The sequence below is a fragment of the Pistacia vera genome, unplaced genomic scaffold (assembly GCF_008641045.1).
Source record: "Pistacia vera cultivar Batoury unplaced genomic scaffold, PisVer_v2 Contig614, whole genome shotgun sequence".
Taxonomy (NCBI): domain Eukaryota; kingdom Viridiplantae; phylum Streptophyta; class Magnoliopsida; order Sapindales; family Anacardiaceae; genus Pistacia; species Pistacia vera.
In genome coordinates, this window is record NW_022196462.1 from 19,386 (window position 1) to 307,743 (window position 288,358).

General features: G+C 35.3%; 12 protein-coding genes, 1 non-coding gene and 7 pseudogenes across 21 annotated transcripts in view; 7 read left to right on the plus strand and 13 right to left on the minus strand.

Moving 5' to 3' along the window:
- LOC116110811 (HMG-Y-related protein A-like) overlaps positions 1-2,074 on the plus strand; it is a 2,336-nt gene extending 262 nt beyond the window's left edge. The window contains exons 2-3 of one of the 2 annotated variants that reach the window (XM_031397023.1): positions 856-1,341; positions 1,885-2,074. In XM_031397023.1, coding sequence (XP_031252883.1) covers positions 856-1,341; positions 1,885-1,893 — 495 coding nt within the window. In that variant the 3' untranslated portion in view covers positions 1,894-2,074. Of the gene's footprint in view, positions 1-855; positions 1,704-1,884 lie in introns of those variants that run through there. The other variant, XM_031397022.1, reaches the window with a different exon arrangement.
- Positions 2,075-17,490: 15,416 nt separating this feature from the next.
- On the minus strand, positions 17,491-31,520 carry LOC116110777 (DNA repair protein RAD4-like). The gene is made up of 15 exons (XM_031396997.1): positions 31,386-31,520; positions 31,190-31,229; positions 30,757-30,855; positions 30,340-30,476; positions 30,098-30,246; positions 28,184-28,236; positions 27,712-27,803; positions 27,207-27,299; positions 23,844-23,893; positions 22,803-23,570; positions 21,137-21,386; positions 20,853-21,047; positions 20,605-20,757; positions 18,392-18,601; positions 17,491-18,165 (listed from the first exon to the last, which is right to left on the minus strand). The coding sequence occupies exons 1-15, from the start codon at positions 31,518-31,520 to the stop codon at positions 17,767-17,769; spliced, it is 2,823 nt and encodes a 940-aa protein (XP_031252857.1). The 3' UTR covers positions 17,491-17,766.
- A 5,406-nt stretch (positions 31,521-36,926) lies between these two features.
- On the minus strand, positions 36,927-45,593 carry LOC116110802 (DNA repair protein RAD4). Its single transcript, XM_031397014.1, has 14 exons — positions 45,490-45,593; positions 45,327-45,398; positions 45,124-45,230; positions 44,674-44,997; positions 44,482-44,574; positions 43,993-44,085; positions 43,792-43,893; positions 43,034-43,083; positions 41,993-42,760; positions 40,326-40,575; positions 40,042-40,236; positions 39,794-39,946; positions 37,583-37,792; positions 36,927-37,356 (listed from the first exon to the last, which is right to left on the minus strand). The coding sequence occupies exons 1-14, from the start codon at positions 45,530-45,532 to the stop codon at positions 36,958-36,960; spliced, it is 2,859 nt and encodes a 952-aa protein (XP_031252874.1). The 5' UTR covers positions 45,533-45,593; the 3' UTR covers positions 36,927-36,957.
- Positions 45,594-47,883: 2,290 nt separating this feature from the next.
- LOC116110800 lies at positions 47,884-54,307 on the plus strand (annotated as a pseudogene).
- Positions 54,308-55,397: 1,090 nt separating this feature from the next.
- Positions 55,398-57,200, plus strand: LOC116110812 (psbQ-like protein 3, chloroplastic). Of its 4 annotated transcripts, XM_031397025.1 has the most exons (4): positions 55,520-55,731; positions 55,827-55,864; positions 56,167-56,689; positions 56,942-57,199. In XM_031397025.1, the coding sequence occupies exons 3-4, from the start codon at positions 56,231-56,233 to the stop codon at positions 57,035-57,037; spliced, it is 555 nt and encodes a 184-aa protein (XP_031252885.1). In that variant the 5' UTR covers positions 55,520-55,731; positions 55,827-55,864; positions 56,167-56,230; the 3' UTR covers positions 57,038-57,199. The 4 variants fall into 4 exon arrangements, with proteins under 4 accessions (XP_031252886.1, XP_031252885.1, XP_031252887.1 ...); XM_031397026.1 differs by lacking the exons at positions 55,520-55,731; positions 55,827-55,864 and adding an exon at positions 55,398-55,489; XM_031397027.1 differs by lacking the exon at positions 55,827-55,864 and having other exon boundaries at positions 56,942-57,200.
- A 570-nt stretch (positions 57,201-57,770) lies between these two features.
- Positions 57,771-62,663, minus strand: LOC116110797 (protein TIC 40, chloroplastic-like). Its single transcript, XM_031397011.1, has 7 exons — positions 62,560-62,663; positions 61,919-61,959; positions 60,553-60,598; positions 59,616-59,710; positions 58,700-58,803; positions 58,550-58,597; positions 57,771-58,094 (listed from the first exon to the last, which is right to left on the minus strand). Exons 1-7 carry the CDS (start codon positions 62,646-62,648, stop codon positions 58,035-58,037), a joined length of 483 nt encoding a protein of 160 aa, XP_031252871.1. The 5' UTR covers positions 62,649-62,663; the 3' UTR covers positions 57,771-58,034.
- A 4,684-nt stretch (positions 62,664-67,347) lies between these two features.
- Positions 67,348-69,120, plus strand: LOC116110813 (psbQ-like protein 3, chloroplastic). 4 transcript variants are annotated; one of them, XM_031397030.1, is made up of 4 exons: positions 67,470-67,681; positions 67,777-67,814; positions 68,117-68,639; positions 68,892-69,119. In XM_031397030.1, the coding sequence occupies exons 3-4, from the start codon at positions 68,181-68,183 to the stop codon at positions 68,985-68,987; spliced, it is 555 nt and encodes a 184-aa protein (XP_031252890.1). In that variant the 5' UTR covers positions 67,470-67,681; positions 67,777-67,814; positions 68,117-68,180; the 3' UTR covers positions 68,988-69,119. The 4 variants fall into 4 exon arrangements, with proteins under 4 accessions (XP_031252891.1, XP_031252890.1, XP_031252892.1 ...); XM_031397031.1 differs by lacking the exons at positions 67,470-67,681; positions 67,777-67,814 and adding an exon at positions 67,348-67,439; XM_031397032.1 differs by lacking the exon at positions 67,777-67,814 and having other exon boundaries at positions 68,892-69,120.
- Positions 69,121-69,741: 621 nt separating this feature from the next.
- Positions 69,742-79,595, minus strand: LOC116110816 (protein TIC 40, chloroplastic). Its single transcript, XM_031397035.1, has 15 exons — positions 79,249-79,595; positions 79,060-79,168; position 78,848; positions 78,700-78,756; positions 78,558-78,575; positions 76,996-77,266; positions 76,217-76,317; positions 76,072-76,135; positions 74,327-74,405; positions 73,686-73,726; positions 72,510-72,555; positions 71,573-71,667; positions 70,657-70,760; positions 70,507-70,554; positions 69,742-70,051 (listed from the first exon to the last, which is right to left on the minus strand). Exons 1-15 carry the CDS (start codon positions 79,460-79,462, stop codon positions 69,992-69,994), a joined length of 1,308 nt encoding a protein of 435 aa, XP_031252895.1. The 5' UTR covers positions 79,463-79,595; the 3' UTR covers positions 69,742-69,991.
- A 5,320-nt stretch (positions 79,596-84,915) lies between these two features.
- Positions 84,916-89,780, plus strand: LOC116110804 (THO complex subunit 4D). Its single transcript, XM_031397015.1, has 7 exons — positions 84,916-85,082; positions 85,799-86,061; positions 86,921-87,064; positions 87,149-87,217; positions 88,018-88,205; positions 89,050-89,100; positions 89,313-89,780. The coding sequence occupies exons 2-7, from the start codon at positions 85,852-85,854 to the stop codon at positions 89,473-89,475; spliced, it is 825 nt and encodes a 274-aa protein (XP_031252875.1). The 5' UTR covers positions 84,916-85,082; positions 85,799-85,851; the 3' UTR covers positions 89,476-89,780.
- Positions 89,781-90,904: 1,124 nt separating this feature from the next.
- LOC116110806 lies at positions 90,905-94,292 on the minus strand. The gene is made up of 5 exons (XM_031397016.1): positions 93,580-94,292; positions 93,311-93,369; positions 93,084-93,212; positions 91,905-92,040; positions 90,905-91,518 (listed from the first exon to the last, which is right to left on the minus strand). The coding sequence occupies exons 1-5, from the start codon at positions 94,276-94,278 to the stop codon at positions 91,183-91,185; spliced, it is 1,359 nt and encodes a 452-aa protein (XP_031252876.1). The 5' UTR covers positions 94,279-94,292; the 3' UTR covers positions 90,905-91,182.
- Positions 94,293-108,022: 13,730 nt separating this feature from the next.
- On the plus strand, positions 108,023-109,479 carry LOC116110778 (annotated as a pseudogene).
- Positions 109,480-133,795: 24,316 nt separating this feature from the next.
- LOC116110799 lies at positions 133,796-134,851 on the minus strand (annotated as a pseudogene).
- A 19,244-nt stretch (positions 134,852-154,095) lies between these two features.
- On the minus strand, positions 154,096-168,307 carry LOC116110779 (annotated as a pseudogene).
- On the minus strand, positions 154,275-163,588 carry LOC116110803 (annotated as a pseudogene).
- Positions 168,308-171,235: 2,928 nt separating the features above from the next.
- Positions 171,236-172,977, minus strand: LOC116110781 (annotated as a pseudogene).
- A 4,544-nt stretch (positions 172,978-177,521) lies between these two features.
- LOC116110821 lies at positions 177,522-179,131 on the minus strand (annotated as a pseudogene).
- A 7,162-nt stretch (positions 179,132-186,293) lies between these two features.
- LOC116110818 (glucan endo-1,3-beta-glucosidase 2-like) lies at positions 186,294-188,583 on the minus strand. The gene is made up of 4 exons (XM_031397038.1): positions 188,532-188,583; positions 186,881-188,134; positions 186,736-186,763; positions 186,294-186,626 (listed from the first exon to the last, which is right to left on the minus strand). Exons 2-4 carry the CDS (start codon positions 188,091-188,093, stop codon positions 186,476-186,478), a joined length of 1,392 nt encoding a protein of 463 aa, XP_031252898.1. The 5' UTR covers positions 188,094-188,134; positions 188,532-188,583; the 3' UTR covers positions 186,294-186,475.
- A 31,489-nt stretch (positions 188,584-220,072) lies between these two features.
- On the minus strand, positions 220,073-220,175 carry LOC116110824. The gene has a single exon (XR_004124971.1). It is a non-coding gene; the product is annotated as a small nucleolar RNA R71 (small nucleolar RNA).
- A 23,416-nt stretch (positions 220,176-243,591) lies between these two features.
- On the plus strand, positions 243,592-248,161 carry LOC116110782. The gene is made up of 7 exons (XM_031396999.1): positions 243,592-244,262; positions 244,364-244,412; positions 244,481-244,600; positions 245,175-245,279; positions 245,369-245,460; positions 245,555-245,708; positions 247,700-248,161. The coding sequence occupies exons 1-7, from the start codon at positions 243,592-243,594 to the stop codon at positions 247,976-247,978; spliced, it is 1,470 nt and encodes a 489-aa protein (XP_031252859.1). The 3' UTR covers positions 247,979-248,161.
- A 9,274-nt stretch (positions 248,162-257,435) lies between these two features.
- LOC116110810 (histone deacetylase 8-like) lies at positions 257,436-263,880 on the minus strand. Of its 2 annotated transcripts, XM_031397021.1 has the most exons (4): positions 263,427-263,880; positions 262,497-263,077; positions 260,793-260,958; positions 257,436-257,560 (listed from the first exon to the last, which is right to left on the minus strand). In XM_031397021.1, exons 1-4 carry the CDS (start codon positions 263,686-263,688, stop codon positions 257,508-257,510), a joined length of 1,062 nt encoding a protein of 353 aa, XP_031252881.1. In that variant the 5' UTR covers positions 263,689-263,880; the 3' UTR covers positions 257,436-257,507. The 2 variants fall into 2 exon arrangements, with proteins under 2 accessions (XP_031252881.1, XP_031252880.1); XM_031397020.1 differs by lacking the exon at positions 257,436-257,560 and having other exon boundaries at positions 260,426-260,958.
- Between the last annotated feature and the right edge of the window lie 24,478 nt (positions 263,881-288,358).

The window sequence follows — 288,358 nt, forward strand, 5'->3', positions numbered from 1 at the left end:
TAAAATTCCTTCCCAATTTAAGGGAAAAAAGTTAACCCGTGCAAATTTTTTTAGCTTTAAATTGATCTATATTGTGTTCATCTTTGATTACTTTTTTTTTTTTGGTAGAAATTGTGTTGAGAAAACCAAATGGGTTGCTGGGAAATTTAGGAAAATTTTCATATGCTGATTTGTTTGCTCATTCTTTCACGGTTCTTGTTAATAAACAGAAAAGCCATTTTTGTCTTACAAAAATTGAGCTTTATTTCATCCAAATCTCTGGCCTTTTCCAGTTATGTTCAAACGTTGGTTATGTAGAAAAATATAAAGGGTATATCCAATTATGTTCTATGTTGGATATGTAGAAAAATATAAAGGATTTGTATATCAAAGGAATTTTTTTTTCTCATTAAAATTTGAGCTTTAATGCTTAATTTTCACCATTTCTTTTTAACTTAAATTAACAAAATTTTAGTTACTTGATAAAATGAGCGGAAAAAAAAAAATAAATAAATAAAAAAAAAAAAAAAAAGAACCCTTCGAATTTATATAAATTTTCAGTGTTCTCTTGACGCTTTTACTTTATAAATGTTTGAGTGCTGCTTAAAAAGATTTATGTCAGCCGTTAGAAGCATTGCTAAATGTTGCTTCATTTGCATATGATTTTCATCAATTATGGATACAGTATTTCTTTAGCATATAAGAGTTAATCTGTCTTCATTTGACCTGAATTTGCATTTGTTTTCTTTGTTTTAGTTGTGTGTATTTATAGTATAGTTTTGTAGATTATAATGTTTACATTCACTAATTACATTTCCTATACTTTTGTTTTCTACTTCTGTTTTTCTACATTTGTTTCCATTTGGTACTTCATAGATGATTTTATCAGCTATTGAAGCTTTGAATGAGACGAATGGCTCAAACAAGACATCGATATCCAAATACATTGAATCAAAATATGGGCAGTTGCCACCTGGGCACACAACACTGCTGGCTCACCATCTGAACAGAATGAAGGAAACTGGAGAGCTAGTTTTCTGGAAAAACAATTACATGAAACGTGACCCAAATGCACCTCCAAGGCGTGGTCGTGGTAGACCACCAAAGCCAAAGAACCCATTGGCACAGGCCAAAGTTCTGGCTCCGGCCAGGCCTAGGGGCCGCCCACCAAAGGATCCCAATGCTCCTCCAAAGCCGGTGAAGCCTAAGGTAGCAACCGGAAGTGGGAAGCCTAGGGGACGACCACGGAAGATGGCAAAGCCTTCAGGTGGGATAAGTGGAAGCACCACAACAACAGTTACAGCGAAAGCGACAGGAAGAGGTAGAGGCCGGCCCCCAAAGGTGAAACCTCCATTGACCGAAGTGAGTGTTGAACTATAGACCCTTATCTTGCCGGTACTGGTGGTTGTTGCTTACTAGTCTGTTGGTTTTTGCTGTGTTTGTAGAATTGGTGGTGTTGTTAGTCTGTTTATTGTGTTGTAAGTGCAATGTAGAATTGGATGGTGTAGTAGTTGTTCGAGGCTTTTGACAGTCAGTTCATTAGGTTTTGTAGAGGATGATTGATGCTAATGATGATTGGAGTAATCTTGTTGTCTCAAATGTTTTGCACAAGTTTGTTTATGTTTTCGGGTGAAATATTGAATGGCAAAATCATACATGAGAGCTTTGGATTTTCATTTATCAATTTAATCACGTTGTATGTATGAAAAACATTGTGACAGCTTTGAAAATTTGAAATTCTGGTCCAAGTTGAGATCCTCCTTAGATGCCAATTTCACATATTAACTTGTTCTTTTCTTTATTGTTGTGAGTCTTAACTAGAACAGGCAATGCCAAAAAGCTCATAGTTATTGCTTAAAAGAGTTGCTGAATCCAGAGTGTTTGGTTTATGATTTTTGTTTGCAGTGGTTTTAATCAAATGATTGGAGCTGGAGACAAATATGGGAACCTCGTACTGGTTTTGACATGACCAGAAACAATAACCGTAAAAAAATGATAGATTGATGTTTGTGTTAAATGAAATGTACGATTAACAATGCTTAGTTGAAGTGGGGCACTTGGTGGGAGACCCCTCACCCACATCCACTCACTAAAAAGACTAAGATTGGATTTTCATGTCTTTATCACCTTAACTTACCCCTCCCAATGTTTTAAAACCCGGATTGGAGGGCAACTCGCTCTACTGCCCGGGTCACAAGTCAATCAGTTGGACTGGCCGATTGGATCAGTGATGCAGCACTGCTAAAAAAAAAAACCTTTTTTTTTTTTTTTTGTTGAAGAATTTCATATTTTCAACAAGTTAATTACTACCCAACATGATTCAAACTCAATAACAATCCCAACAACATGATTTAATAACAATCCTAACCTGATTTAAGTATTTAACAACAATCCAAAGTTCCAAACATGATGTTGTGTTCATTCATTACAAATTAAATTACAAAATACATAATAATTAAATAAAAAAATATTTGGTGCAAGCGTTTTTTCTTTGACTAGTCTCCATGTTGATTGAGCTTCACACACTAGCATCAGAATTCATTATCATCATCATCATCATCTACATAAATTTCAGTAAATAATAGAAATCATAAGTTAAAACTTGTAATTTACTTTAAAATAAATACTAAGTTGCTTAAATAATAAATATTTGAAACCAACCTTCTGAACCATCTGTTGAATCATAAAAGGAATGGTGATCAGCAACTCTAGCAGAAATAGATCCTTCTCCATATAACATTTGTTCCATTTCCTCATAATTAAGTTCACTGACATCCTCTTCATCGTCAACTATCCAACATTCAGTTTTGTCGATACTTTCACAATCAATAGGATCGAAACTTATTTTCTTGTAACACTTTCTAAAATACCATAATGAAATATTAAAAGCATAACAAGTAAAATATCAAGGAAAATAATAGATAACAACAATAAGAGTGATGCATAATTGACTAATTGAGTAATTGATAATGTTTTATACCTGTTTTGCAAACGCAAGTTATAGTGAACAAAAACGAGATCATTCAACATTTGATGCTCCAATCTATTCCTCTTCTAAGTATGTATGCGCTCAAAAACACTCCAATTTGATTCACATCCCCGAAGAGCTTGAAGTTTGGCTAAGAATTTTTATTGCAAACTTTTGCAAATTTGGAGTACTATACCCAAATGATCTCCACTATTCATCTAATTGAAAATTAAACATAATAACTAAATTAGTCTTAAAAAACAAAAGAACTCATAAATTTTATAACTATTACGTACCAAGATGTGTGGTTTTGGCGGTTTCAAGAGCAAGCCCACAAGAAAAGTTTTCCTCCCGCTTTGAATATAATCTACTCTCTTCCATTAACTTTGTCTTGTTCAAATTGAACGCACTTGCTTTACTGTCAATAGTATCAAGGAAATCACTCATGACTTCTGGCTTGGCGCAAAAAGATGCTTCGTTATATTTAAAGGTAGGATTCAAATAATAAGCCGCAACATAGATATCACGGCGCAACGTCCTCTCCCAGCGTAGCTTAATGATTCTTGTATAAGGCTTGTATAAACTCTTTTTATTCTTAAACAACTTTTTAATTGCATTTTTCGCTCTGTACATGTCATCATATACATATCCTATTGTAGACACCTCATTTGAGTCAACAATCCGCAGCAAGCACATCAATGGACTCACAACTTTGGACACTTTACTCATATCATCCCAAAAATCGTTATCTAGAATTATGCCAATAACATATTTGCCTTTATTATTTTTTGCATATCGAGAATCAACAAATGACTTATCTGTCACCATGGCTTACAAGTTATGTTTGTGCTCATGAAGACTTCTCATTGCAATGAAAGTTGTAGCAAAACGGGTTGCGGCCAGACGAACAATTTCTTTCCAACCCGGTTCAATTGCTAAATAATAGATGTTAGTCAATTATAAAAAATGCATATTATGTTATGACTTGACAAGAACATGAGATAAATGTATATTACCTATCTTTTCCTCAACCAAGCTATCAAGAATGTATGATTATATACAAACTTTGTCACCTCAAAAGCACGTTTCACAAGATAAACTATGTGATCCATCTCAACTATGTCTTTTAACACCAAATTTATGCTATGTGTTGCACTGGGCGACCAAGTAATACTCAGATATTTCTCAGACAACATTCTTCTAGCAGCTTTATAATTGGATCCATTGTCTAAGACAAAATGGACAATACCACTAGGTTCAATCCATAAAGCTATCTCCTCAAACATCTTCAACAATGTCCTAGCATCCTTTACAACATCTGAAGCATCAACTAATTTCACAAAATAAACTGTTTTAGGATAATACACCACAAAATTGATCAATGATCTATGTGAATTATCGGTCCAACCATTAGCCTTTAAGGTACATCCAACATTTTTCCCATGTTTTCATGTAACTGTTAACAAGAAGAAGCACCTCCTTCTTAGCATCTCTCAACAAATTAACACGCAAACCATGATAATTTGGGTGTTTATACCTGGGCCCAATTGCAGCTATAGCATCCACCAAAGGCTAAAGATAAATTGAATTTACAACATTAATTGGGATGCAGGCATCATAAAATAATCTTGCAAAAGTCATGTCTACTCCCCACATCGCTTCTTTTCCAGCTAAACAACTCTTAATTGATGGTTGAGATCCAACAATTGTCCTTGGACCAAAATAGTCACCAACCCTAATAGGTTTTTTTCTTTTTGATGGACGAACCTCTTCACTATCTTCATTTATCTTATCTCCCTCAAATCCATGTACGAAAGCACCATAAGGATTTGTATACTTACTAGAATCAGCTTTCTCTTTATTCTTTGCCCTAATTTCTTTTAGTGTTTCTCTCATCAAGTATTGAATATCAAAGGGAACTTTTAAATAAGCAATGGCATCCCCCTTTATTCCAGCTAGATGTTGTTTAATTCTAAAAATATCTCCTCCTCTAGTTACTTTCCCACAATGAAGACTTGTCAATGTCTTCCTTCCATTTTGATCTTGACCCTCAATAACATGTCCCCATGCTATATCACTCATACCTCTACTAGATTGTGAAGAAGAGTTTTGCCCAGACCTGGATGATGACATTGTCTATTTTTAATCTTTATCAAGCTGTGGCACGTACATAAGCAATAACAATTAACAACAATAATTTAGTATACACCAGCATATTATGGACGCATTTAGGGAGGATCACCAACAATAGACTATCAAAAGAAAACCACAACACCACATGAGAACATATAAAAAGGAAACCATGATAATCAATGCTTTGTTGTTATGACAATAAGTTTTAATGTTTTATACAGTTATAACAACAACATGGCAAGTTGTGTCATATCTATGCTCTCAAACAACTTGTGCTCAATTTAATTAATTCCTAAATCACCAATTACTAGGAAATTGTCACCACCCAAACTAACTTTTATCCAGTTTACCAGTCACAGCTCCCATCAAGAAAACTACTAGAGATACACACATGAGAGCATAATAAATCATATTCCGAAGGCAAGTAGCATGATTATTGAACATAGTTTAAGAATTATGACTAGCTCATTACACTACAACAAAAGGGGCTTTTAGATATGAATTTTTTTGTTGCTAAAAACCTAGAAATTGTTGCGGTATACGTTTAGCGACGAAAGAAAATCGTCACCACGATCGTCGTGGTAGGCATGTCACGCTTAATTTTAGGTGACAATTTGTTAAAATTTGTCGCTAAATCTGGCAACAAACCAAAAAATTGTCACCTATACCATTTTCGTCACTAAAACTAGTTACCGGTGAAATATTAAATGTCGTCGCCTAAAGTTAATAGCGGCATACTCTCTATTGTGTCGCCTACTCTATACCGTGACAAGATGTGTGTTTTTATCGCTTAACATATACCGCGACGAGATGTGTGTTTGTGTCGCTTAACATATACCGCGACGAGATGTGTGTTTGTGTCGCTTAACGTATATCACGACGAAATGTGAATTTTGCTCCCCTACAATATACCGCGACGAAATGTGTATTTTTGTTGCATAAAGTTAATAACAACATTATAATTGTATGCGTCGCTTAAAGTATATAGCGACGAAATGTGACATTTTGTCACCTAACATGTAGTGCGATAAAATATGAATTATTGTTGCCTAAAGTTAATAGCGACGTAATCTCTGTATGTGTCGTTTAAAGTATAACACGACGGTACTTTATATTTCGTCACTTGAAACTATTAGTGATGAAACGTAAAAGCCATCAACAAAACTTTTCAACGTTGAATGTATTTCATAGCTAAAAGTCTACAACGTCGAAATATAATTGTGGTCGCCCATTTTTATTATAATATATATACACACACACATAACATTTAATTTATCTTAGACATTTTAAAATTTAATTCTAAAACGTAAATATCAATTTGTAAATGTAATTAATTCAAATCAGACAAATATATCGAACCAAATATATTATAGAACTATATATGTTTGTTTTTAAATAAAAAGTTAAAAATATATAAAGTTGACTAAATTTTTAATGTTCAACAAAAAGTGACAAATAAAAACTCAAATTGTGGCAGGGGGTCGAGGATCAAGTGGAAATTGGCCCGAAAATATTTGTGAGCCATTAGATCGAGAACCCATATAAATTGAGATGAACTGTTGCATCTTTTCCATCGTTTGCCTATATTGGTGAAATTCTTCCCTTATGCCTCGTAGTTCTTGCACCTCCTCACGCAAGTGTGTGAGTTCCTCTAAAACTTCTTGATCGGCTCGCCTTGTAGTCTTCGAAGATGCAAGTGGTTTTGGACCATAACCTAATCCATGATAATAACTAGGTTTTTTTCCTAAAACCTATTGAGTGATCTCTAATTGAGTAGGTGGCTGAAAACCTTCTTCAGGCTCCTGATTGAGAATGTTCTCCATTTGTTCCTACAAAAATAATATATATGTACATACGCATAAATATATAAATAAAAACAATATAATTTTATAAATTAAAAATTAAAAGGTATTAGGTTATAATATAAAGATATAATAAACTTTTATAATAAAAAAAAAATACACTACATAATACTTACATACCGAACCTTAGCTTCATCATTTATCCAAGTATTTCTTTTACTGCTAAAATGAGTGTCATGGAATAAATGCACCTCCCCTTGGAGCTGGCCTTCAGGAAGATCCTAATATTCAAAAAATAAACAAATAAAAGACAATTAATATTCAAAAAATAAACAAATAAATAACAATTACAATATACATTTTAAATATAAAATTACTCAAAAATAAATATTTCAAACCTCTGAATTTTTTGTTCGGTGAAAGACAATTTTTTGGTTGGGTTAGCGGGGTTCTTGGGTTAGATTTTTATGCTACATTTTCTTCATATATTTTGATAGCCTGACGAACATACCTTTTGCTAAACCCTTTTGCTTATACGCTTCTCTCCCAGTGTATGAAATTGCTTTGTCATTAACGCACAAAACTTCAATCTCTTCTTTGCACCAGTGCAACCTTCACTCTTCTCTGCACAAATCGACCAAACTTCACTGGTAGGAAACTTCAATCTCCCTCCCTGTGTATACAATTTCTTTCTCATATATGTATATTTATGGTTGCTATTTCTTCTCTTGCTAGTTAGGTTAGCGGGGTTCTTGTGTTAGATTTTTATGCTACATTTTCTTCATATATTTTGAGAGCCTGACAAACATATCTTTATGTATTTTCACTTTGAAAACTCTATCAATTAAAATGGTTGAGATATATGCATACAAAGTTTTAGATGTTTAGATTTGGATGTGGAGCTATGTCATGTATATGCACAAAATGTTTAGAATTGCTTGATTCTGATGGAGTACCATTTGCTTCTTTTTTTTTCTGTTTATGTCAGGAATATAGTAATTTTAGCAATAAAAAAAACTGCAAATGGCATTAATTGAATAGTATATACATGAAATATCTCACTTTTCTACTTTGCCTCAATCAACTCAAACAAACATGAGATTGTCACATGAACTACCTATCTATATATGCAGAAGTAGACTAGTGTGAATCTCCCTTTGGAAAAGTCACAAAAAAAAAAAAAAAAAAAAAAGAAAAAACATTCTTGTAGTACATGATAAATGCTGGTATTACACAAAATAAATAGAAGTCTTATCATACAAAATAAGCTAGCTTTTGTTTATGTCTTGTATCTTTCAATGGTGGATTAGATAATAACTTAATAAATTTCCTCCAGTAGGAATTAAACATTAATTAATTTAAATCGGTATTATTAGATGTCTTTATTGTTCGTTAAATTCTCCAAATATTATTTCAGTCTTCTCCCCCAATATGCGAATGTTTATTCTGTTTCGTGTCTTATATTTTCTAATCAAGTTGATCAAGTTTGTTCTCTATATATGGTGGATGGTTGATAATCTTTCTAATTGTATGATGTAGATGGATAAGAGTTGGATTCATCATCCTAATAGATTATCAATTGAATATGCCAACTGTGTGCGCACATTTATTGAAATTGCTCGAAATCATGTTGATAGTGATGGGAACACATGTCCGCGTCGTAAGTGTCTTAATGCCTTCTTTAAGTCAATCAATGTTGTTAAGAAACATCTTTTTATGAATGGATTTTCAAGGACATATGAAAATTGAATTTTTCATGGAGATAGTCTATTTGAAGTTGTAAGAGAGTCAACCGATCCGATACATTCTACTGACATAGACCAACCAACTTCTAATGGTGTAGACATTAATGATGATATGTTAAATGTGTTAAGTGATGTTTGTCGCCTTGCTACCTCCACTAGTTTCAACCACGATAACATGAATGTAGAAGCAGATGCAGTTGATGAGGAAAATAGTAACAATGAGCATGAACCTTTTGATCATTTATACAGTGAGGCAGGGAAGAAGTTGTATCCAGGTTGTAAATTATCTGCTTTAACTTTTGTGGTTAGGCTAATGCATTTGAAGATTCTCAACCTTTGGAGCAACAAGTCACTTGATATGTTGTTTACACTGTTGAATGAGGTACTACCAGAATGTTCAAGTTTGCCAAAAAACACCTATGGTGTTAAAAGAATGTTACATGACCTGGGACTTGGATGTGAAAAGATTCATGCGTGCAAATATGATTGTGCATTGTTTTGGAAAGAAAATGAGAAATTGGAAAATTGTCCTGTATGTGATGAATCTCGTTATAAGTTGAATAATGGCACTGGGAAAAAGATACCACATAAATTACTTAGATACTTTCCATTCAGGCCGAGACTGTAGAGATTATTTATGTCGAGGCATACATCGGTTGATATGCGGTGGCATAGTGAGAAGTGAGTTAATGATGGTGTGCTTCAACATCCAGCTCATGGGGAGGAGTGGAAAGAGTTTGATAGGTTATATCCATCATTTTCTAGTGATGCACGAAATGTTTTATTGGGACTTACTTCATATGGTTTTAATCATTTTGGTAATATGTCTAATTCGTATAGCATGTGGCCAGTTATTCTTGTACCCTATAATCTACCACCGTGGAAATGTATGAAAGAGCCATACTTGATGATGTCTCTTCTTTTACCAGGGCCACAATCACCTGGTAGAGAAATTGATGTGTTTTTACGTCCATTAATTAAAGAACTCAAAGAGTTATGGTCGATTGGTGCGTTGACATTTGATTTTTCAATTGGCAAGAGTTTTCAAATGCATGTTGCTCTCTTATGGACAATTAACGACTTTCCAGCATATGGAAATTTATCGTGTTGGAGCACTAAATGTTATATGGCATGTCTAATATGTAACAAGGAGACTTCATCTACGCAGTTGAGAAGTAAGATATGTTATACAGATCATTGATGATTCTTACATTCTGGGCATGCATGGAGACGGAGTCGACTACACAATAATAAACTAGAAACTCGAGCAGCACCGAGGGAGTTATCAGGAGTCGATATTCTGAATCAATTAAGAAGTGTTGAGATGGTGAAAATGGGAAAGAACCCAAGTAATCAAGATAGAAAGCGAAAACGTACACCAGCAGAATTGAATTGGACGAAAAAAAGTATTTTCTTCGAATTGGAATATTGGTCCTCTTTAAAAGTACGACATAATATAGATGTCATGCACGTGGAGAAAAATATTTGTGATAATGTTGTTGGGACAATTTTGTGCATTGATGGAAAATCAAAGGATACTGATAAAGCTCGAATGGATTTGCAAGATATGAACATGAGGAAGGAATTGCATTTGGTGAAAATTGGTGATAGATTCATTAAAACACGTGCAACATACACTTTGACACTACAAGAAAGAAAAAACTTTTGTAACTTTCTTAAGACGATTAAATGTCCTGATGGTTATGCAGCTAACATATCAAAAAATGTAAGTGTTAAAGATGGTAAGCTTGGATCACTTAAAAGTCACGATTGTCATGTTTTATTTCAACGAATTCTTCCCATTGGCACTAGGATATTTTTGCCATGTGACATTTATACTGCACTGGTGGAGTTATCTAGTTTTTTTTCAACAAATTTGTGCAAAGTCAATTACAAAGGATGTGTTGCACAAGTTGGAGGAACAGATCGTGTTAATACTTTGTAAATTAGAAAGGATTTTTCCACCGGCCTTTTTTGATATCATGTTTCATATAGCTGTTCATTTACCACGTGAGGCAAGACTTGTAGGACCAGTTGGATTTCGATGGATGTATCCAATTGAAAGGGCTTTAGGAACTTATAAATCTTATGTAAAGAATAAAGCAAGAGCCAAAGGTTCTATTGCCAAGGCATACATTGTTAATGAGTCATTGACATTTTGTTCTATGTATCTTCATAATATTGAGACTAAATTCAACCGACCAGAGCGTAATTTTGATAACAATGACAAAGTTGGTGATGCATCTATTTTCAAGCATAAAGTTAGTCCATATGGTGGGAGGCAACTAACGCAGTTACCACAAGCAAAAATTGATAAAATACATTGGTACATTCTTAATAATTGTGTGGAATTGCATGATTATTTAGAGTAAGTGATATTTTTTGCTAACCTTATGAATTTTTTGTTTTTGTGAGGTTTTTATTTTGTCATTTTATATGATATGTTCTAACTTTGTTTAATCTTTTGTTGTATCTTATGAAAAAATGTTTAGTGAGCACATGCTTGAATTAGCAAAAGAAAGTGAAGGCACTAATATTTCAAAGGTGGAAATATTAAAAAGGCAATAAAAAATGTTTCCTAACTGGCTTGAACATCGAGTAAGTCGTCGAACATTTTGGAGTCTTATTTATTTTTATGGTTTTCAACTTTTATATTGATCATATATTTTAATCATTTCTTTTTTGGTAGATGAAAGTGTTACGTTCTCAAGGAGCAGTTGAGGCTACTGATGATTTGTATTCATTAGCGTGTAAGCCTGATAGACGAGTGTCTAAATATACTGCTTGTATTGTTGATGGAGTACGATTCACTGTGAAAGATCGTGATGATCGACTCACAACCCAAAATAGTGGTGTTTTAGTGTATGAGGAACTTAAAGATGATGATAATAGCGGTGGTGATGATGAGAGGATGGAATTTTATGGAATTCTTGATTCAGTTATTGAAGTGAATTATATTTATGACAGAAGTGTGATTTTGTTTAAATGCACTTGATTTGACGCTGACCCTAAAAAGAAATGGGTGTGAAGGGATTTTCACTTTACAAGCATCAATGTGAGTCACAAATGGTATGCCAATGATCCTTATGTGTTAGCAGATCAAGCTAAAAAAGTTTTCTATATCGATGATCCTAAGTTAGGGGCCAATTGGAAAGTTATACAGAAGGTGCAACATAGGCATTTGTACGACATTCCCGATAACATTGTGGAAGATCAATCGACAATGCATGATGCATATCAAGCCAATAATTCAGATGAATTTAGTTTTCATATTGATGTAGAAGTTAATGAACAAGAAGAACTTCATAGGGTGGATGTGGAACCAGAGGTTGTTCAATTTGTGGAGCCAAGTAGTAGAGTTAGTGATGATGATACTAGTTTCATAAATGATAATAGTGAAAATGAGATGAGTGATGAAAGTGAAGATGTATAAGTTGAAGATGATATTGAGAATTAATAATATTTATTATTGTCATCCAAATTTAATTTGCATAATTGTGATGTGATTATTCTTTGTGCATTAATTTTGATTTGTTTGCTTTATATTATTAATTTAATGTACTAAATTTAATATTTAAATATAAATATTAAATAATATTATAAATTTATTATAATAATATTATAATAAAATAAAAAAATAATACTAACAATAACCTAATAATAATAACAATAATAAATAATAATGTTTCTAAACAGCAACAAACAATTACCAGACTTAAGCTGCCAACAGTGGAAACTTGAAAAACAATTTATCTCATGGTGCTTTTCGTATTTACAAAATAAATAATAATAATAATAATTTTGATTTCTTTTATTAATTACTGATTAGTTTTACGTTTTCAATTATTTTCATATAAATATAAAATTATATTAAAAATTAAATTCTAACAAACTAGTGGCAATGATTTTAAGAAAATTGACACCACAATTTTTTCACGACAAAACATAGATTGCGTCACAATACATTTTTGGCATTGTTTTTTATATTTGTGTCGCCAAAAACGTTTCTTGACAAACAATTTGTTGCGTAGCCAGATGAATTTTGCGTCGTTTTTTATATTTTCGTCGCCAAAAACGTTTCCCAACGAACAATTTATTACGTAGCCAGATGGATTTTGCTTCATTTTTTATATTTCTGTCGCCAAAAACCATTCCTGACGCATAATTTGTTGCGTAGCTAGATGGATTTTACATCGTTGTTTATATTTTTGTCACCAAACACGTTTCCCGACGCACAATTTGTTGAGTAGCCAGATGGATTTTATGTCATTTTTTATATTTTCGTCACCAAAAACGTTTCCTGATGCACTATTTGTTGCATAGCTAGATGGATTTTCCGTTGTTGTTTATATTTTTGTCACCAAAAACGTTTCCCGATGCACAATTTGTTGCGTAGCCATATGGATTCTACTTTATTTTTATATTTTCACCGCCGAAAAGGTGTTACGACAGGCCTTTTGTTGCGTAGCTAAATTTCGTTGGCGTTGCTTTATATATGTTCGTCACCAAAAACATTTTATGGTGCCATGCATTTGCATTGCTAAATACCTTTGGCTACGTTTTGTATTATTTTTGTCTCTTAAAAGTATCCACGACGACATATAGTTACGTCGCGAAACAACTTGGGTGTCGCTTTTTTTATTTTCATCGGCAAAAACATTGTATGACGAATTATGTCATCGCTAAGTCAGTCGTCAATTTGCTTCCCGCCATCTCATGCGAGAATTAGAAAGTCCGCAAAACTATTGGCAACCAATTTCATATTTCGTTGCTAATAGTTACCTTTGGCGACGAATTTTGAGATCGTCACTAACAAAATCGTAGCTAAAAGCCTTTTTTATTGTAGTGGCTTTTTAATTGAGGGAGGGTTTCATATTGGTTTGGACCGGACAGAGGACTGACTGGTCTTGTCCGGATTTTAAAATAGTGTTTTTTAACTGAGGGCAGGTTTCATATTGGTTCGAACCGGATAGAGGATCGGGTCTCGATCGAACCGGTTGGACCAGCCGATTTGATCCAGCTTTTAAAACAGTGATCCATCCTACTACTTCTAGATCTTGGGTTGGGTCACTAACCTTATCCATCCATCCAATATGTTTTATTCCGTCAATTCGTTTATTATGTTATAATATTATATAACTGGATTACTTAAAATTAAATTAAATATATAATATGACAATTATGCAGGTTTATATACATTAATTTATATGCAAAGCTCGTGTAAGTAATTTTATTCTTAGGTGGAGTTTTTAAAAGTAAATTTTTCTTTTTCTTTTTCTTTTTCATTAAAGATTTACCCAAGCCTTGTTGATAAATTATCTAATTATTCTGGGCCCAGGTTTCATTATTCTTTGGGTACTCAATCATTTGATCGATATGTGAGAATTTTTCTCTTTTCCCCGAAAATATTAAAAGCATAAGTAAATGAAATGAAATGAAATATTGAGGGAACATTTCATTACGTAGGCTCCGTTTGGTTCAAGATTGGGAATACTACTCTTGGTATTCCCAAAAAAGTTAAACAGTAAAATACCCAAAATCTCTCATTTTTTGGAATACTATTTTCAATATTATTTAATTTTTTTTAAACCCTCTAAATTTGTTAATTTAATTAAATACCCCTAAATATTTTTTTTAAAATTACAAAAACACCCCAACAATCCACATTTACCAGATTCCGGCCACCACTACCGGAAAATGGCCGGAATCTGGTAGGATGGCGCACTACCGGCTGAATCTGGTCGGTAGTGCGCCGATCTAGCCTTTTTCGGCCAGATCCACCGTGGATCTAGCCGGAAAAGGCCAGATCTAAGGCCAAAGATCTGGCCGTTGACGGCCAGATCTTTGGCCGTAACACTCGGTCACGACGGCCAACAAACGGTCGTTGTTGACCATCAACGACGACCGTTTCTTGGCGGTCGTTGAGAGCAAATACGGCCAGATCTGGCCGTTGACGGCCAGATCTGACCGTAGATCTGGCCTTTTCCGGCCAGATCCACAGTGGATCTGGCCGGAAAAGGCCATAGCGACGCATGACCGGCAAGATCCAACCGATCATGCGCCCATACGATGACTCCGGCCACCTCCGGTGCTGGTCGCCGGCTGGGGGTGTTTGAGGGTGGGTTAGAGGTATTTTTGTTAACTTTTAATGTTTTATTATAGGGGGATTTTGTAAAAAAACAAACATAAAGGGTATTTTATTAATTTATAAATTCTACATCGTAATACCCGTCCAATTCAATTTTTTTTTAACTTTTTTCAAAAAACTTTTCCCAAAACCCCCAAATTTTGAACCAAACGGAGCCGTAGTCTTCTGTTGTCGACTTTCTTTGGTCACACTAAGCTTTGGAACTTGGAATCGTCAAAGTTTGAAAATGGTTGATTGAAATGAAATTGCTGAGAGAAGACACTTCACCAATGAATGGAAATTACAAAGCAATCCCATGTCACTGTTTTTGATGCATTGAGTTAGTATATCAACACAGCTAGCATACCTTTACAAAAGATAATAAGCCTCGATTACAAAAACTTAAATCTTAAAGCTTGAAATAAAATCTGAATAATCATCGAATAATCTTAAAAAGAGTGAATGATATGTTTATACAAGGTGAGAACAGTCAACCCTAACAATGAAATAAAATCCAAATTAATTAAAAAATAAAATAGAAGAAAACGTGCAAAAAACTAAAATGGCACCGAAACATACAAAAATGGGTAGATTTTGGGCCCGAAAATGACTCCCAATTGGAGGATCGGGTTGCCACATCGTAGAGCCTGAAATGAGCTTTCTGTTAATATATTATAGGCCCTATAACTTCTCCCAAATAAAAAATTATGCATTTGTCTCCTTATTTTTCCCCTATCTTATTCCTATCATTTTCAAAATATACATTTGTTTTCCTATTCTAAAAATACAATTATATTTTATTCAATTATTTTTAAACCCCCTAAGTTTGTTAATTTAACTAAACACCCAAAAAAAGTTTAGAAATTGATAAAAACACCCCCATCTACCCACATTTGCCAAATTCCAGTTACCACCGCCGAAAGATAGGCGAAATTTGGTATAATAGCGCATTACCAACTGGATCTAGCTAGTAGTGCACCGATATAGCTTTTTCTAGCCAGATCCATTGTGGATTTGGCTAGAAAATGTCAGATCTTGGCCGTAGTTAGTCGTCAACAACGGCCAAGATATGACAGTTGTTGACCATCAATGACGATCATATCTTTGGTCATCAACGGTCAGATCTAACCGTAGATCTGACATTTTCCATCTAGATCTATGGTAGATTTGTCTAAAAAAATTCATCTCAATGCACAACTGACCAAATCCAGCTGATCGTGTGTCGATACAGTGACTTCAACCACCCTCATACGATGGTGGCCAGTTACCGATATTTAATGGATGAATAGGGGTATTTTTATAATTTTTAATATTTTTATTATAAGAGTATTTAGTACATTAACAAATCTAAAAAGGTGTTTTTATTAATTTTTAAATTTTATCTTGTATCTATCGCCCCAACTCTTATTTTTTTGAAAAATACTAAAACAAATGCAAATAATTGTTTAAATTTGATTTGTCCGACCTATGACGCTCGACTTATCCAAGAATTCATTTACTAAACCTTCTTTCGATAAACGTGCTGATTGTCAATTGACATGAACTAACTTTGACCAGCTTGACTTGACTTAGCAGCAGCCTTTTGATTTATGAATTGCTTTTAATTATGAATATAATTGTCCCCACTCCCCAGTAAAGTATTTCTTCTCTGTGGGCACGTAACTGGTTTTAGGCTCTTCACAGAAACTTTTACTGAATGAATGAGCTTTTGCTATCACAAACCACTATGGTTCCTTTATGATTTTGATTCATTTGTTGGAACTTGGAAGTAGACTTAATACAGACCCACGGTCCCACGTGGATATTCAAAACTTGGATATATGTCTAAAAACTAACAGTATGTGTATGTGTCGTTTTATAACCCCCTCCACCTTCAAGAATTGAATTGAAAATCTAAAACATTTACTTCATGTCAAATGTTTTATTCAAATTGCCACTCACCCCAACCTTGGAAAATTTCTTGTTTATGTTATTCAGGAATTTTTGCTGTGTCTTTTTATAGGATCGATAATATAATCTCAAATTTATAGTGGAGTTATTTTTACAATTTGCACGATTGAAAGTCAAAATAAGCTTGCTTGAGCTTGATGGACTCGAGCCCAAGGCTTAATTGGACTCAATAGTCCAGGCCTAGCCGCCCACAGGACACACCTTGGACATTGTATTTTAATCGGGCCTAATAATTCTTATGGGGCTCAAATAAAGGGGCCAATCGTTGTTAGCTATGTTTTAAAACCCATTTGGCCCGACCGGTTGAACAAGGACCCAAAGCCGTCATTGGGTCAGGTTACAAATTTTTCTATTAATTCAAAACCCTAAAAATTAAGACATCTATCCATAAACAACTAAAGGCTGGAATTTTAATGCTTTTGAAGAGAAATTGCCAGTGAGTGCAATGGGGGCAACGGCTTTGATTTCTGATGAGTGAACTGATTGAAAATCGCAAAACAATATCGTCAGAAAAATCTTCTTGTCGCTGACGATTAAGGTGGCGAACGAGAGAGGGGTTTCAGTCATGAGGCTAGAGGAAGTGTTTTCGTGATGATATAGAGTGTTGTCGTCGCCAAAAACATTCCCTGTTTGTCAACACTGATGGTGGTGTTTAGAATGTTTTTTTGCAAGATTTCAAACCTATAAAGGCTTGCATGTAATTTTTAAAAGTATTTTTTGTTAGATTTCAAATCTTTGAACACCAATTTAATCCACCAGTCAATCTGAGACCCAACCACTTTGCCAGGTTTCACCCCAGGTGGGGTTTTAATTTAAAACATTGGTTGTTTGCTCTAACACAGGAGAAATTTGAATGCTTTACATAATGCAGCAGAATTGGCTCATGTGCAATATAATGCCTGCCACATACACGAAATGGATCACTAACATAAGGCGATTCCGACTTCATGTTCTGTACATTTAATCAAAATACAATCAACTTATGCTACACCACCTTACACTACTAAACAAAATCGTTTCTTTTCTTATCTCATAATAAATAGAGCACCATCATTTTGATAACTAAAACTCCTCAACTTGGATTGTAAAGCCACAATGACAACGCTTGGTCCGCACAGAGTTCTCTTCATCAAAACTCTGATCCTCTATCAAATAATCATGCTCATGCTCTGCTGTTGCTGCCACCAAAGCAGCATCTAGTTTGGCGTCCCGTGTATCTACTTTAGGGCACTCCTGAGATTGCTTATCATCCTGACTATCACCAACCCGAAGATTTGACTCATTATTCTTTATGTTTTGTATGGCCCTGGATGTTTGTGAAGATGAACCATCCCCATAGCAGTTGTTTAACCTTTGTCGAGTTACAATGGAAGATAAAAGTTGAAACCACCTAGAAATAGCTTGTGCTTCCTTCCTTTTCTTCTCTGCGGCTACTCTTTTCTCCTCTTCTTCTGCATATCCCTGGAGAACAAGTACTTAACAGATTTTAAGATAAAAGAATTTTCTGCCAAATGTTAAAATTCTGGAAGAAAATAGGAGTATATCATGGTAAGTTATGATAACAGTCGGGAAAACCTCATGACAACTAAGCATTTTCATTACACGAATAATGAAATGCATATATTGACATTTTCTGAGTTGGAAAAAAAAAAAAAAAAAAAAAAGAACACAATTATTATGTCATTACCTCTAATATTATATCCTTGAACTCAGAGCAGACCACAATACCATCAAAGACAGGAGTAGAACGACCATTTCGGAATTCAAAACCAACCATGGCAGGTGCATAATCAATTTCCAGCCTCTTGGCCACAGAGAAAATCCTAGGCAACCCTAAGTGTACCGTCCCTGGTGGAAGGCACTTCTCAGACCACACGTCGACTTGACCACGCTCATTCTAGAAATCAAAACAGGGATCAGCTGTCATTGATAATACACTTTCATAAAGAACTTTAAAACAAACAAACAGAAATGAATATTAGAATTTGAATGTAAAGTATAATGTGCTTGCACATTTTCAAGCTTTCTCAAACTAGTGCAGCATGTTTGTAAGTCAAATTAAAAAACCAGATGAAGGTTGCGAAAGTGAATGAATATTCTACAGCAAAAATGCCCACCTTAAAAAAAAAAATAAAAAAAAAAAAAAAAAAAAAATCTAGTGTGTACAATTGAAAAAGTGTTCACCAAATGCCCATACTATAGACACTGTGAAATCATAAATATTACCCCTCTTTCGAACATCAAGAAAATCCCATCATAAAATTCTAAATATCTAGCCCCCTTTTGGTACACTTTTTAAAAGTGTATTCTATTATCCTATCCATCCGAAACAGTAAAAAACGTGTTTGTTTTAATATTGACTATTCAATTCAAAATTCAATCATATTCTATTCAACTCAAAACATTTAACAATTACCTTTCCCAATAAAAGTTTATAAATAAACAAAAACACCCTCACCCACCCAAGTCATTGTCGACTGCCAGCAACCACCGCCGGCTACCACCATTGTCGGTGCCGGAACGACGCACAATCGGCCGGCCACCGTCCGGCAGTGGTGGCCGGCTGCCGGCTGCTGGTAGTACGTTACGTGGGTGCGAGTGTTTTTGTTAATTTATAAACTTTTATTGTGAAGGGGTGTTTAGTTAAATTAACAAATGTAGGGGGTTAAAAAATAATCTTCAGAAAATGTTTTTCAAAAATGTATCAAACACATTCTCAGAATCCTATCATATCCTATTCAGAATATCATATTTCAAATAATGTACCAAACAAGCCCTAGAAAATTCATGCATAAGCATGCAAGCTCAATCCAACCACTCCCTAGTTCCCAAATATATATATATATATATAAGAATAAACCAGAAAGCAAAAGTACACCACAATATGAAAAGCTTAATAGTAGCTTTAACATTTCTAGGTGAATATAAGTTCTCAGTCAAAACACAAAGTTATTTCAATACCAATAAAAGCTCAATATAACTGTACAATCATTTATCAATTTACACCATAGTCAGTAAATACCCATACCATGCAATATCAGCATTCAATTTATGCTATTTTCTTCTTTTGTTTATTGACATATAATTATTAAGTTACATCTATCCTAGGTTTTATATAACTCCAACAATTGGACCTTAACCTGCATTTAAGAAAAATAAACCCAATGTTAAACAATACCAAAAAAGTTCGTCTTCAAAAATTTTCAATCATCCCCAGCTAATCCATAGCTATATGTTCTTTAAGATAATGATTCACTTGATTCCTGTAATTTAATTAAAAAAATGAGACAATAACAGTGAGGCCTTATGTGATAGGATAAGAATTTTTGCTTCTATTAGGGCTTCAGTTTCAAAGGAATTCAAGGACTTTTCTTTTTTTCTTTATTCATCTTAACTGGGAGGTGGCTTTGGGCTAACTTTGTAGAGTTTGCTTGTTTTCACATAGGGAAGGAAACGTTAGTCACTATCTTGTATAGATTTGTTCCCCTCATTGGTTTTTTGATATTTTTGTGGATCTCTAGTGCAGTAATATACCTATCTCAATCTCTTCTTTAATATATAAAACTTATCGTTTCCAATCAAAAAATTAAAAAATGAAAACACTCTGTACAATTGAATAAATAACCGAACAACAAACTATAATATGGCTGAGGAAACAAACTAAAATTTGATGACTTACTAAAGGCCAGAACTTTTCAATTGTACCATCACTATATTCTACGTCTCTGCACCTACACCTATCTCTGAGGTTTTATGCCACATTTCTTGTTTTTTTCGCAGCAATAATTGAATCATGAGCATCTGTGTTATGTAACAGATATATCCTTTCGCCTTCATTTACTACAGAATAAACTACATATGAACCAAACCCCACATCCATGAGAAATGGTAGTAAGTCACCTTTGGAACAATGCCATTAACAGCATGAGGTAGACGCAACGGTTCCAGTTGCCACTTCCCATAAAGCTCAATATTTCCTTTAGAATCAACTTCATCATGATCCTCAGCTTCATAAACCTGTCCTTTCTTAAGTTTTGTAGAATTCTTTATCACCTGAAGAGGAAATTAATTTATGTAAATGAAACAGCCATATAATAGTCAATTATCAAATATATTAATTCCTACATTTCCCATTATAAAGACCAGACCTTCACAGGAAGCTCATTGACTTTAACCTGTAGTGCTTCCCGCAGCCATCTTTCTTTTGTCTTGAGTGTTTGCACACAAGTCCTAGGATAAACTGGATGACCAGAGCAGAATCCAAGAACGGGGCCCTTTGGATGAATTATCTGATACTTATTAAGCCATCTTTCAATAGCATATAATTGATGGTTTCTGTAGGCCTGCATAAGAAAAGTAGAAGATAATAAAACCATGTAATTGACATTACCAATTAATTGATCCTTCAAAATGGAAAAGGAAAACACGATACCTGCTGATTAGTGGGAAGAGGCTCAGTTAGTGCCCTAGTTTCCAATTCCATATCCTCAAGTGAGTTCCTGGCAGCAACAGAAGATTCTACATTATGGCCAGAATTTCCAGCCGAGTTCCCATGATTTTTTTCCATATGCATCGTACCTCCAGTTGCTCCAGACTCTAACCCTCTCAACGGTGCCAAAACTGCATCCCACCAGGCAGGATTAACTCGTTTTGATGCTATCTTGTGCCACTTCATACAGTATCTGTAGGATGACAACACATCAGTAACAACTCTTGTAATGAGGGGGACAAAAAGCTTGAATTACACATGAAATTTTTAAAGCCGTACTAATAGTTTTGTAACAACTAACAGCATTTAAATTGCAACGTGAACATAACTATCAAAGGAAGAAATTAGGCACAATGCCTCGGAGCATAAACATCATGTAACAACTGATTATCACGTCTCTGAAATTTAGGCAAGCATAAAGCCATTTTTAGATTAAAAAAAATATATTATTTTATTTAAATTTTTACATGATTGATGAATCCTGAGTAACTAATTTATTCTGCATGGAACTATTAAAGAAATTTCCACTCTTTCATTCCTTATTAAAAGGGAATAAAAATCAGTATATGCATCCTAACTACTCCAATTGTTTTAATTCTGTCAAAACTTTTTAGCATGACAAAATGATTACGGAGAGCTTAGAATTCTGTTAACCAGGGGAAAAGGGAAAGACTGAATAATTAAAAACCTATACAATAGCAATGTGATCCACTTCAAAGAGCATGGAGATGAGGTTTTTAGCTATTTCTTCCCTTTAATTTTCTTTTTCTTTTGTATGACAGTAACATGTTTGTGAAAGCACATGCAAGTACTGAACAAATAATCATGGGTTGATTATAACATCTCACTAACATAACAATGCTATTCTACAATTCTACCAGAAGCCCCTACAAGTAAAACACTGTTACTACAGTGTTAAAAACAAATTAAATAACTGGGCCCCATCTGAGGTTTATGATCAAAGTCCGTACAATAGCACAGATAAGTAAACCCTGAAATTCTGAGTTCCCTTTCAACCTTCAAGACAGTGAAATTGCGCAACATCATCACCACAAGAAGTGCTCTTATTGTTATCTCAAATGTGTTTATTGTGATGTTTATAACAATGTAGTGGTAACTGCCAACCACTTCAGAGTTTTTTTAGTACATGCTAATGATCCTTATTATTTTTAAATGCCTAATTTACTAGTATAATACTAATTGCCTATTATAGTTTTCTTTTGAGAATCCAGATTCAACTTTCAAAAAGCCACATCTGTGCAAGGTTTAAAAACAGCAACAAGAAAATAAAACCTCAAATTAGGATCACTTCTGTAGACATGTCAAGTAATAGCTATCCAACATGCCAATTCACTTTGCAGTAACACAACGTACACAAAAGACATACATACAAGTGAATTGGCCCATTAGATGCCAATGGAAATTAAAGGAAGAATATTCCAAAGGTAATACTTTAGCAACAATTCAACTCATAACTCTATTCAGAAACAACAGATAGTGCAAAAATATCTACAGGTATACAAACAGTTGCAAACAAAGGTTAGGTCTCAATTAGAAAGTAAATGGATGTTCAATCAGGCACAGCAAGTAACTAAGGAGGACACATAACCTGCGGGTCACATCTTTCGCTCCATGCCCAGCGAAAGCAACTACATATCTCAAAGCTATTTTGCATGCAGAAGCTGCAGCTTCTACCTTCTGCTCTCCATCGATGATCGCATTGGCAGCATCAACATGTACCCATTTTCCTGTAAAATTCTCACCACTACAGTATACTTCTGCCCAATACAGAGGAGATCCTACTTTTCTCGATCCAACTGCAGTGGAGATTCCCTCATGAGAAGTTGAGGATTCTATATTTTCAATCTTTTTCATTCTTTTGAATGGAGAAGAGACATTTTCATCACTATTCAGGTTCTTCTCATCAGACCCTAAGTTACTTTTACAATTCCCCGCGGCTGTTGCAGAAAGAGCCATGTGCAACTGCGTCTCAAACTCAAGATCCCCCTTCCTCTTCAAACCCTGAGATTCCTTGCTATGGCATGCTTCAGAGGTATCACAGTGTGCATCACACAACAATGAATCCGAAGTTCTATCATTCAACTCATCAGGTATGGCAGACTTTTTGGATTGAGTATTGTAGCTTGTTGAGTTGCTATTCTTACATTTGGATAAACCCCTTGAAGAAATTTCACATACATTCTCTTTTTTGTCGCAGGAAATTAATTTATCCAAAGACAAAGCAACTTCTTTTGGTCGGCTTACCATCAGAGTTGGAGAACCGAATATTCCCCCACTTCTGCCACCATCTAGACTTGAAGATTCATTTTTATCAGCCTCAGGTTTTAAGGAGGAAACGTCCAGAATAGACACAAACCTGAAAAGTGGAAACAACTAGAGTCTCATACGATGATTTTATACACCACCTTGATATAAGATATAAAGTCTACAACTTAGAAAGAGATCAAATCACTAAATCATCATCAAAATAAAAGGAATTCTTAAAACATGAACTAAATACCATCTTAAAGAAGTAATATTTGTTCTAAAAAGGAAAAAAGAAATTAAAGGAAGAAAAAGCAAAAGTAACAAAAATAAAAGCATAAATATCAGCTAATAGGCTGTGCCCACAATTATGTTATAACCATACCGGGTTGTAAGCTTCAAAGCTCTAAATAATGCCACAGACAATGCCGCAATCTGCAAGAAAATCAACCCTTCAATTCTCCCTCAAAGAGTAACCAATCACCAAGCCAGAAGGTGGCCGGAATCTGATATAATAGCGCACTACCGGCTAGATCTAGTCAGTAGTGCACTGATATAGCCTTTTTTGGCCAGATCTTGGCCGTAGCTAGTCATCAACGACGGCCAGATATGACCGTCGTTGACCATCAACGACGGTCATATCTTGGCCGTCATTGACGACCAAACACGGCCAAATCTGGCCGTCAATGGCTAGATCTAGCTGTAGATCTTGTCTTTTTCAGCCAGACAGCGATGGATTTGGCTAAAAAAAACTATCTCGAGCACAACCGACCAGATCCAACGATTGTATGCGATATGACAACTCCGACCACTCTCCTATGATGGTAGCCGGTTGCCAATATTTAATGGAGGGGTGAAAGTATTTTATAATTTTTATTATAAAGATGTTAGTAAATTAACATATCTTAAAAGTTATTTTGTTAATTTTTAAATTCTACCTAACAACAATCTTATTTTTTCAAAAACACTAAAACAAATGCACATAATTGTTTAAATTTGATTTGTCCGACCTATGACGCTCGACTTATCCAATAATTCATTTACTAAACCTTCTACAACGTGGATTGTCAATTAACATGAACTAACTTTGACCAGCTTGACCTGACTTAGCAGTTGTATAATGAATATAATTGTCCCCACTCCCAGTAAAGTATTTCTTCTCTGTGGGCACGTAACTGGTTTTAGGCTCTTCACAGAAACTTTACTGAATGAAGAGCTTTTGCTACACAAACTTATGGTTCCTTTATGATTTTGATTCATTTGGAACTTGGAAGCAGACTTAATACAGACCCACGGTCCCACGTGGATATTCAAAATGGATATATGCCTAAAAACTAACAGTGATGTGTATGTGTCGTTTATAAACCCCCTTCACCTTCAAGAATTGAATTGAAAATCTAAAACATTTACTTCATTTGCATTTTCTATGTCAAATGTTTTATTCAAATTGCCACTCACCCCACCTTGGAAAATTTCTTGTTTATGTATTCAGGAATTTTTGCCGTGTCTTTTTATAGGATCGTAATATAATCTCAAATGTATAGTTGGGTTATTTTTACAATTTGCACGATTGAAAGTCAAATTAAGTTGTTTGAGCTTCATGGACTCGAGCCCAAGGCTTAATTGGACTCAATAGTCCAGGCCTTGCTGCCCACGGGACACGCCTTGGACATTGTATTTTAATCGGGCCCAACAATTCGTTTGGAGCTCAAATAAAGGGGCCTATCGTTGTTAGCTATGTTTTAAACCCGCCCAGCCCGACCGGTTGAACAGGGACTCGAAGCCGATTGGGTCAGGTTACAAATTTTTCTATAATTTAAAACCCTAAAAATTAGGACATATCCATGAACAACTAAAGGCTAGAATATTAGCTTTAAAGAGAAATTGTCAGTGAGTGCAATGATGGCAACGACGTTGATTCTGTATGAGTGAACCGATTGGAAATCGCAAAACAATATCGTTGAAAAATCCTGTTGTCGTGACGATTGGGGTGGCGAACGAGAGAGAGGTTTCGGTCATGAGGCTAGAGTAAGTGTTTTCGTGATGATAGAGAGTGTTGTCGTGTCAAAAACATCCCCTATTTGTCAAGACCGATGGTAGTGTTAAGATGTTTTTGCAAGATTTCAAACCTGTAGAGACTTACATATAATTTTTAAAGTATTTTTTGTTAGATTTCAAACTTTAAACATCAATTAACCCGTCGATCAACCCAAGACCCAACCACTTTGCCAAGTTTCACCATGGGTGGTTGGGTTTTAAAACATTGGTGTAGCTCTAACACGGAGAAATTTGAATGCTTTACATAATGCAGCAGAAATGGCCATGTGCAATCAATAATGCTACGGACACGATATTTTTAACAGAAATGTGTACCAGCCTACGTGTCTCGTGATTCACACAAATAAATCAGACACGTTTCACGTTATAAATTTTTTTCAGTGAACGACAGTTCATTAACTATGGACGGTCGGTCACTTACTATGGACCCCATCCATATTATATGGATAGGTGTTCATTTACTACGGACGAACATCCCCATTTAAAGTACGCCCGTCGATAAAATAAATATAAAAAAATTAAAAAAAATTAGACACCCATCCCTAACTTATGAGCGGCCGTCCCTAAAATGTGGACTGGCATCCTCATGTAAGGGACGCCAATCCATACTTTAAAAAAAAAAAAAATAATTAAATAAATAAAAGGACAACCGTTCACCATTTCTAGACGGCCGTCCCCAAACTGGAAGTTATCTTCTCCTCGAGTCCACTAATCACGTTTCGCCTCATCAATCTCTTCTCCAACCAGTAATCTTGGCCTCCATTTCCTTGGATTTGCTCTCTGATTCCTTCAAACTTCCCTCCACTGACTTCTTCTCAGCTATCACTTATCCAATTCAGAATCCAAAACATTAACTTTCTCTTAATCCCACTAATTTCCTTTCTGTCATCAATTTTTCCTCATTTCCTCTTCAACTCTCACCGCTTTTACTCTTCTCTTCCAATTCCCTCACTTCCAAGTCCCAACTTTTCTTTCCAACTCCCGCACTTTCTTCTCACTATCAACCCATCAATTTCTTTATCTAATCCCTCCAATTTCACTCCCTTCTCTCCCAGACTCTTCTTCAACTCTACCAACTCAGCACTCGCCTCATCCCCTAGATGCTGTCAAAAATCTGTAATTTTTCTTTTATCAATTTCTTTCTCAAAAATGCTGTCAGAAACGACCTTGCTTCCCTAGATGCTGTCAAAAATCTTTAGAAACTTGACTCTCTTTGTTGTATCAAACTGGTGGCACATGAGGGACGACTGTCCATTGTGGACTGGCGTCCAATTTTTTTTTTATTTTTAAAAGCATTGTTAATGGATGGACGTTTCCATTAATTTTGTTAATAAAATTTTATTATTAAAATCTATTTTTTGGGACAGCAGCCGCAAGACGTTAAAATCTATTTTTGGGACAGCAGTCCGCAAGACGTTAAAATCTATTTTTTGGACAGCCATCCCTTAATTTTATTTTATTTTTTTATTTCATTTTATTAATAGATAAGTGTCTTTAAATAGAACGTTCGTACGTAATAAATAAATTCTCATCCATATAATATAGACAAGAGTCCATATAAACGAATGATTCATCATATTTGATGAACGACACGTTCAATAAACAAAAATTAATAACATAAAACGTGTCTGATTTATTAGTGTGAATCATAAAACACGTAAATCAATACAAAATTTTGATCTAAAAATACCGATGTCCCCGTAACATTATTGCATGTGTGCAATATAATGCTGCCACATACTCGAAATGGATCACAAACATAAGGCGATTCCGACTTGACTTTCTGTACATTTAATCAAAATACAATCAACTTATGCTACACACACCTTACACGACTAAACAAAATCTTTTCTTTTCTTTATCTCATAATAAATAGAGCACCATCATTTTGATAACTAAAACTCCTCAACTTGGATTGTAAAGCCACAATGACAACGCTTCGTCCGCACAGAGTTCTCTTCATCAAAACTCTGATCCTCTATCAAATAAATCATGCTCATGCTCTGCTGTTACTACCACCAAAGCAGCATCTAGTTTGGCGTCCCGTGATCTACTTTACGGCATCCTGAGATTGCTTATCATCCTGACTATCACCAACCGAAGATTTGACTCATTATTCTTTATGTTTTTATGGCACTGGATGTTTGTGAAGATGAACCATCCCCATAGCAGTTGTTTAACCTTTGTCGAGTTACAATGGAAGATAAAAGTTGAAACACACTAGAAATAGCTTGTGCTTCCTTCTTTTCTTCTCTGCGGCTACTCTTTCTCCTCTTCTTCTGCATCCCTGGAGAACAAGTACTTAACAGATTTTAAGATAAAAGAATTTTCTGCCAAATGTTAAAATTCTGGAAGAAAAATAGGAGTATATCATGGTAAGTTATGATAACGGTCGGGAAAACCTCATGACAACTAAGCATTTTCATTACACGAATAATGAAATGCCTATATTGACATTTTCTGAATTGGAAAAAAAAAAAAAAAAAAAAAAAAAACACAATTATTATGTCATTACCTCTAATATTATATCCTGAACTCAGAGCAGACCACAATACCATCAAGACAGGAGTAGAACGACCATTTCGGAATTCAAAACCAACCATGGCAGGTGCATAATCAATTTCCAGCCTCTTGGCCACGAGAAAATCCTAGGCAACCTAAGTGTACCGTCCCTGGTGGAAGGCACTCTCAGACCACACGTCGACTTGACCACGCTCATTCTAGAAATCAAAAGAGGGATCAGCTGTCATTGATAATACACTTCATAAAGAACTTTAAAACAAACAAACAGAAAAGATATTAGAATTTGAATGTAAAGTATAATGTGCTTGCACTTTCAAGTTTCTCAAACTAGTGCAGCAGTTTGTAAGTCAAATTAAAAAACCAGATGAAGGTTGCGAAAGTGAATGAATATTACAGCAAAAATGCCCACTTCAAAAAAAAAAAAAAATCAGTGTGTACAATTGAAAAAGTGTTCACCAAATGCCCATACTATAGACACTGTGAAATCATAAATTACCTCTTTCGAACACCAAGAAAATCCCATCATAAAATTCTAAATATCTAGCCCCCTTTGGTACACTTTTAAAGTGTATTCATTAGCTATCCATCTAAATAGTAAAAAAAACATGTTGTTTAATATTGACTATTCAATTCAAATCCAATCATATTCTATAACTAAAAAAATTAATAATTACCTTTCACAATAAAAGTTTAAATAACAAAACACCCTCACTACAAGTCTGACAACAATTGATGCCATCGACTGCCACCCAATCAGCCCGCCCAGCTGCTGTACTAGTGTGTGAATGTTCTGTTAATTTATAAACTTTCATTTAAGGGTGTTTACTAAATTAACAAATGTAGGGTCTAAAACTAATCTCACAAACAGTATTCCACAAGAACACTCGTACTCCAGCCAGAACACCGATCACACCCCAGATGAAAAGCGCGTCACTGACATCCAGCACGCATTGTCGTAGAGGTGTTTTCCGATGTAGGAGAGTGGTCATTAATCACAAGTCTCACAAGTACTAACCATCCCTTCTCTTTCAACAATACCACTACACCAGTGCATATCAACACCAAAAAAATAAAATAACTACAACACAACAAAAAAAAAGCAACTCGGATAAATTCTCAGTCAAAACACAAAGTATTTCAATACCAAAAAAGCTCAATATAACCGTACAATCATTATCAATTACACATAGTCAGTAAATACCCATACCATGCAATATCAGCATTCAATTTATGCTATTTTCTTCTTTTGTTATTGACATTAATTATTAAGTTACATCTATCCTAGGTTTTTATATAACTCCAACAATTGGACCTAACCTGCATTTAAGAAAAATAAACCCAATGTTAAACAATACCAAAAAAGTTGTTTCAAAAATTTTCAATCATCCCCCGCTAATCCATAGATATATATTCTTTAAGATATGATTCACTTGATTCCTGTAATTTAATTAAAAAAATGAGACAATAACAGTGAGGCCTTATGTGATAGGATAAGAATTTTGCTTCTATTAGGGCTTCAGTTTCAAAGGAATTCAAGGACTTTTCTTTTTTCTTTATTCATCTTAACTGGGAGGGGGGCTTTGGGCTAACTTTGTAGAGTTTGCTTGTTTCACATAGGGCAGGAAACATTAGTCACTATCTTGTATAGATTTGTTCCCTCATTGGTTTTTTGATATTTGTGGATCTCTAGTGCAGTAATATACCTATCTCAATCTCTTCTTAATATATAAAACTTATTGTTCCGATCAAAAAATAAAAAATGAAAACACTCTGTACAATTAAAAATAACCGAACAACAAACTATAATAGGCTGAGGAAACAAACTAAAATTTGTTGACTTACTAAAGGCCAGAACTTTAATTGTACCATCACTATATTCTACTCTCTGCACCTACACCTATCTCTGAGGTTTTATGCCACATTTCTTGTTTTTCCAGCAATAATTAATCATGTGCATGTGTGTTATGTAACAGATATATCCTTTGCCTATTTCATTTACTACAGAATAAACTACATATGAACCAAACCCCACATCCATGAGAAATGGTAGTAAGTCACCTTGGAACAATGCCATTGACAGCATGAGGTAGACGAACGGTTCCAGTTGACATTCCCATAAAGCTCAATATTTCCTTTAGAATCAACTTCATCATGACCTCAGCTTCACTAAACCTGTCTTTCTTAAGTTTTGTAGAATTCTTTATCACCTGAAGAGGAAATAATTTATGTAAATGAAAAGCCATATAATGGTCAATCATCAAATATATTAATTCCTACATTTCCCATTATCAAGACCAGACCTTCACAGGAAGCTCATTGGCTTTAACCTGTAGTGCTTCCCGCAGGCACTTTCTTTGTCTTGAGTGTTTGCACACAAGTCCTAGGATAAACGGATGACCAGAGCAGAATCCAAGAACGGGGCCTTTGGATGAATTATCTGATACTTATTAAGCCATCTTTCAATAGCAATAATTGATGGTTTCTGTAGGCCTGCATAAGAAAAGTAGAAGATAATAAAACCATGTAATTGACATTACCATAATCGATCCTTCAAAATGGAAAAGGAAAACATATACTGCTGATTAGTGGGAAGAGGCTCAGTTAGTGCCCTAGTTTCAATTCCATATCCTAAGTGAGTTCCTGGCAGCAACAAGAGATTCTAAATTATGGCCAGAATTTCAGCTGGTTCCCATGATTTTTTTCCATATGCATCGTACCTCCAGTTGCCCAGACTCTAACCCTCTCCGGTGCCAAAACTGCATCCCACCAGGCAGGATTAACTCGTTTTGATGCTATCTTGTGCCACTCTACAGTATCTGTAGGATGACAACCATCAGTAACAACTCTTGTAATGAGGGGGACAAAAAGCTTGAATGGATGTCGGCGTTCGAGAAGGAGTGGCTACACTGTCCCTTGTGTTTTTGATGACTTATGTTTATGTTATGCATTTTGTGTAAAAATGTATATGTTTGTAAAGAATATGTATATATATTTAATAAAAGAAAATTTTGGGCCCAATTTCTTTATTTTATTTTTATGTATTTCATTATAATCTTTTCAGTAGTAGTGGCTATTACACAAGTAGCATGATTGTTGAACATAGTTTAAGAATTATGACTAGCTCATTAGCTAATAACACTTTCACAGAACCTTCCCCATAGGGATCTCCCTCCCGGCTCCCACCTCTTATCTAATTAGTCTCTTAAACACTAATTAAGCAATTTAAACTAAAACATGGTGTCATTGAATCAAAGCAACAGATTCAACCTAGTGAATAAATTATGCATCAAATAAAGACATATTGAATCATAGCAATAGATTCATCAAATAAAGACAGTGGAAATACCTTTACAAAGCTTAACAGAGGGATAGAGGCATCATCGATTCTAGCAAATGAGGGAGGGGTCGTCGTCTGTTGTCGTCGAGCAAGGGAGAAGGAAGGTGCGTCATCGCCAAAATCCAGTGAGGGAGGTGTTGCCATAGTCAAGCAAGAGAGAGTGGAGTTGAGAGATTGAATTGGGACTGAGTGCAGCTGAGAGATTGAAGAGAGTAGAGTGGAGTGGAGTGGTCACTGGTCAGTGGAGTTGCGAGAAAGGACAACAGAGCTGCGATTTTTAGGTGGGAGCTGTGATTTTAGAGAGTTGAGAGAATGAAGAGAGTGGAGTCGCGAGAGGGAGGTAGGGAGCTGCGATCGATTTTATGAAAATTAGATTTAGGTTTTTTTTTTTAATTTTAAACATTGACCCGGTTTATCAAGTGGTTCGATTGGACCGGTCGTGTCACACTGTTCGTCTGGTTGAATGGTGGGTCTAAGTGGGTTTTTAACTGAGGGTAGGTTTCATATTGGTTCAAACCGGACAGAGGACCAGGTCCCGGTTGGACCGGCTGGTTTGGTCCAGCTTTTAAAATAATGTTTTTTAATTGAGGGCGGGTTTCATATTGGTTCGGACTGGATAGAGGACCAGTCTCGGTCGAACCGGTTGGACCAGCTGGTCCGATCAGGCTTTTAAAACAGTGATCCATCCTACTACTTCTAGATCTTGGGTTGGGTCACTAACCTTATCCATCCATCCAATATGTTTTATTTCGTCAATTCGTTTATTATGTTATAATATTATATAACTGGATTACTTAAAATTAAATTAAATACATAATATGACAATTATGCACGTTTATATACATTAATTTATATGTAAAGTTTGTGTAAGTAATTTTATTCTTAGGTGGAGTTTTTAAAAGTAAATTTTTCTTTTTCTTTTTCTTTTTCATTTAAAGATTTACCCAAGCCTTGTTGATAAATTATCTAATTATTCTGGGCCCAGGTTTCATTATTCTTTGGGTATTCAATCATTTGATTGATATGTGAGAATTTTTCTTTTTTCCCCGAAAATATTAAAAGCATAAGTAAATGAAATGAAATATTCAGGGAACATTTCATTACGTAGTCTCCTGTTGTCGACTTTCTTTGGTCACACTAAGCTTTGGAATTTGGAATCTTCAAAGTTTGAAAAGGGTTGATTGGAATGAAATTGCTGAGGAGAGAAGACACTTCACCAATGAATGGAAATGACAAAGCAATCCCATGTCACTGTTTTTGATGCAGTGAGTTAGTATAACAACAAAGCTAGCATACATTTAGAATTGATAACAAGTTTCAATCACAGAAACTTAAATCTTAAAGCCTGAAATAAAATCTGAATAATCATCGAATAATCTTAAAAGGGTTGATTGGAATGAAATTGTTGAGGAGAGAAGACACTTCACCAATGAATGGAAATGACAAAGCGATCCCATGTCACTGTTTTTGACGTAGTGAGTTAGTATAACAACAAAGCTAGCATACTTTTAGAATTGATAACAAGTCTCAATCACAAAAACTTAAATCTTAAAGTCTGAAATAAAATCTGAATAATCATCAAATAATCTTAAAAAAAGTGAATAATATGTTTATATAAGGTGATGACAGTCAACCCTAACAAGGAAATAAAATCCAAATTAATTAAAAAATAAAATAGAAGAAAACGTGCAAAAAACTAAAATGGCACCGAAACATACAAAAACGGTAGATTTTGGGCCCGAAAATGATTCTCAATTGGAGAATCGGGTTACCACATCGTAGAGCTTGAAATCAGCTTTCTGTTAATATATTATAGGCCCTATAACTCCTCTCAAATAAAAAATTATGCGTTTGTTTCCCTATTTTTCCCCTATCATATTCCTATCATTTCTAAAATACACATTTGTTTTCCTATTCTAAAAATACAATTATATTTTATTCAATTATTTTTAAACCCTCTAAGTTTGTTAATTTAACTAAACACCCAAGAAAAAGTTTAGAAATTGACACCCACCCACATTTGACATATTCCAGCCACCACCGCCAGAAGGTGGCCGGAATCTGATATAATAGCGCACTACCGGCTAGATCTAGTCAGTAGTGCACTGATATAGCCTTTTTTGGCCAGATCTTTGGCCGTAGCTAGTCATCAACGACGGCCAAGATATGACCGTCGTTGACCATCAACGACGGTCATATCTTTGGCCGTCATTGACGACCAAACACGGCCAAATCTGGCCGTCAATGGCTAGATCTAGCTGTAGATCTTGTCTTTTTCAGCCAGATCAGCGATGGATTTGGCTAAAAAAAACTATCTCGACGCACAACCGACCAGATCCAACTGATTGTATGCCGATATGACAACTCCGACCACTCTCCTATGATGGTAGCCGGTTGCCAATATTTAATGGAGGGGTGAAAGTATTTTTATAATTTTTATTATAAAGATGTTTAGTAAATTAACATATCTTAAAAGTTATTTTTGTTAATTTTTAAATTCTACCTCACACCAACTCTTATTTTTTCAAAAACACTAAAACAAATGCACATAATTGTTTAAATTTGATTTGTCCGACCTATGACGCTCGACTTATCCAATAATTCATTTACTAAACCTTCTACAACGTGCTGATTGTCAATTAACATGAACTAACTTTGACCAGCTTGACCTGACTTAGCAGTTGTATAATGAATATAATTGTCCCCACTCCCCAGTAAAGTATTTCTTCTCTGTGGGCACGTAACTGGTTTTAGGCTCTTCACAGAAACTTTTACTGAATGAATGAGCTTTTGCTATCACAAACTACTATGGTTCCTTTATGATTTTGATTCATTTGTTGGAACTTGGAAGCAGACTTAATACAGACCCACGGTCCCACGTGGATATTCAAAACTTGGATATATGCCTAAAAACTAACAGTATGTGTATGTGTCGTTTTATAACCCCCTTCACCTTCAAGAATTGAATTGAAAATCTAAAACATTTACTTCATTTGCATTTTCTATGTCAAATGTTTTATTCAAATTGCCACTCACCCCCACCTTGGAAAATTTCTTGTTTATGTTATTCAGGAATTTTTGCCGTGTCTTTTTATAGGATCGATAATATAATCTCAAATGTATAGTTGGGTTATTTTTACAATTTGCACGATTGAAAGTCAAATTAAGCTTGTTTGAGCTTCATGGACTCGAGCCCAAGGCTTAATTGGACTCAATAGTCCAGGCCTTGCTGCCCACGGGACACGCCTTGGACATTGTATTTTAATCGGGCCCAACAATTCGTTTGGAGCTCAAATAAAGGGGCCTATCGTTGTTAGCTATGTTTTAAAACCCGCCCAGCCCGACCGGTTGAACAGGGACTCGAAGCCGTCATTGGGTCAGGTTACAAATTTTTCTATTAATTTAAAACCCTAAAAATTAGGACATCTATCCATGAACAACTAAAGGCTAGAATATTAATGCTTTTAAAGAGAAATTGTCAGTGAGTGCAATGATGGCAACGACGTTGATTTCTGATGAGTGAACCGATTGGAAATCGCAAAACAATATCGTTAGAAAAATCCTGTTGTCGCTGACGATTGGGGTGGCGAACGAGAGAGAGGTTTCGGTCATGAGGCTAGAGTAAGTGTTTTCGTGATGATAGAGAGTGTTGTCGTCGTCAAAAACATCCCCTATTTGTCAAGACCGATGGTAGTGTTTAAGATGTTTTTGCAAGATTTCAAACCTGTAGAGACTTACATATAATTTTTAAAAGTATTTTTTGTTAGATTTCAAACCTTTAAACATCAATTTAACCCGTCGATCAACCCAAGACCCAACCACTTTGCCAAGTTTCACCATGGGTGGTTGGGTTTTAAAACATTGGTTGTTAGCTCTAACACAGGAGAAATTTGAATGCTTTACATAATGCAGCAGAAATGGCTCATGTGCAATCAATAATGCTACGGACACCGATATTTTTATACAGAAATGTTGTACCAGCCTACGTGTCTCGTGATTCACACAAATAAATCAGACACGTTTCACGTTATTAAATTTTTTTCTAGTGAACGACAGTTCATTAACTATGGACGGTCGTTCACTTACTATGGACTCCCATCCATATTATATGGATAGGTGTTCATTTACTACGGACGAACATCCCCATTTAAAGTACGCCCGTCGATAATATAAATATAAAAAAATTAAAAAAAATTAGACACCCATCCCTAACTTATGAGCGGCCGTCCCTAACATGTGGACTGGCATCCTCATGTAAGGGACGCCAATCCATACTTTAAAAAAAAAAAAAAATAATTAAATAAAATAAAAGGACAACCGTTCACCATTTCTAGACGGCCGTCCCCAAACTGGAAGTTATCTTCTCCTCGAGTCCACTAATCACGTCTTCGCCTCATCAATCTCTTTCTCCAACTCAGTAATCTTGGCCTCCATTTCCTTGGATTTGCTCTCTGATTCCTTCAAACTTCCCTCCACTGACTTCTTCTCAGCTATCCACTTATCCAATTCAGACTCCAAAACATTAACTTTCTTCTTAATCCCACTAATTTCCCTTTCTTTGTCATCAATTTTTTCCCTCATTTCCTCTTCAACTCTCACGCTTTTACTCTTCTCTTCCAATTCCCTCACTTCCAAAGTCCCAACTTTTCTTTCCAACTCCCGCACTTTCTTCTCACTATCAACCCATCAATTTCTTTATCTAATCCCTCCAATTTCACTCCCTTCTCTCCCAGACTCTTCTTCAACTCTACCACCTCAGCACTCGCCTCATCCCCTAGATGCTGTCAAAAATCTGTAATTTTTCTTTTATCAATTTCTTTCTCAAAAATGCTGTCAGAAACGACCTTGCTTCCCTAGATGCTGTCAAAAATCTTTAGAAATCTTGACTCTCTTTGTTGTATCAAACTGGTGGCACATGAGGGACGACTGTCCATTTGTGGACTGGCGTCCAATTTTTTTTTTATTTTTTAAAAGCATTGTTAATGGATGGACGTTTCCATTAATTTTGTTTAATAAAATTTTATTATTAAAATCTATTTTTTGGGACAGCAGTCCGCAAGACGTTAAAATCTATTTTTTGGGACAGCAGTCCGCAAGACGTTAAAATCTATTTTTTGGGACAGCCATCCCTTAATTTTATTTATATTTTTTTATTTCATTTTATTAATAGATAAGTGTCCTTTAAATAAGAACGTTCGTACGTAATAAATAAATTCTCATCCATATAATATAGACAAGAGTCCATATAAACGAATGATTCATCATATTTGATGAACGACCGTTCACTAAACAAAATTTAATAACATAAAACGTGTCTGATTTATTAGTGTGAATCATAAAACACGTAAATCAATACAAAATTTTGATCTAAAAATACCGATGTCCCCGTAACATTATTGCATGTGTGCAATATAATGCTGCCACATACTCGAAATGGATCACAAACATAAGGCGATTCCGACTTGACTTTCTGTACATTTAATCAAAATACAATCAACTTATGCTACACCACCTTACACGACTAAACAAAATCTTTTCTTTTCTTTATCTCATAATAAATAGAGCACCATCATTTTGATAACTAAAACTCCTCAACTTGGATTGTAAAGCCACAATGACAACGCTTCGTCCGCACAGAGTTCTCTTCATCAAAACTCTGATCCTCTATCAAATAATCATGCTCATGCTCTGCTGTTACTACCACCAAAGCAGCATCTAGTTTGGCGTCCCGTGTATCTACTTTACGGCACTCCTGAGATTGCTTATCATCCTGACTATCACCAACCCGAAGATTTGACTCATTATTCTTTATGTTTTGTATGGCACTGGATGTTTGTGAAGATGAACCATCCCCATAGCAGTTGTTTAACCTTTGTCGAGTTACAATGGAAGATAAAAGTTGAAACCACCTAGAAATAGCTTGTGCTTCCTTCCTTTTCTTCTCTGCGGCTACTCTTTTCTCCTCTTCTTCTGCATATCCCTGGAGAACAAGTACTTAACAGATTTTAAGATAAAAGAATTTTCTGCCAAATGTTAAAATTCTGGAAGAAAATAGGAGTATATCATGGTAAGTTATGATAACAGTCGGGAAAACCTCATGACAACTAAGCATTTTCATTACACGAATAATGAAATGCATATATTGACATTTTCTGAGTTGGAAAAAAAAAAAAAAAAAAAAAAGAACACAATTATTATGTCATTACCTCTAATATTATATCCTTGAACTCAGAGCAGACCACAATACCATCAAAGACAGGAGTAGAACGACCATTTCGGAATTCAAAACCAACCATGGCAGGTGCATAATCAATTTCCAGCCTCTTGGCCACAGAGAAAATCCTAGGCAACCCTAAGTGTACCGTCCCTGGTGGAAGGCACTTCTCAGACCACACGTCGACTTGACCACGCTCATTCTAGAAATCAAAACAGGGATCAGCTGTCATTGATAATACACTTTCATAAAGAACTTTAAAACAAACAAACAGAAATGAATATTAGAATTTGAATGTAAAGTATAATGTGCTTGCACATTTTCAAGCTTTCTCAAACTAGTGCAGCATGTTTGTAAGTCAAATTAAAAAACCAGATGAAGGTTGCGAAAGTGAATGAATATTCTACAGCAAAAATGCCCACCTTAAAAAAAAAAATAAAAAAAAAAAAAAAAAAAAAATCTAGTGTGTACAATTGAAAAAGTGTTCACCAAATGCCCATACTATAGACACTGTGAAATCATAAATATTACCCTTCTTTCGAACACCAAGAAAATCCCATCATAAAATTCTAAATATCTAGCCCCCTTTTGGTACACTTTTTAAAAGTGTATTCTATTATGCTATCCATCCTAAATAGTAAAAAAAACATGTTTGTTTTAATATTGACTATTCAATTCAAAATCCAATCATATTCTATTCAACTAAAAAAATTTAATAATTACCTTTCACAATAAAAGTTTATAAATAAACAAAAACACCCTCACTCAACCAAGTCACTGTTGACCGCCAGCAACCATTGCCGGCTGCCACCATCGTCGGTGCCGGAACGACGCAGAATCGGCCGGCTGCCGGCTGCCGGCTGCCGGCTGCTGGTAGTCGGTTGAGTGGGTGTGAATGTTTCTGTTAATTTATAAACTTTCATTGTGAAGGGGTGTTTACCTAAATTAACAAATGTAGGGTGCTAAAAAATAATCTTCAGAAAATGTTTTCCAAAAATGTATCAAACACATTCTCAAAATCCTATCATATCCTATTCAGAATACTTTTTCAGAATATCATATTTCAACTAATGTACCAAACAAGTCCTAGAAAATTCATGCATAAGCATGCAAGCTCAATCCAACCACTCCCTAGTTCCCATATATATATATATATAAACCAGAAAGCAAAAGTACACCACAATATGAAAAGCTTAATAGTAGCTTTAACATTTCTAGGTGAATATAAGTTCTCAGTCAAAACACAAAGTTATTTCAATACCAATAAAAGCTCAATATAACCGTACAATCATTTATCAATTTACACCATAGTCAGTAAATACCCATACCATGCAATATCAGCATTCAATTTATGCTATTTTCTTCTTTTGTTTATTGACATTCAATTATTAAGTTACATCTATCCTAGGTTTTTATATAACTCCAACAATTGGACCTTAACCTGCATTTAAGAAAAATAAACCCAATGTTAAACAATACCAAAAAAGTTGTCTTCAAAAATTTTCAATCATCCCCAGCTAATCCATAGATATATATTCTTTAAGATATTGATTCACTTGATTCCTGTAATTTAATTAAAAAAAATGAGACAATAACAGTGAGGCCTTATGTGATAGGATAAGAATTTTTGCTTCTATTAGGGCTTCAGTTTCAAAGGAATTCAAGGACTTTTCTTTTTTTCTTTATTCATCTTAACTGGGAGGGGGCTTTGGGCTAACTTTGTAGAGTTTGCTTGTTTTCACATAGGGCAGGAAACATTAGTCACTATCTTGTATAGATTTGTTCCCCTCATTGGTTTTTTGATATTTTTGTGGATCTCTAGTGCAGTAATATACCTATCTCAATCTCTTCTTTAATATATAAAACTTATTGTTTCCGATCAAAAAATAAAAAAATGAAAACACTCTGTACAATTAAATAAATAACCGAACAACAAACTATAATAAGGCTGAGGAAACAAACTAAAATTTGTTGACTTACTAAAGGCCAGAACTTTTAAATTGTACCATCACTATATTCTACATCTCTGCACCTACACCTATCTCTGAGGTTTTATGCCACATTTCTTGTTTTTTTCACAGCAATAATTAATCATGTGCATGTGTGTTATGTAACAGATATATCCTTTCGCCTATTTCATTTACTACAGAATAAACTACATATGAACCAAACCCCACATCCATGAGAAATGGTAGTAAGTCACCTTTGGAACAATGCCATTGACAGCATGAGGTAGACGCAACGGTTCCAGTTGCCACTTCCCATAAAGTTCAATATTTCCTTTAGAATCAACTTCATCATGATCCTCAGCTTCATAAACCTGTCCTTTCTTAAGTTTTGTAGAATTCTTTATCACCTGAAGAGGAAATTAATTTATGTAAATGAAAAAGCCATATAATGGTCAATCATCAAATATATTAATTCCTACATTTCCCATTATCAAGACCAGACCTTCACAGGAAGCTCATTGGCTTTAACCTGTAGTGCTTCCCGCAGCCATCTTTCTTTTGTCTTGAGTGTTTGCACACAAGTCCTAGGATAAACTGGATGACCAGAGCAGAATCCAAGAACGGGGCCCTTTGGATGAATTATCTGATACTTATTAAGCCATCTTTCAATAGCATATAATTGATGGTTTCTGTAGGCCTGCATAAGAAAAGTAGAAGATAATAAAACCATGTAATTGACATTACCAATTAATTGATCCTTCAAAATGGAAAAGGAAAACACGATACCTGCTGATTAGTGGGAAGAGGCTCAGTTAGTGCCCTAGTTTCCAATTCCATATCCTCAAGTGAGTTCCTGGCAGCAACAGAAGATTCTACATTATGGCCAGAATTTCCAGCCGAGTTCCCATGATTTTTTTCCATATGCATCGTACCTCCAGTTGCTCCAGACTCTAACCCTCTCAACGGTGCCAAAACTGCATCCCACCAGCCAGGATTAACTCGTTTTGATGCTATCTTGTGCCACTTCATACAGTATCTGCAAGATGACAACACATCAGCAACAACTCTTGTAATGAGGGGGACAAAAAGCTTGAATTACACATGAAATTTTTTAAGCCGTACTAATAGTTTTGTAACAACTAACAGCATTTAAATTGCAACGTGAACATAACTATCAAAGGAAGAAATTAGGCACAATGCCTCGGAGCATAAACATCATGTAACAACTGATTATCACGTCTCTGAAATTTAGGCAAGCATAAAGCCATTTTTAGATTAAAAAAAATATATTATTTTATTTAAATTTTTACATGATTGATGAATCCTGAGTAACTAATTTATTCTGCATGGAACTATTAAAGAAATTTCCACTCTTTCATTCCTTATTAAAAGGGAATAAAAATCAGTATATGCATCCTAACTACTCCAATTGTTTTAATTCTGTCAAAACTTTTTAGCATGACAAAATGATTACGGAGAGCTTAGAATTCTGTTAACCAGGGGAAAAGGGAAAGACTGAATAATTAAAAACCTATACAATAGCAATGTGATCCACTTCAAAGAGCATGGAGATGAGGTTTTTAGCTATTTCTTCCCTTTAATTTTCTTTTTCTTTTGTATGACAGTAACATGTTTGTGAAAGCACATGCAAGTACTGAACAAATAATCATGGGTTGATTATAACATTTCACTAACATAACAATGCTATTCTACAATTCTCCCAGAAGCCCCTACAAGTAAAACACTGTTACTACAGTGTTAATTGCAAATTAAAAAACTAGGCCTCCATCTGAGGTTTATGATCAAAGTCCGTACAATAGCACAGATAAGTAAACCCTGAAATTCTGAGTTCCCTTTCAACCTTCAAGACAGTGAAATTGCGCAACATCATCACCACAAGAAGTGCTCTTATCGTTATCTCGAATGTGTTTATTGTGATGTTTATAACAATGTAGTGGTAACTGCCAACCACTTCAGAGTTTTTGAAGTACATGCCAATGATCCTTATTATTTTTAAATGCCTAATTTACTAGTATAATACTAATTGCCTATTATAGTTCTCTTTTGAGAATCCAGATTCAACTTTCAAAAAGCCACATCTGTTCAAGGTTTAAAAACAGCAACAAGAAAATAAAACCTCAAATTAGGATCACTTCTGTAGACATGTCAAGTAATAGCTATCCACCATGCCAATTCACTTTGCAGTAACACAACGTACACAAAAGACATACATACAAGTGAATTGGCCCATTAGATGCCAATGGAAATTAAAGGAAGAATATTCCAAAGGTAATACTTTAGCAACAATTCAACTCATAACTCTATCCAGAAACAACAGATAGTGCAAAAATATCTACAGGTATACAAACAGTTGCAAACAAAGGTTAGGTCTCAATTAGAAAGTAAATGGATGTTCAATCAGGCAGAGCAAGTAACAAAGGAGCACACATAACCTGCGGGTCACGTCTTTCGCTCCATGCCCAGCGAAAGCAACTACATATCTCAAAGCTATTTTGCATGCAGAAGCTGCAGCTTCTACCTTCTGCTCTCCATCAATGATCGCATTGGCAGCATCAACATGTACCCATTTTCCTGTAAAATTCTCACCACTACAGTATACTTCTGCCCAATACAGAGGAGATCCTACTTTTCTCGATCCAACTGCAGTGGATATTCCCTCATGAGAAGTTGAGGATTCTATATTTTCAATCTTTTTCATTCTTTTGAATGGAGAAGAGACATTTTCATCACTATTCAGGTTCTTCTCATCAGACCCTAAGTTACTTTTACAATTCCCCGCGGCTGTTGCAGAAAGAGCCATGTGCAACTGCGTCTCAAACTCAAGATCCCCCTTCCTCTTCAAACCCTGAGATTCCTTGCTATGGCATGCTTCAGAGGTATCACAGTGTGCATCACACGACAATGAATCCGAAGCTCTATCATTCAACTCATCAGGTATGGCAGACTTTTTGGATTGAGTATTGTAGCTTGTTGGGTTGCTATTCTTACATTTGGATAAACCCCTTGAAGAAATTTCACATACATTCTCTTTTTTGTCGCAGGAAATTAATTTATCCAAAGACAAAGCAACTTCTTTTGGTCGGCTTACCATCAGAGTTGGAGAACCGAATATTCCCCCACTTCTGCCACCATCTAGACTTGAAGATTCATTTTTATCAGCCTCAGGTTTTAAGGAGGAAACGTCCAGAATAGACACAAACCTGAAAAGTGGAAACAACTAGAGTCTCATACGATGATTTTATACACCACCTTGATATAAGATATAAAGTCTACAACTTAGAAAGAGATCAAATCACTAAATCATCATCAAAATAAAAGGAATTCTTAAAACATGAACTAAATACCATCTTAAAGAAGTAATATTTGTTCTAAAAAGGAAAAAAGAAATTAAAGGAAGAAAAAGCAAAAGTAACAAAAATAAAAGCATAAATATCAGCTAATAGGCTGTGCCCACAATTATGTTATAACCATACCGGGTTGTAAGCTTCAAAGCTCTAAATAATGCCACAGACAATGCCGCAATCTGCAAGAAAATCAACCCTTCAATTCTCCCTCAAAGAGTAACCAATATACATGTTAGTGTTTTATTTATTCTTCCACAAAGACATTTTTTTTTTCTCAACAAAGTGTACCATTGAGGTAAAATTTTGCCAATAATGAAGATTGGGAATGATAAAAGGGATCATCAAAAGCAAAGCAAAGCAAAAACGAGGAGAATTTTCAATTATAATGTACGATGAAATTAGTTAGTGGCCTGCATATGGAAAAGAGATGAAAGAAGTTGACTTGGTCATCCAAGTAGGGGTGTGGGTAAACCCTAGGTACAGCTAGCCAGTGTTGCTATCAGAAGCTGTTTCCATACCAAGGGTTATCACATAGTTCCCCTGATTACTCTATGCCATACTGGGAAGTCATAACAAGGATTGTCGCTCAAGTTATTTCCATTTCACATGTTTCTATTTGCAATCCACTTTCTGTGGTAGTTACTAAATTTGAAATGCAGATATTGCATAGTTATCCCTTCTACTCTATGCTATGCTTATGCAACCCTCTAACAAATGATATTTAGTAGGAAAATAAAAAAAATAAAAAAGCAAAAGTTTAACATTAAAAGGAATAAATGAGTCCTGAAAACAGGCCATTTGTTGATCATAGGCAGTATTGACTCTAATGCTAGTAAGAAGAGATCTATATCTTCAGGAAGATTCTAGTAAAAGGGACCAGGAACTACCTCCTCTGCAGTGCCTTCACGATTTTCAAGAGCATAGGCCAAAGCTGAAGGAAATGATCTCCCTGTGCTATCTGAGTTTCTAACATGAAAGTTGTCATGAAACTGCAAAGTAGAGACAAAGACATCAACAGATAGGACAATCAATCATGAAACTATAACCCAGGTTAACTGGCTGGTGCAAAAAAGTAACTGTAACCATACCCAATTGACAATCGGAGATAAAGCTCTAGCTGTAAGTTTTGAGACCTCCGATACTTTGAACACATATGCTGGCAGAAGAGAAAGTAGAGAAGCCTGTCATGATAACTAAATTTCATAAGACACTTTTTATCTCCTACTTCCAATTGTGTGTGTGTGTGTCTGAAAAAGAGAGAGAAAGAGTTAGAGCTACCCAGCATAATTAAAAATTAAAAAAGACAATTACAGAGAAAGATTGTTCAAATATCCAAATACTATCAGTACTTCTCTAATTCTAAACACAATCCAAGGTAGGTGAAGCTAAATTCAATTTACACTAAACTGACTTACAAGAAGTAAATTAAACATCACAGATACCCATCAGATACACAAACAAGGATACTTAGACTATGTCAGTGCCAAGCATATGAACAGATATAACCAGATAGCAAAAAGAGGAATGCCAGTGAGGTGAAATTGATTATAAACCACAAGACAAACAAAAAAGAAAACCTGAATAAGAGGATCATCACAAGCACCATCAATTATCCTGCCCCTTGCAAGTACGCAGAGTAGATGGACCTTATGCACAAGCTCAGCCAATTCCTGTGAGAAAAATCAGAAACTCTCAAGTACATGCAAAAAAGCATAAAAAAGGTATTATTATAAGATTATGTTGAATGCTATTGGAAAAATGAAGTTCACCTTCTCTTCAGCAGTAGCTCGACGAACAGGCTTCCGTCTAGCAGAATCCTCTGCATCAAATTCAATAGTGACCCCCTTAATGTGACTTTCCGGATCATTTTCCGTGGAATGGTTTACAGGAATTGAACCATCTTCCCAATCTGAGTCGTCCATTTCTTCGCTTTTGTCCAAAAGATTGTCCTGAAGTCTTTCAATTCTCTCCTCATCAACTTCCATTGACGAGTTGCCTATTGCATCTTTACTGCACCCTCCGGCATCCACATCATTCCATGTAACTCTTTTATCTAAAACTTGATTTTCATGAACTTTAGTTCCACTCTTCGCCTAAAAGTAAGACAAGACACAAATCAGAAGATATAAAACCTGCCATTGAATTCCAAACAAAGAACATTCAAATTCTCTAATAACTCTAGCCTAGGTCAGCAACATATCAAGCTGTTACTTACTCACCGTGCCAACAGGGTTATCTTTTTTCTCAGACCCCTTCGAGCCCCGAGCATTAGCACGTCGTCGAAGAAGTTTCCCTACTGCTTCCCTTGATGTCTCAGCAAGGGTTCCTACAACAACCAAACACTGATTTCAGCAAAACGGACCACTTCTAAACTATCTAAATAAGATAAAATTAAAGCAGCCAGAGTTTAAGCAAACAGAACCACTCTCTTTCCGTGACCCTACACGACTCCCGCCTTCTGAACCTGTCACTGCTCTCATTGCATTCTCATTACCTAACCAAATTTAATGTTTTCAGAAGTTTCGAAAGAAAAAATGATAAATGAATTGTAATCAAAGACCAAATAAAGAAACTGAAGAACTGACCTGAAGAGGCGTTTTGTGTCTTGGAATTGTGTCTGGTTCGCATTTTGTTAAGAAAGAAAGAGTCGCGCCCAAATCTGTCGAGTGCTGAGGGTTCTATTTATATTGGCAGTTATTATTAAGGTAGGTGCGGGTGTTCTGATTCTTCCTAGTTCCTACACTGCCTAATGCATGATTTATGTGATCCATTTGTCCGACCTTGACGGTGGATCAAATTTAAATGATCCATCTGTCTGATGTAAAATTAAAATATGAGTTTGGGTTATCTATTCTGGTTAGAAACAGACGGGCCGGGCTTCAGCCAATGGATCTGATTAACCCCTACTTGGGCTTGTAATAAAAAAAGCCACCTCAGAATTTGGGTTGGCTTGGAAACCATTGCATATGGGCTTAGATAGACTAAGAAAATTAAGGCCTAGTAAAGAGCTTAGACTTTAAAAGGCCAATTTCAAAGTGAGCCCAAATACATAGGCTTGGGCTGTCTGGCCCTGGTAAGATGTGGATCAGGCTTAACTATTGGTAACTCGGGCCTCCTCATAACCTGGGCTTATAATAGGAAAACCTAACCTGGGTTTGGGCTGCCATAGAAGCCTAATTAACAACTGGGCTTTAACCGGCCTAGCAATGAGTTTAGACCTTTACAGGCTCAATTATAGGGAAATAGTTTTTGGCCCTCACTGTTTTTGTCTTTAGCTCCCATCTTAAAAGTTCAAGCAGGATATAATTGTAATAAAAAAAATAAAAATAAAAAATTCTTCATTTTCATACTTTTACTTCAAAGCTTTATATAATCTGAATTGACAATAAAGTAAGAGACAAAATCCATCAAAGCAGTTATCACAAATTTCCTTAAGAATTTGTGATATTTGATTATTATTTTTTTTTAAATGGAAATAAAACAAGATTTTTCTTCTATTTAGATGGATTTAAAAGTGATTAATTGATTGTAAGAGCTTTGAGATTTTAATTCTCTAAAAAAATTAATTTATAATTGTATGATAACAATATTAATTGATTTGTTCTCATGTTTATTGTTAATTCTAATTGATTCAAGTTTTTTTTTAAAACTGCAAATAAAGTTTTGAAGTAAAAATATGGAAGATGAAGAAAAATAATTTTTTTTATTACAATTATATCTCTACTTAAGCTTGAAGATGGAGGTTATTTTACAAAAATAGTGAAATAAAAATCATTTCCCCAATTATAAAAGATAGCCCGAATGGTGAATACGTGAGTTTATGCTTGTGGCCGTGGTCAGATAAGGGGTTAGGTTAGGGAAGTGATTTTTAGCCCACCTAATTTATCAGCATCCCTCACTTTCAAATGTATTTTTTTTTAATTACAAATGACATTATAATTTTTAAATACATTTAACTTTATTTTTATATTATTGTTTTAATTATTAATTTTTAATCCTATATAAACCTTAACTCTAGATTTTCATATCTTTAGTTCTAAATTTTCATAATTATTGAAACATTTCGTTTTATTTCAATAATGAAATGATTCTAAAGAATTAAGAGTAAGTTTTTTTTTTTTTTTTTTTTTTCCTTAAAATTAACCTACACCCAGATGGTCAAGTGGTTCAACAGAGACTTTTGAGTATATTATTCAAAAGGTCATGAGTTCGAGTATACCCTCGATTCTTAATATATGTGACCATCAGAGCTCTTATTCGGTCAATAGTTCTAAAATGTTGGAGGATTAGTTGAGGTACTCGTAAGTTGATCCGGATACCCTCAATTATAACAAAAAAAAAAAAAGTAAGTTTTAAATTTGAAATAAGGAAAAAGAGTGTAATTAAGTTTGAGATTGGTAAACTTCCCTTTAGGTTCGCCTCACCATTATTGTATATAGAGCACTTGAGCTAGACATTTTCTGTTCTTTATGACGTTTTTAAACATGCTTGATCTTCAAAATATCTTAGAGTTTGAATCGTGGTACTAAACTTTGCGTGGCTAACAGGAACAAGTTAAAAACCCAAAATTAATTACCGCATTTGAGTATTGATCTCAATAAAGTACTTAAATTTGAAGCTTAAAACTCGTTCTCAACATGCAGCCATGGAGGGGACTACAAAATTATTGTTTTATATATTGATGATGAAATAATTAATCTCATCTTTCCATTCCAAGCTTCAATTTGTTCTAGGGTAATAATAATTTCCACTGGCCCCTTGTTGTTTGGAAAAATATCATCACACCCCCTGATGTTGGTGCAGACATAGAGACTGCAGACTCAGCACGGCTTCGTTTTCCTGTTCCAAACATTAAACATAGACCATAATTGTCACATTGCGTCTTATCTTTTCTTGAATACGTGTCATTGACCTTTTTTTTTTTTTACAATTAACATATAATTATATATACGAAAACTGTTTCTGTTCTCTCACACATTCTCTCAAACTCTTCTGCTCTTAATTTGCCAGCGCTCAGGTACGCAAATGGAAGTATTTAAATTCTTTTGTATATTATTTTCCTTTTCAAATTTGGATGTATAATTATCAGTTTCTTAATATCCTCATATTGATTATAATCCTAGTCACTTTCATATTTAGATCTTGCCTTATTTTACATCTCTCTAGTGGGAGAATAATTTTGCAGCACTCAAAATCAAAATTTTCTGCAATTTTTTTTTTTTTTTTTTTAAATTTTATGAATATGTCTTAAATATTGTAGTTGATAGCTTGATGCCCTGATGGATATTTAGTTGTAAAAAGAATTTGCTTTTAGAAGGCAAATGAAACTCTTCAATTTTTACCTTGTGTCTAATATTTATGCAAGGTTCATAGATTTTTACTCTTCATATCGACCCATATCTATTAATGTTAATTAGAGATTAATCAAACTTCATTTCATTTCTGCTCGTTCTGTTATGTTCTTCTACACTCCAGGCAGACAAAACGATTCTGCTTTTCCTTTAAGGTTTATTAAAATGTTCAATGAAGCTCTTATTAAGTCCAATTCAACTACTAAAACTATATGATAACTTAGTGTTTGCCGTTATCAATTCATGAAATATTTTCTTTGTGGATGTGTTTTCTTTTCTTGTGTTGTTTTTGCTGATTATTAGTTTTTTTGCCTTATAATCGGTATCTCAATTAGATTATCAATAATGAACGATGGTAATTAACAATTCACTGTCTTTCCAATTTTTAAAGTTTAATGTTAAAAGTAAATTTGTGTAGCCGAACTTAGATGCAAATCTTATTTGAGTATGAAGATTTTGGGAGATTACTAGAAATAAATTAAAGAAAATGAGTCACAAAAAATCTCAAACTCTTTAGGTCGTATCAAAAAAGTTGGTACTTTGGGATGACAAGGGAAGGTATGGTGGAGTAAAAAATTAGCCATAATTCTAATAGTCAAGTTTTTGCCCTCTTGTTAGTTTTTTGTTTTTTTAAGTTTTTTCTCTATTGTTTAAAAACCAATATTCATGTATATGTACTTTGTTGTACTTTCTTTCTTTCTTTCTTTCTTTTCATTGAATTTTGTTTTAAATTTCATTTATAATGTCTATAGAAACATTCATCCCCACTGAAATCTACACTCTTTTGTATTGCTTATCTTCAGGATAATCTTCTTTTTTTTAACTTCAGACTGAACTGAAACTATGCCTGTGGGAGAGGTCTGTCTTGGTGCATTCCTTGAAGTTTTGTTCGACAGATTGGCAGATCGTAAATTGTTGTCTTTTCTATTTGAAGATGGGATAGGTTTGCAGTTAAAGCAATGGAAGAAAAAGTTGTTTATGATTCAGGCAGTGCTAGACGATGCAGAGGATAAGCAAATGTCTAACAGGGCTGTGAAAATGTGGTTGGACGATCTCCAAGACTTGTCTTATGATATGGATGATGTTTTGGATGAGTATGCCACTCAAGTTTTGGAGAGCAAGTTGACGAGAGAACAACCTACCAGCCACAATACTGATTATTTTTCTTCTTTTACTGGAGCTCTGGTGTCCAAGCTTAATATGAAGTCCAAGATAGAAGAGATAAATGGCCGTTTGGAAGATTTATGTGAAGAAAGAGATTATCTTGGACTGGAGAAGATTTGTAGGGGGATATCAACTGCTGTATTGCAAAGACCACCAACTACATGTTTGCCAATTGAACCTGTTGTTTATGGGAGAGATGACGATAAAGCCAAAATACTTGAAATGGTGTTAAAGGAAGAACAGGGTGATGTCAACTTTTGTGTTATACCAATTGTTGGTATGGGAGGAATTGGTAAAACAACGCTTGCTCGCGAAGTGTACAATGACAAAGCACTGAAAGAATTTCATCCAAAAGCATGGGTGTGTGTCTCAGATGATTTTGATGTTATGAGAATCTCCAAAGCAATCCTTGAGTCAATCACTAGCTTCCCCTGCAATCTAACAAATTTAAATCAAGTTCAGATTGAACTGAGAGAGCAAGTACACGACAAAAAATTTTTGCTTGTATTAGATGATGTTTGGAGTCAGGATTATGGTTTGTGGGAAATTCTTAAGTCTCCTTTACTGGTTGGAGCATCAGGGAGTAGAATAATCATGACGCACGTAATGAAGATGTTGCATTAACAATGGGACATGTTAAACATCATAATGTGGGCCTTCTGTCTGGAGATGATTGCTGGGCCATATTTGAGAAGCATGCATTTCAGAGTACAAAATTTGATCCACATCAAACTTCAGAATTTGTTCGTAAAAAGGTTATTGAAAACTGCAAAGGTTTACCCTTGGCTGCAAGAACTCTTGGTGATCTTCTACGATGCAAACAGAGAGATGGTGAGTGGGAAGATATATTGAACAGTAATATATGGAATATGCAAGATAATACGGAGATTCTTGCAGTGTTAAAATTAAGTTACATCCATCTTCCTTCCCATTTGAAAAGATGTTTCGCTTATTGTGCAATTTTCCCAAAGGATTATGAATTTACAGAGAAAGAACTTGTCTTTTTATGGATGGCAGAAGGTCTTATTCAACCATTGAAAGTCGAGGAGGAACTGGAAGATATAGGTAGTGCGTATTTTCAAGATTTATTGTCAAGATCAATTTTTCAAGGATCAAGCAGTAGATATAGTTCTAAATATTTAATGCATGATCTTGTTAATGATCTCGCACGATGGGCTTCTGGAGAAACAAGTTTTCGGTTAGAGGACAAATCAAAGGTCAATATCCAATCAGAAAGACTAAAAAAGGTTCGCCATTTGTCTTGCACTTATGGTAGGTCTAATGGCAAATATAAATTTGAAGTATTCCATGAAGCTAGGAACTTAAGGACATTCTTTCCAATACTTCTTGACAGTGATTACACAACTAATTTAGTTCCGGGAGAATTGTTACCAAAGTTCAAAAAATTAAGGGTGTTGTCCTTGAGTAATCATAATATTACCGAGCTACCAGATTCAATTGGAGATCTAAGACATTTGAGGTATCTCAACCTTTATGGCACTAAGATCTCAAGTTTACCCAAGTCAATAAACTCATTATTGAACTTACAAATTTTGATATTAAGATGGTGTTCTAACATCAAGAAGTTACCTTCCATCGGAAATTTGATCAATTTACGCCATCTAGATATTGAAATGGTAAAGTTACTAGAGATGCCGCAGGGAATGGAAAGTTTGAAGTATCTCCGAACATTGTCTAATTTTTTTGTTGGCAAAGGCACTGGATCAAACTTGAATGTTTTAAAAAACTTAAAGTTTCTTTGTGGAAAGCTTTGCATTTCAGAATTGAAAAATGTTACTGCAGGTTTACAAGAAGCAATATTAAGTGATCAGGAGAAGCTAGACGAGTTATGGCTAAGATGGGGATATGGTCATGAAGATTCACGAAGTGAGGAAGTTGAGAAAAACGTGTTGGATATGTTACAACCTCACAAAAATCTGAAAAAACTTAATATTGAATGTTATGGTGGCACGCAATTTCCAACTTGGTTTGGAGATTTATCATATTCCTTGACATCATTGGAGAAACTTAAGGTTTGCGAATGTAAGAAATTGCAGTTTTTGTTTGATGATATGGAAGATATTGGCACTTCATCTTCCTCCTCTTTAGTGATGCGCAGAGAGAATATTGACAACACTGGCACATCTCTTCTTAAGCACTTGTCTATCTCCTTCTGCTCATCTCTTATGTGTTTATCCCCAAAAGGTCAGTTACCGAAGACACTCAAGCACCTTGAATGTTTAAAAATCAAAGGTTGTGATTCTTTGACATGCGTTATAAGAGGTCAGCTACCTTCATCCCTGAGACAACTGTCAGTAGAAAATTGCGAGAATCTGCAGTGCTTGTTGGATGATAGAGAAGATTTCAGCATTCCTTCTTCTTCAATGATGCAGATGGAGAATATTGACAACAGCAACATATCTCAGCTTGATGACTTGTATATCTTCAGCTGCCCATCCATCACATGTTTATCATTGAAAGGTCAGTTACCTACAACACTTAAGCACCTCCGCATCAGCTGTTGTTCAAATCTCTCTACTTTATCATCAATGGGCCAATTGCCTTTCCTCAAAAGGCTTGAGGTCTCATTTTGCTCAGAACTCACCATCATATTCTCACAAGGTCAATTACCTGGAGCGCTTGAATACCTTGAAATTTGGGGTTGTCCAAAGTTAGAGCTAATAGCAGAGAGGTTACATGATAACAGGGCTCTCAAAGATATTTTTATCCGTGATTGTGAAAATCTTAAATCTATGCCCGATGGTCTACATAATCTTAGTTGTCTTCGTAAGATTTCAATTACTGATTGTCGAAGTCTTGTTTTCTTTTTGGAAGGAGGGATTCCCAACAGCACCCTAGAAGTTTCTATAGAAACATGTGTGAAACTTGAAGCCGTACCCGATCGGATCCATAGCCACAGCTCTCTTTAAAACTTGTTGATCACTGGTTGTCCAAACCTCAAGCTTTAAATAAATAGGTCTTCCCGCCTGCCTGCATCACTTTCAGTTGAAAGTCTCGATATCTAGTGGCTACTGATTCATTGAGGATTGCACAAGCTCACCTCTGTTACGCCCATCTGGAGTGATGAAATCCTAGATGCAGCATCTTTTCCTGAAGAAGGATGTTGCCACCCTCCCTAACTGAGCTGAGAATTGGTGGGTTCCTGAAATTAAAATACTTATCGATCCCTGATTGGCCAAATCTCGCATCATTTTGAAGGGGCCTGCCATCCTCAGTTGTGGACTTCACTGTTGAAAATTGTCATTTGCTGAAGGAACAGTGCAAAAGACATAGAGGAGAGTGGTCCTAGATGGCCCATATCCCTTTCATTTATGTAGATTCTTATTTAAATGTCTGGGATTCTGATGTGGGAGAGGAGGAAGAATGAGCTCTATCTGTTCTCAGAAACAGAGGAAAGAGTGTAGAATCTAAGAGTTAATGATCTCAGGTCTGCAAATTTCTAGCACCTAACTCTCAGTTACCTTCACAATAAACGGTCCAACTTCTTATGAAAACTGAGTGTATTCTGTTCTATGTACAGGAAACAGTTGAACTCCCAGGTGCAATACATCCATGTTTCAAATCAAAATGGTAGCTTAACTATATCAGAAGCCAAGATTGAAATAGAACCTCTAGTGTTTTTTTTTTTTTTTTAATGGCAAAATTGCTCTACATAATATGTCATTATTTTTAATTCTCTGATATTCTTTGCTAACACAAAATAATCACTAGTTTACTTTTTATTTTAACTTATCAGAAAGTCTGTTATGACTTATCAGCCTGATTTATTCTGCTGATAGAAAGATGCTCAGAGTGTGTACAAAAATAGATGTGTTCAAGCCTGTGACTCATGAGCTAGTGAAGATTTTGTTCAAGCCTGTGGTGAGTAACCTTATTACTTCTCCTATGTAGACTGTTTACTAGTTACTACATTATAGTCTTCTTTTTTAAAATACAACATCTGCAATTAGTTTATCCTTCTTTTTGTTTCGGATGAAAAGCAGGACTTCAATGGGAAATCGAAATTACAAGAGATTTGTTAATGCTAAACGTTATAGTCAGTGAGGAAGGTTCTCCCACATCTACATATGTGCCACCCTTTTTACAACGGTCTTGGTTAGTAGGGATCAAAGTCAGAAGACTACAGGCCAATGGACCCTCCTCAATGAGATTTTGGAGTTCTCATTTGATAGTGTCTGCTAGAAGTAGCTGCTTCATACTACAGTCTGCTGTCGAAAAATTATACCTTAAACTGCCATTAAGGTACTATCATTGTTTAGTATATGAAGTGTGGTTATTTCCGTACAGACAAGAACTAATGATAATGCCATGTAAAAGGGGATCGGTTGAATTTCAATTTTCAAGGCTTTGCATCTGTCCGTAGGCAGTTGGTGATCAGATCGTTTTCTCTCCAAGTTCCATTCTTGTATTTTAGGCCTATTTTGAGCTTGTAATGTCAATTTTGAAGTACACAAGAACTTCAACATCAATGTGCCAGGCAAAATATAATGTGCTACTTCCAATTTTAGCTCCAATGAAGTATTTTATCCTCTGTTTGGCTTGTAATGACAGTAAGAGATGTGTTGAGTTCTGGGGGTTTGCATTAATATGTTGATTTATAAATTGATGTGAAGGGGATTGTGTGGATTTCCTTTGTCACATGAAGGTAAATTTGAAGATGGAGTGGTTGGAAAATTGTTTTGGTGGGTGAAGAATTTGGAACGGTGTTTTGACTAATTATGGGGCGTCCTGTATTAGAAATTAGTTCTGGAGTGAGTGATAATTTCCCACCCAAGATTTGCTATAGTCATATTTTCCCACTCATAACTCTTAGAAAAACAATTTCCCACCCATCATCAATCTCAATTAACGGAATCTGTTACTTGACAGGGGTAAAATTACAAAAAGACTATGACTCCGTTTGGTTCATTATTCTGATAGTTTTTAGAATAATCTTTTAAAAAATGTTAAATTGAGCAGGTATTACGATGTACCGATTTAGAAATTAACAAAAATAATACCTTTTACTATTTTCTTTGAAATTTTTAAGGAGGTTGAATAACATTTTCCCACCCAAACTTTATTAAATGTAATTTCACTTCTAGTTTGGTTTACATTAATTTTAGAGTTAATAAATTAAAAAAAAAAGGTCAGCTATTAAAATAAAAAATTATAATAAATCTTTTTAAAAATGTTTTGAAAATTAAAAAAAGATTGAAGTGACCACGCCGACGACACAACCAGTGTCGTTGGGTAGATTGGTGGACGATGGATCCAATGTCACAAATGGGATGCCACCGGTTAGGGCTATTCCCGAAAAACGCTAGAGACTATTTTGTGAAATACTCTTCAATGTCATTCTTGGAGGAGCTTTCGACATCGCCAGCATCCTTGGGTAGATTGTCGGGCTATCTACCCAACGATAGTAAGGGTGAGTCTTCAAGCGGAGCCATTTTGCAAGAAAAGGCTAGCAAAGATTCATTTTATGATGAAACGACTTCACCAAGGGACTCCTCGTTTACACCATTGGATAGATCGTCGGTTGATCTATCCAACGGCACTGGTGGTGTGGTCAGACTCGTTGCCGATGAATGGATCCTATCAATGGCAGTTGGTCGACGTACACATCGACCTGTTTTTATTCATCACAAATTTTTTTGAAATGTTAAATAAAAAAATATAAAAATTTGAAAAAACTGAAGAAAAAAAAGTTGATGAATGTAATTGTTATCATGTTATGTGTTTGTAATTTAGGAGTGTAAGTAACACACCTTATGATATATATTGTGTGAACTGACAATAATGCCCTTTCGCTTTTAAAACCAATGTCTAAATTTGACGATGGTGGGAAAAGTCATTAACTCTTTGGTTCTGATTGTAATGTTGCAAAGCAAAGGGCAAAAAAGGTTCCGTCAGAAAAATCTTTTCACATTTTTTGAACTTAGAAAACATTTTTATATTAAATTATAAAGTAAAACAGTAAACAGTACCATTCATATAAAGGACAGGAAGATATTTCTCCCTCCATCTTCAGCGGCGCACAAACCAGCCCCAAGCTTAGCCACAAAAGGTTACTCTCTCTCTCTCTCTCTCTCTCTCTCAGTCTCTTTCTGTCAATACAAACCATTTTCAAGTTTCCCTAAACTTCAAATGGGTTTCACTCTACTCAGCCTAGTAACAAATTAACCGTAGCTGTTTTTCATTCTCTGTGATGAATGGCGATGTTTTGTAAAAGCAATGCATTTTCAGTTGTTTTAGCAGATAGTTAATTATGGCATCAATAGCTAAGTTAAAGGGTATCTGTAGAAACAAGTTAGTTCATGTCTTATCTCTTATCTATTTCTTTTCTTTTCGAGTCTTGTGCAAATATATGGCCTGTGTCGAAATAAAGATTTATCATTGCGCAGTTATATAAATTCCATTTGCGCAGCTTTATTGTTTCAAGGTGAGTTTACTGTTTTTTTAATGCCTTCAGAAGCGCTTTTTAGATAGTTATAAGCACTTTTATACATTTTTTTTTTCTTGTTGGGCTAAAAGTGATTACAAGTGGTGTTAGAGATTTCAGAAAAATGGTTTTGAAAGAAGTAACTATAGATAGTTCATTCTTTTGATAGGTGTCTTTTTAGAAAGCATTTTCAAATGTTTTTCGGGAAGCACTGTTCTCACAGAATGCATATAAATACATGGCTCTTTAACAAGATAAGATATACAGATACTAATATAGAGAGAGATGTTTCTTTTGTTCAGCTAAAACCCTTTGGACTATAAGAGCAGCAATCAAGCTAAACTTTTTGGTAGAGTTTCAAGAGAAATGGCATTAAGATCATTGGTCTCAAAATACAATGTAACATACATAACACCAACCTTCACTTGCTATCAAAAACCCACCTTTGACTCCAGAGGAATGTCCCAAAAAGTCGTTCAATCTAATATCAGTAGAAGAATAGGATTGATAGCAGCAATGGCATCAGCACTGTTGGCACGGGATGCTATTTTCAGGGAAGATATAGCCAATGGATTTGACTTTAGATTGGTTGCTCCTGATCAGACTGTTGAACAGGCAGAAAGTGGGATTAGAGATCACGCAGAGTCTTTGTTACAAGTGAAAGCTCTGTTAGAGGCAGAGTCCTGGGGAGCAGCACAGAAGGCATTACGGTCGACCTCGGGGTACTTGAAGCAGGATATCTATACCATAATCCAAACAAAACCTGAAAGTGAGAGACGCCAGTTGAGGAAACTCTACTCTGATCTCTTCAACAATGTTACCAAAGTAAGTATTTGCTTTCTCTTTTGTGTCCATGTGTGTTGCTGAAAAGCTGAAGCTTAGTTGCGCAACACTGTTCTGTTATGAAACAAAAGTTTCTAAGGTCTGAAGCATGCTTGGTGACATGAAAGTTTCTCTCTAATCTTGTCTTTCCAGCCAATCACAGGGGTTATTGGTCAATCTTAAAGACTTATAACTAGATGTATATATCTTCTTTCGCATGTGAGAGTTGACATTCATTTCTGTTGTACATTGCAGCTAGATTATGCGGCTAGAGATAAAGATGCATCGCGCGTTTGGCAGTGCTATGAAAACATTGCCGCTGCGCTTGATGATATATTGTCAAGAATATAGTGATCAGTTAGTGCTCTAGTTGTTTTGCTTCATTACAGCCCTGTTAAAAGGAGAATAAAAACGGTTGACAACAGATTTCTTCAAACAACGAAGCTTGCTGATATGGCTAGTTCCAGACATTTCTCTTAGTTTTTCATGTTTATAGCAAAAATTTCTAACACGCATTTATCTTCCCTTTAATGCGTCACACATAATTTAATGGGAAATGCTATCATACCATAATAAGACTGATACCAAATACCAACTGTTACCAATCCATTAACACAATATAACCACGCATATATTGATGATCAGTAAATTAAGGAGATTCACAATCAAAATATTAATCACCAGCAATGCTGCTAGCGGTACCATCTCTCTCTATCAACTCCACAGCTTTATAGATCGAAGTAGGACTGAATGATGACCCAAACAGATAATTAACAAAACTAAACGATGCAAAAGTTCAGGACTATCTAACTCTCACAAAAACATGACTTCCTGGTTTTTCAAGTCTGGCAAATACTTATGAACGTAATCTTTTTACCCAACTTGCAATTTCACACACAGCAAGATAGTGGAATGTGCAGCAGCAACAAAAACACAGACAAAAATGGAGCAGATAAAGAACAAGTACAAAGCAAGATTGCGATAGAGACGTGCATATTCTTAGAAAGGCTGGACACCATATTCACACTTTTCATGTAATTTTATAAATATCGATAACAGATCTGTTTTCATAAATAAAAGAAAATTAAAAGACATGATTAAATTTTATAAAACATGTATCCATTTATACCCAAATAATGCCGAAGTTAACATCTAACTATACTTATAGCTAGCTTACAAAACTTGCAAAACTCACATCATAAACGCTATCTGATGAAGATATACCTAAGAATTTGCACATTTTTTTGCATGTCTACTAAGTCTCTACTTCAGATTAAATTCTTATTGCTCTGGAAATAAGAATGAACACAATAAACCCCAGAAAGCAGCAGCTGTCAACAAACTAAAATCAAGGTGGACCAGTCACCCCAGGGAAAAGTTCTGATATTTTGTTGAAAACATCCATAACCTGTGATTAAAAAACAATATAAATAAATCGTCTCTTAAGATAATCAATTATATAAAATTGCAATAAGTACTAGCAGATGTAGACAACAAAATAGAAACCAATGCTTAACATATAAGATTCATGTGCTTGGCTGGTGATCCAATCAATGTGGCAGTAGACTACTAAAATTTATATGTAGTAACAATGTTATATGGAATATTATAATCTGCTGGTTTCATGAAATAACCTGTAAAGCATCTACCAAGTGAACTTCGAAATAGAAGAATATATTATTTTGAAGACAAGACACTAGCTAGAAAACGAATAAATGTTTTAGTGCAAGAAACTCAATTTACAAATGAGAGTTTAGTTAAGGGTAAATGAAAACCCACAAAATGTGATCATCTAAGTATTGCTAAAGAAGTTACTCCCATGAACGGTAAAAAATTTCTGATTTCACAACAATCAGCGCATACCTCCTTGTCATTCTGATATTTTGAAATGCTCAGGGGGTTCTGTGAACACTGCAAAAGCATTGCAATGTTAAAGGGTTAAAATTAAACATTAGCCTGGAAAACAAAAGGTTGAACAGATTAATTTAAAAATACTTAGGAGGCATCACATACATCCATTATGGCCGCCTGAACTCTTGGGTTCTGAAATGCCATGGCAACATCAGGATTGGCCATAATCTTAGAGATAACTTCTTCAGGTGTAAGTCCAATCTGATCTGTAAATATAACCAAAAAAGGGGGTTGTAAATCATTATTTGACTTTTAAGCTTTAGCCATTTTCATCAATACAAATTACAAAGCTATCACAAAAGACAGAAACCTTTTACATTACTAATAGATTTGTAGAAATCCCCTTCGGTACTCAGAATCCGCCCCCAGGTGGCCCCAGGGTGGTGTAAACAGGAACTTGTAAAAGAAACCAAAATAATGATTAATTTCTTGGTTTATCATTCTATAAATTGGGTCTAGGTTCTTTTTTCAACATCGGTGATAAGAGAAAAAAATCTAAAGTTTTCACAAAAATATTTTATGAGACTTATTTTATAATTCTATAAATTGGGTCAAGGCTCTTTTGTTTCCTTTCCAACATGAATTGTCTTCTTTTTGTTTAAGACCCAAGGGCCTAATGTCCAGATCTATAAGATATATGATTTCCAAATAGCACTAACCAAACCTAGAGAAAAAAATAATAAAAACAATAGCAATGTACTTAAAACAAATGAGCTTGATCCCAAATAAACTCATTAATGAAATGGTGAGTAGCCAACGGTCCCACAACATCCAATATATGTCAAAACACCTTTAGAAAGTGCTCCTTTTGATCTCTATTAAATTCCATCTGACTGGAAGTGACTATATATTAAGTAGAGCAAAATGCAGAATACACAAAGGGACATATCTGAAAGGCACTCAGCTAAGACAACTCATTTAAACTGGCCATCAAATTCACAAGGCAAACATCAAACACTAATCTCAGATATTTAACTTTCCAGCTTAAATAATTGCAACTAGTCAATTTCAAACTTACCAAACTGCTGCTTAATGTCAGGACTGTTGAGATCAAAGTTCTTCAGGGTATCCATCATCCTCTTGTCCCATTCTTCACTTCCAGCCATATTGGTCCTGGAACAAACACCAATTGTGAAAAAACAATTTAGATCCACTAAATAACCAATTTCTGACTAGTACAGAAGCATAAAATTTGGCAATAGAACACTTAACTAGAAAAGTGAGTTCATAAACATAATTATTATTCACTATATGATCAAATGTTGACATCACAAGCATTGTGCTGGGAAAAATTGAAGCAGTTGTTGGTTCTAACAACTAAAACTAAGACAAGGCATATATAATACAAATTCAGATAACAATCAACTTCCACAGAAGATGAAACCAGATGTAAACTTGGTTGTAGCTATTTGTAATGTTATCAGAAATAACACCAACCAAGAAAGAGTTTCAGAAATAAAATTATAAATTAAGATTCAGCATCCAATACACAAACACATCAGTATAAATTAAGAAATTGAAACTGCTACCATCAAGAAAAAAAATTTAAGAGCATTAACAACATAATGCCCCCATGTAAATAAAAAATTACTAGAAACCAAACGCAAGGTTGGAAGAACCAATTCCATGCCCAAGACCGTCAGTTTCAACTTTCAACAAAAATCACTCTTTAACTTTTAAGACTCTTTACGGACTAGAGAGTTATGGAACAACAGCTATAAGCAAAGAAATATGCAGACCACCTATTACAAATTTGAACCAAGAAAAGAGCATGAACTGAATATCAATTAATCCAACATTGCTTATTGCTAGTAAAACTCTAGATCAACTAAAACCAAAGGTGTGGCTATTAATAACTTCCAGGAAAAAAAAAAGGGCTCAAGACATAAACATCAATAAGGATAATAAGCTCTTCTGAAACAAAAAATCAAATCACGAAGTTGAAAATAGCTTACAGCATTTCCTCCAATTGCTGACGATATTGAGGATTCTGGAGCATCCCTATTAGACAATAGGCACGGCCAAAAAGGTAAACATTAATTAAATAATAAGCATACCAGACACAAATATGCTAAATCCAAATGGAGTTATGCATTCATACAACAATAATAAACAAAAGATATGTTAAACCCAATAAAAGTAGTTTTACAAAATCGTGGAAGAGTAATGTAGGAGCATATAAAACTAATCAGCTATTCCATGCAATGAATTCATTATGTCAGAAACTGTAATACGATGAGGTCCACACAATTAAGTTCTATAACCTGGGAGTGAAAGCAAGAGAAAGCAACATAAACCCAGAAGTTTTGAATGAAAAAGTCTACTACAAATTCAAATATTTCTAAATAAACTCCGATAATTGACTTCCAGGATTGTAGTACAAAATGATGATACTTAAACTGTAATACGATGAGGTCCACACAATTAAGTTCTATAACCTGGGAGTGAAAGCAAGAGAGAGCAACATAAACCCAGAAGTTTTGAATGAAAAAGTCTACTACAAATTCAAATATTTCTAAATAAACTCCGATAATTGACTTCCAGGATTGTAGTACAAAATGATGATACTTCCACCCTCTATTTTAAAACCCAACCCAGCCAGTTTAATTGGTCTAATCGGGACCCGGGGCCTTCGTCTGGCCAGGTCAACATTTCCACTTTGCACCAAATTCAATCTCAAACCCTAGAGAGGAGAGCGGCGATCGGCAAGCAGGCGGTGGTGGGGATGTTGGGGGTTTTGGAAAGGAAGTGCCGGCAAGTTGAAAGGTGGCGATAGAGGTTATTTCCGATGAGCGAAACAACCGGAAAAGGCAAAAGTCGCGTGGCCACAATAACAGGTTGTTGCCGGCGATTGGAGAGGCAAACAGGCGGGATGAGATGGGTTTTGGTCAGGAGGCTGAGGGGAGTGTTTTCGTGGTGATAGGAGTGTTATCAATAACGGAAAAAGACCCTATTTGGCATTGGTTGTCGACACCGGCGGTGGTGTTTTTTGAAGCAAAATGGTTCGATTTCGGCCAGATCTTAAGCATATTTGTTGGGGAATGGCTGAAAGGATGAGTGAGATTTGCATCTGGTGTGCCGCCGCCGCCGCCAACCAGTCAACCACCGATTTGCATTTGGGGTGAGTTTGCTGGATTTCAAAACTTCTAAACACGCTTATGTGGACCGGTCCCGAGGACCCAACCACTTTGTCAGTTGCACCCCGAGTTGGTTATTAAAACACTGCTTCCACCTAAATTGGATTCTATTGTCTAAAACTTTATAAGGAGAAGAGCCAAAACCTAACATTCTCAGAAAAAGAGATGTCACTGTAGGACTTACACTTGAAAGTAGTAGGATTCCTCATCTCCTCCGGCAAATATCTGCCAAAACATGAACAAAATTAGATTTCTTATGACAAAGAAAAAAGAAATTGTATGAAAGTCAACTAACTTTAGATTCAAATTTCTTAGGAACCAAGTTCGCAGATAGAATTTAGATATACATGCCATAATAGTACACAAGCACAATTGCTTAGCATAAACTTAAAATTTGAATATTTTATTTCATGTTCCATCTCTTTTCCCTATAGGATATAATCATTTAACCCTTGGACTGGCAACTCTGTATGATGGAAATTGCAGAAAAATTACTAAAATTAAGATACCTAGATTTTCTTCCTTTAAACCAAATTTCTCTAACACCCAATAGTGCTTGTAGGCAACAGGTGGTTGCTAACACTGAATTAATTCTGGCATCAGGGCCAACTAGATCAACATATAGGTTTACCATTATTGTCATCAAGATGGGTAAGGAACTCAATCGCGTATAGAACAGAATTTGCAACTTCAAACATACTTAAATCAACATGCCAACATGAAATCAAGGATCAAAATTAGAAAATCACAAATTGTGGAACCAAGACCAATCCATTGGAAGAGTTAGAAGACACAAAATGGTAAAAGGAAGAGAAGCTATTTTACGGATAAACCATCTTCTGCACTGTTGGATCTTCCATCATTTTCTCCAAAGTTTCCACTGACAAGGCACCTTTCTTTTTTCCTGTCCACATATAAATAAGAGCATAAGATGTTTAACCCGGAGAAAACAGTGAAATGATTCAAGCTTGAAGTGGAATTGAACTTCCACCTTTGAAGTGGAATGATTCAAGCAACTAGCAGCTGTCATAAAGTAGAATTTATTCATATCAATTTTTTTGCCAAATGTCTAACCATTGTCTGATATGGTACCAAGAAAGGCACAATGAATACCAGCATTAGATCAAATTCTGACCAAAAAAAGTGACAATAAACAAGTGCACAGGCAAATATTAAATCAGAGGTATGCATGAACGCAAGCAGACAAGCAACAACACATTTTAAACAAACTTCATCATGAAACCTATATAATTGCAAATATGACCTTCTTATGAATAAAAAATATAAACACATCAAAAAGGGGGGAACCTGACATACAAGGAGCATTTAAAAGAACCACCTTCATTTATTTAGTTTCGAAAAACAAAAATACTATGTAAAACCTAAAACACCAATATTAATCCCAAAAAGTACAACTGGAGTAAATATGAGTGGCATTGATCCATCTTAAGCATGATTAAAGAATCTATCGGAAAGAAACCCATCAATACAATTAACATCGGAGCTGATATATATCACGTGATAATTTTGGAGTCAATGTCTTTCTGAATATCTCAACAATTGGTTAGAACATCACTGCTGTCCTCGAAATCATGGAACTCAAATAGTATTGCCATAATGTCTTAAGGACATTGAGTAAGACATCACAATCTCAAATGGTGATGAAAGGAAGGCACTTGATCCTTTTAAAATAGTGGTAGTAGAAAACAACAAAATAAAAATCATTATTGAAAATATTTCACATTTCCCTACATTAACAAACCCAATACTTTACCCATACAGCATGATTAACAACAGATAGAAAGATAGATTTCTTGTCACAAATAAAAATTTAATAAACAAATAAAGTAATAAACAGCAAAGAGATAGACACTAAAATCAATAGTATGACCTACTACCATCATAACCAATCATACACCAAGTTATGCGATCCATAAACTTGCTACACTTACATTGCCAATGCTAAATTTGGAAAACAAAGCTAAAATATTCACTTATTTCTTCTTTTATGGAAAGAACAACTCGACAAACCCGATAAATTCACAAGGTTTAGAAGGCTCTAGAGCCCCTCCCTACTCACAAGTCGGATGAAGCAACATAAAAAAACTGATTAATTTTATAAAACATGATCCATTTATCCCCAATAATGCCGAAGTTAACATCACTATACTTATAGCTAGCTTACAAAACTTGCAAAACTCACATCATAAACGCTCTGATGAAGATTACCTAAGAATTTGCACTTTTTTTGCATGTCTACTAAGTCTCTACTTCAGATAAATACTATTGCTCTGGAAATAAGATGAACACAATACCCCAGAAAGCAGCAGCTGTCAACAAACTAAAATCAAGGTGGACCAGTCACCCCAGGGAAAAGTCTGATATTTTGTTGAAAACATCCATAACCTGTGATTAAAAAACATTAAATAAATCGTCTCTTAGATATCATTATTATAATTGCAATAGTACTAGCGATGTAGACAACAAAATGAAAACCAATGCTTAACATATAGATCATGTGCTTGGCTGGTGATCCAATCAATGTGGCAGTAGACTATTAAAATTTATATGTAGTAACAAAGTATATGGAATATTATAATCTGCTGGTTTCATGAAATAACCTGTAAGCATCTACCAAGTGAACTTCGAAATAGAAGAATATATTATTTGAAGACAAGACACTACTAGAAAACGAATAAATGTTTTAGTGCAAGAAACTCAATTACAAATGAGAGTTTAGTTAGGGTAAAGAAAACCCACAAAATGTGATCATCTAAGTATTGTAAGAAGTTACTCCCATGAACGGTAAAAAATTTCTGATTTCACAACAATCAGCGCTACCCCCTTGTCATTCTGATATTTTGAAATGCTCAGGGGGTTCTGTGAACACTGCAAAAGCATTGCAATGTTAAAGTTAAAATTAAACTTAGCCTGGAAAACAAAAGGTTGAACAGATTATTAAAAACATAGAGCATCACATACATCCATTATGGCCGCCTGAACTCTTGGGTTCTGAAATGCCATGGCAACATCAGGATTGGCCATAATCTTAGAATAACTTCTTCAGGTGTAAGTCCAATCTGATCTGTAAATATAACAAAAAAGGGGGTGTAAATCATTATTTGACTTTTAAGCTTTAGCCATTTTCATCAATACAATTACAAAGCTATCACAAAAGACAAAACCTTTTACATTACTAATAGATTTGAGAAATCCCCTTGGTACTCAGAATCCCCCCCTGGTGCCCCAGGGTGGTAGTAAACGAACTTGTAAAAAACCAAATATGATAATTTCTTGGTTTTCATTCTATAAATTGGGTCTAGGTTCTTTTTTCAACATGGTGATAAGAGAAAAAATCTAGAGTTTTCACAAAAATATTTATGGACTATTTTTATAATTCTATAAATTGGGTCAAGGCTCTTTTGTTTCCTTTCCAACATGAATTGTCTTCTTTTTGTTTAAGACCCGGGCCTATGTCCAGATCTATAAGATATATGATTTCACAATAGCACTAACCAAGCCTAGAGAAAAAATAATAAAACAATAGCAATGTACTTAAAACAATGAGCTTGATCCCAATAAACTCATTAATGAAATGGTGAGTAGCCAACGGCCCACAACATCCATATATGTCAAACACCTTTAGAAGTGCTCTGATCTCTTTAAATTCCATCTGACGGGAAGTGACTATATATTAAGTAGAGCAAATGCAGAATACACAAAGGACATATCTGAAGGCACTCGCTAAGACAACTCATTTAAACTGGCCATCAAATTCAAAGTCGAACATCAAACACTATCTCAGATATTTAACTTTCCAGCTTAAATAATTGCACTAGTCAATTTCAAACTTACCAAACTGCTGCTTAATGTCAGGACTGTTAGATCAAAGTTCTTCGGTATCCATCATCCTCTTGTCCATTCTTCCTTCCAGCCATATTGGTCCTGGAACAAACACCAATTGTAAAAAAACAATTTAGATCCACAAATAACCAATTTCTGACTATTACAGAAGCATAAAATTTGGCAATAGAACACTTACTAGAAAGTGAGTTCATAAACAATATTATTACTATATGATCAAATGTTGACATCACAAGCATGGTGCTGGGAAAATTGAGGCAGTTGTTGTTTCTAACATCTAAACTAAGACAAGGCATATTAATACAAATTCAGATAACAATAACTTCCACAGAAGATGAAACCAGATGTAAACTTGGTTGTAGCTATTTGTAAGTTTATAGAAATAACACCACAGAAAGTTTCAAAATAATATAAATTAAGTTCAGCATCCAATACACAAACATCAGTATAAATTAAGAAATTGAAACTGCTACCCATAAGAAAAAATTAAGAGCATTAACAACTAATGCCCCATGTATAAAAATTACTAGAAACCAAACGCAAGGTTGGAAACCAATTCCATGCCCAACACCTCAGTTTCAACTTTCAACAAAAATCACTCTTAACTTTTAAGACTCTTAACGGACTAGAGAGTTATGGAACAACGCTATAAGCAAAGAAATAGCAGACCCTATTACAAATTTGAACCAAGAAAAGAGCATGAACTGAATATCAATTAATCCACCATTGCTTATTGCTAGTAAAACTCTAGATCAACTAAACCAAAGGTGTGGCTATTATAACTTCCAGGAAAAAAAAGGCTCAAGACATAAACATCAATAAGGATAATAAGCTCTTCTGAAACAATAACAATCACGAAGTTGAAAATAGCTTACAGCATTTCCTCCAATTGCTGACGATATTGAGGATTCTGGAGCATCCCTATTAGACAATAGCATGGCCAAAAAGGTAACATTAATTAATATAAGCATACCAGACACAAATATGCAAATCAAATGGAGTTATGCATTCATCAACAATAATAACAAAAGATATGTTAAACCCAATAAAATGTATTTAAAATGTGGAAGAGTAATGTAGGAGCATATAAAACTAATCAGCTATTCCATGCAATGAATTCATTATGTCGAAACTGTAATACGATGAGGTCCACACAATTAAGTTCTATAACCTGGGAGTGAAAGCAAGAGAAAGCAACATAAACCCAAAGTTTTGAATGAAAAAGTCTACTACAAATTCAAATATTTCTAAATAAACTCCGATAATTGACTTCCAGGATTGTAGTACAAAATGATGATACTTAAACTGTAATACTGAGTCCACACTTAGTTCTATACCTGGGAGTGAAAGCAAGAGAGAGCAACATAAACCCAGAAGTTTTGAATGAAAAAGTCTACTACAATTCAAATATTTCTAAATAAACTCCGATAATTGACTTCCAGGATTGTAGTACAAAATGATGAAACTTCCACCCTATTTTAAAAACCCAACCCAGCCAGTTTAATTGGTCTAATCGACCCGGGGCCTTCGTCTGGCCAGGTCAACATTTCCACTTTGCACCAAATTCAATCTCAAACCCTAGAGAGAGAGCGGCGATCGGCAAGCAGGCGGTGGTGGGGATGTTGGGGGTTTTGGAAAGGTTCTGATTGTAATGTTGCAAAGCAAAGGGCAAAAAAGGTTCCGTCAGAAAAATCTTTTCACATTTTTTGAACTTAGAAAACATTTTTATATTAAATTATAAAGTAAAACAGTAAACAGTACCATTCATATAAAGGACAGGAAGATATTTCTCCCTCCATCTTCAGCGGCGCACAAACCAGCCCCAAGCTTAGCCACAAAAGGTTACTCTCTCTCTCTCTCTCTCTCTCTCTCAGTCTCTTTCTGTCAATACAAACCATTTTCAAGTTTCCCTAAACTTCAAATGGGTTTCACTCTACTCAGCCTAGTAACAAATTAACCGTAGCTGTTTTTCATTCTCTGTGATGAATGGCGATGTTTTGTAAAAGCAATGCATTTTCAGTTGTTTTAGCAGATAGTTAATTATGGCATCAATAGCTAAGTTAAAGGGTATCTGTAGAAACAAGTTAGTTCATGTCTTATCTCTTATCTATTTCTTTTCTTTTCGAGTCTTGTGCAAATATATGGCCTGTGTCGAAATAAAGATTTATCATTGCGCAGTTATATAAATTCCATTTGCGCAGCTTTATTGTTTCAAGGTGAGTTTACTGTTTTTTTAATGCCTTCAGAAGCGCTTTTTAGATAGTTATAAGCACTTTTATACATTTTTTTTTTCTTGTTGGGCTAAAAGTGATTACAAGTGGTGTTAGAGATTTCAGAAAAATGGTTTTGAAAGAAGTAACTATAGATAGTTCATTCTTTTGATAGGTGTCTTTTTAGAAAGCATTTTCAAATGTTTTTCGGGAAGCACTGTTCTCACAGAATGCATATAAATACATGGCTCTTTAACAAGATAAGATATACAGATACTAATATAGAGAGAGATGTTTCTTTTGTTCAGCTAAAACCCTTTGGACTATAAGAGCAGCAATCAAGCTAAACTTTTTGGTAGAGTTTCAAGAGAAATGGCATTAAGATCATTGGTCTCAAAATACAATGTAACATACATAACACCAACCTTCACTTGCTATCAAAAACCCACCTTTGACTCCAGAGGAATGTCCCAAAAAGTCGTTCAATCTAATATCAGTAGAAGAATAGGATTGATAGCAGCAATGGCATCAGCACTGTTGGCACGGGATGCTATTTTCAGGGAAGATATAGCCAATGGATTTGACTTTAGATTGGTTGCTCCTGATCAGACTGTTGAACAGGCAGAAAGTGGGATTAGAGATCACGCAGAGTCTTTGTTACAAGTGAAAGCTCTGTTAGAGGCAGAGTCCTGGGGAGCAGCACAGAAGGCATTACGGTCGACCTCGGGGTACTTGAAGCAGGATATCTATACCATAATCCAAACAAAACCTGAAAGTGAGAGACGCCAGTTGAGGAAACTCTACTCTGATCTCTTCAACAATGTTACCAAAGTAAGTATTTGCTTTCTCTTTTGTGTCCATGTGTGTTGCTGAAAAGCTGAAGCTTAGTTGCGCAACACTGTTCTGTTATGAAACAAAAGTTTCTAAGGTCTGAAGCATGCTTGGTGACATGAAAGTTTCTCTCTAATCTTGTCTTTCCAGCCAATCACAGGGGTTATTGGTCAATCTTAAAGACTTATAACTAGATGTATATATCTTCTTTCGCATGTGAGAGTTGACATTCATTTCTGTTGTACATTGCAGCTAGATTATGCGGCTAGAGATAAAGATGCATCGCGCGTTTGGCAGTGCTATGAAAACATTGCCGCTGCGCTTGATGATATATTGTCAAGAATATAGTGATCAGTTAGTGCTCTAGTTGTTTTGCTTCATTACAGCCCTGTTAAAAGGAGAATAAAAACGGTTGACAACAGATTTCTTCAAACAACGAAGCTTGCTGATATGGCTAGTTCCAGACATTTCTCTTAGTTTTTCATGTTTATAGCAAAAATTTCTAACACGCATTTATCTTCCCGTTAATGCGTCACACATAATTTAATGGGAAATGCTATCATACCATAATCACACTGATACCAAATACCAACTGTTACCAATCCATTAACACAATATAACCACGCATATATTGATGATAAGTAAATTAAGGAGATTCACAATCAAAATATTAATCACCAGCAATGCTGCTAGCGGTACCATCTCTCTCTATCAATTCCACAGATTTATAGAGCGAAGTAGGACTGAATGATGACCCAAACAGATAATTAACAAAACTAAACGATGCAACAGTTCAGGACTACCTAACTCTCACAAAAAATGACTTCCTGGTTTTTCAAGTCTCGCAAATACTTATGAACGTAATCTGTTCACCCAACTTGCAATTGCAAACACAGCAAGATAGTGGGATGTGCAGCGGCAACAAAAACACAGACAAAAATGGAGCAGATAAAGAACAAGTACAAACCAAGATTGTGATAGAGACGAGCATATTCTTAGAAAGGCTGGACACTATATTCACACTTTTCGAGTAATTTTATAAATATCGATAACAGATCTGTTTTCATAAATAAATAAATAAAAGAAAATTAAAAGACATGAATAAATTTTATAAAACATGTATCCATTTATACCCAAATAATGCCGAAGTTAACATCTAACTATACTTATAGCTAGCTTACAAAACTTGCAAAACTCACATCATAAACGCCATCTGATGAAGATTTACCTAAGAATTTGCACATTTTTTTGCATGTCTACTAAGTCTCTACTTCAGATTAAATTCTTATTGCTCTGGAAATAAGAATGAACACAATAAACCCCAGAAAGCAGCAGCTGTCAACAAACTAAAATCAAGGTGGACCAGTCACCCCAGGGAAAAGTTCCGATATTTTGTTGAAAACATCCATAACCTGTGATTAAAAAACAATATAAATAAATCGTCTCTTAAGATAATCAATTATATAAAATTGCAATAAGTACTAGCAGATGTAGACAACAAAATAGAAACCAATGCTTAACATATAAGATTCATGTGCTTGGCTGGTGATCCAATCAATGTGGCAGTAGACTACTAAAATTTATATGTAGTAACAATGTTATATGGAATATTATAATCTGCTGGTTTCATGAAATAACCTGTAAAGCATCTACCAAGTGAACTTCGAAATAGAAGAATATATTATTTTGAAGACAAGACACTAGCTAGAAAACGAATAAATGTTTTAGTGCAAGAAACTCAATTTACAAATGAGAGTTTAGTTAAGGGTAAAAGAAAACCCACAAAATGTGATCATCTAAGTATTGTTAAAGAAGTTACTCCCATGAACGGCAAAAAATTTCTGATTTCACAACAATCAGGGCATACCTCCTTGTCATTCTGATATTTTGAAATGCTCAGGGGGTTCTGTGAACACTGCAAAAGCATTGCAATGTTAAACGGTTAAAATTAAACATTAGCCTGGAAAACAAAAGGTTGAACAGATTAATTTAAAAATACTTAGGAGGCATCACATACATCCATTATGGCCGCCTGAACTCTTGGGTTCTGAAATGCCATGGCAACATCAGGATTGGCCATAATCTTAGAGATAACTTCTTCAGGTGTAAGTCCAATCTGATCTGTAAATATAACCAAAAAAGGGGGTTGTAAATCATTATTTGACTTTTAAGCTTTAGCCATTTTCATCAATACAAATTACAAAGCTATCACAAAAGACAGAAACCTTTTACATTACTAATAGATTTGTAGAAATCCCCTTCGGTACTCAGAATCCGCCCCCAGGTGGCCCCAGGGTGGTGTAAACAGGAACTTGTAAAAGAAACCAAAATAATGATTAATTTCTTGGTTTATCATTCTATAAATTGGGTCTAGGTTCTTTTTTCAACATCGGTGATAAGAGAAAAAAATCTAAAGTTTTCACAAAAATATTTTATGAGACTTATTTTATAATTCTATAAATTGGGTCAAGGCTCTTTTGTTTCCTTTCCAACATGAATTGTCTTCTTTTTGTTTAAGACCCAAGGGCCTAATGTCCAGATCTATAAGATATATGATTTCCAAATAGCACTAACCAAACCTAGAGAAAAAAATAATAAAAACAATAGCAATGTACTTAAAACAAATGAGCTTGATCCCAAATAAACTCATTAATGAAATGGTGAGTAGCCAACGGCCCCACAACATCCAATATATGTCAAAACACCTTTAGAAAGTGCTCCTTTTGATCTCTATTAAATTCCATCTGACTGGAAGTGACTATATATTAAGTAGAGCAAAATGCAGAATACACAAAGGGACATATCTGAAAGGCACTCAGCTAAGACAACTCATTTAAACTGGCCATCAAATTCACAAGGCAAACATCAAACACTAATCTCAGATATTTAACTTTCCAGCTTAAATAATTGCAACTAGTCAATTTCAAACTTACCAAACTGCTGCTTAATGTCAGGACTGTTGAGATCAAAGTTCTTCAGGGTATCCATCATCCTCTTGTCCCATTCTTCACTTCCAGCCATATTGGTCCTGGAACAAACACCAATTGTGAAAAAACAATTTAGATCCACTAAATAACCAATTTCTGACTAGTACAGAAGCATAAAATTTGGCAATAGAACACTTAACTAGAAAAGTGAGTTCATAAACATAATTATTATTCACTATATGATCAAATGTTGACATCACAAGCATTGTGCTGGGAAAAATTGAAGCAGTTGTTGGTTCTAACAACTAAAACTAAGACAAGGCATATATAATACAAATTCAGATAACAATCAACTTCCACAGAAGATGAAACCAGATGTAAACTTGGTTGTAGCTATTTGTAATGTTATCAGAAATAACACCAACCAAGAAAGAGTTTCAGAAATAAAATTATAAATTAAGATTCAGCATCCAATACACAAACACATCAGTATAAATTAAGAAATTGAAACTGCTACCATCAAGAAAAAAAATTTAAGAGCATTAACAACATAATGCCCCCATGTAAATAAAAAATTACTAGAAACCAAACGCAAGGTTGGAAGAACCAATTCCATGCCCAAGACCGTCAGTTTCAACTTTCAACAAAAATCACTCTTTAACTTTTAAGACTCTTTACGGACTAGAGAGTTATGGAACAACAGCTATAAGCAAAGAAATATGCAGACCACCTATTACAAATTTGAACCAAGAAAAGAGCATGAACTGAATATCAATTAATCCAACATTGCTTAATGCTAGTAAAACTCTAGATCAACTAAAACCAAAGGTGTGGCTATTAATAACTTCCAGGAAAAAAAAAAGGGCTCAAGACATAAACATCAATGAGGATAATAAGCTCTTCTGAAACAAAAAATCAAATCACGAAGTTGAAAATAGCTTACAGCATTTCCTCCAATTGCTGACGATATTGAGGATTCTGGAGCATCCCTATTAGACAATAGGCATGGCCAAAAAGGTAAACATTAATTAAATAATAAGCATACCAGACACAAATATGCTAAATCAAAATGGAGTTATGCATGCATACAACAATAATAAACAAAAGATATGTTAAACCCAATAAAAGTAGTTTTATAAAATGGTGGAAGAGTAATGTAGGAGCATATAAAACTAATCAGCTATTCCATGCAATGAATTCATTATGTCAGAAACTGTAATACGATGAGGTCCACACAATTCAGTTCTATAACCTGGGAGTGAAAGCAAGAGAAAGCAACATAAACCCAGACGTTTTGAATGAAAAAGTCTACTACAAATTCAACTATTTCTAAATAAACTCCGATAATTGACTTCCAGGATTGTAATAAAAATTATGATATTTCACCCTCTGTTTTAAAACCCGGCCCGGCCGGTTTAACTGATGTAACCAGGACCCGGGGCCTTCGCCTGGCCAGGTCACCATTTCCACTATTCACCAATTTCAACCTCGAACCCTAGAGAGGAGAGCGATGATCGGCAAGCAGACGGTGGTGGGGATGTTGGGGGTTTTGGAAAAGAAGTGCCAACGAGTTGAAAGGTGGCGATAGAGGTTATTTCCGATGAGCGAAACGACCGGGAAAGGCAAAAATAGCGTGGCCACAATAGCTGGTTGTTGCCGGCGATTGGCGAGGCGAACAGGGGGGGTGAGATGGGCTTTGGTTAGGAGGCTGAGGGGAGTGTTTTCGCGGTGATGGGCGTGTTGTCGATACCGGAAAAAGACCCTATTTGGCATTGGTTATCGACACCGGCGGTGGTGTTTTTTGAAGCAAAATGGTTCGATTTTGGCCAGATCTTAAGCATATTTGCTGGGGAATGGCTAAAAGGATGAGTGAGATTTGCACCTAGTGTGTCGCCGCCGCCGCCAACCAATCAACCACCGATTTGCATTTGGGGTGTGTTTGCTAGATTTCAAAACTTCTAAACACGCTGATGTGGACCGGCCACTTTGTCGGTTGCACCCCGGCTCGGTTATTAAAACACTGCTTCCACCTAAATTGGATTCTATTGTCTAAAACTTTATAAGGAGAAGAGCCAAAACCTAACATTCTCAGAAAAAGAGATGTCACTGAAGGACTTACACTTGAAAGTAGTAGGATTCCTCATCTCTTCAGGCAAATATCTGCCAGAACATGAACAAAATTAGATTTCTTATGACAAAGAAAAAAGAAATTGTATGAAAGTCAACTAACTTTAGATTCAAATTTCTTAGGAACCAAGTCCGCAGATAGAATTTAGATATACATGCCATAATAGTACACAAGCACAATTGCTTAGCATAAACTTAAAATTTGAATATTTTATTTCATGTTCCATCTCTTTTCCCTATAGGATATAATCATTTAACCCTTGGACTGGCAACTCTGTATGATGGAAATTGCAGAAAAATTACTAAAATTAAGATACCTAGATTTTCTTCCTTTAAACCAAATTTCTCTAACACCCAATAGTGCTTGTAGGCAACAGGTGGTTGCTAACACTGAATTAATTCTGGCATCAGGGCCAACTAGATCAACATATAGGTTTACCATTATTGTCATCAAGATGGGTAAGGAACTCAATCGCGTATAGAACAGAATTTGCAACTTCAAACATACTTAAATCAACATGCCAACATGAAATCAAGGATCAAAATTAGAAAATCACAAATTGTGGAACCAAGACCAATCCATTGGAAGAGTTAGAAGACACAAAATGGTAAAAGGAAGAGAAGCTATTTTACGGATAAACCATCTTCTGCACTGTTGGATCTTCCATCATTTTCTCCAAAGTTTCCACTGACAAGGCACCTTTCTTTTTTCCTGTCCACATATAAATAAGAGCATAAGATGTTTAACCCGGAGAAAACAGTGAAATGATTCAAGCTTGAAGTGGAATTGAACTTCCACCTTTGAAGTGGAATGATTCAAGCAACTAGCAGCTGTCATAAAGTAGAATTTATTCATATCAATTTTTTTGCCAAATGTCTAACCATTGTCTGATATGGTACCAAGAAAGGCACAATGAATACCAGCATTAGATCAAATTCTGACCAAAAAAAGTGACAATAAACAAGTGCACAGGCAAATATTAAATCAGAGGTATGCATGAACGCAAGCAGACAAGCAACAACACATTTTAAACAAACTTCATCATGAAACCTATATAATTGCAAATATGACCTTCTTATGAATAAAAAATATAAACACATCAAAAAGGGGGGAACCTGACATACAAGGAGCATTTAAAAGAACCACCTTCATTTATTTAGTTTCGAAAAACAAAAATACTATGTAAAACCTAAAACACCAATATTAATCCCAAAAAGTACAACTGGAGTAAATATGAGTGGCATTGATCCATCTTAAGCATGATTAAAGAATCTATCGGAAAGAAACCCATCAATACAATTAACATCGGAGCTGATATATATCACGTGATAATTTTGGAGTCAATGTCTTTCTGAATATCTGAACAATTGGTTAGAACATCACTGCTGTCCTCGAAATCATGGAACTCAAATAGTATTGCCATAATGTCTTAAGGACATTGAGTAAGACATCACAATCTCAAATGGTGATGAAAGGAAGGCACTTGATCCTTTTAAAATAGTGGTAGTAGAAAACAACAAAATAAAAATCATTATTGAAAATATTTCACATTTCCCTACATTAACAAACCCAAGACTTTACCCATACAGGATGACTAACAACAGATAGAAAGATAGATTTCTTGTCACAAATAAAAATTTAATAAACAAATAAAGTAATAAACAGCAAAGAGATAGACACTAAAATCAATAGTATGACCTACTACCATCATAACCAATCATACACCAAGTTATGCGATCCATAAACTTGCTACACTTACATTGCCAATGCTAAATTTGGAAAACAAAGCTAAATTATTCACTTATTTCTTCTTTTATGGAAAGAACAATTCGACAAACCCGATAAATTCACAAGGTTTAGAAGGCTCTAGAGCCCCTCCCTACTCACAAGTCGGATGAAGCAACATAAAAAAACCACATCTAAGAAAGGGTTGAAAGTAGGGCATTGCCAGAAACATCATCAGGATCATCATGTGAAGGAAACAAACAAGCAATTTGAATGTAATGTTCAATGGAACCTCATACCATAAAAATAGAAAACACTTGTCACCAAAACCATAAGATCATCAAATTATGACTTTGGCTTAAATAATTTAAATAAGCTACATGTCCTACATAAGAGCGAAATGTTCTGATAACATATCTAAACCTACCACCATCAAAAATTTAAATTAATTCATTTCAGGAAAAAAAAATGCCTACCCAAGAAACCATAAGTTATATCTTAAAATTCATTGGTACGTAAATTATAATAAGGAAAGCAGAGGCAGTTTGTGAGCTTATATTACACTACAAGAAGCCCAAAAAAAAAAAAAAAGAAAAGAAAAGAAAACACTGCAACAAGAAGGTATGCAACATTATTAACACTATTGACATACCTGTAGATTGTGCCCCTTGAGAATCACCAAATCCTTGGTTGAAAGCAGCTCCATTTTGTGTAACCTTCACAAAATTACAAAATAGTTGATCTCAAAAAATTATTCCAACCACAACATATAGAAACAACTAACTGACAGCGCTTACTTCCTGGAACTGAGAATCCTTGGACGAACTTGTTTCTGAATCTTCAAAGTTTTCGAAAGGACTTTTTTGTAAGGTGTCGTCTGGGGAAACATCGACAAAAGCTGCAAGTAGTAGCTGCATAAGGATTTCTCACGGGAAACTATCAAAAATCATATAAGCATTCTAAATAGCAGAATATCAGGGATTGATAGAAAAAATGAATGGCTAATATTAGACAATAATTGTTCACTTTCAACAGGTCACAAATGCTTTAGGTATTAACATTGCATTTCTCCTTACAAATTGCAATCATGTTTGTAAACTACCATCTCATTTACACCCCACACACAAAAGTCAGAGCTAGCTCCCAAAATAAATTCAATACTTTCCAAATATATCAAAAACTTAAAAATTAATACTTTTACTTCAAAAATTCCAATTTTCTTGTATGTATATGAATAGCACTGAAAAATAAACTGATTGCATTTGGAAATTTAAACAAATGTCAACAATTTGAACAATTTACCAGATTTCCGGGTTCAAACTAGAAACATATTTGAAACTTTAACCTCTCTAATAGTCAAACTTCTAATTCATTGATCAAAATTTGTTTATATATTCACAAAACTATAACTAAGCAAACATAACAGAATAACAAATGACAAAACTTCTTCCAGGACCATTTATTAAAGCATTTAAATTGAGAAAGAAATAAAAGCATGTTTGTATGGCAAGGATCACAAAGCATAATATATTGACTATCACTTTAAGTTAGTGGTAAGCACAAGCTCCTTTCCTACCATATTTCTTTGGTTCGTCCTTCACTTTCGTTTCACTCTTAAATTCTGTTTCATTTTTCACATCAGTGGCTGAAGCTGCTTCTACTTTTGTAGCAGATACATCTGTAACTGAAGGTTGAGAGGTAGGTGAAAAAGGTGCACCAGGCCCTGACGGTGACGGAGTTGGAAAGGGAAAAGGTGATCCCGGAGAAAAGGCAGCATTGCTAAATTGGTTGTTCTGAGTATTCATCTGGTTCATCATAGTTTTCATAGCTTGTTGCATTGCATATTGCTGAGACAATCAAAAAAATTAAAATAAGCACAGTCAAATTTTCTCTAGTCATACTATGAACTTTTTGCAGCTCTGCGTGTAAGTAAATGAGCCATTGATCTGATAAAGACAGATCAACATGGCTTATTCTCATTAAAAAAGCCTTGTTTGAACAAGAGCTATAGTTATCACATTATGTGCTCAAACCATAATAATAATAATAATAATAAATAAATAAATAAATAAATAAATTCTGAACCTGTTTGAAACATGTCCTACATGTGTACAGGTGTAACACAGACATGCCATGTCAGACAAGTAAGTTCAACACAAAAACTACTTTCTTCTAAGAGTCCATACCACTAAAAATTATAGACACCAAACTCTTCCAGTGCAGACAACTAATAACCGAGACGCAAGGACAAGCTAAACCATACATATTATACGGCTATGATTATTTAGGTGATAAAATGCATTAACTTGAAAGTAAGAAGGGGGACCACTTCCTTACCAACAAACACAGAGAACCTTCCAGAATCAAAGCAAACATGGAATTGAATAATTAAAGCAAAGAGAATAATGAAGAATGTTTTTCAGTTGAAAAGATAAAAGAGTTAAAACAGAATTACTCAAGAAGGAAAATTGTATGAGAGGAAGATCCAGCAAGACTATCACTGAAGAATCAAATCTGTAACATATGCCCTGTATTTAACAGTGACTAATACACAACTTTTATTCTCTCTTTAAGGAAATAATTCTAAACAAGGAATTCTCAACAGAGTGCAAGCCGTCAGATGCTACCATCTGATGATGAGGTTTTCATCTTCAGAATAAAAGATTATATCTGACTCCAATAACAAGAGAGAGACAGAGGACCGAAGTCAAACCACAGAAAATATGAATCCAATAAACCCAACCTTTTCAGCCCCTATTAAACAGGCCATCCCCAGATATGGGCATTGATGAGCAAAAGGCTTCCAATATAAACTTCCCATAAACAAACAACTATAATCTACAGAACACCCCAGTTCACTAAAAGCATCATGTCTAATCATTCACACAATCTACAAGTAAAAAAAATAAAGCATCTACCAAGTGCAATAGACAATCCCGACAACAACATATAGCATGGTTACAAATCCTTGCATTAAGAAACACACTTGTCTCCTTGTACAGACAAGAAATTCTTTTAGGTCAGCCATAAATGATGTCATCTGCATTGCTTCATCAACTAGTTCAACTGCTGCTTCAACAAAACTAAAATAACTCACATGGCTGTATATATGGTACTCCAAACGAATGAAACACTCACCTTCAATCTTGATGCGGCCTGTCATTTAATTCATCTTGTTAAAATACAATATATGAAATAAAAAAGAAAAAAGAAAAAAGCATTCTGGTAAATGTATCCAATAGTGAACTTAAAAATAAGGCAAGCAAATACTTGTACTCACAAATGAAAATAGCGCTGAGAGACCAACGCCCACTCCAACCCAAAACAGAGGCGACCCCTACATAGACAATCAAAACATAAACTTTTAACTAAATAAAAATAAAATAACTTAAAAAAAAGGAGCCCTTCAAATTGCTTTGTAAAAAAACACTTGAGTGATTACTGCAAAAGCACCGGAAAGAGTTTCCAGATAAGCAATTATAAATGCTTCTTCAGAAAATACTTCAAGCCCTATCTTATCCCAAAAACTTTTCTTTATTTAAAAAAATAAAAAAACCTCTAATGGCTATCCAATTTAAAAGCTTTTTTTATATATAGTAAAACCAAAAATCTGAAAAAAAAAAAAAAAAAAAGGAGTTACATGCTCGACGATGGTGGTGGCACTGCTAAATTCGGGTTAACGCCGACTGAAGAAGTATGTTGACCACTTGAAGAAGATAAATTGGCAAAAACATCAGCACCAACTTTCCCTGTCATTCAAAAAAATAAAGTTAAAGTAAGCACGTCAAAAACACAATTAAATTGATAAAAACAGATAAATAAAACGCACCGTTTTGACCAATTCGACGAGAACCAGCACGCGCACAGACGGAAATTCTAGAGGTCCTGGCCCCAATTCTCGAAGACTGAAGCGTAAAGGGCATAGCAAAGGAAGAGTTTCTTCTGAGCCTGGAGATTTCTCTGGTAGGGTTCCTGAAACCAGTGTTACTAAACACTAGTTTCGGACTTGTAGATGAAACCAACGCCATGTTTACGTTTTCCATTGCTTCACAATTTTCTAAATAACCGCCGGAAACATATATCGAAGAGAGAATGGGAGAAGTAGACTGCTATAATAAAGCATAAAAGAAAATGAAGAGATTATTTCCTTCTCTGGTCTTTGGGGTTTCAAGTTCCAACGGAGCTTGACAGAAGAGCGTAGTTTTAGTGTTATTTTGGGCTCAAAATTATTGGGCTTACGTGGGCTTTTCTGTCAGGCCCAACTCAACCAATTATCATAATTAAGGGTACTACTACTACCTACCACCACCCATCCAGATTAATCCGTCCATTTATTCTGGCCAGATGGCGGCCAGAAAGAAGTTAAAAGATATTATTTTAAATATCTAACTCAATAATTAGAGACAATATTATGATGAATGGAATGTTACACTAAATTGACCTAATAACTAATAGATTGGATAAAATCTAATTAAATAACCTTATCTTTCATTTAAATGGGTTAAAATTGTAACGGTAACAAATCTAAGATAAAATGAAATTTAAAATAAGTAGGTTGAACTTATTCACTAATCAAGAGATATTATTTTAAATTTCAAGTATTTTTAAGATTTTTTTTTTTGTTTTAAGTACTGGTTTCATATATAAGAACCGAAAGAATTACACAGAGCAACTATTTTAAGCTCGTTAAAAAGTGTTGAAATTTATAAAATGTCGAAATTTGTAAAATATCTTCTTACTATTTTATAAATTTTAGCTGGTATTTTTTATATCAAAATATCATTTTGTCAATTTAACATTGAAAAACTCTTTTGCATTTTCTAACCAAACAATTAACGAATTTTTTATAATAACTATATTTTCACGAAGTCTATCATAATAATCTCTGTTATATAGTAAATTCATAGGGCATGAATTTCGCCACGTCCTGTGATGATGGAGCATAAGCTCCCGCCACGTGCTTTGTGACCATGCATCTATCCAGATCACGTGTCACACCAAGAAAATGTTACCTTATTTGTAAAGTTGTCATATGTTGCTTCAACAGTAAGGTTTAGGGTTGAACTGTCATCCAGGTTGTGTGTCATCTCATGAGATGACCACTTCACTAGTAAGTCTCCAATAAGACAGTTTACCAGGCCACATGTCATGTGATGAGGGGGAACTTTATAAGCAAGACCACTCATGCAATAATATAAATAGGATTCTCTCACCCCATATAAAAGACCCCTGGAATTTCATTTTCACCATAGCTAAGAGCAATTGCCTCTCTTGAGAGCAAATAGCTTTTGTAAACACATAAGAACACACAAGAAAGTAAATTAAATAACAGTGGACGTGGGATTTGCACTTTGCATCCGAACTATTTTTAAAACTCATTTTTTATACTCTTTTTATTTATTTACTCGCATTATCATTATTTTGCTTATTGGTCCAACATCATATTCTCAATCACACTAGACCCTTGTGCGAACTCTTAGAACTCTCCTATAGGCTCCTATTATTTTATAAATTTTGGTTTGTATTTTTTTATATTAATTTTTTTTGGTCAATTTAACTTTAAAAACTTTTTTTTTTTTTTTTTAACCAAACAACTAACGACTTTTTTTATAACAACTAAATTTTCACAAAGTCTATTCTAATAATCTCTATTGTATGACAAATCTATAAGACATGAATTTTTTACGCATGTCCTATGATTATACAAATTTAACGTAAGCTTCCGTCACATGTTTTGTGACTATGCATCTACCCAGGTCGCATGTCACATTAAGAAATGGTTAATTTATTTGTAAGGCTATCATAGGTTATTTCAATAGTCAGGTTTAGGGTTGAGTTGTCATTTAGGTTGCATGTCATCTCATGAGATGATTACTTCACTAGTAAGTCTCCAATAAAGGCAGTTTGTCAGGCCACGTGTCATGCGATGAGAATGTTACTTCATGAGCAAGATCACCCATGTAATAATATAAATATGGTTCTCTCACCCGAAATAAAAAGATGTCCAAATTTCATTTTCTCAATAACTAAGAGCAATTGTCTCTCTTAAGAGCAAATAACTTTTGTAAACACATAAAAAGCACGCAAGAAAATAAATTAGATAACAATGGAAGTAGGATTTGCATTTTGCATCCAAACCATTTTATCTACTCATTTTATTTATTTACTCGCATTATTATTATTTTGCTTATTGGTTTAGCATCATATTCTTAGTCACACAAAACCCTTGCGGGAACTCTCTTGTAGGCTCGCATACTTCTAGTTGATATGAGAAATTGCAACAACAATCTCTATTTTTATGAATTCGATTTGAAAAAATCCATACCAAACAAACTTTATAATCTAACATTTTATTTTTCAAAGGGAAATGTTTATCTTTACATGTAATCAAATTGGGTCGATACTCAAAATTTCTAACCCTTGTAAGAGGAATCTAGCATTGCCATCATGTATCGTAATTATTGTAATCATATACTATATGATACATTTAGGACGAAACTTCTCTAAATCATTTCACTCGTCAATGAGATCACCAAGAAAGTCATACGCATTATTCGTGGATTGTCAAACTTGCCATGATGCCATCACTCCACCACACATTAACGCCTAATGCATCCGCTTGCGGCCGCGTAATTTCACCCGCCATCATCGGCAACAACAATCACCAAACATCGTTGTCGGACCGATTAAAAAATGGTGAAGATAATAAAGGAAGTTTCAACCTTCTTTCAGTGTAATCTACACACATCAATGTACACTACAATTTGGACCCTCACGCACTATCTGCATTCATATCCTCGTTACAACAGTAGGGTGCCGTTTCATTAGAAATGCCAAACATTCCTTAGGATTTTTTCCCCAATTATAGGGTTTGGTCGGTTATTTGAAAAAGTATTATTTTGAAAAATATAGAATAGGATAGTATTAAATCAAATAGAATATGATTATGAGAATGTATTTTGTATAATATCTGAAAATTATATCAGAGTTGGATAAAAATTAGAATAGTTGTTTGATACACATTTTTTGGAAAACATTTTCTGAAAATATTTAGATTTTTTTAATCTCCTATATTTGTTAATTTAGCTAAACACTCACATAATAAAGGTTTATAAATTAACAAAAACACTCACACCCACAAAAAAACTATCGACAGTCAGCCACCATCGTCGGATAGCAGTCAACAGTTTATAAATTAACAAAAACACTCACACCCACCAAAAAACTATCGACAGTCAGCCACCATCGTCGGATAGCAGTCAACAGTCGCCGGAATTGTGTACGACTGACTAGATTTGGTCGGTTGTGTGTTGATGTGACCTTTTTCAACAAGATCCACCATGGGCCTAGTTGGAAATAGTTAGATCTATAGCTAGGATCTGGTCGTCACTAACGACCAAAATCTAGTTGTCAATGACCAAATTCAACAGGTCATGCATTATTCTAGCATCGGTGGCTAGCGACGGCAAGTGGCGGATCCAGGATTTTTATCGAGGGGGGACCTCTGCGGCCGCCATTATTTGCCAAATAATTAGTGAAAACTTTAAAAAATTACCAAACCTTAATAAAAAAAATAATACAATATTAAGAACCTGAGAAAAAAAAAAATACAATAACATAATATTTTCTTACTTAAATAAATATATGAGAAGCAAAATTTTGAGTAAAAGTGTTGAGTAAACCTTGAACAAAGGGGGTGTTTGTCTAAACTTATAAGCTGGTCAAACTAGCTTATAAGCTCTAAAATTAAGCTGACCTGTTTGTTTATAACTTTGTTGAGCTTATAAGTTGAGCTTATAAGCAAAAAAAAAATAAGTTGGGGGGTAGATGCCTTTTTTTTTTTTTGCTTATAAGCACTTTGCTTATAAGTTAGTTTGACCAAGTATATTACCACATTATCCTTGTTTAATTTTAAAATTTCATAGTAAATCCTTATTTAATGTAGTACATTTTTTAGTCATTTTATAATAAAATGTACTTATAAATCACATTTTACCAAACACGTCAACTACTTATTAGTTACTTATAAGTATTTTAACAAAACACGTAATTGCTTAAAATTTCAAATGCTTATAAGCACTTGTTGCTTATAAGCTAATTTTCATAAGCTCAGAGAAAAAACCCCCAAAACCTTCTTTTAATATTTTTATTTTTGACTTTCAAAGATTATAATATAAATTTTCATATCGTTGATCAAACCTATTTTTATTTTTGACTTTAAAAAATTATAATATAAATTTTCATATCGTTGATCAAACCTAGCCGAATTAAGTTAAAGTCAACCAAAACTTAAATCAAGTCAACGTTACGTTGACTTTTAATATGAATTAATAAAAGAGAGGAAATTTTTTTAGTATAAATATAAATATAAATAGTAACTCAAATTTCTTTAATAATTTTGAACAACTGAACGGTGATGTTTAAAATGTAGGAAAGTGGTGGGTAAAAGGTGAAGAATAACGTCCTTTAAAATATAGTTTAGGTTTTAATTTGAGAAAACAGATTCATTCTTAGATAGAAAATATAAAATAAACTCACAAGATTAATATATTTTTCTCTCAAATTAGAATAAAAAACCTCAAAAAGAAAAAATAATAATTCAATCCTTAGATAAACTAAATTGAAATGAACAATATACATACTTAAAATCGATAAAACAGAAAACGGAGCTAATTATGACACCTTGAGTAGTGAAAATTTAACAATTTCAGTCTTCAAAAATTTTAAGAGCGAATAACAAGAGAAAGAGAAAGAGAAAGTAAAGAATTTGGGGATAAAATTATAAAAAACAGGTAAAGCTGTGTAGAAAAACACTGGAGAGAGTTTTAAACTTTTAATATGATGTGGGCTTAGAATATATATATATAACAAGTTTTTTTGTAGACCTAGATATACAGTATGTATAATAGTTCTTATTTTTTAAAAATCTGAAGGTGGATCTGGGTATATATGTTAATTAACATTTTTTGATGGCCTTCATATTAATAATTTTTTTTTCAAATCTGAGGCCTGCCTGCCAGGCCTACCCTCAAAGGGGTTGAATCCACCCCTAGTGACAGCAGCGGCTCATGGTGGTTGTTGGCGACCAACAATAGCTTGGGTGGATGGGGTGTTTTTGTTAATTTATATAAACTTTTATTATGAAAATAATTATTTTTAGGTAAATAGAGTTGAAAAAATGTTAGAAATTAGAATAGGATAATAGAAACAAGTCCCATCTAAATTTTATTTCCAGTAGAAAAAATCTTATTTAATTCAGATTAATTTTCAAAATAATAATCCTAATAAGTAAATAAACATATACAGTATTATATTTTTTAATTCAAATGGAATTACTGAAAAATGCTTGTAAAAAGTAAAAAGAACGAAGATTAACTATTCTGCCCAATAAAACTAATATTGCGCATCTACGTGGAAGCATTTGATTGGAGGACGTTGAACAGAATCCAACCTATAAAGTCATAACCTCAGCCAAACATTAAAGACAAGGGGCATCTTGAAGACTTGCACCGCCTTCCTCGAAGAAGCCCGACTCACAAACCCTAAAAAAACAAATCTTATTTAAAAATCCCCTAATCTTAATCGCTACTCTCTTATTTTCTCAATCTCTTCGATTTTTGTTTAGTCTTCCGCTTCACCAATCCCTTTACATCGTCCTTTCAGGTATTTTTTTTTTTTTGGGTTCAGATCACAAATTTTGTTTGTTGATTTACGCTGCGCCTTTTGTTTGGTTAAAAGTGATTTTTTTTTCTTATTTAATATATGTTTTGATTCGCATCAAGTCGGATTTGAGGCTTGCAGGTCTTGTATGATATTAATTAAATTTATTTATTTTTAAAATTTTCGTTTTGAAATTCTAATTTAATTCAAAATTTGGTTGATTATTCAACTGTTTTCAAAGTAATTATCAGCGATATTGCATGTCAGGTTCTGTGTTTTTTCCTTAAAATTTTTCTCGCTGAAAAATTTAGATTTTCTCTGGGTGTTGAGAAAACTACGGGAAAAGCAATGTGAATATTTTATTTAATGAATTTGAGTATATGAGCTGGTGAGAGCTCCAATTTTTTTAATAAACTTGTATGATTGTGGCGTGTTTGAACTTCCAGATCTAAAGTCTATTGAGAGGTTGTTGTTTGACAGTTCTTTGTGGTTACCGGAAAAGTTGCCTTGATTTTAGCTGTTGTGGAAAAGAATGTGGTGAGGTGGCTGTTGGTTTTTACCAGTCTTATCCCACTTCATTGATGTTTTATGTAATGAGATATGGTTGGAACTTGGAACTTTAATATCTGCAGTGGTTTCGTGGTGATGTGTGGTATTTTCTAATAGAATAGCTTTGTAGAGAGTTTTCATTATCTTATGCATTTAATTATGTTTTGCAGGTTTACTTTTTTATTCGCTTTTCAAGAAGATTGAACTTTGTGTTTATAATCCAATGGCTACAAACGTGGACATGTCTCTTGATGACATTATAAAGAGCAGGAAAAAGAATGAGAGAGTTAGAGGACAAGGCAGGGCCCTTCGTGGGCGTGGCCGTGGCCGCGGTGGCCCGGGCAGTTCTTTTAATGGTGGAAGAATGCTAGGGCCTGTTCGTAGAGGTCCTCTCACAGTGAAAGCTCGGCCATCATCATATACCATTGCCAAGGCAAGCTCAAAACTGTGGATGTTATATGCGTATGATGAGAATTTAATAAGCTTATGAAACTCATATACGAGAGGATCTCTAAACCTCTTTTAGATTTTCAAAGGGGATTTTTAACGTTATATTGATCATGAAGAAGCTTATTTTGGCTCGAATACTAAGTTTATCACCACCTGTTGCATTTCTACCACTATCTTCATGATTTATTTGTAATTGTGAGTTATTTGGATTAATCCTGGGGACTTTGCTATCAGATCTCATAAATATATGCAGAAGTGCTCCAGTGCCAAATAAGTTATTATGCTACCTACTAGCATTTTTGTGAAGGAGCTTCATTAGGTGAACATTTGAAATGGTGCTCACCAGTAGCATAACATCATTTAAGAATTAATGCGGTCAAGTTCTCTATATACACATACAACCATGTCATGTAGTTTCAATCACATTAGTGTTTGATGGCTGGTGGTTTAGACTTGGAGATTATGATTGGATCCTCTTCCCAAGTCCGGTCTTCCTTCGTTGCGGGATTTCAGTTACTATCCTAGTTCATGGCATTTTTGCAAAGGAGCTTCCTTCGCTTAACTTCAGAACTGGAGCTCTCACCATTAGCATAGCAACAGTTTATGTGCAGTGGGTCAAATCTTTTGCTCTCTTCTACGATCTATTAACTCAATTGCTGGTGTTTGATTACTGGGTTGCTTGAGCTTTTACCTAATTGGATTCTACTTGTTAGTGGTTTCTTTTGTTTTCTGTGGGTATTTTGCTGATATCTGGTTGATATTGAAGAGTTGTGAATTATTTTGCTATCTTGTCATTAGCTGACTTGTTTTTCTCCCGCTCGGTTTTTTCCTGCTTTTATCAGTCTTTTCGCAGAGCCAAGAGTTTTCCCTGGCAGCATGATTTGTTTGAAGACAGCCTTAGAGCTGCAGGAATATCTGGAATAGAAGTTGGTGCAAAGTTATATGTTTCAAACTTGCATTTTGGAGTAACCAATGAAGATATAAGGGTACAACTTGAACTCTATGTTCTCATCAAAAATACTCTGAATGATTTCTGAAAATTTTCTCATGGATATTGGTATGCTTCTCAGGAACTTTTCTCTGAGATTGGAGAACTGAAACGATATGCCATTCATTATGACAGGAATGGTCGTCCCAGTGTAAGATTTTTTTTTGAGTGCCCATTCTTTTTTTTTTTTCTTCTTCTTTTATTCCGGTTCTGTTTTGTTTTCTTTCATGTGATTTTATGTCGTTTCGTTGTAATGAGGTAAAGATAATGTGTTTTGGATATATGTTGAATATTTTTGCATCATACCGGGATGATTAATTGGTCTGTTTGCCTGCATTTTTTTTCTGCTAGATATCTTTAATTTGCCTTCTTTTTTTTGCTTTGGTATTGAATAAGGTCTTGTAGCTTTACTGGGAAATATGTAGGATGGCTTGGTTGGTTGTTGTAATCTCTTTTGTCATTAGAGGTATATATACCACTATAGGTTTATGTATACATATTCATAGATATACATATCCATATATGGATATCTATGTAGAAAATACTGTCAATAGAGAATCATCTTAGCAATATTGTTTTGGATGTTTTGGTTCATGAACACCAAATTCATTATTCTTAGATTTGGACTTGGAAATGCCGTATTCTTGTGGATGGTTCTATTTCTGTATATTTCTTCTGCCTCAGTCTCTTATTCCCTTTTTCTACTGATTTATCTCCTGACTCCTCTAACTTTTTATTGCTTTTTGAGTTAGTTTCTAGTTTTTTGTGTGGCCTAAATCTATTGTATCACATGTGATTTAGATTTTGTATCCAATGCCTGTATTTGTTCTAGATATTGACCAAGAATATCTTATTGGTTTTTGTAGTTGTTGTTTTGGCCTATTACTTTGATGGTTTGGCATTATTAGTGGTGTTGTATTTCTGAGTAAATATGCTAGTTACATGTTACAGGGTTCAGCTGAAGTTGTGTATACCAGAAGAAGTGATGCATTTGCAGCTCTTAAGCGGTATAACAATGTATTGCTTGGTGGAACGCTCATGAAAATTGAAATTGTGGGCCCCAATGCGGAAGTGCCTATCTCAGCTCGTGTGAATGTGAGCGGAATGAATGGAAGGCGGAAGAGGACTGTGGTTATGACGTATGTGGATATTATTTATTTGTTTATTATAGAAAGTACTTATGATTTGCTGATGTTGTGATGTTAAGCTAATTGACATTATCTATTGTGTTTACTGGATTTGTGTCTGGTGATTCAAGGGTTTCAGGGGCTGGTTATGCTTTTTAAAATCAATGATTATGGTTGTTTGATTTGCTTAGATTTATATGTGCCTGCTGATTGAACCAGGATCAGTAACTATTAGTAATCTAATATTACTTGAATAGAAATTACTGATAATAGGAGAACTGTCCATATATATACCTCTCCTGGAACTATTATTCTTGAATTTATTTATGATATTAATTGATGTATTTATTGCACGTTTACTTTAGTTTGGCATTCGAGGGGCTAGGGCTGTTCACATTTGTGTAATTTTTTTTCTTTACTATATTCCTTCTTCACTTCCTTTAAAAAGTTCACTTTTTTCTTATTGAAACAATATATCTTCTGAATACACATAATTATAATTAATTGAACTGTGTTTTTCTTTGGGAAATATCTAGTATTGTTGGTCTTGACTATACTATTTTTTACCAAATTGTATGGTGTTTTTTTATGCTTGATGTGAACATATCAAAAGTTTATATTTAGAATAAAAAACTGTGGCTCCTAATGTGGAGAATCATATTAAATTTTGAAAGTTGCTTCTGTTTTTATCACCCAGATGAACTATATAACTCTAGTTTACTATATATTTTGGTTTATACCCTTCAAAGTATAGCTTGTAAGGTGCTTTCTTATAATTTCATATGTAATGTAATTCTATTTCTAGTTGATTTGAATGTTATACTTGTAGTCTGTACTGATGATTGATATTATGCAGGCCAGGATCAGGTCGTCCAGCGAGCTCTGCTGTGATAAATCGTGGTACTGGGTAAGTTTCTAATGCAGACACTGACACTTGCCTGGTTTCCTGTTTACATTTGCTTATAATAATTTTTGTGGTTTGCCATTATCAGAAGCTTTTCTTGGTATTTGATCTAGTCCTTGCCAAAGTTGATATGGCCTGTGCTTCAGTAACTAAATCTTGTGCATGGGATATATTTTACGTTAGTGATTGATATATGTTGTTGGATCTTGCTGCAGACAGAGCCGTCGTGGAGGTCTGCGGAATAACCGTGGACGTGGACGTGGACGTGGACGTGGTCGTGGACGTGGTAATGGCCTGGGGAAGAAGCCTGTTGATAAGTCAGCCGATGACCTCGACAAAGAACTGGACAATTATCATGCTGAAGCAATGCAGACTTAGTTGATTTTCAAGCGGTGTGAACTGAAATTAGTATTAGTCTATGTTAGCAGTCAGTTGTACAAAATGATCTATACACTGTTGTGGTATTTTTTTCCCAGTCTGCTTTTTCTCGGTGCATGTGCATGCCTTCTACTAATGATATATGCTTAGGTTGGTGTAAATGAAGCTGTTGGATTTTATGAGAATTTGGCGTTTGATCTCAAATTCGTATCTTGGTCCTTTTTATGCTTCCCTATGTTACTAATTTTCTTACTCTCCACTACATTATCGACATTTATAGTTGTGTAATATTCATGTTCATTAAATCTTTGGTAAAAAGCAGTGCAAATATTGTATGCAACTGTTAGTGTAATCTTCTCAACATTGGTACGAATTCATATGCAGGTGTTAGATCTCCGGGAGTTTATCTTGTACTATTTTCATTTCTAACTTGTTCTTGATAGGGATGGAAATTTTTTCGCTGGCTCAAGATTGGATAAGCTTGACAGCAACTTAATTCCCATTTGGCAAATTGGGCTTTGAAGTGTGTGGATTTGCCAAGTTAATCTATTTTTAGTGTCGATACTTAGTGGCCTTTAAATTTCAACTTTTAACGAAGTGGGACTAATGTTTTCAAATTTAAATCGGTCAATGACCCGGTTAAGTGATTGGGTCCTGGGTTGACTGCCAGCTTAATCGTCAATCCAACAGGTTTAATATCTAACAAAAACACTCCTGAAAATGTCTTAGCACTCTTTATAGGTTTGCAATCCAAAACACACCCTTGTCATCTGGCCAAATGCAATCGGCGGTCGACTGGTTGGCGACGGCGACACACCAATTGCAAATCCCACTCCATTCCCTAGCAAATTGGTCCAAGATTTAGCCAAAGTTAGCCAATTTCACACCCCAAAAAAAAAATAAAAAATTCGCCAACATCGACAACCCAGGCAAAATTGGCATGTTTCCAACGTTGACAACACTCCTCATACCATGAAAACACTCCCCTTAGCCTCCTAACCAAAACCTATCTCACCCTACCTCTGTTCGCCTCGCTAATCGATGACAACAACTTGCTGTTGCTGCTATGCGTTTTTATGATTTTCGAATTTTTCACTCATAAAAAATCACCTCCATCGCCACCTTTCAACTCACTGACCCTTTCTTTCCAAAACCCCCTACATCCCCATCACCGTCTACTCGCCAATCGTTGTTCTCCTCTCTAGGGTTTGCTATGAACAGTTTAATTAAGTTACTCGATCCGATGAAGGTCCCGAGTCTTGGTTAAACAGGCCGGGTTTTAAAACATTGAGTGTGACAAAGTTAGAAATGGACGCCGATGTTCCATTCTTGGTTGCCAAGAAATGAGAATAACTCAATTAAATTGCCTTTTTGACATCAAATCAATGTGAACAACACCATCCAATTTTTCCAATGGAATTTATGGGAATTTGCAAAGAAGCAGCAGTTTTATTCACTGTTTAGAGAGAATGAATTAGACCAAGACTGACGACTCAGCTCTTAACACCTTTTCTGTATACTGTAATTGGATGCTCCCCTTGATTTTGAATGGCAAATCCGGGGTCGTAAACCATCCAATAATTGTTTTTACATGGAAAAAAAAATGTACAGAAATTCTAACAAGCCAAAAAGCCAGCAGCCAGGATCAAATATTCCCTCAAACCTAAACCATATATTCAGAGAACAATAAGAAGAGAAAAAGCTTAACTACGCCTTAGAAGCATCCACATCTTTAGAAGCATTCAAATCTTTGTTTAAAATTAGTTGTCCTGTTTCACTCTTCTTGAAAAGCTTCTCAACCAAGTGATCCCAATTACCACTACTGGACTTTGATTTAGTGTTTGAGGCATCTTGGTGCTCACCTTGGGAAGACTCTGCCTCATTTTTTTGAGGCTCCTCTGGATCGGTTACAGCATGGGGTATATTCAAACTAACAGCTCTTTCCAATGCATCTTTGTGTTCTTTTTTAATGCTCTGCAGCCTTTCCAGTTTCTGTACTTTTGGAGGAGTTGTGATGGTTTCAGGGCTGCTTTCCCTCATTCTCTGTAATTAGTAACACTATTAACTGTCAGTGATTTAGATAACAGAAAAAAGATTTGCTCAAAATAAGTTTCTTATGCTCTAACATCAGTTTTCTCCTAGAGAAGCAATCACTGTTAGACAGGGATAGAATTCTCAATGCAGAATATGAGTGTCTATCAACACACTTATCATAGTTAAAAGGACCTCAAGTTTGAACTAACCCTTCCTGGGTCTTGAAACTTTAGAATTGAATATCCTACTAAGCGGAAAAAGTTGTATATACTTTTGACAAATTGAATGTGGACACATCTAGTTATGCACAGAAAACGTAACCTGATTGTATAGACCATAAGTGATAATGAAGAAAAAGCCCATAAATATTAACCCAAGGGGAAAAGGAAGCTTACTTGTAAAGCTTTCTCTGCTTCCCTTTCTATCCAAACAATCCCGTGATCGGATGTGGCATTACAAGATAAAACAATATGTTCAAATCTCCCATCCACAGGAATAGCTGTTCTCACTTCTGGAGGAAACCTCCCACATCTGCATTTATGACAGGGAGCTTAATTTAGGACAATCACAACCATACATTGTCCTTGCAGATGGAAATTGAGAAATGGTTCAGGAAACAATTAGTTGACATAAATCAAAGGAGAAAATAAATGAAATATAACCCATGAAACCATAATAGGAAGCTTTTTTTGCATGATGCAAAAGTTATAAAACAATGTTTTCCATCTTCACAAATGTCCTTTCTTGCATGATACAAAAAATACAAAAGTTACTAAACGTGAACTATTTAGGACAATCACAACCATATGAGCTTCACAAATGTTGCTGATCTTTTAAGTTGGCATGTATTTCCAATAATGTCAGCAATATGATGAAAACAGATGTGGTGGCTATTGCAACGGCTTTTTAGTTTAATTTACTTTCCTTCTGCTTCAAACAGAAATAAAATTTTGAAGTACCAAATTGATTTTCTTGCGGACATTAATCACTATTGTTCTTAATTTCTAATTTCAAAGGATCAGACCCATGCACCTATTACTAATCTTAATACATTCTTTTGAACAATGATCAGTGACAAGATGACTGCAAAATCAATAAACCATGAGAAAGTCATGGCATTACAATTCTTGAGTAATGTTGTATAGAGTAAATCTCCTACCTAGGAGCACAATTGATGCAAGTCCAATTTCCTTTAACCTAGAATGAAACAAAAATGGTCATAGTAACAAAGGGATAGTGGTCATAGTAACAAAGGGATAGTGGAGTTACAGATTCATAGAAACTTATAATGATGGGGAAAAAACCGATGCATGTGATGGGGGGCAAAAGTAAAATAAAGCAAGGCATATGCATGAGATGCAAATTCGGCATGCAATGATCGGTCCAATCTATTTTTCAAACTATAACAACATTATTAGTCTCAGCTTGTGAGGCTATTTCACACAAATAGTATTTATGGGCAATACAAATAGCATTTATTCACAGAGCAGTAGAACATTTGGCAATTCTAAACAATAGTTAAGATGATAATGCATTATGGGCAATACAAGTTCATAATCTGAATGTGCTGTTACCTGCAAAATTTTCTCTCTACAATATGATACATCCGACCTGGCGCATAAAGTCTTCTAGGATCTCTAAGTTTTCTACCCTCTGGTATGAAGGTGTCCCTCAAGCACACCAAATATAATAAACAAGGCAAACTGGCCAAAGCATCAAGCCCCGGTTTAAGAAATCATAATAATAATCCACAAAATGAAATAAAAGGAACAAGAAAAAAAGATATAACAAGAATACTGACCAGAATATTGACTTAAAAATATCTTCCAAAGGAGTAGCTGTTCTTGGCAAGAAATCATCCTGTCAAAATTTGATAACATCATGTTAAAGGTGTTCCCATCAATCATATAAAGACCACCTTAAGCAATCACCACTAAAATCATAAATAGTATGAAAAACGTTTTTTTACTTTTTCTTTAATCCCAAGTTATCCACAACTAAATTTTATGAACCTTAAAACAAACTAAATTCCATCAATAAGCAAAATCAAACAATGATCAAACTCCATACCTGCAAAATAATAGAATTGATAACATCAGCATACTTAACAGCCAAATTCAGGGACATACACCTTGCCGGCGCCACCGCGTAACACTTAATCTTACTCCTCGGAATCCCACCCAGCTTATCTCTATGGTTGACCACCACAATAGTAGCCAACGCCGCCACACCCGAACCCAAGGAATGCCCAGCAAAAATCAAATCATACTCACTCCCATTCTCGATCCACAGCCTTTTCAAAGTCTCACTCTCTTGATTCAACAACCATTCCGCTGACTTCAACAGCCCGTGATGCACATACCCTCCGTCAAACATCTGTCTCCCCAATCTATTATCCAACAGCGTTTTGTAATCACTTTCTTTAACCAAATTAAGGCCGCGAATGGCCAAGATTATTTCGCGGTTGTTGTGATCGACGTAGATGAGGTAAGGAGGCGCGCGGCCGAGGGTGTGCTCGTAAGTCACGCGCTTGATGACCCAGTCCGGGTTGAGTTTGTAGCCACCGGGGGGAGGGAATTGTGGGTGGCGGAGGTCGGTCTCGTAGACGGCTAAGATGAGTTGGCAGACACGTGGCACGGTCTCGAACTCGTCGGGAGTAGCGGTGGACCAGGAGGCGCTATCGTCGGAACCCACGTAGGTGCAGCGTTTCCAGAGCCAGCGGCCGAAACCCACGATGAAAACGCATTCGGCTCCGCATAAAACTGACATTTGTTGTACGGTGATTGGAGGAGGAGAAGAGTGAAGAAGACGAGGAAGATTGAGCTAATTGCTCATGTAATGGAGCTTTTGATTTTGATTGCTTGAGTGGGTTGTGAAACTGAGAATCTTTGCTTCTTTTTTTTTCGTTTTAATGGGATTTTGTCAGATTTCCATTTCCGGACAATTTGTCGACAGTGGAAACTGGTGAAAATTTTGATGGTGATACAACTTCTGAGTTGTCTAAGTTTTGCGTTATTCATGATTATAAATATTAATTAATTAATTATATATATATATTGTTATGAATCTGTTATGCATGTGAGTAATTGAGGGTATGTTTTTAAATGGATTTTAACTCAAAATTTGCTTATTTAGAAAATATAATATATAGTTTTATTTTCTGAAAGTATTTTTGTTTATTTTTACTACATACTATAAACGAGTACAGTTTTATTTAATTATTTTATTTAATTTTTTTTTTGGTAATCCAGCAAAACATTAGTTGATATTTGATAAGTATCAAAATGCATGATGTGGGCAGTGGGCTCAAAGAAAGGGACAATTAAACATGTGATGGACAACTCGACCAAAAACACAAAACAAATAGATTGCACACTAAGACAAGGATATTTTTAAACGGACATCCCTCCAAGGTTTGGAATGAAACATTTACACCCTTATAATTGACAAATATTTTGTGCAAAGTTTAATTCGGATACAAAATATTGATACCATAATTAATATACCCTTATTTTGTCTTTTTTTTTTCCTACAATAGAAAAGAAGCTAATATATATATATAAATTTTTTTTTTAGTGACCGAAGGTGTCTGGGCTAACTTATGCGAACCTCAAGTAATCCCTTAGAACCCTAAAGTTGACGACCAAGTAAGATCCTTAGTGATCACCTTTATTAGTACCTGCAGGGAGTCGAACTCAAGAGCTTATGAAATATTCTTTTGCTCTTTTACCATCAAGCTACCGAGTAGTGGTTAAAAGAAGCTAATATATGATATTTGTAACGTGATTAAAATATTAAAAACTTATGGGTCTCTATGATAATTCCCTAAAGCTCAGGGGTGTCCAAAAGTGAAGCAGACAGCCTGGATGATGCTGGAAACTGCATGAGATTTGAGAACCTTCTAAACTGCCATTTCCCTTCTTGTTGTGGGCACGTGAAAGTGATAAGCAATTCATTAATAATGAATGAAATACCATTATTTTTGGAGGCCAGCATAATTAGGACGGTTTCAATTACAGGTAATGTTATACAATATAATATGTTCGATACTATAAATGAGTTTACAGAAGCTAATTTCAGTGGTTTCTGTTTCTGAGTGATATTGATAAATGGAGTTTCCCTCAAATTTCATCAAATTAATTATAGATGACAATAAAGATTGCTTTTAAAATGTGTTAGTTCCAAATGTTACTGTAGACGTGAGAAAATAGAAAACGATATACCAAGACCATTCCCTATGGCCTTGCTCTTCTTGTTCAATTCAATATATATCGATTGCTTTTTATTAATTAAGTTCTGGGAATAAGATTTTATAACATTTCTGCGTGTTTTCTCTTTCTCACCTTGGAAAGTTAATTTGATTATTGTATTAAAAGTATTAGATATTGTATTACCAGCTATTCCCCACAGTATACGGGAGCTTCTAGTTGTCAATTAACTAAAAAAAAAAAGAAAAATTCACCTTTAATTTTTATTAATGGGCATAGAATCCAAGTATCATGAAAAGTAGCTTCTTTTGGGATGGCTTCTTTTACAGTAAATGCCGCATATTAAAGCGATGTTTTATTTATGTGTAAATCGAACAAATTAAAAAAGAAAAAAAAGTTTTTAAGATGGGAATGGAATCTTCTTTTCTCTGGGAACAAATTAAAGAGACAACTGTATATATGCAGCTTTGGTTGTCTCTATGTCGCAGATACAAAATTGCAGGAGGGCATCAACAAACATGCAAATACATTAAGTCATCGGTTAAGGTTACTATCGGATCTTTATTGACGTGCAATAGGAGCACAAACTTTATAGTTCTAATTAATCAGATCAGCGGATGTGTCCCAGGTCAGGAATATAGGAAAACAAAGGCAAATTAATATCTGAAAAGAGAAAAAAAAGGGAAATCAATTAATTTAGCAAAATATTGAGGATACAAAATTGACCAACTCTCTCAACCCTATACCCTAACCAACAAATGCTATTTTTCTGAATTTGCCCTCCGTTATGTGGCTAATTACGTGTCCTATGACTATGTAATTGGAGCATGAGTTTTCGCCATGTGTTCTATGACTATGCAACTGTCCAAGCTGCATGTCTCACTGTAAAAGGATAACTTCATTTGTAAGACTACCATAGATTGCTTCAACAGTAAGGTTTAAAGCTGAGCTATCATCCAGGTCGCGTGTCAACTATGAGGGGCTACTTCGTCATTAAGGCTCTTGGAAAGACGGTTTGACAGGCCGCATGTCATGCCATGAAAAGGTTATTTCATGAGCAAGTTCGTCTATGTAATAATATAAATAGGGGTCTCTCACCTCAAAGAAGGGATCTAGAAACTAATTTCCTCAATAGCTAAGGCCAACTGCCTCACTTGAGAGCAAATAGCTTTTGTAAATATATCAAAAACATAACAGTAGACATAAGATTTGCACCTTGCTTCTGAACCACTTTAAAAATTCCTTTGGTCTACTCCCTTTATTTATTTATTCGCATTATTGTTATTATTGCTCATTGGTTCAGTAACATATTTCTAGGTCCCTAATAGACCCTTGTGCGAACTCCCTTGAAGTCTCGGGTACTTCTTGTTTATGTGAGAAATCGTAACAACATTTTGATGCTAGAAGGAGGGCCCTCACAAAGCTCTTCAAATATTACGACAGATCTTGTTCAATTTTCTGCTACCTCCAGCTAATGACCTTGAGTTAGTGACCTTGAGCTAACAACCTCGAGCTAGCGACCTTGAGCTGATGTCCTTGAGCTAGCGACCTCGAGTTGACAACTTCGAGCTAGCAACCTCGACCTAATGACTTTGAGCTAGCGACCTCAACCAATCAACCTGATGACCCTGAGCTGACGACCTCAGTAAGTGACCTCGAGCTGACGACCCTGAGCTGACGACCTCAATAAGTGACCTCGAGCTGATGACCCTGAGCTGACGACCTCAGTAAGGGACCTCGAGCTAACGACCCCGATGGTCAAATTTGCATCTACAAAAACAAGTCCAACCTTTAACAACTTCATAAATCACCGTTGCACATCTCGTACTATTCAGTTCGAGACAAAGTCGCTACACAGCGTCGTATGTCTCGAACTCTTTAGTTTGAGACAAAGCTGCATCCCTCGAACTCTTCAGTTCATGAGCACATCTTATAATCCGAACTTGGTAAGCTTGAGCAGGTTAATTTGTATTGTAAATTTTTCCCTCCAAAAGGGATACTATTAAGCAAACTCATCTAAAGTTGAAGAAATCCATTTCTCACTCTCAAGGATAACGAGCTAGTACAACACATGTGAAGTTGGAGTTGCATCTCCATAAAAGCGTCCAAATCACGGGCTCATGACAATTTCATAAAACTCAAGCTTTTCTGCCAGAGAAAAATGACCTCGCTAAAACTCGTTAATGAAAACACGACGAGGACGCGATCTCGTAAAACTCAAGCTCTTCGGGCAGAGAAAAATGACCTCGCTAAAACTCGTCAATGAAAAAATGACTTGGATGTGACCTCGTAAACTCAGGCTTTTTAGTCAGAGAAAAACAATCTCACTAAAACTTGTCAATGAAAATATGATGTGGATGCGACATCGTAAAACTTAGGCTTTTTAGTCAGAGAAAGGTGACCTTGCTAAAACTTGTCTTTACAATAACTTGAATTCTTCAACTTGAGGAAGTGCCATGCAACTCAACCTATTAAAAGTTTAGGGTAACTCAAATTTTTCAATTCGAGGTGGTGTTGCGCAACTCAAGCTTTTCAGTTTGAAGAAATGTGAATTCTTCAATTTGAGATGAAGCCATGCAACTCGAGCTATTAAAAGTTCGAGATAACTCAAGTTCTTCAATTTGAGGTGGTGTTGCATAACTCAAGCTTTTCAGTTTGAAGGAACTCGAATTCTTCAATTCGAGACGATACCATGCAACTTGAGCTACTATGAGTTTGAGATAACTCGAGTTCTTCAATTTGAGGCGGTGTTGCATAACTCAAGCTTTTTAGTTTGAGGGAACTCAAATTCTTTAATTCGAGATGACGCCACGTAACTCGAGCTCTTAAGTTTGAGGTAACTCGAATTTTTCAATTTGAGGCGATGTTCTACAACTTGAGCTTTTTTAGTTTGCGACAACTCAGATTCTACAATCCAGGACAAGTTCACACAACTCAAAGCAAAGTAACACAAGCATACATCATGAGCACATGAAAGAAAAACAAAGAAATGGCAGCAAATAAGCATAAGATGACGCCCCTAGCTTGAGTTAAAAAAAAGCTTCCATGGCCAGATAGCAGCATGTAACCTGCAAACATAGGATGGCAGTTTCAGCTAATGACAAAGGAGGATGACAGCTCGCAGTCATAGTTTGTTCCGCAATGAACATACAGAACAAAGAAATTTTTTTGAAGCTTGACTTTGAACTCCAAAAACTAGGGAGCAAATGTTATGTTGTAAATTTGAGAAGCATGAATCTACGTCACATGTCCCATGACTATGCAACTGAAGCATGAGTTCTTGCCACGTGTCCTATGACTATGCAACTGTCCAAGCCGCATGTCACATTATGAAAGGATTACTTCATTTGTAAGGCTACCATAGGTTGCTTCAACAGTAAGGTTTAGGGTTGAGCCATCATCTAGGTTACGTGTCATCTCATAAGAGGGCTACTTCAACATTAAGGCTCAGTAAAGGCCGTTTGACAAGCCACATGTCATGCCATGAAAGAGTTACTTCATGAGCCAGGTTATCTATGTAATAGTATAAATAGGGGTCTCTCCCCTAAAAAAAGGGATCCAAAATCTCATTTTCTCAATAGCTAAGAGCAATTGCCTCACTTGAGAGTAAATAACTTTTGTAAACATATCAATAACACAACAATGGACGTAGAATTTGCACCTTGTATTCGAACCACTTTAAAAATTCCTTTTACTCTCTTTATTTATTTACTTGCATTATCATTATTATTGCTCATTGGTTCAACATCATATTTCTCAGTATATATTAGATCCTTGCGCGAACTCCCTCGAAGTCTCACATACTTCTTGTTGGTGTGAGAAATCGCAACAATGGCCTCATATATAGGCAAACTTTTTTTTCTTCCATTTTCTTCCATTTCAAAAAAAAGAGACTTGTAGAGTTTTTTTTTTTCTTTTCAAAAATCCAATCCATTAATCACTATCTAACACGAGATTAATTAGTATAATGTGATGAGATTTCTTGTTATATTACGATTTTCGGCCAATTCTTTGTTGTGGGGAAGGAATCGAACTTGTTAGTATAAATTGTTATGATTTAGGATAAATGTTAGGGTTTAAGATTAAGGTTTAAAAGTTTTATAACTTTGTTTAATTCACTAATGTGTCTATTGTTGTGAAAGTTGTTTTTATGATGTTGTTGTTGTGGGTGTTGTTATAATTGATTCCATTTAGAAATTTTGAGGGTTTGTTTGATTGATTTGGGTTAGATTTGCTTTTGCGACACTTAGCATGATCTTTCACACTAACTAAAAAAGTCACACTAATTGAATGAAAAGTTGTGCTAACTCAAGGAAAAATCATGCTAACCCAGAGAAAAATCAAGCTAACCTAAGAAAAATCACACCAAGTAAAAATGTGGTTTTTTTTTATTTTTTTATTTTTTTATTTGTTGAGAGATAAGTTATGAGAGTAGTTTGGTATTTAAGCGAATAAATTGTTTCTAAAGGTATATGGTGGGGAAAGTTGATTAATAATGTATAATACCTCCAAATTTTGCCTAATTTATTACTTTCTAAAAGAAGGGAAATAAAAAAATTTGGATTAACAATTTTATGATTTAACTTCTATGAAAAAGTTTATGATACCATGGTATTATCATTGATGTGGTGCCACAAAAAAAATGCATGTATATCGATCACAATTAATTTAATAACTATTAATCATTATTTCTAATTTATCTAGTGCTCTACCAGTAATAGTATTGGCCTCTTCCTCTACACTGGACTTCGTATTCTCATAGTCACCATCTCCAATTCTCCACCATTACCACAAGCTACCTTTTTTGGTCACCACCTCAGCTTCTGTTTTCATATTAACCCATCCTCAACCTTGTTGGCATTAATCCCGATTCTATAACATTCTTCCTCACTATTTTGAATGAGTCAATCCAATTTATTGGAGTCATGTTTTAGTGGATTATTTTAGTGGAGTCATGATTATTCTACTGTTGCTATTTTAGTGACACGTGAATGATGAAATTGGTGTCATGTAAGTCCAAGTTTTAGGTGTTTGGTTAGTAGTGCCTTGAAAATAGAAGTCCAAGTGTCTTCACACTATTATAAATAATGTCACTTTATGTGTGACTGTGTGTGGTCTTATCAATAATTAATTCTCCTCTAAAAGTTTAAACCTTTTTCCTATTTCTATGTCTTCATCTTTCTTCAGTGGTATTAAAGGCAGAAGCTATGAACAGCTCAGTCCAACTTTCAATACTTGCCTTGCACAAAAATTATAATAGATGGAGTGCTCAAATGAGTGTGCTTTTTGACTATCACGAGTTGTTAGGCATTGTGGAGATTGGAGTCTCAGATCTCGGTGAGAATACAACCGAAATATAACAATGCACCTATCGAGAGAACAAGAAGAAGGATAGGAAGGCATTGTTTTTTATTCATTAAGGGGTGAATGATGACACTTTTGAGAAGATTGCAAGAGCCAAACCATCAAAGCAAGCTTGGGATAGCTTAATGATGTCATTCAAGGGGGCATAAAAAGTTAAAAAGGCGAGACTTCAAACTTTAAGACATCAATATGAACTTTTACAAATGGAATTGTTTGAATTTATCACTGAATACATAAGTCGAATTCTTGCTTTGACAAATCAAATGAAAATGTATGGAGGGGAGTTCAACGATCAGACCAATGTGGAGAAGATTTTGCGAACAGTTATGACCCAGTTTGATCATATTATGGTGGCAATTGAAGAAGTGCATGATTTATCTGTAATGACTGTTGATGAGTTATTCGGCACGTTGCAAGCCCACAAACAACATATGAATGAGAAGAATATTAAGAAGCCAATAGAGCAAGCATTCTAAAGCCAATAGAGCAAGCATTCTAAAGCCAAATCTCTATCAAAGACGAGCAATATGCCAATACAAACCAGAGTAATAGTAGGTCTCTCTGTAGAGGACGTGGATGTGGTGGTTACCACTCCAACAATAGAGGTAGTGGTGGTTACAATAACAATCATGGAGGTAGAGGCAACTAGCAGAATGATTAAAAGAGATAAGATTCTAATCATCAACAAAATTCAAATAATAGAGGTCAAGGTCGTGGTCGCGGTAGAGGAAGGTATGACAAATCTAATGTTGAATGCTACTCATGTCATGAACGTGGTCATTATGCTAGTGAATGCAGATCTAAGGAGAATAATCAAAAGGCAAATTGTGCACAAGAAGCTAAAGATGATGGAAACCATGCATTTCTAATAGTTACTGAAACCATTGAATCATCAAACTACCACACATGGTTTCTTGACACGGGTGTACGAATCACATGTGTGGTAAAAAGGAGCTCTTTGTTGATTTGGATGAATCATTCCACTCCAAGGTTAAGTTTGTAGATGATAGCACCATACCAAATGGGAAAAGGAAGAATCCTCATCAAGTTAAAGACCGGAGATCATAAATACATTTCTGACAGTGTTCTATGTGCCAGATATGAAAAGAAATCTACTAAGTATAGGTCAACTGCTTGAAAAGGGGTATGATATGTGTTTGAGTAATAATCAACTCTTCATTGTTGAAACAAAAGGTACACTCATTTTTAAGGCTCCTTTAACAAAGAATCGTATGTTTCGAGTTGATATTGCCAGTGATGTTTATACTTGTCTCAATGTTGACATAAAAGATGAGTTTTGGTTGTGGCATCTTCGTTTTGGTCATCTAAATTTTCACAGTTTGAAGCTACTTGCTCAAGGCAATATGGTGAAAGGATTGCCTAGTATACAATTGATAGGAACCCATCTCAACAACTCAAACAAATGGGCTAGTCATGGGTCTTTCATGAGACTCTCCTTGGAAAATCGGTTTGCCAAGGGAGGGTGCCAAAACCTTTATAACTTACATGCCCACCATTTTCTCTTCCAATGTGGGATCCTAACATTCCACCATGCTTCCACAACTGATGTCAACGTCGGTCTCTTTACCCTCGTCGGCCTCTTTACCTCTTGGGTGACTATGCATATCCCTTTTCCCTCGAGCCTCCATGCCCTTTCTCAGGGTAGCAGCCTAGGCCTAAGGTCAGCTTGCCATGCGTGCACTATCACGTAGGTGCAGAATCATGCTCTAATACCAATTGATAAGAACCCACCTCAATAACTTAACAATTGGGCTGGGCCATGGGTCTTTCATGCTTGGGTAAAATTTTTCTTGGAAAACCGGCTTACCAAGGGAGGGTGCCCAAGCCTTTATAACCCACATGCCTACATTTTTCCCTTCCAATGTGAGATCCGACCATTTCACCATGCAATACATCATCCTGAACAATCGTGTGAGGCTTGCACTCTTGGGAAACAGAGTAGATTGCCTTTTCTAGTAAGAAAGAATCAGCATGAATTACAACCATTGGAGCTCATTCATTTTGATGTGTGTGGCCTAATGACTGTTATGTCAAATGGTAACAATAGGTATTTTCTTACTTTTATTGATGATTTTACAAGGAAAATTTGGGTCTACTTTCTGCAACAGAAATATGAAGTTTTTGGTTATTTTAAGAAATTCAAGGTACATGTTGAAAGGCAAAGTGGTTACTCCATCAAAGTTTTATGAACTGGTGGTGGGGGTTAATTTACTTCTAATGAGTTTAATGAGTATTGTGAAGAATAGGGAATAGAGCATGTAGTTACATTTCCTTACACTCCACAACACATTGGAGTTGCTGAACGAAAGAATAGAACTATCATGGATATGACGAGGAGCATGCTTAAAGCCAAACAAAAGCCTAACTCATTTTGGGCAGAAGCAGTTTCATGTTCCACATACTTGCTCAATAGATCTCCAACAAAGAGTGTCCAAGATTTCACCCCTACAGAAGCATGGAATGGTTTCAAGCCAAATGTAAAGCATCTTAAGATATTTGGCTCCATTGTCTATGTTCATGTTCTAGCAAAGACAAGGACAAAACTAGATGATCGAGGGGAGAAGACTATTTTTGTTGGTTACACACATGGAGGATACAAGCTATTCAATCCTGTGAAAAAAAAAAGGTGATTGTAAGTAGAGATGTCACTTTTGCTGAAAATGAAGCTTGGAAATGGGATGTCGTTGCACAAAAGGACTCCTCGAGACATCTTATTCTTAAAGACGGAGTCCTTGAAGTTGCTACTCCTACCACAAATGAAGAAGCCTTACCAATTAATGCCCAAGAAAATCCTACAATGCCAGGTCCTATAGAAACTGGAAGACCAAGGAGACAACGCCAACAACCAATTACTTTAAGACATTTTGAGATAACATTTGATGGAAGCAATTCAAGACTTCGAACTGGTGAAGGCCATGAATGAAGAATTGAAGGAAATTGAAAGGAATAACACATGGGAGCTTACTAACATTCCACTTGGTCAAAAAGCTATTAATGTGAAGTGAGTTTTCAAGACAAAGATGAAAGCAAATGGTGAGGTGGACAAGTACAAAGCAAGACTAATGGCAAAGGGATTTGAGTAACGAGCTAGTCATGACTATCAAGAGATATTCTCTCTAGCTGTTCAAATTGAAACTATTAGACTCATAATTGCTTTAGCAGTATAGAAACATTGGAAGATCCATCAAATGGATGTAAAGTCAGCCTTTCTTAATGGTCCACTGGAAGAAGAAGTGTTTGTTAAACAACCACCAAGTTTTATAAAGAACAGGAGAGAAGAAAAAGTGTTTAGATTAAAGAAAGCTTTATACGGTCTAAAGCAAGCACCAAGAGCATGGAACAAGTGTATTGATTCATTCTTCCATAAGGTTGGATTCCAAAAGTGTCCTTTTGAGCATGCTTTATACATGAAGATTAATGATTTTGGTGATGCTATACTACTTTGTCTTTATGTTGATGATTTAATCTTTACGGGCAATAATTTAAAATGATTAAAGATTTTAAGAAGTCTATGATGCATGAGTTTGAAATGACAGATCTTGGCTTAATGTCATATTTTCTTAGGATAGAAGTTATTCAAAAGGAAGATGACATTTTCATTTGCCAAAAGAGGTATGTCACTGAACTTTTAAGGAGGTTTGGTATGCATGACTGCAATCTCGTGAGAACTCTTGTGGAGGTTGGAACTAAACTATCCAAAGAAGATAATGAAGCTCAAGTTGATTCCACTCTGTTCAAGCAAATTGTTGGAAGTTTAAGATATTTGACATGTATAAGGCCTGACATATCTTATGGAGTTGGTTTAATTAGCAAATTTATGGAATTTCCTTGCTAATCTCATATGAAAATTGCCAAGAGAATTATGCGGTGCATAAAAGGCACTTTTGATCATGGTTTATTCTACTCTTCATCTAACAATTGCGTTCTTGTCGACTACTCAGATAGTGACTAGGGTGGAGATGTAGATGATTGTAAAAGCACTTCTGGTTATTGTTTCAAATATGGGAGTACTGCTTGTTCATGGTCCTCCAAGAAATAATCAATTGTTGCTCTTTCAACCTGTGAAGCAGAGTATGTTGCTGCAGCTTCAAGTGCATGTCAAGCAGTTTGGTTATGCAAATTGTTGAGTCAAATTCATTGTTCAATTGAAGGACCTATGAAGATCTTTGTTGATAATACCTCTGCAATCAGTCTGGCAAAAAATCCAATTACACATGGAAGAAGCAAGCACATCAGCACCCGCTTTCATTTCCTGAGGCAGCAAGTTGAAGAAAAGGTGATTGAGTTGGAGTACTGCAAGTCTTAAAACCAGGTTGCTGACATCTTCACCAAGCCGTTGAAGTATGAAGCTTTTGCTGAGATGAAGCGGTTACTTGTAATGATTACTCCTCTGAATCTGGATTAAGAGAGGATGTTGACATTAATCCCGATTCTACAACATTCTTCCTTACTATTTTGAATGAGTCAATCTAATTTATTGGAGTCATGTTTTAGTGGAGTTATGATTATTTCACTATTGCTATTTTAGTGACATATGGATGATAAAATTGGAGTTATGTAAGTCCAAGTTTTAAGTGTTTGGTTAGCAGTGCCTTGAAAATAGAAGTCTAAGTATCTTCACACTATTATAAATAATGTCATTTAATGTGTGACCTCTAAAAGTTTAAGCATTTTTCCTATTCTCTGTGTCTTTATCTTTCTTCAAACCTCCCCTTAGGATTAACATTTTTCTTGCTCAACAAACATAAGTCCAATAAAAAAGTGAAAACTTTTAATGATAAATGTATCAGTTTTTTTTTTATTATTTAATTTATCCCATTAACTCCTCCACCTCCACCTTGTCCCGGTCACCACCTTCACAAATAAAATAATACAATAAATATTGCATTTTCTGCTGTAAAACAAATGTAATTTCCTATCATTTGATTGGTTGATTTAAAAGTGGATGTGTTGCTTTTCCGGTCAACCCATCTCAACTATTTCCGATCAACATCAACTTTTCATTTCTTTAGCTTTTCACAAGCATTGAAGATATGTTCGGCTTACACCAGAAAAACAAAAACATATCCTATGCTTCATTTTAATTTAAACCTTATATTTATGTTGTACTTTTGTTTAGCCCTCAGTTTTATATTTGATTTTAAATGAATTTAACACATGTTAATTTGTTAATGGTTTGTAACTTAGTGGTAACATGTCAGCATTATCACTAACTGGTGATAATATCCCATTGTATTCTAGATTTTTTCCATTTCTATATAACATATCATATCATTTATATATTTTTTAAACAAAATTACACTACAACTATTAAATTTAAGAAAACAAACTAATAAAATGAATTTATTTGTTTTGACTCCCAGGCTGTCAAAGTACTTAATTATGATGGGTAGTCTCACCGGAAGATCATGCTGAGTTAGATTAATTAACTCAAATTTATTGTCTTCCCATATCAGATTAAGTAATGGAAAACGAAAATTTGTACATTGTTCTTTCTAAGGCTAAATTTCATCATTTGGAGTCATTATCTGAGTAGAATGGGTCACTTTTATTGGCAAAATCTGTGCAAGTAAATTGTACTATTAATAGGTTATGTTTGAAAAACCAAAGACGACTTCCACCAGCTTGCCGAGGCCTTGCACGACGGACAACTAGCACAAGGGCTTATCCAGCTGCCACCTATCCATCACATTTTCATCCTATAAGAAGGTTAGATCTTCACAAAGTTAGAGATTATTAAACACAATTAGCATTAATAAACGTATTTTATTTTACTCTCTGTTTGTCGTTCTTTCCAAAAGTTAATGAAAAAAACACACACACACACGCCAATACTTGATCCTTGATATTTTTACTGAAAATGACAGAAAAAAAAAAAAGAAGATACAGTCCGGACTAATTGAACGTCGGGCTCAACGTGCTGAAACCCATTGCCTCTAACGCCTTGTTTTGTTTTGTATATCAACACATCACTTTGTAAATAAGGCCCTTTTTGAAACAATCTAGTTATACGAAATCAAACAAGTAAAATCACACAGATATCAAAACAGTAAAGAGAAGAAAAAAATACAGCATTACTCTGATTCACCTATTACATACTTGTCTATATAATTATATATTAAAATACTGTCTCACATCTCTCGTTATAATAAATGTATTTGTCCTATGATTTGTTATCACTCATACAAAGAATAATAAACTTATATATGCAGAAGACTCCCGAATGCATCTGCATGACCCCTTATTGTTGAAGGTCGATAACCTCTAATATTGCTGAACACTGCATACCTAACAATATTTATTTATATAGTATATTCCCATACTGGCTGATTAGTCAACCTTCCAAATTTTCTTTTACTGCACTACTACAATACATAAAGATATTAAAAATTTGAGGTAGTTAATTACTGCAAGCATCCTACTTTCCTTAATTAGCGGACTTAACAGTCTTAACTACAATTAACTAACCAAAAAGCGATGTTGTAAAGAAAAACGGCCTTTTCTTTTAAAAGACTCACCTGCCTCTAATTTGGCTTGAACTTTACTCCCGTGTCACAAATATTACACAACGGCATTGTTACCCAACCCCCACAAAAAACCAACAAAACAAACTTCGCTGACTTGATGAGCTCAGTTGGCCAACTGCTGGCCAGAAACCACTACCCACCGCACAAATTGCATGTAACCAATGAGACCCCTGCTCCTTTAATCCCGGTGGTTTGAAATTAATCACCTAATATGTAAAACTGGAGAAATGGCAGGACCAAAACCATGAACACCCCTTAATGACACTATTATAAATCCATCCTACAATGTCACCATTCAACAATACAAGCGTTAAGAGAAACCAATTAGAAAATCATGGCAATGCAAAGACTGCTTTTTGCCTTCTTACTCATTTTCCCAAGTTGTTGTAATATATGCTTCTGGTACATCACTATCACCTTGTGTTTGGGGACTCATTGACAGAAGTTGGTAACAATAATCATCTGCAATACTCTCTGGCGAGGTCGGTTATCCATGGTATGGCATATTTTTCCTGGGGAAGACAGAGCTGGATAATTCTCCAACGAAGGGACTATCGCGTACATAATATTTATTTTTTTTTTTTAAAAAGTTAAAGAGTTCTATTCTTCATTCTGCTCAATTTGAAATGTTGTGTGTTGCTGCAGCTGAAAAACTGGTAATGCACACCCCCACATCATATTTCTTGGGCAAAAAATGATGATGCGTTGCTCAAGGGGTTAATTATGCTCCGTGGGAGCAGAATTCTCAAGGATACCGATCATATTTCGTAATACATACCTGATACCTCTTTTTCTAAGGAATTATTCATTGATAGAGCACTATATATTAACATTAATTTCACCTAATTTATTACTTGGTTATTGCAGATTCAGAGGTTGACGTTTGATGATCAGATAAATTACTTCAAAACCACCAAGGATCAATCGAGCTAAAATAGGAGACGTGCTGCAAACAAACTCTGCAATGAGGCGATGTTCTTCGTTGGAATGGGTACTCCGTACTCACATATCTTCTAAAAGTGGAAAATAATTAAATGAGCATGAATTAACATAATAATGGTGGTGTATTTGCAGGAAGTAATGACTATGTCAACAATTACTTGCAGCCCTTCTTGCCAGATGCGCAACAATACACACACGATGAATTTGTCGAGCTCTAGCATCAAAGTTAGACCGCCAACTTTCGGTGAAAATTTCGCTCCGACCCCTCTTCTCCTTTAACCAAAATATATCTGATATTATATATAACTTCCATATGATTGGATTCGTTGTGTGATTATACAGAGCTGTACGAACTGGGGGCACGAAAATTGATCATGCATGGATTAGGCCCTCTCGCTGCATTCCATCTCAGAGAGTGAAATCAAAGACAGGCCAATGCTTGAAGCGAGTGAATGAATATGTGCAGGAATTCAACTCCAAAGCCATAAAAGTTAGACCTCTCTAAATGGACGCCTCCCCGGTGCAAAATTCTCGTTTCAGATACTTACCCCATGTCTTAGATTTATCGAGCCCACTGTTTAGTGGTAATTTTTTCAGATTTCTTTAATCACCATCTCGAAGAAGAAAAGCAAAATTTGGTCTAGTTTTTAATGGGCAATTTTGTTCGATATTTTTGTGTAGGTTTTAGATTTCCAATACTTCATGCTGCAATGTGGACACAAGCGTGGCGGTTTATGTCTGCCCATTCAAAATTGTGCAAAAATCGGAGAGATTATGTGTTTTGGATGCCTTTCATCCTTCTGTGCCGCGAATCAAGTGCTTGCTGACAAGCTCTTCTCCAGCTTATTTTCGTCGCTCCCGCGCCTGCCCCGGAGCCCCATTGCCATCAAATCCCAATTTTCAAATAAAACCATAAAAGAGGTTAGCTATGGATAATGCTATTTGCACAAACTCTTTATAAAGAGAGTTTATACGAATTGACATGAATGTCACAAAGTATGTTTATGATATTAGGATTCACGCAACTTAATCTTAATTAATGTTATGTGGGTCCTCATGTCACGTGACCTCACATGATATGCCACGTCACTTTGTACAACTCTTTTTATACATAGAGTTTAATTAATATCTTTATCCTATGCAATACTACTAACTTTTTTGAGAAATGCTCTTTAAACGGCATGTACAATCAGTTATACATAGATTTTTTCCATACTTAAAAAAATATTGGAATAATGTTTATTAGAGTTCTGTATCAAGAAAGCGTTATTGTTGAGCAGCCTAAAGTGTACCTTATAATAGAATTGAAATTCAAAGGAGTTGTTCTATTGTGTACACTCTTATGCTGAAAAACCCTACTTCGATATTTCTTTAAGGGTTTTTGTTCTTCTATTGAATATATAATTATACTACAGTTACTTTAAGTATGAAGAAACCACCACGTCATCTAGGCATTATGTCCAATGAATAATATTATATTAGAGTTAACGACTTTTTCCCATCCAAGTATGGCCATAACTTTCCCCACCTAAAAAGTTTAAAATACACAACTTTACTATCCAAATCATGTTTAGGAGGAGACTTTTATTAGTTAAGTCATCCGTTGGGAGTGACATGTGGGTACCTGGTCACTTGATCTAGAACAATTTATAGATTTTTTCCATGTACAACGTTAACACATAAAAATGATCAATAGATAACTTTAGGTGATAAGCATGTGTCTAAAACCTTAAATATAAATAGAAGGAATAACAAGGGTAAGTACATGCAGTCCAAGTCAGAAATGCATTGCTCTTTAGCAGATAATCCGAATTTCTCCATACATTCACTTTACAATAATCAGCCATACAATCGTTTCCTTTGTAATTGATATTGTATTATGATATAAGATTTCGGCGGTGTGGCTACTAGTATTTAAATATTATAATCATCAAATTTAAGGTAAAGCAATCCGTTTAGATTTTTAGATATGAAATATGACGGTATATATCATATGGTATAAAGTCTATTATACTTAACAATTTGTTATATTTCAATGTTTATAATTTCTTCTTCAAATTTGAAGATATTATAAACATTGAATTATTGCAAAATATATATAGATTTATATGGAAGATTTATATAGAATCATTTATTGTTATACACACATGATAATATTCCATTTAGTTACTCCTTATATATATATATAGATAGCTGAATGCTCATGTGGGCTGATCGCCGTATGACACATTTTAGAAGCTTTAGAATTGCTCCATTTTGATACATTGGATTAACAAGCCATCAAATTATTCTATCTTGACACGGTGGATTGATATTTATTGCTCAATCTATAATTTATTATTAAAAAATGAGATTTGTAATATACAGGTGCTTATATTGACATTCAAGATGTGCATTAATACAAGTATACAGATGTTATTGGATTGCTATTACTAATTGTGGTTTATGACATTTGTCTAGGATTGCTATCTATAATTTATTGTATTGAAATTAGATTTTTTTTTATTGAATTCTGTATTAATTGCGTTGTATTCGAAGGTCTATATAAGGGTTATAAAAGGGGCGCATGTTCAGTTCTGTATCATCACAGTTTGTTCGTTGGTGTCAATAATATGTCTAGTCTTTGTTAATTGTTTATAGGTCATTTTAGTTTGTGAAAATAATGTATTTGTTTTTCATGTGTTTTTTTATCGATGATTTTTTATTTATTTATGTTTTTGTTGTTGTTTACAAGTTAAAGATTCATGAGTGCATAGAATAAGGCAGGATGTCTAATTGACACTGTCGAGGTTTTTAGTTTGATTTGTTCTTCTGAACTGTAAGTATTTTTTCTAACTATTTAAATGCGAAACTGTAAGTATGTCTCCTAACTATTTTAATGGTTATTGTTAGATTGAATGATTGTTTTTGTTCGGTCAATTTATTTGAATAATTAATGGTGTTATTCCTTCCGAAAGGTAATGTGTTTCCTTGATAATTTTAATATGAAGATTAATAACTTTGTAGCTTCCGTTTTAGGTACCATTTTTATACGAATGGATAATTGGTTCCTTAACATGTTAACATGAAGATCGATTACATTTGTTATGTTTGTTTTCAAGGAAATGAGGATTTGTGTTTATATTCTTTGGTGAGTCATTAATTTGGTGCGTCACTTCTGCAGATCGATTGGCATAAAATGTGCATTCGTTGATTTGTTGATTTCGTTTTCAGGTTACAGGGAAAAAAGTTGACGTGTTCATACAATGGCTGCCGTGTTCCGTACCAAGTTGTGTTTATAAGTCTTCGGTAAGGTCATTGATTTTGTATGTCTATGGTTGTGCAATCGATCATCGTGAATTATTGTTATTGATGTTTGCTGATTTTATTTTCAGCTTATATGTTTTAGCCAAATAGTGAGTATTGTGGTCAGTAGGTTCATATGAGGGGCAATTAGTTTTTCCTTGTATTGTTGACGCTGAGTAACATTAAAGTTCATGGTTTGTATTTTGTCTAAAGATTAAGCATTTTTTTTTTTGGCCATGTATCTATATGTTCAGCTAATATGTAAGTAATTTTTTTTGGGACGAGCTACGGTAACCATTTATGGATTGTTTTGTGTTAACAAGCTCGTCGTGTGATATGTTGTTTTTGCTAACATCTATTTTCAGTGACACGAGCGGCCCTCAACTATCATCGAATGTCTGCTCGGCGCATTGTTGTCGTAGGGTAGCAAATCCTAGTAGTTTGAGGTTCGATTTTGTGATTTATGAATGGAATGTTATTGTATCGGATTTGTCATTGTGGATGTCAATTTGGTGTTGTGAGAGTGTCATGGTTAGTATCCTCCGACATGATGGTGATGGGATTAAGAGATTTGGTTATTCCAGGTTCGATGTTGTTGGATTATGATAGTTGTTATAGTGCAGCTATTTTGCTTGCATACATCTCGGTTTGACGTTGTGATGATGTAAGGATTTGTTGGGTTTGAGTCAATACGTGTTTTGATTTGATGATATTCAATGTAATGTGTCCCAATCATTATGTGTATTTTATATACTTAGGCAATATATCAAAGGTGCACTTTCTGGATCATGTACTTATGCTGATGAAATTATAACAACCAAATTTGCTAAGCAAAACAGCTGCCTAATTATGGATGACAATTTTTTCGTTCTTTTGTCTATTGTGCATGCATTGGCATCCTCCAAGGTCTAACCATTTTTGACATCCTTATGAGTGTTTTCTAAGTGTCAGGTTCAACAAAATATTTACTATCCTTTCCTTTGGACTTTGCGCCAATGAAATATTCCCAATCTCCTACCTAATACTGTCATTTGACTATAAAACTAACTTAGAGGTGACCAATATATGAACAAGATTGGAATTGTATCAAGGTAGTCCAAATTTCGATCAAATCAGGTTTAGCATTGTTCCAGAAAAGTTATAACAATTATAATGTAACCAATCATACCCTGATATGTGTCGTCACATGGCAGACCTAGGGTTCTGCTACCATATCTTCACCATCCCGACCGTGGACGCCCTAATTTCAGGATAACATGCCGTCTCTGACAGCCAGCCTCATTATCATAAGCCCATTTTATAGCAAACCTTGTGTCCGCCGCCTATCTGCGAACACAGCAGTGGGACGAGCTATCAACCCATAAGTAGACTTTGACAATCATAATATGGACCATGTAAGGGCAACAAATTTCCAGACATTTGTTGATAATTTTTCAAGATGTCGAACTACAATATCAATATAATTAAGTGGCTTAACGTCCTCGATTGACATGCGCTAAGCTGCCTAAACTTGGTCTAACCATAAAACGAATACCTGGGCTGACTAATATAAAGAACATATGAGAATTGTTAAATCGTTTCTGATATTCAAGCTATCCAATTTCAAGCCAGCCGTATCAAATCAGATGAGTAGTCATTTCAACTTATCGGGTTACGGCAATAGCGTTGCTAGAACTAAGTGTACGAACCACACACTACTATGCTTCCAATCTCCACCACTGTACAGGTACTGACAGGTCCGACGGCCGCCACTGTGGGCCACCTCTGGCCAACAGCCGACGGTCACATCATCCGAGCCGGGTTATGATACCTTGAGCTGTCAAATTCCAGCATCTGTATCATGAATATCACAATCGATATTATGCCCTATTACTCATTGCTATAGCCAATTGATGGTTTGAGCAAGATGAGTTATCGACCACGGGAGAGGCTATTGACGAATTGCAGCATATATGAGACAATGTAGGTGATGACGGATTCCCGAACAATTTGTTAACAATTTTTTAAAGATGCCAAACTATAATATTAATAAATGAGTGGCTGATATTCTCTTTGGTTATTTCGCAAAGTTGCCGACTATAATATATATAAAAAAACTGAAGCAAGCGTCAATTTCTCGATGATGAAAATTCATATGCAGTCCTATAAACGCTAAAGTTTATGCATTTGCAATTGTACTAAAATCGATTTGTTGTGCTTGGTTTTGCTTAACAATTTTATTCACATAGATCAAGGTGTGGTTTCTGAATCCTGGTATTTATAATGCGGGATCAATGTAATTAATAACAAACCGCCAAAGTAATCATGCAGCCCGTGTTTAATCCACTTAACCTTATTTCATTGATATGTTTGTTTTTTTGATTTTGAGATATGTTTAGTGTAGATTGATGATTTATGTATTTGTTCATTATATATAAGATGTTTTAATGTTTAGTCGTCTTGATATTGTGTTTTGTAGCTTGATACATCTGCTACCTTTTTGATGCATTGGATTGTACTATTAATAATTTTATTGGATGCAGTTGTGTTGATAGCTGACAAAGTGGATTTAATCATGATACTATATTATCAACAATTGATTGGTGCATTGTAGCTATTAATGTGATACTTCAATGTGATATTACTATTAATAGGTCCGAGATTATTAGACTTTTTGGTTTAATTAGGGTTTACTGGTACTATTCTTTTTGATATAGATATGTTCGTATTGATGATGATGTTTGGTATTAGTATTGAATTGTCGTTCTTATGTATGTTTTTGTAAGTGTTGATGAAATAATGGTACCTATTGTTGATCACGTAATAGTTAAGTGTGTATCAAATACACCTTAAATAAGAATTATAGTTATCCACATAAAAGAACTACGAAAAAAAAACATCCCAGTTGTTATTTAATTTTGTTTTATTGCTATGTTGTGTTATTAAGTGTTTATTGAAGTTGATGCAATTTTGGGGAGTAGATATTTATCTAAACGATCGAATAATATTGTATTTGCTATGTCATTATTGTTAACACAGATTAATGTGAAGTGTGAGGATATTTATATCTGAATGTGAAAAGTTTTTATACATAACTCTTGAAATTAATGTGTTTTTTGTTATATATATGTAGTTGTTTATGTTGTCTACTTGTCCAAAAAAAAAAAAAAAAAAAAAAAAAAAAACAACAATAAATTGCTGGCATAGTTGAGATATAGTTCCTATTACAGGTAATGTGATACCTTCAATTGTTTTTATCTTTCTATTGTAATGCTGTATATGTTAGATTATGAATTCGTCTATAAAAGCTATTAATTTGCGTATAATAATATTATAGAATTGTAATAAAAAAATTGACGAACAATATTGTGGTGACAATTGTAAATTAGTAAGTTCTTCTTGGAGTTTAAAATTTCAGTATCGAACAAAAAATTCCTCTTACTATTAAATTGTGATAAGAAATATTTATAGTATGAATTAGATTATAAAATTGAAACATTATTTTATTTATTTATAATCGTGATACAACAACATTTGCTTTAGTTGTAAAATCTTGGTTGGGAATTGTTATTGCTTTTATGAATTGCATTAAGGATGAATTTCTTTTTGCAAGCAAGTCATAACAATGTCTAATAATTTTCTTGAAGATATTGATGAATCAAGAGATGTTTGGATAGTCACTGTCAAAGTATCTAGATTGTAAGAATGTAGGAATTTCATAATAGGTGCCGAACTTATGAGTCTTGACATGATTTTGATTAATCAATAGGTATAAAATATAGTCTGAAAATAATGTTAAGACTTTTATTTCCGATTTATACAGGTTTGTTTAAATTTGTGATTTTCATTGGATTTTTAGAATCAATTTATTCATGCCTCGACACCAAAGAATAAGATTGTAAAGTTTAAAAATTAGCTTCATGAAGGGTCGATATATTTGATCAGACATATAAAAGTCATACCATCTGCTCCCTCTTACAGACTCGTTGATGGTATATACCGTATACAATTTCTCATGATCAGGACTGTACAAGAAATAAAAGAACCGAGAATTGTTATTCCAAGATATAAATTTGAATTTGCTGGTCTTCATGATCTTCAAAAACAAAAAAATGATACAAGGTTATTAGCAGGTATAGTTAATTTGAATATTTGTATTTTAAATGCGTGAGAAATATTTTTGTACATCAAATATAATAAATTATATGCAGATGTCATTGGAGTTTTCAATGCAATAGGAGAAATTGAAGAGATCAAATAAAAAAAGAGTAAAAAAAGAGACATCAGATTGTAGATGACAGAGTAAGTTCTTTTGTTAATATTTGTACGTTCTTCTTCCACTTTAAATAACTTACACTAATATTAATTTTAGAGAAGCAGTTGACATTATGTTATGGGGAAAATTTTCAGAAGAAATAGGTGAAGATTTGCAATCAGAAAGTACCAACCCAATTGTCATAATAGTTACTTCAACGAATGTTAAAGATTTCCAAGGTAATAAAAATATATTGCATGAAATTAATATATTTTCGATTACAAACTTATGTTTTTTTCCATGCAGGAAGATTATATCTCAATACAACTTCGACATCTAGAATTTATATAAATTTAGATATTGGGGAGGTGCATTCTCTACAGAAAGAGTATGTGTTTGAGAAATAGTTTTTTAAAGTAATTTCACAGATAGAATCATATTTAACATGTTATCTACTCTTTGTTATTTCAGAATGGGAATTCTGCCAGTAATTCAATTACAGAAAAAGATTATGAATCAAGTTCCGATTGAGAAAGAAATGTTTGAGAATAGAACATCATTGAAACATGTTACCAATCTTGTGTGGCATGATGTTGATGAGGTACAGTATTCACTAAAACGTTAAACTGATTATTATAACATAGTTTGTGAATAGAAATGACAATTGTTTAGGTGATGGAGTATACAATTAAGGCCAAGATAACCGAAGTTGATGGTAGATATGGTTGGTGTTACAATTCCTGCACCTATTGCAAGAAGAAAATTCTTGGTATTAATACCTATTTATATTGTGACAAATGCAACAAGGAATCAAAATCTCCTCAGATAAGGAATATCATTGTTTATTTTTTACTGTTTATAATTATGTATTGTCAATGCAATAAGAAGTACATTCAATTTCAGACATTTGTTTGTAACAATGTTTAGTTAGTGTTATAACAGGGACAAGGTAGAAATGAGAGTGTCAGATGGAACTGTTGAAGTAACTTTTAATTATAATGTTTGATACAGTAACCTAGAGATTAGTTGGGTTATCATGTTCTCAACTATTGAACAAACAAGGTAATGATCAGAAGAATATCCCAAAAGTTTTAAGTGAGCTGTTTGGACAGATGTTCATTTTCAAAATCAAGTTGAGAATTATGGATCTAAAGGAAGGATGCGAATCTTATACTGTCACAAAACTTTTTCGATTAATGAGAATCTTGAGGATGAATATAAGTTGTGAGAATTGCAAAAGGTTAGTGTAATTTTTATTCTTAGATAGTTAATTTTCATAATATTGAAGTGATATCAATGTTTTGTAAAAAAACAATAGGCAAATAATGGAGAATATGGATCACAATCCTCAATGTCAGAAGCGACTGAGTACGAAATACTGACACCAAAAATAAAAGATGTGTCTAGAAAAATGGTGGCAAGAGTAGAAGCTGATGATGCTGAAAATAGGATAGACAATTCTTGTACATACATGTTAGACACATCGAAAGAGAGGGAATGAGGAAATAAGCAGAAAGAAAGTGACGAACAGTCAAGTTGAACCTTTGACTCTACGAATAGTCAAGTTGTATGGTTAGAATATGAAATATGATCAAATTATATAACACGTACCAACAAAAGAAATGCAAAAATGTCATTAATAATCAAGTATAATTCTAGATTTGACATATTGTTTACTACAATTAGTATAAAACGTTCTGGTTTAGTTTTGATATTTTGAGCCGAAGTAGATAGTGAATTACTTCATAGATGTTAGTGTGACAGAATTAAATGCATGCTGTCCCTTGAAATTCATGTGATTTTGTGTCTATATTTATTTATGGGATCAGATTTGTTTGAATTATAGTTTATTGATAGCAATACATTATTGAGGAAATACAATTTTTTAAGATAAATTATCACAATATTAATAGTTCGATATACTTTTATATCTGAAAATCTTTTTTTTCTTTTTTAAATAATAATGAAACTATGAAATTTCTAATCAATTATAGTTTTCAAATTATTAAATTTTTTGTTACTATTTTAAATGAATAAAATAAGTATAACATATGTTTATGGCTGGTCTGGCAATAGGACCATTCTCCATTTAATTTTAGTACATTTTTCGTTAATGTTATAATAGGAAAAATGTAGATGTGAGTATGTCTGACGGAATTGCCGAAACAACTTTTATGTTATTTGATATAGTAATCCAGAAATTAATTGGATTATCATGTCGTCAATTATTAAACAAACAAAGTTTTTGAATGAACTATGTGAACAGATGTTTGTTTTGAGAATTGGACTGGAGGTTACTGATTTTAAAGAAATATATGAATCCTATATTGTCAGAGAAGTTTTAGTAGACAATGTCAAACGTGAAAATTATTATAAGTTACAGAATTTACAGAAGGTCGGTATAAATTTTAAGTTTAAATAGTTGATCTCAATAATATTCAGGTAATATTAAATATCATGCACAATTCACTATGAAATATTGACATCGAATGTCAAAAACATGTCTACAAATATAGTATCAATTGTACAAGCGGATGACGCTGAAAATATAATTAAACCATTTTTATATAAACATATTAGGGGCATCACAAAAGAGGAAAAGAGCCATAAAAGCGATCCAAAAGAAACAACATAACATTGCAATATTCATGTAAAAAAGCTAGCAACATAGAATTTTTCATAAAGTATTCATTTCATATTGAATAGATTAAATACATAAGCGAATTGGGTCTTCATTTGTGAATATTCTTTCTCTTGCTCAATGGGGGTCTACCTATGTGACGAGGTTGATGCTTATGCGCTGGTTGAGAGGATACATTGACTGTATCTCGAACTTCTATTGAATTTGCTGGCAAGATTGTGTTCTTCCATTTGTTCATCAATTCCAAACATAATCCAGTGTACTTCTCTGTCTGCAAGCAAACAAAATAAACACAATTTTTCTGATATTCTCAAGTGTTCAAATTCATTTCACCAATTTCATATATAAAATATAGTTTGTGGAAAGACATATTATTTTGCTATAAAAATATTATGAGTTTATAAAAGTGATACAATAGTGTATCTGATTAATAATCTGTAGAAGTCATATTGCTTCAAGTTTTCCATATGCATTTTGTAGCTTCAAAGCCAACTGATGATTTTCTTTTGTTAAGGTTTCAACCTGAATTTGAGTGAAAACAAAATCATTAAAATCATTAACAGTACTTAAATAGATATAGCATTTGAAATCATCTAGAAAAGCGAATGATATCTACCAGAATCTCTATACCTTCTTTTGGGATTCGAAGTACAAATCTTTATATCTGGTTTGCTAATTTCTGATTAGGTGTATTAAATGGTCAACCTTTCCTTTCAATTTTTCAATTGTAGTACATGGTTCAGCTTGTTTCATCTGTTGAGGTGATTGCAGTTCGACTTCTTGGTCATTGTCAGTGAAAACCACCGATTCTATCACACACTGAACATCGTCATTGTGAGTATCCACAATTGTTCCTTGAAGTCTTGCAAAGTAACTACCAGGACCTCCACCAACTTTCTTCCGTTTAGTTTTCGAAGATAAATTCTTTGCATTTTCTTTCCCCTTAGTTTATGATTCTACCATCTTTGATGATTGATTCTACCAAGATTACATAATAAAATAGATCAAATATGAAACTAAAATATATTAACAAGAAAACAAACAGTAACCAAAAAAAAAAAAAAAAAAAAAAAAAACATCGTTATCTCAACCATGTAAATTCTGAAACAAGAAATTTCTCTGTAAAAGTAGTTGTACCAAATTTTTTTTTGTTTCTTCTTCTTTTTTGTGACCCTTCAAGTATTAATTTCTTATGAACGGTAACCTAGTTTTCATTTTAATACGTCCCTTGATCCAAATTTTTTTACAGGTGTTATAATTACATAGAAATAAATTCAATTCGTAGGAATGCCCATCAACATACAACTGTATACTATAACATTAAACAAATTTTAATGATAGATTACACAAACAACATATGAAACTACTACCAAAAAACAATGAACAATATTGAAAAAAAGGATGGATATACAATAACTGAATCGGCAAGGTAGAAGAGTCGCACCAAAGCTCAAACCCCCCAAAGAAAATCGACACCGATAGAAGAGAAAGCTAAAACGATTACATTGACAGTGGTTGGACAGACAATGCATGAATGCAACTTAAAGAAATGAAAATGCGTTTAAATAAAGAAACACCAGATAAATGAATATATTAATAAACATAAATCACTGTTAATCTGACAACGTAGAAACTGGTTGGACCGATGTTTTTTGAAATAGCAAATGTACTTTTTAATAAAATAATATTTAATTTTTTAGGAATCCTCGACAACATTTTTGTTATATTGCAAAAATTAGGTGAATATTTAATTCAAAAAGCCCACCGTGAAACATAAATGGAAGAAAACTAAATGTCATTACTAATTTAATAACTATTTACCTGATTAATTAAAACCATCAACCAAATTAAAATACAAATTACTTATATACGTTTCATATTAATTAAGTTTGGTAATGCTTATGAACATTATATCATTCATTGAACTCTAACATTCTTACCATTGGTTATTGAACAAATTGTTATGCTAATATCAAGCTGTACTGTTGTATGAACAATGGACTTTAACTAATATTTATGTTTCTTTTTTTTGAAACTACCTGAACAATTTGTTTTTTTTTTTATCATTATACTATTTATTACTATTTCTTTGTTGGTTTCCAGATGTAATCTTTATTAAATCAATGAAATGTTCAAGTCAGTGCATATTACCTCGGTGGGTTTTGATATTTGGGGTTCTTCCAATCATTGCATTCATTTAATAGAGCATGTTTGTTTGTTTTCCATATTGTTGTTTCTCTTCTTATTTAAGCTCTTCTCGAACTGTATGTATATATAAGTATCAATCTCAAACTTCTATTCATATAACTTTTATACATTTGTAGACTCTTTATCACTTTTACCTTTAATTGGTTTGATAATGTGTTGAGAAAATGGAGACACAAAACAGATTTTGAGCGATATCGACCACAATGTTACCGATATAAATTTGTGTAAAAGAAAATCAAAGAAGCATGCATTGTTAGGTCGAGGTCTGAATTCTATAGTTCGCTGTTGTTTCGGATTTGAAAGCAAATGATACTTTGCTTTCTGCAAATGAGGAGCGACTGGAATGGCAAGGTGTCAAGAGAGAAGGTAATACAAATTTTGTGTAATAAAACCACACAAAAATATTTAAATTCCTGTTATTTGTTGACTTATTTATTTGGAATTCAACTTTATATTATCCTATTATTTTATATATATACAGTTATAATGCAATTTGTATTTCAGCATGTTTAAATATTTAATGAAATTCATTGTTTTTTTAACCTGTTGTGTGCAGCAATGGGTGACGACAAAAGGAGTTCAAATAGATACTACCCAATTTTCGCAGCAACATAGAAAATCTAAATGGTACAAGAGAAAAATGCAACGATATGATTGTTCTTTATTTGAATCGGGGACATGTTAAGCTTATTGTTCTTGATCTTAATACATAGGAGTATTCAATCGTCTCAAAAAAGAAGAATCGGAATGTTCTGATCAGATGACTATAGAACTATAGAACCTGACCTACACCATTTGCTGAACCTTGATAAATAAATAAAGCAATGCACACATGTATTTGTTTATAAAATATATTAAAATCTCTATCTCATATAAATTGTTTTTTTTTTTTTTTTTTTTGTTTACTCTTTGAAATTATTTTATATTGGTTAAACAATAGGTTCGCATATTGTAATACCAATATTCAAATTTGCTAATACAATCCAAATCCAAATTAATGTTGCCAGTCATAACCAAGTATAGCAGTTCAAATGCTCCCACACAGTTTAGTAATAATATATCAGGGAATATTTTTACAAATACAAACATAAACCACAATGAACATAACCCCAGTGAACACCATCATTCAACACGATCCCTGATGACATCAAAAGCTCACCAAACGATTCACATCAATACCCTTCTCATTACTTCTTAAAGTCATCCCCTTGGCACAACACCTCCACCAAATCACTTGCAAACCATAGGTAGTAAATTTCCATTCTCATCCAAACGTTAGCCCCATTGAATCAATTTCAACATATCGCCATATCTTTCAACATCGGCAGTATAATTATTTATATTCTTGAAAGTCCCAACCAAACAACAAACAACGCCAGGAAACTTAGTATCCATGGCTATGTAATTATACTTATCAACAATTTCACAAATTAAGCAAATTCCTCTTTGAGATTACATCCCACACCTCTTGAAGTGAATCGATCACCCTTGGGCAAAATTGACATTTCCAAAACCAAAAATCCAAATCTAAACCAAAAAATTCGACGAAGGTACTATAGAACCAGATCCATAAACAAGCATAAGTAGCAGAAACCTCAAGGTTTGAATTGAGTTACCACGTTTACCACAAACGTCAGCGTTTCAATCCTCTTTTTACCACTCTCTCTCTCTTCTTCGTAGAATCAAACTCTCTAAGAAACTGAAATCTTCATCAGGAAATCTGGACTTACATCATCACACATCTTCTTAGTGTTCAAGAACATTCATGAGACACATCATAACCTCTATCTCTTCCCTTTCAACTGAACAAGGGTAGATTTCACTTGCTGTTCAGTCCACAATTCTTCTCCTTTTTCTTTCAAGAAATGCATTCCCTCACTATGCTTTTGACATGATTGTTCAATAACTAATAATTCTTCTTATGAAATTCCAATTCATCATAGATTTTGCCATCTGTTTCTCTGAATCCATCATTTCCTCTGTGATTTTGGCCTTGTGAACAACATATCCTTTTTTATTTGTTTCCAAATTTGCAATGACCTTATCGGAGGCCAGCCATTGCTCCTGATTTCCAAATAAGCCATAAGTCTCTGTTCCACAAAAATGTCAACAACACAAACAATATAATTTTTTTTTAAATAAACTAAAGTACCAAATCATCAATTTTAAATCACAGAATCACCTCTTCTGATGTAATTTTTCAAGACCTTTTTTAGACATTGTCTTTAACTGTTGGGAGGAATTGAAACTTGAGCTTCCTCATCACACACCTTTTATGCTTGCTTCGCCTGATCAGTGGCAGCTTTCTATACTTCATCTTTATCTTTATTTCAAATGTAGATGGTCCGTTAGAAATAAAGCCCATCAATTTGGGTGTAGAAGTTGATATTGAGCTGTTGAATTTGGGGAACCTTTTTTGATATCCATTATAACCAAGAAAAAAAGCTACATGAGAAACAGCTAATAATAAATGAAAACTATCATATAAAAAATTGCAATCCCTCTTTTGAATTGACGAATCAAGTATTCTCCAACATATTGAAAACATTAAATGTTTGTTGATTGAGAATAAAATTCTCCCAATGTCTAGATGCCAGGTTGATTCACATATATTTTACCGAGATTGTGGTAAGGTATTGTAGCTTTTTCCATTCTGTGGGTAATCCACCCCAACCTTTTTTGCACCCAACATAAAATATCTACTTCTATCCTCGCACTTTTTGATAACCAGTTAACAATCCTCGATCTTTTCTACCCTCGATAATAGAGCGACTATTCGGCCTCTTTTTCAATGCATAATGAGTTAAAAATAAACAGGGTAGAATCATGCATCAAACACAGAGCTTCAAAACCACAAACTATTTTTTAGGCATTGGGATGGAGCTGACTGGGTAACGTATAAGAATCATGACTTCTTCGATAATGAAGGAAAGGAGGAGCAAGACCACATTGGAGAAAAATTTCAAAAAGGTGAAAAAACCAAGCAGTGGCTGCAAATTTATAAAAATTTAACCATCGCATGTAATAAATCAAATCGTCGGTGATATTGTAATGTTTTCAGAATTGCAAAAGATTAGCACAGTTAATTGTGCTAGGAATTTCTATACTCGACATTGTCAAACAGAAAAATGAGATGCAAAAAAACCCAGTAGAAAAACTGAATTACCCACATTGTTGGTTAATGCAAGTAAAAACAAATTTGACGTGATGTGAGTCGATAAAAATCACATTTAGTCATAAAGTAATGTAATTCAGTTGTTGATACATACAAAGCTTTTGAAGTGCAACTGTGATTACAAAATCAACGGAAAAAATGCCCTTAATTCCCTAATTTGCTTTTGAAGATGATGAACATTTTAAACGTAACGTTTTAACCAACGGAAGATGTCCAACTCCGAATATAATTAAAAAACTTATTGTAGTCATTTAAACACAGCCAAATATTTAATAATTAACATTAATTAATTATGAACTTCATTGTTGCATTATGTTGAAAAAAATATAAGATATATCGAACTATTAATTTCCTAATGATTTATTTTATAAATTTAATTTGCTCATTAATGTATTGCTCTTAAATAAACGCAAGTGAGATGATCTGATCACAATAAATGGTGAGGTATAAAACATGGCATTTATAATATATATAAATATTTATGTAATTTCAACGACTCATACATTAGTATGTTATAGAAATTGTGTTTGATTGGTTTGTTTGAAATTATATATAATATATATATTATTTATATATATTAATATATTATATATATATATATATAATATATTATATATACTATATAATATTATGTTATATATATATATATATATATGTTAGTATATATATATATATATATATATATATGTATGTATAGATAATCAATAAGATATATATATATTTGCAAGTGATGGAAAACTACAGTTTGGAATATGATTCTGGAAAAATAATTATTGTTGATTTTAGAACAAAAGTATGCAAGGAGAATAGAAAATTGAGAATGTTTATATGGAACAAAAAAGGCCTAAATTTCCAAAGCCAATCAGAAAGTCAATCTCCAAAAAGAAAAAAAGGTATTTAATATTAGAAGTTCATATAATTATTATCTAGAGAGTAAACGAGTTCAGTCTATATCTTTGTTATTTTAGTTATTTATCAACAATAAATTGGTGTTTTGACATATGGACTTCACAGCAAAATGATCCATAATAAACTTCCGAACAAAAATAACTAGCTTATTTATTTTGGTATAGTCATACAATTATTTTGTATGTTACATGGTTGTCAACACTTTTTTGATAGGTATGAAATAATTGTTGAGTAAATTAATTTCTGTTTTCTTTAATGATATAATTTATTGTCTCAATCATATTATTATTATTTTGAATTCTAGGTGACACATCTGAAAAGCAAAAACAATGTGTATCGATGACAAAGAAAGATCCAATAATTTCTTTAAATACTTCTATAAATATAAATGAGATATTTAATTACTGTTTTTGCCTTTTGGTTAAGCTTTTCTATTATATAATTTGTTGCATGGTATAGTATTAATTCTATTATTATTATTTTGAAATCTAGATGAGAGATCTAAAAAACAGAAACAATGTGTATCAAGCACAGAGAAGGGTTCAACAACTTCTTCAAATGCTTCTGTAAATGTAAATGAGATACGCGAGGAAAATAGAACAGAGAGAATGTCTAAATTCAAAGGGAAGAGAGGCAAAAAATATCATCTTTGTGGTTATCTATGTTTTTTAGATTATGATAAGTTAAATTGGCTAACTAAATCTATGTTTTTCAGGTGCTTCTCCATGTGCAGATCCTGATTCTAATATTCCAATTACTAATGAAGAACAATACAATCATGAGTTTTAAATTTGACAACATACATTTAAACATTCAGTTTGTTATATTTTAAAAACATAATGTTTTTTCATTGCATTGTAAAAATAAAGGTGTGGAACTTTGCCGACCATTTTTAACATAGCAAGTTTTGTTGAATATTGTGATGATCTTTTTATATTATTTTCATTTGCAGGTCAGACATTGAAAAAACAAAAGAAATCTTTATCAAAGACAAATAGAGGTAACATATGTCATATTATTATTTAGACATATTTAAATGTTAACTCAAATATTAGAGGTACTTGGAAAAAAAAATGTCATTGTGAGTTTCCAAATTAACATTACATATCTAAGTGTTAATTTTATTACTTTCTAAAAAGATCACGTTATTTCTTTGCACATTGGAAAAGAGTCTTGGAGCTTTGGTGAACCATCCTACAAGTGCATTCATTGTGGATCAGTCATGTGGTACAACGAGCGAACTGTTAAGAACCAAGAGCCATCCATCCCTTTGTTTTCATTATGTTGTATGGATGGCAAAGTTCAGTTACCGTTATTGAAAGAATCGCCAGAACCATTAGAAGGTTTATTGGATGTGGGCAGTGGTAACAAGGGGATTAGTTTCATAAGCAAAATAAGAATATACAATTCATTGTTCTTATTTACATCGATGGGAGGGCACGTTGACCATGAGATTAACCAAGGGGGTGTCCATACGTTTTCAAACTTTGCGGACAAAATTACCACCAAATAGGATCGTTACTTCCACCTAAAGGTAGGAAACCTCAGTTTGCGCAGCTATATATTTATGACACAGAGTATGAAACCAGTCATAAATTAAATTCTATACAAGATAATACAAACAATGGTACTATCGACAGGGAATTAGTGCAGGAATTGCAATTGATGTTTGATGCAAACAATGAATTGGTTAAAAGTTTTCGTTCTGTCAGGAACCATATGCATTGGAATGATATTAGCAATATGCATTTGTGGCTAAAAATGAAAAGGGAAAAAGATGGAAGACAATACAATTTGCCAACTACACCTGAAATTGCAGGTTTAATTATTGGTGATATTGGAATTTCATGGAAAAGATGTCATTGTTCATCATTAAAAAAAGGGTCTTCAAAGAATTTATGACGGGCATCCAAGCTTTATGGCATTAAGTTATCCAATATTATTCCCATATGGAGAAGATGGATATAGAATTGACATTAACCATAAAGAGTTTCTTGATAAAAAGTCTTCAAAGAGAAACAGTCTAAGCTTGAGAGAATATTATGCATTTCGATTGCAGTATAGATTACATGAAGGGAATATTCTGATGAGATCAGGTAGATTATTGCAGCAATATATTGTGGATGCATATATAAGAGGAAAGATTTTGTTGGATTAGAAACAATCAGAAAAAATTGAGGTGTGATTTGTACAGCGGGTTGATGGATGCCATTTCAAAAGATGATGTTAATGCACAACATCTAGGGAAATCTACGTTGCTCCCTTCACCTCACACTGGTAGTCCCCAATATCGTGTTTAGAATTATCAAGATGCAATGGCGATTTGTAGAAATTTTGGATATCCAGATTTTTTTTTTTTTACGTTCACTTGTAATCCCAAGTGGCCAGAGGTACAATATCTACAGAATTGTATTGGACAATGTGATCAAGAAAGTAGAGTAACTACAGTTTGTAAAGTTTTTGAGATCAAATTGCTTGAGCTAATGCGAGAGATAAAAAAAGATGAATATTTTGGTGAAACAGTGGCAAGTGAGTAATCCAATGAATAATATTTCTACTTTCTTTAAAATTGTGGTTCATTGATAATTTTTTATATGAAAGTATATTATACCAACTATTGCTAAACAAGTTATAATTGTTTTTATTTTATTTTTTTATTTTCAGTTATCTACACCATCAAGTTCCAAAAGAGAGGCCTCCCACATGCTCATATATTGGTTTTTTCTACATTTGGAAATAAGAATCCTTCGGCATCCAAAATGGATGAAATAGTTTCTGTTGAAATACCAAATAAGGAAACTGCTCGTGTTGCCTTTACAGCTATCGAGAATCACATGATCCATGGTCTATGCGGTGATGTTAACAATAATTCATCATGTATAGGGAGATGAAAATGTAAAAAAAAAAAACATTTTCCAAAGAAATTTGTCAATCAAATCTGTGGATGACAACGGATACCCATTATAGAGAAGACGGAATAATGGAGCATTTATTGAGAAAAAGGGTATTAAACTGGATAACTGTTTTGTTGTTCCTTATAATAGGAATCTTTTGGTTAAGTTTGATGCTCACATAAATATTGAAATATGTAATCAACATAGATCAATCAAGTATCTATTCAAGTATGTCAACAAAGGGTCGGACAGAACGAGAGTTTCTATGGAGATTGAAAACAATGGTCAACAGAACAATCAATGCAAGATTTTATAGGACAAAGATGAAATAAAGGCATATATGGACTGCATGTATGTACAAAATACATCAAATATAATGTTTTTATATTGTTTGTTATAAATATAATATTAATTGATTCAATCAAAACCATTACAGATATATCTCTTCTATGGAAGCTTGCTGGAGGATATTTTAGTTTGACATGTATTACAGAGAATCGGCTATTGAAAGATTGCCATTCCTTTTAGAGAACAAACAAACAGTTATTTTCGATCCAAGTAAGTGTTTGGTTAAACTTTTGGAAAGCAAGGTTGTTATGCAAACGAAATTGACTGAATGGATGAAGTGTAATCAATGATACTATTCCATAAGATCATTGACTTATCCTGATTTTCCAAGCAAATGGGTATGGAAGGATACAGAAAGACAATGGTCCCCACAAAAAAATCAAGGTGTATTGGCAGGGTGTATTTTGCATTTCCAGGTAGTGGTGAGAAATATTATTTGCGAATGCTTTTGAACTTAGTAAGAGGAGCAACATCATTTGAAGATATTCAAACTGTCAACAGAGAAATATTCAGTACATTCAAAGATGCATGTTATGCATTAGGATTGCTGGATGATGATAAAGAGCAGAATGATTGCTTGGATGAAGCTTCAACGTGGGCTACCCGAAGACAGTTAAGACAACTCTTTGTAACTATTCTTGCATATAATGAAGTGGAGAGTCCAAGAGACTTGTGAAGAGCAAATGCAGAATGCCTATCTGAAGACATTCCCTACATTCTTAAACAAAAAATGCGGATGACAGAATTGAAATGCACTGAGGAGTAGATTCAAAATCATACATTGTTCGAGATTAAAGAGCTGATGAAAAAGGGAGGAAAATCCTTGGCTAATTTCCCTGGAATGCCAATTCTAAATTGTTCCATTTTTTAGAATCATATAATAGATTAATTGCTGAGGAATTAGATTATGATATCAACAACATCAAAACACTGCACAGTGATTTATACAAGGGTCTCAACAATGGCCAGAGATGCATATATGATTCAATCCTTGATTCCATCAACAATCAAAGTGGAACATCATTTTTTGTTTACGGACATGGTGGAACAGGCAAAACCTTCCTATGGTCAACAATCATGGCCAAATTAAGATTCGAGGATAAAATTGTACTACCTGTAGCTACATCAGAAATTGTTGCATTGCTGCTATCCGATGGAAGAACAACACATTCTCATTTTCAAATTCCTTTAGATGTCATTGAGGAAAGTACATGTGATATAAAAAAGGGGACACAATTGGCAAAACTACTTATGCAAACAACTTTAATCATTTGGGATGAAGCACCCATGGCAAATAGGTATTACTTTGAAGCTCTAGACAGAACTTTGAAAGATTGTATAGAAAAGATCAATCAAATGCAGATAGAATATTTGGAGGCCTCACTGTTGCCCTGGATAGTGATTTCAAACAGATTCTACCAATTATACCAAAAAGGAAAAAACATGACATAATACAGGCCTGTTTATCATCATCTTCCCTTTGGAAACATGTAACAGTGTTGAGACTTACAAAGAATGTGAGGTTGAAGACAAACTTGGTAAACCCAACAGAATTGGATAACTTGAAGACTTTTGACAACTGGTTACTTGATATTGGAGAAGGAAGGGACATTGCAGAAGATGAGAGTTACATCCAAATACCTGAAGACTTGAAAATCGATCAACATACCAGTCACGAAGAAACAATTATGAATGCTGTTTTTCTAGATTTATCTGCTTAAATAAATAATATTGGCTATATGAGAGATTGAGAGAGAGAGAAAGAGAGAGAGAGAGAGCAATATTGACACCCAAAAATGAGACAGTACATAGATGGAACGACTATATCACCTAGAGTTTGCCAACAAATGGAAAGACACATTTCAGCTCAGACAACACTTGCAAAGCAGCAGGTATCTCAAATGATGATGACATTCTCTATCCGACAAAATTTCTTAATTCTCTGATCTGCTCTGGCATGCCCAAACATGAATTGCATCTGGAAATAGGCATTCCAATTATGTTGCTGCGTAATTTGAATCAATATGATGGTCTTTGCAATGATGGAACTAGATTAATTATAACCCATTTAGGAAGGTCGTCCATACAAGCAGTGATTATTATCGAGTCAAATATTGGGGATATTGCTACAATTCCCATAATAATAATGTCGAATGCAAATATGAAGTGGCCTTTCAGGTTGAAGAGAAGACAATTACTTATGACAGTTAGCTTCTATATGACAATAAACAAAAGCCAGGGTCAGTCACTCAAAACAGTAGGATTGTATATGAAACATTAGGTGTTTACACATAGTGAATTATACATCGCACTATCAAGAGTAACTTCAAGACAAGGAATCAAGATTCTGCTAACCCTACAACAAGATGAACCGGCAGAGACATTGACAAATATTGTTTACAAAGAAGTGTTTAACTGAAGGGATTGATATGAATCATTGTTTATAATAGAAAGGATTGATACATTGTGTATAATATAAGACATTGCTTATGAGAGATTAATGTGAAAAATTAAAGATATTTATATGAATATGAAAATGTCACATTAAATGTTTAAATATATACAGAAACATAAATTCCTTGATACAAAGATATTTATACTTTTTATATTATTATTGTCAGATACAATGAATGCTACATTATATGTATTATGTGTTATAAATACAAATTTTTTACATACACAACTCAACCACAAACTATTGCGCAACAGACATCGTCAAGATATTTAACATCAATATTACAATTAAACAATTTAAATATCTACAGAAGTAACATTACATAGGCTAGAGACTTTTTTTCACATACACAAGAATTAGCATCAACTGAATACATCCACGTCCGTAATAATAACACAAGTATAAACACTTGCGTGGCAAATATTGTCAAAATATTTAACAAATGGTTTAAATATTTATAGAAGTGGCATTAAGTGGACTAGAGAAAGGTACAACAACATTGCAGTCAATATAATCTCTATTAGGCGGCATCTTCTCATTTTTCAACACAATTGTCTCTAAGAAACTAGAATCTTCATTTGGGAATCTGTGCTTAAATTCTTTGACCAAGCTTTTCTGGTGGCCAAAAACATTTCTGACACCGAATCATAAGCCTCTCTTTATCTTTCTAAGCTTGTGTAATTAAAGATTTGATGTTATCATTTTCTTCAGACAATAACATTACTTTTCTTTTTAAAGACTTCCTTTTGCTGCCGCTCATTTGCAAAAGTCTGCTCAACATTTCCAAATGATTCTTGATAGTGTTTCAATTCGGTTTTGACCTTGTCAAACGTCTCCTTTGATATTTTCAACTATTCTTCCAATCTACGAACCTCGGAAATCACATCTTCATTTTGTTTTTTCAAATCTGAGATCACATATTCTGAAACAAGCCAACGTTCTCTGATTTCTAAGAAACCTTCATAAGCCTATTTCAAAAACAATGAAACCAAGTTAATGTCGTCATGCCAGATAAAGTATATATTCATATGATAAAGTGAAAAAACATTACCTCTTGCCCTAGGCTGAATGTTTTACTATCTAGCTCTTCTTTAGAAAGATTTTTCCATTTTCGTCCAGAATTCGTATTTGAACCCTCTTGCTAACAGGTTTTCTGCCATTTCACCAATTTACGTAATGGAATTTCTTCTGACTGATTATCTTCTTCTTCAATCACTTTAACATGGCAGGAACCAAAATCAGGTTTCACAGAATTAGAGACTGATGCAGGTAAAACAAGAGTCTGTAAAGGCGTTAACAATTCTAACTTGGAATCACTGCTTGATCCTCCTTTATATAGTACTTCAGAATCAAATCTTCCAATAAATTTCATCAAGTTTTTGGGAGCCATTACTACAATGAAAAAAAATATCATCAAATAAAAAAAATACAGAAAACAGAAAATCAGTCAACTTAATAGAATTGTAAGACTTTGTTATTACTTGGGAGACATTTATTCTTCATGATACGTGATAGAGACACAATATTACAACTGGTGATTCTAATTCAAAAATAGAATAACATGGAAGCACTATGTCAAACTACTGTTGATATACTCACCATATATGACTCCAACTGCTACAATTCTCATTAAAAGAACATATCTCAAATGTACTACAAAGAACACCAAAACCTTGGCAAGTGTTCCGAAAAATAAATAGATAATTAAATGATAACAATGATGGTAACTTCTGAAGCATTTATACCAGTAGCATTTCGTAACATCAATTCATAAAACAACAACAGTATTACAATATACACTAAATACAACAAGATAATAAACAAAATCGTAATGAGAAAAACACTGATTTCAGCAGTAGATTTACCGAGAAAATAATGCGCAACACGACTACCAGAACAACAAATAAACAACTTGAGTAGAACAAACAAAATTGTAATAAGAAAGACACCAATTTCAGGAGTAAATTTACCGAGAAAATAATCTGCAACACGACTACTAGAGAAATGAATAAAAAAACCTGAGCACAACAAATTATCAGCATAACCATCTAACAACAACTTTTTATAACAATAATAACAAATCTTAGAACTCTGTAAGAATAACATGAACTTTAATCAAAGTTAAAATCAATGACAAATTAATTAGACCAATGTAAAATAAAAAACGACATTGTCACTGTAACTAAAAAAAATTTACTTTACTTATCTCAATTTTAGTTAATGAGCAAAGAAGGATGTGGAAAACGTGACAAACATACTGGGATAAATGCCTTTCATGCCGAAACTGACAGAAAAAACCATAAATCCCCAAATTTACTTCAAGTAAAATACTGAACATTAAATCCGCATATTTAATTTAAATATCAACAGCATTTTAAATGACAACGTTTTTCATCACTTACGAATTTTACAAAGCCAAAACAACAGCGCACTGTAAAACTTTAATATTACCATTTCAGTCGAACAATGCCACTATAACTTAACATAAAAGTATGAAAGAAGGGAAATAAAAGATTCCTTTAAAATCTCACTATCAAATACTAAACTCATAATAGAAATGAATTTGAGACTAACAATTACAAAATCAATAGAATTTCAAATTCAATAATATAAGCAATAATGATTCCATACATAAAATAACATGAATTGGAAACAGTATTTCCAATTCAAGGTGGAAAAAATGTAAATATATAAGTATGACATATTGAAAATAAAGAAATCCTTATAACTTAATTGTAATGACGTAAATGACAGATAAAATACTCAATTGCGTATTACTTTGAAACCACTTCATTTTGAAATAGCATTAATTGACATCAAAAGATCAACTTGAAGCAACAGAAAGTGAAATTTTATCATATGTACATAATCATGCAGACAGATAATACTTTTCCTATGGGAGAAGATCATCATGCAAGTATTACAATGTTAACAACCTAAAACGAAAGCATTAGGAGGATGACAACCTAAAACACAATGGACCGATTCTATATATGCTAATTCAACAACATATTATGTAGATATTACGTACAAGCAAAACAAAATGTAAAAATTACAGTCTCTACATTGTTCTAATCAAAGAGCAAGAGACCTCACCTCATCCATTTTCCATAGGCCTTCCTCATACTTGTACCACCTCAGAAAGCCTTCATCACTTCGAGTATGCTGGCACATGATGCACGAGTGCTCAGTACATGTTAAGAACTCACGTAATTGAATAGCTTTCTACAAGATAATTTTATCTAGCTTCTTAATAATTTTTTTGGGCAATAGTGGAGGAAGTAGTGGACCTTCTATAAGAAGGCAATGTGATATGTTGAGGGCTTCTGTGTTTGGTAGGTCATCCAATATAAGCATTAGGGCATCCTTAACTATCATTGAGCATCTCAAGCTCAAAATCTTCAAATTTGGAAGAAATTTGGCTATCGTAGAAGCAAAGAGAATGTCAAAAGGACCCATGACCTTGAGTTCACTAAAGTTCTTGCAATTTAGGGCTATTTCCTCTATAAGATAAGGTAGATTTGCTATACTAGGCATTGTCAGGGATTTAAGACATCTCCATGTATGAATGACCTTGCAATTACATTCTTCTTTATTCTGTTCCAAGTTGGCATAATGAGATGCCTCAGCTGGGGGCACTTGCAGACGACAATATATGGTGGGTTACTTCCCAATTCACTGTACCAAAAAGAAAATTAAAGATGATGATCACTGGTACCAAAGACAATGCCAAAGACTTAGTCAATAAATAGCGAGAATAAAAAAAAATTACCTTTCAGCAATATAAGTAAATTGTTCATCCCCTACATACAAATTGAAGTGAAAAATCAAGGTTCTTATGTATTCTCGGCTGAGACTCAACGAAATCTTGAAAAAATAAGTCAATGTCTTATCAGAGGACTTATCCACGTAAACATATGGCTCTAATGGGATTTTGATGACATTTGATCTCAACATTGACAAATCAAGAGTTTTCCAACGCAAAGGATCACAGCAAGCTGAACACCATGAATTACAAATGTAAGTAATCCCTAAAGTCAACTGGAAGACATCAAAAGACAGTAAGATTTTTACCAATATGTCAGCGTCCAGGTCCTCCCAACTTCTTACAGTAGAGGCACCGTCTTTCATTTGACCAGTTGCCCAATTATCTCATAGAAGTTTCACAGCATCAGCACACCTGCATAAGATATCCACATAATCCATGTACAATGCATAAAATACCATTCAATACATTAATTTATATGAATTTAAAAAGATTTGTACTAATCGAATGTATCAAATACTTAATATACCTACGTAGAGATATACATGAATGCAAACCGTTTACATTTAAGATAAATTAATACTTAACATTAAATGATTAAGACTAAAAAAATTTGTATTCGTTGAATAGAATAATCAATTTTTCTTGGTAGAAACAACAATATCTAATATATATAACAAAATCAAAACAAAATAAAAATACCATCATTAATTTAGTAAAATACTAAAAACGAGATTCAAATAACAACACTGACTCTCATTAATAATTAACACAATATTATCTACTAAATCCAAACACACATAAAACTGTTCACTATCTAATATCCACACAAAAATTATATAAACCACTAAGACCGTAATAACATTATAATTTCCAGATACTTACACACACACACACACACAAAAGCCACCAAAACATCATGATTCCTTACAAAAGAACGAAAACACAACCCACGAATCTATTACAATTACCATAACAAATTGTGCAACAAATCATTGCAAAAGCAACTTAGAATAACAGCACCACTCTTCAAGCATAATGGTTGACGTAAGTTTTAGTAATATCATCATATTTTGTTAACCTGTTGATTTCATTATTTTGTTAATCATACAAAAAACCGCATTTTGACTCCCAACAATTGAAATGGATTATGCCGAATCACTTGTGTCTTTAGTTCTTAACAGTTTTCTAATACATAAAAACCAAAATACATGTTAGAATCGATATTTAACTTAACCATGTTTTTCACACTTTTTTATTGTTAATTTCTTGATCATACAAGTAATGATATTATGATTACCAACTATTGAAACCATTATTTACACTTTTTTTGTTGTTGTGGACCTTGTGTTTGAAAACACTTTTTATTATTATTATTATTGTGGATCTTGTGGTTGAAAACCATTATTTACCTTACAATTTACTGGTGCAAATCTCTAAAAGAACAAACAAATGTAAAGGAAGTCTTACATAGAAGAAACGTCTTCAAACAACGACACAAACTACCAGCAATAATAACGGCAGGGCTTTCGATTATGAAGATCCCTGCAGAAGCAGAAAATAAGTATGCGTCACTACTGCTTGGAACACATTTGTTCTTCATGGAACATGATAGAAATAGAGGATTACAACTACTCATTGCAGCTTGAAAACAAAATGATCAACAAGCAATGTATCAAACCGTCGTTGCTCTAATTACTATGCACAACAGTAGAAGTATAAAAATTCTAATGAAATTAGTGAAACTAATCAATCAATTCCACAAACTGAAAAATTGCAGGGAACTGTTCAAGTCCATGACTCCAACTGCGACAATTCTCATTAAAAGGAGAATAGTTTGGATTTGCGACAAAGAGAATTAAAATCGTATACATTGGGACAGATCAACGTTGCTAGAAAATATCACATGTCCAAGATCTAATGTAGATTACCAGATAGTATGTATGAAATATAATTTTTAGTAAGTTCCTTATATGATTTATTACACATGTAAAAATTTAAATGCTTTTTAATTTATTCTAAAAATAGAAGTTAAAACTCATTGGATTGTCTACACATGTTTGACAAACATCAATCTAAATATATTATAATATAAATTAACAAAATCTATAAATAAATATTCCTATCATACATAAAAAAAAACTTCCATTCTATTACCAACCAAATTAAATTCCACGCCGAACGATAACATTCATTTGGTGCACGGTTGCCAAACCATTATTCACTATCCAACCAATATATTATAATATCATCATGATGTTTCTAACTTGAATACTTAACAAAATATTTATTATGCTTGCTACCGTTTCGTATCCTCTTATTCAAAAACTTATTAACGTTTTTTCAATCAACGTGTTTGCTTATAACTAGACATTTATTCGTTTTCCCAAAGCACCTTTTGTATTCTCAAAAAACAAATAAATAATTTTAAATTTTAAATAAATAATTTACATTATATTAAAGTGATACCAAGACAAATTCAGAGAAGTCATTAACTAGATGTTAAGATAAATCATTCACGTCGAACGATAACATTCATTTGGAGCACGGTTGCCAAACCATTATTCACTATCCAACCAATATATTATAATATCATCATGACGTTTCTGACTTGAATACTTAACAAAATATTTATTACGTTTGCTACCGTTTCGTATCCTCTTATCCAAAAAATTATTAACATTTTTTCAATCAACATGTTTACTTATTACTAGACATTTATTTGTTTTCCTAAAGCACCTTTTGTATTCTCAAAAAACAATAAATAACTTTAAATTTTAAATAAATAAATTGCATAATATTAAAGTGATACCAAGACAAATTTAGAGAAGTCATTGAACAGATGTTAAGATAAAATTAATCATTATACCTCTATAATTATTAATATTGATTGTAGACAGATGTTATTGAATCACTCATGCAAGTTGAGAAGACTACCTGAATATTATATAGTCTAATCGTACAATCGATATTGTGTTCACAGACATGTCTTTGATATTCGATGTCATATTTTCATGCATATACATTTTTACCGCCTTTCCAATTTATTCTTATTATCCTTTCTATTAAACTCGTGCCAATTATATTTTATTCTTCTTAAACAACCATGTTTATTTATTATAACATCTTTATTCGTATTCCATCTATTTTTTTTTTTTTTTTTTTTTTTTTTTATTCATAATTAAACAAAACAAATCAAAATATGTTCTGATGTGAATCAACAAAATTTTAATTAACAAAGTAAGATACTCAATAAAACATAAACAATTAAACAAGACCAATGCTGAACCGTATAGATATTTTATATTAATTAATATATTATCACATCATCACAACATCTCTGACTTGAATATTTAACAAAATATTTATTACCGTTTCCTTTAAAACTATGCCAATAAGATATCATTATTATTAGATCACCATATTTATTTATTGTTGATCGGTGCATTGTACTATTATGTGTTATTTTTAATGTGACATTACTATCAAAAATAAGGATATTAGAATTTGGTTTTAATTATGGGTTAATGTATTTACTTTTTTATTTATGTGATAGATATTTTGATGATATCTAGTATTGTGATATTTAATGTCGTTCTTAATGTACTTCTTTTGTTAAAGTGTTGATCAAATAAATGATATTGTTTATGTAGATATTTATACGATATTAATGGAATTCATAAAAGAAGACATTTACTTTGATGAAACACAATCCGTTTCCCATTGGTTTAAAAAAATTCGTACTAATCAAATGTCTCAAATGCTTAATATACCTATATAGAAATTTAGATGAATTCAGGCCGTTTACATTTAAATTTAAGTAATACTTAACATTAAATGATTAATACAACCATCATTAATTTACAAGACTATTAAAAACCAGATTCAGATAACAATATTGACTCTCATTAATAATTAATGGAACATTATCTAAGTAGTTGAAATACAAAAAAAAAAAAAAAAAAAAAAAAAAAAAAAAAACACTTTTCACTACCTATACGCGAACTATATGAACCACAGATACCATATCGACAACATAATTTCCATATACTTGCACCTAAAAAACAGCACCAAAACATCATGATTCCTTACAAAAGAACAAAAAAACAATTCACACGCTTGTTACAATTATCATAAAAAATTCTACAACGAATCATTGTAAAAGTAACCGACAAAGATGACATCGCTTTACAAGCAATACGGTTAACATAAGTTTTACTAAAACCATCGTATTTCATTAATCTATTGATTTCATTATGCCATACATAAAATGATATTATACAAAATGGTTAAACATACAACTAATAACAATAAGATAGTGGTTTATTCCGCAGTAGTCTTATAACAATAATGGTTAACCATACAATTGACTGTGCCGAACCATGTGCATCTTTAGTTGTTAATAGTTTTCTAATACACAAAAAACAAATACGTTTTAGGATCCACATTTAACTGAGTCATATTTGACACACTTATTTATTCTTAATTGCTTAATCATAAGGTAATGGTATAGTGATTCCCAACTATGGATTTTTTTTTTAATTATTACGAATCTTGTGCTTCAAAACCATTATTTACCGTACAATTAACAAATGCAAATCTCTGAACAAACAAGAAAACATAAACCAAATATTACAAAGAATGGACATTTCGAAACAACAACACAAACTGCCAACAATAACAACATCGGGACTTTCAATTCTGAAGACACTTGCAGAAGTAGAAAATAAACAAGCTTTGCTACTGCTGGGAACACATTTATTCTTCATCAAACATGATACACATATGGGATTACAACTACTGATTGCAGTTTGCCAAAAATATAACATACAAGCAATATATCACACTGTCGTTTCCTTGCTTACTGTACACGACAATAGAGGTGTACAAATTCTAATGAAATTAGTAAAACTACCTAATCATTTCTACAAACTGAAATATTGGAGGGAAGAATTCAAGTCCTTGACTCCAACTGCCGCAATTCTCATTAAAAGACGAATATTTGGGACTTGCAACAAGGGGAATCAAAATTGTATACACTGGGAAAAATCAACGTCACCAGAAAATACCACATGTCATAGATGTAATGTGGATTACCAAATAGTCTCTATGAAATTTAATTTTTAGTAAGTTTCTTACGTAATTTCTTGCACATATAAAAATTTAAATGTTTTTTTAGTTTAATTCGAAAATAGAAGTTAAAACTCTCTTAATTATCTTCAATTGATCCAAATATTTAATCACTTATAAAGAAAAATTAATCACAAAATTACAATGATCAATAAAACGTAAACAATGTTTAATAAAAATATTAAACACCAATGATTATGAGAATTTCAAATAATTAAACACGTTCGACAAACAACAATCTAAATATTATTCCTATAACATATCAAAATAAATTTCCATTCCATTATTCATTAGATTAAATTCCACGCTGAACCACAACATATTTTGAAAACCAGCCTGTCGAACCATTGTTAACGATTTATTACACTTTCCTTTAATGCTCTACAAATAGTTTTGCTACCATTTCGTATCTCATCGCCCAATAAATTGACAACACTTTTTCAATCAAAGTGTCTATTTGTTACTAAATGTCTGTTAATTTTCTCATAGCAACTTTTATATTGTGTGATATAGTACCCCAGAAATTGATTGGGTTGTCATGTTCTCAACTGCATCCCAAAAACTTTGAATAAACTGTATAGATAGACATGCGTTTTCAAAATCAATATAAGGATTATGGATGTGAAGGAACCATCGAAATTTTATACTATGACAAAAATTCTTGCATAAAAGATGAGTTCAAATTTATTCCATCTGTTTGTTTCCTATTTCTATTTAGATAAAACAAATCAAGATATATTCTAATGTGAAGTAACAAAATTTTAATTACAAGACTAAAATACTGGATAAAACATAAAGAATATTTAATATTTTAATAGATATTTAATAACAATATTAGACAAAACTGTTTATAAAAATGTTAAAAAATTAAACATATTCAACTAACATCAATCTAAATATATTATAATCTTAAAAAAAAAAAAAAAAACTATAAATAACCATTTCTATTACAAATTTTAAAAAACTTTTGTAGCATTATTGATCAAACAAGATCGAAGCGGAACTATATGCATGTTTCATAACCATATTGCCAAACCACAATTAAAAAATTAATAAATATATTATGACATCATCTTATCATCTCTAACTTGGATACTTAATAAAATATTTATTGTCATTCCTTTAAAAATGTATCAATAAGATGTTATTATTAGTAAATCACAGTGTTTATTTATTATAATATCTTAACATCTTGTTGAACCATCGTTAACTACCTAACTAATATGTTGCACACTTAACAAAATATTTATTATGGTTTTCTTTATTATTGTATAGATAGTCTACTAACGTTTCGTATTACCTTATCCAAACAATTATTAACACTTTTTTTATCGACACGTTTATTTATTACCAGTTGTCTATTCAGATTCCACCTCTTCGTATCCTATTCTCCTATAAATATTGCTCTGACATCAATGACCCATTTAACTTTCTTCAGATACTGTACACTTTAATTGTTCATTTATTCTCCACAACTTAATTCCAAAATGGCTGACAAAACATCACAACCAAAAGAATCTGCAACGAATATTAGCAACGACCTCAATAACAATAATTCTCCACCGAGGCAACCAGAAGGTATGAATGTTCCACATCTTTTGTATCCTAAATTACAAAATGTCAAACAAAATGATGATACATATTTGTGGGAATATAAAAACTATTAAAAAAAATTGTTGATGTCGAGAGTTCACTCATAATTATATTTAGACATTCATGTTACCGTTTCCATATATTCATAAAATTTGATTGTATATTGTTTCTGCAATTGGTTTAGACATTTTTCAGGGAATGTCGGAATTGAGGGAGATTTTCAAAAAAGTTGACACCAATCTGGATGATCTACATACTACTAGAGACAAATTCAGAAAAGTCATTGACCAGATGTTAGAAATCATGCAATCTGTCATGAATATTATCTATAACATAAACAAAAGAAAGTATGCATATGCACTAGAGGAACTAAACAACTATAAGAGAAATAGAAAATAAACATTGTCTACATCATCCAAACCCACTTCATAGTATGAAAAACCGATGTACTTATTTCTTTTATAATAAAAGTATTATTCTCTATATTCAACTTTATCTTGATTTTGATGTTACTAAATTGTCCCTTTAATTGATGCATCGCATTTACTATTTAATAAATCTACTAAAAATTCTTCATCTTAACACGTTGGTTTTGATTTAAATCTTCCATCTTCACACATTAGATGAGTATTAATAATAATTATATAAGTACATTACATAGGCATTCCAAAAATCTAACCATTTTAAATAAAAACGTATAAAGATGGAAGTTAGTCTCTTCATATTTTGTTTTGTAATTCTACAATTATTAACACATAAATTAATTGAGTTATCATGTTCTCAATTGTAAAACAAACAAAGCCTTTGAATGAACTATGTAAACAGAAGTTTGTTTTCAAACCTTGGCTGGAGAGAATTCTATATTGTGAGTAAAAAAATTACCAATCAATGTCAAACCTGAAAATGAACTCAATATAAATTTTAAGTTTAAATAATTGATCTTGATAATATTAATTGATATTAATAATTATAAAAGTACAATTATTAATTTTATCTTAACACAACTCTATACATATATAGAATTTATATTTACTCTAAAACTTGTATAATTTAACAATTATCATCTCTTGATCTAATTACTTTATTTTGTTAGAATAAATTTGTTTACAACCTAATTCAAAAACATTAAATAAACATACTCGGACAACACGTAGGCCTTATGTCTAGTTTAACTATATAGTAACAAAATTGATTCAATTTGTTATAATTAATATGGAAGAGTAGTATAAAATGTTTATAAATATTGCTTTTAAAAGCAATGGCTTATTTAATTAAATAATTATTCTTATATTATACAAAATATAATTATATGTTCACATTCTTATCACACAGAGTAATTAAAATGGAAGAGTAAAAGTCAAGAATAAACCATTTATACGGAAGAATATTGTTAAGAGATAATTGCTTCAGGATTTCATCTCTTTTTTGCTCCCTATTCATCTCTGACATTCTAGTAATTTGTTATTTGTCTACTCTAATTAAAGGGATTTGATTTGTTTTTCCCTTGTATAGTTTTTTTTTTTTTTTTCTCTCTCTCTCTATAAATACTTGACATTACTTGTACAGAATCATTTTTACAATAGTATAAAATAATTTGGTATGATTAATGTTATATATATGTATGAGTAGTTTGTATATCATTTGTTATATACAAACTACTCATACATATATATAACATTAATCGTACCAAATTTTGGATGAAATTGTTGAATATTTTGGTGAGAAAGATTTGTTTGGATGAAAAGAAAATGAAAATAAATTAATAAAATTTTGGGGTGAATATGAAAAATAAGTTGGGTTGAAAATATATTTTTTATAAATTTTGTTTCATTTCTATAAATTTAAATAGTTTAGGGTAATTCATTATATTTTGTTTAAGGGTAAAAAAATCGTAATGATTAACTGGTTTTCATAACAGTTATTAATGTAGTTGGGGGGGTATATGTGTAATTAACTTGTTTTTTCCTGTGTTATCTAGAACGGCAAACATTTGAGGGTTTTTTTTTGTAAATATCCCATTTTAAACCCTATTTAATACGAAATTATCCTCTAAGCTTAATTAATTATTATTTTTTACACCTATTTTCTCTATTTTCAAATTAAAACTATATTTTATATTTAAAGATTGAAAAGTAGATGTTTAAAGGAGACTCCATTGTTCACCATTAAAATCTCACAATTTTTTTTGGCCTGTACCATGAATCCTAATTATAAAACCATTTGAAAATTTCAATTTACCTTTATAAAGTAGACCTTAGATTAGATGGAGTTTGGGAATAAAATTAATCAAAAATTAATATTGTATTGTCAAATATTGTTAAACAGACTTGCGGAATTTGATTTCTACCTTGTTTGACTTTCCTTGTTTTTGCTGATTCCATTATTTACGGTTGTGGTTTAGTGTGTTGCTTGTAAAGTTGGATGGGTTGTTTAGGAACCGCAGCTTGCAGAGCGACCTGTGGATCTATATAACCACTTCAATTAAAAATTCCTGTTTGCTGCCATCAACCTTCACTAAAAGAATAATTTTAACTTTTGATCTCACAAAAAATCATTAATTGAAGTTGTTGTGCAGACTTTTCAACGACCAAATTTGTGCCACATGTCCATATGCTATACCAGAATCTAACGATCAAACTCATCCCACATGTCGCTCCTACAACATATGATTTCCACCAACAAGCTCATCAGTAGTGTGTAGAGCCAGCGGTGGGTCGTATCTAAAAATTCAAGGCCCCTCGTGTTGTGGGCCATGTTGTGCCAAGACTCGCAAAAATTTGTGCCCTGTCATGCCATGTCGACCCACAACACGGTCCGTTATATATCGTGTCGTGCCGTGGGCCATGCCATAAGCCGAACCACGTGCTTTGTAAAAATATTTAATTTTAATATTTCTAAATTATGGTAATTTTGATTTATTATTAATAATTATTATAAGAATATTTTATATGTTATATTTAATGACATTTTATATTTATATTAATTAAAAAAATTATATAATCACTATGAAATATGATAAAATAATAAGACATTAAAATATTAATTGAATTTCAACACTTTTTATTACTTATAAGTTATAATCATAAATTACAAATGTAAACTTAGAAATTAAAATTAAGAATTATTATACATCTTCATTTTCATTAATTTCTAAATTCTTAAAATCTTCAAATATATCTTTAACAACACTATTTTGAAGCTTGAAATCTACCGCCACCCAATCTTTCATACACATAAGGGCTTCAACAGGACTTAGATGTAAACTTGATCTTCTCTCGTCCAATAATACACGTCCACCGACACTAAAAGCTGATTCTGATGCTACAATAGAAACTAGAGGCGTTAGTAAATCATGCACGATGGCAGAAAGTACATGATAAGTATTTTGATGTGCTTTCCACCATCAAAGACTATCAAATCGATCATTTTGAATAATAATTTCAACGAAATGATCCATGGTTAAATAATTTGTAATTTCACTATATAAAAAGCTTGCATCTACTGGTTGTTTACCTTTAGTGATGATAGACCAAATACGCTCTTTACCTCTAGAGGAAATTGACCTTGATGGTGGTTGTATATTTGTCGTGTTTCCACATTTAACTTCATAATTTGAATACATTTGAAGTAATAAAGGTCTAACATTTTCTAATGAAATTTTTAAGGGCTATTTTATTTTTTAATTTTTTTTTTTTTTTGTGTCATGTCGTGCCGGCCTACGTGCCTTTTTTAAGGCCTATGGCACGACCCGCATAATCGTGGGTCGTGCCGTGTCGTGCTTTTTTCATGTTGTGTCATATGTCGGCACAGTCCACCGCTGACTCTAATAGTATGGGAAGGGCTAACCCAAATACGAATTATGAGAATTATGCATGTAATCCATCCCTATAAAAGGGAAACATCACCTTTGTTTTGGGGACCGATCATTCACACAAGAACATCACTATTACGTGTTTTCATTTTATAATCACTCTTTGTGTAAAGTAAATACAAAGTAATTAGATAAAAGTGGATGTAAGTTTGGTTCTAACCCATTAAACCACTTTAAAAATACTCTTTGTTCTTTTGTCATCTCTTCATTACTCTCTTCCTAACTTATTATCGTTAATTATGCAAACACCCTATTCAGTCCCACATCAACTCTGGTTGTTACAAAAGTAATGAACTTCTTTGAACAAAACCCTTTCGTTGAAAATGAAGGGTTAAAATAGATGGTTTTGAAATAAATTATGATAATATTTAAATTGATTTTTTATTTTTTTAATTTCAAATGGGGTTTACTCAGTTTCTGAAAAGCTTAAACAACACTTCCCAAAACAAAAAATATAGAATAGTCCTTTTTAATAGTTTTTTCACACTAAACTTGTCAAAAATAAAAATGTATTTAGAAGTGGGCTGGGCTTTAATACAAAGCTGAGGCACAAAGGTGGAGTAGAGAATTGGAGGGTTGATTGTAGATGTGGAGCTGAGGACGATGGCTTGTGAATTGTTATAGTTGCCAGGTAGTGCAGTACAACAAGATTGATGATGATGAGGCTGTCACTCTTTGTGTTTACTTGCTGTTTATGTGTCGATTTGAAAATGTTATATAAAATTATAAATAATTGGAGCATTTGGAAGTAAATGTGGTGATGATGAAGACTGACGAGTGACGAAGGAGGGGACGGGGGAGGGATTTATTATTTTTTTAGTTAATTTAAAATTAATCTGTGATTAATGATGAATTTTTTGTTAATTGGATATTAGTAAAGTCATGAATACAAATATGTTCTCCAGTAACAACAGCTAAACTTATAATTAGGAGATTTTATTACCAATTAGGGCAATACTACACTGATGATACAACTCACGACTAATTCTCTCTACCCAACTACGAGTCCCATCTACCCAATTTACAATGAGTCCGCCTAACCAATTATAAGTCCCATTTACCAAATTTTGTGAGCTGACAAATTGAGTTGTGAAAGAAACTAACCAATTACGAGCTACCAGATTTGTAAGAGAAAAATGAGAAAATTAGTGAAAAGGGTTTGTTAGCTATCTTTATTAGGATTGTTAGACGAGTCGAGCGGCTCACGAGCCGGCTTGACTCGATTTGTCTGGAGCTCGTTAAGAGCTTGACTCACGGTTAGTTGAGTCGAGTCGACTCAAACTTGATGGGGTGATCGAGTCGAGTTCGAACAGGAGGAGGCTCGACTCGTGAGCTCGCAAGCTTGGTGTGGCTCGAAGGGAACTTTGGGTTAGTTTTATAAACCATGTGGGGGTAGATCTATAAAATTGGACTTTCAAAAAACTTCAAAAAATGACATTTACCCCCTGACTTAAAAATAGTAAAACAGGACAGTTTCTCCCCGAAATTAGTTTCCCCCAAATCGCAAAAGAACCCTAAACCTCTCCACCGTGAATCAGGCAAATTCATCCCGCCATGTTGCCGTCACCGACTGCAAAACCAGTCGGAGAAACGACGACTCCATCCCACAAACATTGAAACCATTTCTTCACCCCCAAATCGACACAAACCGTAAACCCACAAATCCACTTCAACCCTCAAATCTTCAGTCCACCGTGAAAGCAACGTCCTTAATCACGTCTTCTTGCCGTCGTCGGTCAAAAATAGAATGAAGAATTTGGTGAGTTAGCCATTTTTGTTACAAATATTTCATTTCAATATGTATCAGTGAGCTTTGGTGCCATTTTCGTTTTCTTATTTGGCTAGAAAATTTGTAACACATTGATGAATTGGGTCTGTTCATGAACATGCAAATATCAATTCTAGTGACTTAGTTTGTTCTTTCATTGGTAGAAAAATCAACGCACTCCAACACATTGAGCTTGAGCAATAGCCAACACATAACTTAACAATTAGGGCAATTTCACAAAAATTCCATTTCCAGATTAGATTATTTCACAATTAAGTAATGTAAAATTACACATTGAGCTTCACACTTCCTAGTAATTTTCAGATTCATATTCCCATTTACCACAATTTTATTTGCATTTCTTATTAAATGTAAAATTAAACATCTTTCTCCTATGATACTCTAAACTATTCTTAAACATGTATATGGCCAATCATTCTTTACCTGGGAGCATCATTTACAATCGGATACTAAAACCAGCCAGCCAGCCAACAGTCTAATGACCCGGAGATCTATATGCAACGATTGGATACTAAAACCAGCCATATTACATGTACATGGCCAAGCATTCTTTACATGTATATGACCTGCTATAACAAGTATCATTTACAATCGGATACTAAAACCAGCCAGCCAACATTCTTTACATGTATATGGCCAAGCATTCTTTACTTTAAACATTCTCCTATGATCTATATTGTTATAACAGGTCTTAATGTATGGTTTAGGCTTAAAGTTGTGTAAAATATCCCTGCAAAGTGGTAGTAAACAGTGCATATTTTTGCTTTATTTGTTTTGTTATAAAACTTGGTTATGTAATGAAATCCAGCAAGAACCTTCTCTACAATTTGACTATTTCTTTTCTTAGTGATGTAATTTGACTATTAATTTTATTTTCTTGAGTGCTGATTTGGTTTTTCAATTGTAGGGATGGCCTCGGATGATACTTCCTCAAGCACCCCTACATTGGATGACGTCGACGATTGTCTGACAATCAGAGTAGTTGATCGGCGTAACGTTTATGCAAGCACATGTGGTATGAAAGCAAGTGTGAGTAGCCCCGAAAATGTTGTGGACAATGACAATCCACTATAGAGGAAGAAGAGAGCCAAGACATCAGCGGTGTGGTCAGAATTTAGGGAGGTGGTTCTCTCTGGAGGTACAAAGAAGGCGGAGTGCATTCACTATAAAACCAAGCTGAAAATGACTGCCACTGGAAGCACTACCCAATTCAATGGACATTTGAAGAGGTGTGCGAAGAGAAAAGATTCCTTGAGGCAACAACAAATAAATTTTCCTACCAGTTCTCAAGGTACCAATACTATCCTTCTTGCTCTACGGGGCCAGTTCAGTATGCTTAAGATGAGGGAGCTTATTGCACATTGGGTGATGATGCATGAGCATCCATTTTCTGTTGTGGAGGAAGAGGGGTTGAACAATATGTTAAAGTACGGGATTCCTGAATGGAGTCTGATTTCCCGTAATACATGCAAGAATGATTGTTTTAAAGTGTTTGATAATGAGAAGCAAAAGTTGAAGACCATATTGAAAGATGTTAGGAAGATAAGTCTGACCACAGATCTATGGAGTTTAGACAATCAGAGGATAGAATACATGGTGTTGATTGGGCATTGGATTGATGAAAATTGGAAGTTGAATAGACAGGTCTTGAATTTTGTTCATCTCCCTCATCCCCGTACTAGTGTTGCCATTTTTGATGCCATTTTCAAGTGTTTGATGGAGTGGGGAATTGAAGCAAAGGTCCACACGATCTCAGTGGACAATGTTGCAACCAATGATGTGGCAGTCAAGGTCTTAAGGGAAAATTTCCAAGCTACGGGGAAGCTCATGTGTGGGGCAAGTTGTTTCATGTTAGGTGTTGTGTACACATCTTGAATCTAGTTGTTCAAGATGGTCTTTATCAGATTAGACACATTATTCAGGACATCCGTGACAGCGTGGTATATATAAATTCTTCAGAGAGTAGGCTAAAGGTGTTTTCAGAGATTGTTTTGCAGCGGAGATTGCCATTTCGAAAGCTTTTTTTTTTAATTGCAAAAAACGGTGGAATTCAACATATGATATGTTGGCAACGACAATCAAATATAGACGTTTTTTCCGTAGCTTTGAGGAGAGGGATATCAGTTATCAGTATTGTCCCAAGGAAGAGGATTAGGACAAAGTAGAGAAAGTTTGTGAAATTTTAAAGGTGTTCAGTGGTGCGACCAATCTCATATCGGGGAGTGATTATCCAACATCAAACTTGTTTCTAAAACAAGTTTGTTCAATCAAGATTATGTTGGATAGTAAGAGTGAACACGAAGATGAATTTATAATGACATTGGTTTGGAAAATGAAGCAAAAGTTTGACATATATTGGGGGGCATGTAATTTGCTGATGGCTGTGGCTACTATATTGGACCCTAGACTCAAGATGAGGGTGATTCAGTGGGTGTTCCCTAAGATGTATCCTGAGGTTGAAGCACGGGCAAATATTGTTATTGTTTGGGATGCCTTGTATGAGGTCTATGGGGAGTATGTCGATGCCAGTAGAGCATTTTTTGTTGCCCGCGCTTTTACATCTGAAGGGGATGGGCTTCAGGTAGTTGGTGAGGGGTCGGGAGCAGCGGTAGATAGGCCAGAGGTTTGGGATGGATTCAGTGAGTTTTTGGATGTGGTCAAGACGGTTGAGCCAACTAAATCAGAGTTAGATTGTTATTTGGGATAGGAGTGTCATAAATGTGTGAGGGATCCTACGGCTTTTGATGCTTTAACATGGTGGAAGACAAATGCAACGAAGTTCCTTATTTTGTCTACCATGGCTCGTGACATATTAATCATTCCTATCACTACGGTTGCTTCTGAGTTTGCTTTCAGTGCTAGGAGTAGGGTTATTGACACTTATCGATCATCATTGGCTCCCGACACTGTGGAAATGTTTTTATGTAGATGCGATTGGTGTCAAACTTTAAATGGGGTGAAGAAATGGTGCAAAGTAAGTTTTATTGAATATTCTTTTGATTAAATTCATTAATTACATTATATTTATACTAATTAAATTCAATTACTCCTTCTATGTCATTTTCAGGAAGAGCAGCAATCGTTGAAGATCACGCTTCCTATCCCGTAAGTTCCTAGGATTCAATATATGGGAGATCACACTTCATATCCCATAAGTTCCTCAGATTCAGTACATGATATGGCTGTGACAGGAGACACACACAAGTAGAAGTTTGATTAATTTCGGTTCTGTTGCATGATTATTCATTTTAGTTACCTAAAAAGATACTTACTAAATTTAATATTTTTTGCAGCCGAAGGAAAATGGTGGTTTCAATATAGCACAGCCCGTCTACATACGACAATCACCTATATTTTGATTGTTGGACAATTATTTTTTTCATTTTCTGGACTGCATTTTGAGATGCAAGCTATGTAGAGATGGGCGTTTGCCCCGGCCTCGCGGGGACCCGTGAATCCCCGAAAAAGACGGGGATAGGGCCGAGGATGCTCCTTAGTAAAATCCTCGCATCCAGGGACGGGCCAGGGAAGGGGATAGTGCAATCCCCGACCTGGCCCGACCCGGACCGCGTGGAGCCCCGCCTGCCCCTTTTTTTGAGAATTTTATGTTATTTTTTTTTTTTTTTTATCCCTTTACGAGATTGTGTATAAAGTTAGAGTTTAAATCATGATTTTAAGTAATGTATTTAAATTTATGATGTTTACTTTTATAATATTTTCTAATGTTTGTATTAAATTTATAGAAAAATAATTTAAACGAGGGAGTCTAATAATTAAATATATGTATTATTACTTTGTGAATTTCACAAAATAATAATACATGAGACATTGCCCAAAAATAAATTTAATTAGATTATTACAATTTACAAACCAATATAAAAATATACACAATTGCTTAATGGCTTACAAATTACACAAATTCAATTATCTTTATAATTAATTAATTGATCAATTAAATATGATGTTAAACTTAATCAAATAATGAGATTTGTCTCTTCCACAAATAAACTAATTTTATTAATTGTAATGGAGATAATGTTTTACGAATTAATTTATCAATTTACCTAGTAAATTATGTTAAGATTGAATTTAGTTATGTTAATTTTATGAAAAATTAATTAATTAACATAGCTAGCTAAACTTAAGCCTCCATACAACTGAATAATTCAATAGTTTACCTAATAAATTATGTTAAGATTGAATATAATTAACCAACGTGCTAGTTTTTCACAATTACAATAATTAAATATTATTGTTACGAAAAGTTTTGATTTACACGAGACAAAAATCCCCGCAAAGAGAAATTCCCTGTAAAACCTCGTTCATCGGGCTGGCTCGGGACAGGGATGAGAAGGATTTTGTCCCCACGGGCCGAGGATGATCATGAAAAAAATCCTTACCTACGGAGATAGGCCTAGGATGGTCATGGGAGGGGGTAAAAAGGATAGGGCATGGGGTCCCCGACCCCAACCCGACCCACGCCCATCCCTAAAGTTATGCAGTAGGTATTAATTGATGCAAATTTGTAAATTTAGACTGGTTCTGAAGAAAACAGGGCTAGAATTTGACTTAGTCAAACTAAGTTTGACCAAGCCTTAACAAGCAAGGCTCGAGTAGAGGCTCGCGAGCCCCTTTCTGAGCCAAGCGAGCAAGCTCACTCGAGTTCAAACCCCTTTTTCTTAACTTGAAAAGCTCAAGCTCGATCTTGTAGCACACAAGCCGAGCTTGTTAAGCCGAAACGGCGGCTTGGCTCATTTACACCCCTAAAATCTTTATTTGATATCAAATTCATAGCCAAGCTTAGCTTAAAATTTTTTTAGGGCAAACAGTTCCCCTCTCTGTGCTCTCCTTTATTTCAGTTTCATTTACTCCATGACGAGCAAAAATGGCGATAAATATTAAAATTTAAGCTAAATCCTTCATATGCATTACAAATGGCAACAAAAATCTTAAAATAAATTTAGTGTAACCACCCATACTTGGGAAAAAAGTATATATATGGTTCGATAAAAATATACTCAATTTTCCATCACAATAACCATAATTTTTAATCTAGTTTAGAGATCAAAAAAACCAAAAAAGATTGCTCTCAGTTGAAAGGCCAAAGTTGTCCACAGGAGAGAACTCATAGCGAGTAGATCCCCAAGCCTTAAGCAAAGAATAAACGCAACACAACTTCTAGTGCTTGACAATGCCTTCTTCTTTATCTCTAAAAGATAAGAGACTAATCTCCCTCAAATAGAAACAAGAATCATCAAGCACCATCAAGCAAAACAAGTGTTCCAAGGCATTAATTTCTTAGCTTAAATCAAAGAGATCTTCTACTCACTTTCGCCTCTATTCGGTGTGGTTAAAGCAAAATCAATCATCATCGAGCAAGTAAACAAGAAATTAGTGTGTTCAAGAAGTGAGAAAAATATGGAACCTACGAGAAAGAGCAAAGAATCCATGAGAAAACAAAGAAAAAGGAATTCGCTTGTCCAGAGGTACCTTTGATTTCTTTTGCATCTTTCGTATTTTCTGTGATATTGTGATTACGAACACAGAAAAAATCATAGATAGATGCTGATCAGTACTTTTCAAAAAGGGAAATTTAAAATTTTTGAGTAAATAACATAAGTTTCAGGTGGAAATTGGAATAGGATTTTCACAGATTAACGAAGACGCATAAATGAGAATAGGTGGCTACTGGCTTCATGATGATCGCTGAAGAGTGGCTTCTATTTATATAAGATGCAAGATTTAGGGTTTTTTTGGTGGGGGAACTTGAAATTACATATGTGCCCCTCTTATATGTTTGAAAAGATGTTTATATTGAAGGGTAGTATAGTCTAAATGACAAAAACCTAATTTACTTGAACTTCTTATTTTCGTTTTAACAATGAAGTCTAGATCCATTTAATTTTGGAAAAATACTAGTCTTACTCACTCCTTCTACTTACTTCTCTTTCTCACCTTTGTTAAAATGACATATGATATCCGTACTATAATTATGGTACCCGTACTATGTTTTATATTTACAAAAGTGAGTAAGAGAAGTGAGTAGGTGAGTGAGTAAGGCTAGCATTACTCTTAATTTTGATAAGTTAAATTGATGAGGGTGGATTTTTTTTGTTAAAAAGAAAAAATCCAAAGCAATTTGGATTCGGGAGTAGATATTGAATTATTGATCATGTTTAAATCTATAATTAGAAAATTAATATAATAATCTAAGAAGAAATTAAATTTATTCACATCCATTCATTGTCAGCCTAAATGGTTATGACAAATTGGAGATAGTGTGGATAGGGTACGGTCTCATGTTTGAGACCTCATTTGAGCATTGTGACTTAAGTGGTAAAGGGTCACCTTTAGGATTAGTCCACCTTGGTTACTAGGGGTGTTAGTCGAGTCAAGCGACTCGAGTTTGGCTCAGTAAAAGCTCGGGCTCGACTCGAGTTTGCTGAGCCAAACTCGAGCTCAGCTCGACAATATTGTTGAGTCGAGTTCGAGCTCGTCAAATTTCGGCTTGACAAGCTCAAGCTTGAAAAACTCCATTGGAAAAGTGGAAAAACAAGAATTGAGATTTTTTTTTGTGAGCTCAAGCTTGAACTCGAATTTTCAGCATTGAGCTACAGCGCGAATTTTCAAACTCGTCATGCTCAAGCTCGACACAATAGCAAACAAGCCGAGCTTGATTAGCCCGAAGCTCGGCTCGGCTCAACTTGGCTTGTTTACACCCCTAAGTTATTAATGGTTACAAAGTAAATTTATTCAAGCTGATGTCTTCTCATTGATGGTATGGCAAAACATTCTATAAAAACTTCTTTAATTAAAATCGGATTCTAATTTCAATTGGAAATTTTTCATTGATTCAAAGCAAGTAACGCCCCTCTTTGAAGTTACTTAAAAACCTTTACACCTTTGAAACATCACACAATTTTATTTTTCATCTTCTCATTTATTCAAATCTAAAATTGACTGGTCTTTTTCTTTTTTTAATTGCAGCAAATTCAAAAGGTAACACCAAAGCTAAATCATAGAAGAAACAGTGAAAGGTCAAACTTAGATGGCTACAAAAGGTTAAGCAAAAAATAATTAATAAGAATGATGATAATTCAATGGAAGCTAGCCCCTCGCAACACCGCCGTTAAGCTTGTTTTGTACAAAATTGAATGGACTACTTACCCTAAACTACTCTCTAGAACCCACTGTTTCTCAAAAAATTTAACTCAATGGCAAACATTTCAGTTCTCTCTACGAAAATGACACTGAGCAGAGTTACCCTTATTACTGTTAGGATACTTCTTAAAGCCCCATTGCTGTATCCTGTAGGAAGAAGAAGCTGATGTCGAATTCATAGATGGGGCGTTGATGTTTACAGAGGAACCATTCCTACCAAGGCTGCATTAAAAAAAATATTCGATCAAAGATTAGAAACCATGACAAAATGGACATGCATGATCACTTTTGACGATTGACAAGGTCTAGGAGTAAATTTGTTTCCCTTCCTGGGAACATACAGGAACCATGACCTGCATCAGTGAAACAAAATTGAGTTTTATTATTACTGTAGAAATTGAACGATCACGTTACATGATCCACAACTACTATGATAATTCATGTATGAAATACGAATGTTATCTTACTTGGATCGTGTGGTGATTGCAGCCACCCCATTGAAATCGCAGGCCTCGGAGACTTTCCCATCTGGTGATAGTAAGTGTCAAAAGCATAAGTTGAATGTGCAATCACTTTGTCTGGTTCATAGCATGGTTTTCCCTGCTGCAAAGGTGAGCAATCAACCTTTCCCACCCCACAAGCCCAGTCTAATCAGCCTGCAGCATCTTAGGATCAGCACCATCCTTGGCGGTGCAATATGTTTGGTTTGTAGTATCATTTGCTAACACCGCTCCTGCACCAGTCAAGTGTAATATATAACAATCTCCATTTGCATCAACAGTCCCCAATTCTTCTCAGAGAGTGGTCCAGGTTTTGTATCCTCATTATAGAGCTCGTATATATAAGTACTGACTGCAACTCCAGGATGTTTTGGAGTTCCGGTTTTGTTCAGCACATGCCTTATTAAATTGCTGTTGTAAGTGTTGGCATTTTCAAAGTTGCATCTGGCTCATTAGAATCACCTTTCGATGGCAGCCAGATTCATTCACTATGATAGGAATATTAGTGAAATTCAAGAACCATTGCAAAGTATGTTGCATCCACGGTAGCATCAAAGACATTGGAATAATGCACAAGTTGTTAGAGTCAACAGCTTCTTTGTTTGGAGGGAGAGGCTTAAAAAGTGCATAGTCTAATGGTATCACACCATTAGATAGAATATAATCATAGTATGGGTATTGTTGAGCATGAAATATGAACCTGTGGCTGCAGTAAATTGAGCATGGGTACACAAACTGGGTTCCATGAATGGTTGAAGAAGGCTTGGGAAGGTGGGAAAGGATCAAGAAGTAAGAGGAAGGAAGGGTGTTGAAACTTTTATTTGGCGGTCTAAATCGGATGCAACAAGGGCTGACTGAATGAACCTCATGGCATTTACAAGGACTGGTGCTGCATTTGGAGCGGTTAGACCTCTGAACCTACACATATGCCTGTGATGTTCGTAGCTGGATAATGTGCTACAATATTCTTGGCACCCCAATTGGCTGCAGTAGAATTTGATTGACCAATTCCAAGGAGTTGTTCATTTGGCAGAAACACAAACCTGAATTCCTTTGTTTGCTAGAGCAACTAGCATCCCACGGTCAGCTTTGTATAGCCGGATGTCGGATTTGCTGGGCTTTTAGTAGGCTACTACTTGAGTAGGATGTGGCATGTCTGAGAGGTCTGTCCAATATTTCACCAATAAAGGGATCTGCATAAAGAAATAACTTCCACATTTGCATTTATCATGTGTATACGAATTAATTCTATGCAAAGGGCAATAGGAGATATTTATAAGAATACATATTGCTGCTGAAAGCATAAACGAGATAAAGAAGTCCAATCTCTTCTAGAAGATACTATACCCAATATGCCTTTGTACATTTCTACAATCATGCTTTAGAGCAACAACGCTTAGTCTTACTCTATAGAGAACTATAGGAAACCAACAAAGCTTAGTCTTGCTTGGCATATGCATATACAACAGAACTACGTCCACACTACTTAGCAATATACAAAATGCCTATACATTAGCCTCTTTTTTAAGCATTTCAATTTCAGAACAATCTCTTATATGATAGAAGCTTTACCAGAATGTTAAACCAAACCTTTATTTAAATTTACTTAAAACCCTCCATGAAAATCTACTTTAAGCGCATGTCCATTTTCATAAATAAGGTTCATACTCCCTCAATCTGGATAGAACATGTTACAACACAGCTGCAGTTGCAATCTCCTAATGAAATAAAAGTGGGAAATGTTGACAAGAAATTTCCATGTATTGACTTGCACTTATTCTAGGAATTCTGCAGAGACACCACGTTTAAAGAAAAACAACTTGCTCTGAACCAATGGATTCTACATAAAAAAGGGCAGGGATGGACAAATGCAAAAAGAATACGGTAGTAAATGCAGAGTGGGGTACGAAAATTAAAATATAATAATAATGGAGCATGGTATGTCCCGATATGGGCCATGGCTTCACACGTTCAATTCCTAAGCAAAGGGGCATTAATCCGCCAGCCTATTGACTCATCTGCACTACCAAGACAAAGGGCTGTTAAATCATAGAAAAATGGGGCAAAATGAAAAGAAATATGAGCTGAAAACATTAAGGATTGATGTCCCTCTAACGCTTTATATTTTCGTCATTATAATATTCAACATTCAAGTTACAATCTTACATTACTATACATATTTCAGTTAAAGAAGTAAGAGAGAAATAGTCTGCAGATTAATTATTTACAATTTACAAAGTGGGAATAAATGTTCCCCAGAATTCCTGATAGGAGTAGAATAAAGCTAGTCTGCAAATATAGACATATATTTGCAGCAATAAAGAAAATGGCAGATTGTATTACTTCCAAGAGTTTGAAAAACTCCCACTCCACTTTCTGTGCTTCTTTATTCCACCATTAATATCCAACCTACCAAAACTCAACTCACAACCAAATGAGGCCGAAAAGAAAAAAGGGGACCAGACAGGCTGTGATGAATGACTCACAAGAGAATGTTAGTGCTTTCCAATAAGCAATTTTGTTCACAACCCACATCATAGATCGCTCAACTCATCTCTACTGATAAATTTCACTACAATATAATGCATTATTGTTTATCATAAAGAAAGATTCAAATGGTTTGTGTGATGAAATCAGGCAACAAAAGCTACTCCAAAGAACGCATGCAGAAAATCCGATGAACTTGAAACAAAAAAGAAAAAACAATACAAAAACAGTCCCAATCAATAAGAAGGACATGCAAGAAAAGAAAAAATAAATAACTTGGAAGAAATAAGAAAAAATCTCACCTTCATCGCTCTAACAGCTGCAGATGACACGCTAAAAGCGAATAAGAATGTTAAGCAGAGCCATAAACTAATCTTCTAAAACACCCTGAAAAGAATCTCAAAAGAAGATAACAATGAGAAGAGAAGAGAAAAGATTGTGAGTGTGAAGTGGTAGCTACGGAACCAAGAAAAGTATAACTGAGAGAGGAGAGAGAGAGAGAGAAGAGCTAGCAATGTATAAATGTGAAATTGGAACACATAAAACAAGAACAAGAAAAGGAAAGTGGGGTAAAAAGAGTACATCTCCACAAATCACGTTAAAACACTGTCAGAAAACAACGGCTAAGATATCATCTGCAAGTTTTTACAGTGACGAGCACTGTAGAGGACATGGCTTTTGTTTTTGGTTTTGAAACTTTTGGTGCTGGGTGATTAGCCTTTACATAGAGGGCTTTTTTCAGTTATGTGATGAAGGGTTGGCTGCCCAATAATTTTGCTACCAAATACAAACAAGGTTGATCATCAAAAGAACCAGGGTGCTCCTCCAACGGTCATTTTTGTACCTTTTTCAATTACTAATATTTCTTCTCAGATTCCTTGTCCCTCCTTACCTCACTCATTCTCTATAGTATCCTATTATTTAATAAATCTTTTGCTCTTATACCTTTGCCGGATTTGGTTCTAATTAAAAAAAATGATATTATACCATTTGATTAAGATGGAAAGAATTATGATTCCTCATTCTCAATCATTTTTATTTTTTAAATAAAAAATTCTTCTTGTACATGAGAAAACTACTAAGATTTTAAGCCCATACTTAAACTCTTGTTAGCAAGAGTTAACTCATAAAATTTATGAAAGTTTCACAAAAAAATAATAATTTATCTTTTATTTGAATTCTAATAAATCTCAACATTCATTGGATTATAGACATAATATTTAAATAACAATTATTCTCTATTTAATACATTACATGTTAATTTTATTAAGACCATGATTATCTAGTGTTAGATTCTTCTCATGAGACTGAAATAATATTTACAATTTGATCATGGTACAAATTGTAGTCCTGACAAAATTATATAAGTAAAGATTATATTTTATATAAGTTAATTTATTATTTTTGTCTTGTTTTCAGCTACAAATTTCTTATTTTCATAACATGGGGACTTTTGGCATAATAATATCATGATTATTTCCATAACACTTAATTTTTTTTTTTTTTTTTTTATAATCGCAGTTGTCCCACTACTTGCGCGTGTACACTTAATTAATCTTGGCCCAACTAACTTTAGGGATCCATTGAACACCTACAACCTAATTTTCATGTAAACCATAAATGTAATTGGGGTAACTAAGAAATCATGAAGGGAGCAAACATTCTAATCACCGAGTCACCCTTTGGGTTAATACTTAAATTTCTTTATGGTTAATAATACATTGTTGTATCAATATATCTAACATAAAATTAATAAAATTACAACAGGCAACTTGTAAGTTAAATTGTATAACTTATAAATACACTCTTATTAATTTGTTAATGATCATATGTATATTTAATAGAGTTTTCTCCTGTGAAAATTTATAGCTTTGATGATAATTCAAATCCGATAACAAAAATAGTAATATATATATATAGCTCTCTTGATGGATTGGGATCCTATGATATTGAAAATTGTACCATAAATTGATGATAAAGTAAGTTAAAGAGAAATAATATACATTTAAATAAAAAAATGGTTATAATTTCAAAGGATTAGTCAATTTATTGCTTCCCATTTGGGTTCAAAAGTCAAACTGAGAAATAAATTTATTGCTTCTCATTATTCGGATTCAAAATCCAAAGAGTTGTCTATAATGATTTAATGAACCATCTAGATATGGCAATTACTTTCTCACAATATTCAACTCCCATTTTCAAATAACCAGAAATCATATAAAGGCACTTTGACTTGGGTGGGTGGCAGGGTGGGGGTGGGGGGCGGGGCCGGAATTTTTTTTAGTATATTTGGGGAAAACTTGGGGTGAACTATAACTTCCCCCCAAGGTTTTGCCTAACGTATTTCCACCGAAAAGTTTTAAAACGACAGTTTTCCACCTCATCACAATTTGTCTGTTTAAACTTTAATTAAAAAAAAGGATAGGATGTAAATCTAAAAAAACAGTTAAAAGGGTAATTATGTTTATTTACCCCATACTATAAAACTTAGAAAAAAAAAAAAAACTAATCGCCGCCTCCTCATCCTCCTCGCATCTTCTTCTCATCTACCCCTTCTCCTCCGTTCTCATTTTCTTCATCATCGATTTGGCTGATTCTGGTCAAATCACATCGGCCTATGTGATCGGATCGGAATCTCTTATCCCACGTTCTCCTTTTTCAAACCAAGTAAATTTCCATCTCACAGATCCGTATAAATAACAAACTTTAGAAATTCACAAATCCACCAAAATCCTCATCCAACCATCTATTTATCCTAAAATCTCTCTTCTCACCTACACCACCATCTAAAATCTCAATCGTTTTTTTAAAAAAAAAAAGAATAAAAAGAGTTTTTGGTTGATTTGGGAGTTCTTTTCTTTTTTAACTTTTATTCCTAATTTCTTCTCTTTGATATTTTATCCTTTCTTCCCTTTTCTCAGTAATTTTTTTTCATAAGTTTTGGTCCTGTGTTTTTGATGTGATGATGGCCGAAAAGAAAACAACATGGAGAGAGTTTTAGAGAGAACTGAATCTATCGGTCGGTGCGATTCCGGCCAACTCTGATTTCGGTTGCACTACTTTGGATCAGGAAGCGAAGGGAATGAGCTCAACTACTTATCCCACACTGATTTTCTCCTTGCCTGTTCCCTATGTGCTTCGTGTTGCCGAATCGCACCAAAATTTGAAATTTTCATTTCTTGCTTTTAATTCTTTGAGTTATTTGTGTTATGTGATTATTGTTTAATTGATTATTGATTTGGGTTGGAAGTGTTTGAAATTTGTGATGGTTTGTGGCCGTGGTGTAACTGTATTTGGTGCTACTAGGTGGGTTTGGAGCTGGTGGACGGTGAGAATCGGATCGCACCTGTTGGGATGACTTGATGGATTTGGGTTTGGATTCAAAGGAAAATGTATTTTTTCGTCTTTATGACTATCTATGTCAGTAAACAAATTTGACTAACAGATTTTGACAGTAGGTTGGAAACTGTCATTTCAAAACTTTTCGGGTTAAACGTCGTTAGGCCAAACTTTGGGTGGTAAGTTTTTGTTCACGCTGTAAACATAATCTACCCGTGGGACCCCAATTTAGTCACTTTTTTAAACAAGTTATAACACAATTTATGGTCATTGAATCAAGGAACTACTTTGAACGGTTGAGATTTAATCAAAATTGATTGAAAACAAAAATGTGAAGAAGATAAACTTTATCTAAATAAGTAACATAAATTTATGCTTTCGGGCCATCGGCTTCCACCTTTTTATCTTTGAGCAAACGACATATTCCTACCCAAAGATTAGTGAAATAGCAAGCGTGCATTCTGATTTCATTTATTCCATATTTTCACCTTTAAATTAAGAGTAATATTATGTTTACTCACTATTTTACTAACTATTTTACTATCCTTTATAAATATAATATATAATATGAATATCATATACATAATATGGATATTATATAAAATTTTAATACAATAGTAAGACAATTAGTAAAACGTGAATAAGCATAATATTTCTGTTAAATTAACTCTGTTATGAATTTTGATTTGTAAAGCAACTACAGAGCGTACTATTACCATATTGCCCAGCCACCAACACCACCTTTCAACACCATCACCACCGAAACCCCAAAGTTACCACCACCATCGTCGCAATCCCTCTAAACTACAAAGTCAAGCCCGCGCCACCAAACAACCACCACCAAATCACTCAGAAATTCAGCCACAAACCACCACAAAGTCAGCCAAAAACCCACCCAAAAACCCACATACAAACCCATCCAAAAACAACCACAAGTCAAAATTCACTCTCTCTCTAAAACCCATCCAGATCGGGGCCAAAGAAGGCTGCTGATGTTGAGATGCCGTTGCTCCGAAGAAGGCCATTGGAAAGTTATCGGCGGGGAGGATTTCCGGGACGGTGCTGTTTGGGGTGAACTTCGGGTTGGGGTAATCGCCACAAGGAAATCAAAATATGGAATTTTTGTGTTTTAGATTTCGTTTTTGGCATGAATACTTTTTAGGATTTGCTTATTAAATGTGATAAGATTTTTAAGGGAGCTTTTCTTGAAGGATGCATGTGTTGAAGGATGATAAAGTTACATGATGATGGATGAGGAGATGAAGACAGGAGGAGGGGGAGATGAAGAAGAAGAATGGGGTGGGAGGGTTATGGCGGTGGTCACTGGTTTGGAATGGGTGGGTTCAATTACCATTTTACCCCTTTGACTGTTACTTTAGAATATTCTGTTAATTTAAGGGTGGATATTGAAATAAACGAAAGCAAAGGTGGAAATCTATTTCGCTAATCCTTGGGTGGGAACATGTGGTTTACTCTTTTATCTTTTTAGACCCTTTTCATATTATTTTTTATAATTCCAATTTTATCTCTCCCAAAAAATTACTAAATAATAACTACATCAAAGAAAAATAATTATTTCCAAAATTCTAACTTTTATTCTACATTAAAAAAAATTATTTTAAATTTATTTTTTTAAAGCATCTTTTATCAATCTGGTTCAACTTCCTTTTTTTTTTTTTAATTGAAAAAATAAATGTGGCATGGTTTTTTGTAAGCAAGGTTAACAAATTTAACTCATACACCTTGTTGTGCATACTTTTCCACGACCAGATTTGTGTCCTACGTGTCGTTCTCACAACAGATGACTTCACCAACAAGCTCCCCAATGTTAAGCATGAGCGTTCAGACTTAAGCATGGGGGCGGTTGACTCAAATCTGAATTACGGAGAATTATACATGTAATCCATGTCGTAACAACAACTCCCAACTATTGTCAAACGGTGTATATAAAAGGGAGACACCACCTCCGTTTTGAAGGATCGATTATTTACTCAAGTATAGAAAATCACTTAAAGAGAGTTTTAGCTTGCCATTACGTGTTATCTTCCTATAATCACCTCATGTGTAAAACAAATACTAAGCAATAATATAATCGTGAATGTAGGCTTGGTTTAAACTCACCGAATCACTTTAAAAGTCTTTTATGTTCTCACATTGTGGATTACCCAATCAATTCCTAGCTGATTAATTCTAATCACACACACACATCATATCCAATAGTATTTGTCAATGAATAACTAAAATCATTTTGTGCATTTTAGTATACAACAAAGCTACAGACATCAAATATTTTGCACCAAAAATGTGTATCGGCCTACGTGTACCCAGGCGCCTAATTTTTCTATCAATTTTTTTTCTAGTGAATGATCTTCCATCAAATATGGACGGTCGTTCACTCACATGGACTCCCATCCATATTATATGGAGGGGGGTCCATATACGACGGACGGGTGTCCCCATTTAAAGGACGCTCATCCATAATTAAAATGGAATAATTTTTTTTTTTTTATAAAAATTAGAGACGGCCGTTCATCCGTTATGGACGGCCGTCCCTTCATTTTGGACTGGTGCCCGCAACTAATGGACGTCCGTCCTTAACCAAAATATGAAAATAAAAAAAAATAAAAAACTTTGGGGACAGCTGTCCATAAATTTTAGATGGCCGTCCCTTGCATTTGGACAAGCGTCTATTAGGAGTAGACGGTCGTCCATTACGTTTGGACGGTCGTCCATTAGCCCGTCCATACTTTTTTAAAAAAAAAAAAATTCTAAACAAAATATTCTTCTTCTTCGTCTTCATTCCCCATCTCCTGTCTTCTTCTTCGTCTCCGAGTTGGTCCAGAAGGTGGCCATTTACTGAGAGAGAATACCTGGAAATCAGTTTAATTAGACTATTTTCAATGTTATCACTCAAGAGCAGTGGTTAAAATGTTAAAGCGAGCAAGTAAATTTGAACCCACAAACTTAGAATTTATTGAGCAATTGCTACATGTGTCAATGCATATGCCAGATTCATGATTAAAAAAAAAAATGTTTACCTTACTGTAACAAAAGGTTTCCCTGTTAACAGTTGATGAATAAATGCCTCATTAAGTTGCTTGCATGATTCTTCTTCGCCGCCCACAGTCACGTCAATTCCAGCTTCTCTCAGCCTATCTAACCCTTTTGAATCTACAATTGGGTTTGGATCCACCATTCCAACCACCACTATTTTCACTTTAGCTTTAATCATAGCTTCAGTACATGGTGGAGTTCTTCCATAGTGATTACACGGTTCCAAGCTCACATATGCTGTAGCATTCTCAGCCAAGTCCCCAGCATCTCTCAGAGCAAATACCTACAAGTTTCACCTCCTGATTCAAATTCTTCAGCAACAGTTTCTTAAACAGACCATGCCGATTAAAAGCTTATATATAGCGCGCCTATCTTATAAAACAAAGACGAAAAAGAAGAGAGGAGATGGGGAATGAAGACGAAGAAAAAGAGAGCGTTCATTCCTAATGGACGTCCGTCCAAACGTAAGGGACGGTCATCTAAAATTTATGGACGGCTGTCCCCAATGCTTTTTTTTATTTTCATATTTTGGTTAAAGATGGGCGTCCCTTATTTGCAGGCGTCCGTCCAAAATGAAGGGACTGCCGTCCATAACGGATGAACGACCGTCCCTAATTTTTATAAAAAAAAATTATTCTATTTTAATTATGGACAGACGTCTTTAAATGTGGACTCCCATCCGTCGTATATGGACCCCTGTCCATATAATATGGACGGGAGTCCATGTGAGTGAACTGCCATCCATATTTGATGGACGACCGTTCACTAGAAAAAAATTGATAGAAAAATCAGGCGTCTAGGTACACGTAGGCTGGTACACATCTTCGGTGCAAAATATTCGATGTCCGTAGCTTTGTTGTTTAGTATATTAATTTTTTTTCACAAATACTGTTGGAGGAAAAAAAAAGACCCAATAAATTAATGGGTCATTAGTCACAAGTCCAGCACACAAAAGCCCAAATATAGAAGCCCAAATGAAAACCTAAAAAGCCCATAAGAGGGGAACATATTAGAGGTTATAAAACTGCCTATAACTAGAGCTAAATTATTAAAAAAAAAAAAAATCATTTTGTAATAATTTGTTAATGAGTTGTATCATATAAGTTGCATTTAATTTAAATCCAAAACAAAATTTTATAAAACATAATATAATTTATTGTTATATAAATCCACAAAAAATAAAGATTAAAAAAGTAAGAGATGAACACTTAATAAAATTTTAATAAAAAAAGATTGTTTTTGAAATACATTGGTTTATATAATATTTTAAAATTTTGGAAGGGGTTTTATAGAAGTGGGGCCAAACAGCATCAATAACAGCCAATATTTTTTTTATTTTTTATATCTTATTCAGTAATCTTTATTATGGATAAAACTATAATTAAGGAAAAAAAGTTATGGGGTTTAATAAAATAACTCATTAATTTTTTACTAATATTTTGCTATACAATGAAACTTTTGGAAATTAAATCTGATTTAAAAAAAATAATAATAAATAAATGTAGGTACACAAATTGAATGTCCGCATTAAATATATTATGACATTATTCATACAAGCCGATAAAACAACATTATCATTTTTTTTTTGAGTAATGCTACAGTTACCGACTGGTGTGTACCGATTTTGTGTACCGAATGACGTAGCACAATCCTGACCGTTTATTTATTATCAGTTAATATTAATCAACGGCCAGGATTTTGCCACGTCATTCGGTGCACAAAATCGGTACACACCAGTCGGTAAGTCTATCATTTTCCTTTTTTTTTTTTTATTTATTTTAACAAAATGGCAAGCAATGATCACATTTTGACGATTGACAAGGTCTTGGAGTAAGTTTGATTACCTTCCTGGGAACATACAGGAACCATGACCTGCATCAGTGAAACAAAACTGGTGTTTATACTGCTGCAGGGGGGGGGGTGTCTGGTAACGATCACGTTACATGATCCAACTTAACTACTATATAATTCATGTATGAGATACGAATGTTATCTTACTTGGATCTGTTGTGGTGATTGCAGCCACCCCATTGAAATCGCGGGCCTCGGGAGACTCTCCCATCTAGTGATAGTAAGTGTCAAAAGCATAAGTTGAATGTGCATCACGTTGTCTGGTTCATAGCAGGGTTTTCCCTGCTGCAAAGGTGGCAATCAACCTTTCCCACCCCACAGCCCAGTCTAATGAAGCCTGCAGTTATCTTAGGATCAGCACCATCCTTGGCGGTGCAATATGTTTGGTTTGTAGTATCATTTGCTAACACCGCTCCTGCACCAGTCAAGTGTAATATATAAACAGGATCTCCATTTGCATCAAACAGTCCCCAATTCTTCTCAGAGAGTGGTCCAGGTTTTGTATCCTCATTATAGAGCTCGTATATATAAGTACTGACTGCAACTCCAGGATGTTTTGGAGTTCCGGTTTTGTTCAGCACATGCCTTATTAAATTGCTGTTGTAAGTGTTGGCATTTTCTAAAGTTGCATCTGGCTCATTAGAATCACCTTTCGATGGCCAGCCAGATTCAGTCACTATGATAGGAATATTAGTGAAATTCAAAGTTGCCATTGCAAAGTATGTTGCATCCACGGTAGCATCAAAGACATTGGAATAATGCACAAGTGTGTTAGAGTCAACAGCTTCTTTGTTTGGAGGGAGAGGCTTAAAAAGTGCATAATCTAATGGTATCACACCATTAGATAGAATATAATCGTAGTATGGGTATATGTTGAGCATGAAATATGAACCTGTGGACTGCAGTAAATTGAGCATGGGTACCAAAACTGGGTTCCATGAATGGTTGAAGAAGGCTTGGGAAGGTGGGAAAGGATCAAGAAGTAAGGAGGAAGGAAGGGGTGTTGAAACTTTTATTTGGCGGTCTAAATCGGATGCAACAAGGGCTGACTGAATGAACCTCATGGCATTTACAAGGACTGGTGCTGCATTTGGGAGAGCGGTTAGAACCTCTGAACCTACACATATGCCTGTGATGTTCGTAGCTGGATAATGTGCTACAATATTTTTGGACACCCAATTGGCTGCAGTAGAATTTGATTGTCCAATTCCAAGGAGTTGTTCATTTGGGACAGAAACAACAACCTGAACTCCTGTGTTTGCTAGAGCAACTAGCATCCCACGGTCAGCATTTTATAGCCGGACATGTCGGATTTGCTGGGCTTTTAGTAGGGCTACTACTTGAGTAGGATGTGGCATGTCTGAGAGGCCTGTTTCAATATTTACACCAATAAAGGGATCTGCAATAAAGAAATAACTTCCACATTATGCATTTATCATATGTGTATACGTATGCAACAAAGCTTAGTCTTGCTTGGCATATGCATATACAACAGAGCTACGTCCACACTACTTAGCAATATACAAAATGCCTATAGTAATTATGCCTCATTTTTTAAGCATTTCAATTTCAGAACAATCTCTTATATGATAGAAGCTTTACCAGAATGTTAAACCAAATCCTTTATTTAAATTTACTTAATAACACTCCATGAAAATCTACTTTAAGCGCATGTCCATTTTTCATAAATTAAGGTTCATAAGCTCCCTCAATCTGGATAGAACATGTTACAACACAGCTGCAGTTGCAATCTCCTAATGAAATAAAAGTGGGAAATGTTGACAAGAAATTTCCATGTATTGACTTGCACTTATTCTAGGAATTCTGCAGAGACACCACGTTTAAAGAAAAACAACTTGCTCTGAACCAATTGATTCTACATAAAAAAGGGGCAGGGATGGACAAATGCAAAAAGAATACGGTAGTAAATGCAGAGTGGGGTACGAAAATTAAAATATAATAAAATAATGGAGCATGGTATGTCCCGATATGGGCCATGGCTTCACCAAGTTCTAATTCCTAAGCAAAGGGGCATTAATCCGCCAGCCTATTGACTCATCTGCACTACCAAGACAAAGGGCAATGTTAAATCATAGAAAAATGGGGCAAAATGAAAAGAAATATGAGCTGGAAAACATTAAGGATTGATGTCCCTCTAACGCTTTATATTTTCGTCCTTATTATAATATTCAACATTCAAGTTACAATCTTACATTACATATACATATTTCTAGTTAAAGAAGTAAGAAAGAGAATAGTCTGCAGATTAATTATTTACAATTTACAAAGTGGGAATAAATGTTCCCCAGAATTCCTGATAGGAGTAGGAGATAAAGCTAGTCTGCAAATATAGACATATAATTTGCAGCAATAAAGAAAATGGCAGATTGTATTACTTCCCAAGAGTTTGAAAAACTCCCACTCCACTTTCTGTGCTTCTTTATTTCACCATTAATATCCAACCTACCAAAACTCAACTCACAACCAAATGAGGCCGAAAAGAAAAAAAGGGGACCAGACAGGCTGTGATGAATGACTCACAAAGAGAATGTTAGTGCTTTCCAATAAGCTAATTTTGTTCACAACCCACATCATAGATCAGCTCAACTCATCTCTACTGATAAATTTCACTACAAATAATAATGCATTATTGTTTATCATAAAGAAAGATTCAAATGGTTTTGTGGGATGAAAATCAGGCAACAAAAAGCTACTCCAAAGGAACGGAACGCATGCAGAAAATCCGATGAACTTGAAACAAAAAAGAAAAAACAATACAAAAACAGTCCCAATCAATAAGAAGGACATGCAAGAAAAGAAAAAATAAATAAAACTTGGAAGAAAATAGAAGAAAAAATCTCACCTTCATCAGCTTTAACAGCTGCAGATGACACAGCTAAAAGCAGAATAAGAATGTTAAGCAGAGCCATAAGACTAAATCTTCTAAAACACCCTGAAAAGAATCTCAAAAGAAGATAACAATGAGAAGAGAGAGAGAAAGATTGTGAGTGTGAAAGTGGTAGCTACTTGAACCAAGAAAAGGATAATAACTGAGAGAGAGAGAGAGAGAGAGAGAGAGAGCTAGCAATGTATAAATGTGAAATTGGAACACATAAAACAAGAACAAGAAAAGGAAAGTGGGGTAAGAAAGAGTACAATCTCCACAAATCACGTTAAAACACTGTCAGAAAACGAACGGCTAAGATATCATCTGCAAGTTCTTACAGTGACGAAGCACTGTAGAAGGACATTTGGTCTTTTGTTTTTGGTTTTGCAACTTTTGGTGCTGGGTGATTAGCCGTTACATAGAGCTTTTTTCAGTTATGCGATGAAGGGGTTGGCTGCCCAATAAATTTTGCTACCAAATACAAACAAGGTTGATCATCAAAAGAAACCAGGGTGCTCCTCCAACGGTCATTTTTATTGTACCTATTTCAATTACCTAATACTTTCTTCAGATTCCTTGTCCCTTGCCTCACTCATTCTCTTAATAGTATCCTAATTATTTTAATAAATCTTTTTGCTCTTTATACCTTTGCCTGATTTGGTTCTAATTAAAAAAATGTATAGTATACAATTTGATTAAGATGGAATAAGAATTATGATTCCTCATTCTCAATCATTTTTATTTTTTAAATAAAAAATTCTTCTTGTACATGAGAAACTACTAAGATTTTTAAGCCCATACTTAAACCTCTTGTTAGCAAGAGTTAACTCATAAAATTTATGAAAGTTTACAAAAAAAAAATATAATAATTTATCGTTTAAATTTGAATTCTAATAAAGTCTCAACATTCATTGGATTATAGACTATGAATATTTAAATAACAATTATTCTCTAGTTAATACATTACATGTTAATTTTATTAAGACCATGATTATATATGTTAGATTCTTCTCATGAGACTGAAATAATATTTTACAATTTAGATCATGGTACAAATTGTAGTCCTGACAAAATTATATAAGTACAGAATTATATTTTATATAAGTTAATATTATTATTTTTGTCTTGTTTTTCAGCTACAAATTTCTTATTTTCATAACGTGGGGACTTTTGGCATAATAATATCATGATTATTATTCAATAACACTTAACTTTTTTCTTTTTTTTTTTTATAATCGCAGTTGTCCCAACTAGCTTGCGCGTGTACACCTTAATTAATCTTTGAGGCCCAACTAACTTTAGGGATCCATTGAACACCTACAAGCCTAATGTTTCATGTAAACCATAAATGTAATTGGTGGTAAATCTAAGAAATCAATGAAGGGAGCAAACATTCTTAATCACCGAGTCAACCCTTTAGGGTTAATACTTAAATTTCTTTATGGTTAATAATACATTGTTGTATCAATATATCTAACATAAAATTAATAAAATTACAACATGCAACTTGTAAGTTAAAATTGTATAACTTATAAAATACACTCTTATTAATTTTGTTAATGATCATATGTATATTTACGTGTTAATATGTCATATTTAATAGAGTTTTCTCCTGTGAAAATTTATAGCTTTGATGATAATTCAAATCCGATAACAAAAAATAGTAATATATATATATAGCTCTCTCATTGATGGAATTGGGATCCTATGATATTTGAAAATTGTACCATAAATTGATGATAAAGTAAGTTAAAGAGAAATAATATACAATTTAAAATAAAAAAATGGTTATAATTTCAAAGGAATTATTGCAATTTATTGCTTCCCATTATTGGGTTCAAAAGTCAAAACTGAGAAAATAAATTTATTGCTTCTCATTATTCGGATTCAAAATCCAAAGAGTTTGTCTATAATGATTTAATGAACCATCTAGATATGGCATGTTAAAAGAAAAAATCCAATGTAATTTAGATTCGGGAGTAGATATTGAATTATTGATCATGTTTAAATCTATAATTAGAAAATTAATATAATAATTAAGAAGAAATTAAATTTATCCACATCCATTCATGTAGCCTAAATGGTTATGACAAATTGGAGATATGTGGATAGGGTACGGTCTCATGTTTGAGACCTCATTTGAGCATTGTGACTTAAGTGGTAAAGGTCACCCTTAGGATTAGTCACCTTGGTTACTAGGGGTGTTAGTCGAGTCAAGCGACTCGAGTTTGGCTCGGTAAAGCTCGGGCTTGGCTCGAGTTTTGCTGAGCCAAACTCAGCTCAGCTCGACAATATTGTCGAGTCGAGTTCGAGCTCGTCAGATTTCAGCTCGACAAGCTCAAGCTTGAAAGCTCCATTGGAAAGTGGAAAAGCGAGAATTGGAGAATTTTTTTTGTAAGTCAAGCTCAAACTCGAATTTTCAGCAGTTGAGCTCAAGCGCGAATTTTCAAACTCGTCAAGCTCAAGCTCGACACAATAGCAAAAAGCCAAGCTTGATTAGCCAAAGCTCGGCTCGACTCAACTTGGTTGTTTCACCCCTAAGATTTAATGGTTACAAAGTAAATTTATTCAAGCTGATGCTTCTCATTGATTGTATGGCAAACATTCTATAAAAACTTCTTTATTAAAATCGGATTCTAATTCAATTGGAAATTTTTCATTGATTCAAGCAAGAAACGCCCTTCTTTGAAGTTACTTAAAAACCTTACACACTTGAAACATCACACATTTTATTTTTCATCTTCTCATTTATTCAAATCTAGAATAATGGTCTTTTTCTTTTTTAATTGCAGCAAATTCAAAAGGTAACACCAAAGCTAAATCATAGAAGACAAGTGAAAGGTCAAACTGAGATGGCTACAAAAGGTTAAGCAAAAAATATAATAATAAGAATGATGATAATTCAATGGAAGCTAGCCCCTCGCAACACGCCGTTAAGCTGTTTTGTACAAAATTGAAGGACTACTTACCCTAAATACTCTCTAGAACCCACTGTTTCTCAAAAATTAACTCAATGGCAAACATTTCGGTTCTCTCTACAGGAAATGACACTGCAGATTAGGACCCTTATTACTGTTAAGATACTTCTTAAAGCCCCATTGCTGTAAATCCTGTAGAAGAAGAAGCTGATGTCGAATTCATAGATGGGGCTGTGATGTTTACAGAGGAACCATTCCTACCAAGGCTGCATTAAAAAAAAAAAAAAATTCTATCAAAGATTAGAAACCATGACAATGGAGCAGTGATCACATTTTGAGATTTGCAGGTCTAGGAGTAAATTTGTTACCTTCCTGGGAACATACAGGAACCATGACCTGCATCAGTGAAACAAAATTGAGTGTTATTATTAGTAGAAATTGAACGATCACGTTACATGATCCAACTTAACTACTATGATAATTCATGTATGAAATACGAATGTTTATCTTACTTGGATCTGTTGTGGTGATTGCAGCCACCCCATTGAAATCGCAGCCTCGGGAGACTTTCCCATCTGTGATAGTAAGTGTCAAAGCATAAGTTGAATGTGCAATCACGTTGTCTGGTTCATAGCGGTTTCCCTGCTGCAAGGTGGCAATCAACCTTTCCCACCCCACAAGCCCAGTCTAATGCAGCCTGCAGCATCTAGGATCAGCACCATCCTTGGCGGTGCATATGTTGGTTTGTAGTATCATTTGCTAACACCGCTCCTGCACCAGTCAAGTGTAATATAAACAGGATCTCCATTTGCATCAAACAGTCCCCAATTCTTCTCAGAGAGTGGTCCAGGTTTTGTATCCTCATTATGAGCTCGTATATATAAGTACTGACTGCAACTCCAGGATGTTTTGGAGTTCCGGTTTTGTTCAGCACATGCCTTATTAATGTGTTGTAAGTGTTGGCATTTTCTAAAGTGCATCTGGCTCATTAGAATCACCTTTCGATGGCCAGCCAGATTCAGTCACTTGATAGAATATTAGTGAAATTCAAAGGCCATTGCAAAGTATGTTGCATCCACGGTAGCATCAAAGACATTGGAATAATGCACAAGTGTGTTAGAGTCAACAGCTTCTTTGTTTGGAGGAGAGGCTTAAAAAGTGCATAATCTAATGGTATCACACCATTAGATAGAATATAATCTAGTATGGGTATATGTTGAGCATGAAATATGAACCTGTGGACTGCAGTAAATTGAGCATGGGTACCAAAACTGGGTTCCATGAATGGTTGAGAGGCTTGGGAAGGTGGGAAAGGATCAAGAAGTAAGGAGGAAGGAAGGGTGTTGAAACTTTTATTTGGCGGTCTAAATGGACGAACAAGGGCTGACTGAATGAACCTCATGGCATTTACAAGGACTGGTGCTGCATTTGGGAGAGCGGTTAGAACCTCTGAACCTACACATATGCCTGTGATGTTGTAGCTGGATAATGTGCTACAATATTCTGGACACCCAATTGGCTGCAGTAGAATTTGATTGACCAATTCCAAGGAGTTGTTCATTTGGGACAGAACAACACCTGAATCCTGGTTTGCTAGAGCAACTAGCATCCCACGGTCAGCGTTGTTAGCGGACAGTCGGATTTGCTGGGCTTTAGTAAGGCTACTACTTGAGTAGGATGTGGCATGTCTGAGAGGTCTGTTCCAATATTTACACCAATAAAGGGATCTGCAATAAAGAAATAACTTCACATTATGCATTTATCATATGTGTATACGAATTAATTCTATGCAAAGGGCAATAGAGGATTATTTATAAGAAATACATAAGTGCATGCATGAAAGCATAAACAGATGGATAAAGAAGTCCAATCTCTTCTAGAAGATACTATAGCCAATATAGCCTTGTACATTTCTAATATCATGCTTTAGAGCAACAACGTAGTCTTACTCTATAGAGAACTATGGAAACCAACAAAGCTTAGTCTTGCTTGGCATAGCATATACAACAGAACTACGTCCACACTACTTAGCAATATACAAAATGCCTATACTAATTATGCCTCATTTTTTAAGCATTTCAATTTCAGAACAATCTCTTATATGATAGAAGCTTTACCAGAATGTTAAACCAATCCTTTATTTAAATTACTTAAACACCCTCATTCATGAAATATACTTTAAGCGCATGTCATTTTTCATAAATTAAGGTCATAAGCTCCCTCAATCTGGAGATGACTGTTACAACACAGCTGCAGTTGCAATCTCCTAATGAAATAAAAGTGGAAATGTGACAAGAAATTTCCATGTTTGACTTGCACTTATTCTAGGAATTCTGCAGAGACACCACGTTTAAAGAAAAAAAACTTGCTCTGAACCAATTGATCTACATAAAAAAAGGGCAGGGATGGACAAATGCAAAAAGAATACGGTAGTAAATGCAGAGTGGGGTACGAAAATTAAAATATATAAAATAATGGAGCATGGTATGTCCCGATATGGGCCATGGCTTCACCAGTTCTAATTCCTAAGCAAAGGGGCATTAATCCGCCAGCCTATTGACTCATCTGCACTACCAAGACAAAGGGCATGTTAAATCATAGAAAAATGGGGCAAAATGAAAAGAAATATGAGCTGGAAAACTTAAGGATTGATGTCCTCTAACGCTTTTATTTTCGTCCTTTATAATATTCAACATTCAAGTTACAATCTTAAATTACATATACATATTCTAGTTAAAGAAGTAAGAAAGAGAATAGTCTGCAGATTAATTATTTACAATTTACAAGTGGGAATATGTTCCCCAGAATTCCTGATGGAGTAGGAGTAAAGTTTTTTTTTTTTTTTTTTGGTTCCCTTTACGAGATTGTATATAAAGTTAGAGTTTAAATCATGATTTTAAGTAATGAATCTAAATTTATGATGTTTATTTTTATAATATTTTTTAATGTTTGTATTAAATTTATAGAAAAATAATTTAAACGAGGAAGTCTAATAATTAAATATATGTATTATTACTTTGTGAATTTCACAAAATAATAATACATGGGACATTGCCCAAAAATAAATTTAATTAGATTATTACAATTTACAAACCAATTTAAGAATATATACAATTGCTTAACGACTTACAAATTACACAAATTCAATTATCCTTATAATTAATTAATCGATCAATTAAATATGATGTTAAACTTAATCAAATAATGAAATTTGTCCATTCCACAAATAAACTAATTTTATTAATTGTAATGGAGATAGTGTTTAACGAATTAATTCATCAATTTACCTAGTAAATTATGTTAACATTGAATTTAGTTATGTTAATTTTATAAAAAATTAATTAATTAACATAGCTAACTAAACCTAACCCTCCATACAATTGAATAATTCAACAGTTTACCTCATAAATTACGTTAAGATTGAATATAGTTAACCAACGTGCTAATTTTTCACAATTAAAATAATTAAGTATTATTGTTACGAAAAGTTTTGATTTACACAAGGCAAAAATCCCCGCAAGGAGAAATTCCCTGTGAAACCTCATTCATCGGGTTGGGTCGAGAAAGGGATGAGAAGGATTTTGTCCCCACGGGCCGAGGATGGTCATGAGAAAAATCCCTGCCCGCAAAGACGGGCAAGGATGGTCATGCGAGAGGATAACAGGGACAGGGCATGGGGTCCCCAACCCCGACCCGACTCGCACCCATCCCTAAAGCTATGCAATAGATATTAATTGATGCAAATTTGTGAATTTAGACAGGTTTTGAAGGAAAAAACAAGGCCGGAATTTGACATAGTCAAACCAAGATTGACCAAGCCTTAACGAGCAAGGCTCGAGTAGAGGCTCGCGAGCCCCTTACTGAGCCAAGCGAGCGAGCTCGAGTTCAAACCCTTTTTTCTTAACTTGAAAGGCTTGAGCTTGATCTTATAACACATAAGTGTTAAGCCGAAAGCAAGGCTTGGCTCATTTACACCCCTAGAATCTTTATCGATATCAAACTCATGGCCAAGCTTAGCTTAAAATTTTTTTAGGGCAAACAGTTCCCCTTTCTGTGCTCTCCTTTATTTCAGTTTCATTTACTCCATGACGAGAAAAAATGGCGATAAATATTAAAATTTAAGCTAAATCCTTCATATGCATTACAAATGGCAACAAAAATCTTAAAATAAATTTAGTGTAACCACCCATACTTGGGAAAAAAGTATATATATGGTTGGATAAAAATATACTCAATTTTCCATCACAATAACCATAATTTTTAATCTAGTTTAGAGATCAAAAGAACCAAAAAAGATTGCTCTCAGTTGAAAGGCCAAAGTTGTCCACAGAAGAGAACTCATAGCGAGTAGATCCCCAAGCCTTAAGCAAAGAATAAACGCAACACAACTTCTAGTGCTTGACAATGCCTTCTTCTTTATCTCTAAAAGATAAGAGACTAATCTCCCTCAAATAGAAACAAGAATCATCAAGCACCATCAAGCAAAACAAGTGTTCCAAGGCATTAATTTCTTAGCTTAAATCAAAGAGATCTTCAACTCACTTTCGACTCTATTCGGTGTGGTTAAAGCAAAATCAATCATCATCGAGCAAGTAAACAAGAAATTAGTGTGTTCAAGAAGTGAGAAAAATATGGAACCTACGAGAAAGAGCAAAGAATCCATGAGAAAACAAAGAAAAAGGAATTCGCTTGTCCAGAGGTACCTTTGATTTCTTTTGCATCTTTCGTATTTTCTGTGATATTGTGATTACGAACACAGAAAAAATCATAGATAGATGCTGATCAGTACTTTTCAAAAAGGGAAATTTTAAAATTTTTGAGTGAATAACACAAGTTTCAGCTGGAAATTGGAATAGGATTTTCACAGATTAACGAAGACGCAAAAATGAGAATAGGTGGCTACTGGCTTCGCGATGATAGATGAAGAGTGGCTTCTATTTATATAGGATGCAAGATTTAGGGTTTTTTTTGTGGGGGAACTGGAAATTACATATGTGCCCCTCTTATGTGTTTGAAAAGTTTATATTGAAGGGTAGTATAGTCTAAATGACAAGAACCTAATTAACTTGAACTTCTTATTTTCGTTTCAACAATGAAGTCTATATCCTTTAATTTTGGAAAAATACTAGACTTACTCACTCTCCCTATTCACTTCTCTTACTCATATTTATTAAAATGACATATGATACCCGCACTATTATTATGGTACCCGTACTATGGTTTATATTTACAAAGGTAAGTAAGAGAAGTGAGTAGGGGAGTGAGTAAGGCTAGCATTACTCTTAATTTTGATAAGTTAAATTGATGAGGGTGGATTTTTTTTGTTAAAAAGAAAAAATCCAATGTAATTTAGATTCGGGAGTAGATATTGAATTATTGATCATGTTTAAATCTATAATTAGAAAATTAATATAATAATCTAAGAAGAAATTAAATTTATCCACATCCATTCATTGTTAGCCTAAATGGTTATGACAAATTGGAGATAGTGTGGATAGGGTACGGTCTCATGTTTGAGACCTCATTTGAGCATTGTGACTTAAGTGGTAAAGGGTCACCTTTAGGATTAGTCCACCTTGGTTACTAGGGGTGTTAGTCGAGTCAAGCGACTCGAGTTTGGCTCGGTAAAAGCTCGGGCTTGGCTCGAGTTTTGCTGAGCCAAACTCAAGCTCAGCTCGACAATATTGTTGAGTCGAGTTCGAGCTCGTCAAATTTCGGCTTGACAAGCTCAAGCTTGAAAAACTCCATTGGAAAAGTGGAAAAACAGAGAATTGGAGATTTTTTTTTGTTAGCTCAAGCTTGAACTCGAATTTTCAGCTTTGAGCTCAAGCGCGAATTTTCAAACTCGTCATGCTCAAGCTCGACACAATAGCAAACAAGCCAAGCTTGATTAGCCCAAAGCTCGGCTCGACTCAACTTGGCTTGTTTACACCCCTAAGTTATTAATGGTTACAAAGTAAATTTATTCAAGCTGATGTCTTCTCATTGATTGTATGGCAAAACATTCTATTAAAAACTTCTTTAATTAAAATCGGATTCTAATTTCAATTGGAAATTTTTCATTGATTCAAAGCAAGTAACGCCCCTTCTTTGAAGTTACTTAAAAACCTTTACACCTTTGAAACATCACACAATTTTATTTTTCATCTTCTCATTTATTCAAATCTAGAATTGACTGGTCTTTTTCTTTTTTTAATTGCAGCAAATTCAAAAGGTAACACCAAAGCTAAATCATAGAAGAAGACAAGTGAAAGGTCAAACTTAGATGGCTACAAAAGGTTAAGCAAAAAATAATAATAATAAGAATGATGATAATTCAATGGAAGCTAGCCCCTCGCAACACGCCGTTAAGCTTGTTTTGTACAAAATTGAATGGACTACTTACCCTAAAACTACTCTCTAGAACCCACTGTTTCTCAAAAAATTTAACTCAATGGCGAAACATTTCAGTTCTCTCTACAGGAAAATGACACTGCAGATTAGTACCCTTATTACTGTTAAGATACTTCTTAAAGCCCCATTGCTGTAAATCCTGTAGGAAGAAGAAGCTGATGTCGAATTCATAGATGGGGCTGTGATGTTTACAGAGGAACCATTCCTACCAAGGCTGCATTAAAAAAAAAAAAAAATTCTATCAAAGATTAGAAACCATGACAAAATGGCATGCAGTGATCACATTTTGACGATTGACAAGGTCTAGGAGTAAATTTGTTTACCTTCCTGGGAACATACAGGAACCATGACCTGCATCAGTGAAACAAAATTGAGTGTTATTATTACTGTAGAAATTGAACGATCACGGTTTACTGACCAACTAACTACTATGATAATTCATGTATGAAATACGAATGTTATCTTACTTGGATCTGTTGTGGTGATGCAGCCACCCATTGAATCGCAGGCCTCGGGAGACTTTCCCATCTGGTGATAGTAAGTGTCAAAAGCATAAGTTGAATGTGCAATCACGTTGTCTGGTTCATAGCATGGTTTTCCTGCTGCAAAGGTGGCAATCACCTTTCCCACCCCACAAGCCGTCTAATGCAGCCTGCAGCATCTTAGGATCAGCACCATCCTTGGCGGTGCAATATGTTTGGTTTGAGTATCATTTGCTAACCACGCTCCTGCACAGTAAGTGTAATATATAAACAGGATCTCCATTTGCATCAAACAGTCCCCAATTCTTCTCGAGAGTGGTCCGGTTTTGATCCTCATATAGAGTCGTATTATAAGTACTGACTGAACTCCAGGATGTTTTGGAGTTCCGGTTTGTTTCAGCACATGCCTTATTAAATTGCGTTGTAAGTGTTGGCATTTTCTAAAGTTGCATCTGGTCATTAGAATCACCTTTCGATGGCCAGCCGATTCAGTCACTTGATAGGAAATTAGTGAAATTCAAGAAGCCATTGCAAAGTATGTTGCACACCACGGTAGCATCAAAGACATTGGAATAATGCCAAGTGTGTGAGAGTCAACAGCTTCTTTGTTTGGAGGGAGAGGCTTAAAAGTGCATAGTCTAATGGTATACACCATTAGTAGATATAATCATGTATGGGTATATGTTGAGCATGAAATATGAACCTGTGGACTGCAGTAAATTGAGCATGGGTACCAAAACTGGGTTCCATGAATGGTTGAAGAAGGCTTGGGAAGGTGGGAAAGGATCAAGAAGTAAGGAGGAAGGAGGGGTGTTGAAACTTTTATTGGCGGTCTAAATCGGATGCAACAAGGGCTGACTGAATGAACCTCATGGCATTTACAAGGACTGGTGCTGCATTTGGGGAGCGGTTAGAAACTCTGAACCTACACATATGCTGTGATGTTCGTAGCTGGATAATGTGCTACAATATTCTTGGACACCCAATTGGCTGCAGATAGAATTTGATTGCCAATTCCAAGGAGTTGTTCATTTGGGACAGAAACAACAACCTGAATTCCTGTGTTTGCTAGAGCAACTAGCATCCCAGGTCAGCGTTGTATAGCCGGACATGTCGGATTTGCTGGCTTTTAGTAAGGCTACTACTTGAGTAGGATGTGGCATGTCTGAGAGGTCTGTTCCAATATTTACACCAATAAGGGATCTGCAATAAAGAAATAACTTCCACATTATGCATTTATATGTGTATACGAATTAATTCTATGCAAAGGGCAATAGGAGGATTATTTATAAGAACACATAAGTGCATGCATGAAAGCATAAACAGATGGTAAAGAAGTCCAATCTCTTCTAGAAGTACATAGCCAAATATGCCTTTGTACATTTCTCCATCATGCTTTAGAGCAACAACGCTTACTTACTATAGAGAACTATAGGAAACCAACAAAGCTTAGTCTTGCTTGGCATATGCATATACAAAAGAACACGTCACACTACTTAGAAATATCAAAATGCCTATACTAATTATGCCCATTTTTAAGCATTTCAATTACGAACAATCTCTTTATGATAGAAGCTTTACCAGAATGTTAAACCAAATCCTTTATTTAAATTTACTTAATAACATCCATGAAAATCTAACTTTAAGCGATGTCCATTTTTCATAAATTAAGGTTCATAAGCTCCCTCAATCTGGAAGAACCTGTTACAACACAGCTGCAGTTGCAATCTCCTATGAAATAAAGTGGGAAATGTGACAAGAAATTTCCATGTATTGAATTGCACTTATTCTAGGAATTCTGCAGAGACACCACGTTTAAAGAAAAACACTTGCTGAACCAATTGATTCTACATAAAAAAGGGGCAGGGATGGACAAATGCAAAAAGAATACGGTAGTAAATGCAGAGTGGGGTACGAAAATTAAAATATAATAAAATAATGGAGCATGGTATGTCCCGATATGGGCCATGGCTTCACCAAGTTCTAATTCCTAAGCAAAGGGGCATTAATCCGCCAGCCTATTGACTCATCTGCACTACCAAGCAAAGGGCACTGTTAAATCATGAAAAATGGGGCAAATGAAAAGAAATATGAGCTGGAAAACATTAAGGATGATGTCCCTCTAACGCTTTATATTTTCGTCATTATAATATTCAACATTCAAGTTACAATCTTACATACATATACATATTTCTAGTTAAAGAAGTAAGAGAGAGATAGTCTGCAGATTAATTATTACAATTTACAAAGTGGGAATAAATGTTCCCCAGAATTCCTGATAGGAGTAGGAGATAAAGCTAGTCTGCAAATATAGACATATAATTTGCAGCAATAAAGAAAATGGCAGATGTATTACTTCCCAAGAGTTTGAAAAACTCCCACTCCACTTTCTGTGCTTCTTTATTCACCATTAATATCCAACCTACCAAAACTCAACTCACAACCAAATGAGGCCGAAAAGAAAAAAAGGGGACCAGACAGGCTGTGATGAGTCACAAAGAGAATGTTAGTGCTTTCCAATAAGCTAATTTTGTTCACAACCACATCATAGATCAGCTCAATCATCTCTACTGATAAATTTCACTACAAATAATAATGCTTTGTGTTATCATAAAGAAAGATTCAAATGGTTTTGTGGGTGAAAATCAACACAAAAAGCTACTCCAAGGAACGGAACGCATGCAGAAAATCCGATGAACTTGAAACAAAAAAGAAAAAACAATACAAAAACAGTCCCAATCAATAAGAAGGACATGCAAGAAAAGAAAAAATAAATAAAACTTGGAAGAAAATAGAAGAAAAAATCTCACCTTCATCAGCTCTAACAGCTGCAGATGACACAGCTAAAAGCAAGATAAGAATGTTAAGCAGAGCCCTAAGACTAAATCTTCTAAAACACCCTGAAAAGAATCTCAAAAGAAGATAACAATGAGAAGAGAAAGAGAAAGATTGTGAGTGTGAAAGTGGTAGCTACTCGAACCAAGAAAAGGATAATAACTGAGAGAGGAGAGAGAGAGAGAGAGAGAGCTAGCAATGTATAAATGTGAAATTGGAACACATAAAACAAGAAAAAAGAAAAGGAAAGTGGGGTAGAAGAGTACAATCTCCACAAATCACGTTAAAACACTGTCAGAAAACGAACGGCTAAGAATCATCTGCCAGTTTTTACAGTGACGAAGCACTGTAGAAGGACATGGCTTTTGTTTTGGTTTGTAAACTTTTGGTGCTGGGTGATTAGCCGTTACATAGAGAGAGCTTTTTTCAGTTATGTGATGAAGGGATTGGCTGCCAATAAATTTTGCTACCAAATACAAACAAGGTTGATCATCAAAAGAAACCAGGGTGTCCTCCCAACGGTCATTTATTGTACCTTTTTCAATTACTTAATAGTTTCTTCAGTTCCTTGTCCCTTACCCTTACCTCACTCATTCTCTTATAGTATCCTAATTAATTTATAAATCTTTTTGCTCTTTACCTTTGCCTGATTTGGTTCTAATAAAAAAAAAATGTATATTATACCATTTGATTAAGATGGGAGTAAGAATTATGATTCCTCATTCTCAATCATTTTTATTTTTTAATAAAAAATTCTTCTTGTACATGAGAAACTACTAAGATTTAAGCCCATACTTAAACCTCTTGTTAGCAAGAGTTAACTCATAAAATTTATGAAAGTTCACAAAAAAAATATAATAATTTATCTTTAAATTGAATTCTAATAAAGTCTCAACATCATTGGATTATAGACTATAAATATTTAAATACAATTATTCTTAGTTATACATTACATGTAATTTTATTAAGACCATGATTATCTATGTTAGATTCTTCTCATGAGACTGAAATAATATTTACAATTTAGATCATGGTACAAATGTAGTCCTGACAACATTATATAGTAAAGAATTATATTTTATATAAGTTATATTATTATTTTTGTCTTGTTTTTCAGCTACAAATTTCTTATTTTCATAACAGGGGACTTGGCATAAAATATCAGATTATTATTCCATAACACTTAATTTTTTTTTTTTTTTATAATCGCAGTTGTCCCAACTAGCTTGCGCGTGTACACTTAATTAATCTTTGAGGCCCACATAACTTTAGGGATCCATTGAACACTACAGCCTAATATTCATGTAAACCATAAATGTAATTGGTGGTAAATCTAAGAAATCAATGAAGGGAGCAAACATTCTTAATCACCGAGTCAACCTTTAGGGTTAATACTAAATTTCTTTATGGTTAATAATACATTGTTGTATCAATATATCTAACATAAAATTAATAAAATTACAACATGCAAACTTGTAAGTTAAAATTGTATAACTATAAATACACTCTTATTAATTTGTTAATGATCCTATGTATATTAATAGAATTTTCTCCGTGGAAATTTATAGCTTTGATGAATTCAAATCCGATAACAAAAATATAAATATAATATATAGCTCTCCATTGATGGAATTGGGATCCTATGATATTTGAAAATTGTACCATAAATTGATGATAAAGAAGTTAAAGAGAAATAATATACAATTTAAAATAAAAAATGGTTATAATTTCAAAGGATTATTGCAATTTATTGCTTCCCATTATTGGTTCAAAAGTCAAAACTGAGAAAAAAATTTATTGCTTTCATTATTCGGATTCAAAATCCAAAGAGTTTGTCTATAATGATTTAATGAACCATCTAGATATGGCAATTACTTTCTACAAAATATTCAACTCCCATTTTCAAAATAACCAGAAATCATATAAAGGACTCTTGACTTGGGTGGGGATGGCAAGGGGTGGGGGGGTGGGGCGGGGCCGGGATTTTTTAGTATATAAACTTGGGGGGAAAACTTGGGGTGACTATAACTTCCCCCCAAGGTTTGGCCTAACGATATTTTCCACCCGAAAAGTTTTAAAACGACAGTTTTCACCCATCATCAAAATTTGCTGTTTAACTTTAATAAAAAAAAGGATAGGATAGTAAATCTAAAAACAGTTAAAAGGGTAATTATGTTATTTTACCCATATCTATAAAACTTAGAAAAAAAAAAAAAAACTAATCGCCGCTCCTCATCCTCCTCGCATCTTCTCTTCATCTACCTTCTCTCCGGTCTTCATTTTCTTCATCATCGATTTGGCTGGATTCGGTCAAATCACATCGGCCATATGTGATTCGATCGGATCTCTTATCCACGTTCTCCTTTTTCAAACCAAGTAAAATTTCCATCTCACAGATCCGGGTAAAATAACAAAACTTTGAAAAATCACAAATCCACCAAAATCCTACCAACCATCTATTTATATAAAATCCTTTCTCACCTACACCCCCATCTAATCTCAATCGTTTTTTTTAAAAAAAAAAGAATAAAAAAGATGTTTTTGGTTGATTTGTGAGTTCTTTTCTTTTAACTTTTTAATTCCTAATTTCTTCTCTTCTGATATTTATCCTTTCTTCCCTTTTCTCAGTAAATTTTTTTCATAAGGTTTGGTCCTGTGTTTTTGATGTGATGATGGACGAAAAGAAAACAACATGGAGAGAGTTTTAGAGAGAAGCTGAATCGTATCTGGTCGGTGCGATTCCGGCCAACTTGATTTCGGTTGCACTACTTGGGACAGGAAGCGAAGGGAATGAGCTCAACTACTTATCCCACACTGATTTTCTCCTTGCCTGTTCCCTATGTGCTTCGTGTTGCCGGAATCGCACCAAGAATTTGAAATTTTTTCATTTTCTGCTTTTAATTCTTTGAGTATTTTGTGTTATGTGATTAAATTGTTTAATTGATTATTGATTTGGGTTGGAAGTGTTTGAAATTTGTGATGGTTTGTGGCCGTGGTGGTAACTGTATTTGGTGCTTCTAGTGGTGGGTTTGGAGCTGGTGGAGGTGGAGAAGTCGGGATCGCACCTGTTGGGATGACTTGAAACCTGGATTTGGGTTTGGATTCAAAGGAAAAATGTATTTTCGTCTTTACAGTGACTATCTATGTCAGTAAACAGATTTGACTAACAGATTTGACAGTAGGTTGGAAACTGTCATTTTGAAACTTTTCGGGTAAACCGTCGTTAGGCAAACTTTGGGTGGTAAGTTGTTGTTCACCCTATAAACAAATCTACCCGTGGGACCCCAATTTAGTCACTTTTTTAAACAAGTTATAACACAATTTATGGGCATTGAATCAAGGAACTACTTCGAATGGTTGAGATTTAATCAAAATTGATTGAAAACAAAAATGTGAAGAAGATAAACGTTATCTAAATAAGTAACATCAATTTATGCTTTCGGGTCATCGGCTGCAACCTTTTTGTCTTTGAGCAAACGACATGTTCCTACCATTAGTGAAATAGCAAGTGTCCATCCTGATTTCATATATTCCATATTTCCACCCTTAAATTAACTCTAATTAACTCTGTTATGAATTTTGATTTGTAAAGCAACTACAGAGAGTACTATTACCATATTGCCTTTAACTTTTAATTTCACCATCCAGGATCCAGCCACCAACACCACCTTTCAACACCATCACCACCGAAACCCCAAAGTTACCACCACCATCGTCGCAATCCTCTAAACCACAAAGTCAACCCCGCGCCACCAAACAACCACCACCAAATCACTCAGAAATTCAGCCACAAACCACCAAAAAGTCAGCCACAAACCCATCCAAAAACAACCACAAGTCAAAATTCACTCTCTCTATAAAACCCATCCAGATCGGGGCCAAAGAAGGCTGCTGATGTTGAGATGCCGCTGCTCCGAAGAAGGCCATTGGAAAGTTATCGGCGGGACGGTGCTGTCTTGGGTGAACTCCGGGTTGGGGTAATCGCCACAAGGAAATCAAAATATGGAATTTTTGTGTTTTAGATTTCGGTTTTGGCATGAATAATTTTTAGGATTTGCTTATCAAATGTGATGAAGGATGCATGTGTTGAAGGATGATAAAGTTACATGATGATAGATGAGGAGATGAAGACAGGAGGAGGAGGGGGAGATGAAGAAGAAGAAGAATGGGGTGGGAGGGTTATGGCGGTGGTGACTGGTTTTGGAATGGGTGGGTTCAATTACTATTTTACCCCTTGACTGTTACTTTAGCAATATTCTGTTAATTTAAGGGTGGAAATTGAAATAAATGAAAGCAAAGGTGGACAATTTGAGTTCGCTAATCTTTGGGTGGGAACATGTGGTTTACTCTTTATCTTTTTAGACCCTTTTTATATTATTTTTTTATAATTCCAATTTTATCTCTCCCAAAAAATTACTAAATAATAACTACATCAAAGAAAAATAATTATTTCCAAAATTCAACTTTTATTCTACATTAAAAAACTTTATTTTAAATTTATTTTTTTAAAGCATCTTTTATCAATCTGGTTCAATTTCCTTTTTTTTTTTTAATTGAAAAAATAAATGTGGCATGGTTTTTTGTAAGCAAGGTTAACAAATTTAACTCATACACGCTGTTGTGCATACTTTTCCACGACCAGATTTGTGTCCTACGTGTCGTTCTTACAACAGATGACTTTACCAATAAGCTCCCCAATGTTAAGCATGAATGTTCAGACTTAAGCATGGGCGCGGTTGACTCAGATCTGAATTACGGAGAATTATATATGTAATCTACGTCGTAACAACAATTCCCAACTATTGTCAGACGGTGTATATAAAAGAGAGACACCACCTCCATTTTGAAGGATCAATTATTTACGTAAGTATAGAAAATCACTTAAAGAGAGTTTTAGCTCGCCATTACGTGTTATCTTCCTATAATCACCTCATGTATAAAACAAATACTAAGTAATAATATAATCATGAATGTAGGCTTGGTTTAAACTCGTCAAACTACTTTAAAAATCTTTTCTGTTCTTACATTATGGATTACCCAATCAATTCCTAGCTGATTAATCCTAATCACACAAACACATCCTATCCAATAGTATTTGTCAATGAATAACTAAAATCATTTTGTGCATTTTAGTATATTAATTTTTGTTCACAAATACTGTTGGAGGATAATAAAAGACCCAATAAATCAATGGGTCATTAGTCACAAGTCCAGCACACAAAAGCCCAAATATAGAAGCCCAAATGAAAACCTAAAAAACCCATAAGAGGGGAAGATATTTAACTAGAGCTAAATTATAGAAAAAAAAAAATCATTTTGTAATAATTTGTTAATGAGTTGTATCATATAAGTTGTATTTAATTTAAATCCAAAACAAAATTTTATAAAACATAATATAATTTATTGTTATATAAATCCACAAAAAATAAAGATTAAAAAAGTAAGAGATGAACACTTAATAAAATTTTAATAAAAAATGATTGTTTTTGAAATACATGGGTTNCTTAGATGGCTACAAAAGGTTAAGCAAAAAATAATAATAATAAGAATGATGATAATTCAATGGAAGCTAGCCCCTCGCAACACGCCGTTAAGCTTGTTTTGTACAAAATTGAATGGACTACTTACCCTAAAACTACTCTCTAGAACCCACTGTTTCTCAAAAAATTTAACTCAATGGCGAAACATTTCGGTTCTCTCTACAGGAAAATGACACTGCAGATTAGTACCCTTATTACTGTTAAGATACTTCTTAAAGCCCCATTGCTGTAAATCCTGTAGGAAGAAGAAGCTGATGTCGAATTCATAGATGGGGCTGTGATGTTTACAGAGGAACCATTCCTACCAAGGCTGCATTAAAAAAAAAAAAAAATTCTATCAAAGATTAGAAACCATGACAAAATGGCATGCAGTGATCACATTTTGACGATTGACAAGGTCTAGGAGTAAATTTGTTTACCTTCCTGGGAACATACAGGAACCATGACCTGCATCAGTGAAACAAAACTGAGTGTTATTATTACTGTAGAAATTGAACGATCACGTTACATGATCCAACTTAACTACTATGATAATTCATGTATGAAATACGAATGTTATCTTACTTGGATCTGTTGTGGTGATTGCAGCCACCCCATTGAAATCGCAGGCCTCGGGAGACTTTCCCATCTGGTGATAGTAAGTGTCAAAAGCATAAGTTGAATGTGCAATCACGTTGTCTGGTTCATAGCATGGTTTTCCCTGCTGCAAAGGTGAGCAATCAACCTTTCCCACCCCACATGCCCAGTCTAATGTAGCCTGCAGCATCTTAGGATCAGCACCATCCTTGGCGGTGCAATATGTTTGGTTTGTAGTATCATTTGCTAACACCGCTCCTGCACCAGTCAAGTGTAATATATAAACAGGATCTCCATTTGCATCAAACAGTCCCCAATTCTTCTCAGAGAGTGGTCCAGGTTTTGTATCCTCATTATAGAGCTCGTAGATATAAGTACTGACTGCAACTCCAGGATGTGTCGGAGTTCCGGTTTTGTTCAGCACATGCCTTATTAAATTGCTGTTGCAAGTATTGGCATTTTCTAAAGTTGCATCTGGCTCATTAGAATCACCTTTCGATGGCCAGCCAGATTCAGTCACTATGATAGGAATATTAGTGAAATTCAAAGAAGCCATTGCAAAGTATGTTGCATCCACGGTAGCATCAAAGACATTGGAATAATGCACAAGTGTGTTAGAGTCAACAGCTTCTTTGTTTGGAGGGAGAGGCTTAAAAAGTGCATAATCTAATGGTATCACATCATTAGATAGAATATAATCATAGTATGGGTATATGTTGAGCATGAAATATGAACCTGTGGACTGCAGTAAATTGAGCATGGGTACCAAAACTGGGTTCCATGAATGGTTGAAGAAGGCTTGGGAAGGTGGGAAAGGATCAAGAAGTAAGGAGGCAGGAAGGGGTTTTGAAACTTTTATTTGGCGGTCTAAATCGGATGCAACAAGGGCTGACTGAATGAACCTCATGGCATTTACAAGGACTGGTGCTGCATTTGGGAAAGCGGTTAGAACCTCTGAACCTACACATATGCCTGTGATGTTCGTAGCTGGATAATGTGCTACAATATTCTTGGACACCCAATTGGCTGCAGTAGAATTTGATTGACCAATTCCAAGGAGTTGTTCATTTGGGACAGATACAACAACCTGAATTCCTGTGTTTGCTAGAGCAACTAGCATCCCACGGTCATCGTTGTATAGCCGGACATGTCGGATTTGCTGGGCTTTTAGTATGGCTACTACTTGAGTAGGATGTGGCATGTCTGAGAGGTCTGTTCCAATATTTACACCAATAAAGGGATCTGCAATAAAGAAATAACTTCCACATTATGCATTTATCATATGTGTATACGAATTAATTCTATGCAAAGGGCAATAGGAGGATTATTTATAAGAAATACATAAGTGCATGCATGAAAGCATAAACAGATGGATAAAGAAGTCCAATCTCTTCTAGAAGATACTATAGCCAAATATGCCTTTGTACATTTCTACTATCATGCTTTAGAGCAACAACGCTTAGTCTTACTCTATAGAGAACTATAGGAAATCAACAAAGCTTAGTCTTGCTTGGCATATGCATATACAACAGAACTACGTCCACACTACTTAGCAATATACAAAATGCCTATACTAATTATGCCTCATTTTTTAAGCATTTCAATTTCAGAACAATCTCTTATATGATAGAAGTTTTACCAGAATGTTAAACCAAATCCTTTATTTAAATTTACTTAACAACACCGCTGCAATTTCCATGAAAATCTACTTTAAGCGCATGTCCATTTTTCATAAATTAAGGTTCATAAGCTCCCTCAATCTGGATAGAACATGTTACAACACAGCTGCAGTTGCAATCTCCTAATGAAATAAAAGTGGGAAATGTTGACAAGAAATTTCCATATATTGACTTGCACTTATTCTAGGAATTCTGCAGAGACACCACGTTTAAAGAAAAACAACTTGCTCTGAACCAATTGATTCTGCATAAAAAAACGGCAGGGATGGACAAGCGCAAAAAGAATACGGTAGTAAATGCAGAGTGGTGTACGATAATTAAAATATAATAAAATAATGGAGCATGGTGTGTCCTGATATCGGCCATGGCTTCACCAAGTTCTAATTCCCAAGCAAAGGTGCATTAATCCGCCAGCCTATTGACCGATCTGCACTACCAAGACAAAGGGCACTGTTAAATCATAGAAAAATGGGGCAAAATAAAAAGAAATATGAGCCGGAAAACATTAAGGATGCATTTGGTTCACTATTATGATACTTTTCGGAATAATATATTGAAAAAGGTAAAATTGAGTGGTGTAGAATTTGAAAATTAACAAAAACACACCCTAGGTTTGTTAATTTCTAAACACCCTTATAATAAAACATTAAAAATTAATAAAAACATCCCCACTCACCCATTAAATACCGACAGCCGGCCACCACAGCCGGAGGGTGGCCTGAGTCGCCGTATCGGCGCACGACCAGCTAGATCTGGCCGGTTGTATGCCAATATGCCGAAAAAGGCCAGATCTAGTAGTGTTTGGTCGTCAACAACGGCCAAAGATATGACCATGGTTTATGGTCAACAACGGCCATATCTTGGCTGTCATTGACGACTAGCTACGACCAGATATTTGGCCATAGATCTGGCCTTTTCCGGCCAAATCCACGCTGGATCTGGCCGAAAAAAGCTAGATCAGTGCATTATGGGCTAGATCTAGCCATTAGTGTGCCATTATACTAGATTCTGACCATCTTCTGACGGTGGTGGTCGGAATTTGGCAAATGTGGGTTGGTGGGAGTGCTTTTGTCAATTTCTAAACTTTTTTTTAAGTGTTTAGTTAAATTAACAAACCTAAGACTAAATCTTCTAAAACTCCCTGAAAAGAATCTCAAAAGAACATAACAATGAGAAGAGAAACAGAAAGATTGTGAGTGTGAAAGTGGTTGCTACTTGAACCAAGAAAAGGATAATAACTCAGAGAGAGGGAGAGAGAGAGAGAGAGATTTTGCAAGCTAGCAATGTCTATAACTGTGAAAATGGAACACATAAAACAAGAACAAGAAAAGGAAAGTGGGGTAAGAAAGAGTACAATCTCCACAAATCACGTTAAAACACTGTCAGAAAATGAACAGCTAAGATACCATTTGCAAGTTTTTACAGTGACGAAGCACTGTAGAAGGACATTTGGTTTTGTAAACTTTTGTTGATGAGTAATTAGCCGTTAGGGCTGAAAAGAAAAAACTGAAAATTGAACCGAATCGGAAAACTGGACCGAAATTGAATCGAAAAATTGGTTTTTCTGATTGATCGGCTCGATTTCGATTTTCAAAAATAACCAAATTGAATTGTTGATTCGGTTAACGGTTTAAGAACAATATTAAACCGGTTTTAAAAATCCGTTTTGAAAAAAAAAAATGTATATCGTTGCTTTTTTTTCCCCACTTTTTCTTGGGCATTGGGTATGCAGACTGCAGTCTGCTTCTCCTGCACATTTTGTTAGGTCTACTTCTGCACTCAATTATTTTTCTTTTCGTCTTCTTCTCCTTTCACTACTTTCTCTTTCTTTTCAGACTTTTTCAGTTTCTCTTCTTCTCTTCCTTTCCTCCACCAATTTCATTTTCCTTTTTTGTCTTCTTCTCTTCCTCTCCTTCTCCACTTTTCCTTTTCTTTTTAGTCTTCTTCTCCTTTCACTTTTCTTTTTCTTTTTCTTTTTCTTTTTCGTCTTCTCCTTCAATACTTTTCTATTTGGATTTGGATAAGAGGCGAGAAGGGAACGCCATGATCGGACTTTAGAGTTCTTCTTCTTCGATGGTTTGGTATATTTTTAGCTTTAGGGTTTGTTTGGAAGCTTTGCGTTTGCGTTTTTGTTTCTCAGATGTCTCAATCTGAGACTGGGATTGATTATGTGCGTCTCAGGTGTTGGTTTGTTTGTTATGTAAGCATTGGATTGTGATTTGGGGTATTTGAAATGAACCGTTGTGAGGCGCCCATTGGTGTCCTTGCTATTCTAAAGAGTCCAACTTCAAATTTTATTAAAATTGGTTTATAAACTGGTTAACTGATAACCGAAGCGATAATTCAGTTCGGTTAGTAAGTAGTTCAAAGAATAATTCAGTTCAGTTTCGGTTCACATTATCCTTTGAACCGAAAAACCGGTTTGGTTTGAAAAGTGTGTAACCAGTTCGGTTAACCGGATTTTCACACCCCTATTAGCCGTTACATAGAGAGAGCTTTTTTCAGTTATGTGATGAAGGGGTTGGCTGCCCAATAAATTTTGCTACCAAAAACAAACAAGGTTGTTCATCAAAAGAAACAAGGGTGCTCCTCCCAACGATCATTTTTATTGTACCTTTTTCAATTACTTAATAGTTTCTTTAGATTCTTTGTCCCTTACCTCACTCATTCTCTTAATAATATCCCAATTATTTTCATAAATCTTTTTGCTCTTTATACCTTTGCCTGATTTGGTTCTAATTAAAAAAAAATGTATATTATACCCTTTGATTAAGATGGAGTAAGAATTATGATTCCCTGTTGATGCAGAAGTCTGCACCAACCAGAGAATTCCGCTCGACCTTGTCGAGATCAGAATGGATGTGCACGTGATTACGGATAATCAGCGATAGACAAATATTGAATGCAATAAAGTAAATGATAATGAGAATTTTTAAAATGGTTCGGCTAGGTAAACTCTTGAGCCTACGTCCACTATGTTTTGTATTTGCTATGAGAGCTTACAATGCAAATTCTATGGGAATGTCATCACCCCTTTTTCATCATTTGAGGGGGTTTATATACAAGGTTTGTACAAAGGAAAGAGCAAAAATAAAGGGATTACAATTGATCTGAACTGCAATTCCAATATTCTCGTGATTAGGCGCTATGATTGCATAGAGATTGCTGTTGATCTAGTCATTCCCGTAATATCTAGGATTTGAAGTTATCTAAAATTGATTGAATGATCATTCGGGTTGTTCGCGACTAGCTTGTGATAGGTAAAGCTATATGTTGATGAACTTATGTTGGGTCGGACAACCGATGGAGTCAGAATGATATTGGGTCAAGCTACATCCTCGTGGTAGCCTGAGCTTGGTGGAAAAATCACACACTACATCTGCCCCTTAGTGTTTGATGCTCATTTTGAGCTTCGAAGACTATTGCTCGATTTGATACCAAGCTCAACATCAACAACAAGTCTCCAGATGCAAGTTCGACCGAGCTTTTAGGGTCGACCTCATGTTCAGTCGATGTGCTTCACACTTGTTTACTTCCCGCGATACCTGCCAAACTCAGAATATGAAAACTTAGGGAAAATACGTAATTTCCAAGCGGTCATGTTGCATTAAATGCGACAGCCTTTGTCAATCATGTTTTGTCGCGCGTGGGCAAGACAATTGTCCACACGCGAAGTCAAGGCGACGTACGGTGACGGTTGTCATTGTAACAGTCCGACGGTTCATTGCCCCTCACATATGGATGACGCGTGGCCACGTCTAAGGGCCAAGATTTCTCGATGAATGAAAGGTTGAGATTCATTGTAGATCAATGGCTACGATTGAACCCCGCCCTTTCGTCTTCCATGCAAACCGCTATAAAAGGTAGCGAAGTCATCAAAATGCTCATTCAGTCCACGAAAGTTCTCTGATGTCTTTGTCCACTTTGCTATTGTTTCGTCATCATCATGGTGCTCTTTCCAACGAGTTATTGCACTTCTTTCATTCTGGTAAGGTTCTTTCCCATTTTTTTATTCGTTTTTCCAATTTTCGCGTTAAAGGGTGGCTATTGTCGTGGCCACATTGGATGTTCTAGGGCTTTAGTAGGGTTTTTGAATATGTCTTTGCCAGTCCTGGGTTTAAGGAGGGTTTAACGCGGTGGCTATTGGAACCTGAGGTAGGTCATATATGTTGCGCGAGCTATCTTGAGTGCTTGAACTGAAAGCAAGTGTGAAATGGTCACCGAACTTTTTGAGCTTTGACACATGTTCGCTTCTGTTTCAGATACCTAGAAGCGAGCTATAACCATGTCTTCTTCCAGTAATCACACAATCGATTCGCTCACAGGCTCGGCAGTCCTTGGGGATTCAACTCCCAAGGTTTCTGAGGAAATCGTCACGTAAACTCGGATCTCAACGTGGCGGGCTCTTCTGACCGTGCCTCGATATAGTTGGCTTAACCCGCATGGTCTCTAGTCCATAGTCTGTGAAGAGAGCCACAATCCTTGATTATTGTTAGGGATCTGGAACACATAAGAGCGATTTATGTGCTGTGGCTTAATTTGATGGCCCGGGAGACATTTCTCAAAAGAATCCCCCGCCTGGATGGGTGGCGATCTCGGAGACCTTCTAAGATACAGGGTATCCATTCCTTTTCACCGTTTTATTGACAACATGCTGAAGCGGTTCGACATCATTCTTCTCCAGCTTTCCACAAATTCGTATGTAATTTTTATTGCTCTGTACATAGCGTACATGATCGTTGAATTAGGCGAGCCATTCGTCGAGGAGCTCATCCATCTGTATAGGCTCAAAAAAAGGGCAAGATCAGATGTATTACCTTTCCAAGACAAGGAAGGTATGCTTTAATGGGCTGGTCGATGTCCCGAAGAAGGTCCCATACTGGGATTCACAATTTGTCTTCTACGAAGCCTAGGAGACCGACACCTTTGCTTCGAAAGCGAGTAAGACTACGACTTACCGAACGTGTGAGGATCGCCTTTGAACTTTGTGTTTTAGCTAACTGAGTTGCTTTGTTTTATAGTAAACATCGAATAGAACTATCTCCCTACCACGAGCTTGCAGAGGCTCCCGCATTTCAGTGACCTTCCCGACGGACAGTGCAATGTTAATAAGATTGTTACGCTTCCTCACCAGCAAGCATACGGCTTTTGTCAGGACGACGTAAGATTTCTTATGATTTTGGAGAAAGGTTAAGTTATCGTTTGCTCGCATTTTTTCTAGCGCAGTTAAGTTGCTTACTGTTTGTTACTTTTTTGTAGAGATATGGGCCAAGAAACCAAAAGGCCTTAAGAAGAACGCAATAGCTTCGACGGTTGCCAAGAAGACACCGATTGCTTTAGGGATGAAGTAGCCCGCTGTCGTTGTCAGCGTGAAACGTGGCGGTGGCGAGCTTGGGGAGGGCCCAAGTGTGAAAAAGCCCGCAACTACTCCAAAGGTAGGGGGCAAAAAAAGTGTCTCCGAGCCCCAAAAGTGGCTGGCATAGAAAACTCTCGAGCTGACTGAAAGCTCGCGAAAACTGAAGGCACCCGAGCAACACGATGGCTAAGATAAGAAGACATCAACCAAGCCTTTGGGGGAATCGGACAAACAAAAGGTGGTCGAGTAGCAAGGTGGCTCAGGCAAAGAGGTCACTGTGCAAGCTAGCGGCCAATGACTTGGCAAAGAAGAAGTCCGCTCCTACGGCAAGGTTGGCACTGTTGGGGGGAGTAAATCTATCTTGTGCTGACCAAAGAGCAAGAAAATGGATGAAGGGGCCCAAGTTACGGTCGACGCTCTGATCGATCAACTTCTTGACCATATTAGCGTTAGGGCTGCAACGACCAGGGATGGAATCACCCCACGAACCTTCGCGTTAATCAAAGAAGTTACTCCAATCGATATGCTGGCCTTGGTGTGTAGCTACGTGGCGAAGGTACCAGTAGTTCACTCCTCTTTTCTTTTATTTGAATGTTATCCTGGCTTCTTGCTAACTTTCCATCTTGTCCCCATTTTCTTCTTTTTTTTTTTTTTTTTAGGCTGCCATGACGAGCAAGCTTCTATATGATAAGTGCTATGTCACTTTGGAGGGCACTCACAAAGGATGGAAAATGGCGGAGATGGTGAAAGAGGATGCTCTGACCAGAGCTGAGGTTGTAGAGAAAGAAAATGAGGCCAAGCAAGTTGAGCTCGAACGGCTTAGGGGAGAGATGACAACATTTGTGGTCAAGGAAAGGGAGTTCCTTGACAAGCTCAATGCAAGCGAGGCTGCTCGGGCGAAGGCTGAAGCTAAGGGAGTGGAAGCCGAGAAGAATTTGGCACAACAGCGAGGTGCCAATAACAAGTTAAACTCTAAGCTTTCCTAGACTCAAAAGGTTGCCTCAGACTGGGAGGCCAAATCTAAGCAGTCCTCGCTCGACCTTACCCAGGAGGCGGAAGGTCAAAGCTAAGGCCGGGCAACTCAGGCTTCAAATTGAGGAGCTAAACGAGGCCATCACTACTCGGGCTTGGTAGACGTCAGTCTTTCTCGTGTAGAAGCTATGGAAGCCCACCCCTCGATCAACTTCTCTTTCCTTCCGTGAGCTTACTAGAAGGATGTCGAAAGGATGAAGGTTGAAGCCCAAGGAATGGCCTACGGGTATTCAGATGATTCCAAGGATGAAGGTAAGAACCAAGAATAGGTCAAGGAAGGCGTAGAGAAGATCGAGCTCAAGCTAGAAGTCGAGGATCTGACTCCCCTATCTACACCTCCCCCGAGCGAGGCTCTCAATCTTGGAGAAACTACAGCCATCCCTTCCGTTGAAGAACTGTCTCTTCCCGTTGGTATCGAGCTCCCTAGACTGGTCGAGGATGATCCCCTTGCTCCTCCAGCTGTCTGAAACATCATTCATTTTTTTTTTGTCTTTTGTCTTTTGTCTTTTGTCTTTTGTTGTTGTTGTTGTTGTTGGTTTTTTTTTTTTTTTTTTTTTTTTTTTTTTTTTTTTTTTTTTTGTAATAGAATTCTATTAATGAAAAGGAATTTTCTTAGTATGTCCTTATTGAGCAAAGATTGTTGTATTTTTGTGGAGTCATTTCATTTGTCCTAGTTGGACTTGCAATAGAAGATTCGAATTTGCTCTAAGTTATGCATAACTCACTTCTTGAAGAGCTTTTTCAAATGTGTGCAGAGAAATCTTTTACGACAAGCAACTCCGATTCCGAATCAGTTGTCTGCTTCGAGTTTTGGTTACCAGCTTGAGGTCGATTTCTTTCGACGTGTTTTTTCTTGAATTTTTTCAAGTTTAACTTCGTCGATTTAGGATGTTTCATCCTTAAAGAGTTAGATTTTGGCATGACTTTTTGAGATAAGCTGCCTTTTTTCGGACTCTTAACTCCGAGCTTTCTTTTTGAAATACCATCACGTAGGTCGCGATCTTTGAGGTGATAAATAAATGCTAAATAAGCTAAAAACATTAATAGTGAATTTAGAAAGATCATGAATAAGACCTCTTTTATTAATCCAGTGCTTTGGTCGTGAGCGGCCTTACAACGAATAAAAAGAGAAACGTATGTGGGACCCGAGCTACTTATTGGTAGTACCTTCACAAATGCTCGACGTTCTAGGCTCGCAGTATCGCTTCGCCTTTGAGGCATTCCAGGTGAAAAGATCCTGGTACGAGCTTTTCTGAGATCCTGAAATGTAACAACTGCTTTCTACTCATATACTCATAAAAATACATATAATAAATTACAAGTATTATAACATAAATAAATGGGCCCAAAATTTTCTTTTATTAAATATACATATACTTTACACAAATATAAAGTATTATATATACAAAAGCTCTCAAAAACAGGAGTGTAACTATTTCTCTTCGCTTGCCGACGTCCATTCGACTGCGTCCACACCTAAATTCTGCAAAACACATATAAACAATGGGGTGAGCATAAAAAGGCTTAGTAAGCAAATCCTCAACTCAAGTATCCCCATAACTCTTTCTCTTAATTCTTTTCCTTACATTACTCTCTCATTAACTCTGTTTCTCTTTCACATAGCTCTTTTTCTGTTAATACTTTCTGAATGTCACGGCCACTTCTGCACCGGTGGCACAGCTGGAACCTCACGTTCCACTCATCGTGACCGATACTCATTCAAATGTCATGGCCTCATCTGACCAGAGGCACTGCCAGAAGATCACAAAGCTCCCACTACTCGTGACCTTTTCTCATTTCTGTTTTCTTTCTGTTTCTGTTTCTCATACTGTTCTCTATAAGTTCTCTGTTTTCTTGTCACGACCTCTTCTGACTGGAGGCACGACCGGGAACTCTCCCGCTCTACGTGACTCTACTTATTTCTCTACCGATCGGATTCGGTCATGCATGGATTCGGAACCTTTGGCCATGTGAGTGTATAAACTCTCTCTCAGGTACTCTCGGGTATAGCCCTCATCCGCATGCACTCTCATGGGCTATACCACTTCTCTCTCTTATGCTCATGCCGCTCTCTCAATGCGGCGTACATGCGGGAATACTCTACCCATACTCACAGGTTCCCCATTGCACAACCTACTCTATTCACTCCTTTAGCACTTTTCTCTCTTTTATTCTCTAGTACTCAATTTCTCTTTCTCTTTACTATTTGAGTTTCTTTTTCTCAACATTCTCTACTTTCTTTCTCAAGCTATTACTCATAGTGTAGCTTATCTCTTAGAGTAGTCTATTTACAAAGATCTCTACTCTTGCTCAAGCTAATACTCATCTCTTTCTCAAGCTAGTACTCATAGTATAGCTTAACTCTTAGAGTAGTCTATTCACAAAGTTCTCTACTCTTTCTCTAACTATTACTCAAATGCATAATTAATGCATATGGATGGTTTATGCTCATTAATGCACTTATGAAATGCCAATATGCAATGTAGCAAGAATTAAGGTTGACTAATCATACTCATACTTCTCTTAGGCATTTCATCAAACAACTCATGTACATACAAAAACTCTATTTTAACAATAGCTCTATTTCTTTCTCTAACCATCCAAAATTGGAAGTAAACTCCTTTCCATGGGCATAATCCCTACCATAGAAGAAAACTCCCAAAATATACTCAATCTCCTCTAACTTCATCTCAACTCATCACACATCCACACTTCTTATAAAGGAAAAGTATCCAACAAACTCAACATGAATACTTATCTCAATTTAATTTCTCTACAAACATCATATATCTCTACTCAATTTCTCAACAAGCATCATATATACAAGCATAAAGAAATCTCAACTCAAATGATTTCTTAAACTTTAGCTTGAGTTGGATTTTACTTACTTGTGATGGAGTAATTCCACTAGCACTTCTCTTTACCTTTGATAACTTGTCTTTTCTCTACAATTTTAACCAACCTTGCTATAAGACTTCACCTCATATAAAGGTAAAATTAACATCTAAAGCAAGAATCCTTACCTTAGGATGTTTTAGATTAAATCCCACTTCAAACTACTCAAAAAGCCCTCTTGAATCCTTGCAAGATTGAAGGAAAACTTGAGAGGAATGGAGAATGAAGGAGGCGGTGGAAGAAGAATGAATGAAGGGTTCACTAAGCTTCAACCCTTTTTAGCTCAAAATATCCTCATTCATTCCCATAATGCCTTTGCTTTTTCTTGGAAATTCCACCTATATCTTTTGATTTATTACAATCACATCCCCACACTAACATATTCTCCAAGAATTTTTCTTACATTTTACTCCCCACTTTTCCTACTAATTAGGGGTAGAATGGTCAAATTGCCCTTAGGGAAAAATATCTAAAAACTTGAACACAAAACTCAGCCGTCTCTTTGCTGCGGTGAAGAACTTTCTTCGCCCCGGCGAAAACTCATAGCAGCTACACCATGGGCTACACCATGGGCTTAAAACACCTCTTCACCTCAGCGAAGCTTCTTCTTCGCCCCAGCGAAGCCTACAACCCCAAAATTCGCCAAGTCTTCATAATTTTCAGGGCAAACTCTTAACCAAATCAACTCATCAATCCAACTAAGGGCCAACCAACCGAAAATGACAACATATAAGCCAATCATCAAATCTTGACTACGTACCTTAAGTGGGGCGTTACATGAAATGACCTTTACATTTGGGTCCAAGTGTCCCCAAGTTTGTGTTTTGGGTACCCTGGACAACCTTTCTTAGAACCAGGTCGCCTACTTCAAAGTCTTTGTTTTGACTTTGGCGTTGAAATATCATTTGGCTCACTGTTGGTATAAGGCGAGCCTTAGTTGAGACTTGGCCCGGTGCTTTTCAATTAGATCTAACCTCAGGTGGAGAAGGTCTTCATTTACTTCCTTGTTGAAGACTTCCCTCCAGAACGAACTGATTCCCGCCTCAATTGGGGCCATTGCTTTAGACCCTTATGATAAAGAGAACAGGGTTTCACCTGTCGAACTCCTGAGTGTCGTTCTATAGGACCACAAGGCTTTGCGCAATTCTTCGATCCATCTTCCCTTTAGGGTGTCGAGCTTCTTTTTGATGATATGTTTATGACTTTGTTTACAACCTCCACTTGACTGTTGGCTTGAGGCCAGTAAGTAGCAGCGAAGCTCTTCTTAATGCTGAGTTGTTCATAGAAAGATCTAAAGTCTACACTATTGAACTGTTTCCCATTGTTGGTTATTATAGTGTGGGGGATTCCAAACCGACAAACAATGTTTTTGTAGACAAAATCCTTCTATTTGTTTAATGTGACGGTGGCCAAGGGTTCAACCTCTGCCCACTTGATGAAGTAATCAATAGCGACCACTTTAAACTTAACGCCTTATTTTCCTTGAGGCAAAGGGCCAATCAAGTTAATGCCCCAAATCGTGAATGGTCAAGGGCTTGTCAAAGTAACCAATTCTTGAGGTGGAGCTCACTGAATATCTACAAATCCTTGGCACCTATCACATCTGCACGCATAGTTCACCGCGTCATAAAAAATCATAGGCCAATAATACCCCTGGCGAAGTACTTTGTAAGCTTGAGACCTACCTCCTACATGATTTCCACAAATCCCCTCATGAATCTCCCTTAGAACATAATCCGCATCTTCATGATCGATACATCATAGCAGCGGTACATTGAATCCGCAATTGAACAATTTATCATTGATGAGTGTGTACTAGGCTGCATTTATGCAAAGTGTTCTAGCTTTAGTTCTCTCTTCTGGTAGTGTACCATCCCTTAGGTAGGCAATGATTGCCTCCATCCAACTGTATTTTTGATCCGTTGTCAAAATTGGTCCTTGTGGAGCGGAGATCCTTAGTCTTGGGAGGAACTTGACTGGGATAGAATCAACTTTATCTTGGTTCATTACAGAGGCTAAGTGGGCTAATGTGTTTGCTTGCGTGTTCTTCTCCCTTGGGATCTAGTGAATTGTGAAAGACCTGAACTGCTTGAGCTCGATTTCAACTAGCTGGAGGTATGATGACATCCTATCTTCTTTCGCTTGGTATTCCTCGGTAATTTGGTGGACCATGAGCTATGAGTCACTGTAAACCTTAATGGATTCTGCCCCAATTTCCTTGGCGAGGTGGATCCTTGCAAGCAACATCTCATACTCAGCCTCATTGTTGGAGGCGGCGAACCCGAATCTTACCGTTGCTCTTATCAGGTTTCCTTCTAGACTTTCGAGCAAGAGCCCTGCTCCTGCCCCTTTCTCATTCTAGGAGCCATCTACATACAAAGTCCATTACCATAAGTCATCGAGCTTCGGCTTCTGTTGCTTAATTTCTCCCGAGCTACTTGCCCTTAGCGGGCTTGATTTACCTTCTGGCTGGTAGGAGAATTCAGATATGAAATCTGCTAAGGCTTGACCTTTGATTATTGTCCTCAGGATGTACTTGATGTCATGCTGACTCGTCTCCATTGTCCACTAGATTAATCTACCTGTGTTTTGGGCTTTTGCATTATCTTCTTTAGGGGAATGTTAGTCAACACGTGAATGGAATGTGCCTGAAAATAGGGTCACAGCTTCCTAGCAACAATGACAAGGGTGAGGGCGAGCTTCTTTATCTTAGGGTATCTCGTCTTCTTGTCGATTAATCTTTTACTCACAGAGTATACAGGCCATTACATTCCTCCTTCCTCGCATACTAATGTCGCGCTGATAGCAGACTTTGATACCGATAAGTATCACAATAATAGCTTGCCCTGGATGGGCTTTGACAACAAAAGAAGTCATCTCAGATGTTTCTTCAACTCCTAGAAGGCTCTTTCACACTTCTCTGTCCACTTGAAACATTTCTTTCCTTTTAGGGTCTAAAAAAAGGGTAAACATCTGTCTGTGGCTCGAGAAACAAATCTGCTAAGTGCAGCCACACACCCTGTCAAGCTTTGTACCTGCTTTACGTTGGTCAGGTCTTTCATATCGAGCAAAGCTTGAATCTTCTTTGGGTTAGCTTCCACACCTCGTTAGTTCACGAGGAAGCCTAGGAACTTCCCCGAGCTTACTCCAAGTACACATTTTAAGGAGTTAAGCTGTTTTTTGGTATTTTCTGAGGATGTCAAACATTTTCCCTAGATGCTCAACATGTCTTTCTACGACATCTGACTTGACGAACATGTCGTCGATGTATACCTCCATGGTCTTGCCAATTTGGTGGGCAAACATCTTGTTCACCAAGCGCCGGTAGGTCACCCTGTAATAATAAATTCCACAATTAGTAATAAAAGAGGTATGCTCTTCATTAGGCTGGTGCATCAGAATTTGGTTGTATCCTGAGTACGCATCCATGAAGATAAGTAGTGCATTCCTAGCTGTCACATCTACTAGTTGGTTGATTCGTGGTATTGGAAAGCTATCTTTGGGACAGGCTTTATTCAGATATGTGAAGTTGATGCAAATCAGCCACTTGCTATTTGACTTCTTGACCAGGATCAGGTTGGCGAGCCAGTCTGGGTATTTGACTTCTCTGATGAAGTTGATTTTTAGGAGTTTTTCAACTTCATCCTTGAGCGCTTGGGAGCGCCTACATCCATAGACCTTTTTTTTTTTTGCCTTATGGGCTGAGCTTTAGGGTCGAGGTTCAACCTATGACACATTACCTTGGGGTTGATCCCCACCATATCTGCATGCACCCATGCGAACACGTCAGGGTTTTTTTTATCAAGAACCCCACCAGATTTTCGACCATTTCTCCGCTCAAGCTACTACCGATCTTTAGTATGCGAGTTGGATCTCCCTCGCTGATACTTATTTCTCGTAGCTCTTTTGTCGGCCCTGCTACGGGGCTCTTCTTTATGGATGTGAGGATCTATTATATTCTCGAATGGTATGGGGTTTGGTTTGGATTATGTTATAACCATTGTTTTCGGGAGTGGCCACTTTTGTGTCGTGTGTATGGCCCGGTTGTAACATTCCAAGATTCCTCTCTGCAGCTTTCGATCGTTGCGACCCCCTAGGAGTCAGAAACCTCATTGCTTGGCAGTGCACTGATGTGACTGCGCTCAAGTCATCCAAGTTCGGCCTTCCGAGGATGACATTGTATGTGGTAGGGTAATCTACCACTAAAAATTCAGCCATCACCGTCCTGGTCTTGGGCTCCGCCCCTAGAGTCACGGGGAGGTCGATCGTCCCCTTGGGAACCAGGCTATCTCTGGTAAATCCATAAAGCAACGAAAGGCACGCCATCAGATCTCTCTCTATGAACCTCATTCCTTGGAAAGCTCCCAAGAAAATGATGTTCACTGCACTCCCATTATCGACCATTACCCTCTGTACTCAAGCATTACCGATTATGGTTATGATCATGATTGTGTCATGATTATGGCGAGGGGATTCTTCGCATTCCTCGATCGTGAACCCTACTACCTCGCTCTCTTGTCTGGGCCGCTTGGGCAGCTTCTGTTCACAGCTCATGATCCGAGGAATTGAGTTTGTCCTTGCCTCTTGAGCATATTACTCGTGAGCATGCTTTGAGCTCCCTGCTATGTTGGGCCCCCCGTAGATCATGCCTACCCAGACTTCATTATTGGCATTTGGCGGGGCTTGCTAGACCCTTTTTTTTAGCTTGGTTTTGGTCCTAGTTCGGGATTTGGTTATTTTGCTTGCAAGGATTTTTGTGAGCTGGTGCTGTCTTAACGAATTCCTTTAGGTGGCCCTTTCTTATCAGGTCTTCGATGACATCCTTCAAAGCTCGACACTCGTTTGTGTTGTGTCCAACATCTGATAAATGCTTGAAAATAGACTTATACTTAGTGGTTTATAGGTATCATTTGTGGGAAATTAGGATTAATTCGCATGAATTAACTTAATTGTTTCATAAACGCACTTTTCGGGATCACGGGTATTTTTTGTTGTGTTTTTAGAAAATAAGGCTCAAAAATAATATTCGAATGAGAGATGATGTTGGCGAGAGAATTTGTGATGACTGGAAACAAACGGATCGAGAATCGGAGTTGAATTGAAGAAGTTATGGAAGTTGAAGTAAAGAGAAGATTCTAGATTACGTTTCAGCTTGAGCATGCCTCAGTATTTTGAGAATATCTTGAGCTTTAGAACTATGATTAAGACGATTCTTCGACGTTTGGAAATCTGATTCAAAGGGCTACATTTCATATGTTTACCACTTTTCCAAATTTCATCGTTATCGAGTTCAAAAATCTCAATCTCTGAAGAGCAGTGGAATAATGCGAGAAGAAGACCAGTAGCTATTGTGCCGCGGCACACTTTTTCCAGTAGCTACTGTGCCACAGCACAGTGCCGCAGCATAGTCACGATAGCTGGAAACTTTTCCTCCATTTTTGACTAGGAAAATAGGGTTTTAAGAGTCTTAAACTAACTAGAATTAAGAAAAACAAAACCCTAACCCTTGTGGGATATAAATAGAAGTCTTTTAGCATTATTTTAGGGGAATTCTTTTAGAGATAAAAAAAGAGAGAACAAAGATATTCAAAAACTGAAGAAAAAAGGAGATTAAAGAAGGCTTGGAGAAGAAGAATTAGAGGAGATCATCATCAACTTCAATAATCCAACCAAGTTTCACTAAGTTTTTCTTCTTCTTTGTTATTATTATTTGTTATGAATAATTCAATGGTGTTCTCATATTTATTCATGAAGAACTAATTCTTTTGTGATTGAGGGTGATTTCAAAACCCTAGACATGTCTTGTGATTAATAAAATCTGTATTTTTTTTATCTTTTGATCCCTCTTGGTTATGTGATTATTTCTCTGAAAATAGAGTTTAACTAGATTTTTCTAATTGTTTAAGTGGCCAATTAAATCGTTAGGATTAATCTATTGATGCCAATTTAGGTTGTTTAGTACGGAATTGCTTTATTAACCTAAATAACTAGTGGTAAAGTGTATGCCTGCATACATGGGGGGTAATCACTCAAGATAACTAAACCGACCATATGAGTTTAGCCTTGATTCATTAGTTCTCTTGTAACTTAATGTTTTTATTACTTTGAATCTAGAGATCGTATCCTAGGTTATCTAATAAATAGGGAATTGGGTTATGATCGTGTCTAATCCAACGACTCAGTAAGGAGAGATATAACTTATCAACTTTTTGTATTTTCTGAGCTGATGTGATTAAGAGGGTAGAAAGTTAAAAAATGTTTTTATTTTATGTAATTCATGTCTAGTGGTGGCGAATAAACCTTCAATCCAATTTCTCTTATTTATCTCTTTCGTGATTGTCTACTTGTTTTATTTTGTTTAATTTTAGTTTGATAGTTGTTGTTAAGTTTTTATAATTCATGACAAACCCTGTTTGAAGTAGATAATTAATTGAGTTCACAAATCCTATGCAGGAAAGACCCTTACTTGCTCTTTGCTACTACACGACTTTGCATTAGAATTTAGTGAGGTAAACTTAGGTGTTGCATTTGCACGCATCAACATCCTGATGGTATCGACAATACTTTTGTCGATCTCTTCTACCCAGAGCCCCTCTCATTCTTTCTGTAGCGGGCAGTCTCTTCGTCTCATGGGAGACTTCGTAGATGTAGGTGATGTCTTGAGTGAGGGGGGAGTATTTTGCATACCGCGAGAAGGGCTGCCTGTCTCTACGATTATCTATTCTTTGTCTTTTTTGGAACCTGTTGCGGTCCTTGTCATTGAGATCTTGGCCCCCACGCTTCTCCGATGGGCAATCTTGTCGCTTGTCTGAGGCCTCTCGCGTCGAACTTCGAGCCAATGCTGCCAGCAAGCTTTCTACCCGCTAGTAGACCTAGCAAAACGGGTGGGTGGGCTGGGTACGGGTCGGGTCATCACGGGTACGGGTCTAATACGGGTCGAAGTATATGGGTCCAAAATATTGGACCCGTACCCTGCCCTATACGGGTACAGGTGGACCTGCGGGTGCTCGTTTTTTCTCTCTCTAGGTTTTAGTTTTTACAGTTCACCCTTAATAGTTTTCAATTATGACAGTTACACCCCCAAAATTCCTACAGTTTTAATTTTTTACATTTACACCCCCTAAATCAACTACTCTAAATTCAATTCAATTTAGAATATAAACAAATAGGAACCAAAATAAACAAATAACACATAAACAAACACAATAAGTCAATAACATATAATACAAAACTACAAATACATAATCACTAATACACATAAACAAACAAAATAAGTCAATAAACTATAAATACCAACTAAAATAAACAAATATATAATCCAATATTTAACAAAAAACATTCTTAGGGCAGCAAATGTTTATCCCACAGTGCGGGTGATAGAGTCTCTTGATTCCACAGTCCCGAGATTAGTTAATGGCACATCAAGATCATCATCTGAATCATCATTCACCTCATCATCTACAAAACAATGATCAACTACAAATATTAATAAATGTAAATAATAAAATATATGAAATATTATGTTAACATGTTACCTGTAAACTCATATCCATATAGCCAAGTCTGAGTGCATATCAAAGATTCTGCATTTTTTGGTCGAAGTGAGCTTCGATATTTGTTGAGCATTTTACTGCCAATACTAAAAGCAGACTCCGAGGCAACGGATGTTATTGGTATTATCATGATATTACGAGCCATCATGGCAAGTACCAGATAACGATCACGATTGTTCTTAAGATCTAATTCGGATTTCTTAGTGGAAATGAAAACACTCTCATAGTTGTCAAAATCCTACACCATTTAAATAGTTAAGTGTCAAAAGTTAAAATTAAACAATAAACAATATTTTATTTATCATAAGAATATAAAAACTAAAAAGTATAGTGACTTACAGAAGAATTATTTATGCGCCTACCAAGAGTAGAACCACTCGCAGGAGTAACAACTAAAGGTGAGGCAGGAACTTCTTTGGAACATTGAGCCTTGTAAGCTTGAAAAAGCTTTTGCAAGTTATTCTTGATAACCTCCAACTTCCGTGTGGCAGTAGTTAAATCATAAACTTTGTTGAAAACATACTCCACAAACTGAAACTTGAGACGTGGGTCAAGAATAGTTGCAATCGTCAACACAAGACTATAAAAATCCCAATATTTTGTAAATTTTGGGATCATTTGTTTCGCCATGCTCCTAACAACTTCATCCTCACTCATCCTCTCTTCAATTAAACGCAATTGAATTTCCCACACACATTTCAGGTACAAGTTTGCTGTAGGATATTTAGAACCCGAGAATAAATTCGTAATATCATAAAATGGTTCCAAGAACTTGCATATCCTCGCCCCCCTATCCCATTTGTCATTTGATGGACAAAATTTATAACTGAGATCTATTGTTGATAAACCCACAAACACATGACAATATATTAACGCTATTTCAAGCATTAAAAATGTCGAATTCCATCTAGTGGAAACATCCAATCTCAACCCCATTGAGCTTTTCACTCCCATTTGTACAGCAAGTTCTCCGAACTTGATTCTTCTAGCCTCAGTTGCTTTAATATATTTCACACTATCTCGAATCTTATTTAAAGCGACACTAGTAGCTTTTAACCCTTCTTAAACAATAAGATTCAAGATATGTGCAGAACATCGCATATGGAAAAATTCACCTCTACATAACAAAGCATTTTGCACACAAAGCTGGTTCCTCAAGATATCCTCCATCCTATCATTACTACTTGCATTATCCAAAGTAATTGAGAAAACTTTCTTTTCAATTCCCCACTCTTGCAAGAAATTCATAATATTATCTGCCAAAACAACCCTTGAGTGTGGAGGAGGAATATGGAAAAAGTTCAGTATTTTACTTTGTAACTCCCAATCCTCATCTATATAATGAGCTGTCAAAGAAATATATCCCTCTGTTGTACTAGAAGTCCAAACATCAGAAGTTAAGCATATTCTACTAGTAAGCCTCCCTAATTCAAGCTTAGCTTTTTTCTTCATCCTTTCATATATTTTTAAGCAATCCGCCTTAGCGGTGTTCCTAAAATAACTCATAAGCTCCTTACACACATACGAAAAGACTCTCCTAGTTCCTTGATTCTCCACATATGAATATGGATAATTATGTTGAATAATTGATAAGGCCATATATTCACGATAAGTCTCTTGACTAATCTTTCTACTTTGCAATCTATGATCATGATCAATCAATAATTGCCCTACATCATGGTTGGCACGTTTTGGACAATTTCCCATATGACGCTTCAAATTTTTAGTCCCATGTGTGGCACTACCATATGCATAAGATTTATTGCATGCCTTACACCTAGTCCTTTCAGTGTTATTCTCAACATATATCTCAAAATAATTCCAAACTTCTGATGTTTTACGTTTATTTCTAGAACTAGTTGTAGGAATACTAGAACTAGAAGGAGGTGGCATTACCCTAGAAGCATCGTCACTTGCTCTCACGTTAACCATATCTGTATCTATAGTTTCTGAATCCGCCATGTCAATGCTTGAGACTACAAAAAAAATAAATATATATATAGATATATTAGGTCTCTCACACACACTCAAAGGATAATACAATAAAATAAAGAAACAAACATAAAGGACACCATAACCAGAATAAAATTATCAAACCCTTTCAAGTTATGTGAGAAAAACAATGCATAAACAGTGAGATAAGTTATTTAGTTCAAAGGTAGGTGACTTCACAACCACCATCAGTCACATTTCCTCTTCAATAATAAATAAATTAAAGTGAATCAAGTTTTGATTCCTCATAGTGTCACAAAACTAATCTTTACTTGGAACTTAAGAGTTTCTCAACCACTCCTCAAATGATCCTCACTTCCGTTTCAATGCCAAGACACCTAAATACCTTTAAGACCTTATTGGATCTTCTTTCTCTGCCAAATAAACTTTTTTTTTTTCTTATAAAAAAAAATAAGACATGGGGTTGACCTTAAATGATGAATTATTCTATGGTAGAGAGCAGTGATAATAATTCGAGCATGTGAGGTATGTTGTGTAAAATGAGAACCCTTTTTCATGTAAAGAAAGGATTGCATTAAAAATCAGCAGGTGCATATACTCAACAGTATGTTAATAAGTTCTCTCTCTGAATTACAAATCCTTTGACTTTGCCTTACAAATGGCTATGCATGCATAACTGTAGTAAACGTGAAAACAAAGTTTGCCTTTGGCTTTGGCATGTAAATTTGTAAAAAGAAGCTTCTCTCCTAATCCATAAAAATGCATGCTTTTTAGTGTTTCCCATAAAGCAAGGTTTAGGTGGTCCCATATTCTTTTAGTAAAAAACTGGAAATTCCTTCAAGTTTTATCATAGATTATACATTAATATTTTCATTACTTGTATAAAGGATTTCAGTTAATTAGGACTGGTATAAAATTAAGTTTGTGTTAATAGAAGACCATTGGTACTTACTGACAAAGACAACTGATCTCCAATGGCTTCTTTTATAAGATAAGGCAATTCTTATGTCTTTGTTAAACCAAAAATTTTTTTAAGTTAGCTTCTGAGTTTAAATATGCAATGTTTGATAGCAATGTTCACTATAATTAAATTATTAAATAAATTTTTAGACGAGGACTGACATATTCCCTGAATTCAGTCTTATACGTATATTAGACAATTAGTTCATTATAGAATTCTAAATTTGAACCATGGCTCCAATTTTGTAGCATATGCATAACACATTTATATACTTTCTCACTAAATATACAAATATTGTGAAAGATATTCTACCCAACAACAGTACACCATGATCATAGAGGTCAATTAAGCATCAAACAAGCTGCAGCTTTTCTGGAACAAAGATGGATATAATAAAAACAAATCTTGAAACCCATCTCACCGATCTGTGACTGCAATGGTGAGGAGGAGAGCCACGAGTCTTACGACGGAGAGAGAGATGAGATGATAAGCCGACGCCCGACGACATGAGAGAGAGGAGATGACGAGCTGACACCCAACGACGTGAGAGAGAGGAGATGGCGAGTCGACAAGGATGAGCGAGGGTGACCGGTGGCGATGGGACTGGGAATGGGATGACAGATGAGAGATTGAGAGTTGAGAGAATGAATGAGTTAGGTGAGGTCTACTGATGAGAGATTGAGAGGCGAGAGAACGAATGAGTTAGGTGAGGTCTACTGATGAGAGATTGAGAGGCGAGAGAATGAATAAGTCAGGTGAGGTCTACTGATGAGAGATTAAGAAGCGAGAGAGAATTGCTATTTTGACATTTTGTTTTAGAGTTAGGGTTAGGGATTTGCAAAAAATGGGTACTCGCTAGTTTACCCATATAACCCATCAATAATGCGGGTCAGGCTGCGTATGGGTTTAAAAAAATAGGTCCAATATATTAGACCCGTACCCTATATTTTTTACCCGGGTACGGGTCGACCCGCAGGTCTAGACCCATTTTGCCAGGTCTACCTACTGGTATTTTACAACCATCTGGTAGAACTTGGCCAGGCACCCGTGGGTCTGGACCCGTTTTTCCAGGTCTACCTGCTGGTGTTTTGCAACCATCTGGTAGAACTTGGCCAGGCTTATGTGATCTTCACTTTGGAGCTCTTTCCATAGCTTTGTGTTTGACATGATCCCTACAATCAGCAAAGTTTGGATGGACTCCTCAGGGGCATTCGCAACCTTTGCCTGCTTGTTCTAGAACCTTGTCAAGTACGAGGTTAATGTTTCATCTCTCGCTTGACGAATGTTGTTCAAGTAGCTAAGGGGCATTGCAAACTGCCTCCTTGCTTAAAATTGCTGTAAGTACAACAAGGAGAATTGTTCCAGGAGTTGATGGAGTTCGCCTTGAGCCTCTTATACCACCTCTTAGCATCCCCTACTGGTGTGACTACGAAGCACCTGCACTTTGCCAAGTCAGAGACTTGGTGCAGCTCCATCAAGTCGTTGAAATTATCGAGGTGGTCTCTTGGGTCTCCTCTCCCATCAGACTAACTTTCTGGCGCCCTAAACCCTTGTGGGAGCGGGCCTATCAAACTTCTTTTGTAAAGGGGAACTTACTATTTCCTTTGCTATGCCATTCTGACGGGCTTTCAGATTGTCGAGTATTCTCTATAAACGATCTAAGTCTTCATTGTGGTTGCCCTAACTGGCCCTGCTCAGCCTCACTTCGAGCAAATGAGTTCGTAAATCTGTCACTTGCGAAGCTCCTCTGTTGTATGCATCGATGCGCGAGGTTGAGTCATGATGGCTATAAGTGCTATCATGCTTGTCGGTTTGTTGTTGGCAACGTTGGTTATAACCAGAATGTCGGTCATTGTTAAATTGGTGCACATGGCTTGTCTCGCGAGCTGACGGGGATCGATCTTGTCTTGGGTGTGGGTTAATACTGGCATGCTAACGCTGGGGATATTGCTTAACGTCTTGGGGATGACTGTTGTCTTCACTCTCCCCTAGTGGTTGCTTCCATGGCCACCTCCAAGGGTTAGTTTGCCCTCGGGACTTGCGCTCATGAGCAGAGTGCAACTTGGGATGTCAGGGGTGTTGGCCGCCTCTTGGCGTCGATGAACTGGACCGGACACCTTTAGAATTCATACCTGTTGGGGTGGCGTTGGTGAAGCACGGCTGGTTAAGATTTTGGGCAGTTGGTTGTTAACTCCTTAGCTTAGCCACGTTTTGTTACACCGCCTGTGCAACTATCGTTCTCATCATCTCTACCAGCTGGTCGTTTTTCAGGATTTGAGATCTCTACCCCTTGGTTATTTGTGACATGCTAAGTTGGCGGCATAGGTGGTTGGTGTCCAGCGGTGTCCTGTTGTACCTCTTGGTGGGTGGTCTCCACATTCTCAAGGTTTTCGATGGTGGTCTTTGATCTGGTGTTCACCAATGTGGGCTTGGATTGGGTAGATTGTCGAAACTATTCATAGGAATTTTTATGGTGTTGGCCTCCTTCTAGTGCCAAAATGTTGATACAAAAGTCTGCACCAACCAGAAAATTCCGATCGACCTTGGTGGGATTAGAATGAATGTACGCGTGATTACGGATAATCAGTGATAGACAAATATTGAAGGCAATAAAGTAAATGAAAATGAGAATTTTTAAAGTAGTTCGACGAGGTAAACTCTTGAGCCTACGTCCACTGTGTTTTGTATTTGCTGTGAGAGCTTACAATGAGAATTCTGTGGGAATGTCGTCACCCCTTTTTCATCATTTGACGAGGTTTATATGTAAAGTTTGTACAAAGGAAAGAACGAAAATAAAGGGATTACAATTGATCTGAACTGCAATTCCGATATTCTCACAATTGGGCGCTGTGATTGCGTAGAGATTGCTGTTGATCTAGTCATTCCTACAATATCTGGGATCTAAAGTTATCTAGGAATTGATTGAATGATCATTCGAGTTGTTCACGACTAGCTTGTGCTGGGTTGAGTTATATGTTGACAAGCTTATGCTAGGTCGGACAACCGGTGGAGTCGAACTGATCCTGGGTCAAGCTACATCCTCGCAGTAGCCTGAGTTTGGTGGAAAAATAATACACAACATTTTTCATCCTCAATCTTTTTTCTTTTTTAAATAAAAAGTTCTTCTTGTACATGAGAAACTATTAAGAATTTTAAGCCCATACTCAAACCTCTTGTTAGCAAGAGCTAACTCATAAAATTTATAAAAGTTTGCAAAAAAATATAATAATTTACCGTTTAAATTTGAATTCTAAAAAAGTCTCAACATTCATTGGATTATAGACTATGAATTTTTAAATAACAATTATTCTCTAGTTAGCACATTGTCGATGTTAATTTTGTTATGACCATGATTATATATTGCTAGATTCATCTAATGAAACTGAAATAATATTTTACAATTTTAGACCATGGTACGAATTGTTGTCCTGACAAAATTATATCAAGTAAAGAATTATTCTTTATATAAGTTAATATTATCATTCTTGTCTTGTTTTTCAGCTACAATTTCTTGTTTTCATAACGTCAGGACTTTTGGCATAATAATACGATGATTATTATTCAATAATACTTAACCTTTTTTTTTTTTTTTTTTTTTATAATCGCGGTTGTCCAGGCCAACTTGCACGTGCACATCTCAACTAATCTTCAGGGTCCAACTAACCCTAGGGGTCCATGAAACACCCTATAAGCCTAATGTTTCATGTAAGCCACAAATGGAATTTGTGGTGAACCCAAGAAGTCAATAAAGGGAGCAAACTTTCTTGATCACCAAATCAATCCCTTGCGGTTAATGCTTAACTTTCTTTATGGTTAACAATACATTGTTGTATCAATATATCTAACATAAAATTAATAAAATTACAACATGCAACTAGTAAGTTAAAATTGTATAACTTATAAAATACACTCTTATTAAATTTGTTAATGATCATATGTATATTTACCTGTTAATATGTCATATTTAATAGAATTTTCTCCTATGAAAATTTATAGCTTTGATGACAATAGTAATATATAGCTCTCTGATTCATGGAATTGGGATCCTATACAATAATTTAATGATGAAGTAAGTTAAAGAGAAATAATGTAAAAATTTCTACATGAGTTATATCTTAAAAATAAAAAATGCTTATAATTTCAAAGAAATTATTGCAATTTATTGCTTCCCATTATTGGGATTCAAAATTCAAAACTGAGAAAACTTTAGATTAAAACTGAGAAAATAAATTTATTGCTTCTCATTATTCGGATTCAAAATCCAACGAGTTTGACTATAATGGTTTAATGAACCGTCTAGATATTGCAATTACTTTAATACAAATATTCAACTCCCATTTTCAAAACAACCAGAAATCATATAAAGAACTCTTGACTTGGGTAGGGATAGCAAGGGGTGGGGCGGGGCCGTATTTTTCATGTAGTGTATATAAACAAAGGGCAAAGAAATGTCCCACCCAAGGATTGGCCTAACAACAATTTTCCACCCGAAAAGTTTTAAAACGACAGTTTTTCACCCATCGTCAAAATTTGTCCGTTTAACTTTAATTAAAAAAGGATAAGATAATAAATATAAAACTTAGAAGAAAAAAAAAAACCTAACTGTCGCCTCCTCCTCCTCCTTCTCCTCCCATCTTCTTCATCGTCGATTTGGCCAGATTCCAATTGAATCACACCTGCCAAATGTGATTCAGCTGGAATCTCTTATCCCATATACTCCTTTTCCAAACTAAGTACAGTCTCCTTCTCACAAATTAGGGTAAAATAACAAAACTTTAGAAAACTCACAAATCCACCAAAAGTCTCTTCCAATCATCTGTTTTACCCTAAAATCTCTCTTCTCACCTACACCATTGACCATCTAAAATCTCCATCTGTAAAAATAAAGAATAAAAAAAGAGGTTTTTGGTTGATTTGTGAGTTGGTTTTTCTTTTTTTGAACTTTTATATTTTATCATTTCTTCCCTTTTCTCATAATTTTTTTTCATAAGTTTTGGTCCTATATTTTTGATATGATGATGGTGATGAAAAGAAAACAAAATGGAGAGAGTTTTAGAGAGAAGCTGAATCGTATCTGGCTAGTGCAATTTCGATCGAATCTGATTCCGGTTACACTACTTTGGGACTAGGAAGTGAAAGGAATGTGCTCGACTGCTCATCCTCCACATTGATTTTTCTCCTTGCTCGTTTCGTATGTGCTTCGCATTGCCGGAATCGCATTTGGGCTACCTCAGCAACGTAAGGCAAGAAAGAGACGAATCCCTGCAATCTTACATTGACCGATTCCACAGGGAACTCAACAAGGTGGCCCACGCTCTAGAAGAGTCCATCCGAACACTTATAATAGCTGGAGTTCGCCCGCAAACCGACCTGTGGAAAGAACTGCAGGCTGAGGACGATATTTCCCTCACTAGATTCTACAACCTGGCAGAAAAGTATCTCCGAATAGAGAATTCATTGGCGGCACTCCGCCGTCGCGATCACGGCACTTCCAGCAGTATGTCTGGTCGGGGAGATAATAGGAGAGCTGATCGCAAAGGAGATATTGACGATCAGCGAAAAGGGAAGAAACCCCGCTACGAGCAAATTTGAACTTTTTTTCATTCTTTGAGTATTTTGTGTTGTGTGATTAAATTGTTTAATGGATTATTGATTTGGGTTAGAAGTGTTTAAAATTTGTGGTGGTTTGTGGTTGTGGTGATAGCTATATTTGCTAATTCTAGTGGTGGGTTTGGAGCTAGTGGAGGTAGAGAGGTCGGAATTGCACCTGTTGGGATTGTTTGTGATCTAGATTTGAGTATGAATTCGGATTTGGATTCAAAAAGAAAAAGGTATTTTGTCTTTATAGTAACTATCCATGTCAGTAAACAAATTGGCTAGCAAATTTTGACAATGGGTAGGTAACTATCGTTTTGAAACTTTTGGGGTTCAAACTTGTCGTTAGGCCAAACTTTGAGGAAATTTAACTCGCCAGACCTCTCATGTTTGCATTTAAAAAAATAACCCTGAAAATATTTTTCAAATTTTTTTTAAGTTAGAAAAACTGACGTGGTACGCTTAGGATTCATTAAACATGTAAAATGAGTTAAACTGAAAACATATGTGGGTAATATTATAATTAATGGAAGCTTGTTTAAATTTTGAAAATTAAAATGACCCCCAATCAAAATTGATTAAGTAGACTCAATCGCTTAAACGACCCTAACAAAACTCTGACGAAACAGCCACCCTTCACCTCATTTTTCTTCCCGTTTTCCGCCACCCATTGTCGAAAGCATTTGCTATTTGTATTGAAGACATTCCCTCTTAATTAGAAAGAGATAATGGCTGACCTAAACAAAGATTTTGACAAAGACCCAGCCCCTCTCCAAATCGTGGACGGGAGTGGTTCGAAAATTGGAGAATCGGAGGTTGCGGTGGAGCAACTTTCGATGACTGAAGTTACTCCAGTAAGAGACGATATGAAACCGGCAGAAGACAGCCCGTTAGGTGAATAAGGGAGGGCAAGAGTCGAAATTGAAATTGAAGAGGAGGATGCCAATGCAACTTCAGGCGAGGAGGAGGAAGAAAATGAAGAAAATGTAATAATCTATATATTTTATGAAGTTATTGGTTGTTTTAAGGATATTTGGTTGGTATTTGTTGTTAGGGTCATTGTTGCATTTTTTCGAACAGTTGGAAGGTATCAGAGAAGTAGGTGTTTTGGTCTTCCAGAAGGCTGGGGAAGCCAAGGAAGGCTTTAGGGAGGTTTTCGTGGCAATTTGGATGACTTTTGTTTGCAAAGAGAGTGGAATAAGAGGGGCTGCCCTACATATTACAGGGCTGTCCATGCACAACCAGCCCTACAATATGCAAGCAAGCCTCGAGCCCCCTTATGCAACTCTCTTCTACGAAGTCCAGAGCATCGAACCTGCCACAGCAGCCTCCCTTGTTTTCACGGACCTCTAGAAGCCAAAAACAACCAATCCTCCAATGCATTCTAGCATGTTGCTTGTTTTGGCTTTTTGTTGTGCTGATATGCAGTGTATATGATTGTGTAGTGTTTTGAGAGATAAATTATAAGGATTATGGGCTTGAGGTTGTAAATGATGTTGTGTCATACTTCCCAACAAAGGTTACCGTTAGGTTTAGTTGGCAAGTGTTTAGGAAAATTAAGGACATTCTAGGTGGGCATTGGAAAGGGATGAAGCGATTCAAAAACTCATGTTTTGGTCATTTTGTGGGGTTGGGAGATAATTGGAGTAAGGCCTTCTGGGGGTAGGGTGCACAATATCTTTTGGTGCACTCTGTTAAATGCAAAAAGAAGAATGAAATGTGGTTTTTTGTTGATGGAAAGTCGATTTGGTTTGGGATGATGGAATTCTGCTTAATGACGGGCCTAAATTGTGGGCCATTTCCAGACATAGAAGTTCAAGAAAGGATAAAGAATAGCAAAGTTCCTGAAACGTTTGTTAGAAAGGTGTTCGCAGGGTAGCAGTCAATTACGGGTCATGATTTAAAGGAGAGGTTAGAAGTGGAAGGAAATCAGTATAGCTCTTCATAAAAGTTTTGAACGTGCTTGGTATGGTTCGTGCATTCAATCTTGATGGCTTGTGACTCAATGAAAGCCGTAAACCAGGATTGGGTGTGATATGCAAGTAACGAGGACTTCTTTTATTCTTATCCTTGGGGAAGATTATCATTTTAGTTAACCATTGATTCCTTGCGAGGAAAAGACATGGCGATTAAATACCGCCAACATGCCAATGAGGGGCAACCTAGTACATATAATTTGTTTGGCTTGCCTTGGGCAATGTAGGTAAATATCAATAGGTTTTGGTTAATTTTTTTATATTATATGTGATTTAATTCTAATATGGATTGTTTTTTTTTTTTATAATGTAGGCTTGGATATATGAGGTTGTCCCTATCTTGGCTAAGGCGCCCGGGGGGGGGGGGGGGGGGGGGGGGGGGGGGGGGGGGGGGGGGGGGGGGTAGATGGAGACTTCGGATGAGGCACCACAATTTCTTAGAATGTTATGGTGGCACACCGAGAAGAGCGCCCATTGGGACTATGAGAAAATAGAAATGGAAATTCAACTAGCTCGAGTAAGATTAAAGGATTTGTGTTTTGAATATGTAATAGATTAAATGGTTTTTGTAAATTTGATTGATTTTTTTTTTCTTTTTGCAGGGAGTGGTCCATCCGTTCATCACTGCTATTGGGGCTGAATCGGTGATGGATTATGTTAAATCATTCAAACCGTTGGACAATGTTTTTTATGAGAAGATAGACCGCCTAATGCGGGACTTAGAAGGAGTCACACATTTGACTGCAGTGGAAGGGCCGCTTGTTAAGCATGTGTTTAAGGCTGAAGGCCAAATAGGTGGGACGAATGAGGAGGAAGACATGAAGGCTCCAATTCGTACGCCTCATCCTAATTGGCAAACCGGTACACCAAGTACCAATTTGCCACCAAGTACTGATTTGTCAATGCATCCTCAATCTAAGTTTGTTGATCTCATAAACGGTCTACACAACAAGTTTGACTTGTTGAGAGATAGTTTGACATGTTAAGCAGCACCGTTTATGAAAAGGTAGATAAATTGGAAGAGGGGGTGCAAAAGGTGGAGGAGAAGGTTTATGTGCTGTTGGAAATGGATGAAGTTCAACTAAAGAAAAGACAGACCCAAAAAAGCAAGTATATGACCTCCCCTTGTATCCAAAGAAGAAGAAAGTTGGGAAAGAAAAGGAAGAAGCTGGAGGAAGTAGGGAAGCTAAACCGACTGATACAGAGGAACAAGGAGGAAGTGGGGAAGTGAAGCAAGCTACTACGGAGGAAGCCGAAGGAAGTGGGGAAGCTAAACAGGATGATACGAAGGAACAAGGAGGAAGTGGGGAAGTGAAGCAAGTTGATACGGAGGAACAAGGAGGAAGTGGGGTAGTGACGCAATTAAAGCTTGATTTCTTTAGGGCAGTAGATGAGGAAGGGGAAAAAAAATCCTTTTATGCCTATTACAATGATAAACGAAGCGATGTGGGTGTGAAGTGAAGTGGTTTGATCAAATTTTGACAATGGGCTACTAGGTTGATGACTCGGTGAGTTATTTTCCCGTATTTTTCCTTTCTTTTTTTTTGCTTATGTTTTCCATAAGGTATTGTGTGATCGCTTAAGCGATTAGTTTTGTTTAACAAATCACTTAAGTGATCTGTTTTGATTTGATGACACTTATCATGTTGTTTTGTTTTGATGCAGCACACTGATGAGGTTTTGGCACTTATGAGGTTGCGACAGAGCACTGATGGTGATAATTTTTATCTGCACTATGCCATAACAAATGTGTCCTTTGGTCAAAGCCTAGTGAGTGTACATGAGAAGTTAATGAAAAAGGCCAAATGATGGAGTTGCAATAAGGGGAGGCAAGCGAAAAAGAATGGCCACAAAGGAGTATGACGGTGTCCTTGCTGACTATCAATTTGATGAGAGGATGATGCAGTATGTGAGGAGGGAAAGGCCCAAATATGGCAAGAGTTGGACAAACGTGAAAAGAGTATATTGCATCGTGAACATCAAGGATATGCATTGGATAATCGTCATCTAGCTATAGGAAGAGGGCTTACTGCAGATCCTTAATTCCAACGAGTATTTTTCGGGAGAGTGATAAGAGCTTGAATGTTGATATTTTGTTAGTGATTTAATTGGTTTATTTATGGAAAAATGTGCTTAAAGTGTGGAATTTGGATTATTTCTTTCATAAATACCATTTATGGGATCACGGGTGTACTTTAAGTGTTTTCAGGCTCAAACAGGTTGTTGAAGGGAAAAGAAAGCTATCGATAGGAGTCACGACACGCAGGAACAAACGGCACAAGAATCAGGGTCGAAATGAGGGAGTTGTGGTACGTCGAAGATGTTCGGAAATCTGGAAATTCTTCCATCATGAGTATGCCTCGTTTTCTACATAACTTGAGCTGTAGAAGTCGGAATTTGACGATTCTGGTGGCGTTGGAAAGCTTATTCAAAGAGCTACAATGTTTGTGGTGATTACTTCATCTAATTCTGAAGTTTACGATCTTTGGATAGAAGGAACGATCGCCGCGGCGATCATTCTTACCGCCGCGGCGATGGGTCGCGGGTGTGTGTTAATTTATTATCCTAATCCAAATCTGAATGGGCCAAGTTTTCTAATATATTCCTAAGCACGACCAAACCAAAGACGGAAAAGAGGATAAAGAGAGTCTTGAAGAAGTTAAGGGACTTGGAAGGGGAAGAAGAGGACGCTACCAATTGGAGAGATCGGGATCCTGACAGCTCTCGTCACCGATTAGAGAAGTTTATCTTTTTCTTAGATTGATGTTATTAACATGAATGATGGGTTTTGTTATTTTGATTATGAACTAACTTTCTTGTCTAGGGCTAGATGTAGCCCGATTTATGAATATGATGTGACTTGAATGGTTGTTCATCCTTATTGAGTTTATGATTCTAAGTTTTATTACTATGCATAATGCTTTCAATTCTCGGGCCCGAGGGTTGAATGATTGTAAGGGTTAGGTTGAGATCGAAGATGAAACCTGATTTGTCTTAGGTAATAAAACCATAGATTAGCGAACGCTAGAGAGAGTTACCGTCATCTGAGGCTCCGGTAAATTCCATAGAGCTTAATGATCTCTTAGCTCCTAACTCCAATTTAGATATCTTGAGTTATTGTTTAAGGGTTATTTGCTAATTGCTCGAGAGAGTTAGTGGATAATAGGGGATTTGGCTTTTAGAATACACTCGATTAGGTTAACAACAAAAGTCAATGTATAGGATTAAATTGGTGTGAAATCTATGCCCTAGGTTTGTCATATGATTTTTACTTCAAAGTGTTTACAAGTTTTACTTTCATTCAGTACTTAATTTTTAGTGGGTAGTTATTTACTTTTTCATTAAAACATCCTTAAACTTCAGTTTAATCAAATAGTAATAGTATATAGTTTGGTACTTGGTAGGTGGTTCCCTTGGGATTCGACACTCGTTTACTCAGTTTTACTACTTGCGCGATTTCGTACACTTGCGAATGCCAGTCGTTTTTGGCGCCGTTGCCGGGGAACTATTATTTTACCAATATCAATACGAAATATTTAGTTGCTAATTTATTTGTTTTTCTATTTACTGATTAATTGTTATTTTTGTTTGTTCTTATTTGGTGTTCAGCTAGAATCTGGAGTTTACGTTCCAGAGGTCGGGTCATCTTAATCCACTTGATTTTGAGATCGAGAGAACCGCAAACAGTTGAGAAGAGAAAAGAACAAGCTGAATCTGAACAAGCAATGGCTATAGAGGAGTTATCAATCCTAATATGCAAATCAAAGCATGAGATGAGGATAATTTGGAGAAAATGCAATGGGTGAGTAGCAGTGGTTCGAGAGCATTGAAAGACTATTCTAGTCCTACTATTGATGGTTGTTATTCAAGTATCAGAGACCACCCGTTCAAGCGAACAATTTCGAGATTAAGCCAGCAATTATTGGAATGATTCAGCAGTCAATCCAATTCGCTGGGTTACCAACGATATCCTACAACCTGCATATCGCAAATTTTCTCGAGTTGTGTGACACATTCAAGCATAATGGGTATCGAGGATGCAATCAGCTAAGGCTTTTCCCATTCTCTCTACGGGATAAAGCTAAGGCTTGGTTGATATCATTGCCATCTGGAGTATCACGACATGGAATGAGTTGGCTCAAGCGTTCCTCACAAGTACTTTCCACCTGCCAAGTCAGCCAAATTGAGGAGTGAGATTACCAACTTTTATCAACAGGATTCAGATCATTGTATAGCATGGGAAGGTTTAAGGATCTTCTACGGAGGTGCCCACATCATGGTATACCGATCTGGTCACAGTGCAAACGTTCTACCAAGTTTGCTACCAAACATTCAAGCCTGATTGATGCTGCAAGTGGGGGGGCATTGAACACCAAAACACCAGAAGAGCATACAATCTATCGAGGTAATGGCGAACAACAACTATATGAGGACTCCAGAAAGAAATTCAGCGAGAGATCAGCGGGAGTGCACGAAGTCGACAGTTACACTGCATTGGCTGCTCAACTTACGAACATCCAAACAATTGGTAATGTATTGAAAATTAATGCAATTGAATCGTCACTCTAACAGTGACCTTTGTGCAGGAAATCATGCGTCAAGCGATTGCCAAGAGGGAAACCATTTTGCTCAACATGAACAAGCCAACTACGTCAACAATTTCCAAAGAGGGCAAGGGAATCCGTATTCCATACGTTAATCCAGCATGGAGGAAACACCCCAATTTTTCATGGAGCAAAACATGAGCAAAAACAAGCACCTGTTTTTCAACCTCAAGAGCACAAATCAAACTTGGAAACTGCATTAACCAAGTTCATTGAGGAGACAAGCAAGAGGTTGAGAAGACCGACGTACTGGTTCAAACCAATCTGCATCTATAAGGACCTAGAGACTCAAATTGGGCAGATTCATAATATATTGGCAGGAAGAGGTCAAGGGGTTTTACCGAGTGATACGGAGAAAAATCCCAAGGAACAGGCACTGCAATCACCCTGAGGAGTGGAAAAAATTTGGAAAATCGCAAGGTGAAAAACAGAGGTTAGAACTAAACCTGAAGGATGAGAAAAAGGACGATCGCCGCGACGAAGATAATGGTCGCCGCGGCGAGCGTGAAAATGCAGAGGAGTCCGTCAGGAAAAAGGACATCGCCGCGGCGTGAATATGGTCGCCGCGGCGAGCGTGAAAATGCACCAATTTCGTCAGAGATATCTCGCGATCGCCGCAGCGATGAATCTGAACGCTGCGGCGACCGTACACATGCACAGAATAATCCTTCAAGACAGGCAACCTTGCCGTATCCACACGGTTGAAGAATCAGAAGCTAGACAAGCAATTCGGTAAGTTATTGACATGTTCCGCAGTCTACATATTAATATTCCTTTTGTTGATATGCTTGAACAGATCCGAAATATGCGAAATTTTTGAAGGAGATCCTCAGCATAAGAAAAATTCGAGGAACGAGAAAGTCATGCTGACAGAGGAATGCAGCGCACTGATTCAAAAAGAAATACCACCTAAACTACGAGATCCAGGGAGTTTCACTATCCCTTGTATTATTGGTAGTTGTTATTTTGATAAAGTGCTATGCGATTTAGGGGCTAGTATTAACTTAATGCCGTTTTCCATTTACAGGAAACTTGGATTGGGGAAAGTAAGCCAACCCATGTCTCTCCAATTAGCTATAGATCGATCACATATCTAGGGGGGTAGTCGAAGACGTCCTGATTAGGTAGATAAACTGATATTCCCTGTAGATTTCATAGTGCTAGATATGGAGGAAGATAGGGAAATACCTTTAATTTTAGGGAGACCTTTTCTGGCCACGGGGAGAACTTGATAGATGTCCACCAAGGAAAATTATCTTAAGGGTAGAGGATGAGCAAGTAGAATTTGACGTATTCAACTCTATGAAGCGTCCGCTGAGTTAGATTCATGCTTTAAGATCGATGTTCTCGCCACTGTAGTGGAGCAAATTTTGAAGAGACTACCCAATCTTGCCTTTAGAGAATGTTTGATGAATTCTAGAGACCAAAGGATGAGGTTGTTAGTGAAGAGTTAATTGAGTGTCTAAGATACTTAAGAGCTTTACCCCCTTAGGTCGTCCCGAGGGTAAATTGATCAGAGAAATTGGAGCTGTGGAGGCTCAGTCAACTTTACCATCATGAAGGCGCCTACACTTGAGCTCAAGCAACTACCATCTCACTTAAGTATAGCATTTTTAGAAGAGGATAAATTCTTTCCAGTCATTATTAATGCTTCTTTGAGTGTTGTAGAGGAAGAAAGTTGCTGCGCATTTTGAGAAGGTACAAGAAGGCCCTTGGATGGACAATTGCAGATATCAAGGTATCAGTCCTTCAATCTGCACGCACAAGATCTTAATGAGAAAGTTTCAAGCCTACTGTCCAACCACAATGAAATTGAACCCATCGATGCAAGAAGTGGTCAAGAGAGGTGTTAAAGCTTTTAGATGCGGGCATAATTTCCAATTTCAGATAGTGCATGGGTGAGTCCAGTTCAGGTGGTACCAAGAAGGAGGAATGACAGTGGCCGGAATGACAACAATGAGCTGATCCCGACACGAACAGTCACGGGATGGAGAGTATGTATTGATATCGCAAGCTGAATTCTGCGACTCGTAAAGATCATTTTCCATTGCCATTCATCGATCAAATGTTAGAGAGGTTAGCAGGCCATGAGTTCTACTGCTTCCTAGATGGATATTCAGGCTACACACTTGACAATAGCGCCGGAAGATCAAGAGAAGAGACGACTTTCACGTGCCCATAGCGAACATTTGCCTATCGAAGAATGCCTTTTGGCCTTGCAACGCTCCTGCAACTTTTCAACTGTAGTCATGATCTCGATTTTTCCGATATGGTTGAGAAGTCCATTGAAGTTTTCATGGACGATTTTTGTTTTTGGAATCTTTCGATGATTGTTTAACTAATTTGTCAATGTTTTGCAGAGATGTGTTGACACTAACTTGGTGCTCATTGGGAAAAATGCCATTTCATGGTACGAGATGGGATCGTGTTGGTCATCGGATATCAGCAAACGGCATGAGGTGGATCGAGCGAAGATTGAAGTTATTGAGAAACTACAACCTCCAATCAGTGAAGGCTGTCAGAAGCTTCCTTGGGCATGCGCTTTTATAGAAGATTCATACAGGATTTTTCTAAAATCTCTAAACCTCTTTGTGAATTATTAGCTAAGGATGTTCCTTTAATTTCAGTCAAGAGTGTTTAGATGCATTTAAGTGCTTGAAAGAAAAATTAATTTCTGCTCCTATTATTGTTGCGCCCGATTGGGAACTACCTTTTGAACTCATGTGTGATGCGAGCGTTATGCTTTAGGGGCTGTTTAGGACACGAAAAGGTAGTATTGCATGTGATTTATTATGCCAGTAAGACGTTAACGGCCCTCAACTGAATTGCCACTACTGAGAAAGATTTTTAGCAGTAGTGTTTTCTATTGATAAGTTTCGTTCTTATGGCTAGGTACCAAGGTTATCGTGTACACGGACCATGCTGCACGAAGTACCTCCTGGCAAAACGGGATTCCAAGCCACGATTATTGCGATGGGTATTACTCCTACAGGAATTCGACTTGGAGATCAAAGACAAGAAAGGAACAGAAAATCAAGTAGGCCGACCATTTATCCCATTGGAATCCAATGAAGAAGATACGAGAGGAAAAAGCCAATCAACGAATACTTTCCTGATGAGCAGTTGTTTGCTATTCAGGAAGACCATGGTTTGCGACATTGGCGAACTACTTGGCAAGAAAGGTTATGCCCCTGGAATGAACTCCCAGAGACGAAAGAAATTTTTTCAGATTTAAAATACTACTTTTGGAGGATCCATTTTGTACAACATTGCGCTGATCAATGTAAGACGATGTGGCCAGAGAGAGGTGACGAATATATTCTCACTGTCATTCTATGGAAGTTGGTGTCATTTCGTTCGACAAAGACCGCGGCAAAAGTTCTTCAATCAGGATTTTTCTGGCCTACTTTTTTAAAGATGCATTCAATTTGTGATGGTTGTGACGATTGTCAACGGGTTGGGAATATTTCTAGGAAAATGCTATGCCTTTAAATAATATCCTAGAAGTAGAATGTTTGATGTTTGGGGATAGATTTTATGGGACCTTTTCCTTCTTCGTTTTTCTAACCGTTTCATTTTGGTTGCTGTAGATTATGTGTCGAAGTGGTGGAAGCTGCAGCGTTGCCCACACGATGCTCGTGTCGTTATCAAGTTCGTAAAGAGAATATCTTTTCAAGGTTTGGCACGCCAAGACCTTATCAGTGATGGTGGCTCTCATTTTTGCAATCGCCTATTCACATCACTGTTAGCAAGTATGGGTTACACATCGAGTTGCAACCCCATATCATCCGCAACTAGTGCCCAAGTCGAAGTTTCGAATAGAGAGCTGAAACGAATCCTGGAGAAGACAGTGAACACATCCGAAAGGATTGGGCAACTAAGCTTGATGATGCCTATGGGCATATAGGACGGTATTCAAAACACCATAGGAATGTCGCCCATAGGTTGGTTTACAAAAGCTTGTCACTTGCCAGTGGAGTTAGAGCATAGGTCGTATTGGGCAGTAAATTTCTGAATTTTGATCTACAAGCTGCGGCGCAAAACGTCTGCTGAAACTTATGAGATGGAAGAGTTTCGCAATGATCCTACGAGATGCCAGATTTACAAAGAAAAGACTAGCAGTGGCTGACAAACACATTGTGACAAGGAATTCAAAGAGGGCGACAAGTGCTCTTGTTCACTCGAGGCTGCGACTTTTTCAGGAAATTACGCTCACGATGTTCTGGCCCATTATCATTCATCAAGTGTTTTCCCATGGGGCATAGGCTAAACCACCCGACGAAAGGCACATTCAAAGTCAACGGGCAAAGATTGAAACCTTATATGAGAATGGCATGCAGACGAGAGGGTTTCAATTCTTCTTCAGAATCCAAATTGATGACAGAAAAGGAGTCGAGCTTAAGACTTTAAACAAGCGCTTTTGGGAGGCAACCCAAATTTTAGATTCTGTTTAGTTTTATTTTATGTTATTTTAATTAATTTTTGTTTTCAGTGCATTCTTTTTAGTTATAAATTTTTTTTTTTTTATTTTGTTAATGCAGGATTTCGGATTGGTTTTCAAGTGACTGACAAAACGCACTCAATATCAGGCAGAAAACTAATCACGATCGCCGCGGCGGTAACTACATCGCTGTCAGGCGAGCGTGATCTAAAGCAACGAGGGACTGCATCTGGATAAAATCACGCTCGCCGCAGCAACGAGTTTATCGCTGCAGCGAGCGTGACTTAAAGCAACGCTGCGACGATAAACAACGATCGCCGCGGCGACAGCATACCATCGCCGCAGCGATCGCACCATGAAACAGAATTCTGCGTTTAAACCAACCAGCATTTTCCCCTCTTTTGCTTTCATTTTAAATTACAATCATCCCTCCTCACACTTGCTCTCCAACAATCTTTGGCTCAAATCAATCCTTTTCTTACTCCATGATCACTAAACACATTCCTCTTCCATCCCATTTCGCAGATTAAAGAAAACAAGGGGAGAAATTGCGAAATCAAGGTTAGGGTTTTCAAAGAGATTTGGGGATTTCGAATTTTCATCTAATCCAATTTCAATTCAAGGCGTTTTGGACAAACCGTTTCAAGTAAGTGTTTTCTCACCATTTTGCATTGAAATTTTGAGTGGGAAGGTGAACCCATTGAATTGAGTTGTGTGAAGTGTGGATGGTTGTGAATAGTGCTTGCGTGTTGGTGATTTCGTGGGAGTGTTTGTCTCTGTGATTATGACTTGATTGAAGAGGTAGTGCTTTGTGTGGGGGTGTTGATTCGTTGGCAGAATTCGTGTTCGACTGATTTTTTTTGGGTGAGTTTGACATAGTGATAATGGCACCCAAAAGAAAACTAAAAAGTGATAGGAGAGAAAAGGTAAGGGCACGGCTTCCGTGATCCTCGGTTTGTTACCAGGCTGCCAGGACAGGTATGAAAATTTTGCAAAACAACGGGGCCTTTATTGAAGAACGAGGGCTGGTGTTTACAGAAGCTTGAAGGAATCACTGATGTGATTCAAGCTCTGGGTTGGGTGAAATTCTGCAAGGGAGCCCCGGCGCCTGCTGTTTCCTCTGTTGTAAAAGAGTTTTATGCCAACGCGCCGAGAGCACTGACGGGAGAACCTTAGTTAAGGCAAAGAGATAGTGTTTAATGCCGCTGCGATCAATGATTCTATGAGCTGCGCAAGTTGGGTTTGATGACGATGCCTATGCCGCATTCAAGCAGCAAGTGGATTTTGAGTGCAGTAATTACACTCTGACTGAGGGAGAGCTACATGGTTTATTGCAGCTGGGAACACATCCGTTTTGAAAGTAAGTTCCTGGACTCAATTTCCCGCAGGTGGTTATACTTGTATCGTCCCGATTAATGCCATCCAGCATATGAGTACTGTGAGCAAAGCTAGGGCAATCTTAATGTATGCTATCCGCCAGAAAATGAGGATGAATGTGGGTGAAATTATCTTCAAGAGATTTCTCATTCGGCAAAAGTACCAAGACAGGCTTTTATTTCCCCACCTGATTACTGCATTATGACGAAGAGCGGAAGTGCCATTGAATGCTGAAGAAGTTTTATTCCGCAAGGAGTGAGGCCTCACCTGAGCGTTTATGCACATTTAACTAGTGGGGCAGAGTAGAGGTAACCAGACCAAATCATCTTCATCGTCAAAGCTTTCCCCAAAAAGATCAATTGCTGAAGTTGCATGAAGACATCCAAATAGTGAAACAGCAACAGAATCGTCAAAGGCTGGATGTCATGGTGAGTGGGCAAATGCGGGTACAACATGAGATGCAGGTTGCAACTTGCACATGCTGGGATATGAGCACCGTGGTGTGAATGGCCTGATTTTGTGTACCCGCAGATAAGGACAGGGTGATGTTCCTGATGAGGATTCTGAGGAGAGTATGGAGGAGAAACTTTTGTTTTTAGTGTTAGTGCAGTTTTGTCGGTCGTTGTTTACTTTTCTGTTTTGTTGTACAACCGTTGTCTCTGTGTTGTTTAGACATTTGTGAACTTTTAGTCTGTTGTTTTTTTTTATTATTATTTGTTTATTTTGTTTGTTTTCTGTGTCCGCTCTTTTTATCCATTCTTTTATTTTGCATAACTCTAATGGTCGACAAGTCTATTTAGCGGTTTCTCTTGGTTAGAGAACACTGGTGTATACGACTGGACGGCTTTATTTTGTCGAGGAATGTGGTAACGTTTTCTTCTTTTGTTCTTACGCTTAACATGGGGACAATGTTGATTTTATTCGTTGGGGGGTAGGAATTTAAGAAATTTAAATGAGCGCATTTGTTTTTGTCTCTTGGATGAGTCATATGTCTATGATAAGAATGTAATTGCAATAACATAGAACTAATGGAGGAAATTAATTTTACCTTTGCTTACGGATGTGGTGAACATTAATGACATGGAGTTGAGACCCTAGTGAACTGTGGATGGAAAGTGGTTCAGTCACCTACTTAGAGACGTGTTATGTTATAAGTTTTCATGAATTTTATTGTGATTTCAACAAATTCTAGAACTCATTTGATAATCACTCAAGGCGAAATCCTAGAATTCACACATCACTTAGAAATGATTTAGGCTGTTTTTGGAGCGTTGAGCCTTTCAAACCAACCCTTTTTATCATTATCACTAGTTAACCCTTTGAGCCCTTATTTTAAACATAATTTAGCCTTAATTTTCGTTCTTGAACTTAATGTTTACCCTATCCTGATTTTGGCGCTAAAACAACACATCCTACCCTCTTTATCATTAAGAGACTTTATTGTTCTTCAAACTATTACAGTTTTGTTAAGAAAGTGTGGTTATCACAACCCATGTTGCGAAGAAATTGATTGGGGGTTGCGAAGTGTTTGTAAAATCAGTGGGGGATGTGCATGTTTCAGCATTCTTATTGTTATTACTAAAAAAAAAAAAAAAAAAAAAAAAAAAAAAAAAAAAAAAAAAAAGGGAGGGCATTCTGACTAGTTTACAGGGTATTTCGGCTGGAAACCAGAACTCGCCTTAAAAACTGCCTAGCAGTACTTGGCAACCTCTGGTATAACAACGCCACGTACACCTTAGACGCATCTCCCTTGCCTTATTTAAGTAAAAAAAAAAAAAAAAAAAAAAATATAATACAAGTTTGAGGCGTGTAAATTAGTGGACACACTGGTTGGTAGTTGAGAAGAAGTGGAGTTCGATTTGATTTTAGAGTTGCATGAGGAATTGAGTCTCTTACTTTGTTTTCATATCATTTTCCTTGGACCCATACCCTGGCCTAAAGTTACAACTTTACAAAGACCTATTGATCCCAGGGGATGTGAAATTCTACATTAGTGGAGAGTGGTTTGAAAAGTGAGCCTATGGAGTTTATTCCATGATTCACATATAAGTCTAACCCGAATACTGAGATCAAAATTTATTCATGAATGTTTTGCATAACACCATCCGAGTTGTAGACTAATGGTTGTGGTTGTATGGATGTTCTAGGGTCGATAACGAAAATGAAATGGATGTTTGCATTGTCTGTGAGTTTTAGGTGATTTTTAATTAATCTATTTATTTTTTGATATGCAATTTTTGAGATGTCTTTGAATGACTCCAAGATTTTTCTTTTAGAGTGTTCTTGTTATGTTTATGTTTTTGTTACTTTGGAGTTTAGGATAAGTTTAGTGTGGATGTTTGGGGTATCGTCACTGGAAACCCTCACGAGACTACAACTCGTCCACTAGGGCCGCCTAGGGTTTAAAGGCTTGTTGCATACGCTAAATGCAATCGTGTCAATCTACGAAGTGGTTTAGAATAGTTTAGATATAGGTTTAATTGTGTTTTATTGTCAAGGTTAGAGACTTATTATCGTTATTTTGCTAGAGACTAGCAAAAGCTGGTTGGGGTTTTGATAGAGCTTGAATTTTGATATTTTGTTATTGATTTAATTGGTTTATTATGAAAATGTGCTTAAAGTGTGGATTTGGATTATTTCTTTCATAAATACCATTTATGGGATCACGGGTGCACTTTAAGTGTTTTCAGGCTCAAACAGTTGTTGAAGGGAAAAGAAAGCTATCGATAGGAGTCACGACACGCAGGAACAAACGGCACAAAAATCGGGTCGAAATGAGGGAGTTGTGGTACGTCAAGATGTTACGGAAAATCTGGAAATTCTTCATCTGAGTATGCCTCGATTTTTCTATCAAACTTGAGCTGTAGAAGTTGGAATTTGACGATTCTGGTGGCGTTGGAAAGCTTATTCAAAGAGCTACAATGTTCATGTGATTACTTCATCTAATTCTGAAGTTTACAGATTCTTTGGATAGAAGGACGATCACCGCGGCGATCATTCTTACCGCCGCGGCGATGGGTCGCGGTGTGTGTTAAGTTATTATCCTAATCCAAATCTGAATGGGCCAAGTTTTCTAATATATTCCTAAGCACGACCAAAACCGAAAAGAGGATATAAAGGAGAGTCTTAAGAAGTTAAAGGGGACTTGGAAGGGAGAAGAAAGGACGGCTACCAATTGGAGAGATCGGGATCCTGACAGCTCTCGTTCACCGGTTAGAGAAGTTTATCTTTTTCTTAGATTGATGTTATTAATCAGAATGATGGGTTTTGTTATTTTGATTATAACTACTTTCTGTCTAGGGCTAAGATGTGCCCGATTTAAATATATGTTGACTTGAATGGTTGTCACCTTATGAGTTTATGATTCTAAGTTTTTATTACTAGCATAATGCTTTCAATTCTCAAGGGCCCGAGGGTTGAATGATTGTAAGGGTTGGTTGAGATCGAGAGATGAAACCTGATTTGTCTTAGGTAATAAAACATAGTTGAGCGAACGCTAGAGATAGGTTACCGCGACTGTGAGGCTCCGGTAAATTCCATAGAGCTTATGATCTCTTAGCTCCTAACTCCAATTTAGAGATTCTTGAGTTATTGTTTAAGGGTTAATTTGCTAATTGCTCGAGAGAAGTTAGTGGAATAATAGGGGATTTGGCTTTTAGAATACACTCGATTAGGTAACACAAAAGTCAATGTATAGGATTAAATTGGGTGAAATCTATGCCCTAGGTTTAGTTCATATTGATTTTACTTCAAAGTGTTTACAAGTTTTACTTTCATTCAGTACTTATTTTTAGTGGTAGTTTATTTACTTTTTCATTAAATCATCCTTAAACTTCAGTTTAATCAAATAGTAATAGAATATAATAGTTTGGTACTGGTAGGTGGTTCCCTTGGGATTCGCACTCGTTTACTCGAGTTTTACTACTTGCGCGATTTCGTACACTTGCGAATAGCCAGTCAGAGAGTAGTTGAAGAAGGAGATACAGTCGCTGTGTACATTGTTCCCGCATTGTTGCGAGAGAGTAGGATGTTTCAGCACTTGGGCGATGAAATACTGACGTGAAAGTGGCAACACAAGCGTGTTCCCATCTCGACAAATGACACGAGGTAAATTTTGTATAAAATTTACATAACATAATTATTCTATAAGCTGATTGTAATTCTAATGTCTTCCTCATATTGTAGTGCTGATTGCGGAGTATATGTACTAAAATTTCTTGAGTTTGACATGACCAACACTGTAGTTGACAGCTTGAATGACGATACAATGATCACTTTCAAGAGCACTTGGTTGTTGAGTGCTTTCGTGGTCATATGGACCACGGAAGGTATGCTTGTGATACAATTTGTACCAGTTCTTTTATTTTGGCTGTTTTCATTATTAATACAAATTATGCTGATGGCTGTTAGGATTTTGAAACACGCCATGGAAATTATCAACCTTTTGACTGACTAAAACCCCATCCAAGCCATTGTTGATGTTGTCATCAACAGGTATGGAAGTTGGACTTAGAGTTTTGTAGTTTATGTGAATTGAATTTCTTATATGGATAATTGGGTTGTCTTGAATTGGATAATTGGGTTGTGGTGCATTAAACTAATATTGTTGGAAGGGGTGTTATAGAAGAAGACGAAGAGGTTGTGCTGCTACTTCTGATGCTGAAGGTGTGCTAGATAATTGGAGGATAGGGAAGTGGCTGAAGACAATGATGAAGACGAAGGATGGAGGCTGCTGACGCTGCTTTTATTTTGGGTGTATATAGGACATTTATTTGTTGTTTATAATGTTGTAATTCAATCTAATTGACACATTTCAGATTTGTACAAAAGCGATTTAGTATTTCTTTCCCTCTTCTGACTTTGAGTTTATTTAGTATTATTGTTAAAATGGAATTTGTATGTGTTGACGCAAATTGAGGAGAAAATATGGAATTAATGTGTTGATGTAATTAGGTTGTCAAATTTAGGAGAAAAGATGGAATTAATATGTGTTGGTAATTTTAGGTTGTCAAAATTGAGGAGAAAAGCTGGAAATAATATGTGTTGCCCATGATTGCTTAAGCGACTACATATATCGCTTAAGCGATCAAGGATTTCCTATATAGGATTACTTAAACGAGACCTTAAATCACTTAAGCGATCGTGCACTTGGGGTGATCTTGATTCTGCCTTGGACTTGATCGCTTAAGCGATCTGACATCGCTTAAGTGACCAAGGCTAAAAGTGAAGAATTGCTTAAGCGAGACACGAAATCGCATAAACAATCGTGCACTAGGATGATCTTGATTCTGTCTTTGACTTGATCACTTAAGTAATCTAACATCGCTTAAGCGACCAAGGCTAAAAGTGAAGAATCGCTTAAGCGAGACCTAAATAGCTTAAGTGATCGTGCACTTAGGGTAATCTTGATTCTATCTTAGACTTGATCACTTAAGCGATCTGACATCGCTTAAGCGACCAAGGCTCAAAGTGAAGAATCGCTTAAGTGATCTTGATTCTGCCTTATACGTGATTGCTTAAGCGATCATGCATCGCTTAAGCGAATAAGGCTAAAAGTGAATAAGCGCTTAAGTGATCTTGATTTTGCCTTATACGTGATTACTTAAGCGATCGTACATCACTTAAGCGATTAAGACTAAATATACTGGATCGCCTAAGCGAGACCTAAAATCATTTAAGCATCCAGTATATTCGAATGATCTTTATTCTGCCTATGACAAGATCGCTTAAGTGATTTATTTTATTATTTAAGCGACGAAGGCTTATAAACACTGGGCTTAAGCGATAAACCAATCTCCTAAGCAATCCCTTTTATTTTTTTATTTTTTTTGGAATCGATTGTCAACCCCATATTAAGTGACATTAATGTGAATTTCGGACGTTCACAACTTCACAAGATTATTAACGTTAATCTTGAGCGATATCGGTTATTAACACATATTAAGGCCAATTAAGAAGGATTTTTTGCAACCTAATTCCATCAACACATATTAAGGCCATGTAAGAAGATTATTAATGTTAAATTACACCTCGGGCGTTCACAACATCAAAATATAACAACTACGATATGTAGCATACAACTGTATGATATATGGATGAATGTCATAGCACACTAGTGTGACACGTTAGAAACGTACCTCATTTCACAAATATGGATAGTATATTTGAGAATGATTATTGTGCTCTTTTTACTAACCAAAATGCAGTCAAATCTTGTACGATGTGGGGGACTAGATTGAAATAAGCTTGAATTTTGACTGTACAATTAGTTTAGTGGACCATGATCTGTCACCGACCCCAAACTTGATATTTGATAACCACACTTTTTTTTTTCATTTTTTGAAACGTGTAAAAAAAAACTAATTTATATGCTATTGTACACGTGACTTGTGTCAATTGATTTGATTATTTATATCACTTAATCGATTTTTTTTATAATTATATTTTAATTAAACTAATTTTTTTACGTGCATAGATACACATGGAAAAGAAATATTAAAATATAGAAGAATTATATATAATACAAATTTTAATATTTTTAAAATACTAAAGTAAATTAACCTTGATTATTTAAGCAATGTGTGATCTCACTTAAGCGATCATGCATATTTAGCCTTGGTCGCTTAAGCAATGTATGTTATTGCTTAAGCGATCTTGTCAAAGGCAGAATAAAGATCATCTGAATATACTGGATCGCTTAAGCGATTTCAAGTCTCACTTACACAATCCAGTATATTTAGCCTTAGTTGCTTAAGCGATGTACAGTCGCTTAAACGATGACGTACAAGGCAAAATCAAGATCACTTAAGCGATTCTTCACTTTTATCCTTGGTTGCTTAAGCGATGTAGGATCGCTTAAGCGATCAAGTTCAAGGTAGAATCAAAATCACCCCAGGTGCACGATCGCTTAAGCGATTTAAGGTCTCGCTTAAGCGATTCTTCACTTTTATCCTTGGTCGCTTAAGCGATCAAGTCCAAGGCAAAATCAAGATCACTTAAGCAATTCTTCACTTTTAGCTACCAAGGCCATTTTGCTTCTTATCTTCTCAATCTTTTGATATTGTGCACGTTTGAGTGAGAAATTATATTTTATATTGCAGGTTAGCTCTATATTCAATCATAACCATCCATATTTGTGAAATAAGGTATGTTTCTACTAACGTGTCACACTCGTGACTAATTTAGTAAATTGATTGATTGATTGACTTGACACGACAATTATGTTGATAATATTTATTTTGTCTGTCTTACTTCTTTGGGCAGCAGTCAGTGCCTTACAGAGGTAATATGAGAAATTTTATTTTCTTAAACCCTTTTTAAAATGGATGAAATGAAAATAATTAATTTTATTTAATACAATATAAAGGATGATTTATTCAAGGTAACACTTAAATTGAAAACAACAAGTCTTCAACGGTTGGCCTTGACAACTCTCTTGATTTCATCTTTTTTCTTGATGAAATAGTTGGAATTACAAGGACATAACATCAGTTTAATGCACCACAAAAGAAAAACATAAGAACTTCGTCAAATCACTTAAGCGATCTTCGGCTACTTAAGCGATCTGTTGGTCAGATCTATAGATAAGAGCAGATTGCTTAAGCGAGCTTCTATCGCTTAAGCGATCTGGTGTTCACCAGATCTGATCTAAGCAGTAGATCGCTTAAGCGACAGATCGCTTAAGCAATCTAGTGTTAACTAGATCTGATCTAAGCATCAGATCTTTTAAGTGATCTTAGGTCGCTTAAGCGATCTGCTGTTTAAATCTCTTGATAAGAGTAGATCACTTCTTATTAAGAGATCTTAACAGCAGATCACTTAAGCGACCTAAGATCGCTTAAACGGTCTGCTGTTTAGATCTGTAGATAACAGTCGATCGTTTAAGCGATCTTCTGTCACTTAAGCGATCTGATCTTATCTACAGATCTTACGGCAGGTTGCTTGTTTTCTTACTTATGATCAATTCGAACCTAATTTTCTAGATTTGAATGTGATAGATTCTGGAAACTGCTTCTCTTGTGGCCAGGTTGCTTGCAAATTGAACACTTATTCATCCTCCGGGGAACCTCACAAGCTTATGGAATACACTTAACTTTTTTTCTCCCATTTTTTGTCTTCTTGAATGATGGATGGATGATAATGTCAAGAAACTCTAGTGGCACCACCTACTACTCTTCTGGAGGATCTGGATATATCGTTTCCGAATAAGCCAGCATGTAGTGATTTGCCATATAGAGAATGGAGCAAAGTTCCATGTAAATTATTGAACTAAAATTCGGCTTCCGTTGGTGTTTCAGTGCTACTAGTGCATGAGGACAAGATAAACGTTAAATGTCAAGCACTTTACAGCTGCAAGTTTTACTAAGAATGTTAACTAGGTCATCTGGACCATAGCCGCGCACGATGAACTCTTGAGAATTGAGAGGATAGGCAAACAGTGCATTTGATAGTTCCATACGTTCTTGCAATAATTTTTCAGCTGATGGAACAGGGGTTATGGTAAAATTATCTGACTCCGTACGACACTCATGGGACCACCGTGACAATGTCCTTTAGATTGCATCAAAAAGGGCAACAATTGGAAATTCTCTTTCTATTAACCACTTCGAATTTATAGACTCGGCTATGTTCGTGATCATGACATCGAACATTCTTCCAGGAAAGTAAGCTCTACTCCATCACTCAAAACCAATATCATGCTCAAGATGCTTAGCAATTCTATCATCCTTGATTCGGATTTGTCGGAAGTGCTCCTCAAACTCATTAACTCGATAAGCTTTTGCTGCCATGTATGATGTCTAAAGGAGGCCAACACACTTAAAATTTTGTTTTATGTTCTCGCCAAGGTGCCTCATACAGAATCCGTGATGTGCTTGAGGGTAAATAGTGGCAATCCTCTTCTTTATAGAGTTGTGCCTATCAAATATTACACACAACTCGTCACTATCAGGCACTATCGTAAGTAATTGTTGAAAAAACCAAGTCCACGATTTGTCATTCTCAGAGTCAACCACACACTATGCAACGGGATATGTGTGATTTTCGATGTCCTGTGTAATGGCCACCAACATTGTACCTCTATATTTTCTCATAAAAAAACAATCATCAATAGCCAACAACTTTCTCATGTTTACAAAACCCTTTATAGCAGCACCGTAAGCAACAAAAAAATATTTAAACCTCATATTCTTGTTCCACTTCAAAGCTATCTTACTACCTTAGTTTGTCAACTCAAGCACATAACGATACGCTTCTAATACTGTGTACCCGTGCTCTGGCGTGCCCCTCACAAAATCCTGTGTATGTTGTCTCCTTTTCCAGCATTTCCAGTAACTAACATCGCATCCCAACTCTATGCGCACAAGTCTTTGAATGTCCTGAGGAGATGGACATTTTCCTTCAACAAACTGACTTTTAACAAATTGTCTAATAACATCAGTGGAGGTTTGTCGATGCTCACCTGAAATATGTCCCAACCCACATGTGTGCTCATGGGTATATGTGCTAACAATAAATTTTTCGGACTCCGCCAACCTTCTACAATAAACCCGCCACTTGCGCTTTCGGTCATGACATGCAAACGTCATTACCGATGAACTTGACTTATTGGTGATGAACTCAAAATTATCTCTCACGGCAACAAGTTTTAGCTTCCCCACCACTTCCTCCTTGCTGTCAAATAAATAACCTACATGCAAGTCTGATCTATCAATAAAAACGGGAGGTGATTCACTACTACCTGCAATTACCACCTCTGAACCTGCATAAACGACCATAGTGTTCTCTTCCTTACAAACTAAACCTTCTGCATAATCTGTATTTATAGGAATCTCTATATCTGCAAGAACATGTATGGGGTCCTTCTCATCCACATTTCCATTCTGCCCCACATGACCAACATCTTCTATAGTGTCCTCCTTCCCACCCAAATCACCACCTATTCTTGATTTTTCAACAAAGAAATCAATGCCCTCGTCGTTAAAATTACAACCAGCATTCTCCCCACCCAAATCACCACTTACTCTTGAACCAACTTCCAAAGCTTTATCCATAACCGAAACCATTAAAATCGGCCTCGAACTATTATCGCCCACATCAAGTATAAATAACTTCACATCTTTATCAAACATTAATAGAACAGGAGGTACCTTAAAATTTGCAAGAGCTCTGCTTAAAACATACTTCATAACTATATCACTACGTGAGCAACTCAACTCATATCTTCTAATGATTTCGTCAATCAACTCATCAAAACTAACTTCTGTACTCACAGCAATTGCTTTAACTTGTTTACTCTTCCCAATCCACTTCCAGCAACTTTTTTCCTCCACCCACTCCCCAAAATATCAAACACCCATAACCACTTGTCCCATGTCTAATAATAGCCAAATACCTATAATGCAAGAAAACAAAAATTATTCACCGATATATTAAGGGTTGAAAAATTTTAAAAAGCATCTGCATAGTCGCTTAAGCAATGTGGTGTATCGCTTAAGCGATCTGGCATATCGCTTATTGGATCGCTTAAGCGATCTGGTATCTAATGTATTATACCAAACATACCAGATCGCTTAAGTGATACAGCAGATCGCTTAAGCAATCCATCAGATCTAGAACACATTTTCAATCATCTCCATTTACAATCGGTGCTACCACCCCCAACTACCCACAGTGCAAGAAAATATTCAACAAATTTCACTCATTTCAACTTGCATTACATCAAACACAACCTAAACAACTAAATCAAAATCATAACCCAAACTCAATCCATCATTAAATCTTTGTAAATCGAAATTTAAAATGCAAAGATGAGATACACATACCTGGACAAAATGTCAGGAGGAGGAGGAGGAGGTAGATCTTTGGCGGAGGAAGAAGAAAGTGTTAATGGCGGAGGAAGAAGAAGATGTAGATGAAGGAGAAAGAAGAAGATGTAGACGAAGCTTAGAAGAAACAGCAACCAAGGGAGGTGGTTAATGTGGCGAGAGAAAGAAGACGAAGATGTTTGGGTTTGTTTGCAAGAATTTCGGCTTTTTAGGGACATATTATAATTTTTAAAAGATTCAACAATACTTCATTAATCCTAATTAACCACTAATCATATTTAATTAACCTTAATCAATAATAAAGTTATTTACTTAACGCTTTAAAACTACATGACCTTTTTAATCAAATTTAAACTTAATTTGGTCTTTTAATAAAATGTCCCCCAAACTTTGGCTGGGAAGTTGTCGTTCTCCCTATAAACATATTCAACTTGTGGGACCCCAATTTAGTCACTTTTTTGAATAAGTTATAACACAATTTATCATTTATGGTCAAGGATCTACTTTGAATGGTTGAGATTTAAACAAAATTTGATTGAATACAAAAATGTGAAGAAGATAAACGTTATCTAATTAAGTAACATCAATTTATGCTATTGCCTTCCACCTTTTATCTTTTTAGGCCCTTTTTATATTATTTTTTCTAATTCCAGTTTTATCTCTCCCAAAAAATTTCTATATAATAACTACATCTAAGATGAATAATTATTTGAAAAAATTCTAACTTTTATTCTACATTAAAAAAAATTATTTTAAATTAATTTTTTAAAGCATCTTTTATCAATTGGTTCAACTTGCTTTTTTTTTTATTATTATTTTTTTTTTTTAATTGCTATAACAAAATAAATGTGGTATGGTTTTTTATAAGCAAGGTTAACAAATTTAACTCATACACCCTATTGTGCGGACTTTTTCATTCTGCCACCTATTCATAAGCCATACCGAGATTTGACGATCAAGCTCGTCCCATGTGTCGCTTCTACAGTAGATGACTTCACCAACAAGTTCAACAGTGTTAAGCATGGGTGTTCAGACTTAAGCATGACGAGGCTGACTCGGATCTGAATTACGGGGGATTATACATGTAATCCACCTAGTAACAACAACTCCCAACCACTGTCAGACGGTGTGTATAAAAGGGAGGCACCACCTCTGTTTTGGGGATCCATTATCCACACAAGCACAAGAAATCACTTAAAGAGAGTTTTAGCTCATTATTACGTGTTATCTTTCTATAATCACCTTGTGTGTAAAGCAAACACTAAGCAATAATATAACAGTAGACATNGTGAGTGAGGGTTGTTACAGCAAGGGGAAAAGAGTGTGTGTGAAGTTTGTTACAGTTTGTTACGGGATTCTCATGCATGTGGCTGGATAGAATAAAGTTGTTAGGGAAGGGTAGTATAGGAAGTAATTGGGTATAAATAGCTAGGGTGTGGTAAAGGAGGTATCAAGTTGATTCATTTAGGTTTTGTGGGAGGTCTCCAGCTCCTCGAATTGCTGGGAATTGTTCTGGGATCACTTTTCTTGCTACTGTTATTTTCATTCTGTTTCAATATTAACTTTCAGTTTAATTCCTTTTGAGTGTTATTTCCATTCGGCTCTTGTGTGTGTGTGTGTTGGAATTGAGTTATTTGAGCAGGTGGTTCCATCATGCTTGGACTTCGTGAATACATGTCTACTTGCTTTATGTGGTTTATGTGTGCTTGCAAGCTTTTTGGCCTCGACTTGTTGCGTTGATTTATTTCTTCTATTTTTTTATCTTCGATGTATTGCTTAAAATTACTGCTTTATGTTATGCAGGGTAATTCTACAGGTTCAGATGATCTTATTGACCCTGGTGCTGGAAGAATAAAAGAAGAAACTAAATCTCTGGATGTGGAGTCCTCTGTTGCTGGAGATGAGTATAATGAACTATCTTCAAAAAATGCTTCTTGTCCTGGCACAAGTTCAGTAAGTGCTTCATCAGAACTAAATATTGCAGGATCATCCATTACAACTATACCTGGCTGCAGCCTTGTGACTGAAGAAACTAAATCAAGGTATAATATGGACGAATCTGAGTCTGATTTCGGTTCATGTGGTGGACAGCATGATGTGGCAGGATCTGGTAGTGTGCATGTTCCAACTCAGCACAACTCTGTCAAAGTCAAGGTTGAATTATTAGAAAATATTGACTTGCCCCACCCAGAAAGGAATGTGTTAAATGAATATTCTTTTAATGCAAAACCAGTGAAGAGTGAAATGGGAAACATTGAACTTAATGGTGATGGGGTAGATCATATGCGATTCCAAGATCGATTGAAGCTGAGGACATCAGGAGAGAATTCTGGTTTTAATTCTTTCAGTATTCCAGCCCTTCAGAAAAACCTTGTACTCTCAGAATCTGCTGAACCTATAAGGGTGAACCGTCCACGGAAAAGAAAGAAGACTGCCACGTAATACATGTTTTTCTTATGTCTATATGTTCTACAATTTCTTTTTCTTCTTGTTCTAGGTTATCCCTTTCTCTCTTTTTTCTCATAATTAAAAATTGCAGGGATTCAGTTGAAACAGCAATGGAGGAAGATGCTCCCGGACTTCTGCAGGTACTATATGCTTACTTGTTTGGTTTCCTGTGCAATATGTGTCAGGATCCTCTAAATGTCAATTGCAGGTATTATTTGAAAAAGGAGTATCTATTGATGAGATCAAGCTTTATGGGGAGGTGGAGGATGATGATGTACTAGATGAAAGTGAAGAAAGCTTTTCCAAGCTTGAGGCTGTGATGGCAAAGGTTAGCAATAATTTTGAGGCCATGATGTCTTCCTCTTGTTTCCCTGATATATTCATTTTGAATGATTCTCCTTTGATTTTGTGGCGTCTTTGTAAGAATATATATGGTACAAGGTATTCTGACGGATATGCTATAAACATCCAAGATTTGGTAGAAAGAAGTGTTGGATCAATTGAAAATAAGCTGCCGTGTACAAATGACATTAACTGAATCCAAAGAATGCACATAAGTTCACTTTTATTGTTACCCTGTACGAAAATAGTTGAGGGATTTTTATTTTAGGATAATGACTTATTGACAGCCATTTCCTTGTAGATTGTGCGTCACATGGATCACAAATTGACAACCATGACTTGGTTTTCACTGCTTGTTGACTTTCACTATGAGTAGATGTCATGCATTTGTAACAACTAGTACTAATTGATGAAGAAACTTCTGTAGTAGGCATAAGGTTTGAAAATAACTATGTTGGACAAAATTCTTTTTTCTCTTCCCCTTCTTAGAAGAACCATGTAATGTTTTGCAGATTTGCATTGTTTCTTTTGTTAATATATTCTTTTATTTGTGGATACAGCTTTTCTTTCAGCGGAACTCTATGTTGAAGTTTGCTCCTATTCGATGTGCAAAGGGTTCAAAACCTAGTTATTGCTTGGCTTGTCTATTCTCACTTGTGGAGCAGGTAATAAGTTTTACCACAACCTAGTGTACTGAATATGGGGAACAACTTTAATAGTGACAAGTTTTTAATCATTATATTTTTGTCTGTAGACACGGTATCTGCAGTTTCGTAAATGGCCTGTTGAATGGGGTTGGTGCCGGGATCTTCAGTCATTTATATTTGTGTTTAAAAGACACAATAGGTGATTAATCTGCAATTCAATTACATCTTAAAGGCCATCCTTTGGTATGCTATCATATTGCTAGATGGTAATTTTTATTTTCACTTGAATGCAGACTAGTGCTGGAACGTCCTGAGTATGGCTATGCAACATACTTCTTTGAGCTGGTTGATTCATTACCTATTGATTGGCAGATCAAGCGTTTGGTAACTGCCATGAAGCTGACTAGCTGTGGCAGAGTCAACCTAATCGAGAACAAAACATTATCGGTAATGACTTACAGTGCATTTCCTTCTAGTTGACTGCTGGAATTTTGATTGGAATAGTTGAGTTATTTATTACATTGATTTCAGCTAACCCATAAATTTAGATCTAAATATTTTGATTGGTCTAGTAGATTACCGCATTAGAATCTGTTGTGATTGATGTAACATTTAGCTGTGCTTGACAATTCTTCGGAATTTTTCTTTGCTGACCAAAAAGTTAGTTCTGTACAAAGTGATCTCATTCTCAGACTCCGACTTATAGGCATTTGGTTATAAACTTTTATAATTTAATTGTGGTTATGTCTGATGCTAGAGACTGGATTGCGTGCCTAAAGTTTTCTAGATTAGCATGTATATCATACTTAAAACAATTTTCAGTCTTATTTTAGCCTATGTGAATGAAGAATTGCTTGAGTGACAGCAATAGATGTAGATGTTGCATGTGCTTGATTGTGTGATGATGGGTCTGAATGCTTCCTCTGGTGGCTTTTGGTTGAAGACAGTTGTTTCCTCATTACTTGCATTATTGGCTTTTGGTTGAAGAAAATCGTTCCTCGTTACTTGTATTATTGGAGGATAGTTCTATTCTATTTACTTGAGAATGGAAATATTGAAAACTTTGTTTCCCAGGAGATTGCTCAAAAGGTTAGCTTGCAGGCTGACAATTTTCTTAACTCGTAAATGGTAGCTTGGTTTAAGGAGGGAGGTGAAATTCCCTTGACACTAGCAATTATGTGGTGAATTTCTCTTGAAAATGTTTTTAAGGATGGGGTTTTGTCGAACGTGACTCTATTAGGAGTCTATCATATTTTGGTCGGTTGTTGTGGACAGTAGCATAGGAAGACCACATAATTGTGAGAACACTTTTACCTTCATGAGAGATAGTATTCAGATTACCTATACGTCTTCTGAAGCATGGAAAGTTACCTAGGTAGAAGGTGCACCCAACCATTCTTAGGAAATTCAGCTTGAGAGGGGACGTAAAGGATTCAAGTGATCTATCATATGGTAGGTAAAAAATCACTAATATGTACGTTAAAAATTGTGGTTTTTTTTTAAAGTATATTTCAACATTTGTTTCCCATCTGATATATACCTAAAAATATAAACGGCTATGATGAGTTGGTTCTTCTATTTTGGGTTGAGTGTTCAGAATCCACCTGCACTAACTTCTACTAGGTCTAACTAGATTTACTGTTGTGTTATTCTTTGGTTTCTTAAAATTGTCTATGGTTTTTCATTTATTTCCATTATCTTGCTGCCTGTTATTAGTAATCTCATTGCATTTAATGCTGTCTTGAGTGAGTCATTTATGCTTATGGAGTTATGGTATTGGGATGTCATGTGTAAACATGCAAGTTAACCTTGTCTATTCATATAGTATAATTGCCAATTTGTATATGCATAAGTTCAGCCAACAATGGTTTTGTCATGGATGTTGTTTAATGGCTTTTGTCATATGTTAGATTTGAGTCTCAAGGGAGATGCTATGCTTTTCTAAGTTCTAGTAGTAAAGGAATTGTTCACTAATAAGCATCCAATACCTTAGAGGTAGTCAAATGGAAGGCTCTTTGTTATAGCTTAGGGGTGATCTATTTGAGACTTCTAGTTGATGAGTAATAGTACTCGTATATTTCTAGACGTGGGAGTGGTTATAGAGAAATAGATGGTTTATCCAACTACATGAGAACTAGATATGATTTCATGATCGAATAGCAATATGATGTGTTTATCCAACTTCCATGCAATAAAAAAACCACGCTAGTTTAAAAGGCGCTCTAAAATCTCTATCGAAAGCTCGAATTCCAGATGTTTATCTGACAATATCAGGACTCACTTGGATGGTTTATGCTGCTTTTTTCGTGTGCTGAAATCTCGACCAAAATTGTGTCTCTGAAGTTCCAGTTTAATGTATTTAAATAGACATTATCTATTTGTCAACCTAATGTTTTGGTTTAAATTTCTTTCTTATTCATATGAAATTTCAATGAAAGGTTGGAGAGGACTTGACCGAAGGTGAGGCGAAGGTGCTAATGGGATTTGGTTGGATACAGAATACTGGGTTGGGAACAATGCTGAACTACCGTGACAGAGTTTTCCATGATAGGAAGAATGAGAAGGAATCCTCTGAGTGGAGATCAAAAATAGGAAAGTTGTTGATTGATGGTTATAATGGTGGTAGTATTGTTTCGACAAATATTCCAGGCAACATTGTCAAAAATACTACGAGTCTGGATCGTGACAGCCCTAAAGTTAAACTGGAGCTTTCATGAGAGAGTTCAGTTCAATTTTGCCTCTGAAATTTGTAAATATCTACAATATGGTAGATTTGCCATTCCATTTCTCAGATTGCTCTGAATGTAGTGTTCCAGTGTAATGTCAAGCTGCTTTGAGAGTGTTTTCGGCTGATTGTAATTTGTAAAGGATGGTTCTTCAAAATCTAAATCTAATTGGATCTAGCCTGACTTCGTGAATACATGTCTACTTTCTTTATGTGGTTTATGTGTGCTTGCAAGCTTTTTGGCCTCGACTTGTTGCGTTGATTTATTTCTTCTATTTTTTTATCTTCGATGTATTGCTTAAAATTACTGCTTTATGTTATGCAGGGTAATTCTACAGGTTCAGATGATCTTATTGACCCTGGTGCTGGAAGAATAAAAGAAGAAACTAAATCTCTGGATGTGGAGTCCTCTGTTGCTGGAGATGAGTATAATGAACTATCTTCAAAAAATGCTTCTTGTCCTGGCACAAGTTCAGTAAGTGCTTCATCAGAACTAAATATTGCAGGATCATCCATTACAACTATACCTGGCTGCAGCCTTGTGACTGAAGAAACTAAATCAAGGTATAATATGGACGAATCTGAGTCTGATTTCGGTTCATGTGGTGGACAGCATGATGTGGCAGGATCTGGTAGTGTGCATGTTCCAACTCAGCACAACTCTGTCAAAGTCAAGGTTGAATTATTAGAAAATATTGACTTGCCCCACCCAGAAAGGAATGTGTTAAATGAATATTCTTTTAATGCAAAACCAGTGAAGAGTGAAATGGGAAACATTGAACTTAATGGTGATGGGGTAGATCATATGCGATTCCAAGATCGATTGAAGCTGAGGACATCAGGAGAGAATTCTGGTTTTAATTCTTTCAGTATTCCAGCCCTTCAGAAAAACCTTGTACTCTCAGAATCTGCTGAACCTATAAGGGTGAACCGTCCACGGAAAAGAAAGAAGACTGCCACGTAATACATGTTTTTCTTATGTCTATATGTTCTACAATTTCTTTTTCTTCTTGTTCTAGGTTATCCCTTTCTCTCTTTTTTCTCATAATTAAAAATTGCAGGGATTCAGTTGAAACAGCAATGGAGGAAGATGCTCCCGGACTTCTGCAGGTACTATATGCTTACTTGTTTGGTTTCCTGTGCAATATGTGTCAGGATCCTCTAAATGTCAATTGCAGGTATTATTTGAAAAAGGAGTATCTATTGATGAGATCAAGCTTTATGGGGAGGTGGAGGATGATGATGTACTAGATGAAAGTGAAGAAAGCTTTTCCAAGCTTGAGGCTGTGATGGCAAAGGTTAGCAATAATTTTGAGGCCATGATGTCTTCCTCTTGTTTCCCTGATATATTCATTTTGAATGATTCTCCTTTGATTTTGTGGCGTCTTTGTAAGAATATATATGGTACAAGGTATTCTGACGGATATGCTATAAACATCCAAGATTTGGTAGAAAGAAGTGTTGGATCAATTGAAAATAAGCTGCCGTGTACAAATGACATTAACTGAATCCAAAGAATGCACATAAGTTCACTTTTATTGTTACCCTGTACGAAAATAGTTGAGGGATTTTTATTTTAGGATAATGACTTATTGACAGCCATTTCCTTGTAGATTGTGCGTCACATGGATCACAAATTGACAACCATGACTTGGTTTTCACTGCTTGTTGACTTTCACTATGAGTAGATGTCATGCATTTGTAACAACTAGTACTAATTGATGAAGAAACTTCTGTAGTAGGCATAAGGTTTGAAAATAACTATGTTGGACAAAATTCTTTTTTCTCTTCCCCTTCTTAGAAGAACCATGTAATGTTTTGCAGATTTGCATTGTTTCTTTTGTTAATATATTCTTTTATTTGTGGATACAGCTTTTCTTTCAGCGGAACTCTATGTTGAAGTTTGCTCCTATTCGATGTGCAAAGGGTTCAAAACCTAGTTATTGCTTGGCTTGTCTATTCTCACTTGTGGAGCAGGTAATAAGTTTTACCACAACCTAGTGTACTGAATATGGGGAACAACTTTAATAGTGACAAGTTTTTAATCATTATATTTTTGTCTGTAGACACGGTATCTGCAGTTTCGTAAATGGCCTGTTGAATGGGGTTGGTGCCGGGATCTTCAGTCATTTATATTTGTGTTTAAAAGACACAATAGGTGATTAATCTGCAATTCAATTACATCTTAAAGGCCATCCTTTGGTATGCTATCATATTGCTAGATGGTAATTTTTATTTTCACTTGAATGCAGACTAGTGCTGGAACGTCCTGAGTATGGCTATGCAACATACTTCTTTGAGCTGGTTGATTCATTACCTATTGATTGGCAGATCAAGCGTTTGGTAACTGCCATGAAGCTGACTAGCTGTGGCAGAGTCAACCTAATCGAGAACAAAACATTATCGGTAATGACTTACAGTGCATTTCCTTCTAGTTGACTGCTGGAATTTTGATTGGAATAGTTGAGTTACTTATTAAATTGATTTCAGCTAACCCATAAATTTAGATCTAAATATTTTGATTGGTCTAGTAGATTACCGCATTAGAATCTGTTGTGATTGATGTAACATTTAGCTGCGCTTGACAATTCTTCGGAATTTTTCTTTGCTGACCAAAACGTTAGTTTTGTATAAAGTGATCTCATTCTCAGACTCCTACTTATAGGCGTTTGGTTATAAACTTCTATAATTTAATTGTGGTTATGTCTGATGCTAGAGATTGGATTGGATGCCTAAAGTTTTCTAGATTAGTATGTATATCATACTTAAAACAATTTTCAGTCTTATTTTAGCCTATGTGAATGAAGAATTGCTTGAGTGACAGCAATAGATGTAGATGTTGCATGTGCTTGATTGTGTGATGATGGGTCTGAATGCTTCCTCTGGTGGCTTTTGGTTGAAGACAGTTGTTTCCTCATTACTTGCATTATTGGCTTTTGGTTGAAGAAAATCGTTCCTCGTTACTTGTATTATTGGAGGATAGTTCTATTCTATTTACTTGAGAATGGAAATATTGAAAACTTTGTTTCCCAGGAGATTGCTCAAAAGGTTAGCTTGCAGGCTGACAATTTTCTTAACTCGTAAATGGTAGCTTGGTTTAAGGAGGGAGGTGAAATTCCCTTGACACTAGCAATTATGTGGTGAATTTCTCTTGAAAATGTTTTTAAGGATGGGGTTTTGTCGAACGTGACTCTATTAGGAGTCTATCATATTTTGGTCGGTTGTTGTGGACAGTAGCATAGGAAGACCACATAATTGTGAGAACACTTTTACCTTCATGAGAGATAGTATTCAGATTACCTATACGTCTTCTGAAGCATGGAAAGTTACCTAGGTAGAAGGTGCACCCAACCATTCTTAGGAAATTCAGCTTGAGAGGGGACGTAAAGGATTCAAGTGATCTATCATATGGTAGGTAAAAAATCACTAATATGTACGTTAAAAATTGTGGTTTTTTTTTAAAGTATATTTCAACATTTGTTTCCCATCTGATATATACCTAAAAATATAAACGGCTATGATGAGTTGGTTCTTCTATTTTGGGTTGAGTGTTCAGAATCCACCTGCACTAACTTCTACTAGGTCTAACTAGATTTACTGTTGTGTTATTCTTTGGTTTCTTAAAATTGTCTATGGTTTTTCATTTATTTCCATTATCTTGCTGCCTGTTATTAGTAATCTCATTGCATTTAATGCTGTCTTGAGTGAGTCATTTATGCTTATGGAGTTATGGTATTGGGATGTCATGTGTAAACATGCAAGTTAACCTTGTCTATTCATATAGTATAATTGCCAATTTGTATATGCATAAGTTCAGCCAACAATGGTTTTGTCATGGATGTTGTTTAATGGCTTTTGTCATATGTTAGATTTGAGTCTCAAGGGAGATGCTATGCTTTTCTAAGTTCTAGTAGTAAAGGAATTGTTCACTAATAAGCATCCAATACCTTAGAGGTAGTCAAATGGAAGGCTCTTTGTTATAGCTTAGGGGTGATCTATTTGAGACTTCTAGTTGATGAGTAATAGTACTCGTATATTTCTAGACGTGGGAGTGGTTATAGAGAAATAGATGGTTTATCCAACTACATGAGAACTAGATATGATTTCATGATCGAATAGCAATATGATGTGTTTATCCAACTTCCATGCAATAAAAAAACCACGCTAGTTTAAAAGGCGCTCTAAAATCTCTATCGAAAGCTCGAATTCCAGATGTTTATCTGACAATATCAGGACTCACTTGGATGGTTTATGCTGCTTTTTTCGTGTGCTGAAATCTCGACCAAAATTGTGTCTCTGAAGTTCCAGTTTAATGTATTTAAATAGACATTATCTATTTGTCAACCTAATGTTTTGGTTTAAATTTCTTTCTTATTCATATGAAATTTCAATGAAAGGTTGGAGAGGACTTGACCGAAGGTGAGGCGAAGGTGCTAATGGGATTTGGTTGGATACAGAATACTGGGTTGGGAACAATGCTGAACTACCGTGACAGAGTTTTCCATGATAGGAAGAATGAGAAGGAATCCTCTGAGTGGAGATCAAAAATAGGAAAGTTGTTGATTGATGGTTATAATGGTGGTAGTATTGTTTCGACAAATATTCCAGGCAACATTGTCAAAAATACTACGAGTCTGGATCGTGACAGCCCTAAAGTTAAACTGGAGCTTTCATGAGAGAGTTCAGTTCAATTTTGCCTCTGAAATTTGTAAATATCTACAATATGGTAGATTTGCCATTCCATTTCTCAGATTGCTCTGAATGTAGTGTTCCAGTGTAATGTCAAGCTGCTTTGAGAGTGTTTTCGGCTGATTGTAATTTGTAAAGGATGGTTCTTCAAAATCTAAATCTAATTGGATCTAATTGCATTCTGTTGGAATGAGGAGCGTCAAAGGGCATTTGATAGACTCAGGAAGTTGACTACAGTTCCCTACTTGCAGTCCTCAAACTTACACTTCCTTTTGAAATTCAGATGGATGCTTCAGGTCACGGAATGGGTGCAGTTCTGCCACAGTTAGACCCATAGTTATCTAAGCAAGGCCTTCTCACCACAAGCAACAAACAAGTCTGTATACGAAGGAACTAATGGCAATCGTTTTTGCAGTGCTAAGGGGAGTCCATACTTATGGGCAAACAATTCACATCAAGACTGACCAAAGAGTCTACAATTTCTCAGGACCAGCGAATAAAAACTTCCGAACAACAAAAGTGGTGTCTAAAAAATGGGATACTTTTCGACATTCACTACTGGCGGGGAAAACAAACACAGTACAGATGCTTTATCACGGAGAGGGGAAGGACAGATTTGAATACCATTCAGTCCAGTTTACAGGGACGATGAGTTAGCCAGGAAGCACACAGATCCCAAGTTACAACCTATCATTCAGGCTTCTCTTTGATTCTAACAGCCGCCACACACAAACTTAGAGGGGTGTCTTTGATAAAAACAGTCCTACCAAAAAACTCAGGTTTATACTAAACTTTGTGCAGATTCCATTCCAGCAGGTGGGGGACATCGGGGTTTTTCAGAACATACAACGGGTGTCAACAGTGGTATTGGGAAGGGATAAGGCAAGATATTCAAGAGTTTGTAAAAGCTTGCACTATCTGCCAAGTCAATAAATATTCAGCCCTCAAGCCAGCAGGCTGCTACCTTGCCAATACGGAGCAAGTTTTGACGAATGACGATGGATTTTATTGGTGGTTACCAAGCAAAGGTTTTGATAGTATTCTTGTGGTGGTTGATCGGCTCACTAAATACGCCCACTTCATCCTCTTGGCTCACCCATTAATGCAAGAGTTGCTACGATATTCATGAGGGAAATTGTTAAGCTCCACGGGTTTCCCAAGTCCATGTTCAGACCGGATCGACTCTTATGAGCCAATTTTGGCAGGAAATTTTCAGGGCGCAGTAGGGACCTCTCTCAAGTTCAGTTCCGCATACCACCATCAAACGGATGGCCAAACGGAAGTGGTCAATCGGTGGTAGAGGCCTATTTCGAGCTTCTGAGTTCAGCCTAAACAGTGGCCAAATTGCTCTCTGGGCGAGTTTTGATACAAAACAACCTACCATCTCCACAAAAATGACACCGTTAAAGCCCTTTATGCGAGAGACACCCCCCCTCTTCCAAGATGACGATTACCGTTTCAATGGAGAAGTGAACCAACAGCTCACCCACCCAATGCCATTATTATGAACTTAAACACCACTTGGAAATCACAGGACAATGAAAGCCAGGCTGATAAAACATCGAGAGACATCAGTTTTACTCCAGGGGATTCTGTGTACCTAAAATACAGCCTACAGGTTCGGTCGTTGGCCAGGAAATTGAATGAGAAACTCAGCCCTCGGTTCTATGGACCATTCAAGTGACAGAATTGGTCGAATGTTACAAACTGGATCTCCCATACGCATATTCATATCGGTGTTCCATGTGTCCCAGCTCAAAATCCAACATACATACCTTTGTTCCAGTCAGCCACTTCCCAATTTTCTCACCAAGAGAGGTAAATACAGTTCAACCCCAAGCAGTCCTGCAACGCAATCCCTACTTGATGGCACCAAAGAGGTCTCATTCAATGGCAGGATCTCCCCCCTTGAAGCTACATGGGAGCCTTCGACGTCATCAACACACAATCCTCAATTCCACCTTGAGGACAAGGTGGCTCTCCTGGGTGGGAGGGGGGAGTTGTTGGACCTCCTGTTAATATATCTATAAGTCAAGGGGGCATAAAAAGGGAGCACTAAAGGAGGAAAGGGGGGGGAGTGAGGGTTGTACAGCAAGGGGAAAAGGTGTGTGTGAAGTTTGTTCAGTTGTTAGGGATTCTCATGCATGTGGTGGATAGAATAAAGTTGTTAGGGAAGGGTAGTATAGGAAGGAATTGGGTATAAATAGCTAGGGTGTGGTAAAGGAGGTATCAAGTTGATTCATTTAGGTTTTGGGAGGTCTCCAATCTCGAATTCTGGGAATTGTTTTGGGAACACTTTCTTGCTATGTTATTTCATTCTTTTCAATATTAACTTCATTTAATTCTTTGAGTGTTGTTTCCATTCGGTCTTGTGTGTGTGTGTGTTGGAATTGAGTTATTTGAGCAGGTGGTTCCATCATGCTTGGACTTCGTGAATACATGTCTACTTGCTTTATGGGGTTTATGTGTGCTGCAAGCTTTTGGCCTCGAATTGTTGCGTTGATTATTTTTCTATTTTTTTATCTTCGATGTATGCTTAAAATTACTGCTTTTGTTATGCAGGGTAATTCACAGGTTCAGAGATCTTATTGACCCTGGCGCTGGAAGAATAAAAGTAAGAAACTAAATCTCTGGAATTGGAGTCCTCTGTTGAGTGATAATGAACTATCTTCAAAAAATGCTTCTTGTCCGGACAAGTTCAGTAAGTGCTTCATCAGAACTAAATATGCAGGATCATCCATTACAACTATACCTGGCTGCAGCCTTGTGACTGAAGAAAACTAAATCAAGGTATAATATGGACGAATCTGAGTCGATTTCGGTTCATGTGGTGGACAGCATGATGTGGCAGGATCTGGTAGTGGCATGTTCCAACTCAGCACCAACTCTGTCAAAGTCAAGGTTGAATTATTAGAAAATATTGACTTGCCCCACCCCAAAAGGAATGTGTTAAATGAATATTCTTTTAATGCAAAACCAGTGAAGAGTGAAAGGGAAACATTGAACTTAATGGTGATGGGGTAGATATATGCGATTCCAAGATCGATTGAAGCTGAGGACATCAGGAGAGAATTCTGGTTTTAATTTTTCGTATTCCAGCCCTCAGAAAAACTTGTACTCTCAGACGCTGAACCTATAAGGGGAACCGGCCACAGAAAAAAAAGAAGACGCGTAATACATGTTTTTCATGTCTATATGTTCTACAATTTCTTTTCTTCTGTTCTAGGTTATCCCTTCTCTCTTTTCTCACAATTAAAAATTGCAGGGATTCAGTTGAAACAGCAATGAGGAAGATGCTCCCGGACTTCTGCAGGTACTATATATGCTTACTTGTTTGGTTTCCTGTCAGGATCCTCTAAATGTCAATTGCAGGATATATTTGAAAAAGGAGTATCTATTGATGAGATCAGCTTTTGGGGAGGTGGAGGATGATGATGCACTACTGAAGAAGAACAGAAAGCTTTTCCAAGCTTGAGGCTGTGATGGCAAAGGTTAGCATAATTTTGAGGCCATGATGTCTTCTCTTGTTTCCCTGATATAACATTTTGAACGATCTCCTTTGATTTTGTGGCTTCTTGTAGAAATTGGTACAAGGTATTCTGATGGTATGCTAAAACATCCAAGATTTGGTAGAAAGAAGTGTTGGGCATTGAAAATAAGCTGCCGTGTACAAATGACATTAACTGAAACCAAAGAATGCACATAAGTTCAACTTTATTGTTACCCTGTACGAAAATAGTTGAGGGATTTTATTTTAGGATAATGACTGACAGCCATTCCTTGTAGATTGTGCGTACAGGATCACAAAGACAACCATGACTTGGTTTCACTGCTTGTTGACTTTCACTCTGAGTAGATGTCATGCATTTGTAACAACTAGTACTAATTGATGAGAAAACTTCTGTAGTAGGCATAAGGTTTGAAAAAACTATGTGGACAAATTCTTTTTTCTCTTCCCCTTCTTAGAAGAACCATGTAATGTTTTGCAGATTTGCATTGTTTCTTTTGTTATATATTCTTTTATTTGTGGATACAGCTTTCTCTTCAGCGGAACTCTATGTTGAAGTTTGCTCTATTCGATGTGCAAAGGGTTCAAAACCTAGTTATTGCTTGGCTTGTCTATTCTCACTTGTGGAGCAGGTATAAGTTTTACACAACAGTGTACTGAATATGGGGAACAACTTTAATAGTGACAAGTTTTAATCATTATTTTTTGTCTGTAGACACGGTATCTGCAGTTTCGTAAATGGCCTGTTGAATGGGGGTTGGTGCCGGGTCTTCAGTCATTTATATTGTGTTTAAAAGACACAATAGGTGATTAGTCTGCAATTCAATTCATCTTAAAGGCCATCCTTGGTATGCTCATATTGCTAGATGGTAATTTTTATTTCACTGAATGCAGACTAGGTGCTGGAACGTCCTGAGTATGGCTATGACAACTACTTCTTGAGCTGGTTGATTCATTACCTATTGATTGGCAGATCAAGCGTTTGGTAACTGCCATGAAGGCTGATTGGGTAGTGTTAAGGAATACTTAACAGAGATGAGAGAATTGATGAGGCTAAGGGAAGAAAGGGAGGAAAAACATTACCAGGAGAAAATGTCTGAAACTCCAAAAAATCAGAATTCCAGCAGAGATAAGGGATGTGAACGAAATCAGAGTGGGAAAGATGACAAAAAAATTCGCAAGCTTGAGCAACCCATTTTTAATGGGGATGATCCGTTTGGCTGGACTTTCAAGGCCGACAGATATTTCGCCATTAATTGTTACGAAGAGAAGGAAATGATGGAGGCAGCAGCCATGTGCATGGAAGGAAGAGCCCTAAACTGGTATCAATGGTTGGAATCCCAGAGACTAGTCCAGAGTTGGAAGGATTTTAAAGTGGCTCTAATTGACAAGTTCAGACCATCATTTCAGGGAACAGCCTATGAGGCATTAGTAGCACTAAGGCAGACTGCGTCGGTGACAGAGTACAGTGAAGAATTTGAAGCTCATACAGCTCCGTTGAAGGAAATAGGAGAGGAGATGTTGATGAGAATTTTTATCAATGGTTTAAAAGAAGAAATCAGGGTTGAGTTGCGTATTATACAGGCCCAGGATTTGGGTGAAGTGATGGAGCAGGCCCATCGGGTTGAAGAAAAAAACTGGGTGTTAGAGAAAAGCAGGCCCAAGCTGACTAGAGCCCAAAACATTAAAGGGGAAGGTTATTCACGGGTCACACCAAGCCCAAAAAGTGGGCGACCCAATTTATGGTTCAACACAACCAAAAATCCAGGCGAGAGTCACTTTGCGTCAACGAGATCCAACGACAGAAGAGAAACACCTCCATCGACGACAGCTTCGAGCTCCAGAAGCGAGAACTATCGTCGTCTAGCAGAAGTAGAAATCTAACTCAGAAGAGAGAAGGGGCTTTGCTTTAGGTGTGACAAAAAATTCAGCCCTAACCACCGATGTAAAAGCAGATCTCTACAGATCCTGTTAGCATGGGAAGAGGAGGATCCAGAGAAGGGATAAACAATTCCAGATAATGACGAGGAGCCTAATACTGAAGGTAATCCTCTGGCACTATCCATGAATTCTATCGTGGGAATCACCTCTGACAAAACTCTGAAAATAAAGGGGGAGATTGAAGGAGTGGGAGTTATTGTGTTGGTTGACAGTGGGGCATCCCACAATTTTATTTCTCATGACTTGGTGCGCAAACTGGGCATGCAAATTGAAACAAGAAAAAAGTTTGGAGTAATGGTGGGTAACAGTGTCACGGTGAGAGGAGAAGGAGTTTGTAGGACAGTACCACTGGAAGTTCAAGGTGTCAGGATTAAATAGGATTTCTTCCCTTTTGACTTGGGAGGAGCTGATGTGGTCTTAGGGGTGACTTGGTTGAGCTCCTTGGGTGATGTCTGTGCAAACTGGAAAAACCTAACAATGAAATTCGAATAAGAAGGTAAAAGGGTTAACTTACAGGGAGATCCATCCTTGGTGAAGACGATGGTATCTCTGAGGCCATGTTAAAGTCACTCCAGTCCTCGGGAGGAGGTTATTTAGTCGAATTCTGCTCTATGGAAGGAGAGCCAGAATCAGATGAGGAACCCACTGATCTTAGGATTTTGTCATTATTGGAAGTTTGTAACCAAATGTTTGACCAACCTACTAAACTACCCCCATACCGTCAGCATGATCATGCCATAGTCCTAAAAGCAGGAGCTCGACCTCCCAATATACGCCCTTATAGATACCCTTATTTCCAGAAAAATGAAATAGGAAAAATGGTGGGAGAAATGCTGGTAGCAAGAATCATCCAGCCTAACACTAGCCCTTTTGTCAGCCCAGTATTATTAGTAAAAAAAAAAAAAGGATTGGAGTTGGAGGTTTTGTGTTGATTTTAGGGCACTCAATGAGATAACTATTCCCAATAAATTCCCCATACCCACCATCGAGGAGTTGCTGGATGAATTAGCTGGGGCTGTCTTTTTCGTCAAAGATTGATCTCCGATCGGGTTACCATCAGATTCGAGTGAAGGAGGAGGATATTCACAAAACAACCTTCCGAACTCATGACGGCCATTACGAGTTCCTAGTAATGCCATTTGGGTTAACTAATGCGCCATCAACCTTTCAAGCACTGATGAATACCATTTTTAAACCTGTTTTGAAGAAGTTTGTTTTGGTTTTCTTCGATGGCATTCTGATTTACAGTCCTGATCTTGATTCTCATGTGTTGCATCTTGAACAGGCCCTTAAGATTCTACAGGACAACAAGCTGGTAATGAACAGAAAGAAGTGTCTATTCGGTCAGCAGAAGCTGGACTACCTAGGCCACATAATTTCAGCACAGGGAATGGAAGCTGATCCACACAAAATTGAGGCAATGATTAAATGGCCTGTGCCGACCAATGTGAAGGGGTTACGGGGTTTTTTAGGTCTCACCAGGTATTACAGGAGGTTCGTCAAGGGATATGGCAGTATCGCACAGCCACTTACTGATTTGCTAAAAAAGGATGCATTCCATTGGAATGAGGGAGCTCAAAGGGCATTTGATAGACTCAAGGAAGTCATGACTACAGTTCCCGTACTTGCCGTCCCAAACTTTACACTTCCTTTTGAAATTCAGATAGATGCTTCAGGTCACGGAATGGGTGCAGTTCTAGTCCAACAGTTTAGACCCATAGCTTATCTAAGCAAGGCCTTCTCACCACAAGCACAACAAAAGTCCGTATACGAATGGGAACTAATGGCAATCGTTTTTGCAGTGCTTAAGTGGAGTCCATACTTATTGGGCAAACGATTCATCATCAAGACTGACCAAAGGAGTCTACAATTTCTCATGGACCAGCGAATAAAAACTTCAGAACAACAAAAGTGGTTGTCTAAAATAATGGGATACTTTTTCGACATTCACTACTGGCTGGGAAAAACAAACACAGTAACAGATGCTTTATCACGGAGAGGGGAAGGATCAGATTTGAATACCATTTCAATCGTCCAGTTTACAGAGTACGATGAGTTAGCCACGGAAGCACACCAAGATCCCAAGTTACAACCTATCATTCAGGATCTTCTCTTTGATTCTAACAGCCGCCCACACTACAAACTTAGGTAGGGATGTCTTCTGTATAAAAACAGAGTTGTCCTACCAAAAAACTCCAGGTTTATAACTAAACTTTTGGCAGAATTCCATTCCAGCCCAGGTGGAGGACATTCGGGGTTTTTCAGAACATACAAACGGGTGTCCAACATTGTGTATTGGGAAGGGATAAGGCAAGATATTCAAGAGTTTGTCAAGGCTTGCACTATCTGCCAAGTCAATAAATATTCAGCCCTCAAGCCAGCCGGACTGCTGCAGCCCTCGCCAATATCGAAGCAAGTTTTTGACGATTTGACGATGGATTTTATTGGTGGCTTACCATAAGCAAAAGGTTTTGATAGTATTCTTGTGGTGGTTGATCGGCTCACTAAATACGCCCACTTCATCCTCTTGTCTCACCCATTTAATGCAAAAGAGGTTGCTACGATATTCATGAGGGAAATTGTTAAGCTCCACGGGTTTCCCAAGTCCATCGTGGCAGACTGAGATCGACTCTTTATGAGCCAATTTTGGCAGGAAATTTTCAGGGCAGTAGGGACCTCTCTCAAGTTCAGTTTCGCATACCACCATCAAACGGATGGCCAAACGGAAGTGGTCAATCGGTGTATAGAGGCCTATCTACGATGCTTCTGCAGTTCCCAGCCTAAACAGTGGCCAAATTGGCTCTCTTGGGCAGAGTTCTAGTATAACACAACCTACCATCAATCCACAAAAATGACACCGTTTAAAGCCCTTTACGGTAGAGACCCCCCACTCCTCTCAAGATGACTGATTACCCTTCCTCAGTGGAAGACGTGAACCAGCAGCTCACCCACCACAATGCCATTATTACTGAACTTAAACACCACTTGGAATCTACTCAAGGACAAATGAAAGCACAGGCTGATAAACATCGTAGAGACATCAGTTTTACTCCAGGGGATTCTGTGTACCTAAAACTACAGCCCTACAGGTTCAGGTCGTTGGCCAGGAAATTGAATGAGAAACTCAGCCCTCGGTTCTATGGACCATTCAAAATGTTAGACAGAATTGGTCTGACTGCTTACAAACTGGATCTATCCCCTACTGCCCGTATTCATCCGGTGTTCCATGTGTCCCAGCTCAAATCCAACATACATACCTTTGTTCCAGTTCAGCCACTTCCCAATTTTCTCACCGAAGAGATGTAAATACAGGTTCAACCCCAAGCAGTCCTGGCAACGCAATCCCTACTTGATGGCACCAAAGAGGTCCTCATTCAATGGCAGGATCTACCCCCCTTTGAAGCTACATGGGAGTCCTTCGACGTCATCAACACACAATTCCCTCAATTCCACCTTGAGGACAAGCTGACTCTCCTGGGGGGGTAGTATTGATAGACCTCCTCTCAATATAATCTATAAGTCAAGGGGGCATAAAAAGGGAGCACTAAGAGAAAAGGCACTAAGAGGAAATGGGTGTGAGTAAGGGTTGTTACAGCAAGGGGAAAAGAGTGTGTGTGAAGTTTGTTACAGTTTGTTATGGGATTCTCATGCATGTGGATGGATAGAATAAAGTTGTTAGGGAAGGTTAGTATAGGAAGTAATTGGGTATAAATAGCTAGGGTGTGGTAAAGGAGGTATCAAGTTGATTCATATAGGTTTCATGGGAGGTCTCCAACTCCTTGAATTTCTGGGAATTGTTCTGGGATCACTTTTCTTGCTACTGATATTTTCATTCTATTTCAATATTAACTTTCAATTTAATTCTTTGAGTGTTGTTTCCATTCGGCTGTTGTGTGTGTGTGTTGGAATTGAGTTATTTGAGCAGGTGGTTCCATCATTGAAGAATTGATCATTTAGCAAATATGTAAAAATAATTGGTTGATATTATATCTGAAATGCTTTAACAAATATTCATGATAGAGATACTTTGTACTATTGAATTCAGCCTAATCCTATACCTTCTTTCCTCAAGTCTTCAGTCTCTGCTTTGACAGAATCATTGTCACCGGCTGCACTTTTCCTGCAAGCGGGAAATTATATATGGCATGATTTTGAGCAAGAAAATAAAGTTCAGCTCATATTATGACTTAGTGGATATGACATTTGATATTTTTGGGAACATTATTTTTTAGAACTTTACAGGACATCTAAGGCAATTGCAGCAAAACATGCTGTAATAATTCCTGCAAACCTGAATTGAAGAATGGACTTATAATAAGTGCACCACATAATAGTGTTAATCACTAAGAAGTCTAAACTCAATGTGTTCAGCAAATGACAACTTCCGCATGACAGACGTTTTTATTAGCAACAGACTCATTTGAGAGAAAGGATCCTAAATATTGATGCTGAACATTCATACATAAATAAACCTTCATATGCATCAAATAGAGAGAATTGCATTTTGGTTGACATCCTAATTTCTAATGACAGGTGAAAAGAAGAAATCATTCAAACATTGGTCTCTACATCATCCATTAACTATTATAACAATAAATTATGCAAATTAATGGAAAGAAAAAAGGAAGAAAACATAAACCCTTAAACATTATCAAAAGCATACAAGCATGCACCTTTTACTCTGTCCTTTTATCTTTTGACCATGTCAAAACATAACTTTCTCAAAGTACCATACTACAATTACTATAATACATCATTATTACAAAAACTTAACTATAGTGCTAACCTTTTCAGAAGTGGCATGATGCTGGGTGTGTTATGAACATTTGATCTTTTTCCTAGTGATTGCCACCCAATTTTTAGAACTCTCAATCTCTGCTTAACATCCCTCATAGTGCAAAAAAGATAAGTTAGTCTTGTATCGTGTAGAATTATGGCAAAATTCTGTAACTATCAACCATCCTGGTGGAAACAGGCTGAAGTAGGTTGCATTGATGAAATTCAGATTTATTTCCAGTCTGATATCAATTGTTGATTATTCTATTCCATGAAAGGAGGAAACAAGGAGGATTATGCACCTTTGATTAATCACAGGGTCGAGTTGAATTCTTTCTACCAAAACCTGATAATTGTAAAGAAAACTTCAGTATGCTCCTTTTACTCCAACAGCAGCTTTCATCCATTACATAATTCTCACTCCTTTTTCTTTTCCCTTTTAGGAATGACTCTTCACACTCCTTTTCCTTTTCAGCCGAATAATATTCTTATTGAACAAGTCCTTGAACTCTTGATGTGTGAAACCAGGAAAATAGAGAGAATTCTTGTCTATTTCTTGATATTATTGATGAACAAATTACATCTATATATACTTGTTACACTACCCTATAACTGTAAACACAATAAACTAATTTCCTATTTTACAGATTCATTCATATTTAGCCTTGTACAACTCAACACTCCCCCTCAAACTGGAGCATATAAATCATATGCACCAAACTTGTTACAAATAAAACCAATACGAGGACCGTTGAGAGATTTAGTGAGAATATTCGCTAACTGGTTGTTTGAGATGACATCACTAGTGGTACTACAACCAGACAAAATTTTCTCTCAAATAAAAAGACAATCAATTTCTATATGTTTAGTCCTTTCGTGAAACACCGGAAGTATGACAGTTTGAGTTTCGCTAGAAAACGGTCACCAGAAAGTACATAGTTTAAGATTTCTGATTTCCTAGCTCTGGTACCATGTGAAACCAGGAAAATAGAGAGAATTCTTGTGTATTTCTTGATATTATTGATGAACAAATTACATCTATATATTCTACACTACTTAATAATTGTAAACACAATAAACTAATTTCCTATTTTACAGATTCATTCCTATTTTTATTATTCATTCCTATTTAGCCTTGTACAACTCAACATGATGCATCAACAAAAGTATCCAGTGATTTCACAATTTCTGAAGGCTTCTTCCAGTACAGAAAATCACACAGCACCTTAACTCTTAATGATGTTTAAGAATATAATGGAGAATAGTTTCATATTTATTGGGATGATGCAGACATCCGACAGCCCTACAAAAATCATAGGAATAATAATACCAGTTTAAAGGTTTCTCCTTGAAACCTAACAGCAAAAACCATGTGTAAAAGCTCTTTGAACAAGAATGACATGAACTTCTGTGTTCATTTAGATCAACAGATACACTAATACCTAAATGTTGCTCGATCTTTAAGTCAAATATATGAATTGAGTACTTAGTAACAATGAATATAAAACACCATCAATTAGTATTTCTTACATATACAAAGTTTATGAGATGATGAATGTAATCACATTATCAATTGAACCCATACCAAGTATCTAATAGAACAATTTCAGGTAATTTTCTATGTCACAACTCAAAAGATCATGTATATTCAAATGATTCAACTCTTTGAACCAAATTTAGCTTGCTGGATAGATCATTATCTAAAATGTTATTGCTTTTCTAGTACTATCTGTCATGTGATCAGTGGCAGTATCACTTGCATAGGAATAATACTATATATATATACAAGGTGAAGAATGCCAGAGAATTTCAATTAACCATGCCTACAACTTAAAAAATGGAAAAATTCAAGAAAAATTTCCATCTCAACTGATCTTATATATTTGACTGGTTGAACTTTTAAATGCTCAGGCAAGATTCTAAATTACTTGAATAATTGTAGCACTAATCTTACTTATAAAATATAATGTTTATAAAAATAAACTAAAGGCTTTTGAAAATAAAACAAGAGAAAAAGACTAATGATATTTTTCTTTTCATTTGCATCCCTTATCTATACTGATCTCTAAACCCTAAAAACATAAGGAAAACAAATCATAAAAGGAGGAAAAATAATTTCTACTTATAACGATAATCTTACTAACACAAGGTAAACTAAATAAAATAAGATTTGTAAAGTTAACTATGTAAGAAAAGCAAATGATGTAAGATTTCTCCAAAATAAAAAAGGATTCCTGATCTCTTAATGAATTTGTCCAACATCATCCTCCAACTTTGAGTTTTTCTAACAACTTCTACAAAAGTAAGAAACCAAAGCAGTAAAGTAACATTCCATATTAATTTTCACATTAACTCACTTTTCTTTTGTAATGAAGATTAACCTATTCTTCAACATTAAATTACAAACTTCCAACAAGCTCTGCAGAAATTTCCTCCAAATCAAGTTCCCTTCAAATATGGTATGACATCATTTTGGTACCGTTTAACGGATTCAATAACTTTTAAAGAAAAAGCTTCATCCTCAGGGTAACATGCAACAGGATCAGGCAATAGAGGAAGTGGAAGGTCAAGCACACCTTCAAGTGTTGCATGAAGACAATAGGCTGAGTAAGTAACTTGATATCCACCTTCTTGGACAATTAGGAGGCGACCACTGCTGTGCCTGTCTGCCAGGTTATGGATTATCCTTCCAATCTCTCGATAACCATCCATTGTCAAGCATTGCCTTCCATTTGGATCAAACTACAGAACAAGGAGTGTTACTCTTTAAGAAATTACAACTTTGATCAACACTAAAGGTACATTTGTAATCAATTAATAACAAGATGTCTAATATCTATCAGAGGTGAGCTAATTGCATTCACTGATAAAAATTTCGAACTAGTAGTCATGTTAAGGCATGTCGAGTAGATTGTAAGATATATTGAGGGGCTTATATTAATTTTTTTTGAAATTGGATGATGGCTATTCCACGGCATTTGCAGTAGATTATCATTTCTTTCCTAAAATACAATAATATGTAATTCAATATCAAACCTAATTCCTTATCATTAATTAAAAATCACTTAACTATGCTGATTTCTTAAAAGTATTAGCACATTAAACAATTTTACCTGGAAGACTTTATTTGTTGGGACAATTAAAATATTGACAATTCTCATCAAAGAAGAGCTATTTGAGTATGGATCCTTAATGAACATTTGCAACATGCAAACAAAAGAATTCAAAGAATTCTTTGAATTATAAAAAATTTAAATGTTGCACAGAAACTTTCATTAGTCATATGAGAACTCTGTCATATGGTTCTAAACATTGCTTTAGACAGCAGTTTTAACAAATATGATGCCCATCCTATCTGGATGCATTAATTAAACAATTCTTGAGAAGTAGGATTGATACAGTGAAGATGCATAAGTAAATAAATATATATTTTGTTAAATTGTTGCATAATACTTAGGTCTAACTTACCCCAGGTCAATTACATTAAATATCTTGATCTGAAATGATTACAATTTATCCCCATTCTATCCAGATGCATTAATAAAGATTTGTATCCCACCATTCAATGTGTCAGATATTTTATATGTATCTGTGCATAAAATATCTGAAGTTAAAAGAAAAAAATTGCTATATTTAAGAGGAATAGCATATAAACAGGAACCATCCAGGAAGTATCAGAGTATCATCCAAATTATAATATGTGCAAGTGGCTTCAATTCTACCTTAATCGTAATATTCAAAACCCATCTTATTCATGTAAAACCAACTCCTTAGTCTCAATTCACTGGCATTCAAACTTATATTATGATATTTAACACTTCATTGCATTTCACTCAACTCTCAAATAGAGAGAGAGGGGAAAAAAAAAAGAAAGAGGATAACCCAATTTTCATTCGACTCTCTTGCAAATATATTGACAAATAGGTGCAAAAATGAATTTAAAGGGTGCGTCACAGCCATTTTAATAATGTACACGGAGGCTAAGCAAAGGTAATTTAGTATGTTTGGCTGCTCTTCAATACTCCCTAGCACATGTGAGATATCATCTTTCCTATGTTGACATGCTGCTGCTTTATAATTTCAGGTTCTTCTTTCAAAAGTTTGTCATTATTGACCTCCATGTATCATTCTTAAGTCATTTCAAGGGATAGATACAGTTAGCCAGTCACAACTAGAACAACGAAGTCTAATTTTAGTAAACAAACACAATTCAACCTCAAAATCTCAAAATACACTAAAAATAAAGTCAAAAGTTTAAGTGATGAACAAAAGAAACTTACAGCACTTGAATCCTGGCCAGCAACCAAAACTATCATATCGGGCACAAACTTCTGAATAGCCGGGGTAATCAACTTGGTCATGGCATATACGTATCCCTTGTTCCCCGTCCCATTCGGTAAAGGTATATTTAAATTATAGCCAAACCCCTCACCTTCACCAAGCTCATCAATAGATCCATTCTGTGGATGAGAAGGACCCCAAGAGCCATGATTCATATGAAGGGAGATTGTAAGAACTTTATTAGATTGATAGAACCCCTCAGCAGTCCCATTGCCATAATGAACATCAATGTCTATAACGACCACCTTTGCACACCCAGAATCTAAAGCCAACTGAACTGCTAAACCAGCATTATTGAGAAAGCAATATCCATCAGCTTGAGTAGGCTGAGCATGGTGCCCAGGCGGCCTCACCAGTGCATACGCAATTTTTCCATGCCTATCAAGGATATGCTTCATTGCTGATAATGTAGTACCAGCTGCAAGAAGGGCGGCATCCCATGAGCCAGGCTTCAAGAAAGTTCCAGAACACACCATCTTCCCACCAGCTTTATCCGCCTCAATTAGTTCATCTATGTACTCTGGAAAATCATACCCAGTTACCATATCAGAACACCCTTTATTGTAAAACAATCAAATATTCGCAATCTCTTTTTTGCTGTGCTTAAAATGATTGCCAAGAAACAATTAGAAAAAACCAAAAGAGAGAGAGGGGGGGTGGGGTGGTGTGGGGGTGTTGCCTCTAATTCCTAGCCCATTAAATCATTACAAATTTGCAACTTTTTCCTAAAGATAAAAAACATGACCCTTCCCTTTGTGCTGGGTGGTTGAATATAGCCTTTAAAAAACCAAACAATATTACTCAGGGTCACTTAATTATACTTCTTAAATCTAACAAAAAGAACAGGGTTGATTGAGTAAAAGAGGAACCTGGGGCGTGAAAGGAGAGCAATTCAGAAGAGAGAGCAGGTCGTCCGGAGTGCCAAGAGATGTAGGGAGATATGGGGCCTCTTCGGAGAATGGAGAGCATGTTCCTGACTCTGTCCAAGTTCTCAGGATGTTTTTCTAAAACGTCAAGAAAACCAGGGTCCATTCCAGTGTCGAAGACGCCTTTTCCAGTGTCGTGGCTCATCATTCCGTCGTGCCAAAATACATTGATGCATTTTGATGAGGCAGAAGCAGAGGCAGCCATTGTTAGGGTAAATTTCACGGGAAACGGATGTCACCCCCCAGAGACGGTACCACATGAAACACTCGATTTGTTATAATTGACTGCCTTTCAGAAAAGGGGAACTATGTTTGAGGGGAAACTAATTGTTTCGACACTAAGGTTCGGTCTAGAATCTAGATACCGGGCTTCCACGAGATTCTGATAGTGACATTGTCAGGCACTATCGTCTTTTTAAACTGGGACTATTATTCTTTACCTCCCATAAGGTTTCATAAATTCTTAGTTACATTCCTGTGTTGTGGTATAAGAAACCATTACGATCTCCCTTCACACTTGAATAAAAATTGTCACTTTCCTGTTACCTCTCCTCAACTCCTTTTTTCTAACGGTCAACTGTTAAGTCAAGGGAAAAAAAACTTATAATTATAAGTTTTTTACACAAAAATGGAATAAAAAAATAATTTAAAAATTCTGAAAAATTAAAAAAAATGGAAAATAAAAAGTAAAATAATATGAAATATTGAAATAAAAATTTTCAAAAAATGGAAACAAAAAAATCTGAAAAATTATAAAATATACTAATATGAAAAATTGAAATACAAAATCTAAAAATTGAAAAATCTGAAAAACGAGATATAAACTAATATCAAAAAAATGAAATAAAGTAAATTCTAAAAAATTGAAATAAAAAATCCGAAAAATCTGAAAAGTTAAAATGTAAACCAATATGAAAAACTGAAATCAATAAAAAATTCAGAAAAAATGAAAAGATTGAAAGAAAATCTGACAAAATTGAAAAAAAAATTGACAAATTCTATAAAAAAATCCAAGAAAATATAAAAAAATACAGTAATTTTTGATATTTTTAATAAAATAATTTTTATATTTCTATATTTTTTAGTCAAGAATATTTGAGGGTATTTAACTATTTATGATTTATTAGGAAGATACTAAAAAAATTAATTTGTTAAGGTCATATATATAAAACCAAATTATATCATTATCCCACAAAGGCAAAATAGGTTTTTGGCAACTTCAATCAGCAATTTCCGTTAGAAAACGGTAGTGAAAGGAGATGGGTGTAATTTATTCAAATGTTAAGAGAGGTCTTTAATGGTTTTTTATACGACATGGGTGTAAAATATATGGAACCCTAAGAAGAAGTAAGTGATAATACTCCTTTATTCTGTAAAATAAAATATCAAAATGATAAAAGTAAGAAATATCCTGCCCTATCCTATCAATTATTTGAAAACCCGACCCGTTGTGAGACCCGGCAAGATGACCGGACCACTCGTCGATTGGTCCAACTAATTAGACCGGTTGATTGGACCGATTACGTCAGCAATAAGAATATTTTTAAAGTTGCAAATCTCTTAAATTTTAATATATTAAAAATACCCCTAAAAATTGAATTAGTCCTTGAAATTTTAATTTATTTCAAAATTCCCAAAAGAAATATTAGTCCCTAAAGTATTGAAATATTCCAAAAACACCCCTAAAAATCACTAATTAGTTCCTACAAGTTTGAAATATAGTAAAACCCCCCTAGAACCTAGACCAGACCGGAGAGGTTGTCGTGTCCCGTTCAGAACGATTAGTTCGATCCGGGTTTTAAAATAATGATCCTATTTAGACCAGACAAAACGGGTACTTTACTCGTGGGTGTGCTCGTCCCCGGGTAACTTTTGTGGGTACGAGTTAATATATTAGGACCCATAGGAAAAGTACCCGTACTCAACTGGCCTGTTATTTTTACGGGGGAACAAGGCGACACCCGGAGGTACCCACACAAAATTAAAAAAAATTGAAACAAAAAAAATGTGATTATAATTAATTAGGCATTAGGGATTTAGGGTCTAATTCTATCTTTCATTCTCAAGAATCTCAACTCTTGATATTCACACACACACACACACACACACACACACACACACACATATATATATATATAAGAAAAGACAAATTAATTTTTTAAAAGAAGAACTAAAACATGAAAGGATAAAGCAATAATTAGAAACTCCAAAAATTCAAGAAATTATTAAAAATATAGAAAAACGATTTGCGCATGATATATGCTCGACAATTCCAAGTGCCTTTTGGAATAGAAAACAACACATAGTTTATCTTCCCTATATCAAGAATTTTAATGAAAAAGATATACCAACAAAAGCTAGACCCATACAAATGAATAAGGAATTACTTGAACACTGTCATAAAGAAATCAAATATTTACAAGATAAAAAATTAATTAGACCCAGTAAATCTCCATGGAGCTGTTATGCTTTTTATGTCAATAATGTAGCTGAAAAAGAAAGAGGAGTCCCAAGATTAGTAATCAATTATAAGCCATTAAATAAAGTATTACTATGTATTAGATATCCAATACCTAACAAAAAAGATTTAATTAATAGACTATATAATGCTACAATATTTTCAAAATTTGATATGAAATCAGGATTTTGGCAAGTTCAAATAGATGAATTAGATAGATAGAAAACGGCATCTAATGTTCCTTTTGGTCAGTATGAATGGAACATTATGCCTTTTGGATTAAAAAATGCACCTTCAGAATTTCAAAACATTATGAATGACATCTTTAATCCCTATATACACTTTACAATATTATACATTGATGATGTCTTAGTTTATTCAGAATCAATAGATCAACATTTAAAAATATTTGAAGAAATTATTAAAAGAAATGGATTAGTTGTTCCAGCCACAAAAATGAAATTATTTCAAACAAAAATCAGTTTTTTATTTCATGAAATTTATAAAGGAACTATTAAACCAATTGATAGGTTAATAGAATTTGCAAATAATTTTCCTGATGAATTAAGGGACAAAACTCAATTACAAAGATTTTTAGGATGTCTAAATTATGTAGCAGATTTTTTCCAAGACCTTAGAAAACTATGTGAATCGTTATATCAAAGACTTGAAAAAATCCTCCCGCATGGTCTGAATCTCATACCCAAATAGTTAGAGAAATTAACTCAAAAATTAAATTCCTTCCTTGTCTTAGTATATTGGATCCATCAGCCTATCCTATTATTGAAACTAATGCCTCTGATATAGGTTATGCTGGGATATTAAAACAAAAATTAGATAGTAAAGAGAGTCTAGTTAGGTTCCATTCTGGAGTCTGGCTCGGTGCTTAAAAAAATTATTCAACTATCAAAAAGGAAGTTTTATCAATTGTTTTATGCATTACAAAACAAGATTTTAACCAGAAGAACAAAATACCCTTAGATCTGAATGGTACAATACACAAGAAAAATTTTAGAAACAAAATATTTATTCATAATTTTTCTGCCTTTTATTCCACAAAACACTATTGTGATATTCACTCTCTTTCTTTCGCCACTCAGCTTTAGAAACTACAGTGTTTCTAGTGTGTCCTGGTGGGGACATCCTAATGGCTTTTGAACTAATTGTGGTATTCATAACTTTATAATAAATCCTATATATTAATGCTACTGGTTGGGCTTTGTTAACCATGCATGCAAGCCTCAAAAGACTTAAGCGAGAAACGACATCCCTCTATGTCATTTTTTATTATTTTCAATTCAACTAACATTGTCCACGTGAGCTTCTTCTTCTTCAACTCAGGAAGTGTTGGCTGTAACAGAAAAAGATTCCTACTGAATCGAAGGGTTCAAATAGAAAGTTTTGTGTTTGTTTGTTATTCTGATGAACGGTAGAGATTTAAAGTTGACAAGGATCATAACAAACTTTCCTATAAATTGTAAAGAATTGTACCTTTTGTGTATGGAAAAACAGTTACTCATTTTTCAGAAACGTTTCAGCTATTACTCTGTTTTTGTTTGATTTTTCTTTCTTTACTCTGTTCTTGAGTTTTTTATATGGTATCAGAGCATCTTGATAGGCGTCAATGGCAGATCCAGAAACTCCTCAATTTTCAGCCTTCAACACAGAAGGAAAAATGGTGAACTCACTTTCATCCTCAGAACTCAACAATGCATTACTTATTGTCATGGTGAAACTAGGCGAGAAAAACTATGGCTATTAGAAATCACAAGTCTTTCTAGCCTTGAAAGCATACGAATTAGAAGGATTTGTGTCAAGTGAAAAACTCTGTCCTTCTTCTTTTATCGTTCTGAAACTGATGAACCAAAGAAGATAGTAAATCCAGAATATATCTTATGGAAAAAGATTGATCAATTTGTGTTCAGTTGGTTAATGTCCTCCATCTCTGAAACAATGTTTAGGCATGTAGCTAACTGTGAAACCACATGTGAAATCTTGCACACTCTAGAGATGCATTTTCTAACAGATTCTAAGGATAGGATTTTGCATCTAAGAAATCAATTACAAACCACAAGAAAAGAAAATTCCAGTATTAACGAATATGTGCTAAAAATGAAAGAGATTGTTGGATCCTTAACCACAAGTGGTGTGAAGGTGATTGATGAAGAATTGTTGTTATATTTACTTGATGGACTTGGACCAGAGACAAGAAGCGCAGTTCCTGTTGCATAAACACGAAATGAGGTTGGAGAAACAATTCTCAGCCTATATAGGGTTCCATGAAGCTGCCGCCTTCATTGCAAACAAACAAACTTTTAACTCACAATCTCAACCAGTCTTGTCAGTTGCAAACACCTCAGAGTAGCAACAAAATCAGTTTACACAGTCCTTCTCATAGAAGCAGAATGAGCCCAAGAACTCCTATCAGCTTGCCCCAAATTTTCAAACCTATACTCCAAATTTTGGTCGAAGTAGAGGAAGAGGAAGAAACTTTTACAAACCATGACTGTTTTGCCAATTGTGTGGGAAGCGTGGCCATATGGCGCTCCAATGCTACCATCGCTTTGATACCTCCTTTCAAGGTAATCAAAATCACAGGCCTTCCTTTCGTTTTGAGTATAATTCATCACCACAACCTACTCAGAATTTAGGTCCTGCTCAAGCTTATCTTGCCAATACCCAACCTGGTTACTTCAATTATTACTTCAACCAACCTTTCACCAATTCACCTCCAGCTATGTACTCTCAAATGACTCTTCAGAATGATGTACCAAACAACCACTCACCATCTCAGATCAACATGCTACAGCAGCACTCTGGTAGTTTAGGGGAAAATCAACTAACACAATTCTTTGAAGCAAAACAGTTCAATCCAACAACAACACCTCTCACAGTAGCAGACCCTAACTGGTTTATTGACACCGGAGCAACTCATCACAGAACTCCTAATCTTCAAAACCTCTCTCTCAAAAATCAGTACACTGGATCAAAATCATTGCAAGTCGGCAGGGGCCAATGTCTGAATATTTCTCATACAGGTTTGACTACTCTCCCTTCCTTTTGTGTTGACAGATCATTACACCTAAAAAATATTCTTTGTGTTCCACATGTGACAAAAAATCTGGTTAGTATATCCAAAATAACAAGGGACAACCATGTTTTGGTTGAATTTTCTGCCGATACTTGTGTTATTAAGGACAAGGCTTCACATGTGGTTCTTCTTAAGGGCTTTGAGCATAATGGCTTATACCAGCTTGATGTTCCCACTGGAAATGGTGTAAGTTGGCAAGATGTGTCCATGTCATCCAATTCCTCTCAATCCTATCTGTCACAAGCCTCAACCACTCATTCAGCATCTTCTCACAATCTGATGGCTACCTCTGGTTGACATGACCCATCCCGACCCTCCTTATCCCATAGGCTCCCGGCGCACCCATGAGACTCAGGTGATCTAGACGTGCCATGTGGGAAAACTATAAAACCTGTTTATAAATAAAACATCATAAAACTCTTCCAGCTAAAATATTTATAAACACTCATTTTTGTTTCTCACAAATAAATATAACATCATTTGCAAATAAACAAATGCAATTGAATTTTCTTTTACAAAATGAACATATGGTATTGGACTTTTCCATATCTTTTACAATCCAAAACATGAAATAAAATACATGATGAAGAAACATGAACTTTGCAGCGGAAAATGAAACACAACCATGGAACTTATGATGAAGTAAAGTCGTGTGGCCCAACCTTGAATGGGATTCACTCCTCTGCACGAACACTTTCTTGACCAGGTGGGGGGAAAGAAAAACATTTGAAAATGAGGGGTGAGCTAGAAATGCTCAGTGAGTGGGGAATGGGTTAGTATGTAATAACACATTTCAATATACAATACAAACACTCATGCGTATAAGATTTCATTTCCATAACACATTTTATAATATAAGCCATCTTTCATAGAAATGCTGAAATCTCTCATTGCAAAACTTCATTCTGAAAGCTATTATGGTAAACAAATCAATACTCATGTTTCTCTACACATATCATTCTAAAAACATTTCATATACAATTACATTTTCATTTATAAATTTCCATTTCAAATAAATGATATAAATGTATATATATATCAAAACCATCTCTCAATCACATATGAAAACTCTCACCCAACTAGTACCCAGGGGTAAATCCGTCTAACCCGGCAAGATCTAACATCGCGCGGGCTGAACCAATAAATCCATCCTGCTAGGCGGAATCGGTCACCGCTCAAACCTTCGACCCAGTGAGTCCAAGCATCACTCGGGCTGGCACAATCATATCCTGTTTAGCGATATCTGCCTCGCTCGGGCCTTCGACCCACTTGGGCCGGCAAAACCAAATCATATGTAGCGATATCTGTCTCGCTTGGGCCTTTGACCCACTTGGGCCGGCAATATCAAATCATGTGTAACGATATCTGCCTTGCTCGGGCCTTCGACCCACTTGGGGCCGGCAATATCAAATCATACACATGTATAGAATCAAATCCACATCATAAGGGGGATGGGTACTACGCAGGGTGGTTTGAAAACCCACTATCATTTCATACTTATTCTCAAAACATTTTTTCTCATGAGCATATAATAAATTTCATACCATCTCATGTAATGTAAAAAAAAATATAAATGCAAGTTCCCAAATGTTTCAAATCCAACAGTTTTAACCCATTTTCATTTCTTTTCAAACTGTTGCCCAAAAGCATCAAAATTCCATCTTCTCATGTCTATCAACAATTTCCAACAATAACATTGCAATAAAACTCATTTATATAAAGAAATCAAACATATTAGACAATTTAAAACAATAAACAAGTATTAATAAGCATTTAGAGATAACTTTGTCAAAATGAAAGTTAAGGGTTTAGATTTTTCCACTCCCTCGTGAAGCTTGTCCCAAATAACGAAAACCCTCAAAGAACTTGGTTCCCCTCCTCCTATTTGAACCAATTCTTTGAAGTAATTAGCTTAACTACAAACTTAGAGAAAATGAAGGAAAAAGGATAAAATTTTACCCAAATAAAAGCTTACCCACGGATCAAACACGCCCAAAAATCGATTTTCAAATAAAAATGGGGTCAAGACCACCCTTCTCCCCCTTTTCTTCTTCTCCTTTCTCCTTTTTCTTTTTCTTTTTTTCTCCTTTTCTTCCTTCCAGTCGACTAGCAAATATCAATTTGCCCCCTGAATTTTCACGCTATTTCCAGAAAGCCCCCAACACAATAGTATTTTTATTACAAAAGGACCCCTGTATTATCGATATATTCCATAAGGTCCCAAAAGATTAAATACTTTCAATTACGCCCCCAAAATAACAAAGAAACTTTCAAAACTAACAATTTAGTCCAAATTCCAAAATGTACCATGCCTCGGCACTATGCTGCGGCACCAAAATATGCAGAATTTTAATATAGTCCCAATGTATTAAATCCCATCACTTGAACCCAAAAAAGTTCTAAAACTTGCAATTCACCCCTTTTTCACACATTCCCAACAACATTTCACTCAACTCAAATTACCAACATGGAAAAGTCATCCCTTTCCAAACCAACCACTAATTATCACAAGATACATCAAACATAAATTTTATAACTCAAGTGATTGAATTGACAAATCAAGAGTAAACATTCTACACAAACCATTTTACACTCCAATTAACCAAAACGCTTCTATTCATCACTCAAACAAACTAGTCTCACCAAATTAACTGGATTTCTCTTTTTCAACTCAAATCAAGAAATCACAACCAACCAACAAAATCTTTTCATTCGTCCAAAAAAAAAAAAAAAAAAATGAGAACACATGCAAAAGTCATACCAATGCATAAATCATCTGTGATAAAGATCTCCTCGATCTAAAGATCATGCAACCGTGGGAATAAAGAAAAATGATGAGTTTGGAACTTCGTCTAAGAGCATATGAAGGTTGCAGAGAAAGGTGTTGAAATAACATTTCACCTCCACGAGGGATTGAAAAATATAGGTTTGACCATAAGACTGATCCAAAATTTAATGACAGAGATGTTGGGGTTTTGAAAGAAATTTGGTGAAAGATATTGTAGTTTATGCAGAGGATAAACAATTTGGTGGGAATTGTTTATAATTATTTGGAAGTGGTTATTTATTCACAAAGGAAGACCCTAATTATTCACTGGTTGCGTTGAATTGGGTTCTGGTGCACAGTCTTATGACATTCTCAAAAATTGATACTTGAGATCGGAAAAAGAGTACTTTTAATTGTACTTGTGTTATTATTATTAGTGAAACCGCTATTGCTACTAGTAGAAGCAAAGTAAGAAGTATGAGATGATGTCAGTTCATGAATTTGCTTTCAAGAGATAGAATGAAGCAGAGAGCTCTAGAGGGCCACTCAGTAAGAAGAAGTTATCACCAGCTTGAAAGGCAGGTCCGACAATGGTTCCATTAGTCATTTGGAACGAAAAAGTTTCCCCTGTGAATGATGGCAATAAAATCATTGGGTCTGTTCTTGGAGTTGAAGTTGGTGATGAGTTTCATTTTAGGATAGAGCTTAATATTATTGGTTTCATTGCCTAATTCAGGGTTGTATTGATTATGTTAAGCATAAAAAAGAAGTATTTGCTATGAGTATTTTAGCATCTGGGAATAACGATGATGACTTGTATAATCTAAATGTAATGACTTACGGGGGTCAAGGAAGAAATGTGACCGAATGAGGAAAAGAACTAGGAGATCAAAAGGCTTGAATGAAGGAACCTTGCCTTGCTGACTAGCAAGTATAAACGAAGCCTTGTAAGAGTAATTTGTGGTAAGGCAAAGGCCTTTGATTCCACTAAGACTCTTGGAGAGTAAAATAGAGGACCCCCCACTACTTAAGGTTCATTGCTCCTCAGAGTGTGTATTAAAATAAAGGTCATAGAATCGGGGATGCTAGAGTTAATGTTAGGTTGAATCTTTTATAAGTGGTGTCTCAAAGATTCAGTATACGAGCATGGAATAAAAGTGACCATGGAAATTTCTAATTTAAATGGTTGTAGAAACCATAGGCCCCATGTCAAGTGTCGAGGGGGAAGAACTGTATTAAAGGTTTCTAAACTAATGGGTGACTTATGAGAAATACTTATGGTGAGAGGAATTACGAGATGAAATCTTATTAATTGAGTTAATAGAAGGAAGCGTTAATTTGTGAAAATCTTATATGGCAAAAGAAGTTGTGAGAGTATTATACTTGAATGAAGTGGATGAGAACATTTAAGTATCTTTCTTCCAGTAAGGCAATATATGTATTGATATAAAGGTTAGTTGGATGTGTTACAGAACAATGTATTAAGAGCAAGAAGATATAAAGAGAGAGGAATATGATCTCAAGGAAACAAAGGCAAAATAATGACTATGTGAAAGTGTGCAAGAGTATTTTAAATCGAACGTGTTTAAAGGGGCAGCTGTGTACATGGGTGAGATTATCTTGGAATGAGCATATGAATTAAAGGAGTGATGAAGATGCAAGACTGATTAAAAGAGTCGGTACCCACATGTTCTTCATGTAAGTCAAATTTTGAGGACAAAATTTTTATAAGGAGGGGATAATTGTAACCCCCGCACCGCTTTGTGTTCACGTATGTTGTATATAATTATTCATTGGTATGACTCTTGCATGTGTTCTCATTTTTATTTTTATTTTGGACGAATGAAAAGATTTTGTTGGTTGGTTGTGATTTCCTGATTTGAGTTGAGAAAGAGAAATCCAGTTAATTTGGTGAGACTGGTTTGTTTGAGAGATGAATAGAATCGTTTTGGTTAATTGGAGTGTAAAATGGTTTGTGTAGAATGTTTACTCTTGATTTGTCAATTCAATCACTTGAGTTATAAAATTTATGTTTGATGTATCTTGTGATAATTGGTGGTTGGTTTGGAAAGGGATGACTTTTCCATGTTAATAATTTGAGTTGAGTGAAATGTTGTTGGGAATGTGTGAAAAAGGGGGTGAATTGCAAGTTTTAGAACTTTTTTGGGTTAAAGTGATAGGATTTAATACATTGGGACTATATTAAAATTATGCATATTTTGGTGCCGCGGCATAGTGCCGAGGCATGGTACATTCTGGAATTTAGACTAAATTATCAGTTTTGAAAGTTTCTTTGTTATTTTGGGGGTGTAATTGAAAATATTTAATCTTTTGGGACCTTATTGGAATATATCGATAATATAGGGGTCCTTTGTAATAAAAATATTGTTGTGTTGGGGGCTTTATAGAAATAGCACAAAAATTTAGGGGGCAAATTGATAGACAACATACATGAACACAAAGCAGTGCGAGGGTTACACTGGTTGTTCGACAAAGTCAGCAAGTGAATCAGTTTCCTGCAATAAATCTAGTGTAGTTAAAAATAAAAGTCAGCCTTCATCACATACTAGTGACAGTGATCTCTGGCACAAGAGGCTTGGTCATCCTCATTTTTCTATTCTAAAATGTCTTGTTCTAGCATTGAATGTAAAGAATAATACATTAAATAAAATAGAGTTTTGTGAAGCCTGTCAATATGGCAAACTTTATCAAAATTCCTTTCCATCTTCTGTTACTCAATCATCTAATCCCTTTGAGTTGATTTTTGCTGATGTTTAGGGACCTGCGCCTATAGTTTCTGTCATAGGTTTCCGATATTATCTCTTGTTTGTTGATGACCACACTAGATACTCATGGATATATCTTCTTAAAGTAAAATATGAAGTTACCACTGTTGTTCAGCAGTTCACTCAGCTTGTGTCGCAACAATTTAATAGTAAAATAAAGGTGTTTCAATCTGATTAGGGAGGCAAGTTCAGACCTTTGGCTCAGTTTTTTGTTCAACAAGGTATTCATTTTCACCACCCTTGCACTCACACGCATTAGCAAAATGGTAAGATTGAACGTAAACATCGCCATGTGACAGAAACGGGGCTAACTTTGCTGGCATAAGGTTCTCTTCCATTTCACTTCTGGTGGTTTGCGTTCCACACAGCCGTATACTTGATTAATCCCCTACCTTTCTCTGTGCTATCTGTTAGGAAACGATCAAGTCATAGCAGCGGAAAACAAAAATTATATATCTAACATATCGTTCCCTTAGAACCAAGATCAGGGCACAGATTTTTCAGTTTATACATTAAATCAAATCTGCAGAAAAATCAGTTTAGAGTTAAGAAATCATACGCATGTTTGGAGGCTCCTCCAACTTGTCTCTGAATGGGTTTCGCTACCGACCCAAGGGTATAATCGAATCAACGGTAGTCCACACAAAGATAACCCCAAGGAACTAAAGAAGGATTTGCTAGATCCTCTTTAGCCTTAAGAACCAAGAACAAGAATCAAGTGATATTTGATTCAACCTAAAAGCAAAACTGGCGTGGAAGAGAGAAAAGGGGGCTGGAGATTTTTTTTTAAATGTGAATGAATGAATTCCTTTTTTTTTTAATTCATAAAAGCTTGCACTTATATAGTGCACACACAATGCCCTATTCCATCATGAAATGAGCTTGGGCACCAACCCAAACAACCCCTATGTCCAAACAGCCCCATATCGATATTTTAATTTTAATTATCATTATTTCAATTAATATATATATATATATAGATATATATATATAATATATATATATATATATATAAACATAATAATAACGATAATTTTCATAATATATGCGAACACATATTTAAATATAATCTCCTTATTTAATTTTAATATCCCATTAATAAAGGTTATAACCTCAGCAAATTTAATTGCACTGTGAGATTACCAAAATACCATTTTGCCTAAAAAGACGAAAATGCCCTTCTTATAAACTGGTTCTTAAATTATCTTCTATGTATGTGACCCGTAGGCTCCTCATCATTAATTGTCTTACTACACACAGACCAAGATTGGCCCTTAGCAAGGCATCATGGCCATTCGATAGATTCGGATTCAGCGAAGCAGCTACCTATCAACGATATGGTTACGTACAATCCAATCCTTTCATCATCTGTTATCTCAACGAGACCAAAGCACATAAATAGTGTCAACCTCAGTTACATTTTATTCTACATTCTATTTATTTTATATTTCTTTTTATTAGAATTCTATTTTAATCCATTTATTAAAATTATCTAATTTCGATTATTATTTTAATATCATTTTTTTTTTCACTCAAGTTCCAGAAGTTTGACCCCTCCTTCTAATTTTTTTGTTTTCTTTATTTGTATTTTGGTGACTTATAAGAAATTTGTAAGAAATTTGAGTTACTGGACCAATGACCGGAATTATAAACTGGATAGAGCAACAACTCAATCCCACTGTGACCACAGTTTTAGTGTCATTGTCATTTACTGAATTGCGTCGTGAGATAACTTGCCCCGTACCCGGGAGTGATGAATCCTCTGTCGATCCACCATAGTCTTGATACACTCCTTGATGCAGCCAATCACGACCGTATTGACAGCTCTGAATAGAATTGCGTTGGGCTAGTGTCAAACTACACCAATCGGTGCACAAGGCTCTCAAATGATCTCAAGTCTAAGGATCACATGCACTACCATTCGTTAAAGAATTTGTTCCATAGACATTGTGGTTACCATCAATATGGAATCCTCTGGTGGGTCAGTCAAGTGAACTTGCTTATAGCAAGCACCCATGTATTGCATTAGGTTGTCACCAAACAACCTTGACAAGTGAGATCAGTCACTGCCTTTCAACAGGGTCATTCAACACTATGATAGCCTTACTGTATTATCTGTGCCCTTACTTCAGAATAATACTTGGGCTATAGACGTTTCTAGAATGACCACCATATGTGCTCATAGGGTTCTCACTATCAAGATTTGAAACACTTGATACCCTTGTCACGGTTCTACCATTCTAAGGACATATATCAATACGTACAATAATGATTTATGCGTTATAGAATAAAATGCCTTTTATTGATCAATGAACATTATTACAAAGAGTCAATTCTACAATAATTGATTGGCTCTAGGGCACCTACTCTAACACTATCAAATCAGGTTCCCTATTATCTTTTACTTCAAAAGACAGCAGATTATAGCACCCTTCGAACCTTCGATTGCCAGTGTTTCCCTTTTATTAGACCGTATCAGAAACATAAATTTGCATTTCACACTGAACAATGAGTTTTTCTGGGGTACAGTTCACATCATAAGGGGTATTTATGTCTCAATTCAAGTGGAAAGATGTATATTATACAGAGTGTTAAATTCAATGAGGCAGTGTTTCCCTTTTCTACTAATTTTCTTGGTGATTCTACTTTAGGATCTAATGCAACTAGTGAACTCATTTTGTCACAACCTTGGCGGCTCCCTACCAATTTATCCTCCCTTGTTGATTTTTTCAATACATGTCACTATCAGGACATTTCTCCTGGGTCTTCCTCACAACAAGATTCTTAAAAGAGCTCCATTTCATGTAGTAATTCTACTGAATCTCCCACTCACTCCTCTGTGCATCCTTCCATCAGGTTGGAAGTTGATCTTCAGTCCTACCAAACTCATGCTCCTTCCTCCCGTACACTACCATCTTCTTCCTTGACACAAAGTTGTCATTCCATGCTCACCAGAAGCAAGACAGCTACTCAGACTACCGCTCTTCTCAGTTCTGTCGCTCCTCCTTTGCACATATAACCTACATCTGTTGCATCAGCCTTAAATAATCCCTTATGGTTGAAAGCCATGACGGAGGAATACGTGGCTCTTCAACATAATCAAACCTGGTCCTTAGTTCCCTACACAAATGACATGACTTTAGTTGGTAACAAGTGGGTTTTTAAGGTTAAATTAAATGTCGATGGTAGCCTTAACAATACAAGGCAAGACTCGTTGCCAAGGGGTTTCATCAGACACCTGGTCTCGATTATTTTGAAACGTTCTCTCTTGTGATCAAGGCTTCTACAATCCGAGTAATTCTCTCCTTGGCAGTTCACCATCGTTGGGATATACAGCAGGTCAACGTGAATAACACGTTTCTAAATGGTGAGCTCTTTGAGCCTGTCTTCATGCCTTAACCTGAAGGCTTTCTTGACTCATCCAAACCTCATCATGTCTACAAACTTCACAAGGCTCTTTACGGTTTAAAGCAGGCACCAAGGGATTGGTTTGACAGACTCAAAACTACTCTATTATAGAAAAATTTCAAGAACTCTTCCTCTGACTCCAACCTTTTCTACTACTCTCAGGGCTCAATTGTTGTATACATTCTAGTGTATGTTGACGATATATTACTCACTGAAAATGACAACTCTCTCATTCAACAAGTTGTTGTTGACCTGGACGCCACCTTTGGTCTTAAAATTCTCAAGTCTGTTCACCACTTCTTAGGAATTTCAGTGAATCACATTGCTCATGGATTACAACTAAACCAGAGCAAGTATGCTCAGGAGATTCTTCTCAAGTTTGGTATGTAACACTGTAATCCTTGTGCAACTCCCATGGTTCTTGGATCCAAATTACGGTTTGATGACAGTTCACTATTTGAACAACTCACCACCTATAGAAGCCTTATCGGTGTACTACAATATCTTACTATGACTCGCCTTGATCTCTCCTTTGTTGTCAATAAACTAAGTCAATTTCTTAAGGCTCCCACCATCAACCATTGGTAGGCCTGCAAACATATATTGCATTATATCCAAGGCACTCTACAGCATGGCCTCACTTTTCGCAAGGTTCTACCTTGCAGCTCGAAGGTTATGCAAATTTTGACTGGGCTAGTAGCCTTTCTGATCGCAAGTCCGCAAGTGGTTATTGCATTTTTCTTGGTTCTAATCTAGTTTAATGGAGCTCCAAAAAACAACAGGTTGTCACCTTATCATTTACCAAAGCTGAATACCGCGCCTTGGCTCAAGCCTCCACTAAGATCGCTTAGCTCCAGAACTTATTTCAGGAGCTTCATGTATCTATCCCGGGTAGTCCAGTTCTCTTGTGCATAACAACAGTGCTGGTGCCCTTGCTTCCAACCTTATTTTCCATGCCCACACAAAACACATAGAAATTGATGTGCACTTCGTCTGGGAAATGGTTCGGTCTAAGCGCTTAGTTGTCCAATATGTGGCCTCTTCCTCCCAGGTTGTTGATATCCTCACCAAACCATTGTCCAGCTCTCGTTTTCAGCTTTTGCATGATCAACTCTGTATTTTTGCTTCTCCCTCTGAATTTATGCTTGAGGGACAATTAGTGTCTCAAGAACAAACATCAAATTCCAGTTTTGAATAAAAAATTACGGAAAGCACTGAAGATGAAATGAATAGTGAAAGAAATGAGATTGAAACTGAAACTGAAACTACTATTTGAAAATTTAAACCTTGAGATTCAAATAATGTTTTTGATCTGAGGGACGAAATCTTGCTGATGAGGTTGAGCTGACTTGAAGTCACTAATCTCGAGTTCTGTAATATCGTCAAGTTTTTTTGTGTTTACTGGAAAAGTTTCTTGAGTCCTTTTTTGGCTTGAGGAACGATGTTAACCATGCATGCAAGCCTCAAAAGACTCAAGCAAGAAACGACATCCCTCTATGTCATTTTTACTTATTTTCAATTCAGCTAACATTGTCCACGTGAGCTTCTTCTTCTTCAACTCAGGAAGCGTTGGCTATAACAGAAAAAGATTCCTACTGAATCGAAGGCTTCAAATAGAAAGTTTTGTGTTTGTTTGTTATTCTGATGAACGGTAGAGATTTAAAGTTGACAAGGATCGTAACAAACTTTCCTATAAATTGTAAAGAATTGTACCTTTTGTGTATGGAAAAACAGTTACTCATTTTTCAGAAACGTTTCAGTTATTACTTTGTTTTTGTTTGATTTTTCTTTCTTTACTCTGTTCTTGAGTACTTTATAGGCTTTATCTTGATAAGTAAGATTAGAAGCTTTTAAGTTAATAGTTAATGTAGATAGTATTGTTGGATCATATAAACCTACTGTGAGTTTGGATAACAATTAAAATGATCTGGACCACTTTCTAAATTAGAATTTAATACTGCTAATAAAGAGCTATTGAAGTTTAAATTTCTTGCATCTCTTAACATTACTAATATTGGAATGTTTTGTCCTAATCTAAATAATGGTTTTATTGCTACTTGTACTAATCCTATGTGTAAAAATTTATAATTGTTATGTCTGTGTTTATGTATTGCTTCTTCGGAAAGAAGTTGAATTTCTTAAACCCTTTCTTCGGTTATCATTATTGTGTCTTTTGTTGTTTTAATAGAGTAATCTGACATAAATTCAAAACTACCTATTTGATATATTGTGTCTTTTTTAACTAGTGGTATGTTCTAGTTATGTAAGTGTTGATCAATTTTTGCCATATTAATCTCTTGAGTGTTAATTGATTTCATTAATTCTTGATTATTGTTTGTACTTTGTTGTTAATTATTCATTCTAATAGTGTTACTGCTACTACTATCATCTCGCCTACTGCTACTTCCTAATTTCCTTAAGAAATTAGACATCTCTAAAATCATTCTAACCTAAAAGTTCCAGTTTCTCTCCTAGATTACGGGACCACCTAACACACCGCTGACCAACGGTTACAGGCTGACCAAGCGCATCCTCTAGGCTGACCAAGCACAACCTATAATCAATTCTAGAATTCTTCTAGATTAAAACTTTCTAGATTTATCTAACCCTTAATTCAACTAAGAAATGAACAGCGCTATGGATGAACAGTAATGAATAGTAAACTACCATAGTGTGAATAGCAACAGTGAACAGTGACAATGAACAGTAATTTTGCTACAGTACTATGGTAATGGATGTTAATTTGTGCAGCTTTTAATTCCTAATTCCTCACTTCTAATGACTCTTGTTGGATCTGATACCATATAAAGCAGGATCATAAAAAGCTTGAGGAATGTAATATCAATCAAGTATTTCAAAAATAAATGAATGATAACAAGTATAGGAAAAAGTATGAAAAGTAATAATGAGATGAATAGTAAAAGTAATGATGAAAATACTGAAGGAAACTTACAAGAAGAATTTTGATAAAGAAACAAACGTGTTATTGCTTAATGACTTTTTTTACAAAGTATTTTCGAAGGACTAAAATTTTTGCTCTCTCACTTTTTTGTGCTCTTGTTTTTTCTCTTTTTCGCATTCTGTCTTGTACATATGAAGTGATACATATTTATACTACAAAAGAGCGGATTTCAAACACATTTGAATCCGTCTTCATTATTACAAAACAGAATAAAAGATAAAGTAGTCGATGAACTGATGAGCTGTCTTGAATTATTGAGGACTTGTCTTGATATTGGCCGACAAAATGATCTTGTTGATAAGGGGAATCTTGAAAAATCTTGGATATCCACCAAAAGTATTGAACATGTGATAAAGTCGGTGCTGAGTCATTGTCCTTTCTTTAATAATCTTCTTCATGAGAATCTTGAAAATCATCCGAAAGAAAATTATCTGAATCATTATCTTCAAAGTTTTGGGAATTGTCTAGAACTTGATAATTTAATAAATCCATTTCATAATCTTTGGCTTCAACTAAGTCAGTAGCTTCTTCAACTAAGTCAGTAGCTTCTTCAACTACGACTAATAATTGATGAATATAATTATTGTTTCCAGATGTTGATGCTGAAAATTTATTGTTAAAAAAAGTAGAAATCAAATTACTAAGTGGTTCTTGTGGATTTTCTTCCTTATATTTCATGAGGACTTTTTTGGCATGGCTTTTGGTTTCAAGAATAATTTTGTTAACAGCTTTTGAAGAAAGGGGTACGACTTTGACTAATTGTATTGGTGTTGAATTTTTGATATATTTAGTTAATTCCAAAAAATCATTTATATGGGTTTCAAAAAGAATTCTTCGCCAAATTTCCTTTGAAAGAACATTTTTTAGAAATTTTCTATGGTTATTTTTCTTTTGGGAAAGATGACGATTTTGGATAATAGTAAAAAGATTTTTTGATTTTTGGAAATTGGTTAATATTTATTCCTCTTTGATGGTTGAATAATTTTTTTGAGCACCGAGCCAGACTCCAGAATGGAATCTAACTAGACTCTCTTTACTATCAAATTTTTGTTTTAATATCCCAGCATAACCTATATCAGAGGCATCAGTTTCAATAATAGGATAGTCTAATGGATCCAATATACTAAGACAAGGAAGGAATTTAATTTTGGATTTAATTTCTCTAACTATTTGGGTATGAGATTCAGACCATGCGGGAGGATTTTTTCTAAGTCTTTGACATAACGGTTCACAAAGTTTTCTAAGGTCTTGGAAAAAATCTGCTACATAATTTAGACATCCTAAAAATCTTTGTAATTTAGTTTTGTCCCTTAATTCATCAGGAAAATTATTTGCAAATTCTATTGACCTATCAATTAGTTTAATAGTTCCTTTATAAATTTCATGACCAAAAATCTGATTTTTGTTTGAAATAATTTCCTTTTTGTGGCAGAAACGACTAATCCATTTCTTTTAATAATTTCTTCAAATATTTTTAAATGTTTTAAATCTAAAATAAGACATCATCAATATATACTATTGCAAAGTGTATATAGGGATTAAAGATATCATTCATAATGTTTTGAAATTATGAAGGTGCATTTTTGAATCCGAAAGGCATAACGTTCCATTCATATTGACCAAAAGGAACATTAATTGTCATTTTGTGTCTATCTAATTGATCTATTTGAACTTGACAAAATCCTGATTTCATATCAAATTTTGAAAATATTGTAGCATTATATAATCTATTAATTAAATCGTTTTTGTTAGGTATTGGATATCTAACCCATTGTAATACTTTATTTAATGGTTTATAATTGATTACTTATTTTGGAACTCCTCTTTCTTTTTCTGCTACATTATTGACATAAAAAGCAGAACAGCTCCATAGAGATTTACTGGGTCTAATTAATTTTTTATCTTGTAAATCTTTGATTTCTTTATGATAGTGTTCAAGTAATTCCTTATTCATTTGTATGGGTCTAGCTTTTGTTGGTATATTTTTCTCATCAAAAATCTTAATATAGGGAAGACAAACTATGTGTTGTTTTCTATTCCAAAAGACATTTGGAATTGTTGAGCATATATCAAGTGAAAATCGTTTTTCTATACTTTTAATAATTTCTTGAATTTTTGGAGTTTCTAATTGTTGATTTATCCTTTCATGTTTTAGTTCTTCTTTTAAAAAATTAATTTGTCTTTTCTTATTATTAATAAAATTTATTTTTGATATTGATAGGTTTTTTAAATTATTAATATATTTTACTAATGGAGGATTAACAAATTGAAATGTTACTTCTTGCCCTAAAATATTTGTTGTAATTCCTTTATCGCTTACTGTAAAAGGGTAAATTTGAGTAATAAAGGGGGTACCTAATATAACATCTTGATCTAAGTCTTTTGCTAGAATAAAAGTATTTTTAATAGAAAAAATTTGTGTACATACATGAGCATTGGATAATTTATAATTAATGTTTAATTGTTGAACATTAGCTCCATGTAATCTTTCTTTTGTTTTTTCATAATATTTTCTAGGAATTAATCATTCTCTCATACAGTTTTGATATGCTCTTGAGTCTACTAAAGCTTGTGTAATAATATCTAATTCATGATTAATGTTGATTCTAATCTAAACATGCCATTTTTGAAATTGAATTCTAGAGATTTCATTAATAAACGATTCTTAGGTTTCTTCCATAATTTGTAATTCTGATTTTGAGATTGATGGTTGTCCGATAGTTTCTTTAGAGGCTTTTAAGCATAATAAATCTGTCTTAATTTCAAAATTATCTTTTTGTAATTCTTTAACTTGATTTTTTAGAATATTGATTTCTTCTTGCAAGTCAGTTAGAGTAACTTGTGTGAGTTTGTCAAATGTTTTTAATATGTCTTTTAAATTATAAGAATCTACATCTTTGTGTTTTTCTTCAGATAAAATTAATTCTTTAAGCTTTAATAAATATTCTCTCTAAATATGTTCATCCTGAATTTTATCAATAATATCTTATAAAAATTCTTTTGATTTAGTGATAACATTTATTAACTTAGGTCTAGAGGTTGATATCATATTTATTGATTTCATTGAACTATTAGGATTTTGTAGAGATTTACTTTTAATATCTGGAGAGTTTTCTAAGGATGAATTACTGGATTCTTTATCAGAATTATTTTGAATAAAGTTTAATGATTGTGGGGTAATAGGTTGTTGAGGTGATAGCATTTCATACGATACTTTTGATTTTAGATTATTTTGGGGCTTTAATGTTAAGTTTCTATTTTGTTTTCTAGTTGGACACATAAGAGCATTGCGTCCTTCTTGTTTGCATTTCCAACATTTTATTCTTTTATTTTTATTATTGTAATAAGAACTTTTTCTTTTCCTATAATTTTGTTCTTTGATTGGGGTTGATCTTGAAAGGACATTAATATTTAATTTTGAAGGTGCTAATTAATTAAGTTTCTTACTAATATTTTCTAAAATAGTATTGTGATTATTAAACTTAACAATTTCTTCTTTTGGAATATCAAAGTGTTCAAAAAATGGTTTTACATATTTTTGTGAATAAAGGGGTGTTGAATTAGATGTTGAATTTCCTATTTCAACTATCTCCTTCCCGGGGGTTTTTGAAAATTTTGTGATTATGTGTGTAGTATTATCTTCTTTCCTATTCATTTGTTGACTAATAGTATGGAGAATTTGATTAGAGTAATTATTTTGATGTTGAATATTTTTAATGTCTCTTAAAGTTGGTTGTTTTTTATCATCATCAATTTTATTAATTTTTTTAAAGGGTGATGGTATTATTTCTGCTTGTTGATGTTCTATTTTAATTTCTTATAAAGGTGGATGTACAAATGTAATAGTTTTATTTGTTGATGTTTGCCAATTTTTTGTTGTATTAGTGGTTACAAAAATAGTTTTTTTTTTTTTTCACTTAAATTTTGATAATATTTTCTATTTTCTAGCCAATTAAAGAAATAAATATTTTGTTTTAATTTTTCTTATGCATTGTGCATTGTACCATTCAGATCTAAGGGTATTTTGTTCTTTTGGTTAAATTGTTGTAAAGAAAATTTGTCTTTTTTCTTTATTATAGTGTTGTAGGAATTCTTATTTTAATAATTCTTTATTAATTTCAAAAGGTTTAGTTATTGTGTTAATTTGATTATAATTTACTAATACTTTTGATTGTGTTGGTGAACTAGGTGGACTTGATGTGTTTTCATATACTGGTTTTGGTACAGGAGGGGAATAATTTACTCCTACTAATCTACTTGTTGAACTTGCTGATGAGGGCCTAGGTGTAGTAATTTCTTCAATTCTAGGGTTGTAATGATTTTTGTTAGTAATTATGGGAAATCCAAAACTACCTATTTGATATATTGTGTCTTTTTTAACTAGTGGTATATTCCAGTTATGTAAGTGTTGATCAATTTTTGCCATATTAATCTCTTGAGTGTTAATAGATTTCATTAATTATTGATTATTGTTTGTACATTGTTGTTGATTATTGATTTTAATAGCGTTACTGCTACTACTATCATCTCGCCTACTACTACTTCCTAATCTCCTTAAGAAATTAGACATTTCTAAAAAGTTCTAGTTTCTCTTCTAGATCATGGGACCACCAAGGTACGGGACGACCTCCGGGACCACCTAACATGGCTAACCAACGGTTACAGGCTGACCAAACACACCCTCCAAGCTGACCAAGTGCAACCTAGAATCAATCATAGAGTTCTTCTAGATTAAAACCTTCTAGATTTATCTAACCTTTAATTCAACCAAGAAATGAATAGGGCTACGGATGAACCGTAATGAACAGTAAACTACTACAGTGTGAATAGTAAAAGTTAACAGTGATGGTGAATAGTGATTTTGAACAGTGTTTTGCTACAGTAACTACGATAATGGATGTTAATTTGTGCAGTTGTTAATTCTTAATTCCTCACTTCTAATGACTCTTAGCTCTGATACTACTTAGGGCAGGATCGTTAAAATCTTGAGGAATGTAATATAAATCAAATATTGAAAAGTAAATGAATGATAACAAGTATTGGAAAAAGTATGAAAAGTAATAATGAGATGAATGGTAAAAGTAATGATGAAAATACTGAAGGAAACTTACAGGAAGAATGTTGATGAAGAAATGATCTTGTTATCTTGAATACATGTCTTGAATTATTGAGGACTTGTCTTGATATTGGCTGATAAAATGATCTTGTTGATAAGGGGAATCTTGAAAAATCTTGGATATCTACCGAAAGTATTGAACATGTGATAAAGCTAGTGCTGAGTCATTGTCCTTTCTTTAATAATCTTCTTCTTGAGAATCTTGAAAATCATCCGAAAGAAAATTATCCGAATCATTATCTTCAGAGTTTTGGGAATTGTCTGGAACTTGAGAATTTAATAAATCCATTTCATAATCTTCGAATTCAACTAAGTCAGCAGCTTCTTCAGCTATGACCAATTGATGAATATAATTATTGTTTCCAGATGTTGATGTTGAAAATTTATTGTTAAAAAAAGTAGAAATCCAATTACTAAATGGTTCTTGTGGATTTTCTTCCTCATATTTCATGAGGACTTTTTTGGCACGGATTTCGGTTTCAAGAATAATTTTGTTAACAGCTTTTGAAGAAAGGGGTAAGGCTTGGAGTAATTGTATTGGTGTTGGATTTTTGATATATTTAGTTAATTCTGAAAAATCATTTATATGGGTTTAAAAAAGAATTCTTCGCCAAATATCATTTGAAATAACATTTTTTAGAAATTTTCTATGATTATTTTTCTTTTGGGAAAGATGACGATTTTGGATAATAGTAAAAAGATTTTTTGATTTTTGGAAATTGGTTAATATTTTTTCTTCATGAGAATTATTGTTTTTGATGGGAGTGCCCATCTTTCACTCAATCACTCTCTTTCTTTCGTCACACGGCTTTTTTCTTTCCTTGTAAGAATTCACGGGAAAGAAAATCAGGTAATGAATTCTTATGTCCTTTGATATGTTCGATTTCAAAGTCAAAACAAAAAAGTATTGCTTACCATCTGGCGAAAATCTGTTTTGAAACTAAATTTTTACTTCTTTTTCAAAAATAAATTTTGATGCAGAAGAATCTGTTTGGATAAAAAATCTATTATTAATTAAATCATCTTGAAATTTTGTAATGCATAAAACAATTGATAAAACTTCCTTTCTGATGGTTGAATAAATTTTTTGAGCATCGAGCTAGACTCCAGAATGGAACCTAACTAGACTTTCTTTACTATCTAATTTTTGTTTTAATATCCCACCATAACCTATATCAGAGGCATCGGTTTCAATAATAGGATAGGCTGATGGATCCAATATATTAAGACAAGCAAGAAATTTAATTTTGGATTTAATTTCTCCAACTATTTGGGTATGAGATTTAGACCATGCGGGAGGATTTTTTCTAAGTCTTTGATAGAATGGTTCACACAGTTTTCTGAGGTCCTGGAAAAAATCTGCTACATAATTTAGACATCCTAAAAATCTTTGTAAGTGAGTTTTGTCCCTTAATTCATTAGGAAAATTATTTGCAAATTCTATTGACCTATCAATTAATTTAATAGTTCCATTATAAATTTCATGACCTAAAAATCTGATTTTTGTTTGAAATAATTTCATTTTTGTGGCAGAAATGACTAATCAATTTCTTTTAATAATTTCTTCAAATATTTTTAAATGTTTTAAATGTTGATCTATTGATTTTGAATAAACTAAGACATCATCAATATATACTATTGTAAAGTGTATATAGGGATTAAAGATATCATTCATAATGTTTTGAAATTCTGAAGGTGCATTTTTTAATCCGAAAGGCATAACGTTCCATTCATATTGACCAAAAGGAACATTACATGCCGTTTTGTATCTATCTAATTGATCTATTTGAACTTGACAAAATCCTGATTTCATATCAAATTTTGAAAATATTGTAACATTATATAATCTATTAATTAAATCTTTTTTGTTAGGAATTGGATATCTAATCCATTGTAATACTTTATTTAATGGTTTATAACTGATTACCAATCTTGGGACTCCTCTTTCTTTTTCTGCTGCATTATTGACATAAAAAGCAGAACAGCTCCATGGAGATTTATTGGGTCTAATTAATTTTTTATCTTGTAAATCTTTGATTTCTTTATGACAGTATTTAAGTAATTCCTTATTCATTTGTATGGGTCTAGCTTTTGTTGGTATATTTTTCTCATCAAAATTCTTAATATAGGGAAGACAAACTACGTGTTGTTTTTCATTCCAAAAGGCATTTGAAATTGTTGAGCATATATCATGTGAAAATCGTTTTTCTTTACTTTTAACAATTTCTTGAATTTTTGGAGTTTGTAATTGTTGCATTATCCTTTCATGATTTAGTTCTTCTTTTAA

What these genes read in the sequence shown, in the direction of transcription:
- LOC116110777 (XM_031396997.1), bottom strand. Translation starts at nt 31,520, where the DNA reads ATGGCAACACCTCCCTCACTGGATTTTGGCGATGACGCACCTTCCTTC. An exon ending in GCTTTGAAGCTTACAACCCG is followed by an intron (nt 23,571 to 23,843) that starts GTATGGTTATAA and finishes TCCACTTTTCAG; the next exon opens with GTTTGTGTCTATTCTGGACG. An exon ending in TCAAGGATATAATATTAGAG is followed by an intron (nt 18,166 to 18,391) that starts GTAATGACATAA and finishes CTTGTTCTCCAG; the next exon opens with GGATATGCAGAAGAAGAGGA.
- LOC116110802 (XM_031397014.1), bottom strand. Translation starts at nt 45,532, where the DNA reads ATGCGAACCAGACACAATTCCAAGACACAAAACGCCTCTTCAG. An exon ending in AGGGTCACGGAAAGAGAGTG is followed by an intron (nt 45,231 to 45,326) that starts GTTCTGTTTGCT and finishes TGGTTGTTGTAG; the next exon opens with GAACCCTTGCTGAGACATCA. An exon ending in TCAATGGCATTGTTCCAAAG is followed by an intron (nt 37,793 to 39,793) that starts GTGACTTACTAC and finishes TTTGATTTCTAG; the next exon opens with AATGAGCGTGGTCAAGTCGA.
- LOC116110812 (XM_031397026.1), top strand. Translation starts at nt 56,231, where the DNA reads ATGGCATTAAGATCATTGGTCTCAAAATACAATGTAACATACATAACA. An exon ending in TCTTCAACAATGTTACCAAA is followed by an intron (nt 56,690 to 56,941) that starts GTAAGTATTTGC and finishes TGTACATTGCAG; the next exon opens with CTAGATTATGCGGCTAGAGA.
- LOC116110797 (XM_031397011.1), bottom strand. Translation starts at nt 62,648, where the DNA reads ATGTGGACAGGAAAAAAGAAAGGTGCCTTGTCAGTGGAAACTTTGGAG. An exon ending in GAATCCTACTACTTTCAAGT is followed by an intron (nt 60,599 to 61,918) that starts GTAAGTCCTACA and finishes ATTGTCTAATAG; the next exon opens with GGATGCTCCAGAATCCTCAA. An exon ending in TTCAGGCGGCCATAATGGAT is followed by an intron (nt 58,598 to 58,699) that starts GTATGTGATGCC and finishes ATGCTTTTGCAG; the next exon opens with TGTTCACAGAACCCCCTGAG.
- LOC116110813 (XM_031397031.1), top strand. Translation starts at nt 68,181, where the DNA reads ATGGCATTAAGATCATTGGTCTCAAAATACAATGTAACATACATAACA. An exon ending in TCTTCAACAATGTTACCAAA is followed by an intron (nt 68,640 to 68,891) that starts GTAAGTATTTGC and finishes TGTACATTGCAG; the next exon opens with CTAGATTATGCGGCTAGAGA.
- LOC116110816 (XM_031397035.1), bottom strand. Translation starts at nt 79,462, where the DNA reads ATGGAAAACGTAAACATGGCGTTGGTTTCATCTACAAGTCCGAAACTA. An exon ending in AGGATTCTCAGTTCCAGGAA is followed by an intron (nt 76,136 to 76,216) that starts GTAAGCGCTGTC and finishes AATTTTGTGAAG; the next exon opens with GTTACACAAAATGGAGCTGC. An exon ending in GTGCAGAAGATGGTTTATCC is followed by an intron (nt 73,727 to 74,326) that starts GTAAAATAGCTT and finishes ATGTTCTGGCAG; the next exon opens with ATATTTGCCTGAAGAGATGA.
- LOC116110804 (XM_031397015.1), top strand. Translation starts at nt 85,852, where the DNA reads ATGGCTACAAACGTGGACATGTCTCTTGATGACATTATAAAGAGCAGG. An exon ending in CATCATATACCATTGCCAAG is followed by an intron (nt 86,062 to 86,920) that starts GCAAGCTCAAAA and finishes TGCTTTTATCAG; the next exon opens with TCTTTTCGCAGAGCCAAGAG. An exon ending in GTGATAAATCGTGGTACTGG is followed by an intron (nt 89,101 to 89,312) that starts GTAAGTTTCTAA and finishes ATCTTGCTGCAG; the next exon opens with ACAGAGCCGTCGTGGAGGTC.
- LOC116110806 (XM_031397016.1), bottom strand. Translation starts at nt 94,278, where the DNA reads ATGTCAGTTTTATGCGGAGCCGAATGCGTTTTCATCGTGGGTTTCGGC. An exon ending in GTAGAGAGAAAATTTTGCAG is followed by an intron (nt 92,041 to 93,083) that starts GTAACAGCACAT and finishes TCATAAATGCAG; the next exon opens with ATGTGGGAGGTTTCCTCCAG. An exon ending in AAGCAGAGAAAGCTTTACAA is followed by an intron (nt 91,519 to 91,904) that starts GTAAGCTTCCTT and finishes TACTAATTACAG; the next exon opens with AGAATGAGGGAAAGCAGCCC.
- LOC116110818 (XM_031397038.1), bottom strand. Translation starts at nt 188,093, where the DNA reads ATGCCACATCCTACTCAAGTAGTAGCCATACTAAAAGCCCAGCAAATC. An exon ending in AATCACCACAACAGATCCAA is followed by an intron (nt 186,764 to 186,880) that starts GTAAGATAACAT and finishes TCACTGATGCAG; the next exon opens with GTCATGGTTCCTGTATGTTC. An exon ending in TCCTGTATGTTCCCAGGAAG is followed by an intron (nt 186,627 to 186,735) that starts GTAAACAAATTT and finishes TTTTTAATGCAG; the next exon opens with CCTTGGTAGGAATGGTTCCT.
- LOC116110782 (XM_031396999.1), top strand. Translation starts at nt 243,592, where the DNA reads ATGTATTGCTTAAAATTACTGCTTTATGTTATGCAGGGTAATTCTACA. An exon ending in ATGCTCCCGGACTTCTGCAG is followed by an intron (nt 244,413 to 244,480) that starts GTACTATATGCT and finishes TGTCAATTGCAG; the next exon opens with GTATTATTTGAAAAAGGAGT. An exon ending in GTGTTTAAAAGACACAATAG is followed by an intron (nt 245,461 to 245,554) that starts GTGATTAATCTG and finishes ACTTGAATGCAG; the next exon opens with ACTAGTGCTGGAACGTCCTG.
- LOC116110810 (XM_031397020.1), bottom strand. Translation starts at nt 263,688, where the DNA reads ATGGCTGCCTCTGCTTCTGCCTCATCAAAATGCATCAATGTATTTTGG. An exon ending in GCTCTCCTTTCACGCCCCAG is followed by an intron (nt 263,078 to 263,426) that starts GTTCCTCTTTTA and finishes ATGATTTTCCAG; the next exon opens with AGTACATAGATGAACTAATT. An exon ending in CTGGCCAGGATTCAAGTGCT is followed by an intron (nt 260,959 to 262,496) that starts GTAAGTTTCTTT and finishes CTTGTTCTGTAG; the next exon opens with TTTGATCCAAATGGAAGGCA.